The sequence below is a fragment of the Phaethon aethereus genome (genome assembly GCF_964289735.1).
Source record: "Phaethon aethereus genome assembly, chromosome: 3".
In the NCBI taxonomy this organism is placed as follows: domain Eukaryota; kingdom Metazoa; phylum Chordata; class Aves; order Phaethontiformes; family Phaethontidae; genus Phaethon; species Phaethon aethereus.
Genome location: NC_138576.1, coordinates 69,541,776 through 69,820,358, shown reverse-complemented (window position 1 = coordinate 69,820,358; position 278,583 = coordinate 69,541,776). Strand labels below are relative to the sequence as shown.

The 278,583-nt window shown below is 40.0% G+C and overlaps 5 protein-coding genes across 5 annotated transcripts; 3 read left to right on the top strand and 2 right to left on the bottom strand.

Moving 5' to 3' along the window:
• Window positions 1-5,726: 5,726 nt before the first annotated feature.
• On the bottom strand, window positions 5,727-27,672 carry SERAC1 (serine active site containing 1; the record flags this gene model as incomplete). Its single annotated transcript, XM_081998348.1, has 16 exons — window positions 27,328-27,672; window positions 25,937-25,973; window positions 25,484-25,620; window positions 25,066-25,155; window positions 24,021-24,152; window positions 20,946-21,067; window positions 19,285-19,413; window positions 17,375-17,488; window positions 15,567-15,729; window positions 12,602-12,752; window positions 11,655-11,796; window positions 10,755-10,855; window positions 9,114-9,211; window positions 8,380-8,562; window positions 7,750-7,893; window positions 5,727-5,863 (listed from the first exon to the last, which is right to left on the bottom strand). The coding sequence occupies exons 1-16, from the start codon at window positions 27,551-27,553 to the stop codon at window positions 5,727-5,729; spliced, it is 2,106 nt and encodes a 701-aa protein (XP_081854474.1). The 5' UTR covers window positions 27,554-27,672.
• Window positions 27,673-33,652: 5,980 nt separating this feature from the next.
• On the top strand, window positions 33,653-34,576 carry GTF2H5 (general transcription factor IIH subunit 5). Its single transcript, XM_081997556.1, has one exon. The coding sequence runs from the start codon at window positions 34,181-34,183 to the stop codon at window positions 34,349-34,351; it is 171 nt and encodes a 56-aa protein (XP_081853682.1). The 5' UTR covers window positions 33,653-34,180; the 3' UTR covers window positions 34,352-34,576.
• Window positions 34,577-77,738: 43,162 nt separating this feature from the next.
• On the top strand, window positions 77,739-202,130 carry TULP4 (TUB like protein 4). The gene is made up of 14 exons (XM_081998136.1): window positions 77,739-78,890; window positions 150,321-150,449; window positions 150,766-150,927; window positions 168,984-169,164; window positions 171,474-171,608; window positions 175,588-175,754; window positions 185,013-185,237; window positions 187,443-187,677; window positions 187,938-188,082; window positions 189,552-189,696; window positions 190,967-191,060; window positions 192,690-192,833; window positions 196,924-199,502; window positions 201,288-202,130. The coding sequence occupies exons 1-14, from the start codon at window positions 78,639-78,641 to the stop codon at window positions 201,402-201,404; spliced, it is 4,710 nt and encodes a 1,569-aa protein (XP_081854262.1). The 5' UTR covers window positions 77,739-78,638; the 3' UTR covers window positions 201,405-202,130.
• A 24,461-nt stretch (window positions 202,131-226,591) lies between these two features.
• On the top strand, window positions 226,592-260,381 carry TMEM181 (transmembrane protein 181; the record flags this gene model as incomplete). The annotated part of the gene is given in 18 exon segments (XM_081997908.1): window positions 226,592-226,722; window positions 239,797-239,900; window positions 244,543-244,598; window positions 245,904-245,994; window positions 246,577-246,695; window positions 247,738-247,857; window positions 249,787-249,867; window positions 250,883-250,982; window positions 251,755-251,885; window positions 252,513-252,604; window positions 253,702-253,759; window positions 254,449-254,551; window positions 254,649-254,700; window positions 255,321-255,402; window positions 255,405-255,410; window positions 256,471-256,552; window positions 258,197-258,263; window positions 259,211-260,381. Coding segments are annotated over 18 exon segments (1,554 nt in total). The 3' UTR covers window positions 259,290-260,381.
• A 7,092-nt stretch (window positions 260,382-267,473) lies between these two features.
• DYNLT1 (dynein light chain Tctex-type 1) lies at window positions 267,474-272,613 on the bottom strand (the record flags this gene model as incomplete). Its single annotated transcript, XM_081998282.1, has 5 exons — window positions 267,474-267,637; window positions 267,929-268,006; window positions 268,220-268,343; window positions 269,520-269,561; window positions 272,587-272,613. 5 exons carry the CDS (start codon window positions 272,611-272,613, stop codon window positions 267,567-267,569), a joined length of 342 nt encoding a protein of 113 aa, XP_081854408.1. The 3' UTR covers window positions 267,474-267,566.
• Window positions 272,614-278,583: the final 5,970 nt, after the last annotated feature.

The window sequence follows — 278,583 nt, the reverse complement described above, 5'->3', positions numbered from 1 at the left end:
TGGTTTTCTACCACAGTCTGAGACTCACCCTGGTTTTTGTTCCCAGCAGGCCAATGCCAAACAGCATACTTTACTTTACAATGAAATAGCACGTGGATGACAACAGTCCCTTTTTGAAGAAAGGCTATAGCCTGCTTGTATATTATATTATCTATGCAAATACTGTGGAAATCTGGTGAGTAGTTGAGAGCAGCTGATGACATAGGTTGTTAATGTATTAGTGTCTTACGCTACAGGCAGTTTAGTAATTTAGTAGTTGTGTCCCTGTTCCCATTCTTCCCCTTTGTAAGAAAATGCCATGTCAGTCTTTTATTTCCACAGTGCACTTGGAACCTGAGTTTATGCAAGTAAGTGCAACACAGGCTGTTACATCCCGAAACTGAGCCACAAGCACACAACTGGGGACGGCAGAACCATTCTGCAGAGAGGAACAGTTGCTTACGGCCTAATACTGACTTTGCCCACTGACAGTGAAGTTGGACACCAAACTGGTAGGCTGGTAGGGGGTGGACGTAGAGCTACTGCTCTTGCTGTGCATCTCTGCTGATCATCAGCTCTATGTTCTGTTTAGTACCAGGGAAGGAGCTGCCACGTGCTTCCCATTCACCTCACAGCTACGGTAAAGCTGTGCTGAGACCTGAGAAACAATATATTCCCCGAATGTGAGCTGGGAAGGCTAAGAAATGGAACTAGGCATGGGCAACTTGTCTAAGACTGAGGACAAATTTAAGAAGCATGCGCATTGCTGTAAATGAAGCTGTTGCTCAGGTGCACAGTGCATCCATACAGGGAGCATACCTAGGAGGCAATTCCAATAAGCAACTGCAATTATCTGGTCAATGCAGGTTCTTGCAAACATAAAGGTTTAAAAGATCATGTTTGATGGTTCAGAATATGACAGCCTAGACAGGGGAAGCACACTTTCCTCCCTCCCCACTGTTAACCACTGTAGAAAATCCAGGCAAATAACTCCTGCATGCCTGCTTTGCATCTCCCCTCTACTTACCCAGTGTTCCACCAGAGCCTATAGGGCAAGCCGTTCAGGTGAGTCTATAGATCACTTACCACAGTGGGCTGGCTCATGAAGTGTTGCTGCTCAGCTCAAAGAAGACTTGATCTTCATCGTGATGTCATCTCTTGTTTCTTAGCAAGCCAGCAGTCATGCTTCTCAGAAGCTCAAGATTTTGTCAAGGATAATTTGTGGTGCTAAATATGTCTTATCTATCTGCTCCAGCTGCGAAGGCTTTTGCTGTGCCTATACAGTACCACTGTATGCTATAGATGCCATTTGTTCAAAGCAGGCAGTTAAAAATGATGAACAGATTGCAACTTGTCATGGGAAGCATCGAGATCTTTTATTATTAAAGGAAGAAGAGGGTTTTTAAGCAGTTGGTGAAGCAGAGTTGTTTTTTTTTTCCCATTGGAAAATTAATTGGGTTGTTCTCAGTTCTTGGAAGCTGGGAATCAACCACGTTCTTACTTGTAATGCCTACCTGTTTCACTGCCGCTACCAAATTTTCAACACAAGACATCGTGTAAGAGAGGATGCTGCCTTTCTCTGAGCACCAGCTCTCTTGTTTGCCAGACACTTGAAAGAAAATCCCTAAAGCCTTCAAAGGTCAAACCAATAAAACCCAGTGCTAAGCTTCTTACATGAGTGTCAGTTTAACATGGTAGCAGGCCAGCGAATAATGCTGAAGCAAGACAGTTGTTTCCCTACAAGATGACACAGAGCCTTAGCCTCTTCATCCTCCTCTTAAAAAAAATAAAATACAGTGAATATTTATGGGCACATTTCAGTATAAAACTTCAAGAGCAGTAAAAAAGGAGTACGTTATATGACCATATCCCACATTTTCTGCAAAGATAAGTAACAGCTCTAAGACAGCTAATTTACATGTTAATGAAAGTGTTAGCAGGAAAGCCAATTAAAGTGGATTTATACAAGTCAAATAAAATCTGCTTTATTACTCTCCTTGATTAAGTATCTGGCCTTTAGCGTTGTATCTTACGTCTATATATGTGGCAAGCTGCCCACTAAAGTATGAATCCCTGCAGGTAGCTGGTTTATACTATCAGTGACAGCATATGCTGTTCAGTCGCAGCAAATGAAGGGAAAGGAACAGATAGTCCAGCTGAAAGAGTTATAGCAAAGAATGAGGAATCTCCTGCCTCAATATATTATCTTCCACACTGGTGCCCAACACCCCTGCTGCATGTCTTTCAGAGGCAGGTGCTTGTGACCTGAGTTCTAGTTTTAATGGTCAGAAGCTAAGCAGGGCCAGACTTGCTCTGCATTTGGGAAACCACAACAGAAAACTCGGGCTGTGGGAGGCGGTGATTCTTCCCTTCTCATTCAAGACTAAGCCAGGCCCCACCACAATGCGAGAAGAGGCCAAGTAACCTGAACCATCATGACCTGTTGTCCACAACCAGGGAACCCACAGCACAGCGCTGCCCTCAGCTGGGCTGCCCATTGTCACTGGGACATTATCAATGGAAACCAATGGTGCCAGTGATGGCCATCAGTCTCGAGGGCCATATAATGGGTGGCAGGGAGCAGCTATCCCAGGACATTTTTCATGTTGTGAACCCAGCACCGGGAAATCTTAGAATTGTTGATGCCAGCTGTGAATCCAGGTATGAATGATTTACCAGCTGCAAGTATAGAAGCGTCTGTGTGCTTATTTAGTGTGAGAGACTTTGGCAAGAGACTAACACCATGTGAGCTTGCCCAGGACCCTGTAGTACAGCAACTTTTAAGTTGCTACAGGCATCCTGGTTGTTCAGCTGCATTTGTATTTGGGGTGGGGCAAGTGGTTCTCCTTGGTATAGCAAACTACCCGATTTAGCTTTTTTTTTTTAGGTGGATGATCACTGAAACAAAAAAAAAAAAAAAAAGAGAACCAAAACCAAAATATTGTTTAAAATTTTGACTCTGGCAAAACAACCTTTTTGCTTTTTCCTTTTTTGTCCAGAATTGACATTTTCACCAGATGGAGAATTTCTCCTTTCTAGCTAGCTGCTCTGCCTGCCACCACAGAGCACAATCACAGTGAAAGGCAGTTTGCACTACTGTCATCACAGCAGTTAAAAACTTGATGACTGTTGCTATTAGAAATACCAACACAGTTATACAGGAGTGCTAGACAAGGGCAAGAGGATTGACAAACTCCTATTAGCCCTCCCTTCCTGTCTTACTATTTTAATCTTGGCTGCCACAATGCAGACGAAATACCATCTTCTCAGACAACTCTGACATACCTGCTAGCCACATCTGCAGCTGGGTCCCAAGCCAGAAGGAATTAAGGGCATAGTTTGAGACTTAAGAAATTACATAAAGGCACTATTCTGAATTAATGTGACACCAGGGAAGCATGAAAGCATAAGTTTCTAATAGGAAGCAGACACGAATGCTACACAACAGACCTAGCCCTCAAACCAACGTCTGTACATAGTTTAGGCGGCACTCTTGCAAAATCCAAAAGCACAACTGAAAAACCGTTCAGTTTGGCAAAACATCAATGACGAACTGCACCCCCCAGTACTATGCCTCTTACCAAAGATGAAGGGTAAACCTTACATTCTTTCAGCATGAAAGAATCACTACAAAATAACACTGATCTTCAACAAAAGCGAACATGATCCAGGGCATTCGTTTGGCAGATCACTCACTTTTAATACATTTTGTGGCATATTGAGTACATTTTTAAAAATACATTTCATTACTATATTAAAAAAAACCCAACCAACCCAAAGCCCAACAAGCCACCCCCCCAAAATTAGTTTTAAAAGTTACTCATATATACATACAGTTAAAAAAAGAAGGTTGCTTCAAGAGTTCCAGTTACAGTAACAAAACATAGATGCAGTTACCAAGATTAATGTGTAATGTCATTGATCTGAATCCCTGTAAGCCAAAGTCAACTAAAATAAATACAAGATTTGTCACACTAAACACATATTCAGTTATTAGAAGTCTTGTATATTCACAATGAATTCCATATACCCTCTACTTTGTGAATACAAAGTGTTCCAATCTATTCACACTCTGAAGTTTAAACCACAGTATAAAAAGGATAAAACTTTTTAGAAGTTACGACAGTTCTGTTACATCTTCTAGCTGAAATAGTGCCATGCTGCATTCTTATCTACATCTCAGGGGAAAAAAATGCTCTTTTTGCCAGTCTAGTGCTGTACATTCTCTGGACTGCTCTTGTGAATGTTACTACGCAACTCCAGCAGGTCAAGGCTCAGCTTTCAGAAGTGTATTTTCAGATGTAGTGTCCTCCTGGGCTGGAATGCTCTTCTGAAGTGGGAACACCTGAGGTGGCCTCAGGACCTGGCAGGACTGCAATAGCGACTGACGCCTGCACCAAGCCCATGCAGAACTGCAAGGCCCATCCCACCTCTTCGGTAGCTTTCACAGCCATAATTTTAAGGCCAGTAATATTAGATCCATGTCACAATAAGTGATGCTAAGAGATGGCTTAAGCCTGTCATTAATACAGGCCTTATTTGACAAACAGTCAGCTAGGGCAGTATAGCCTGATCATAGCCTATGTTTGTTTGCAGAGAGGGTTGGGCATGGATAGAAAGGAAGGAAAGAGACCACAATTAGACTAGGCTGCTTTTAACTACATTGCAAGCTATCTAAGACTTTAAAAGAAAGTGACTAAGTGCTGCCATTTTTTTTTTCCCCAAAAAATACTTATTTCTCATCAGTACTGTTAAGGTATCCTTAACATAAATAAGACAACACTGCTGTTTTTCTCTATATCTACACCAATAAATACACTTGGGCCTCAAGAAACCAAAATGTCTGGGATTTTCTGCATTTCCAGTGGGACCTTACGATCACCTGAATTTTCTCCTGCTTTGTTTCCTCTTTACCTGAGCTTCAAACTCTAAGCATCAAACTTTGTCAGGGCCTACATTTGTCTTACTCCACTTGAGCATTTTTCAATGCTGCTCTTTAAATCAACTAAAGAAAAAGTTTCTAAATGAGTAACAAACATATCTATGCAAGTCAACCTACCAACCTGTCTCTGTCTCATGCAGAAAACAGATGCTGTATTTGCTGACAAATCTGGGTGGTCTATTAAATGAAAAGGCAAATTACAAAAACTCCTGTATTTGGGCCACTAGACCAAAATGCCACCTTCATTCGCTTTGATAAATTTCCTCAGGCTCCAGTGAGACCACTTAACACGGACAGTAAGCCTCGGTTAATTGTTTCTGATCCTCTCTAAAAGACTTTAGTCCCAGATGTATATTTACCTTAATGAGGCCACCCACATACAGAGCAAGTTGTTTTTTTTTTCTAGAAGAAGATATTGTGGGCACTCTCCATAGTCTAGCTGTGTTGCTCCAGAGGGTTATCTGTTCACTAAATGAAACTCCTCTTCCACTGAATCCCCATCCCCTCCCAGCCAAATTGCTGGACAATTTACACACATTTTGTCAACAGATCATGGTCACTTTAAGCCAACACTCATTCTCTTTTTGCCAAGTTTATAGGACTTCAGTTTGTACTTGTTTTGAATGTCTTTTAGAAAAAAGTCGGAGAGGTGTCTTAAGTTGGAGATGTACTGAAAATTTTTTTAGCAGCAGATACTATTGACATAGTATCTTTGTAATTCTACAGATCCCCTAACAAATGTTAGGAGAAGAACTTACTGTGTTACACCAAATGGAGGAAATAAGCAGCCAAGGACGGCAAAAACTCAGTCTCCAAGTTCTTGGGCTAAAACATCTTGAATGAACTTCAATGTACGTTGGTACAGGAAAGCATCCTTCTTCTTTGGCTTGCAAATATTTAGATGATTAACATCCACTGGAATAAGGTCTCCAATTCCTAACTCTGAGAGATGGAAAAAAAAAAGAACTACTAAAGTTCAAAAGATCACCTAGACTAAAAAGCACATCTTGCATTAGCAATTTCTCTTGCAAAAGCAACTTCTTCTTCAGTTTAACTGTTTTGTCTTAATTATTTTTGATGTGCTAAAAGCATCAGTACAACTGTTATGGTCAGATAAATCTATACATTGCTACAAAACCCATGCTGGTAAGCCATTAGGTCAGAGTTCTACTATCTCCATTGGGAATACAAAGATGTGCATTTCTCCATACAGACAACTTTGAAGAATCAAAACCTCATTTACCAGCAACTGACTGACAGCAACGTCCTGACAGAAGTTTAAGCATTGACAGGAACAGGGATAGGGTTTAATCCAGGGTTTAATCACCACTAATTGCCCATATTCCTTATAAAATATTTTGATGTGGAGATTAAAAATTGGACTAGAATGAACCTGAAATATACCACAAATCACTACACACATTTCCAGGGAAATGAAAAATTTTCATTGCTTAATTGTAGAATATTCCTTTTTCAGCTACTGATTTTGGGGCACACTACAGCATTTATTCTTTCCTAACAGCCATTGCCACTAGTGAGCTTTCCAGTTAGGATGCTGTGACTGACACGTTCCAGCTTACGATCTATTCATTCAACCTCCTAAGAAATCCTCCATTTTGCTTGGAACTCTGTATCTTTAACCATGTAAAATTACACTAGAGGAGGATGAAGGTTTGCCTTCACGTGCCTAAGCATGCATGTAAGACAGTGAGCATACTGCTTGTCAGCCCGGGTTTTGAACAAAATGAGCAGCTTGCCACTGAACCGTCATGTACCCTCTACAGGCTTTTGAGAGAGCTCATGTTCTGCATTGTATGTAATCTCTAGAAGAGGAGGAATATGCTACAAAATTGCAAGTGCACAGTGCTTATATGTGCACTCTGTTACCCAGCCCTGTTTCTCATTTTATTTTGTTAAACAAAAAAAAAAAAAAAAAAAAAAGAAGCCCAGTTTTTCAGTCCTTGACAATAAAACTGCATCAGCAACATTTTCACAAACAATTGGTTCTTAAGAAGACATATTGAAAAAATACTGCTAAATATTGACTCAGGAAAACAGGGATGTATAGTCCACCTTTTACAGAGCAACTAACCTTGCATTTAACCTAGTGGATTTAGCTGGTGGAAAGCCTGATCTAAAGCCCAGCAAAGCAATGATTTCTGCTCAAGACCTTACAGGTACCTCAGGCACGCAGAAGAGAGTTTTACTCGGGGAAAACCTGAAAATATCAGACTTAAAACAATTCTCCGAGTTAAACACCCATAAACAAAGCAAGAGGAAGAACTGTCTGGTGTTCCCTTCTACAAAAGGCAAGAAGATGGAGGGAACTCTTCAGGATGCAAACTCCATTGCCTGAGTACCTGAGATATGGAAGGTAAAGGACTCTTAACACTGAAAAACAGCTTTCTGACTTTTTCCTTCCATTGGCAGTTTGCTAATTTTATTTCTCATTTTCTGAAGGAGGAGATTGCTGGAATTTGTGTGAGCTTCTGAAAACACTATTCAGCCTACCCGTACAAGGATAAACAACAGTTTCTCATAATTACAAAGAAAAGGACTACAACAATGTAACATTATACCAGAGTCTACCCTGCTTTTTTCACTAAGGAAGTTACTTGCATTTAGAAAATCAACACAAAAAATTGCTATTCTAAGATAAAAATGTAGCTGCCTCTGATCTCAGCAGGAAGACTGTAGTTTAAACAAAAAACCCCACAACATAACAGATGTGTTTTTCTAGATCTTTCTACCATAGCATTTATAATCCTTCCTCATTATCAATGCTTACATGCACAAAATTAAATAAATTAAACAGCTATTTGACTTACTTGCTGATTCCAGAGGTACAACATGCAGTTTTATCATGCTGCCTATGTGTGTTGGTAAGGTTTCGGCAAAACTCAGCACTGAAAATTTCTTATCTTTGGCAAAAGACATAAAGTCATCATTCAGCTCTTTAAGGGCAGGAGAATCTGAGGAAGAGCAACATAACTTTTGCAGTGTTATCTTAAACATAAAAGTATAGCATTCATCTGGCAAGACTGCATTCCTAAAGAGATGTTTTGGAAAAATTAATACTCCAGTAAAAGGAGTAGCATTTTGTTTGTAATACCTTTTTCCAGCTATCATATGCAACAATTGTTTATTTCTGCACAGCATGGAATTTGTTTAGAACATAAGAGTCTAAAGTCCATCACATGTTGGGTAACTAAATTCCTAAATGGCCCAAACTACTCTTCTATAAACCTGTTCTGACTCCCATTTTTCCCCTCACTTCTGCAATCAACTAAAACAGTTACTCAGAATTATTTACAATAATTCAATACACAACCCAAAAGATAAAAAGGGCGTTTGTTGGTTTTATCCAGCTTATTCTGACAGCATGACAAAAAAAAAAAAGGCATCATGAACAGATTAGCATAGATCCCTGCTGTTAAATGGTAGCAAAGTGAACGTACCCTTGCTGAGTTCTTTAACCTCCACAGACGGAAAGAGAAGATACCTGGCATTTATAGAATATTCAGCCAGCTGGGAACCATGGTGAGGTACGCTATAAAATATGATTCCTTTGGTGTTGTTTACAATTTTATCCATTTCTGGATTCTTGGAAGCATCTACCAGCATCTTTTTGACCAGAAGACCTGACAACAGAAACTGAATTAATGCAGGGATTATAATGCACTGTGAAAATAATGATCATGCTCTATTATCCATGAAACAACTAACCATATTCTTGCCTCAGTTGATTAGTCCTTAGTTTGTCAAGTATATAAGATTAAGTTGAAAAAAAAAAAAACAAAGCAAACCTGAGGAGGCATTAGAATAAAATGTCAATGAATGATGCAATCCAATTTTGGTTTGCTTTAAGTGTTGCTAATGACATTTACTAGATGCCTGATCATGGAGAAAATTTTCCCTCTGGATTCTCATTTACATGAATTTCAACTCATTGATTGTGTGTTTTTAAATCAACACAGTAAAAGCAAACAGCAATTAAAATCCTTTCAAAATGTATGTGCTACTGATTATAATGCATTAAGAAAGTAGAAATCTGTTTTACATTTTTAGGTCTTTAAAAATTTTTTAGATAAACTATTCTGAATAGTTGCATTTCAGAATGAATTTGGTTAGCAGATTATTCTGAAATATAACAGCAGATAAATGCTTTATATCAAACAGGCAACGCACTTACCACCCATGCTATGTGATACCCACACCAGAGGTCTGTCTCCAATCCCAGCAGCTCTGAGCTTGTCAAGAAGCTCATTGCTCCTGTAAGCAATAGACTTCCTGCAAAGAAAAAACACAAGCACAATGAAGCTTAGCATGATGATAGGTTAAAAGGCAATGTTAAAACAAAATGAAGGTGAATTAAGTACATAAAACATTAATTACTTAATTATTGTTGTTACATTGAAAAATGCCAAAAACTGTTGTAAGGTTGGCTTCACAAGGACAACAAGGAATTGAGCTAAATTCAGTTTCTTGATCTTCCTAGAAAGTTTTACTGTAATTTCACTCAGTACTCGTTTCCTTTAATTTCAGTTCCACAAGTATCTTTATGGGTTTTTAGATAGTTTCATTTACACATTGTAACAAAATTATGCTTTCGTTTTATGAAAGCATCATCAATACATACTGTACTTTATCCTCTGAAACAAGAATATACCTAACGTCTGACAAAAATGTACTTTGCTAAACAATGCTCAAAACGTGAGGCAATGTACGGGAAATAAATAACTAAATGCACAATCAACAAATACAAATCACTGATAATGTCTGTTATACTTTCCAGCAATAATCTCCAAATGCTTTGTGCTGGAATAGTAAAAAACCACAACAATCTCCACTTTGTAATCGAAGAGACTGAGCCCTGGAAAGGATAAGCCCCAAGCCCCAAGTTAGAGGTTGAAAATGAGTCTGTTGCTACAACCAAAACAAAACCAATGGCAATTCCCAATCTAAGCTTTAAAGTGCAACATCGTTACTACCTGCAGCATAACAAGAATCAAACACAGTAGACCCTTGGACAACAGAAACATCAGGATATTGGGGCAACCACTGTGCGAAGTCTAATTCACTTAATCTCTGTTCATTCTCAGCATTCTCACTAGAAATTACTTTTATATCACATATGAAAAGGATACTTAGATGTATCTTTTCAGCTGAATAATAGGCTTTAGGATAGCTGAGAGACATAAAACTTCCCTTTTGAAACACTGAATGAGCCTATACCCTTAGAGGAATCATAAGATTGTGATTCTACTGCTACACCTTTGTTCCTGCTAGTTAAAAATGTCTTGAATATCTTTAATTTTTTTATTAAACATAACAAATTTTAAAATAATCAAATACTATACTTGGGTGACCATAAGTAGCAGGTAATGTAATTTTCCACTTTTTAATGAAAAAGATGTTATCTTAAAATAAAGAAAGAAATATAAGTTTATCTCTTTTTAAAATTTTCTTTTATTATACTTAGTCCAGACGGACACAGGAAAAAAGTTCTCTTGTAAGGGTAACCACCTACATGCTTTTTTACTGTCACTGTTCTGCCTAATTTCAAATAGGCATATTAACAACCATGTCTTCCTTATTTTTATCTTGCTTACATGCCAGAAGACATTGTAAGAATTTAGGAAGCTGGCACAAGTATTTATCCACAAGGCTAAAAAGCTCAAGTATACCATGACTGTACCTAATGTTTTTCCAAACTTGATTTTCAAATGCAACAGGAAAAGTTAAATTCACTGTTTCACAGTAGGTGATCCCAAGGATCAGCTTTACTCTCCCTCCTGCCCCCTCTCCAAACTGCAGATGCTTCATTTGTTACCTGTGAGCCTCAACAGGACATTTTGCTTTCCAGTCACTCAAATGGGTGTCATATTCCACAGATATGATTCTAAGGGCAGGACAGTCTGAAGCCAGCCATGTCTAAATTAAAGAAAAATGAAACTAAAAGGAGCTTACAATTGAAGTACTTAAGAAACTCTTGCAAGCAATTTATCAGCAATGGAGCAAAGATGTTACTATGGGGACAATATCATGCAAGATTTCTGCTCTTCAGTTAATACCCAAATACATCTTACACCTAGACTATTATTCTTTTATTACATGCTGGCAATTCTAGCCTGTTCCCCAGCCACAAAGTAGGCAATGGATAGAGATGAATTACTAACTCGTGCATTCCTGACTCCCTCCCCTGGGTGAAACAAGAATTACTATGATTACCAACAGGACTGATCACCCTAAGATTTACAGTGATACTTTGGTGGTTACAGCAATGTCAGTTGGTTGAAGCAGTAATTACTTATTTACCAATAATATTTAAATAGCAATCTGCAAAAATTGAGGTAGTCTGAGACCTATGTAAGAAAGCACACATTTTAAAATGTAATTTTATGTATCTTTTCCTTAATAATAACATTCCATTATTAAAAAAAAAAAAAAGAGAGAGAGTATGAGGAAAGCAGCCATTGCCGCCTCTTTCACTAGCAGAAGAATGATGGTGAGAGTATTAAATTTAGCAGGGATTTTCCTTTGCAAAAACAACCTGTTCAAAATTTCAGCTTGCTAACAAAAAACCTATCAGGAACTTGGAAAGTGCTACTTTGTATAACAGATTAAGAGTAATTTGATTACAACTGCCAGACAGTGTAATTCCAGATCCTTTGGACAGCTCTCATTAATGAGAAAACAGCAGCTACATGTGAAAATGTTACTGTCTTTTTACCTTTGGCCAGCACTGGCTATAGTCCTCTTCCCCTTCTGAAGCCTTTTTATCCAAACGCCGGTCAACATCTTGCTGTCGCCAGGTTTTAAATGCTGCTCCCAAAAGACCATGAACAAAAAGGATGTCTGCTTTGATGGGCTGACTAATACAGAAAAATGCAATTTTAAGAGATGGTACATATTCTTTTAGCAAATTAAATTTACACAGAACATTTAACCTAAGGGATGCCAAAATGCTGTTTTTAACACTAGATGCGATTTCTTACCTTATGTACAACAGTTCATGACATTTCATGATATTTCAAAGAGGATACTCAGATCAAGACAAAAAACCCTGGGATCCACCCAGAAGAGAGAGATATAAAGTATGGAAAGTACCCACTTCCCAAATCGTATTTTTCTACAGCGAAAAACACAATTCTCTCCACCTACTGTTAATGCAACTTGGTAGTTCCAGCTTTATCACCAAATTAGATCTTCACTGTAACCTGACTAACACCACTAAGTGATATACCACGTCGGAGACCGCTTCAGTCCCAGATACACAGTCACTATTAATAGAAGCTGAAGCTGTAAATTTACTGCATCTTAGGCCAACGTGTGCTTGTGGCAACAGAATAATTACAAGGCACTGTATCCCAAGACACCCAGTGCAAACTTTAAATAGTTGCAACGCATGAAAAGCAGTAGTTCATCTCATGGCTTGTGTTCGGATTTTTTTATGAAATACAGTAATACTCCTTTCATGGCTATGGACTGCTCCAAGTACTTCTGTTGCTCTCCTACTTGAGAATCTAAATTCAGTCCTCTCAACCCACCAAAGAACAGGAGGAGCAGGTGACATCAGTACAACAGCCCTCTGATGTCAACTATTCCAAAGTTTTCTATCTGAACAATATAACAAGTAACTCAAAAGTACAGCATGTAAAATATCTCTTCCTGCTTTACCTGCTACGATATTGTGGATGTAAGACATAAACACCATCTGGATACTTTTCTTGCACTGTATCCCTGTCTAGATTAGCCAAAGCTCTGGATGCATGAGAAGACTGAATGACATGTGGGGATTTCATTACTTCAGCAAGTACAGAAACCCAACCTACATTGAAGAAATAAAGTGGCAGGTTAACTAATTAGAAACATCATCCAAACAAAAGAATTCAGAAACATCATCCTTCAAAGTATACTTGTGAAAATAGATGTTAAAACTTAAGAATGGTAACATCAAATCAAATTATTTCAATCCACCCTCTTTACCACAGAAAAGGCAATGCTAGATAAACGGAACCTCCAAAATTAAAAAATCCAGAGAGGTGAGGAGGCAATGGATTTTACTATTGTTCAGCTAATGATCTGAAGGAGAACCCCTTTTCAGAATAAAAAGAAAGTGTATCAGTAGGTCAGTGCAGTTGTCAGAGAGAGAATAGATCTCTAGTTTCTTTTTGCAGGTAAGATGCAGAGAAAAGAAATGTCCCAGAGAGAAAATGAAGCTTAAAGCATAAGAAAGACATAGAAAACAACCCACAGGAGTAATGGCAGGTGGAAAAAGTGATGCTTGCTGTGAGAGTACAACCATTTCTAATTTTAAAATCCAGTGTGTGAAAAGTTGTTTAAGGAATTAAAATGTCCCTGCTATTCCAAAAATAGTAAACTATTTATAGCTAAGAAACATACGAGAATTAATGAAGGAAACCTTTGAATACAATCCTCAATAAAATTTTAAGTCATAGCTACCTTCAAGAAAAAACATATGTTTTATAATACCTTACCTCAGGTGTGAAATACAGTTTCTTAGATATGGATGGGGATGTTCATAGACTACCAAGAAACGCAAAGGAATCTCTTTCATACACATACATATATTTTTCTTTAAAATCTTAATAAATCTTGTTGCTGCTAGCAAGAGTTGTCTATAAATCACAATTATATTAAAGTTGAGTTCATAAATAAAACCTGTGAAGACTCTGAAGACAGATTTTCAAATGGATGCTGATTTGAAAAAAAAGAAACAATTTACTTAATGAGCACTATTTCAAAATCATGCACAATACATTGCTACTAGTATAGCCAGTAAGTTGCTAATTCAAGATAGTTTGTTCACTGTGGAATTAGGAAAAGAATTGACAGTGATTTTTGTTTAAATGCAAGTACCTTTGAAGACTGCCATTTTTTTTTTAAAGAATTATGTATTTAAATTCCATTTCTAAGCAGAATAGATGTTGACCACTGTGCATATTCTCCTTAAGAAGAATGCAATCTAAAACCTATTTTCAGTTCCCCAAATACAGTGAAAGACTGACAAGCTAGTCTGATTAAAACTAGCAAGGCCTCTGGTTCTGTATTCTTCTTAAATGAGCCAAGATGAAGCGTCAAAAATAGTGTTCAGAATCCTGTCCCCAGCCACCGCATCACAGCTACTATACAGTGCATCATCACTTTTCTTCCTCTTCCTGTGCCAGCAGTTTTTGCAAAGATAAAGAGCCCTAGAGGGTCTTTCTTCTTATGCATCATCCAGCAACACAAGGGAAATTTTTCAACTCTTGAACAGCAGTATTCAACTGCTCGTCTCCGGAGTCCAGTTCACTGCCTAAAATTCCATTTGTACCAAGACCTCTGCCCCAGGGAGCTGTTGACTCTTCTGATGTCTTCCTCCATACGTATGGTTTTAGCAGTCATCATAAGAATGTAAGAATGGTGCTAGAGCTCAGACCCAAAGCCTTTGTAGTCCGCTCTCTTTCTCCAAAAGTGAGCAGTAATGGAAGTTGCAGGACAATAAAAGAACAGAAAAATAAAAGGGCAAGTGTATAGTACCGATTCTCGGCTGTACCCTCTCAGCTTTCTACAATCAACTTGGCTTCTGTGTGAACAGCTTTGTAGATTTTTCTTTCCATTAATTTGTCTAATCACTTTTTGAAGCTTTGTAAGTCTTCAGCAACCACAATGTTTTGTGGCAAGTTTTAGTTTGGTCATGCACTGTATGGAGAAAAAATATTTTTTTGTTCTGCTTCTTGATAATTTAATGTACAAGAACCTTTGCTCTTGCGTTACGAGAAACAGCAGATGACCATTCCCTCTTTGCCTTCTCTATGCCAGTAAGGATTTAATAAATCTCCATCATATTCTCCTAGTTGCTTTTTCTGAACTAAGTGTCTTAGTCTAGTTATTTGTTCTTTCTACCACAGCCATTCCAAATTTTTAATCATCCTCATGGTCTTTCCCTGTGCCTTTGCCACTTCTCCTTTTTGCAACAGGGAGATTAAAAATGAGGCAGACACCAGCTTGGATGTATACAACAGCATATTGATATTTTCTTTTTTTTTTTTTTTATTTCTTTCCTAAAAAAACATTGGGAATTATTTATTTGTTACAGAATTATAGGGAATAATTTCATTCTGATATTTACTGTGTATTAAAAAAAAGGGGCATCACAGATGCTTAGCAGGAGGTACTAGCCTAACATGAAACAAGGGCTGGAAGGCATATTTCACTTTATTCCAAAAGGTAAGGACTGCAAGCTGGTCTGTTCCTTTATGAGACTGAAACATGGTCAATAACCTACCTTGCAGATTATTTTTTTTTTTATCTGTAAGAGTAGGAAACTAAAAAGATTTTTGCCAGTAATGTGAACCAAACACCCACAACGTCCAAATTTTCACCATCCATCAGACTTAGAACACCTCCGTAGCACTGACATATATTACCTAGACAGAATACAGGAGTTTTTAATCAACACCATCTAAACCGTCTACATTTTTGGTATTAAAAAACCCAACATCACCACCTCTCCACCCCTCTAAATATAAAAACCACAGCACTTCCATGGTCCATTGCATTTTACAAAAGCACTAAATCCTCTGAAAATTTTAGAATGGGAATCTGACAGTCAGACTGCTTGCACTTGCTTTCCTTTTACCTGCACGTACTATGGATGAATGAAGACGTTCATCCAAAGCCATATTTCCAATAATGCGAATTATGTTCCTTTGTATTTTTGCCGAGTCTTTACGTAGCTGGTATATCCTCTGTAGTAGCTGAAGGCCTCCTTTAGCTTCAATTTTATCACAGTGAGAAGAAATCTAGCATTATACAGTAAATACAATGACAATAAGTAGATGTTCTGTAAAAGGTTCTTTGAGATGCTGTTAATTCACAAATTCAGGAATTCTAAAGAGACGATATGATGCAGAGCCCTTATTCCATTATTCTATTACATAGAATTTCTTATTAATCTAGAATTTATTATACTGTTGAAGAGGAAGTAAATATTTTAATATGCTAAGTGCATGACTTCTATGGATTTGAAAGATGCTGAGTACCTTTGCTTTGCTCTCCTCCACATCTGAGGGAGATGAGGTTGCTTGCCACTTGGCATGATCAAATTTCAACTAAAGTTCAAGAGTCTGAACAGGACAATTGTCTGCATTTGTTAAAGCATTATCTCAACCAGAGCTACTTGTCTTCCTGTTCACCATCCAAAATACAATCATTATAATCCCTTCTCTTTGAAATACAAAGGTATTTCTACGTTCCAAATAGTACTACTATCATTATTGATCTTAAGGGCAACAATAGATTCTGGTCCAAGCAGATGAATATGCACCAATTAGTTGCAGTGTCAATTACTAATACTAGCCAAATGCTTGTAACTTGAACATGTTGTCTACAGTGCTTAAAAAATATGTGGTAGTCATGGAACCACTAATGTCCTCAAGTCTGTGGCTTTCAACAAAGACAGACACACACTGGGAATGAGTACAGTCACAACTTGTTTAAGCTGAAAATCTGGAATATTACAAATTCTAAACTAATCAGAATTTCTATGTATATGGAAGAGGTTAAAGTAATACTGGTAAACTGCACTTTATCCATTCCTACTACCAATAACAATGTGGTATTCTCAACACTTTTTCTCAATGTTCTAGGTTTCTGAGCAATTAAGTGCATGCTGAAGAGTGCAGCAATAGGAGTCAAGAAGAATCATTGTTACAAAAAAATCTTCCATACTTTTCACCTGTGTCTGCAAAGAACATACTGGTCCTGGAAAGATGCACTGCATTTAGCTGCATGTTGTGCAATATTCTGCCCAAAGGCAGTGACCCTTGAAGGACGGACCTTTGTGAATGGTCAGCGCTTGCATTTCATTCTGGCTTCTGATTAGAGTGAATTCATGGGGCTACTTTGCTTTCTGGAAACCTGGCACTAGAGTTAGATTAAGAGCCATAAGAAGTGACAGCTTGTAAGCTTTCTGAACTGATGTACACCAACTCAGACAAATCCACACACTCTTTGTACTGAGAATTTTACATTGTAAGTGTCTTGCTTACTGAGAAGCTACAGAGTGGAAACACTGTTTCCTCATGGTAGCCCTACACAGAAAAGACTTGTTAAAGCCATCTGGACTTCAGGTGTTCTCTCCCGCTTTTCTTTGTCAGAGCTGCCCCATTCAATTCTTGAAAGACATATATACAGGTATATTACAGGGGAATCTATACAGGCTAATTAGAAACAATAACAGGACTTACATACACTTCCCATGAGATAAAAATGAATTTGTTATGCTGCCTTCCAATTCACACCAGTCTCAGTTATCTGAACAGCCTTACCGAAGGGGTGAGGGACAGGAGACAAGGAAATGGCAACTCCTTCCCCTTATATAAGAAAGCATTACAAAGGAATGTTTATAAATGTAGCTTTTCAGTTACAGTTTAAGGGACAAATTACCTTAGAGTGCTGCACTAAAGCTTGCAAGCAAAAGAGTTCCACTGTCTCTGAAGGAATTTTACTCAATGTTTCACAATATGGAAGTCCATTTCCTCCGAAACACCATAAGCCTCCCTGAAATGAGAACCAGTAAAAATTATACCACATTCCAAATGGCTACATAAAATAAGCATTTCTAAACTGAAACATTAAATATGTAATGATCTATAGAAATTGCTATAAAGACTGCATAGCATGCATGCATTTTTCAAATTGTACAAATTACACAACAGTACACCATAAAAATATCTACTATTTTTAAATGAAAATATTAAATAGATTTTCAGTCAGTAGCCTCCATAGTCCATAGCCTCCATTAACTTCAAAACATACAATAAAGGGCGAAAATGTAGGATTTTCATTTTGTTAATGAATGTCTTCTTTTATGATTGTTTGCTTAAGCAAAAAAGGCAAGAATCAGACTGCATCTAGACTTCCATAGTTGGAAAAATGAGAAGAGGAGGAAAGAAGATCTCCAACACAGCGTAGTCCCTGAAGACCAGTCTGTCTCAATCATGCAATAGGAAGACCAGCATAACCTCAATAAAGAACAGTTTTCTAGAACAGTGTGGTTATCAAAATGCCTCCAAGTGTGGTGTCTTACCAAAGCTCCATTTGTATACCAGGAGCTCTGGCTGTGAAAACAATAAAGGAGTCACAGTGTAAAAGTATTACACATAATTGTGTCATAAGAAATAAGGAGTTATTGCACTCTGAAATCTCTAAAGAAAGCCTGCCAGGCATCATTACTAAAATATGACAGTAATTTTCATTATTGCATCTTACAAAAAATAATAATCACCAATTTTAAAAATCACAACTTTTTAAGAAAAAAAAATAAACTGCACAAGAGGTAGTGGATGACAATGACACTACAATTACTATTTTTAAGCAATAACAGCATTTTAAAAGGCATTCCTAAAGCCACTTAGGAAGTTGTTGGACAGATCAAGCTGAAGAATTCCTAAGTTCCAGGTCCAAACAGATCACTACACTATGCCAATTCTGGTTTTGGCAACACTGATCTGTTACAAGGAGGCATTTCCATGTGATATAACAGAGTTTACTATTTAAGGTGTGCTAACAACTTATCAGTTTGCTAGTAAGACTTAGTTTAATCACCTCAGCAGTAAAAGAACACTCAAACAATGGTAAGATGAAATGTGAAAAACATTTTATCACCACTGCAAAGGGAAGAAAATGTTCTGGACAAAATGTTGAAATATCTGCTTTATGGGAAGACGTGTAAGTAAAGATAAACAAGCTTTCAAGCACATAGACTGTATCATAGAATAGTTTAGGTTGGAAAAGACCTTTAAGATCATCAAGTCCAACCATTAGTCTAGCACTGCCAACTCCACTACTAAACCATGTCCCTAAGCACTACACCTACACAACTTTTAAATACCGCCAGGGATGGCAACTCAACCACTTCCCTGTGCAGTCTGTTCCAATGCTTGATAACCCTTTTCTAATATCCAATCTAAACCTCCCCTGGCATAACTTGAGGCCATTTCCGCTTGTCCTATCACTTGTTACTTGGGAGAAGAGACCGACACCCACCTCACTACAACCTCCTTTCAGGTAGTAGTTGTAGAGAGTGCTTGACAATCCTTTCAGTGAAGAAGTTTTTCCTAATATCCAATCTAAACCTCCCCTGGCGCAGCTTGAGGCCATTTCCTCTTGTCCTGTTCCTTGTTACTTGGGAGAAGAGACCGACACCCACAAGAGATTTTATGTATGTTGTACAGTCACAAAGTCTCTGTATTTCTTTTCCTCTTGTAATGCTCAAAAATATGGAAGTAGGTTTGTATCTGAGCTCTGCAGGAACAAAGAACCCAAATAGTTCTGTTATGCAGGTGGGAACTCACCCTTTGTGCAGCAAGAGTCTGACTACTCTCACGTAAAGCAAGAGATGTGAAGTACTGGACACATGGATCAAGACCAGTCTGAGGTAAAGATACTAACAACAAGCGAAGTTCATCTTCTATGGGATAATCCTGTGAGAAGTAACCACAAATAGCTCTTAGTTCCATTCAAAGAACGAAGTAAAACACAGAGAAAAGAAAGATCTGAAATAATGAAATCAGCCATATTAATAAGGCCATAAAATAGGAACCCTGAACTTGAGTGCTTTGCAATCACCCACCAATCATACTGCTGTAAAAATAAAGTATATACACAACCATATACTAATATACTTTAGTACTTCAGGACTGACAGGTACAGATCCACCATCATGTAATGTTACAAGAATAAGAAACCAAAAAATGAAAGTATCAAAGCTGGTTTTCAGCATTTTGTTGATTAGGTATTCTCTGACAGGGACTTTTGCCAGCATTCACTCTATTAGCATTACAAAAGACCTCTTATATTATGCTTTGTGTGCCAATTCTATTTATTGAAGAAGCTGATTTGATGACATGATTGCTCAAACCATCATACACACACACTTACTAATTAACATAAAAACAAAACAAGGTCAAATCTATCCCATATAGATTCGCTGGTACCCAAAAGCTGGCAACAAAGAGGTGGGCCTACAGCAGCCCTAGGTATAAAGAAAACTAGGGTGGTAGATCTTACTGTAAGTAAAGAGGATCGAGAAGAGCCACACCTCACCTCAGCCTCTGGAGGCATTCTGGAGTTTAAGACAAATTACTTAAAGCTGTTCCAGATGTTCTATATTTGCTTATCCAATTAATTCTCAGTTACTGTATCGAGGTGCAACACATTTCAGCAGCTAAAATCATACTTAATCAATTTTATGTTGGAATACCATTCAATTAAATCTAACAAGTACTGTGATAACTGAAGCTAAATAAAACTTAGTTAACAGTAACTATAGTAAAGCTCTTCTCCAAACGCTTTCTGTAACTTCTAAATTCACACGTAAGTAGATTAAGACATTGAAAGAAGACAACAGCAGAATTTTTGGTGAAAGACAGTGGGTATATCTACATTAGTGATTCAATGTGTTGGAGGAATTTTTCCAGGCAGCAAATCTGCCTTGCATATGCACTTGGGAGTCACATGGTGGACTCAGAATGTTTTCCCTACTTATATAATCAAGATTAAAGCTGTGTGCCAGCACACTATCTAGAGCACCATGCTAGCTGCGAGGATGCAAAGGCCTCCAAGAGTGCTCTCTGTGTAAAGGATTCTGTCAGTATCAACAGAGCAATCTAGGATGACTTATTATAAGACTGCTTTGCATTGCCTATCAGGTACAGACAGGCAGTGCGTGCATCAGACTGGTACCTGGCTCAAACTTCACTGCTGGTAAATGTGTAATGTGGACATACAGTCCGAGAACAGTAATTGATCAACTCCCTATCCTTACTTCTTTTCATCATGCCATTCACTAATGCAGAAATACTCCAGAGGTATATCATTATATTATAGTTTTGTATTTTGATCTTAATTTTACTATTCATTAATTACTTTAGAACTCCACTTCTGTACGGTTACCAACAACAACAGCACTAAAAACAAGCAATAATAATCTAATACCTACTTTTCATTTACTTACATTCTTTATTTTTGGCAATGGTGGTGGAGGCAGGAAAAAGCGAAGGTCGATATCTTTGGATCGAGCTAAACCTATAGCAGTCCTTTGATCACAGGTTTGGGCAACTGTACCATACTGATAATCTGTAGTACAAGAAATTCAGTGATAGGGTTAAAACTAACCTTAAATATTTCATTTGGTTTTAAATGTAGTTTCTGATCTACTGTTAATATATTTGAAAACAGAACCACCTCTCTGCAATCTACTTAAATAAGCTCTGATTTTGTAATCACAAATTCCAAAAGACAAATACTGCAGTTGTTAGACCAGCACTATACTGCACTGAAGACACATGGGCACTAATTGTTCATCATAGACCAGTTTGATAAAGGTCCTCAGATGTAAGTTGAACACAAGCAAAAGCAAACTTTCAGTATTTCCACTGTGAAAGGAGTACAAGGACTACAAACCTGAGGCTTGAGTTAAAACTTGAAAGGCATTGGCATATGCTTTTGGGGTTTTTTTCTGCATACAGGATTAAAAACCATAGGCTTAAATCCAAATGCTGACAAGACACAGACACCTAATTTTACATGATACAAAAGCTATGTTTCAATAGAATTGCTGAAGTCACAAAATCAGGTGACCTCAGAAAAAACTGTACTGTGGTGCTATTCCTGCCTTAAGCAGTCCTTCCTTACTGATTCATAGCATTTAGGTTGGAAAAGACCTTTAAGATCATCAAGTACAACTGTTAACCTAACACTGCCAAGTCCACCACTAAACTATGTCCCTAAGCACCACATCTACATGACTTTTAAATACCTTCAGGGATGGTGACTCAACCACTTCCCTGGGCAGCCTCTTCCAATGCTTGATAACACATTTCTAATATCTAATCTAAACCTCCCCTGGCACAACTTGAGGCCATTTCCGCTTGTCCTATCACTTGTTACTTGTGAGAAGAGACCAACACCCACCTTGCTACAACCTTCTTTCAGGTAGTTGTAGAGTGGTAAGGTCTCCCCTCAGCCTCCTCTTCTCCAGGCTAAACAACCCCAGTTCCCTCAGCTGCTCCTCATAAGACCTGTTCTTCAGAGCCTTCACCAGCTTCGTTGCCCTTCTTTGGACACGCTCCAACACCTCAACATCTTTCTAGTAGTGAGGGGCCCAAAATTGAACACGGTATTCGAGATGCAGCCTCACCAGTGCCAAGTACAGGGGTACAATCACTTCCCTACTCCTGCTGGCCACATAGTTTCTGATACAAGTCAGCATGCTGCTGGCCTTCTTGGCCACCTGGGCACACTGCTGTCTCATATTCAGACAGCTGTCTACCAGCAACCCCAGGTCCTTTTCTGCTGGGCAGCTTTCCAGCCACTCTTCCCCAAGCCTGTAACGTTGCATGGGGGGGTTGTGACCCAAGTACAGGACCCGGCACTTAGACTTGTTGAACCTCATACAGTTGGCCTTGGCCCATTGATCCAGTCTGTCCAGATCCCTCTGTAGAACCCTCCTACCATCAAGCAGATCAACATTCCCTCCCAACTTGGTGTTGTCTGCAAATTTACTGAGGGTGCACTCGATATCCTCATCTAGATCATTGATAAAGATATTAAACAGAACTGGCCCCAATACTAAGCCCTGGGGAACACCACTTGTGACCAGCCACCAACTGGATTTAACTCCATTCACCACAAGTCTCTGGGCATGGCCATCCACCCATTTTTTTACCCAGCGAATGCCCATCCAAGCCACAAGCAGCCAGTTTCTCCAGGAGTATGCTGTGCAAAACAGTGTCAAAGGCTTTAGTAAAGTCCAGGTAAACAACATCCACAGCCTTTCCCGCATCCACTAAGCATGTCACCTTAGGTTAGTTAAGCAGGACCTGCCTTTCACAAATCCATGCTGACTGGGTCTGATCACCTGATTGTCCTGTACGTGCCATGTGATGGCACTCCAGATGATCTGCTCCATAACTTTTCCCAGCACTGAGGTCAGGCAAACAGGCCTGTAGTTCCCTGGATCTTCCTTCCAGACCTTCTTGTAGACGGGCGTCATATTTGCTAACCTCCAGTCAACTGAGATCTCCCCGGTTAGCCAGGAGTGCTGATAAATGATGGAAAGTGGCTTGGTGAGCACTTTCACCAGCTCCCTCAGTACCCTTGGGTGGATCCCATCCAGCCCCATAGACTCCGTCTAAGTAGTGTAGCAGGTTGCTAACCATTTCCCCTTGGATTATGGGGGCTTCATTCTGCTCCCTGTCCTGTCTTCCAGCTCAGGGGGTTGGGTACCTGGAGAACAACTGGTCTTATTATTAAAGGCTGAGGCAAAGCATACATTAAGTAACTCAGCTTTTTCCTCATCCTTTGTCATTATGTTTCCCCTGTATTCAATTAGGGCTGGAGATTCTCCTTAGCCCTCCTTTTCTTGCTAATGTATTTATAGAAACATTTTTTATTATATTTTACAGCTTGACACAAGACAGACTTTCAGTTACCCTACTGGGGAAACCAGACTTAAACAGCAACTACTGCTCCTTTCCAAAACCTACCTACTTTATAGTTGGAAAAAAATTAAAAATTACATACTGAAATTAAGTGGCAAACTGAAGGAAAATAAAATGTAATCTTTAAGTGGATCAATATTTTTTCTATAAAGATTAGTTTCTATCCTTGTTACTGCTATACAATTCTAGAACAAAACTGATAAGCCACCTAAAATATACTTTTCACAGTCATAGATTGACCACCTTTTTTCTTTGGTGCAGATCACTTAGAGCTGCAAACTGAGGACACTGAAGAGATGCTTTGGACAAGTGAAGCATTTTATTTATGATAACAGGTATACTGAACAACTTGGTCCTAGCTGTGAAAAGTTAGCACATATTTTCAGTCTTAATCTTTCTTGGACTCTGTTTTGGAATATCAGGTTAAAAAAAAAAGCCCATTTCCCTCACAAGGTAGTTGGCAAGAATCATTAGTGTTTGCAAAAAATCCAAATACTACAGCAATAAGCACTACAGAGAAAAGGAGATTTAAAAAAGCAACTTTGTTGCATTTCTAGGATGAATGAGACTACATCAGCGTATGTTACCATGCCAATGACTGTTGTCTGCCAGGTCTTGTACAGCCTGCAGTCGGACCTCTTTGTCTTCTGACTGACTTCTCTTTAAGAGGAGCCATAAGGCACATTCATGATCTTCTCCATCAAATGTACTGAATTGTTCTTTTACCAGGAAACAAATAAAACCCAGGTTATTATTAATGAGCATTTTAACAGTCATGTTTCTATTTGTTTAGTAAAAAAAAAAAAGTCTGTTTAATATTTGAATATTAACCGTTAACAATAATTTAGAGTATAATGTTTTAATATTAAATTAGTACAACAAACAATGACAGAATGGCATTAGTAAAATGCTGATCCTTAAATTATTAGGATGGTTTTGATTCATTTTAATGGCACCAAGTTGGCATTTGATACATATGTTACAGATCCACACCCTGGCTGGCACTTACCAACCAGAACTGCCTGCTTCTAGAGGAGCTGGGAATGATTAGCAACTCCTGAGGCTCTGACCTTGAACAACTAATTACCACAGTGAAGGTACATATTGTTATAACCATTTAATAGATGGTTAATAACATCAGATAGTATGCTTCAGGAGCACAGTTTCTTAAATGAATGGAATTTCTTATTTGAAATTACTCTAAAAAGCAGTGACACATTGTTACAAAAAGACCATGCTGCGTTCAGTTATTGTTGGCAATTCTCATGAAAGCATAGTATACTTTTCTAAAATGAAATGCTGAGAGTATTTCATCCCCCAAACACCTTTGTACACAAAACTGGTATCAAATATTAACCTGGTATCTTAAGCTTCAAATTGCTCCTGAAACAGGAAAAAACCCCCTCAAACCTCTTCTTAACCATCATCTTCATTTACTTTAAGAAAAGGAATGGTTTTAATACATAGAAAATATACTAATATTCTAGATTAATACAGAAAAAGTGACCACTGTTTCAAACATTTAAAAAAATATGTTAAGGTTATAAGAAAAATTATTTTACTTTCTAGAAGGCTTACGTTTTACTAATCAAATATAATAATCATAGATAAAGCCATGCTTTCAATACGTACCATTAAAAGGTCTCCGGAAAATTTTAGCTTCTGTTTCTAGAATCTTCCTCACTGCTTTATGGATTTCTTTTCTGGCTTGGTATGTGATCCCTAGGAGAGTATTTTTAGATTACTGGTAGTCTGAAAGACAGTTCTATTATTTATTTCTATATATATGAAAAATAATGTATGAAATATATCTACACATACATATATGTATGGACATATATATATAAAATTATCTCAAATATAGAGAACTATGTATAGACCTATCTTAAAAAAGAACAGCTACCAGCTTAAAATAAATTCAGTGACATTGTGAAGACTATTATTTTTGTAACAGATCTCAGGAAATATATCTTTCCTCATATAAGGGTGAGTTCCAGAAACATTCTATTCTCTTAAAAGTCTATTTTTAGAATCTAAACAATTATCTTACCTTGACATTCACTTTGATTTAGAGAAGTTGTACGTACATATACATAGGATTTAAGTTTTTCTTGATGTATAGCTTGAGTATCTATTTGCAGCAACTTCTTTAAGGACAGAACTTCATATGTAATGAATACAAAACCTCTTTAAATAAAAGAAAATTGCATATGAATGTTAATTTTAAAAAATTATGATGGCAAAAATACATTAACAATCTTTTTGGTATAAATCATCCAGATTTTACAAAAAATATAATAGTCCGCAGATTGTTTTATTTTAGCAAAGTAGAGAAAACACTCTAAAATACTTAAAATAAGTAATAACTATCAGAAAATAGTCTTCAAAACTATATTCTATCATATCTAAAGGTCCCCTAATATTGTCACATTTTTTGAAAGATATATTAATTAAAATTTTAACTGCATACATAAGTTACATATGTTTGTCAGTTACAACTTACCCTAGTATAAGTGATCCAGTTACCTTTGCAATTTTTCCTTGAAAAAATGAAAATTAATGTCAAAGTTGTGTGCATCACCTCAATATAAACATAGTTAGCATTTCATTACCAGACAGTAAGAATTTCAGTCCTTAAGAGTAAGCTTTTTAAAATTTTTCTACTGTTCTCTGGCTTTCAGGAAATCATTACCTAAGTTTACAAAGAGAACACTACTTGATTAGAATTTCTGCTCTCCTAAGCAAGACGATAAAACTTGTATCCTGCCAATGCTATTTACTTTGAGTATTGCTACCTATCTATTCTGTTCATTTCTCAGCTGCAGGAATCAGCAATAAAATTTCTCTGCCTGCATCACTAGTATTCGTTTGGAACTCCACATTAATTTAAGGACTTTTTCTTACATTTTTTTATATTTATTCAATGTATATGAACACATACAGGAGTATGTAAGTTCTCTGAAAAGACCTGCAGCAACTCTCCAAGAAAAAATATTTTAAAATTAATTCCATTGAATCTAATTTATAAGGCAAAGAGATGAATAAACACATGCCACTTGCAACAATTTCCCTTTTAAGTCTAAGGATTTCTGTCACATTTGAGCTATTTTTTCTGCATAAATTTGAGATGATTATCTGGATGTAAGGATCTCAATACAGAGATACTCTATTATTACCAGTAGCAGCAAACCCAATGGAACACATCTCATCTATCATGAATAACTTCTTTTCCCCAGCATGAATTGGGAGATTTGCCCCCACAACCACCACGGCCAGATTCTGTCTTTGTGAGATCATAAGAATTTTGGCATGCAAACAAGAGGCAGCTACATGTTGAAGAAATAACTGGCAGAGAAGGTTGAAAAGGCAAAAAAATGCAATAATTCCTGTAGAGCAGAAATGGAAATACCCTATCTTTTAACACTCAAAAATAAACTTCAGAATTTTAAAAATTGTCATTCTATACAGAAGGCACCAAAGAAAGCAGAGACTAAGCAGGGAAGACTGCAGAATTAACATCAGTAAATAAGGAAGAAGAAACAATAGAAGCAGGCTTAATTCAAACTTTATGGATGTAATTGTATCATGGCTCTAGAGGTTAAAAAAAAAAAATCACATAAAAAATGGAATTTACAATAGTTTAATGATATTGCATCTGGTGGGGGGACCCTCAGTTTGTGTTCTAATCCCAAATTATCTGCTGGTGTCATTTTGCATATCGCTACTCAAAGCAAGGTCAGAAGCAGACATCCGCTTCAGACAAATAAAAGCTTTTTATCACAAAGTAATCAGGGATTTAGATCTTTTGTATCATTTAATTATGCATGCCATCATACTGACACAGATCTTTCCTTTTTATTAACCTCAGATGAATACATATACAACTGTACTTACTGATATCATTCCATGGTAGGTGCGTTTTGGCTGGACCAGAAGTTCCTATTTGTCTACAGCAAAATATACAGTAAGCGGCCACTGACATTCTGTATATTAAAAAAATAAAAAAAGAAAAAGTAATGGCTGATTTGAGAATTATAGCAGAAAACCTGTAGCAGTTTTTTTCTTTTCTTTTTACAGCAAAGGTCATGATAGCAAAGATGTGATCTACAGCAATGGTCATAATAAACCATTTTATGTCATTTCACTCCATCTAAAATGCCTTCATTAAATAAGTTAATAAACTCCTTTAAACACCAGATACAATCATATCTCCATCAAGACATTACTCAATATGGCATGGGCTTCAATACAACTCAGTAACCAACTACTTTTAAAGTTCATAATTGATTGTGTTAGCAATTAAGTCTTTGACTTTGACTAACAAGGCTTCAAGAACTACTATTTTTCCCTTTAAAGGGCAAATCAGACTAATACTTCAAGAATGTAAAAATTCTACAGTTAAAAATAAGTACTTGTTCTAAAATGCCCTGACTCCATGGGCTCATGAAACTCATAGGGCATGCTTACAGGTAAAACATAGAGGACACATCTAATTCTAGAAAAATTCTTACACATGCAAAAGAATGAAAACCTAGCCATACCCATGAAGAAGAGGAGAACCTTTTCTAAAATTAAGATCTTAGTAATTCAACATTATGAAGACATAGAATACTGACAGACTAATTGCACTGCATTCACTGAATGCTGAAACCAAACTAAGCAATGCAATTTTTTTTCCAAATAGTCACAAACAAATGCACATAACGTATTTTAGAACTACCAAAGTTCTGAATGTAGAAGCAACCCAGCTCAAGCATGAATCTTCTTGACTGTGGTATGGTCTCCATGAAGGTAGTATCTGAGTGCTTCAGAAATAGGAAAGAATTTATTCCTCTGACCTATCTATGACGCAAGACACTGAATTTTCCCCATTTTACAGGTAGGAAAATGAGTTAAGACAAGCACGCTGCATCTTCCTTACACATTCTAGATATTACTTTGCATCTTTGAACAAGTGGAACTACTCAGGAAGGACTGCAAAGGAGCCATGTTCCTTTAGCCCACTGATCAAGGCTGCATCTTAACCACTGCACAATGAGGTTCAAAGAAAGTATAGTTACATCAGTGAAGCACTGAAACCCAAGGCAATTTAGGCCAGGCAAAAGCACCAATTCCTGTTTCTACCACTCACATATATTTACTATTTTACGTATTAGCAAACATTACTGCCTTTACACTTGATTTGTATATGAAAAACTTACCTAAAGTTACAAAAATATACAAATTGGCTTTGGCAGCCCACAACAATCAAATTCAGTGAATTCTGCTGAAAACTTAATCTCAAATTTTAATATATAGAATGTGTAGTATTTTTAGTGCAAAGATTATGCCAAAATCCACAAATAATATTAAACTTCTGTAACAATCACAAAATACACAAAAATCTGTTGCTGCACACACAACAAAAAGTTACATGAAATTCATATTTTATGACAGGTGAAATTTTAGTGCCTGCATTGATACACTTATGCTGACTGAAATACTGAATTAAATTAAATCTGTTTAAACAGATTTAAAACCACACCACTATCTAGCATATATTTAACAAATTACTGTTAGAAACATAGGCATCCTTATTAAATGTCAAATTAAGTCTGTAACACCATAATGACAATTACCGCCAAATGATAAAATGTCACATGTAAATCTTGACCAGTAAATCTGATCTTGAGATATGGGTGCCCCAAGTATTCTCCTTGAATTTAAGGTAATCTCTACAGACCATAAAAAGAGCTCTTATCACTTTCAACGTCAGTATCCAATTTCTCTAAACAAGAGGACTTCTTTTGTTTCCTTCCATTGCTACGTCTTCCCTCTTTTCTGCTTCCCCAAACATTTTAATTTTTCCCTCTTCTCTTGCTTGTGTTGGGAGATTTTGAAAAAATCTCAGCATTACCCCAGCACTGCCACAATCACCACAGACAACTTTTTGGCTTCTGTCATTTCAGTATGATGTTTATCCATTCACTTCAACAGAGTACACAACCACAACACTATGAAACACTTTTAAGACATTAATAATCAGTCCCCTGGAGACATCACCCCCAACTCCAAACTCTCTGTCTTATCTATGGCAGTTCCTTTACTATCTTTATTCACGAACCACAGTATTCACATTTATTCTTCTACCTAACCACAGCCTGTAACTGCAATGAACACGTAGTTCAGTGACAGCAGGTGCTACAATTCCCTGAATTCATGACATGCACTTGCAAACGTAAGAGGCCAAAGCAAGCATCATTTCTGTGTCGCCAGGAACCTCTCCTCAGGTCTGGGAGCAAATACACTTAGGTATATACAAATAGAATGCAGAAAGGACCCTTTCCACACCCTATTTCACAGCTGGTTCAGGAAGCTCTGCAGACTGCAACAAACTCCTGCACCGGCCCGTGCCAATGAGGCTGTGTGATGACAACGTTTCTGTCATCGCGGGGCAGGAACACCGCTGCCGCGCAACTAGGGTACGTTTAAAAAAAAAAACAACAAAAAACCACCATTTTAGACAATGCAACATCTAAAAGGCCAAGGCGCAAAGCGGGGATAGCTCTGTGCCGCTTCCCAAAGGGGGAAGAAGCGTTTGTCGCCGTCGCTGCGCTCGCAGGGGGCCGGGGAAGTCGAAGGCACCACTGTTATTTCTGGGGGTTTTTGGCAAGTGCGGGCTCCCACGGAGGCTCCCGGCGCCCGGGTGGGGCCACGCTGCTCGGCAGGCCGAGGCTCTGGGGGGCGGCGCAGGCGCACTCGCCGCTGCGGGCTCCCGGAGCCGGGACGGACTTCGAGGCCGAGGTCGTTAAAATAATAATAAATATTAAGCCGGGAAAGCACCCCGCTTCGGCAGGCGGTGACGGCGGGGCTGAGATCCCCCGTCTCCCGCCCAGGAGCCCGACCCCCACAGGGCCTGCCCCGCCGGCCGGCCGCCATTACCGAGCCCCGCGCCTTCCCCCCCCCCCCCGCCTCCGGCAAACGCCGCCACTACCTTCCGCCTCCGCCTCTTCGCCCCGCACCCGGCGCCGGCGCCCACGCGCTCCCGTGACGCCAGCACGCTGCAGGCAGCCCGGCCAATCCGCAGGCGATGGCGGCAGCGGAGACGGGCGAGGGGATAGGGTGCGCATGCGCTTGGCAGGGCGGAGATTTGTGCTGTGACTCCGTCGTCAGGCAAGCGGTCGGTGGTAGCGGCGGAGATAAAGGGTGGGTGGGACTGGGGCCCCTGGGAGTGACGGGATCTGCCGGCCGGGAGCCGCCTCTCCCGTTCACCGCCCCCGACCGTCTTAGGGGCGCGTTGTGGCTTGTTCTCCGTCCGCCTAGGCCGCCTTTTGCAAGGCCGCGGTTCGCCTTCGCCGGCAGAAGGACCGATAGTCGGCCGCAGCCGCTGGAGACGCTCGGCGGGGCTGGCGGGGGGCAGAGCTGCCTGGACTGCCCTCAAGGGTGAGGGCAGAGGACTTTAATTCTCCGAGCTCGGTGCCACACCCGAGCGGGCCCCGCTACCTCGGCCCGGTCAATGCGCGCCTCTCTCCCAGGCCCGGCCGCTCGGCTTCATAGCGGGGCTGCGCAGCAGGTCCCGGGGAAGCGAGCTGCTCTGAAGGGTCGCTGAGTTCAACCAAGGCGTTGTTTCTTTTTCTTTCAGATTTCCTCGGTTTACGTGTGTAACCCAAGGCAACAGTTGTTCTTGTCACCTCTTCCTTTCAGCGTTTGTAGGAGGACTGAGACGATGGTGAACGTTCTGAAAGGTGTTCTGGTTGAATGGTTAGTAACAGTGCCTATTGTCTCCTGTTGTGTCAAAGTCTACTTATTTATTCAGAGCTGGAAATATTCTAAGTAACTTCAGAGTCTAGACCAAAAAAGAAGGAGGAGGTGTGATGCTGAGCAAGCAGACAAGAGAAAAGTATGGCCGTTGGGGGAAGGAGAGAGGCAAGTGTAGGTTATCCTAATTCCAAGCTCCTTTTTTTCTTTCTAAGATGCTGTTTGCAACTTACACTTAGCCATTAGATGTTCCCTCTTGTTCTTTATATTGCTTACAAATGATGTTTTTTGTTGTTGTTTTTGAGCAATGTGTTTCTTTACTGATTCTAGAGGGAGATGAAATAATCTCTCATCCTTTCCTTCCTGTCTTTTTTCATCAATTCCAGTCCAAATTCAGTTCAAGGCTGACATGTGGCTCTGTTTGTAGACTATACTTGAAAGGAATATGCTTGTAGTTTGTGAAAGTAAACTTTTGATGTATGTGCAGTAAGCATGTTTTGTTTTCATACAATCCAAAATCTCTAGGCTAAGAATCGGATAACTGGTTACCTTCAAAGTAAAAATAAGTATCAGTCAAGATGTGTGAGGTCATTGCATAGCACTGTATTACATATAATAATACAGTACGCTTAGGTTGTAAACATATTAACAGATTATAACTGCACAAAAGCAGAAAAACCTTGAACCTTTTGTGATGTGCCTGCATGGTGCATATAGCTGTGATTGTGCAGCAGCTAACTTCTGAGGTGACTGGACATTAGCCAGCTTAAGTCTGGATGTCTAATGGCTATGTGTGAGCAGGTCAGAACCTAAACTCGGCTTAACAAAAAGCCTGTCTTCTCAAGTGTGGCTCCATGCTAGTACATTGACAAACCTTCCGAAGCACAAGAAATTGACTGCCTGCGGCTGACTATGTAAAGATGCCCAGAGCAGAAGTCTTGACTGACAGTTCACAAAATATTTTATTTTACACCTTATGTGCTTATTTTACACATACCTAAAGATCTGTCTGGTTTTATACAGCTCCATGGCCTTGTCCCACTTAGTATGAGCATGGAGCTTAATCATTCTCCCTGGAAGGGAATTTTCTATCTAATAACAGATCTACAGCATTTGTTATGCCATCAGATGTTTTCAGCAGCCCCCTGGAAAACTGACCTTTGAGTTGGTTTTGCTAGCTCTTGGTGGTTTCGTTTTGTTTGTTTTCTCCCCACCTTTGCATAAGGGTAGCCTTATATACTATAATAGCTATGCTATTCCATCTTAGGAAAAAATGCAGAATTATTATAAACCTGTCCCCTTGTTTAGCTGCCCCACTTCTTGCAACCCAGTCTTCTAAGGATGTTTAAGATGCCAAATGGCCAGGGAGTTGGGAAAAAACAAAAAGACACTCTGAATCTGTAAATCACACAAATAAAATAGTGAAATGTTGTGCAGGTCTTTTTTTTCCCCATACTTCCCCACATAGCTAAACTCTTGTGAAGACAACATATCAAGGATTATAATCTTCATTGTAATTTAGTAGTAAGTAATGTAAGTTATTTTAATGAGATCAGTGTTTCTGTTGTGACATATATCTACTGGCACTGATTATAGTTCTGTATGTTGATTGTGTGAAAACCAGTCTCTGGATACTGCCTAACATAGCTAGGACAAAAGCGCGTGCCATCTAGTACTACTAATGTGAGTCACTAAAGTACAGCTGAATGAAACAAGTGAAAAATAAACCTCACTGCACCCATCCAAAGGGGATTCAGAAGAATGCTGGGAACCACGTACTTCTGGTATCTGATTTTTCTCAGCTCTTCTGTTTCTCTTTTGTTTCTCTTCTTACATGTCAGAGCACAAAGAAAGATACAGCTTTCAGACTTTCCCATTCTCCTTTCTTCAGAATTACTTTGTACTTTAAAAACTCATTTTACTCTAGTCATGCATCTGCAGGTTTGAAGTTAATATTAAAGGTTGTCTTGAGTTGCTGGGTAGGGGGCAGGGGAAGGGTTTAGTCTCATTGTGTCTTTGTCACCATATATACTTTGAAGTGAGGGAGAATTGGTCCTCATACTGCATTAAAAAGAAGGAAGATTAACCAAAGAATTTGTTTTTTACTGTGTTATTAAGAATTCTTTTTAAAAATTACTCTGTTGTGAAAACAACTATGTTCATAATTTTGAGAGTGTCCTGAGCGACCTGATTCCAGTTTCCTGTATTTCTTGCACATGTTCTTCACCAGTTGTTGCAATCAAGTACTAAGTTTTACCAAAAAACATGTTTTTCCTGTTTTGTAAAAACTAATATCAGAAGAATATTATTCAAATTCTTCAAAATTTCAGTGGATCAAAAAGCTTATATTTTGAAGCCACTTTATCTAACTGCTTAGTATAATGCAGCTGTTCCAGTTGCCTTTAATTTCAATACTTGCAAAATGTTTTCTTCTAAACACTTAAAATTAACTTAGATGACATAATGAAAAAGAGTGTTCAGTTACCATGTGATAAATGTACAATTAATACATGACCACTTTTTCTCTGTGCTATACTACTTTGAGTGAGATCTATGTTCTCTTGGGTTTTGACTACCCTTGAACAAAAATATGCTTTAAGGAAACATGTTTTTATGGTGCTATTGCTGAAGATAGAAATGTAAGTTGCCTTACTTGCCTTCCTAAGGATTGGGGGGGATTTTGTTGTGTGGCTTTTTTTTTTTTTTTAAGCTACTTTAACAGCAGCATAGGTGCTCTTCCCTGCTAATCAAGCAGCCAGTTCTTCTCATTAGACTTTGTTATCAGTTTATTTTTGTCTCTAAAGTAACCCAGGCAGTTACTATTGTGAAACAACTTTTTCAAAAGCTTCATAAACTTTATTTAAATTGTGAGCAACTCTTGAAATTAATATTAATTTCCCAAAGAACTTTGGGAGTGTCTTCAAATTGTGGGGTTTTTGTTTGTTTTTAGCTGTATCTTATTACAGCGAGGTGCGTTCTGATCTGTGTTTGTTTCTACAGTGACCCAGCAATGAAGCAGTTTCTGCTCTACCTGGATGAGTCAAATGCATTGGGAAAGAAGTTCATCATACAAGACCTGGATGAAACTCATGTCTTTGTATTAGCTGAGTTGGTTAACTTCCTTCAGGAGAGAGTGGGCGAGTTAATGGACCAGAACTCTTTTCCTATTACTCAGAAGTAAAAAGACAAGAGAAACGAGATTACTGCAAGTTTTGGAATAGTGAATTTCAATAGCTTAGGTTGTTACTGTTTTAATAGGTACGGCGTGGTTAGTAAGTTCCACATGGAAGTGGCTACTCTAGAAAGTGGATCATTTTCATAAACAAAATACTCTTGAATTGGATTCTATTTCTCATTTTGAAAGATTATGCTATCTTTATTAAAATCCTTAAAATGATACACTTGAGGACTTGTCTAGAGAATTTTTGATGCATGCTCTCTGTTTTTCCTTTAGGATTTTTACCTTACAAGATTGTATGACCCAAAAATTAGTGTTTCCTTACTGGAATGCTATATGAAGTCCTCTGACATACTACATTCCTGTGGAATTGATTAAAGCTGGTATAGTGTGACTGATAGAATGTAAAGAATATCTGTTAAAGTATGATCTGTGCTTGGTGGTACATCTCCAGAAGTTGAAGGCATGGTCAGATACTGCTTTAACTTAATGGGTTTACACCATTACATGAAAATGAAAGTTTATGTGAATTTTTCCTTTTTGGTTTTGGGTTTTTTTAGTTTTTGGTAGGGTGTTTGTTGTTGTTTTCCAAACATTTTACAAGTGCCCCATATTGCTTGGCTACTTTTACCAAGGCTATGCTTTCTGGGTTTGGGGAGTGGTGGTGGGAATTTAGGAGTTTGGAGGGGAGGGTGGGATGGGGACAACAAAATCTATTATCCCGGATCATCACATTTTAATTCTAAACTGATTACTTGCATATCAACAATAGCAAATTAAACGGGTAATATAAATGGGAGACCAATCCTTGTATTTTTGCACTGAAGCTAATACCTAGTCACAATAAGCTATGTGATCAGGAGGGCGAAATAAAGACTTGGTTGCTCTGTCTGTGGAGAATAAAGATGGTTTTGTATTTTTGGGGATGTTGGGGGTTTTCTCCTCCCCTATTGCACTTTGCTGCAAAGAAAAAGCCTCATCGTTTCATAGGGGTTTCTTTTACACTGTATTTGTAAATCGCTGTCTCAGACACTGTCTTATTAAATAAGTCAGCTAGTGCACGATGATAAAACTTGTGAAGATTCCCATCTACAAATATGGCAGGTTTCAGCCAGGACAACCTGTCAAGACTTAGATCTTTCCTGCAACCTAACCAGGTCTAACTGATTCTATGCTGGAAGAATAAACAAAAGGTATAAAGAAACTGGTGTGTCCTTATGGGGTCTAAGGAGCTGAGTTCTTTGTAGTTTCTAGGGAAAAAAGGGTCTTGAATCATGTAATATGCTGAAGGAAATCCAATGGGGAAGCTTTTAGAACTTGACTATGTATATATATTAAAAAAACCCAGAACACCCAAGGGTTTCTGGAGTTGAACAAACTTGGACCCAAGCAAGATCTCTTTTTTCTTTTTTTTTAAAATGCATATAATCCTGGAACTTATAGGTATAAATAGGTATTTTTAAAAGCATTTATATATATTGCCCAGATGGAGGAAAGTAGATACTAGCTTTAAAAATATCAAGACATTTTGAGATAGTTAACATTTGCACTTACAGATTTTAAGTGTTTTCCCTGGCTTTCATTTAGGTGTGAAATATTATTCGTGAGTGAAGCTCAGAATGAAATATTATGTTAAGAATATCTTATTTCTTTTTTTAGAGGCTGGAAGCATTTGAGAATAAAAGGTTAAGGAGATCTGTTTAAATATATATGTTTTGCTAATAGAGTTGATATGGTGAGAACATCAGCTCTTGCTGTATTTGGAATATTACATGTTAATTTAACATATCTATCCATAGCTAATAAGTTCACTTTTTTTTTTTTCTGGTGTCTAGCATAGGGACTATACTCTGCTCAGGTCCTGCTTGATTAGCAAAAATAGAGCTTGAATGACAGACTTCTTGTTGCTGCTTGTTGAAGCAGCAAGTTTTGTCTTGATGGGCTTTCATTGCTAAGGATTGAGCTGGTGCTTCACTTTTTGGTTTTGGTCTGAAAATATCTTGTCTGCTGGAGGAAGAGCATGGCAGAATAATTACCTAAATGACACTTACCTGAACTTCATTTCTTATTTGCTACTTAATTACACTTAGCTCTAAAAATCTTTCAAGTTCACTTGTTTGTGTTTTGTGATGTATTGGGTAGTTACTGTAGCTTTGAACAGGCTTATAACTGCCACTTTCATTACTGCAGATGCAGAAGCTAAGGAGTAATATTTGACAGAAAAATGAGAGAGGTCTCTAAAGCAAGGTAAGAGAATGAGCAATGCAAACAAAGAAAGTATGTGAAATGGGAAGAGGGGGATGGAAACTGAAAATGCAGCTTCCTATTAAAATAAAGCAGTAGCACCTCATTTTTATTGAAAATTAACCTATTTGGTGTTTTGTTTTTTGTTCAAGTCTTGGATTTTTAAGTTTTGTTTATTAATGGTCTTCAAAGAAAGCTGTGTAATATGACCGTAGTGTACCACAAAAGCAAATAAGCCTAAATGCTGTAACATACTTAGATACTTCTAGAAATTGTGGGATAAGCTAATTCTGGAGGGTGGGGGTTTTTTTTAACATGGGGGTTGGCAGCACTATGAAGATGACCCTGAGTTAAGTCAGTATAGATAGGGATTATGATGAATTTCTTATCTTGTTACCAATGCAAAAGTCCTCTTTCTCTCTGGTACAACAGTTAGGCCGGGGATAATAATTCTCCAGTGCCTTAAAGGAGGAAGTAACCAACAATCAGTAGAGAGAATGGATGTGGCTTCAAGAAAGAAAACTGTGTTGAAAGAAAAGAAACAATGCTTCAGGGAATTGTACCATTTCATCTGAGAGAACCCAGATTGAGTGGATTTGATTTTGTAGCTAAACTGCTAGTGTTATTTCCTAAAAAGGTAGGCATCTGAATCCATTGGAATGAAGAATGATAGAGTGGTTTTGGTTTTTTTTTGTTTAGAAATTTAATGTGGTTATAGTGATAGTTTGTTTTTTGTTCTATGTAGCACAGTGCTGAGAGCTATATGGCAGCTATGATGTACTATACAAAAACTTCTCCAAGTGCTGTTGTAAATTAAGAAATCCTGCTTAACCGTCTTTCCAGAATTGTAGGGTGTATTTGAAAGCATATCTTCTGATTTTTTTTTTTTTTTTAATGTGGCATAACAACAGATTTTACTGTTTTTTCTCACTCAGGTTAACTCTGCAGGGCCACTTCAAGTGTGTGAGAACAAACTAGAGAACATACATTTAATGCATTAAAGGACTTGTTTACTGTGAACTGAAGTAAACAGAACTGTTTACTGTGAATTGAAGATAACAGTACTTCACAGTGTCATTGAAATGACTTATTCTAACTTATCTTAGTTGGCATCATCACCATAAATGTGTCTAATTTCAGTCAGCCCCAAGGTTGAGCTTGCAAAAGTAGGGCTCCAAAAACCATATCTAGATATAGTAACAAGCCTTTAATCATATAAACTAACACAGGCTGAGAGGTATATTTTGCTTTTCCAACCAGGAAGTAGGCCATTGAAGTAAACAGTAAGTTTTTGTAATCTTTCTGCAGTTCCCAATTCCACAACAGGTTCTGATTCTTTTCCCACACTGACTCATTGATTATCCCACAAATGATCCCATTAAAGTTGGTGGAGGTTACTGTGAAATGAGGCATTACTCAGTATGTCAGAATTGGGTGTCTGTGTGTGTCTTGTAATTCAGGCTTTGGCAAAGCTTACATGTGGTATACAAAATTAAGGATTCAATGCATTGGTGAAGCTCGTAATAATGGAAGAATAAATTCTTCCTGAAGTCATTATCTTTGGGTTTATAACTTAACAACTAATAAGAAATTTTAAAAATAAGGCCCCCGATAGAAATATGATGTGGAGCTTTTTTTTTAATTAAAATAAAAAGTGCAATAGAAGTAATGTTTTAACCATCTTTGTTTCAGATAAAGATTTTCAGGACTGAAGACTTAACAATTTGAAGACAGACCAGTAAGGGGAGCTCTTACCAATATTTTAAACTGCTTTTTAAACCTAAAAAGCATAGGTAATGATGGGTCAGAGATTTACCAGGCTTTGGAACATTAATATCTTTTTCTCTGGATATGCTTTCAGCTGGAGATGAACATTCAACTTGAAAGGATCCTTCTAGAAAGATATTTGCAATAAGAGATTTTGGAATCTGAAGTAGTCTCTTTAGCTCTGAAATTTTTTAGATGTTCAGTTGGCCAACATTTTCTTTCTATGCTTAGGTACACAGTCCTGTTACATTAAAATGATGCGTCTGACATGGGCTTCTCTTCAGATGTTACTGGTAGGTCTGTGTATCTCCACATCACTAGCCTGCTTTGGGAGTTGCTCTGTATTAAATTACATCACTTTTAGTGAGGATAAATCACAGAAAGATATTGTTGATACAGTCAGAAGTAACTTTTATGAAGGTTTTTTCTTTATTTCTTCATATGGGGGCGGGGGGGAGAAAGACCCTACTACCTTGGATATTAGTGCTTGTATTTTTTATATAGACAGAAAAAGTAATTATCTCTCCTCTGATTGTGTAGCAGTAATAAGTAGATTAATTGCAGAATAGAAACTGACTATAAAATTGCTGTCCAGTGAACAAATAAAAAAAGTGAAAATTTTAGTGTATTATTGTGCTTGAGCAAAAAGCTGGTGTTAGTAACAACAGCAACTATAAGGTTCCTGGAAGAGATCTCATTTTTGGATTAATAACATTATTGGCTGTCAGAGCTATACAGTTGTTCACTTTTCTATTACAGGAAGGAGGGACCCAGCTGTAAATTACAGGACATGCCAAATGATGGGTACATTTGCAGCCGTGAAGAGATCACTTGTAGATAAGAAAGTATACATGTCTACAATTTTGGCATAGCTGATACTGTCAGTATTGAGAGGTAAACATACTAAGCAAATATTTATAATCTGTCAGCATATTGTGTTGTGTTTCTGCTGCTTGAAGCTAGAGGGTGAGGTAGGAAGACCAAAGAGAAAAAAGGTAGGAAAGAGGGGAAAGAGTATGTTAGGGTTGTAAATAGCATTTCTTGTTAATTTTGAAATTGAACAGGATCACGAGGACCATAAGGACAAAATTGAGAGAGATTGCACTCAAATTAATTTTCATTTTGTATCCAAAAATGTCCCTGCAATTAACTAGAACTTAATTGGTTTACAGAAGGTCCTGTATTTACCATGAGAGCCAACACATCATGAGGACTGGAAGAACAAGTTTTCTTAATGTTATGCCTGTTATTCTACCTTGCTTCTGTCCTGGATGGGACCATTTTTTCCATGTGGAATGATAGTGTAGTTTTGCTTCTTTTTAATCTCTGGATTCTCCTACATTGGCAACTTCATTGGGTGTAAAATGTGTTTTGCATGTGTGTGGTATGTATATCACTAGGTTTGCAGGTATCCCAGAAGCTCATTCGGCAGCGATGAATAACCCTGGGATAATGATATCCCTATGTATCATCAACTAGCTTGAAATTGAGGTATGAAAGAAAAATCTCTCTTCAGCTGTAATATGAAGCATGCTCCCTGTATTTGATTTTGCTTTTGGTTTAAACTGAGGCTAATCATATCTTTTAATTTTGGGAAGGTTAGAAAGTCAGTATAAAATTTAAGAAGAGAGGCCTAGTTTCTTAGGGAATATTTGAAATGGGTATTGTCAAGCACAGCCATGGCAAGGTCAGTTTGATAGAGGACTGTGACAGCTTTTTGCTGCTGGCCAGGTTGCCATTTGGGCAAAAGCAACTGCAAACTGTTTGGGAGGAGCAGGAGAGTAGGGATGATGATGGAGGCAAAGCTAAGCATCTGAGCAAATCTGTCAGGAGGACCAGAGAACCTGAAGTCTTGGAACTAGTAAATGTTTCCCCTTTTGGCTTTGAGTAGCCTTTTTTAAAAAGCCATTTATGCCTATTTAGTCTACTGTGTGACAGAAGGAGCTACAGGGAGTGGGAAGGAGGCATTCTGAGGGTGTATGTGTTTCAGAAGGTGGTTCCTAAAGTTGTTTGCTACAAGTATGAAAAACTAGATTAAGCTGAAACCGTCTTTTCCATATGTAGAGTTATTCTAGCTCATATCTTTTTTAAATGGTACTGCAAAACAAAAGGAACTCTGAAGGTGCTGGAAAGAACTCTTATTGTTCAAATTGCTGACTACAAGAAGCAACCTGCTATAACTCTCAATTTGAAACAGTGAAGGAGGCTTTCATGCAGTGGAATCTTTCATTATCATCATAGTTATGTGACGTTCATAACCAAAACAAGTCATAGAAACAAACAGAGAGGACTGATCTAAATGGCTGATGTAAATTTATATATAAATATATGTGTAAGGCTGTTATTCCTATTATATATTTTATATAATAAAATACATGTAAGGCTGATATAAATGGCCTAAGTTCCACACTTCATCCTTGTGCAAACTTGAGATTAACCACTTGTGCCAATATTTAAAGTTTCTACTAGCCAAGAAGCTTGCCTGGGGACATCTGGGGCAGAATCATAAGTTGGATATGCTGGAAACTTGTCACTCTTGGGTCAAGGGAACATCGAAGTCTGGATTTTTCAGTCTCAAAAACTGCTACACTCAAACATGACAGGTACTTTTCTCCTTTGTCCTAGCACCCAGTATGTAATGATGACAGTCATGCACATTTGTAATGTCTGTGATGACATGAAATAATGCAATAATTAAGTATCATGTACAATTAAAAGGGTGATGTACAGATTTAATTTTCTTCTCTTAAAAGTATGAAAATAAAAATATCTATGAGAAGAACTAGTGTGTGTACTAGTAAGTATCAAATGCAATTCATTTTAAGTGGGATCTCTAGCACCAAGTGATTGATCATTTCTAATGAAGCAGCCATTTAAATATATGTAAATGGTTTAACAAGTGTTGAGAAATGCCAAGTCATTAGTTCCAATTTCTTGCAGATGTTGGTAAGAAAATCATTAAAAAGTAATAAATATACAAAGCAAATATTAGCAAAGCAATTAAGGGTTTGTTCATGCAAATGTGAACTTATTACCAAGTGCAGTGAACGTAATACTCTGTGTTCTTCTGCTAGCTTTCAAGACCTGATTGTATGTGATACTAGGCACTACATTTAAGAGTAATGTTTTTGCTTCTGCCTTACTACTAGGGCTGTGAAAATTAGTTCTCTCTGAGAAGGGAAGATATTAATAATACTATTTTGGTGAAACTATAGTTCACCTATAAATTAACTAGTATGATCTAGAGGAGAAGTGAAAAGCCTGACATTGCTCTATGATCTTAAACAGGTAGCTTTCCTTTGCCCTAGTGCATTTCCCAATCTGTAAAAGAGTACTTATTTTTCTGATGCTCTACTAAGCAGGATTGTGTCCTTGCTTTGTACTCTGTCTATACAAAATGCACAATGGAAGTTTGTCCTGCTCTCTGTTTATATTAAAACATAAGTGTTCTCTAGTAAAAGTAAATGTTGGGGGTACTTCATAACATACATAGGAGAACATGCATTCAGTAGTAGATCTTACTATGCTAGTATGTTGGCTTACATGCATGCATATTAAATGTTGCTGTCAATCAAAGATTCGTAGGTCTTCATAGCATCATATTCTGGCCTAACTACAATTCTGAGTGACAGGTTAGGAATAGTGTGTGTGTGTCTAGATATTTGTATATGTATACACACAGACACATATATATAAATACACACAAAAAAATAACTGTGTGCATAAATAGATATATTCTGTGTATATATATAATAACTGCAGTTACCTCATGGGAGAAAGATACCCTTCCTTGCCCAACAATGTTTCTTATAATTTTGGGAGGAAACAGGTGCTTTTGCAGTCCTTGCACTGAGTAGCATTATTGTAAGCCTCAAGCAGGTGCTGGGGTTCTCAAAGGGGAACAAACAAGAAATTGGGGTGCTAATAAGGATAACCACACCTTTCACATCTGGAATTTTTTTTTTGTCCTCCTAGAACTGGGATTAAAATGATCAGTGGGATCCCTAACCAGACATTCATGAAAGTAAGGGGTTTATTTATTTTCTTTGTGCGTAGAGCTCCTTTTTATCATTGTATTGTATTTTGCTAAAACCACAAAACCCAATATATTCATCATATTCTTGCAGTGTATTTTCCTACTATTAAATCTAGATTGAAATTATTTTTTCAGTGGAGTAAAAGGACTTGCGTATTTGACCATGTTCCTTTATAGGACTACCCACAGCAAATGCAGTTATCATGCTGTAATTATTTTTTAAGAATTAACATTTGATTTTGCAACAATCTCTGTATTTGTTGTATTTTCTACTATGGAGGGTGATAGTACAGAGGATACTTATTTGGGACTTTGGTGATAAACTTGTTAGAATTCTGGTGCTTAAAACCTTGAATATTTTGATGGCTTATCTCTTACTCTTTCATATTTTTCAAGAACTCTGTCTTTATTTTTGTATTTGAATGTTTGTCTCCATTGAATTTTACAAAAAAAGGATTGCTTAAGCTTTGCTGTGCTGTCCTCTTGCTTGAACTGCTCATGAGACTACACTTGCAAATGATAAGAGGTTTTGAAGAATCTATTTATATATGGTATGGGTCTCTGTAGATTTAAGCTAAAAAAGATATAAATTTATATCTCAGCCATTAAGGCACTTATCTGAAAAGCCTAGGGACCTTGGAAGTATTTCCACCAGCTGCTATTTATTTTAATATTCTAATGTGGGCTTTGCTGAGAAAGTTGTATTAATTGCTTTTTATAGCATAGACATATTCAAAGGTCTCACTTTGAACTAGGGTTTCATAATGCTAAACTTATTATGAAATGCATAAGAAGGGGGTCTAACCTGATGTAGCAAATGAAATAGGCAACAGTTGACTGTGTTTTGTTTAAAAGAATAACATAGAAAGAATCACGTCTGTCTCTCCTGGCCCTTCTCTGTACCCATTTCAAGTTTAATTTATCATTCTTCAATGTAGTTGATCACAACTGTATGTAGAATTCTAGGTGAAGTCTTCACAGCACCAGTGCAATAGCATTTATATTCCAGGCCTGTCTTGGAAAAAAACCTCATTTGATACTCCCAGGGGAGTATTAGCCTCTTCCATCTCATCAGATTGATGCCTTCTGGATTTTCTGTTGCTGATTGGCAGATACAGATTTTTCTTCTCTCTTTTCAGTTGATGCCTTCAGTTTAAAGTTAACATTTGTACGTCCTTCAGTTCATTATTCCGTACTATTGTAATTCATCCCTGTTCTAGAATGAAATGGAATAAAATATTTTTTTCTGTTGGCAGTTTAAATACAATTTAAATGATGCATTCTTCAGAAAGGGCAAACTTTCAATGCAAAAAACTCAGTCCTGCAAATACTTAGGCATATTAGTTTGTTGAACTCAGATACTGATAAGTTTGTATAACAATCAGGCTTGAGTGTGGATTTAACAGCATGCCAATGTTGAACTCATTTTGCTTACCTGCTAATGGTTACGCCTCAGAGAGGCAAGAACTTTTTTTTGGTAGAAATAGGCCATTTTTCCCTTGGGTAGCTCAAGAACTTTTTTGTATGTTTTTCCTTTTTCCTACCTTTAGTTATCTGGTCTTACTACATCTGCATCTTTAATTTAAACTGTCTTTGGGATAAGATTAATTATGAAGAGCTACATTCCCAAAAGAGACTTAAAACAACAGCAACAACAACAACAACAAAAGAGCTCCAAGTTAAACTAGAGGGTTCAAAAGCATCTTAGGAATGGTTACATTTGATTTTTCAGGTATGCTTCCCCTTTCTCATAGCGCATAATGGAACACTTCTAGGAAGTGATTGTATGATTAAACAAACCAACCACCCTAGACTTTACATGTAAAGAGTATATAGAGAACTATCAGCTCACCAGTTCCAGGAACATAATGCCTGCAGAAATCAAAGTTTTGTTGTTTGCAGTGCTGATGTTGCTTGCATTTGGAAGGCAAACAAGTCCTGTGCTTTATTTTCTGTCCCAACATACCCAAGTTGTATAAATGAGCATGAACAGCTGCGTAAGATGTAAAAGTACAGGCCTGGCTGTGATTGAAATGAACAGAGCTGAGTTCCTTCTGAAAAGGCAAGTGTCAATTGCCTTTGACTTTAAATTTACAAACTTTGCTGTATAGTTTCTTGGCTGATCTTTTATTATCCTCTCAAGTTAGATCAGTAACTAAGGTTTTCTTTAGATCAGTAATACCAAGAAGTGAGTAGAAACACAGCTTTAAAAAAAAAATTTTTTTTGTAGTCTTCATAATAAAATTAATGATATTGTATGATATGATGATTTTGATAACACAATTTTAGGTTAATGTCTCTATTCATTTGTACTGCTGAAATTGCATTAAACATTGCAGCTGGACTATTGAAATGTTTGTGCTGTTAGCTCCATAATGTAATGAACGAGTGCTTTAGGTCAAGCTTATTACACTGGAGGAAGGGATGGAGTAGATGAATGAAGGAAAAGGTTGTCTCTCCCCTTTGAGTTTTCTATGTTTTGTATGTATCTTTAAAAAATTCCTTGGAGTGTGAATTAAATGGGTTTTAAAATGCCTAATTATACTAGAGGTGTACCTTTAGTCACAGGGAAAGGTACAAAATTAGTAGTTGTACAAAACAGGTGCAATACAGTAGCGATATTTTCCGAAGTATGATCTGTCTTTGCATTTATAGAGCAGCAGTGTCCTGTAGGCAAGCTAAAAGAGCATGTGTTATTTCTGTAAAAAATAAGAGGTTTTGATTTGTGTTTTCACTTTGGAAGCTGAGGCCTTGTCTTAACTGCAAGGGTACTCCTGGGTTCCAATCACTTAGATTATGGACTTGATCTGAGTTTGCTGTAGCTTCCCTTCTGCAGATGGGTGAATGCTGTAGTCCATCCCTGATGTGGAGTCAGGTCTTGCTGATTCACACAGACAAATGAAAAAAATGGGGAGTTACTCCCCTGTTCCAAGGTTTAACAGAGCCTGAAGTATCTGGTTCTAGTTCCAGGGACTCTTGTGTATGTGTGTGAATTTGGTTTTGGAAAATAAATGTGTCATGTTAATAGAATGAGCTGCAGTGATAAGAGAGTTTGTCTTCCTGCGTGCATTTCTTTAGCCCTCAACCTGTGCAGGATGGTTAGGACTCCTGCAAGGTGTCATGCAGTCATGATCATAGTTTGTAGTGTCTGGTGAACAACTACCAGACAGAGTTTTCTCTTGTGTTTATGAACCCAGCTACACAAGACTCCTAATACAGCTGAGAGAACGGACTTAAAAGGCAACTCTGTTATGCTGTAGTTAATGTGCTATCAGTGGAGAGGACAGGATTACAAAGGGGGTTAAAGCTGCTGCTGTGTTTTGGAAACCTCTCTGATGTTTTTTTGCTTTACTACCTAAACTTAATTCCTAGGATGGCCTGTAAATTAGGAATTGAGCTAAGGCACAGATGGCTTAAGTTAAACACAAGAATTCAGCGATATAGTGGTTTTAACTGTTCTGGCTCCTCAAAATTTTCTACTGAAGTAATCCCAACATAATAAATCTAAGCCTGCCAATAAGGAGGGGTGAGGGGGAGGTGGTGGTGATTGTTGTTGTCTTTTGCAGATATTCAGGGACCTTGGTCTTCACAGCTTAACAGTTGATAACTGTTGTAATGCACCCAGAAATGCAGTCCTAACTCCCTGGTAATTTTTTGTTGCAGTTTAACTATAGGACTGTTATTGCACCTTTAGAGATGGCCAAGGGTTTCAGCCTGTGTAGTGCGACTGAATATTGTCAATAAAAAAAAAGGAACTTATAGCTAGCCCTAACACATTATCTCAGGCTTCAGTCTTACAGGTTCTCACAGAACTAGCTGGTCTTCTGGCACAGAGTTTGGCCCCTTCTTGCTATAGGTTATAAGATAAAATCCTTATGGAGCTTTGTGGAATAGTGTGGCCGAATATTTGCCTTTCTAGTTTCTGAAATGATCAGTGAGTTTTGATTACTTCAAGGCAGCAGGGCAGCGGGCCTTTTCACTTCTTGCTCCCCATGTACTATTCTTTAGACGGCTCTTTTTAGAGCTGATAGTAACTTAAGGAAACCAGGAACAAACTGTAACTAAGTGCTTCACACTTTTTATGTTTAGGCATTTCGTTGCCCCTTTCTGAAGAAAGGGAGTGTGCATTGAATGTGATACCAGAACACAGCTTCAGAGTTTGTTTGCAATACAAATCCCTTCTTGCTGAGGCACCCCCAGGCATTGTAGCGTTGATATCTCTGAATTGTATCCTGAATTGCCAAGTTTGACGATAAAGGCATTCTCTCGCATAAGACACCCTCTTGACCCTTTATTGTAAGCATTATTTTCTGGAAGCAAAGGTTACCTATAGTGTGGGGCAGTAGTCAACTCGATTAATTTTCACTCGCTGTGGCTTTTCGTTTAAGTCAAAATGCAGGAATATAGTGGTGGCAGCACCTGTGACTTTTGCTGGGAGGAGTGTGAGGTACGCGATGGGACTTGATGCCCCAGCTATTGGCACGAACTTCTTTTCCTTCCCTCGGTGGGAACCGTGAAGGTAGGGGGGGAAAGTCATCTCCGAGTGATTTGCTGTCAGATGACCCCCACTGTCATACACAGCCTTGGCCTTCGGCAGTTTTTTTGGCACCCGGCAGTTTTTTTGGCACCCTGCGATTTCATTTTCAGAGGAGGGTAAGGAAGGCAAGGTGGCCGAGGGGTGCGGGGACGTGGGGGCTGCAGCCTCCGGCCCTTACGGCTGTTTCCCCTTGTCAAATGAGCTGTTATCACGTCGCCTTACAGCGTCATGGCGCTGGCCAGACCACAGCGCGCCCGTGGCTTGGGGGGGGGAGGGCGGGGGGGCGCCGGGTGAGCCCCCCCTCGCTGCCCGGCCCGGTGCGCGGCGCCCGGCGCTGCGGGAGAAGCGGCGGGGGCGGAGCCGGGCAAGTGTGGGGGTCACGTGACGGGGGTCACGTGGCGGGGGAGTCGGGCCCAGCCGCCGCCGCCGCCGCTCCGGTAGCGGTGAGAGACGGAGCCGGGAGGGCGGGAGGGGGAGGTGCGCGGGGCCGGGGCGGGCGCGGGGAGGGAGCCCGGGGGTGCGAGTGGCCGCCGCCGCCTCCGCCGCCGCGCCCCACCGAGGTGAGTGGGGGGTGGGGGGGGTCGATGCGCGGGGCAGGGCCGCAGGGCGGGGGCGCCGCCAGGGGTGGGCTGGGCCGGGCGCTGTGCGGGGCCGCGGGCGGCTCCGCGGCTGTTTTCCTTTTGTGCCAGTGGGCACCTGCGTGGCAGCGGGCGGACGGGCCGGCGGAGCGAGCCGGTTTATTTGGGTGGGTTAGGGGGTGCTGAGGCGCCGCCGGGACGTGGGCATCCGTTGTGTGCCGCGCGCTGTGTCCGTTCTGTGGCGGTCCCCTCACGCGCCTGAGTGGCACCGGCCAGGCTGAGCCTCGGCCGCCGGCGGGCGTCCGCCCTGCCTCCCCCCAGCAACCTCGGGAACGGGGGGCGGGAGAGTGGCTGAAAACCCCGATCCTCCCCTTCTGTCTGGGGCTCTGAAAGCCGGGCGGCCGGGTGGGGATGGGTCCCCGCTCCGCCTCGCCGAGCGGCCGGGGTCCGGGAGCCGCGGGCGGTGGCGGAGCGGTGGCTCTGCCTCCGGCATCACCTGCGACCCTCCGCGCACTGCCTGTAGCGCTGCGATCTTTTCCTGGTTTTTGTTTGGTGTTTTTTTGTGTTGTTTTTTTTTTTTTCCTTTTGCTTCTTTATTTTTTTCTACGTTCGCCCCGCGCCCCCGCTTTTCTCGCGTGGGGTGCGGGCTCACGGTCGGGAAACTTGCCCTGCGATACGGTAAAATTCGCCTAGCGAGTGCAACTCCTTGGCATTCTTTTGTGTTGTGGCTTCACATCATGCCTTTCAATAAATGTCTGCGTGCGAATATGTTCGAGCACCTTGGCTTCCTAAAGGTTTCCTGAAAAGTGCAGGAGTCATTTACCAATTCACTACTTAAATTTAACTTCAACAGCAAAACATACAATTACAACAGCTGTATGGGGTCAGATCAAAGGTCTCTCTAGTGTAGATTCTGGTTTCTGCAAGTGGTGAATAGCAGGTGCTTAGGGAACACCATAACAACTAGGTGAGCATACCGTGGAGCTTTGGAAACGAGCCAGGCCTCCAACAATTTGAGGTTAAGGGACTTCCTGAGTCTAATGTGATGTTCAGTATTTAAGAGCCGTTTTTCTTCCATGACTTAGATATACATGTTTTCAAAAAAGAATGAGACAAAGGCCTCTTCATAGAAAAGGTTTTTCTTCACCTTTAAAAAAAAAAAATGTAATTGCACTCATATTATTGTCATAAGCTATTTCATTTTGCCAGAATGAAACTTGCCTGTCCAAGGATTACTGATTCATGCGCAACATACTGTGTTTCAAATAGGTAAGGAGTATTTGCAATGGTTATTTTCTACACATAAGGGGGATGTAAATGGTAAAATTGGTTTTTAATGCCTGTTTTTAGAAACCATTTGCGAAATTTAAGTCTTAAAACCTAAAATACCTGTTTAATAAAATGCTGTATAGTAAGAACTTGCTCAAAATAGCAAATGTTTTACCATAATACAATATTGACAGCTTTTAAAATGATAACATGAATAGGAACTACTAACATTTGACTGTTAACTCTTTAAGCTTAAAGGGTTGACTTCTATAAAAAGAAGACGTTTATTAATGGAACAGATTTCTCATTACATCAAGATTTCTGGTAAAATTCTTTCAAGAATACCATAATAGATTTTGCCGTAATAGCAAAATCTTGGTGATCCCTAGGGATGCTAGCTATCAACTTGTTCCTGCAATCCTAATTGAAGAAATAGCTTCATGCCAGGACCTCCTAACCTGATTGCTCTTATACAGAACATTTGCACGAGTGGGCCTTGTTTTTCACAGGCAATGTGAATGTCAAGCAAAGTAGAGCTATTTCAAAAAATTGCATATCCTCCCATGCCCCCAGTGGAGTTTTATGAGGTCATTATCAGTTTTTTGGGGGCTGAAAGGAGGCAGTGGGTTGGGGGGTGTGTGTGTATATATAGATAGATATTTATAAGACAAAAAATAGCTTAGAAAACTGACAGCTATAACTGTTGTGAATAACTTTCATGGAAAAATGATTTTAAAAAAATTTTGTACATTACATTGCTGCTTCTAACAATAGACTGTGGAATTTGTTCTCACCTAGTCAACAGTTGTTTATTCTAAAACTCTTGAAGTATTTCATTATAAAATATTTCACTATAAATTTTGTATTTTTAAGATAAAAACCCTACTCACTTTGAACTATACTCAGCTCCTGATGGACAGTTTAAAATATTCAATATATTTTCTTCAGTAAGCTGATGAATAGATTTAAATGGTTCTATTGTAAGCTTACACCAAGAAAACTGCTGCAGTGCAACTTTCCTTAGCTCACTGTATTATTTTTATCACAAAAAATTGACTGGTTCAGCTGAACTTCCAAATAAAATTAGTTTGTTTATACCTAGACTCTAGAAAAAATTGTACATGTTTTATGTAATTATTAAGCATACTTATAATACATAGCTTTTAGCAGTACTTGTCCTTAGTAGGTCTCAAAGCACCTTGTGAAAGAATTCAGTGTAATTATTCCCTGCTATCTGTGGGTAATTATTCTCATCTTATCTAGTGCTCATAAAGAGATCACTGTCTGCCTGTGATAGCTGTAAAGAAATTCTACAAGAAGGCCTAGCAATAAAATCATATTTTTTGATTTAAATTTTTTTACATTTTTAAAAAACCCACAAACTAACCTTTCTGTTTGGTACAGTTTTCTGTTGTAGCATTTTTATTTCATTTAATGATGCCTGAGGTCATTTCATACTGTATGTTCCATACCAAGGTTGGAAGCTAAGCGTGTGCTTTACGTAGAACAGACTTTTCTTAGAAGTGTCAGAAGAGACCTTGCTGAAGACTTAAACAAATTCAGTGATGAGTTAGATAATGATTCAGGACAGTTTTGGTTAAGGAAATCAAAGTAGTAATGATGCATGTCTCTAAGTTACCAGTGAGCTTGGCTGCTAAGAGAGTTTGTACAGAAATCTCTTGGTATCTATCAGGAACACAAAAGCGGGGAGGGATGTGCGTGAATGAGTGAATTACATACACGGCCAGCATCCTTATATCTTCTTGGTTTTCCTTCATTTCCACATTGCAGAGCTAGTAGAAATGGTACGGAATCTCGCATTACATTTTTTTGACTGGAACCACCAGTTCCAGCCACCTTTGGTGTCCCATTGTTGTAATGCATCTGGTAGCAGAACAGACATTTGATGCTAGAGGTGTGAAGTGCACACCCTTAAGTTTTCCAGCTACCTCTATCAGTTGGGGTGTGCAGATGATATCACTAATTATATTATTGGTGTGTTTTAATAGTTTAGTTTAGGACTTGAGGTCTTCTGCTGTGTTGATATTTTCCAAAATAGGATAGAAAGCCATTTGTTTGGGGCTTTTTAATTCAAGACAATACATTAAAGCATTGTCATTTAGAGATAAAATACAAGTTAGGAAATACATGAAAGATTTGATAATGGAAGGATTATAATTTGAGAACCATGTAGTATACTACATACTGAATAGTATGGCAATTGTATTCCCAGATAATGTGATGCTATCCAGAAACATGAGCTTGTATAACTTAGATCTAAGTTGCAAACCTTCTATTAAAGAGGATGAAGGCTTACCTACTGTAATGAAGTGTTTGCCAGCAGTGTTACAGGTATAGTTGGTGATTTCAGTTGACTGTGAAAACAATGCTTGCTTGTTGGCAGACTAGCATCTAGACTCCAGTTAGATCTGTGTGGATTCAGATTATTTGTGAAAAAAGGTCCAAGAGAAAATGCTCTGAGAGGTCCAGTTCCAATAAGAAGATTTTCTGCCTATTTTGGTGTTCATTGTTTTTGTGTGACTCTTGTTTTTAACCTATGCTTTTATATTTGATCCATTATTTCTATGTTGTGTTATTTTTAACTAAGGCTTTTGTTTACAGTAATTAAAATTCTAGTATTTTTTAATGATGTGTGATAATAGTTTTCACTTTGTGCTTATACCCATGATCTTAGTATTACTCAGCTTGCACATCATATCCTTGATAGCTACAGTACAGAAAGCTGGTCTGGAGAACCTCCCACTGGAAAGCTGGGCTGTTTGTGCAGCGTGGAGGTCACGATTAATTTGTGATTGTTGCCTTCTGCGTAGTTTCAGAGCTAGCAGACCCAGCTGGTAGTCATACACTTTCCTAGTACCTTGGGTTTGAATAGTCTCCAACATCCTTGTGTAGTGCAAAGTACTCTTGGCGAAGCACCTACCTGAACTATCCCAGTAGAATATAAATATCTAGTACTTCTCAGGACTAATAGCAATCCATCCTGTCAGTTCTTCCTCCACTTCATGCATGCGATGGAATAGATTCTTCTCCTTTGAAGACACTCTTCTCATTAAATATTTGTTGAAAAAAGTATCATGCAGCTAAACTGATTTCTAAATAAAATCTTCATCTATCTTGTTTCACTAGTTTGAATAATAATTGCAAAGTAAAATTTGGAAGAAGGCCAAACCCATTCACAGAGGCATTTAAAGAAAATTACTGCAAATACTTTACCGATGGTCTGTGGCACCATTTAAGCAGACAAAAAACACAGAAAGGAGCCATAAATGTTGCACACAATATGAAAGGAAAGAATCTTTCTGCATGTATATTAAAAATGCTGTAGAAGAACAGCGTTTTTGAAGATAAGTAGCAAATAAAGTTACTGCGAAAAGCAAAGGTTGACTGCTCACTGTGATTGTGATGGATCACAGTCCACAGGAGGCTCTTTAGTTGGAGAAAGACCGTAGCTAACAAAATCCTTAAGTTGTGAGAGGGAGAGAGCACTCTCACTTTTATTCTGTTTTGGTGCAATGTGTAGTACGGTGGGAACCCTGGTCTGTTGGGCATTCAGGCTTTACTAGCAATGTTCTTGCTGCCTGTGCTTGATAAAGAACAGATCTCCCTATTCTAATCTCATGGTGAAATGACTTCTAGGAAGTCCTTTCAGTTGTAAATAACTAAAAAATAAAACACAACCCTAAAGATCTACCTGTGTAAAATCTGAGTACACAAAAGGGAGATTGACTAACACAAATCCTCTCTTGCAGATAATATAGGCTGTTGGTAATAGCTAAGGTTGTTTAAAAATATAAAAAATGTTAGCCATGAAGCTATTTTAAGTGATAAGTAAAACTTGGAAGGAGGAGTGAATTCAGCAAAGGGAGAAGGAGGAAGAGTTACATATTTGTGGTGTCTCCCCCAGCTCTCATGAGTGATGTAAGTATATTAAGAACAGTTGCTATATAAATATCCTGGCTGCCATACAAGGTGCCCTACGTAATGTTTGGAAACGATGGAATTGAATAGCGTAGGTGTTGAACCAGCTTTAGATATTTTACCTTCCTTTTTCCCAGGCACAAAAATACAGACCTAAGGATGGTCCATATTTTTGTGTATCAGCTCAGACCAAAGGTGTTGCTACATTAATACCTTGTTTTTAACAGTATGTGATAGCAGATGCCTAGGGAAGAGTATCATTGGGCATGCAGATAGCTGAGTATCTGAAGGAAGTATCAGTGGCTTCTAGCAGGTTACAGTTTAAGGGTCTCTGGGCAGATGATGCAGTATTTAATCATCTGGGTTTTAATAGTTGCGGTGAATTTATGCAATGTCTTTTTAAACCTGTGATAGCTTTAGCATTTTCAGCTTCCTATGACACAAGGATGACAGAAGCACGTGTCTATTTTTAGTTAGGCTGTTGCCAGCTTAAGAGTTACAATCTCCACTCCTTTATTTTGCGTGGTGTAAAACGCTGTTATTTTTAATTTGTAAAATTTGATTTTGAACTTGTATGGATAAAGTTGAGTGCTTGATGTGTATGTGTGGAATGTAAGGCCTTGTGTGCAGACTCTTATTTCCTGAGAAATACAAAAAAGAACTCTTAATAAAATCTTCTCACTTTCAGTAATGCCCAGTTTGTTTATGCTTTGCATTTCTCTTAAAATGAAACCTGAGAACTGCTTATAGCCAGTTTTTCTATCTTTTTGTAAAGACTACAGGGTCCATATCTGTATATGAATTGTATCTGTGAGATCATGAGAGTCTCGCATCATGAGAATAAAAAGCTTGCTTTTGAAAAGTAATTGCCAAGTTTGTGATTATAAGAATGAAAAAAAGTTTTGATTCAAGTTTTGGTGTAAAGCTTCTGTAGATGCGTAGTGGGGGACAGGTATTATACCCATATTTATCATATAGTCATCCAAAAAAAAAAAAAAGGAAGACATTCCTGAATAATTTGGAAACAGAACAGTATGTAAATGAAATGGCGCTCTTCTATAGCCAATACTTGAACTTTCACTTAATTTGCAAAGAAACAGTGGTATAAATTGAACGGATTTTGCCTTTCCAGACTTGGATTGCTATGGAGACTGCTGAGGACATTCAGTTTCATGTGGACTTATCCCTGGCTTGGATTCCTCCTTCCTCCTCTTGAGTGTTAGGTTTATTAGTAGATCTTTAAAGATGTTTGATGCCTAAGGCAAAGGATGCTTTGTGGCTCTGTGTGTGTGTGTATATATATTTTTTAATTTTTTAAAAATTCATCAGAACAAAAAATGGGGCTTCCCATTATCTGGTAACTCTGTATGAACTTAATTAGATAAAGCAGTGCAAGTGGTTGAATTCTAAGAGAGAGATTTAAATAAATGCATTTGAATCTTATAATGATATGGGAAGCTATGCAGTGAAAATCTGCTATCTTGCGTGAACAATCAAGGGATAAAATTAAAGCAGCTCATGTTACAGGTATGCGATTTGGAACCACTTACAGTTTTTCCAAACTGGGGATGAAGATAGAAAAAAGCAAAAAAAAAAAAAAAAAGAGATTAGAGGGATGGGGGAAGTGACACATTTTTTTCTAAAGATACCTATAGCAAGCCCTATTATGCATTGTAGTAGGCCACCTTGAGCAAGAATTAGTCTCTTTCTCTCAACAACAAAAACTTTGGTGCAGCAACAGGGTTCTATTAAAAGCAAATACAAATCACAGGATTAAGTGATTAAGCCCTTTTCCTCTGAGTTACAGGCCTTCCAGAGGTGGATTCCTTCCAGATTTTGCCAGCCTGCTGAGGAGGCATTCGCTCTTCTTTATACCAGTAGAATAACCCTGTGAAACATGTATTAAATCCAATATACGTTATTTCCCAGTGTTGTAAAGAGAATTTTTGAATTTGAAAGTCTGTTCACTGGACCTGTAATAAGATTGAGGGAAGCATACTGTATAAAAAGAGTATAATTTGAGCTTAGTACTAGTGTTAGGAGTATGCCTGTACAGCATTAGTCCTTCCCTTCTTTTTCCAGAAGGGTAGGTACTTCTTTTTATTTACAAATGAATGGGAAATTGCTTTTTCTCCCAAGGATTTAAATGAGAGATCACTGATTAGAGAATGATGTTGTAGCTTGGGAGGTGAGGGAGAAGATTATATGGAAAATTACTATAATACAGTTTCATTTTCAGTATTGTGTTGGTGGGTTTTGCCATTGTTATTATTAATACAGAGAGCAGATGACCTGAATAGTGGTTGTTCCGGGCTAAAAGTGACCAGTAACGTTGAAAGATTTCATAAACGATAGTGTCCCATTTTCACAAGATGCAAAAGTAAATGTCGTCCCTGTCATAGGGAGGTTATATTCTAGAGGTTCGATAGTTACTTAATTCAGTCTTCCCCTTCCCCCTTTGGAGTTTGGTTTAAATACTTCTGGTGTGAGGAACTTTCGAGTTGTTTGGAGAGAAAATATTTGTGATTTAATTGTCTAGTGCTGTGGTGAAAGAACGAGCTCTTGTTGGTTTAAAATATCATTGCTCATTGAAACTCCAGAACTACTGGGAAAGCTTTGTTCCCTGGTTTGGGTCTGAATTGGTGTCCTTCCTTGTTGTCCAAGGATGAAAGTGAAAACCGAGATGACTGGTATTTGCTTTATATTGGGCAGAGAATTAAAACTCTCCTAAAACAATGAAATGACATTTACATGGGCAATGATAATATGATTTTTATACTGTGTCCAGGACTAGATCTGCTACTAGTTGTCCATTTTTGGTTAAGGAAGATATAATGGGATGGATATGTCATGAGGATTTAGATCATACTGATTTGACTCTAGCTGCAGTGTCAGTTTTGACAAATACCACGGCTGATGACTGAGTGTCCATACTGATGTGCAACTATTTGTTTTACTTCTGCTTTGCTTTGGTGTGTAGACTAAGATCTCATTGCTTTCTGAGCCTAACACTTGCTCAAGCTCTTGGAATAACTTTTCTCCCTTGGAGTACTGTAGGAGGTTTAGGTTGTTGCCTTCTTCACTGGCAGGACTAGTGTGGAAGCATTGAATGAAAGATCTTTAAATGCTGCCAGTGCTCAGTTCTGGTTCTGTTTTGATTGCCCCAGATGACATTTTTGAATGCACTTCTCCATGTGTGGGCTGATAATTCTATTGATGAGTACACCTGATGTGATGCAGGTTGAATGGAGAAAGCACTGGAGAACATACTGGAGAGTACACAACTTAAAGTTGAGTTTGTGTCCTTGATTAGGCTGTTTGGGGTGGGGGGGGAGGCTGCAGTGTATATTTGAGGGGGAGGAGGAGGGGTGTTTAGTTTTTTTTCCTTTCCCTCAATGATTAGGACAATTTCTTCCAATATTTCTGATTAAGAGTTGAGACCTATTTCCTGGATGCTGATGTTATTCTCTCTGCCTTCATTGAAATTTACAATTTTCCAGTTTCATGGTGTGCTAGGCGAGACTGTTTTCTTATTGCGTCCTTGTTTCTTCTACATCTGTATAGCAAATGCAGTCAGGAAAGAAATCCTGTGGGATCTTGTTTACTTGTTTTAAAGCACCTCATTATGTCAGCTGATCTAAAAATCTATCTGGAAAATTACCCTAACTTAAAAATAAATAACAATTGCACACAGATGTACTTGGCTGCACAGTAAGATCTACTTTTAGAAAAGGGTTCTGTCCTGTTTTCACTTAATGATCTGGAGTTTACCCTTCATTTGAGAAATGCTAATGAATTTTGGCGTCTTTTCCAGTCCTTCTTAATAGATAAATGGATGCATCCTCTAGATCAGATTTCAGAATCATTTGCGTAGGGGAAGCCCTCGGGTATTCCAGTAATTCTTAGTGTGTTTGAAGTTTTGCCTCTACTTGTTTGGTGTTTACTCTAGCAAGGTCTTGTGATTGGGAAGGTGAAGTAGGCTGTAGGAGGTTGCTGCCATATAAATACAACATATTAAAAAGCAACTGCAGTTCCATGTAGATGAGTGTTCTGATGAAATGTTTTAGTTTAAGTGAACCTGTGTCAGTCTTAGTTAACAGTTACATTTGGATTTTATTTTTGTTGTGCATTAATTGATAATAACAGCTGCAGACTATGAGTCGAAACTCCTGTACTTCCCTCCCAATTCTGTCATGAGCTTCTGTATTGCCTTGTGATGCTTAACTGTCATTTATTCAGCAGTATAACGGGAATAATGCTATTTTCCTCCTTTTCCTAGGATCACGGAGGCTAGCAGAGCACTTCTAGGACACTGGATAAAAGGTTCAAAGTTCAGAGTCATGTTAAAAGAAAACATCCAGTATTTGTAAATGAGTCAAATTTTCACTCAACTGAAGATGAATATAGGCTAGGTAAAGGTTAAACTAAAAAGTTGCAGAAAGAAGGGACTGAAATAGGGCAGGCTAAGCTATAAATACTATTATGTAAGTCCTTATTTCCATGTTTTCTTGTTGATTCTTGAGACTGAACTCTTGGCCTATCACTTAATGTCTGCAAACCATGAGATACAGCAGTGATGCTAGAGTAATGATACTTTAAAATAATAGGATAGGCAAAAGTGCATACCTGGATGAGGTGCTGGTGTAGGGCACATATTTGGACATAAAGCACTCTTGTAGTTGAAAGACTGCTCTACCTGTTTGTAGCGGATAGTGAATCATGGCAAGGGTCTACATTGTTGCTAAATTAGAATATGGTGTGTTGTTAATTAGCAATGACAAGTCTGTATTGTTCATTCATTGGCAAGGGTGTGTTTGTGATGGAAAGGTTGATTTAACTGCTTAGTGCGTTTCATTCCTATGTAATAGCACTTGCATCTGTAGACCATTCAGCTTCATCCATAGAAATGCTTCTTGGCCACAGATTTCTGAGTAAGGTTGCAGGAGTTTTCATTTTTGCAATGCTTTAGCAATGTTTGTGTTTACTGAAGCAGTATGAATAAAACAGGGGATGCTCTTCTTGAAAAGTCTCATCCTGCCTCTTTGGGATTGTTTCTGGAGGACAGGCTTCTAATTCCTGTAATAATTTTCTTTCATACTTATTCAGCTGTTATGCCTCGGATTTATGTTTGAACAGTGTAGTATACGATATGCAAAATAGAATGTATCCATGTCATAGATTTGTTAAAGACGGGAATTAAACATTACGGTTATGTAGCCTAAACTTCTACACAGTACTGTCTCTGCCTTATATGTGAAGTTGGGTTCTTAGGTTAAACTAAAGCAGTGTTCTTTTCAGAGAAAGTAATGGGATTTTCTATTATTGTTAGACTTAAATTCATGATACAGTTATGAAGCTGGTTCTCTTATGTCTTCAACTGTTAATAGGTCTGTTATTTTCTTGCATCTAGGTGTAGGTAGAGATGTTGTGAAGAGAATTGTACTTCGAGGCAAAGCTAAAATTCCTTAGGTGACAGAGGGGGATAAGAAAAGGCAAGAAGGTCCTTGCTTCTTGTTTCGAGGCTATTCAGTGTTCTTGTGCAGATGTTTATTCAGAAATTTAACTGAACAAACGAAACATGCCATGAAAAATGCAATGAACAAGATTACATTCTTTCATGATAATTTTCCTCACGAGGTCTCTCAAACTGTGGTGGTAAGGCTTCTTGCGTGTGGCATCTTGAGCTGCTTGCCACCTCTCTTAGTAATGTGTCCTGTTTACCTGTCTCTTTCCTTTCTGAGTGACTTTTTCTGTCTTCAGAGGTTTACTTGCCGCCTTTGAGTAGCTGGCTAAATTCAGGGATCTCTCAGGGATTTAAACTCATCAGAAGATGATAACGCTGTCACGTTTCTTGCCTTGTCCCTCTGCACTTTTGAGTTTTTCTTTCAGGACAAGCTCCTGTGGCTATGCGGTTGATACTGTGCATAGTTCCTCAAAGTGAGACTGTTAAGGTTTTTGATCTCCAGACTCTGACGTTTGTTAGGTGGCGTGTACCGTAGTAGTCAAGCCCTCTCTTTAAAGCTGTTCTTGAAGGATATTTCAAAGCTGTCTGTTTTAAAGTATGAATAAGTGATAATATGGAGAGAAAAGTTGTGGGAGATGCTGGTTTCTATGCTGAATAAAACTCACAGAAGTGCATAGTTTGTTTGGCAGCATTAGGATATCTAGTGCACTTTGCAGTGTACTTGCTGTGAACTGGCAGCCTTTTGTTCAGTGTTTTAGAAAATTTCAGGCCCAGAATTCTGGTCAAAACACTATTCAGACAAAAACTGGTATGTAACTACTGCTGTGAAAGATAGAATCTCTTGCATTAAAATTTTCAGACCTAATATAGAGATGTCCCATACTCTCTACTGTTTAAAGGATCAAAGGCTTAAGAAACACGATACTTCCAGTTGTGAGTTATTTTGCCCTAGCACCCATTCACATGGAGTATTTTCTGCAGAATTTTTCTGATATTTGCAAACTAAGTGGAGAAAAGCTTAGATTTTCCTAGAGTAGGTTTGTTTAGTCTGTGTTTGATTTTTTTTTTCTTTTTTTTCCCCCCCTGTCCTCTAAATTCTGAAATCCTCACTGATGAGTCTGATTATAAACAAGACATTGCCTCATGCTGGATCCCCAAGTCCTCCTCCTCAGGGCTACTCTCAATCCCTTCATCTCCCGGCCTGTACTGATACAGGGGTCTACCTCAACCCAGGTGCAGGACCCTGCACATGGCATTGTTGAATCTCATGAGGTTCACACAGACCCATGCCTCAAGCTTGTCCAGGTCCCTCTGGATGGCATCCTGTCGCTCAGGTGTGTCAACTGCACCACTCATCTTGGTGTTGTCTGCAAACTTGCTGAGGGTGCACTCTATCCCACTCTCTATGTCACTGATTAAGATATTAGTACTGGCCCCAATATGGACCCCTCAGGGACACCACTTGTCACTGATCTCCATCTGGGCATTGAGCCGTTGACCGCTACCCTCTTGGTGCGACCATCCAACCAATTCTTCATTCACCCAACAGTCCACCCATCAAATCCATATCTCTCCAATTTAGAGAGAAGGATGTTGTGGGGAACCATGTCAAAGGACTTGCAGAAGTCCAGATAGATAACATCAGCATCTCTTCCTTTGTCCACTGATGTGGTGACTCCATCACAGAAGGCCACCAGGTTGATCAGGCAGGACTTGCCCTTGGTGAAGCGATGCTGGCTGTCTTGAATCACCTCCCTGTCCTCCATGTGCCTTAGCATAGCTTCTAGGAGGATCTGTTCCATGATCTTCCCAGGCACAGAGGTGAAGCTGACACGTTGGTAGTTCCCAGGGTCCTCCTTGCTACCTTTTATTGAGACAGAATTGACTTGATTAGTGGATTTTATGAACATGTAATTTCTCATGTCAAATGATTTAGCATTTCATTGGCATGCTAATGAAAAGAAATGCTTCAATAACTTTGGTTTTCTTCTCAAATTTATGTTGTTTTAGTGTAAAAGTGTCTTACAAATGCTGTTGCTAGGCTGGAGGACACAGATTCTCCCACCCCCCTCCCCCAAACACTGTATCCCTACTAAGCTAATTAAATATCCCTTGCACGGGATGGCAGATGATACTCTGTAGTAGGTATGTACAGGCTGTTCGCCTGTTTACTCAGTCCAGGAAATTGATACCATGCCTGCAGGCAGATTCGGGCCTTTTGCCCAAAGAGCTTTAGCATCATGGCTTCAAAATAAAACTGCATGAATTCCACATGTTAATCTAGTGCTTTTTTTACCCTGTGAACCACCTGCCTGTTCTCAGTATGACCTTAATTCACCTCATTTTCCCAGAAGGAGACTGGCTCCTCATCATCTTAGAAAGATTCCCTCCAGCTCTGTCATTAGCCACATGACCAAGATAATTTGACCTGATGTCTCAGCTAGAAGGGAGCAGATCAGTCACTGGCCTGGCCAGGTTGGAGCCAGCTTCTAAAGACTGACCCACTGCTGCCATATGACACTGCAGGGTTTGGCAAATAACCATGACAATTCTCAAGTGTGCATATGTAGGTGGCTTTGAAGGGGGTGTGTGTGCTGAAATACTAATTTCTGCATAGCTCCTCTATTATGGACCTGACATGCTTTGTTCTTGCCATATTCATCCATCTGAAATCTTGTGTATGTTGAGATTCAAAATGAAGACACTATCTTTTTCTGAAGTTTTAAAGAAATAAAACTACTATGTCTAAAGGGCTCTAGCAGACAAATCATGGTGAAGTCTGGCTGTGACAGTTTGATATGTCTTCTCGTAGAGACTATCACCAGTCCACTGCTGAATGATTAGAAGAGACTGTGTGCCTGTACCTCATGCAATTAACTTTAGAATTTGGCTTTTTAGCTTGATCTTGCCTTCATTGTCAACTTTTAAACTGAGATTCAGGACCTTTTTGTGTTGTGATGGAAGTGGAGACATGGGTCTGTAGTGGAGGAGGAGCCTTTCTGACAATACCATCGCCAAAAGTAGGTTTTTTTACTATGATATGTTGGAGAGCATTTATAGGGTAGCTAAAAATGGATATAAAAAGATGCTATTTTTAAGTAGAACTTCTTGTTTAAGTCTGTTGTAGGAAATTTAGCCTGTAGCATAAGTTGTCAAATTTAAATAAAATAGCTTTGCTAATAAAGAATATGAGTATGTATTGCTTAAATATTTTTTTGCTGAAGTTTTAAAGTACATCATATCACTGAAATGAGGGGAATTGCTGGGTAAATGGCTTCAGTTTGCTGAAAGGGCGGATCAGCTTGCAACAGATTTTCTTCACTAGGCATAGACGGAAAATTGTGCATTTATTTCAGTATGGTCTTTTTTTTTTCTTTTTAAAGGATAAACTGAAAAGGATTGTTTTCATCTTACAAAATGTAATACGAATAAAATGTGATGTTGGAATCATAGAATAGTTTGGGTTGGAAGGGACCCCTAAAGGTCATCTAGTCCAACCCCTCTGCAATGACCAGGGACATCTTCAACTGGATCAGGTTGCTCAGAGCCCCGTCCAACCTGACCTTGTATGTTTCCAGGGATGGGGCATCTACCACCTCTCTGGGCAACCTGTGCTAGTGTTTCACCACTCTCATTGTGAAAAATCTCTTCCTTAGATCTAGTCTAAATCTACCCTCTTTCAGTTTAAAACCATTACCCCTTTTCCTATCACAACAGGCCCTGCTAGAAACTCTGTCCCCATCTTTCTTCTAAGCCCCCTTTAAGTACTGGAAGGCTGCAGTAAGGTCTTCCTGGAGCCTTCTATTCTCCAGGCTGAACAACCCCAACTCTCTCAGCCTGTCCTCACAGGAGAGGTGTTCCAGCCCTCTGGTCATTTTTGTGGCCCTCCTCTGGACGTGCTCCAACAGGTCCATGTCTTTCCTGTGCTGAGGGCTCCAGAGCTGGATGCAGGACTCCAGGTGGGGCCTCACGAGAGCAGAGTAGAGGGGCAGAATCACCTCCCTCGACCTGCTGGCCACGCTGCTTTGGATGCAGCCCAGGATGTGGTTGGCTTTCTGGGCTGTGAGTGCACATTGCGGGCTCATGTCCAGCTTTTCATCCACCAGTACCCCCAAGTCCTTCTCAGGAGGGCTGCGCTCGCTCCCTTTACCCTCAGCCTGTATTGGTACCACCCTGACCCAAGTCCGCACCCTGCACTTGGCCTGCGCTATGTTTACTTGCAAATCAACATCAGTTTATGGTTACTATCTAGTAAAGGCTTTTGTTTCAGAAAAGGAGTAGAAATGCAAAATCAAATTAAAATTGTATGTTTAAATCAAGTTTCCTTGCTAGATGATTGAAATGGTAACTATTCTCGGTTACTGTAAATAATTTTGCATTAACCTGGCCTGAGTATCTTTCTGTCTGCAGTGAACTGCGGAGAGGTGTTTTGACACAAGATGGGTTTCACCAAATGTTGGTGGATATTTTCAAATATCTGAACAGAAATCAGAATGTTGGTTATGGCTTCTACCGTGGATCCAAAACAGGTAAGTTTTGAAGCATGATGGAAATGAACAGGAAAACATCTGATAAACCACAGTCAGTGGTGATAGAGTTGTAGCACAGACTGGAAGCCAGTAATGGTAAATTCTGTCTTCTTATTTTGGTGCTATCTTTCACATCAGTATGAAGGAGGATACTCTGGCTCTGTCCCATGAGGAAATTCTGTGGTGCAGCTGAGCTGATCTAATGTCTTTCTGTTTCTGAAAGGTCTCCCTGCACCTAAGTCTCATGGGTCCTGCCTGTTCCTTTGCTTCAGTTCCTACACTTATCTGAACCTTCAGTGAACTGATACAGCTCCCTAAGGCCACAGAATACTCCTCACTCTTTTACTATTTATTTTCTGATGGTTTAGGAAACCAAGTCTGCCCAAGGAGATGTCAGTCAGGCACCCAGCAATGAACAGAGGGACAACGGCCAACCATATCTAGGAAGGCAAATTGGAGTGGGTCATAGGGGTGGTGGAGTTTAAGAAGTCTTTCTGTAGCATAGGCTGCTTTGAACAGTTTGCTTGTCTTGCAGGCCTGTACCTTTAGTTGCCTCATCTGTTACAACAAGAATCATATCTACCTGTCTTATAGGGTTGCTAAAAAGACTTTGTAATGTGTGCATTCTAGGCATCGCAAGTGGTGAGAAAGATCTTATAGAAGGAATTCTTCCTTGCTATATACTGAATGCACTACTACTGTTAAAAAACTTTATTTCTCAAGACATAAGATGTCGTAAGACTGTTGGATTATCATTGATAATGGTAGTTCAGCCAGTCATATATCAGCTCTTCTGTTGACGAATGGTGAAGCTCTCTTCGTATTAACAATTTTGTGGGAAGAGCAGGGCTGGCTGTTTGGATTGAAGGTTACTATGACAAACCCAGTAGTGTTTCCATAGGGCATACCAATGTAATTATAGAAGCTTCTTTTGAAAATATGTAAGATGTCAGTTATTTGTAGCTCTGCTTCAGAGCAAATAAAACAGTAAAAAATGTTGAACAGAGTGAATGACCTGCGTGTATCTTGATTTTCTTTGCAACTGCATGTGGCATTCCAGAAGACAGGCTTGGGTTCACTTTTAGTCCGTTAGAGCTCTGGCTGATCTGGGTACAGTTCTGTCTGTCTGATTCGCTATCAACCCATAGCAGTTGCTTTGTACTTTGACTTTCGGCTCCTGCAAGGAGAGCAACAGATCCAAGAATCACAGAACACGTTGCATGGGGAAATGTTATGAAACTGTAAGTGCCTTGCTATGCTCTACTTAAAAATTTTGATAAATGAAAATGTTGAAGCATTGAGAGGAGTAATGCCAAGACACCTGTAAGGCTCTATGTAAGAAACAAACACTTTTATTGTAGAACAGCGTACATATTTCCTCATCCCAGCGGGAGACTGACTGCCCAGCAGAAGATGCTGTCTGTAATCAGATCCCTGCAGCTCTGCATTGCTCTAGTACATCTGTCTAGAATCTAGCAGTGTCTTGCTTTATTTTAATGTTCATATTGCTCTCTGTGAGATGGATTTCTTTATCTGAAATGAAAATTTGTAAACATAAAAGTGCAAACTAAAGCTTGTGAGTTACATTTATAAAAAGCTACCTTACTGGTTTCAGTCAACTGAAGTATCAATTTAACATATTTCCTGGATGTAAGCTTTAGCTTCTCAAGCTTTAATCGGCGTAAGACATGAGGTGATAGTATTAGCTCTCTAGCCTTTTTTGCTTACGTTGGTTACAAGACTTCAGAAAGTACTTTGCTTCAGATGCTAATTGTAGTTAAGCGTTTTCATTTCTTTCTGCAAAGAAATCTGATGTATTGGATATGGTATTATTTTATTGATATTTTGCCCTTAAAGGAGTGTGGGGGGGAAATCCATGAATCTTGTTAATACTGTCTCCTACCTGCTTGATATCCAGTAGAAATAAAAAAAAAAAAAAAAAAAAAATCATATATGCAAGATAATTAAATGGACCGGATAGGCATTGCAGACAATTTATAGCTGTCTTGGAATACCGAGGGCAGAATGTCTCTTTCTCTCTACATGGATGGAAACAGGAAAGAAGTTTTAGAGGGCTCCTAAGCCTAATTCTGTACTTTGGTCATCCTTGAGAGCAAGGGGAAGAAAACTTGGTTTTGTTAGCAGGCCCCTTAAATGCCACGTATGTGTGGCATCTTTTGGGGTTTACTTGCTTAGGGACTTTGTGTCCCATAGGGATGGACAGGAAAGGATGGAATATTCGGTTTATGTTTTTTTTGTGGTTATCCATCAGTAAAATGTTGTTTACTCCCATTTTTAGTGATGGGTTTTGGATGGGTTACTGTAGGAGTGACACTGTGGGGAATATTTGGGAGCTATCTGACACACTACAAACCTATCAGATGCATTAATTTGTAAAATTATTTGTTCCTATATGATAATTGGCTTTGAGGGTTTGCTTTTTTCCAAGATAATTGTGGAACATTTATCCATTTGCTCTCCATGTTACAGTTATTTAAAGGTATATTCAGCAATTTGGAACACTATGCCATTTTCTTATGCTCTCTTATGGCTTTGCAGTTTTATTAATGCACTGAAATGCTCATCTTGGGAATGTTATGAGTTGGTTACTCATCCTTCTTCTCCCAGATAATCCTAGCAGCCTTTCCATATTCTGCTTTGACCAGTGGCACAAGCATTACACAGCCCCTTGTATGACAGAAATACAGTATGGACAGAAGGAGAAATAGCAGTGGCAGTAATATGGCTATTGCTGTGATGGTTTACAGTTAAAAGCAAGACAGGATATTTATGTGTAATGTCTTGTTTTGTCTCTTTTTAGAAAGAAATAGGCTGATTTCAGGCAAACAAAATCTTTGGATTATATACTTAGTATAACAGATGATTTTTTTAATATCTTACATCATTTTAATCAACCAGCCCAATACAGAGTTGGTGGGTTGATGATCCAGTGAAGTCAGCATCTGTATCAGGTATTATTTGAGGTTTTAGAATCGCTGAATAATAATACGGGTTTTCCCATATTTAGTTTTTTCCCCCCATATTTAGTTTTTCATTCTTGTAATAGTTAGGAATAGAATTTTTGTATTCTGACACTGTAATTTCTGTTTGTTCATCAGCTGTCTTTGTTTCATGCTGTCTTTCAGCAGAACAGTAAGTGAAAAGTAATATATAATTTTAGTTATTGGGGGAGAATTTTCGTAAAATATCATTCTTGAGTTTATTTCAGAAACTTTCTGTCAGCTTTATGAAATACTGTATGTTTTATCTTTTTGTCTAATGTTTATTTTGTGCATCCATCTACTATGGATCAAATGTAATGCCTGTTTCAGGCAGGTGCTGAAGTGTTGATTTCATTGCAGACTAGCTAGTACAGATAACAAGAAAGCACATAGTTTTCTCCTAGTAACCTCCTGTTATTCTGTGGTCTGTGCATAATACACAGTTAATGGAGAAAGTAATGAGGTGTCATGACAGCATTAGATACTGAAGTAGTATACTGTTTATGTTCCTTGAATCTAAAAAGAAACTGGAATACAGTGATCCTCTTAAGGTATAAAATTGAAGTCCTGAAAAAGATGTTGTCATGTAATTTTTTTTTAATAGACTTCATAAGCTTAAGGGGACCACCGACACTGCAAGATTATGACGCTACCTTGCCAAACTGCTTACCAGAAAAAGCAGCAGAATTTTCCTTGAGCAGTTTGCAAGCAGACACTTTCAATAAAGAAAAGGAACCGTCAGTACAGATATTGAGTTTTATAGAGGGAATGATCAGGTTGGATTACATGTTACCAGGTTGTTTTGGGTTTTTTGTGGGTTTTTTTTTTCTCTGATTGTTCTGCTTTTTCACCCCTTCACGTAGACATACAGAAGTAGCACTTAATAGAGTAAGTATTAAGCTTTTATACAGCTCTGGAGGTACTTTGAGAAGTACTTATTAAATAAAAAAATACTGTACTAAAACAAAGTTGTCTTAAATACATAGCAATTCTAGGCATAGAAGGAAAAAAGTGACTATATGTAAGATAGCTTTAAAATTTTAGGTCAAAATTATATTATTTATGAAATGACTTCAGATTGCTTTTATCTTCTTATTGTTACTTTTGGCTAGAATCTGCAAACATGATGGGATCCGAAGGAGTTTACAGTCGTGTTAAAAACAAAAAAAAAGCAACCTTTACATCAGCAAAGCATGGGTGCAGGAGCATGACCTTTATTTGTCAGATTTAGCAGAAGACACCTGCTAAGTAGCACATCATCTACTAAATGCAATCATAATTACTTTTCCATATCCAGGTTTTAAAAATTAAGTAGAAAATATATGAAGAATGACATTCTTCAGTTGAGTCAGTCTTTTCTCTGTCTTTTGAAAAGTTTACCATCTTCATCTAAGTGCTCCTTGGGAAACAGGGTAAGGTGAAACTTGCAAAACAATGGGAAAGAAAAAAATCCAAACAAAGAAGGCCATTGTTGTGGTTTTTTTCCTGTTTAGTTGTGGATAGCTTTAGCCTTATGTATATGTGAATGTATTGGCTCAATGTGAGTGTTATCTAAAAGGTATAGATTTAACTGTGATGATGAATCTTCCCTTTTGATTTTCATGCTTTGTAGCTTCTGAACCTGAGCTTTAGCCAAAAAAAAAAAAAAAAAAATCTCATAAGCATAGGTTAGGTACAGATGCTGAAAGGTATTGAAAGTTTTGTGTTGAGGAGAAGAGAAATAATTGGGTGCTAAGACATTTGACAGTTACTGCATTTATAGAATTTCCCGGGAAAAAATGGAAATGGAAATAATTACAGGACTAGCTAGAAGGTAGTGTGGCTATTACTTAAAAAAACCCCACAAATTTACAAATTTGTTTTACTTTCTTGGTGAAACATGAATGTTTGTTTAACAGAAGAGCTTTTTCATGACTTCATACAGATTATAAGAAGCAAGCAGTATGAAGTCTGGCTATCTTGGGATGTTACTGTGTTAAGAAATAGATACATCAATACAATATAAAATGACTAATTTTTAAATTAAAAAATTTCCCTTTTCAAAGGCTTGTTCTTTGCAGATTGACAAAGCTGAATGGGAAGAATTGGCATCTCAACTTATTTTTTAGTTAATTATAGAAATGAATTTTATAAAAAAAATTCAAGTAGTCTTTTTTTTACATTGACAGCATTAAAGTGAAATGTTCATAATCCCTACTTAAAATAACTCATTTTGTTCCTTGAATGTATTTTTCCAGAGTTTCTGAAAATTTTTTTCTGTTCATTCATTTTCATCTGTGATCATTTTAGCACATTTTGTGTCATATTTAGGAAAACAGAAGACACAGTCTTTGGTAGGTGTCCTTCCACTGAATACTTATGTAGTCAGCAATTTTTACGTGTTATGGACTTACTAGAAAGGTTGTAGTGTCACAGCCATGCAAGAAAAATTGTAAGAGGTGTTTGAGACTACAGCATACTGCTGTTTCTAATCCCCCCTTCAAAATTTTGTATTTTATTTACCAAAATCTTTCATATGTCTAGCAGAAGCATCTACCCAGGATGAAGAGAATCATAATTGTGAAGACCTCTACAAAGTAAAACTACTTGGACACAAGACTTCTGTGATAATTTACCTAGGTGCAGATCTGCCTTCCTGCCTTCAGCTTACCCACCCAACATGACAGTGCATGGAGGATGCCTGCTTCTTGCTGGCCTCCTTGCCTCTGTCTGCGTGGGTGATCAGTCAACACTTGGCATATTAATACAGATAGAGCAGCTCAAAAACATGATTCACATAACTGGGCACATATGTATAGCTAATCTTATGCCTTCTGAGTCTTGCTAGTGAAACAACTCATTTCTGCACAGAAGTCTTTGCTTTGCTGCAAGCATTCATTTAAAACTCCTGGCTTTTACGAAGGTCTCTTCAGTGACTCTTGCTTGTCAAGGTTGGCTCTAAAGCAACCACTCTGAGTCTGTCTGTCTTCATAATATTATACGCCTGTTTTAACCCAGAGACCCTGGCGCAACCTTCCAGAACCATGAGGAAAAAACAAGGAACTTGAAGCAAGTGGGGTACAGGCATGGGGAGGAGATTAAGCTGTTCCTTAGTTTTGCATCTCTTTATTGTGAGGCTAGGAGTATCCCTCCTCTGCATCTAGACCTCTAAGCAGTGGTTGTGCGCCAACACACTGAAATCTTCAGTTACGGCACATTTGAGGAACAGTCAGGACTTGATCGCAAAGCCAAAGACTGAGAAACTGGAGTTCTTTGAAAACTGCAACTCTTGTCTTTTTGTATTTAAAAAAAAAATATGTATCCAACCCATTGAAGATCTTCTGTGTGAGAAGTGCCTTGCTTCACAGCTCTAGCCAAGCAGCCTGTGGTAACCAAAGGGCTGTGTGGTAGGAAGCTTATACCCACAACTCACTCACACCTGTGATGCAGCTTGCAGGCATCACCAGGAGCTCCCTCCCCCAAGGCTGATGTAGTGTCCTTCTGTGCTGCAACATGCCACACTCAAACTGCTTCGCAGAGATTATCAGATTTCTGACTGAAATGTGTCTTCCTGTCCAACAGGAATAATTCTTGTTTATGAGGCTCTTCTGAATTTTAAAAACTGGTGGCGTCTTATTTTCTCCCTTCATCTCCCACTCCTTTTTTGCTTTATCTTTTGTTTCCAGTGTTGCAGTGCATATGTCACACACAGAGGTGAATTGGGATTTTGGGGGAGTATATCAAAACTTCAATGTATGTTCATAAGAAAGTATTCAAACCCTGTGGGCACATACTGGAAATAATTAGGAACTAGCTGGAACTGCTGCAGGCTCAAGGGATGTTTGCAGGCTGCAGAACGTTCCTATGGGAAAGAAATTGCTCTGTAATTACAGGCAAGGTCAGTGCAGTCAGTTTAGTGGAAAAGAGATGGGAAGAGCTGGGGCTCCCTCCCTTGAAGGTCTTTGAATGTCATTAACAAGACACAGTTGTTACCACTTTTTAAGTAAATGTCCCCTGAAGTGTACATTGTCTCTGTGCTGTGAGGATTGCAGCCCTTTCTTGACAGGGAAGATTCACACTTGTGAAATGTGACCAAGAAATTCCCTTCGCTCAGATTTCTTTTAATCTCTAAAGATTTTGAACATGTGATTCAGTGGTGTAAATGTCCAATTTGTTTAAAAGGCTATATATGCTATTTGTACACTTTTCTTTTCTGAAACAGGTCTTTCACCATCTCTCTGAAGTATTTCAGCCCACTTCCAATTCATTTGAAAATGAGGCATATTTTCATGGCTGATGGGTAGCCTTGGCTCCAGGACGCTGTGGTAGCCATGTTAAATTCACCCTCATGAGTCAAATTTTGCTTCCCTCCCTTCTGAGGGTATACCCTCGCGTTCAGAAATACTCTGTGCCAAAAATTTGTCATCAAAAGCCTTCAAGTGGCAATACTGGTTGCAAATACTCCTCCCTTCTGTTTCTCACTTGTGCTCTACAGCTCCATGTTCTCCATTTTGCTGGTGCAGCTGAATGTGGGACCACACTGGGACTGTGTTTGACTGTGTTGTCAAATTACAACAAAAAAGAAAAAGCTTTTGAGCACAGTTCAGACTGATTGAAATCTAGGTTGCTGTGGTGGTGTATCTCCCACCCCCTTATATTGGCAATAGTGCTGTTGCATATGCACGGTGAGTTCAGTAAGGGAAGCTCCCTTAAAATCAATTGCTGTTTTGGGGGGTAGGTTTTTGGTAAGATCAGCTTGCTAAACTGCACAATTGGAAGTGTGCTGGTGCTTGTGTTAGGAGAAGCTGGAGGGGTATGGTTTGTCACAAGGGAAGCTGAGAGTGCAGCTGAATCTAGCAAATGAGATTTATATTGGTTAAGCAGTTGTGAGTCTTCGTTTCCAAAATTTTTAACTGGATCACTTCTCTGATGTAGTTCAGAGTGTAGCACCTTAACTGATCATCCTGGCTTAAGTGAGGGGCATGGTGTGCTGTGCTAGGGTTTGCGAAAGAAGCGATCAGAGCTGTGGGACCAGAAATATCTTCCATTTGTCTTGCAGCTGAATGCTTTGTATTGTGAAGTCTAGCCTTCAGTTATTTTTCTGGTTTGCTTCTCTGACATATAAGCATAACAGATCTAGCATTATTTGACTCACATTTCCCATGAGTGTGTTTGACCAGTAACTGATTAAAGGGACTTGCAGCAGTTCTTTCAGAAGTGGATATAATATTTATTCACCTAAAGTTCACCTTATAGTTGCTAAAGTGTAAAAACACAAACCAAAATGAAACAAAAATATCCCACACCTAAGTTAGGTATTTTCTTTCTTGCATGTTTTTTTAGGTTCTGTTTAGCTCAAATATTCTTAGTTTTGCGTCTGAGTTTGTTCTGCAGTGCTTTCATCTTTTCCAATGTCTCTTCCCTATGAACAGCATAAGTGTTTACCTCACTTCCTCCACAGGCAGGGTTTTTAACAATTTACTGTGTTTCATTTCTTCAGGCCTCCACCTTTTAGAGAACGTGTATAAACTTGCCAGCTCACAATTAATAGCTTCTAACAGTTTGCTTAAGGACCCTTGGTGTTTTTCTTGAAAATATATTTCCTGAAGGTATTTTAAAATTTGTTTCTTGCTTGTCCTTCCTAACTGTATTTTTTAATTTAACTCCCATTTAATCTGATGGTGTGGCATCAAGCATTGGAAGTGGAGTATATATAATTCTAGAAATAATACAAATATTTCCCTTATTTTTCATATGACAGCTATACATGAAAAAAGATCTTTCACTTTAAAAAATGTATACAAAATACATATAGTGCCTTCCCCTGTTACAAGAACCCAGGAGGGTAATTCAGCACATCAGAAGTACCCATCAGCTGCTAGTCTTTTTTTTATTTTCACTGCTCTGAGAGTATAATTTGGTGGAGGAGATGGTTGTAAGTTTGTTGGAATATTGCATTGAAATAAATTTTGTCAGTATTCACCATGAAAGTCTGCTGAACAGCCACTAATATAAGCTTCACTTCTCTCATTATGCCAACAAATACATTTTCTGTCAGTTTTACTTGCTTAATGATATATAGGTGCATATAACTAATATTATTACAGTGTCTGTATTAATGGGCTGGCAGTTACTATCACATTGCCCGGCATTACACCTTTGCTACGTATCTGTTTCTGTGCAGCTGTGCTGGGGTTACAGATATCTTTACATCTCTGATTAGCCTGACTGTGTTGCCCATGCCATGCAGCTGTCCTCAAGTAGGGGAAGAGTTTCTAGAATTACCCAAGGACAACCATTGTGGGGAGAAAACCCTTTAAGAACAAACAGAACAAAAATCAATCATCTTCTACCTACTTTTTCCTCTTCGCTCTTCTTTCCTTTTTCTAGGGGTGAAGAACATTTTTATCAGCCACTAGTTAGCTTATTGGTATTTGTTTAGAATCCTCCAGATTAATTTTGTATCGTTGTGTAATATGAAAGAAAGGTGCTAACCTCAATGACTTATACCGCAACAGAAGGTGAATAAAGCATAGATAATTAGAAAAGATGAGTGAAAGAAGAGGAAAACCAGTACTTAAGGTCAAAATTACATTTACTCCCTATGGAATTGGCCCTTTTTTAATGGAAAAAAATATCCTTTTACCTCCAAACCAGTTATCTTTTCTTGTATGTACTTCAGCCTTCTAGGAATTGAGTAGTTAAATTCTTAAGTAATTTTCTTTCCTTTTGGATAGGATTATTTAGTAATTTATGTTACTTTATAAGTTGGACTAAATAAACAACAAAATGTATCATCTTGCCAGCTTCTCGCTCTATGGTATTTAGCCTGTAATGTAGTGATTGTATTACAAAATGTGCCCATTTTGTAGTGTAGAGTTCAGCAGTAACCTTGCAGGTTACTCCCACAGTCACCATTTGATAGCTGGTGGAATCATCTGCCATCAGCTTGTGCAGCACCAGTTGTGGTTTCATTCTTCAGAACAAAATGCAAGTTCATGGTCTCATATATTTTTAAAGTATCTTTGCCATCTTCATGGATACTGGTGTGTATTTTTTCCTTCCTAGACTGTAAAGGGAGGGAAAACTGCGGTTTCCTTTGACCTCATATGAGTTTGACAGGAAGGAAGTCTGGTTAGGCTGAAAAGTCCTGAAATCTGGTAGCCTGACTTTTCAAAGACTCTGTAGCTTACGTTTCTTTCCATGAGATGTTCGGGCAGTCAGAATCTTCAAAATGCAGGCTGTGAGTCCTTTTTTGTTTTGTTTTTGGGTTTTTTGAAGATGGTTAATTTAGAAATAGTCTATACTCACCTGAATTTCCTTCTCTGCTTTCCTTCCCCTCCCAATCTCCTTTTAATCCTCACCTTCAGATACTCTGCTCTGGAGCCTTGAAGAATGGGGTTTTGAATAAACACAAAATGCTGAAGAGCTTGCTGCAGCATTGGTACACTTGGCTATGCATGACTTGTTTCTGTCAACAAAAGAGACACCTTAATGAAAGATGCATGAGAACAAGCAAATTTCTGATTGTCCAACTGTGGCTTAACACTTAGACTTTATGTAAGTTACTGGAAACAGTTAGGAGATAAAAATGATGAGTTAAATATTGACATTAAATTTGAGAGCCACTGTTAATAACCTAATTTTTAAAAAAATTAATACCTAAAATTATTTCTGTGAGGTGGACATATAACTTGTTGCTGGTTTGGCATTTGAGAAGAGCTATGCTTTCAAAGCAAAATCAAATAAAATACTTGTGGATCCTTCTTTCCTGTGTCACGGGTCTAATATGTTTTTGTCTCACTAGGTATCTGTACTTAAGAAACGTTTCACAGCAATGGGCTTAGACTCAAAACAATACTAGAGGATGAGTTCAAGTAGCATCTCCCTTTGTTAAAGGGAAAACTCAGAGCGAAGCTATCTCAGCTAGCCTTTAAGTAAGAGTAAAGTAGGTAACTACAAGTTGTTGATATTTAGGGTCCTAGCAGTGCTAGAAATAATTCACCGGCAAAAAAATTTTTTTCAGAATCCAGTGTATTTCTATGATTGTCCCTTGCCCTGCTCTGAAAGAAAAGATGCATAAAGTTTGACTATAAAAAAAGTCTGCAGTTAAAAACTGTGTTGAGATAAGTTTCATCTGGAAGGCCAAGTTTTCTTTATATTGGGAGCCAAGCTGAATTCAGAATAGTGTTATGATTGTGCAAGTATGGCTTTTACACATACGTTACGATAAGAGAAAGTAACCATTACCTTTATGTCTCATGGTGGGGGAAAAAGAAGGCAAAAAGCTTGTTTTAAACATGTGAAAAGGAGCAGAACTCTGGGACTGCTGTAATGGCAGAAGGCAGTAGGGTGTCTAAATTAGTTACTGATTTTCTTGAGGGAAGACTAGCATCTGAATCTTTTGATTAGGTTATTTCTTAGGAAATACCGAGTGGGTAGAAATGAAGGAGAGGGGAATGGAAAGAATTAAATCTTTATATATAATATATGTAATCTTAATTCAGCCTGTCTTTTGAGTGTTTGACACTATAGTCTTAAAGGTATTTTTCATCTTGTCTACTGAATGTAAATACAACATAAAAGAAGTGTTGACCCTCATTGATTTAAAGGTAAAATATTCTCGTAGGGTGTATAGTATTGAGAGAGAAGTATTTGAATAATGACTGACTTTATTCCTTTTGTAGTTATTTTAGATTTTAATCTCTCCCTGTCCAGCATTCCTAATGTAGTTAGGATATTTTTAAGAGGAGAAGCTTTTGGTTTGTCTAATCTTGAAAGTGATGGTAAATGGGACTCAGGTGAGAGAAAGTTACTGGCCAAGGTGCAGAAGAATCCTTTTCTCAAACTTGTTAATTTTATTTGCAGTGAATAAGGACAGAAATTGCATACAGATTGTGTGCAAAGCCACTGCATCTACAGTTGTCTGTATTTTAAAATCCACTTCTGAAGCCATGGTACTTGCAAAGTTCAAACAATTTTGTTTAATGCTTAACTCACGCTCCTCCAACTGATGTTTCAGAGACTTTCTGTTTTCTCAGTAAACCTTTTTTTTTGTTGTTTCTCTGTAGGATTAGTAAAGGCTTGCATCATAATACACATGCCACTAATATAAAATGTCAACTCTTGAATGCAGTTGTTTGTTAGGAAGACCCCAGTGGGTATGGAAGTAATAGCATTGATCCTTGACAGGATCAAGTTTGCTTATGAGATAAGCGCAGAAATTCTTCTTCAAACCATTGTATTCTGAAAGTTTTTCTGAATTTTCCTTTATATGAACTTTCTTTGGACTGTAATTTAGAAGCACCATAAATCCAGGAAGTCCAAGTGACTTTTCTCATATCCTCATCATGCTGTGATGAAAAAAATTGGTAGCAGCCATTGTTTTTAAATCTTCGGTTAGTTGTAATGCTGAAGAGTTCTGGTAGTGACTCACCAAACCTCATGGACACTGTTCCTGCTAAGTGTGCGAGCTGAATAGTGTTGTAAACGACTTTATGACCTTGCCTTAATATCTATAAATTTATGTTATCTTTTTCACTTTTTTTAAAACTCCTTATTAGTACATCCATGCTAGACTGAAAAAAGTAGTTAATTACTTGAAATGTGAGTTTAGTACAGTGCCATGTGTAATACAGACAAGACCATTTTTACAGCTCTGAATGTCATGAATGCAATTCTTAATTTAAATGAGCTCTCTTTAGCAGTAACTGTATAGATGCAATAACTGTGCATATGTGTGCACTTCAGATACAACTTCTGGAATATCCTGGACAGCCTTTTGTTTCATCTCTTCTACTCTTATTTATGCTCTTCTGTATATAACTGGATTTGGGTAATTTTTCCCCCTTTTTCAAATGTAGACTTATGCAGAATTTGAGTAGTATTTAAAATTCATCTGTATTGATTAAAACATCTAAGCTTTAATTTTGGAGTACCTTCGATCTCTTTAAAGCAGTAATTTAAGCCCTGGAGGAATCTTCTCAGTGTCCTTTGAGACTGATAAGTTTAGCACTCTACTTTCATGGTTTGGAGCATCTTTCATGTGAGGAAAGTCTGAGAGAGCTGGGGCTGTTCAGCCTGGAGAAGAAAAGGCTCAGGGAGATCTTTTCAATGTGTATAAACACTTGACAGGAGGGAATGAAGATGGGGGAGCCAGGCTTTTTACAGTGGTGCCCAGTGACAAGGACAGAGGTAACAGGCACAAACTGAAACACAGGAGGTTTCCTCTGAACATCAGGAAACACTTCTTTACTGTGAGGATGACTGAGCACTGGCCCAGGCTGCCTAGAGAGGTTGTGGAGTTTCCATCCTTGGAGATACTCAAAAGCTGCCTTGATACAGTCTTGGGCAACAGGCTCTAGGGGACCCTGCTTGAGCAGGGTGGTTGGACCGGATAATGTCCAGAGGTCCCTTCCCAACCTCAGCCATTCTGCAATTCTGTCTGTGTGCCTTGGGGTCTAACTCTGTCTGTCCTGTCGCTGAGACCTCCCTTCCCTACCCTCCTTCCAAAGTTGTGGAATCTTTGTTTAAGAGTTTGCCCCATGACTGTGGCCAAAAGAAAGTTCCTTTTTTTTCTTTTTTTTTTTTTTTTTCTTTCTTGCCTCACGAACGTATCCTTTCTGGATACATTTCATTAGTTATACATGTCAATTGTGAAAAGTTTTGGGAACTTTGGAAGTGAAAAAGAAAAAAAAATTGTAGTTTGTGTGCGTTTCAAATATGTGTGTATGAATATTGCCTATATCTATGTATAATATACATATTTTATAGGAGTCCAGTATCAAATCCCTTAATCATAATGCTTTGATTACAGTAATAGTAGTCCTTGTACCCTTAGCTTGTCTTGTGGCCTATTTTATTCACTTTTTTTTTCTTTTTTGTATGTCTGATGTGCTTTGTCTTGCAGAGTTGGAAGAATCCAGGGATTTCAAGCTTTGAATGACGAGCGTCCTACAAGATTACCACAGCTAAACTGAAACGGCAGATGCAGCTCTGAGTCCCAGATTGAAGGAGCTGGTCTGTGCAGTGCATGTACATGAAAATGCACATGTTTGTGTCATCACATAGACTTACTCTTGCATATTCTTGGGAGCTTTGCAATTGATGAAAATTCATTTGAGAACCAGATGGAGCACCTTTACAGCACAGGAATCAGTAATCCATGGAAAGACACCTGCCAGTAATGTTCAACTTTCCACATGGTCTTCACGGGTGAAAAAAGTTTGCAAGAAGAGGAAGAAAAAACAGCCTCTGCACAGAAAAAGCCTAATAAATACCTCCACAATCTAAATCAGTAGCTGTGAGGGAAACAGAAGAATACAGAGGGTAGAGGAAACTGATTTTGTTATTACAGAGGAATGATGTATGGTCTTTGGCACGTTTTGCTTAGGGCTCACTAGGTTGTGAGTGGACTAATAAATCGTGACCATTTGTTGAGTAATGATGACTGGAAGTAAGTAAGTTGAGGAACTATGGGACAAGCCTGGGCATTGAACTGAGCAAACCTCGTCGTCCTCCTTGAGTTAACCAGGTCATCAAACTTGCATACTCTTTTCTCCCTCTCCTTTTTCCTCTTTTCACTTAGTGTGGTATAAATACTAATTAATTGAGCTCATAAATGTTATTCAAATAAAACAATTGGAATACGTCATATGTTTCCTTCTTGTACAGCTGCAAATGTGTCTGGAACTATGAATCTGTGCTGTAGACAAGGATCAAGAAGGAAAAATCCGATCAAACAAGCAAGGAAAATACCTAGAGAAATAGCGAACCCAGGAAGTCAGATTTTTAATGCTGCTTCTCTTTCTTTTTTAGATGATTATATTTCTTCCTTCCTTGAATTTTAGAAGATTTTGAAAGAGTGCTTACTTGATGTGCTTTAATTCTGGCATTTGTTTTTTACAGTAGGATGAAGAGTTGCGATTCCTTGTAGCAGAAAAAAGGGAAAAGTAAAGGAAAAACAGCTTGACATTTTAGTCTGTTTTGGAGGAGAGAGAACTTCATGGTTCACCTAAGGCAAACTTACCTGCTTTGAAAGCTAAAAGCTTTAGAGCATTTTTGATTCTGCTATAAATGAAGAGGGGTTTCTTTTTCATTCGTGTGTGGCAGCAAAAAGTGGGAAAGCAGGCAAGATAGCGTGATAAACAGTTCAGGCTGTGTTGGGTCTCTGGTGGAAAAAAAGTGCTGCAATGAAAATTGGATTGGCTTTGGATTGCAAAAACTTTTGAGTCCAACAAGCGGTTCAGTACCAAGAGGGATTTCCCAACTGGCCTGGCACACCAGTGCCTGCACAAGTTCGGGTCTGTTGTTTCGCACGGTTTGTGTGCCTTTTTTTCCCTTTATGCAATCTCTTTCAGCTTTAGCAGCAGAAATACATCAGATGGAAAAGATATGCCAGAGGGCAGCTTGGAAAAGATGAATGTCATATATATACACATATATGTATGTGCGTGTATTTAAATTTCTGCACCTGAACTTTTGAAGAAAATCTGACTGGAGGAAATCTTAAAAGCCTTAAGTTACTTGAAACCTACACGTTTGCAACTCTTTGTCTCTGGAATTGCATTACGCTAAACTGGAATCTCAGGCTGTATAAAGATTATATCAAGTTGAGCAAAAAGATGACTTAACCATTTCTTGAGCGCCTCTTATGAAGTAGCTGTTTCTCCAAAGGATAAGTGCACCCTCACTCTACAGACTCAAAACAAAAATGAACCTGAATTTTTTTTTTAAGTCTTACTTTTTCTTAGCCAACTGCCATCATCTTTTATAGAGGAATTTTTCACTATGCATTTGGTGGATATTTATAAACACTGACCCCATCTTCCTCCCTTTCAATGATCTATCCCAGGTCAGTCTTATCAATAAAAAAAAAAAAAAGATTTAAATTTTGTGCACTAGACATATTACTTTCTTATGTCAAAAAATAAAATATATAAAAAGCATGTATGCAGCAGTGGAACATGGGCCTGTTCTTTGCAGCGATTCCAACATCCTCTGCCTCTCCTGGAAAGGGAGAGTCCCCAAAAGTGAGAAGGAGAAACCGGTATGCAGGAGGCGGTACTATGAGGAAGGCTGGTTGGCAACAGGCAATGGCAGAGGAGTTGTAGGCGTCACTTTTACTTCCAGCCATTGCAGGAGGGACCGGAACACCCCTCAGAGAATCAACTTCAATTTGAGGGGCCACAACAGTGAGGTAAGCAAAATGTGTGTTATACTTTAAAGGAAACAACAGCAATCTATTTTTTGGGGTAGTATTTCTGCTTGAAATTTGACAGGGTGGTATGAAGGAGACTCAAGATTAATCCAAATGTGATTGAGATCTATTGGAGTCTTTCTAGTAAATGCAAGTGCATGAGGCTGGTGGTGGGGAGGTTCTCTGGAAATGGGTCTGGTCTTGGTTTGGCCTGTTTTCTCCTTCATTCCCCAGTGCCTCCCAGTTTCCAGGCAAATACAATAAATGCGTGTTAAAGGAGTTAAAAGTTGTGATAGTTGACTGCTTTTACATGGTATTAAAGTCTGGCTTGGAGGACTAATGGAAAGGCAGGGGAGTGGGAGAGGAGCTCAGCTGCAGTCTGCCAGTTTTCTGGAAGCTGCAAACTGGAATGGCCTGTGGCAGGGAATCATTGGGATATCAAGGGGTAGCTGTAATCTCTAGAAAAACTTTTAATTTTGTTAGAAAAAGGGGCAAGTGGGACTTTTCTGAAAAATGTTAAGATGCCCTTTAGTAAAATACTGTAACTTCAGAGTGCGAGGCATTGTCCTGACTACAATGATACAAAAACTTTTCCGTTTGTTTTTTCTGAAATGGATAAATCTGTTGGTAAAAGCTGATATTTCAGCTGTGCTTTACTGTCTTGCTGGCACCTATCTCTTTCTCTGCATAATGCTTCACGGAGAATGTGGGTGATGCCCAGTAGTATACGGAGTGTCTTGGACAGATGCGAGGACTTTGTTCCTGCTTTTTAGTTGGGCTGTGCTTGAATGTGCTGTTTGAAAAGAATCTGTCCAAATCAAAGCTTTGCTCTTAGCTTAGTGGGTAGAATGATGTTGTATGTACTTGCATTAAAATCAAAGATACAATGTGGATTTTCTTGTCTTTTATGCTGTTTACTTGTTGGACTCTAATATGTGTTGCCCTTTTGACATAAGCTACACCAAAGATTTAGAGGTGGGTGGTTTTGATTCTTCTGTTAACATTAATAACAATCCTCTTTTTAAGGAAAAAAGGGAGCAGGGGATAAATATTTAGTCTTAAATAATTGCTTGCACATGCTTTGTCTATATGCAGATGTGTGGGTGTATTGTAAGTTTTATAGACTTTTATAGATGACATATTCATGCATACATTTGTATCAATTTCAGTCAAAAAATTACAGCCACTTTTTCCCAAAGGGAAGAATGATGTTTGAATCCAGCATTTTGTTTTGAGCCATCTCTAGTTGTCAGAATAATTTTCAATTGCTAACTGCATTTTATTTTTGAAATGTGTGATACAAAGATCACTTTTCATTTCTCCATATTTTCTTCTCTAACTTTTCTGTGAACATGGGCACCTGTTTTTCTCCTTTTTGCATAATGTGTGTCTTGGAAGCAATGGAGGAAGTGCTGTTTATGGGAATGTGAAGTCTCGTTGCAGAGTGTGGAAATACGAGACTAGGTTTAAGTATGAGCTGGTTAAGTGGAAAAGATATTGGTGTGCATGCTGCCCTTTGGTTTGGGCAAGTGTTGCGTTGTTTACTCAGTTGGCTATTAGATTCTCTTTCTGGGTCACTGCATCCTTGCTGCGTGGATTGAGCTGTGATGTTTGCGTATCCTTTCACCTAGCAGTGATTGGCACATGAGAGAGACTCAATTTGAATTCAGGGGCGGGGGGGGGGGCTGGCGCCAGCAGTGCTTAAAATGTGCTAGGTCAAGCTTGTCATTAATAAGAGAACTGTGTTTCTGTAAATAATCTTACTGATAGCACAAAATGTGTGGATGACCAGAATAGAGACTACCAATTCATTTCTCTGCCTGGCACTACAAAACTGGTATAGTGGGGTCAAAAATGTGTTGTACTAAAGGAAGAAGAGAAGTGTCTTTAGTGCAGCTAGCTTTCTGTGATGAGTCTGTGGCTGCTGTTGGGTTTTTCTCCTGGAATATTTTTTTTTAGCATCGGTGTAGATGAAAGTTCATCCTTACAAGATGATGTTATACAACACTCTTCACCATGCTTACTGAATGTAATCCTTTTATAGGAGAATCCTACTGATTTTGGTAGGAATGAAACGAATACAGGATTTGTTAGTTGCTAAAGGTACATAGTTGGATGGACAACAGGATTTTTTTCTTGGAAAACACCTTTCCTTCTAAATATGTCTGTTGAAAGATTCTATAAAAGAAAGAAAATGCTGAACAGCACCAGTTATCGCTAATATTTGCATAAGAAATGTAGTAAGCGGTTTGTTTTCCCATTCTCATGTTAAAAAACAAGCCAGCAACATTGTTTCTTCTGTGTACCACGTTACACAATGAAAAATGCTAATTTTGCAAGCATATCCTGGCATATGTGTCTGATTGAAGCTACATTTTTTGTACTGAATGTGCCCAAAGGGATGTAATTGACTTAAAACTTTGAGAGCCTCTGTGTTTCACTGACCAATTCTATGACTGTATTGTGTTGTCTTGTTCCCAGAAATGGTGATTTATACCTCTATATATCTTTCTCTGGGGTAAAGCTAGTGTGACAAGTCAGGTTTATTGCTTTTCTGACATAGATTGCTGTTTTAATATTAGTATGAAGTCAATTATAAAGTGTGAAATGCTGTAATGAACTGAGTGAAAGAGATGAAAATACAGAAGCTAAATGCTTTCCATTTGGGGTATAATTAGCAATATGCTGTGGGCAGAGCAGTACATTGTATTTCAGTTTTAGGGTGAAAATCTGAAAGAGGTAATGCAGCAGTGCTGTGCTTTTGGCAAGAATGTGAGACTATTTTTAAGTGGGTCATAAAGGTGGATGCTAGCGATGTGTTTTTGTAATGTTTTTATGGTTGCTGAAGAGATTCACTGAAACCTTCTTTTGGTACACAGCTCCTTTTTTGACTGTAATAGCATGCCTGTAGCATATCAGGACAAGAATGAAGAATCCCCAGGACTGAATTACTGACACACATATTGCCGTGGTGGACTTGCATGACTCATCGCAATGAACAATAATTGAGAATGAAATGCTTTGTGGCATGAGCCACATGTGTGCTTTTACAGTTGCTTCAAGGTTGGTTTTTAGCATTTGCAACTACGAAGTGGCTGCCATATTATTTTAATTAACAACCTATTTTTTTGTTAGTTTCTAAGGAAAACTACAGGGATTAAGATAAGCATGTTCCATTTATTCTGGCAAGAGGCGAAAATACTGTATTTGGTGATAGGTCTGTTTTTTAACTTCGGCATTGCATTTACAGTCCTGAATCTCATTTATGTAAGGCTTAGCATTCTAAAAATGAGAATTTAAATGGGCACGTTTCAAAGGCACAAGCATCTTTGATGCAGAAGGAAGGGGAAAGGTATGTTGTGCAGCAGTTGCGGAGCTCTCACGTGTTTCACATGTCATAGGAACACCTTGCATCTCTGACCATAGGACGGGAGGTGTTTCTGTGAGGGTAGGTAGTGAGTGGAGCAGATGTGAATGACTGCATGGTTTGGTTTGGCTTTGGAGCATTTCCCTTGGCCTGGGAGAACAAACTGACGGAGGCTGGTGTTCAGTGGGTTTGTTTTTTAAGTCTGGCAGAAAGGTTAGAAGGCAAGGTGATATGCCATTGTACCACAGCGTGTGAATTAGCAGCCAGGGAGCAGAGATGCAGTGGCCTAAAATCCGTTCCTCTCCCCTGCATGTGTAAATGCAATGCTGTGCAGAAATTAAAGAGTGAAATTTAGACATCTTTGATTTTGACCTAACTTGCCTTTCGTTGGCTGTGCTGGGAAACAGTGTTAGAAAAGTAATTGAGCACGTTTCTTTTCCGACTCTTATTACTTCTGTGATAAATTAAGGATTAAATGAAAAATATCTGGTCACTTCAGCAAGGTGTTTCACCCGGTGTGACTAGTAGGCTCTGAAGCATGCCAGGCTGAATATTTTTTTATAATATCATGGAGACACTGGCTTTCAGCTTCTGGTCCATCCTGAGGTTTCTGGGGAGAGATTTTCAAGGGGATCTGTGAAGGATAATGAGAAAAAAAGCCCAAACGTGTCCTCAGTGTGCTTCAATTAGCCTTTCAGAGATCTTCCCTTCCAGTGAAAGATTTACAGGATGTCTGCAAATCGAATTGATTGGATGGTGCCGCTGTAGGTATTTCTTTTAATGGGTTCTGTTGTGTCTAGTGTGTTAAGATGGTAACAGTTTCTATGGCACTTAATGTTTCTTAAATTATTAGTGTTTCAAAAATTTTTTTGCAGGTGTATATTTTTCTTTTCACTGTGCTAACTTTTTAAGACACCTTTGATATATTTAATAAGATTCAGTATGCTAATTGCTGGACTGAAGCATTAAAAAGTAGTGCAAAAGTATGCAAATTCTGATGCAGTGAATTAAGTAACATGCTGAATACATTATTGAGTATGCATAGTATTTTTTTACTGTAAACATAAAGAAAAATTAGCATTTATTTACATTTGACATTGAGTGCCCTAAGTGCATGACTACAGCTGCAAAAACCACCCTGTTTTGTTTAGCACAGTATTTAGATGTAGATAGGGCCATAAGCATATATCAGCTGGACTGTCAAATTAATTATTTTTAGTTTACGGCTTTTCAAAGGAATGCTGTCCTTCAAAAATACTCAATAAATGTTGCTTTTCATACTACATTAGTTATGGAAGTCTCTGCACAGTTCTTGGGTTTGTTTTATTTAAGTGGAAGGAGGTTACAAATAGTTTTTCCTGCTTTAAAAAGAAAGATTTCTGTATTTTGTCTACCTTTTGCGTCCTGTATGTGAAAGTTCTGAGCAATTCTGGCAGAGCAGATTCTTTCCAGAAGTCTATTGCTTGCACAGAAAATCAATTTCAAAAAACAAACAAACTTTTTCAGTAGCGTTTCCTGGTTTGTAGTGTCATGGGGTGGGGGGGAGAATTTTTTTTTTTAAACTTTGTCTGTTTTAATTCTAACTGTCCTTTGAACTTTAAATGTGATTTTTAGTCAGCATGTGAGTTGACAGCATGACAGTCATCAATTGTTGCCTTCAGACATGGTTGGAACGGTTGTAACTGATGAACACTTAAGAGATCTTGAGGTAGAGCAATACCATAATGATGCCTTCTGGCTATAGAAGCTTCAGTGGTACAAGACATACACTGATGTAGACTGCAGTGGCACTGCAGATCTTCTCTCCTGCTTTTCTGTCGCTGCACACAGAAGACAGGACAAGGTTTGTCGGCAGAAATACTACCTTTTTGTTAAAGCAAGCTAGTATAATGGGAAAAGACAAGATTTTGGGCATACAAGGTTCTGAAGAAGGACTTGCATTTCTGAATGCTTCCCTAGTTTTTACAACCCTGCTAGCTGATACAATGCTAAATCTGTCTACAAACCATGCCCTTCCTCTGTCCTTAAACTATTACAGCTACAGAAAAATAGTGCTGCAGAGAGAGGCAGAACTCACGCTTCTGTGGGAAGTGACTTGTAGTAGAGTAAGTCCTGTGCCTGGCTGGGCTGGCTGTGTTAAATTTGCACTATGAATAGTATTGCCAGGCACTTCTGACTTTATTTTCAGAAAGGACAAACACATTGGGATTTCCTGCAGGATCCGTATTATACCTTCTTGAACTGCCTGCTCTGCACTTGGTCTGGGTGCTTGAGTGCTTTAATTTCTTAAAACAAGTATTAAAAGAGCCCAAAAAAATTTTAAATCTCTTTGTTAGTCTTTTTTTACCAATCTTTTAAACTATTGGTGAAGCTTAAATATGCCCTGTGTCATGGAAGAAGTATCTTTCATAGCCTTCTCTTAGGAAAATTAGCAAAGAAAATAAATGGAGCTGGAAGTTGGAAGGGATATCCTCTTCCCTTAACTGACAAATACCAATTCTGCTGCTTCCCATTTCTGTGCTGTGTATCAGTTTGCAAACTCTAAAGTATGGCCCAAAAGGTACCTGTATACCTTCTATATAGTTTGTTTACTCGAAGAAGTGTGACCACTTTAAATGTGCCTTTTATCTTTTCTTTGTGATACTGTTTTTTCAGCCAGACTCAGCTTCTAGTTCCACAAATATTTGTCCCTTTCTGTCTGTCTGTCTTTCCCAGTTGCCTCAGAACCCCATCCCGTCTGGAACCTCCAGGTTCAGAGGTGGGGGGGGTGGCTGCTCAGTGCTCTCTCCTGTTCCAAAAGTACAGGGTTATAGTTGTTCTTACACAGTCACGTAGCTTTGAAGCAAACCATCCAATATTGCTACAACTTTAGTTGAGTCATGAGAGTTGGTAATGCTGCACTGATGTGCTTGAAAGTTGCTTTTGTAGGTCATGTGTAAGCAGTGTGTTTCCTGCAAAGGATAGGTCATCTGCTCAGGAAAATTTTAAATTACAGGGTTTTTGTTTTGTTTTTGTAAGCATCTAGAGAATCATGCCCCAAGGCTGTGTAAAAAAGGAATATATGACACGAGAACAGTATTGTCAGCTTTTAAACAAAACTAATTTTATTTGTAAATGGGTCATCAGTGGGGTTTTACATTTTACCATGCTATAACACATGGCTACAGTTTTGTTGTTAGATAATTCTACTCAAAGTTTGAAGTGGAATCAAGCTCATCTTTATCAGAAATGAATCCTAAGCTTTTATTCCTGCTAAATTGTTGAAAGGTAACAACATGCATATTTCAACATAGTGGTATGCCCAAGGGGCATTTCTTGCCTTTTGAATTAGGGCAAAGATACACTATTGCTCTGGATAGGAGCAATTGATCAGCATGATAATTTGGGTGTTCAAGACAAATAAATTCATTTTCTTTAATGCAAGTTTAATGATGAGGATCTATAGATGTTGTGAATAGGTGAGATTACTCTCAGTATTCTCTTTGCATTAGGAGCTTCTTTAAAGAGAAATAATCCACTTGTATAACAAAAATGTTACAGGAAGTAATAAAAATGAAGTTGAATTTTTGTGAATTTTCAAAAACAATTGCCGATTTTAAGTTTGGAAAATAGAATTGTGATGTTCCAGTTCTGGAATTATTTGACAAATTAGTATATTGGAAAATAGTATCCTTATACATTCCTCACTTTTTTGCATTTTCAGGAAATGAAATGTACATAGATGATTTTACTAATGAAGAAACTACTGCTTTGTTTAGCCTGGTCAGAATGTAATGAAACTGCAAAGTACAGTGTATTTATTCTGCTATTCAAAAGAGAAATTGTGGCAGGAAGGAGTTCATACCCTTTGCTCTGATTAACAGCAGGGTTCTCAGGTTGGTGGCAGATGTGTGTTGATGGAGCCTGATTTGGCAATTTTCATTGTTCTCTGCAGACAACAGGCAACACTGTCTCCTGTAAGATTCTCATAGAGAAGCTGTTGATGTACAGGCTGGATAAGCAGACAGTGAGGTGGATTGAAAAGTGGCTGAATGGTCAGGCCCAGAGCATGGTGATCAGTGGCACAAAGTGGTTGGAGACCAGTGACTACTGGTGTACCCCAGGGATGAATACTGGGTCCAGTCCTGTTTGATATCTTTATTAATGATCTGGGTGATGCAGCAGAGGTTACCCTCAGCGAGTTTGCAGATGACACCAAACAGAGAAGGGTGACTGATACGCCAAAGGATTGTGCTGCCATCCAGAGAGGCGTTGAGAGACTGGGAGAAATGGGCTGACAGGAACCTCATCAAGTTCAACAAGAAGTGCAAAATCCTGCACTTGGGGAGGAAGAACCCCATGCACCCGTATATGCTGGGGCCACCCACCTGGAAAATATCTTTGCAGAAAAGGACCTGGGGATCCTGGTGGACACAAAGTTGAACATGAGTGGGCACTGACAGAGGTGGTAAATTGTGTCTTCAGCTGCATTAGGAAGAGTATTGCCTCTTGACTTGAGGTAGGTGATCCTTCCTCTCTGCGCAGCACCAGTGACACCACACCTGGAGGACTGTGTCCAGTTCTGGGGGGTGTCCCCAGTACAAGAGGACACATGGACATACTGGAGAGTTCAAAGAAGGGCCACAGTGGTGATGAATGGACTGGAGCACATCACATATGCAGAATGGCTGAGAGAGCTGGGACTGCTCAGCCTGAAGAGAAGGCTCAGGAGGATCTTATTAATAAATACCTGAAGGGAGGGTGCAAAGGAGATGGAGCCAGGCTCTTTTCAGCAGTGCCCAGTGACAGAGGCAGTGAGCACAAACTAAACTGCAGGAAGCTCCCTGTGAACATCAGGAGACACTTCTTCACTGTGAGGGCAACTGTCTCAGGTTGCCTAAAGAAGTTGTGGAGTCTCTATTCTTGGAAATATTAAAAAGCCATCTGAACATGGTCCTGGGTAACCAACTCTACGGCCCTGCTTCAGCAGGCAGCTTGAACCTTCCAGAGGTTCCTTCCAACCTTAACTGTTCTGTGATTCTGTGAAATCTATTTGTAAATCTATGTGAAATCCTTTGCACCGAAACTGGTGGAGCAACATCAAAAAACTCAACTCTTGAAGGCAGACAGGAAGTGCTAAATACACAAAAGTGTGGAGAGAAGCCATTCAGTTTGGCTAAAATGAGGCAACAAATTGATGTGCTAGAGGAGGCAGAAAGCATTTTTCTGAGGATAAATCCAGATGATGTTCCAAGTACTTAAGCAGTTGGAGAGCATAGTCGAAAGTCCTCATGAGGAATTATAGGCAGAGATAATTAAAATGCAGAAGAAAGTCAAAGCTGTTAGATGTGAGGGTAAGTTCACAAGAGAAGCAAGATTTGGGAAGGAAGATTGTTACTGAGCTGAAGAAGAGAAGAAACTGTTCAGATGGCACAAGCCATGCCCCTTGGAAAGAAGTTTTAGAAGAAGCTGCAGAGCTAAGTCTGTTGTAAGCTATAGAAATCTGCAGCCCTGCTTAAAACAAAGTAATAAAAAAATGCTAAACATAGACAGTGAAAGATGTGACCTCTAGAGGAAATTGTATCACAAGATAGCAGTGCCCTAATTACGAAGTTGGCTCACCTGTGTGTAAAATGAGAAAATGGCAAGTAACTGTTTTGTCAAGGAGAGACAAGGCAGAACTGTGAAGAAACCTTCAGCGGCAGATCATCATGACCTAGGATAGGTGTGTACCTGTACCTGCATATGTGCAGGAGAGGCAGGTGTAGCTGGAGTAGAGCCAGTCTTTGAAATGCTGTCCAAGCTGAGAATGACACTGGTTTTTGTGAAGTGAGCAAATGTGGGGGGGATCTGGCATTCACTGAAAGTCAGCAGAAGGCAGCAGTCAGTTCCACAGATGTAGTTTGCAGAGAGAATAATGGCCATCAACAGAAGACACAACTTGAAAGCTGATTATCAGCAGTATGGTGACCTTCTGAATTTAATGTCTTGAGTAGAGTCCTGGAGAGAGGGCCAAGCATAGGGACCTGTAAGAGGTGTTGGAGAAGTTGAGGAAGAGGGAGTGTTTCAGCCTGTTGAAGAAGAAATCCATCATCAATAACATGGAAAAAAGAAAGACAGAGGGTTCTTCCACCCAGGGAAGAGACAGCTCTCAAGCCTTTAACCTGAAAAGAGCTAGAGGAAGTTAAGTTTCACAGAAAATCTGATTCCACCAAAAGGAATAAATCTTCAGATAGAGACTCAAGAGAGAATTATGTCCGTGGAAAAAAAGAAAGATAGGAAGGAGACTCAAATAAGCTTGATTATTCAATTACAAAATACTAAAAATAGATGTTTATAATTTCTAGCTACCCTAACAATGACCTTTCTTGAGGAATGACCTTATCTTTAAAGGGTGCACACATGAAAATATCCCAAAAGGCTGTTTTGAGGATACAAGACAGCTTTCTGATGCTCTGGTATTGGTAAAAGGAGTGTTGGCTGCATACTACAGGGCTTAGTTTACAAGGGATACACACAGGCGTTTACGTTAGGATTATGTAAGGAAACGGGATCCTATTCCTTTTTCTTTCTCCTCCCTTAATTCTGATTTGGTCCTGTGAAGTATTTCTTGCGCCTGGTAAATACCGTGCTCCTCAGTTCGGAAGTATTCTGGGAGCATATGATGAAGCTGTGTTTTCTGCTGCTGCACAGAAGTGATAACATTAAATGCCTGGTTAATTTATAAACAGTGTTACTGTGGAAGGAGTTCTATTTATTGTAGGGAATGCTCAAAATTTCGTTCCTTGAAATAAGGTGTCTTAAAAGTACACAGAGGACTAAGTGGCCAAGAAAGGCTGTAGTTTGAGAGTACCTGTCACTTCTTGTTCTGGTAGTATCTTGAGTTAGGTATATGCTTCATGACCTAAATGGGACCAATACTGAATAAAGTGTATGAAATGGAAGAACATTTGATGTTACACTTACAGGCATAGATTGCTTTACTGTACAAAGTGATCTGTTAGCGTAAGTTACGTTTATCGGTGAATAAGATAAATCCTTTCTCACATATGTGATCTTAGCAATTCTACTTTTGCCCACAAGACACCCCATTGCTCACAGATGTTAGAGTAGGAATTACTCTTTTCCCATGGAATGCCGTCAATCATCTACATGTTTCATTTAAATTTCATTGCATTTCCAACATTCGTATTGTTTCCAGAATAATACCCTCAATGATTTCTTCAGATTTAGTAGTCCTTTTGCTAATTAGGGAACCCAGACCCTGCACTCCACTCGGGAGAGAAGTCTGTGTCATAATTTCTTTTGAATATTAGCAATACTTATGCAAGTTTTAAAAATGTAAACCAACACTTGTTTGTGAAATATGTATTGGAATATATGTATGTTCCCTCCAAGTGAAGAAGCGAGAGGTGGTTGTGATTACACTGGCCAGGGAGATGACTGTGTTTAATGGCTGGCAGTGGATATCAGTAATTACAGGTGTAATTACCCCTCCATCGTGAAGGTCCTGAGCTGCTGCTAAAAAGTGAAATGAGCCACCTTATGCCTCAGATGGGAGAGGGAGATGTCTTCTTTAAAAATAGATGAACCTAAGCTACCATTTGAGGCGAATACATGTAATTTTGTTTCTGTACATATATAATATTTTCATACATGCCCCTTTTTTTAATTGCTCTTTCTGCAGCTTTAATGCGTAATTGTGACAATAATCCAAACTTGTTTGTAAAACTTGAAGGACTTCGCTCATTCATATGACTAGAAAACATCATCTAAAAAAGTTGTATTTTAAATATATATATAAAAATGAAAGGATTTGTAATTATGTATTGTCAGATAAAATAAAAGTCATTTAAGTAAAGTTGTTTAAAAAGTAGCAGCCACAGAACCATAGAAAAGTTCTGTTCCACATAAGTGAGCTAATGAGGAACTGAACCATTTGATCTGGGGACCTCATACAGTCTCCTAATATTTTACACTTTACTTTCAGCTAGCTTCATAAAATATAAAACAAATGTTTTATATTGAGCTAAAAATTCATATGGAGCTCAATAAATGTGCAGATAGATGAGACATACCATATCATATGATACTATTTTAAATGAGAGCATAGCATTTTTTGTAGTGACCTTATATTCTTATTTTCTAACTAACAATTCTTCACATCTATTGTGAATAGGCATGAATCACATTCACAGACTAACTGAAGGAGTAGGCTTTCTGTCCTTGTATTTTGCCTATTCAGCTGTTTTGTTTTGAAGGAAATAAAGTCTGCTTTTACTAAGGGTGTTCATGTGCTTTCAGCGTTTCTTTCCTAACAGTTCCCCATTTTTAGTGCCGTGAAGACTCGATGATAAGAACAGCTGAAACTAAACTAGAAACACCTTTTTGATATATGTACCTAAGATGAATATTTTTGCTGTGCACTAGGCATTTTATTACTTCAGTTGAGAGAGTTTCTGAGCGTGAGACTTTTGTACTGAAATAGACAGAGGTTTAGTCGCAAGTGTATCTCCTGTCTGAAAATAATAGGACATAGACTTAAAAGATTTTAAAAGTGATGTTTTGGGGCAGCTGTTACTTTTAAATTTCATGTGGCCTTTACGTTAGTAATCTTCAGGACAGGAATTTGAAAGCTTGTTAATGCTGAAGGCACTCTTGTTTCTTAGGTTGTTTTTTCTAATACTACTAGTAGTATTAGCAATACCTTGCTATTAAAATTTTGTTTTTAAATTACTGGTGCAAACAATAGTAGCACCTGAATTGTTAGATTATTTCTACTCACTCTCTACAAATGGTAAGCTTTCCCATGTTAGTGCTACTGTACTGTTGAAAAATAGATAGTTTTATGTGATGAGCATCTGTTACTACAAGCAGGGTTTTTTACTAATTTGATGTAAGGTTCTAATGTGTAATTAATTAGACATTAAGTTGTAGCAGCATCTGTGAGAGCAGGGAAAGAGCTGAGAATTTAGGTAGAAGTGGGAATGAGCAGGCGCTGGGGAACAGGGCAACCTGAAGGGTAGGGTGGGTGTTTGGGAGTGTGTGGATGTGAGATGCAGGAGTACCTGGAGGGGATAGGAGGCAGAGAGAGGGTAGGCCTGCCTGCTGCTTTTCTAACCAGGCTTTCTGCCAGGCCCGGGGGTTGGACCTGTGGTCCTGAAGTCCTGAATTCCCCTTGATTCATAAACAGCTATCAGATGTGGTCAAAATATCTTCATCCTCTGTAGTGAGTGATGCAAACCAGAGCTCTTAGTTAAATGTAGATAGTAGATATCAGCCCTGCTCATCATTTTGTGGATTGATGGTGGATGTTGGGAGCAACAGGTAGGTTTTTCCTATTTTTTCTGTAAAGCTTGAGCGATTTGTCAGGCAGCCATTGGGTATCAGGGAGAAAGATTAAGCTATCAGAAGTTATGAAATGTCAGCATTACCTGCAGTTCATGTACTGTAATGTGTTGGTGCATACATCTTCTGATTCAGTTTTCAATTACCTAAATACATACCTTTTTTTTCACTCCTTGGAATTCTCTTCCATTCAGTGCCTGTACGGTGCCTGTGGATGAGGGAGAATTACCTGAACAAGCTCTAGATTACTTGTTTTGGAAATCAGTAAGTACACAGTGAAGGGCATGAAGAAAAGTCAAGTTCTGTGGTTGGGCAGCTGAATGTTGCGTGGAGGGTTGTTTTTCTAAACTGAGCTTTTCACCATAACCAGGATGTATTTCTCATTTTCTGCCTAATGGTAGTAATCATTTTACTGTCTTTGGAACTGTGACGATAAATTATTTTCTTTAAATGCTCAGATACTGTAATTCTACACAGGTAGCCAGCATTTCTTGGTCTTAAAGCATTTTCTTTTGTTGGTCTAATATTGATATTCTTCTGGGGATTTGATTTCACGAGCCAATTTTAAAATACATTTTCACAACTTGGAGTTTATGAGTAATATTTGGCCTTACAGCACATGAGTACCAATGTAGTGTTTTTATGGTATCTATCTAGCTAATCTTGAGGGATTCCTTGATGGACAGCATAGCTAACTTCAAAATTTGAGACTTTAGGTGTATAGCAGTCAGAGTAAAGGGATTTTTAGTTGTGTTTTACATCCAGCTCATTGTGATTCAGTTGGTTCATCAGCTTAGAAATCACCTGTTCAGAGCTTCAGAACAATTGTAATGATGTGGATTTGGCCCAGAGGATGTATAACACGATTCCTGTTAATGGGAAGTTTTAATAATTGAGTTCAGTGTTGTTGATGATAACATTAGAGATGTTAGCTCTAACTTGTCCTGTTGAGCTTGACTTTTAAAGTGTTCTAAAAAAAAAAATCTGTGATGTACTTATATGCTGCAGTGATTATTAAGACTGAGAATCGCAGGCATTTAATTGAATCTGAAACATGGTAGTGTGACTCCCTTGGGTAGGCGTAAAAGCTAGAAGAAACTCAGCTAGTATGTGAAGTTTCTTATTGTCAATTAACTCCGGAATTGCTTGAGAAATGCAGACAGTTTATCAGGAACCTCACTGTATCCTTACCAGTACTGCAAATACCACCTCAGTCTGAAAAATCTTTAGCTTTTAAACCCTCACCAGTAATCAATGCTTTGTAGGTTATAGGTTAACTCTCCTATATCATCTGTCCAGCATGGTATTTCCAGGAGGTTTAAGCAGGTATAATGGAATGAACTGTTGTATTTATAACTAAAGATATTCCTTCGGTTGTGAAAGCAAAGAGAAAAAATTACATGTTTTTGTTGCTATGCTAACTCTGCAGTGTTAACTTTTTATCTTGAATGTCAGCAGAGGTGAGTTTTGAATACGCATGGGGAGCAAATTTATTGAGTAAACAGTTGCTATTGTTAAATAAATCCCCCTTAAGACTGCATTTTAAAGACACCTTATTGCCAGAATGAGACAGAGGCCCATAAAATGCCTTACAGAAGGTGTGCGAACTGTAGAGGAGGCTTTAAGAAGGGGATAAAATGTCTTTTTAAATGCCCTCTATACTTCCAGGTGGTTGGGTTCACTGTTCAATGTGATGATGGTTAATTTTCCAAATTATTTTTACAAGTGTTCTTTAGCAATGACGATTCCATTGTACTGTGCTGTGGCACCTGTGGGTAACTTCTATCAGTATAGATTGAGCTACTGTTCTTGTGAAATTGGATTTTTCCTTCGTAATTTTCCTTACTAGCCAAAGATGGGTTATTTTTTAAATATTTGTGTGGACAGCACTGGTTTTAGTGGAGCATGTAAGATTATGTAAAATATTAATCTAGTCTGGTGGTAATGACAGCTTTCTTTTTGCCCCCTCCCCCCTTTTTTTTTTTTTTACAAATTGAAAGTATTTGAACTTTTTCGCTTAAAATACAATTTTCAAAAGCCATTTTGCTCATTCCTCTTAATCTTTGTAATTCTGCTGCTTTCTTCATTCACTACTTAGGATAAGTAGGGAGGGGAAACCTTGAAAATACTTGAAGACACAGGTTTTTAATTTCTGTGAGCCAATAGTAGTCTAAATTGAAAATAAGAGACTTATTTTTGTGGGTTTTTGATCAGCTGAAAATTTCTGGAACAACTCTAATCATGACAAGAACATAATTGTTTGATGGAAGGCTGCTCAGCAATTCGTATTCATTTTTGGGTGGTTATTAGCAACCTAATAACTCTGGATGCTGTTCTGAAATTTGCTGCCACTTCTTGTCATTGTCAATGGAAGCAGTGGGTGTCACTCCAAGGGATCAGCCTGGCACATTATACCACATTTCTCACAGGTAGCGATGAGCGGTGCAGTGTATCTAGACCAGGGGTGCTCAATCTTTCTACCCAGATGAACCGATACCTTCTTCAAGTGTTAAGAGAAAATTGTGTGCTTTGGCTCCTCCTCTGCCACACGACTGGACTTTGTGTGGGGCACTACAGTTATGCGCTTTCCAGAAGCGATAAAAATAAATAGGTAACTTGTACCAGCAAGTTGTACTTGGCCCTCAGGTGGAAGTTACCTGAGTAGCAGCTGTAGAATATGCTCATTACCATGCTTTGCTGAAGGTGCTACAAATGTGGAGCCCAGGTGCTTCATGGCAGCCGTGCTAAGGAATGAGATTTGGCTGCCTTCTGTGGTGGTACCGCTGCCGCTGATAAATGTTCTACCTTCTGCAGCTGCAAGAGCTGCTGCATGTTTCCAGTGGTAGCACTCTGTGTTGCAGGGAGCTGGAGCTGGTCTGTCACTGGAGACAGATTATTCCTGAAGCTGAATTGTAGCAGAAGCTTTTCATTTGCTTTCCCCATTTTGCAGGGTTTTTGTCAGTGAAGGATCCCAGCAGTAAGAGCCCGAGTTAAGCTACGGAGCAGAAAAGACCAAGGCAGGATCTCTCAGTTATAAGGATGCCAAACCATCTGACATCAAAAAGCTGTTAAAACTTACAAGTATATGACAAACTTGAGTACAAATACCATGTTGGGTCTTTTAGAATATTAATCTATTTTATGATCTCCTTTTTATAAATAAAGCTATATAATAAAGTGCACCAGGGTCCTTTCAGATGAAAGGCATTCGCTGATGGCGCCTTTGGATGTTTACCTCTTGTCTGGGCCTGTTAATTCAGTTATCACTGAAATACTTTATTGCAACAACTCTATTCTTGCCCGTGTGTGTGTGGTGTGAAACCATTTGAATGTCATCCTTATTTATTTTAGCTTGTGTATTAAGTTGCCTATTGTGAGGCATCTATGGCCTGAATTAAAACAGATTACCAAACACTAAAACCAAATCTCTACATAAAACTGCCAAATAAAATACATAGCCAGGCACGATTAAAAATAAATAAAGGAAAAAAAAAAATCAGGCACAAGGGCAAGCCCAACAGATCTCTTGCAAACCACCCACAAAGGGATTAGTTCCTAGCTACAGAAAGGAATGGGAAAAACATGGGTAACAGATAAAGAGCAAAGGGAGGGGACCCAAAATAGATAAAAATAGCTCAGTTGAAATAAACAAGTCTTGCAGTAAAGCTGTCCAAAAAAGGGCAAGGAAAGAAGTGCATGCTGATATGTTACAGAAAAATGTGACTTCTTATACAGGGGTGGAAGTCAAGATACAGTGTGGCATCCCGAGCCCGGATCGGATCCGGAGCGGGCAGAGTGCCTTGCTGACATGCAGCCCACAGGCTTCAGTTCGGTTTTGCGTGGCCATTTCAACCTGCCCATGAATGACCAGCTGCAAAGAAGGAGATGACAATGCTGATACAAGTCAGAAAGCCACTCTTCCGAAACACGGGTTTTCTTTCTTTCATTGGAATTTGGTTGGGATATCAGGGCCCTTACCCACCCATTAAGCACAGAAGACCCAAGTACTGAAGCACTCTGGAGGCTGAAGAAGTTGTAAAAAGATGTATCCTTTTGAGGTTTTGGATTTTACTGGCCTTGCTGATTTCTTCTAATCTTTCCCAAGAAAAGCCCTTTGTAGCCCATCAGAAGGTGTAGGTAAATGAAGACCAAGTACAAGGACTTATCTAAAGCATCCCCTAAAAAGGGGATAGATTATTTCTCCACAAGTGGACCTTACTTGTTATAAGATCATTTAAATGAAATCTGTGTTGCTGCCATGCTTGTACTCCTTCAGCTGTGCTGAGTTATTGTCCCCAAACAGGTTAAGTTGTTGAGGGTGGGAGAAAAGTCTAACATGTGACTTGGCGTTTTTGGTAGGGTCCCACCCATGCTTCTAGCTCTAAATGTCAAAAGAAACGCACCCTGAATATTATGCTGCTCTTTTATTATACCTTCTGGCAACCTGCGGTTGGTTTCTGCTTTGCATAGCTGCCACGTCATGGGATTCTTATGGACAGTTATTTTTTCCACTTGGCCCATTTAGGTATTTGTTTAAATGGTACAAATAAATAAATGAAAAAAATCATAATTAAATATATCTTGGATTCCACTGCTCGTTTTCTTCAAGCAGCATTCCTGTAGTTTTCTTTCCCTCCCTTCCTCCTTCCAGTCACACCCTTTGGCATTAAACATATTTTAATAGTAACATTGCCATATTTTGCCCTTTCTTCCTTCATTCCTTTTGAATCTCTTTATGTGCAATTGGTGCTTGTGAAAGCTGTAAGCTGACTGTTCTGGAGGATATTCAGAGAGATACTGGTCAGTGTGGATGTGCAAAAAGGCAGCAGTTTTAAAAACTCCTTAAGCCTTTACGGTTTATACTCAGCTGTTGCCAGTGGTCCTGGGGTGGCTCCTTTGTCGAGTTCCCTACACGTCAGGATCAGGAGCACATGTATAATCATCATCCAACTGGAACAGGTTTCAGTCATTACTATTCTGTCTTACAAGATGTAACCTAAGGCAGTCCACAGGTGACTAGGAAGATGCTACAAATTCTTACCTATAGAATCTTGTGTAAGTTGGAGAGTTATAACCCTGGTGGTTTGTGACCAATATCCAAGGGATGTTATAAGCAGTACAGCCAGAGGTTTACAAAGTAGTGGGGCATTGCAAACTTCAGTTCCTCTTTATTAATATGTGTTTGGTATTTGTAAGTTAAAAATAGAATGGCTGTTTTCATTTAAAATGTACATTGATTGAAATAGCTGAGAGAGTGTAATGGAGTAATTTTCGCTGCATCAAGCAGAGCTCTGTCTCTGAAGCTCTCTTGGACACTGCAGTTGTCTTCATAAATTCAAACTCATCATACTGATGCAAAGCCCCATCCTCTTCATTGTAGCTTTGAATGGACCTATAGATGGGTGCTATGCCCAGATATGCAAGAGTGCAGATAAAAGGAGTATGAAGAAAGGAATAGTCTGTTTTACACCCTTGTGCATTTCTTGATTTTTGTTTTTCACTGGTAGTATGCTGTGAGACTTCTGAAAAATATTGCTGTGGTACTGAGTTTATCGTTGTGATAAAAGACCCCAGTCTTCAGAACTTTCTGAGAAGCTACTCTTTGACAATGGAGTATTTTTCTTATTTTTTTCATTTTTTCTGTTATTACCGCACTTAAAGTTTCTGCTTTTCCTGTATTCCTAGTAGTTTCCCCTTTCATTTTGCCATGAAACTCTTCAGCCTTAGCTAGTGCTTCGTGTCTTTTTGTCTTGCTGATCCAACTCCTTGTCTTAATTACATCAGCACCAAACACCATCTATATGTCTGAAATGGCTCAGTCCTACTTTCCGGCGTACCAAGTTGATTCCCGTTGCTTAATGATAGGGAATGCTTAGGCCCAAGATTCTGCTCGAACTTTCTGGTGGTAATACAATTTAAGAAGTCCAGCAAGGTCTTGAGGTGTTTGTTGCAACTGTGATTTGAGGCATTTGGTCTTTTTTTTGTGTGTGTGTGATTTTTTTTTTGCTAGCTCTCGGTGTGTTTTCAGGTTGCCTTATGTGCATTTTGAGACTAGAGGAACAAGAACTACACATACTAGAAATGAAAAGCCATACAGTGGCGTAATGCTGGTTTCTGTTTTCCCTATCTCCCCCACGCCCTTACAGCTGCAAATGGTGGCCAACACAATAATGGCAGTTACTACTTGTTATAGTTTGGGCTGATGTGTTTCTTCGAAAGAAGGCCTAGTGGGGTACATTTTAACTGGTGATGGATAGAGGACGTGACATGGACTCCCAGTACAATTTCTGCTTCTTTCTTCCGTGTAATATTTGTCAAAACAGTGGCGATGAATGATGATACACACTTTTTTTTTCAGTGTGAAGGATGGCTGCGTTCAACATGCACACACACAGATAAAAGACGTTGGACAGCTTCAAAAGCTATGTCAGTCAGTCTGTCAAAATCAGGGTGGCAGACCCGGAGCGTTGTACGTACAGATGGGACCTGAAAGTGAGATCTGTTTGCTCATGGGAGAAAAAGGAGCTTGGTTTGACAAGATTACTGCGGAGAGCTGCTGGCTTGCTTGGCTGTGGCTGCATCTTCACATGCCATGCAAAAAGCTTGCTGTAAATCTCTTTCTTTTTTACTGCAAGCCATGTTTCTCTCTTGGAGGTGTGCAGCCTTCATGCACTCTGTCCCCTCTGGGGCACCAGCCGCCTCTGCGGCCGTGGCCCTGCTCCGGGGTCTTCCCGAGCCGCTCGCGGCAAGGGCGTTTCGCAGGAGGGGCGAGCAGGCGGGAGAGCTGCTCTCACTGTTGTACCTTTGCTCGTGCTCTGAAGGGTCCGCAGGGAAGCTAACAAAGCCACAGAGGCCACTTTTCCGTGTAGGGGAGTTAGGGAAGAAGAGCACAAAGCGAGCAGGGCGCAGGCTGAGAGTCCTGCTTATTCCTCCAGAATAAGCCTTCCCTGGGACCTGAGTTCTGGCTGGATTTTGTGGTGAAGAGGTGTGCCTGTGCTCAGGAAGCCTGTCCTACATACCTTGGAGAAATCTTTTTAAACTGCATCAAGCCTTGAAGCTAAATGGAAGTTACTTACCTGCTGGCTGGAGGATCAGGGGTTTTTTGTTATAGGGTTGACAGTTCAGAGCAGCTGTTCACCTATGGAGTTAATGGAAATAAGTGTGCGTGAAATTCTGGGAGATTCGTCTTTCTGGCATCTACAGCCTTTATGTATTTAAAGTTGTCATATAATCAGTTATCCATACCTTATGCTTTTGTCATGAGAAATAAGATGATCTTTATTGGTTTTATAATGTGAGCATAATAGGTATTTATATAGGCAGTATACTTTATTTGTCTCTCTTGGCCAGGTAACAGGTATGTGTTATTTTGCTAGGCTCCATACTAATACTCAGGTACTGAAGTATTGATTTGTTTTCTGGCAGCTAGTTTTTGTGACTTCCTTTCTCAGAAAGATCTCATACACTGAGGGGAAGACTTGTGGGTCTTAGAGGTGTCCACCTTCCCAGCTTTGATCATGCTGCATACAGTGGCATAAGAACAACACCACAGTTGTGTTTCATGATAAGGCTATTTTGCTCTGACTTCCGCTAGCAGATCACTTAATTTAGTAATTTTTGTCCACCTTGACAATGGTGAACATTTTTTAAAGTTTTAGTGAGGAAGATATTAACTTCTACTATCTGTGTTGTTGAATGGAGTAAAATAAATACATGGAAATCATGCAACTTAATGAGTGTATTCCCTTGAGAAGATATTAAAATGCAAAGAGTAGGTGAAGGACACGGGCACCTACACACTGGAGCAAACATACAAAGCAATAAGATTCCCATAAGACACAGATTTGTAAAGAACAGAAAAAACCACAATACACAAGAGTAGTTAAAGGACTAAAATCTATTCATGAGTCATTGTGTTGGGAAATGGAAAAAGAGAAATTTAGCAAAGGAATGCAGACATTAACATAACTGAGGTTCTTGCAGGATTAATTATTACTTAAATTTTCTTTAAAATGTTAAAGGCATGTGTCTTCATCATCCCTTAAGTCCTTAGAAAGTCTGATTTGTCTTTTTTTTTTTTTCCTGAGTAGAGCGCTGAGTGGTGCCCAATGACAGGCCCAGAGGCAATGGGCACAAAATGAAACACAGGAGGTTCCCTCTGAACATCAGGAAACACTTTTCCACTTTGAGGGTGACCGAGCACTGGCACAGGTTGCCCAGGGAGGTAGTGGAGTCTCCTTCCCTGGAAATACTCAAAAACTGTCTGGACACAGTCTTGGGCAACCAGCTCTAGGTGACCAGCTTGATCAGAGGGTTGGGCCAGATGACCTCCAGAGGTCCCTTCCAACCTCAGCCTATGTATGATTCTGCAAAAAAAGTATTTTAATTATAAAAAGGCATATTCTAATTTGCATAATGTGAACAGCTCAGCCAACATAGTTGACCCTTGTAAAAAGAAACATTCACCTTGAGATATTAAAATGAGCTTTCCAACCAAATAAATGTTTAAAACTGTTATGTTTAAGTGATAAGAGAGGACAGAAGGGAAGCTTCAGACCACAGTGTGAATTGGGGGCTCTATCTTCTCTAGCTGTAAAAGGGAGATTTTGTATAACACTGTTAATTAAACCTGTCTTGTTATGAAGCATAATATTCGGGAACAACCTTCGTGGGGTCTTGTTACCAGCACTGAGTAGGTATTTGGTGTTTATGACTCACTGAGATGCTTACTAATGTATTCTTGGGTGACATCTACAGACTTTTGTCCAAGAAATTATTTTTTTAAACTAGAAGTGCAAAATTAATGAGATTAATTGCCATACAAATTGGATTATTTGGCCGGGTTTCATGTGTAAATCCATTGGCATCACTGCTTGATCTAAAATGATGATGGCATTGATACTAAAATGTAAAGCACTGGTGTTTAAGATGACTCACTTTAGAAAGAAATACTATTTTAAAATCGAACCTTCAGTCTGAGCTGCAGGCTGAGAAGAATGATACTTGCTTTTGATAAGGGATATTAAAAAAACTTGATTGAAGGTTTACTGAGGGACAGAATCTTTGTAGGCATGCAAAGTTAGACAAGGTAAAGCCCTTTGGAGAGGACTGTGGTGGAAAAGCCCCCTTTCGAAGAGACAAAATAGGATGTATGATCCAAGACAAATACAAGCTAGTTGGCTGACCTTACTGAATTTTCTATGAGGTTTGGCTTGAAATGGAGGGAAGTAACTTCCAGTCAAAGGAAGTTTCATGTCTATTTCTTTGAACTTAATTCTAGGACTTGCATTTCCAATTGCCGATGTAGCTTGAGCTGAATTACAATTTTTTTTTTTTAACAGCATAATATCTTTCGATTTTAGTTGTTTGATGTTGTCAGAGTGTTTTGAATGTGAAAAATGCTACATAAGCGCAAAGTGTTGTTGTATCTTTGGTCTTTATTTATTTAATTGCATGAATTTATGCTCCAATTCCAGTCTCCCTTTATCTTCGACAGCTTGTGTTGCTTGGGATAGATTAGATGAGAACAAAGCTGAATTTTTCCGTCATTTTTCTCAGAATCACTTAATGACGCGTTGTGATGCTGGTTTTCTAAACTGATGCATTCCTTGTTTTATTTTTTCCTTTTTCTGAGAGTGTTCAAGCCTTCAAATTGTTTCCCAGGATGTAAATCTAAATTTTAATATTTCTTTATTTTTTTGGAATTGCCATAGGTATCTTTTTCTTAATAAAAAACAAAAAACCCAAACAACAGACTAGAAAAGCCTTATATGAAATGCTATCTTAGTTTCCTGATATGTGATGCAGCAGTAATCAAATATTTTGTATCTCATTCTCCGTATTGGAGATTTACATAACACTTGAGCCTTCTGTGACTGTGAAGCATAATAAAATCTAGACTACATCTTTGCTTTGATACAGAAGTTATTGTTTTTCAAGACATTGGGCTTTGCTTCTTATACTGCCTCCCCATATCACTCTTAACTGATGGAAGCAAATCCATCTGCAATTCAGCTGTCTGTCTTGCTGCATGCTACAAGATAAATTTGATTTCTATCAAGCAACTTGAAATAATTCTTTAGTAAGAAAGAATGTTTAAGCTTATGAAAAGGAGATTGCTTTTGCTGTCCAAGAAACCAGATTTTTACCTTTGTAGATCTCTTTGAAAGAAATAAAATACCATAGAAGCTGAAGTTCTTAATGTTTTTAACAAATCAGGGGAAGAACATTTAGCTTTCCATTGGATTAAGCAAGAACTTGCTTATTATTTAGTTGGCCTGTTTGGATTTCAGCATTTATGGGAAAAGATGCTGTCTAGAGTTTTTAAAAGTGAAACCATCCAGTTGTGGATTCTATATTGGTTCATACATGGAAAAGATTCAAGAAGTGAACTGGAAGTGAAACTGGTCAGTTGGGATTAGATTGCTTCCATCAGTGGAAAAAGAAATGTTTCTGGGATATCTAACATATGTTTACTTGGGGGGGGAAAAAAGTTGATAATAATAATATCTATTAGCAGAAGCTGTTAACAGCAGGAACTTCACTTAGGAAGTCTGGTAGCAAGCACTATGTAGTTAAATACTTTGACTTGACAAGGTTGAGCATACAGGACGCTGGTTCTGGCTGTCTTGCAGTTGCGGTGATGTTCAAGCGTGGTGAAAGAAATGAGCTGGAAGAACAGAGACAAGGGATGAAGGAGATCAAAGCAGAAGCTTTCACTATAATAATAATAATGAGAAATAAAATATTCAGCAAGACCCCGTTTCCCTTTGTCCCTCCTCCCTTTTGATGGTGTTGAGAAGTAGTGTTCACACCAGAGCAGGGAGTGGACTTTCTTTTCAGCAGATGTCTTCCAGGAATTTCTAGTAGTGAGTAAATAGATCTGCTAATGGCTAGGACTGGATGTTTCTTTTCATAGGCAGAATCTATTTTTATTATGACCTATTTATAATGCTTTACTTTTTTTAGTTGAGTGGAGAAAAGTAGCTCATTTTTAATCTGAGCTGTCTCTTGGTAGTCACATTTACAACGGCTTTGGAAGCCTCTGCTCGGTTGTTTCAGAAGTTAATTTAATTTGGGTTTAGTTTGGTTGGTTGGGGTTTTTTTTGGCTGATGACTTGAATCCGCAATAACTTCTAGTTAAGAGACCCGCAATAACTTCTAGTTAAGAGACCAAGCTCTTTGATAGTTAATAGGCTTATTTTAACATCAGGTGATTTTCATTTTCTTGAAAGATTTGTGATGGCTAGTTCTGTCACTATTTGGAGAGCTTTGCTTTTGAATGTTCTTTTCTAGGAGTCCTGGTAGGAAACAAACAGATCAGCAGCTCTGGGGTTTTTTTGCAAACATTAGAAAAATTATTTGAACAGTCTTATTTTAAAATAAAAATGAAAGATTGAATGCTACAGAAGGACTTACGTGATCTACTAGAGAAGGAATGTAGATGTACTCTGCAGATTATTTCATTTACATAAAAACAAAATTAATTTGATACTAGTATTTGTTTCCAGCTATTTGCATGTCAGTGTGAACAATGGTGAGAAGTTCTTTTAATCCTCATATCAATGTCTACATTGTGACTTAGAAGAATGAAACTCTTAAATTAAATCTGTAAGAGCCCAAGAGAACAAAGGACATCTAGTCTGGCCACCAGTACATCACAAACTGTAATACCAAGCTCAGTGCAGAATTCAGTAACTTGAAAATGGGTCACACAACTTGTATCAGATAAAAGTCTTCTCTTGCAGTTGAAAAAAAGTACCTTCCTTTTGTCTCAGATGTTGCAAGTTTCTGTTTCATTAAGAAAATGAAAATTATGAACTCTTGCAATATTTTTTTCTTAACTCTAAGTAAATATCAGTGGCAACATTACCAATAATCTGTAAATTGCTTCAAAGTAATACTGAAATACTAACCCTCTCAGATGCAGCTGTCAGGAGATATGCAGAGGGCTACTTGAGACAGATTAATTGTTAGGAGTTAATGGGACCCGAAGGCGGTCTGCTTGTAGCTTTGTGCTCGGATAACCAGATGCTCCTCTCCTAGTATTCTTTCTCGTACTGTCAGAAGTCTTTTTAAGTGTCTGTCATTGTTCTAATGAAAGACTGCAGAAATTTCACAAAATCAATTATTTCAGTCTTTTCCTTTGGGGAAAGGGAAATTGTAGTAGTGCTTAATGCAATTGCTGAACTGACTACCAGAAGTGCCCCAAATCAGTTCTTTACGTGAGAAGACGTCTCATCACATGGTGTAATTTTTCAGCTTGTCTGTGGACTGTGGGGAAATGAAAATACAAGTGCAATGCAGCTGAGTTATACCTTTTAAACATACAGTGTGAAAATCACTTAGGTTATCCTAAGTTCCTAGAGGATTAGTGCATTCAGGTTGGATTATGAAAAAGAAAAAACTTGAATGCATAATGGCTGTTCTTGGAAGTATACGCATGGATGAATTGGTCGGTTTGTTTTGTACGTTCCCTATTCTCCAGAGCTCAGAACAGGTACAGAGATTGTCAGCTATGATATTTTTAGGTTTTAGGGTATTTTCTAAAGGAAGAAGATAAATATTTAAATCTAAGCTATGAACTAATTTGTGAGGAACTTAGTGAAAATCTATTTAGTTTTTGCTCATCCTACTTAAACTTGATTTGTATTCTGCCTGTAGGGGAACAATACTACTGTGCATTTTAATAATGTAAAACAAATTATTAATTTTGGAGTGTTAACTTGACAACATTTCTATGCAATTCCTCTCTTATGAATATGAGGGTTCTTTTTTCTTTCTCACTCTAGCGTTGGGATGGGTCTTACTTCAGAGCCTGTCGCCACTGGTTGATACTCAGGCAGAGAGTGGCAACTGAGCTGAGCGCTGGGCTCTGTAGCAGTCCCAGCTGCTGCAGTCCTGGGCAGGCAGACTCTCAGAGCCAAATGTTGCTCTGAGAAAAACTGGAGCAACATCAGTGAAGCCACTTGGATTGAAGGCTGCTTAGTACTTCCGTAAATCAGTTTTAACTGTCCACGTGTCTCCTTTTGGGCCATGCTAAACTGGCCACGTCTGCACAATCTGTGTGGTGACAGTTGCCACAGAGAAGAGAAAGGATTGCATTATTTTTTCTACCTTTCTTGACATACAGTGCCCAAGCCAGGCACAAGAATTGGTTTCAGAAGCACACGAAGTTTGTCAGCTCTCCAGGAGCTTTGAGGGTGAACCACAAATTTTTGGGTCAAATCTTGAGCCCACTGAAAACAATGAAAATTCTTGTCTGATTACTGTAGAATAAGCCATGGTTTTAGCTTTAAAATAAATAATGTATTTGTGAAAAGATACATATCCTTAAAAATTATTCTGTGTAATAGTTGTTGTCTTTTAGGGTTTTTTCTTCAGGAAAATGAGCTAGTAATAAAATAGATGTTGCTATATTATTATATGATCTTTTATTGCATGCAGCATATTAATGACAGATGGCAGTTGTTGCTAATTTTATTACTCCTGAAGAAGCAGCTCTGGAATAAGCTTGTTTGTGTCTTGATATCTTTTATTCTAACTGAGAGAAGAGGCCAGTGCCCAAATGGTTTGGTGTATTGAAGTTGAAAGCATCTGTGCTGGTAAGCTGTCTTCTTGCTCATGAAATGCTTTCATTTTATCTAAAATGGGATTGTACTAGGCTGTTGCTTGGCGTGCTGCACCTGTTCTAGTGTTGAAATGAGTGGGTACAGTGTATCTTAAAAATTTGTGAAAGAACACTATGGCAGATGAAATACTGAGTGCATGAATGTCACAAAATTCCTGAATTAAATTTGGCTGTGTGACATGAGTTCTCTACTTTATGCACAGGTCTCAGGAACAAGTCTTTAATTACAGAACTGCATAGTGGGGTTTCTTCCCTTTCATACTGAAGAATAAAGTCACTATCAGTTGCCTATGATATTGTAGGATTCCTGGCAAATTGTTTTAAAAATTACTGTTTAAATCCCGGATTTGCATGCAGTAAGGGGATTGTTAATGAGGCTTAAAAGCTGTTTAGTAGAGTTTTAGCACATAAGCACAGAAATATATGTCAGGAGATTTGCAGCTATGACGAACTATGCCTATTTCACATGCCAAACTGAAAGGTGCTGAAAAATAAGAAATTATGTTTTCTACTCTGTATTATATTTAGAGAAACTGAAATAAAAAAATGTCAGTACAGGCTAATGATGAAGAATCAACCTGCGTAGGTGTTAAACCACTGGTAACAGACAATAATAGGCTTTAATCCCACAGTTGACCTCATTTTGAAGATACTTCCAATGATCTTTTTCCTGGAGCCAGTTACTGGACTGGGGCTGTATGCCCTAAATTGCTGCAACATGGCGAGCATTTGCACAGGCTCCGACGTGAGAGCAGATTAGGGAAGATAAAGAGTTGCTGTGTATCACTCCAATTTACGGTCATTTTCTGTGTGCATGCTCTTAGCCTGCAGCAAATATTAGATAATTTGTGTTAGCTCATTGAATTTACTGTTAATGACTGAAATTGTTTGCTAATGCTGATCTTGGACATTAAAGCTAAGATGATCTTAAGCGACAAGGAGGCAGTTGTGCTCTCACCAGTTCTGCTGCAGCAGATCTAGTGCTTAGCAGCTCCAGGGAGGGTTGGCTGAGCTGGTTGAGCCCACACAAAACTAATTCTGTAGATGAATTAGTGCCATTTCTGCCCTTTCTGAGGTTGCTGTCAGTTTTACTTATTAGGATTACTGTATATATGAGTTGTTCATTGTTTCTTTCTCTCTTTGGGTCGTGCTTAGCAGTTCACGGGCATTTCAGTCTCGCGCACTGTAAAGATTAATGTGCTGAGCTCATCATGCAGGTTTTATGTGGCAGTGGTTGGGTTTTAACGTATCCTGTGTTTAGTTTTGAATGCCATTTGAAGAGGAAAGGAGAAACACAAAACCATCATATATTTTAGAGACAAGTAGGAAAGAAACTGAAGAAGGGCCGTGTATGGAAAGCAGTTTTACAGAAGTTGGGGTCTTGCTTGCTCTGGCTGTTCAGGTGTCGTGGTTTAACCCAGCAGGTAACTAAAACAACCGCACAGTCATTCGCTCACTCCCCACCCCAGTGGGGTGGGGGAGAGAATCAGAAAAAACAGGTAGAACTCATGGGTTGAGATAAAGACAGTTTAATAGGACAAAAATAAAAAAAAAATAATAGAAGAATATACAAAATAAGTGATGCACAATTGCTCACCACCCACTGACCGATGCCCAGGTAGTTCCCGAGCTGCAGTGCCTCCCCAGCCAGCTCCCCCAGTTTATATACTGAGCATGACATCATTCAAGGTCAGGTTGGACGGGGCTCTGAGCAACCTGGTCTAGTTGAAGATGTCCCTGCACATTGCAGGGGGGTTGGACTAGGTGACCTGAAAAGATCCCTTCCAACCCAACATACTCTATGATTCTGTGGTATGGAATGTCCCTTTGGCCAGCCTGGGTCAGCTGTTGTGGTTGTGCCCCCTCCCAGCTTCTTGTGCACCCCCAGCCTCCTTGCTGGCAGGGCAGAGCATGGGAAGCTGGACAGTCCTTGACTGCTCAGCAACAACTGAAACCATCAGTATGTTATCACCATTATTTTCATCCCAAATCCAAAACACAGTTTTTTTCCCCAAAGCTGATATAGTGCTAACTATCCCAGCCGAAACCAGGACATCAGGGTAAAAGAAATAATGAACCTATGTTGCTGCAGCCTAGAAAAATGAACTTTAAGGGTGTGTGGTTTGAAAATGCAAGAGCAACTGCATTTGGTTAAATAGTTTATTTAAGCAATAAACTAAATTGCCAAGGGAGATAGTAAAATTGTTAATTTGAGCCCATGTAAGTGTAGCATAGATCAGGCTTCCATTTGATAGGGATGTCTTAGGGACACTGGCATAGGTTCTGAGATGTGGCAGCAGAATAGGTGGCTGAGCAGCTGAGTTGTTCTTCTCACACACAAAAAAAAAGAACACGCTAGGTATTGGTTATTTAATGGCTGTGGGAAATAGAAGGTTCAGAGTAAACTGTTGATTTAGAAGCTCTCATCTGAGCTGCGTCTTTGGTGTCAGCTCAGCCGAGCATATAGAGGTTAACGGAAAGGCTTTGTTTTCTCCAGTTTCGATCATAATCTTTCTTTTTGTGAGTAGATGAGGCATTGTCTCAGCCATTTCCTTGCAGTGAATTGTTTCTGCTCTTTTAATTTGCAGGTAAATTTCTGTGTGGTTAAAAGTTTGGGGTTTTTTTAGTCACTTTGACAGCTTGCTCCTTCATGGCCAAGAAAGCTTCTCCCCATGTAGTGGGTGACCATGAGCTCTCCAGACCTGGTGTTTCTCAGCATTATCTATAAAAGAGGAGGAGGAGGACAGTCTTTCAGTAAGCAATAGATGGTGACTCAGTGGCAGCTCCAACTGTTCAGCCTTTTCTAAGTGACTGTTTTGGCCAGTTTTGTAATCTTTTTCTGTTTGGGTATTCCCTTCGTAAAATGTGAGTAATATTAATTCCATTTTAGCACCCGTTTGTTCATATGTAGATCTTAAACTTTTGGGACTCTTTATTACAGTGTATTTGCAGAAGATCTAGCACTGTGGGATCCCCATCTTAGCTGAAGCCTTAGAGCACTATCATAAGTATTGACAGAAATAATAAGCCCCATTCCCTATTTACCCCAAACCTTAAGACAAGCAAGAGAGCTCTTGAGGTTGGTACTTAGCATAAGACCTTGCAGACTGCTGAAGGCTTTAATCAGGAAATTGTTACCATGTGAACTCACCAGAACAAAAGTTAAATTTACGAGGGAGTTAGTTTTTCGACCATATATTCCCAGTGTAAGCCCTCATTCAGATGGAATTTATGTTCAGAATGTACACAATTCATTCAAGTGAACTTACAAAAATGTTGCAGAGATTTGGAACAATATAGTCTGGCATTAAAGAGAAATCCCCAAACACTAAAAGTTCTGGAGTTTATGTTAAATTTCATATGTTTGGCTTTCTTCGAAGCTCAGAAATACATAGTTAAAATGCATGAACTACTAGTCTTCTGTGACGCTCTTTAGGGATCAGAAAGTTATGACTGTGAACAATAGTATTGTGTCCAGTTCAGATCAGGCTGATTAATTAAAAACCATAGAAATCTGTGTTTTCTTTCAATTCCATGCCCCCTAGTTTATAGCCAGAGAACAGAAAGAAAGCGTTACAAGTTGAGTAGTCAAGGCCTTTCCATGCAGCATATTTTTTCCCTTGTGGAGGATGGTGGTTGTTTTGAAAGAAGGGGGCCGTCATCTTTCCTAAGGCCGGATTGCATCGCTGGTCCTTCAGGCGCACTGGGATGTGGCTGTCCCGTTGCGGCACAGTTCTTAACGGAATTTTCTGCTGCAGAGCAAAGTCATCAATCCCTGTTAATTTAGAAAAAGTGGGGGAAGATGACATGGCCATTAATCCTTAAACAGATAAATAGGCAAAATTTTTGAATGATACATGAGGTATCAGGGAAATTTTACAGTATGTGAGAGAGTCTTGCACTAAGATTCTGTGGGACACAGGAATTATTTAAAGCAAGTTTTTCAGCATTTTAGTAACCTGGTTTTAATTCATATCTAGGTTTAACCTCAGAGTTCTGCATTTTGTGCAAGTATTGCACCTGCTGATGTTGGTATATATGGTATTATTCATATGTAACTGTGGTTGAATCTTTGGTCTACTTGGAAAACCTTACAACATACAAGCATAATAGCTGGTATTTCTGCAGCACCAGGAAGATCAGAACTTGAAATTTATACTTGAAGATGGAGATAGAGATATAGATACTCTTCCCCCCACCCTGTAGTTTTGTTGTTATAGACAAATCTTGAAATACTAACTATGGTTAGTGCCTGCTGAGACAAAACATGGTAGTAAATATTTCATTTTCTGATTATTAGCCCTTTCTCATAATCTTCAATTCATAAATTTGCAATTCAGATTTTGTCTCACTTCATTACCAGCCTTATTTCTTACTTTTAAAGACACAGTCTCCATCAGAGCTAAAATATCAATTAACCAGTGGATAGAATAGGTTAGGCAAGCACCTGGGAAGATCTTCAATATATCTGCTTATTTGAAAGACAGAGATAATCTGCTGCAGAAATAAAAATAGCGTCTGAATTATCAAGAGGAGACAGAGAATGAAGCCACTGGATTAGAATACTGCTCATTTGTATGCAAATGTACTGTCTTTCTTCCTGAATTTGATCCTTAAGATCTCTTAATATGCAGTAATAAGGGATGAAAGGCACTCTTGGAATTGATCCAGACAGATACACACAGGTTAGTGCTGTGCGGCTAAATCACAATGTACTTCTTGGGGATTATCTGAAAAAAAAAAATCTACATTTGAAAAAGCCAAGCTGACTGTCGTGGGAGAACGAAGCACTGCATCTAGCATTACTGAGGTTAATGATCCTATATGACTTTAATAATATAAAAACTTTTCATTTGCTAGAAAATTTCAGTGCCTAGAAAATCAAGTGGTAAATGCCTGCATTTTCGCTACTAAATGTTGGTGATTACCTGTGAATAAACATTACCCAAATTAATGGAAATATTTTGGTGGAAGGATTTTTTTTTTTTTTTCTTGACTTGGGTACAGGTTTTTTTCTGCAGAAATTGGGGGGGGGAGGGGTAGATACTCTGCCTTAGAGGCTAAGATTTCAGCCAAACCTGCAATGGTTACTTGCCTATTTGAATCTTGTGGGAGCTTTACTGCTCTATTCAGTTATCTGAAGGGTAGGCTCTGGTAAGTGAGTTCCAATGCCATGCACTTTTGGTCTACAGTGGAGTTTGTCATTTTGACATTTGGTGGCATCGAAGTGTACCTAAGTACAGTAAGTCTATATACCTGGTTGTATGGGCTTTGCATTGCATTCTGTCCATACCTAAAATTATACAGATTCAGGGTTTTAATTTCCCATGGTTTCTCTGCTGTCATGATTACCCATCGTAGCGTGAAAGAACAGCTCTGTATTTTTCTGTAGCAAGAAAAAAATAAGGAAACAAAAATGAATGAAAACAAAACTGCTCATTTGAAAAGAAAGCAAGGATAGGAAATCAAGAAATTGGAATTAATGTTAGAATTAAGGCTATTAGTCTCCCTCAAACTTTCTTTTCCTATGTGTTATGGCTATCCGATTACAGCGACGATACTACATATCACAGGTTTTGTTCTTTGGGTCTTTGCCTTCAACAGGACATGCTGTGAGTGGTACAGGACAAGAGAGAAAAGCTGATACAGTTCTGGCTCTGGCTATGGACTGTGAATGAGCGGTCTAGCAGCGTCCCTTCGGGTGCTTTATGCCACGTTGGGCAGGGACACTTCAGTGCCCGTGTGTGGAGCAGCCCAGAGGAGGTGGCGAGCACGCCCAGTCCCACTGTTCCAAAGGCACGTTCTCCACAGCCAGGAGATGTTATTTTCTTTCTGTTGGGGGATTTTTTTTTATATAACTTTTATAAGTTGAATAAGATGTTCTGAAATGAAATTTTGAGAGAGATATTATTTGCAGTATTTCCTGGGTGCATTGGACAATACTATTTTGTCTTACAACACAGAATACTAACAATATGTAATTAGGCAAATGATAAAGTAAGAACTTTTAAGGGGTTGGCATTTCCTAATACCTGCATTGTTATACATTAGCTTGAAGTTGTAGTCAACCTTTTTTTACTTTTAACTATGCATAATCTGTTTAATGAGTAAAATTTTTTATAACTTTCCATGCAGTGCTTAAAACAGCCAATCTCTAGACATTATGCTTTTTGCATAGCTCTCATGTTTTGTGGATCTCTTTGTGTTAAAAGTGGGGTTTGATCTGTAGCACTTGGTATAAAATTGAGAAAGGTCATCTGACAAAAATTGTCTCTGAGGAAGAAAGCATCCTATGTATATAGTTGTTTTTTTTGGCTAGTGCACTTCACAGCCTGTAATCTCTTCCATTTGTGTGACTTATCTCCCACTTAATTTCATCTTTCCTTTTACCTCCTGGCAAATAGCAATATGCCTCAGCATAACAATGAGCAGAAGCAAAGGTAAAAACAAACATATTTATATTCTTTCATGCCTTCCAAATTTACAAGTGAAAGTAGAAACCAGTTAATATCTACTGTTCAGAAGGATTAAAAAAACCCCACGGTTTGAGTAAAAAGGCTGGATATACTTTCATATTTTTCTGTATTATGCTTTTCTGTAATATGTAAAGATTTTTGTAAAATAATTTAGAAATGATGCTGACAAGAAAAAGATAAGCAGGAAGGTAATTACCTCCTGGAAACACTTTATGTATAGCTTTTATTTCAGTGAGACATCAGAGGCTTAAAGCTAAAATATGCTGAACTACTTGCAGGATGAAACGCTTGGCACATACAAAGCAATACAGTGCATGCAGAGTATTTGGAGTTCAAGGCTTGGAATAACACTTTTAACATGCACATGTCCACCTGCTGTTGTTTAGAAACTATGCCATCAGTGCATAGCATTCCTCCTCACTATGAAGTTAGCCCTCTGGATACTGCAGCACCATTTTGTGTTTCCACTGTCGCTTGGGTGGTCAAACACTGGAAGATGTTGCGCAGCGAGACTGTGGAGTCTTCATCCTTGCAGATACTCAAAACCCAGCTGGACACAGCCATGGGTTCCCTGCTCCACCTGACCCTGCTCTGAGCAGGGGGGGGTGGACTAGGCGATCTCCAGAGGTTCCTTCCCACCTCAGCCATTCTGTGGTTGCGATAGCAAAGCAGGATAGCTTTTAACAGAAAGCGCTGAAGGTGTTGGGACATCCACAGACTGCGGCTGAAAGGGGAGCTAGCCTTATCTGAGGGAAGCTTAGAAAATGTTGGCAGATCATGGCCATAGATGCACAATGTCTCCAGAGCAACTGTAGAAATCAGTGCTGCTGGTAAGTAATTGTAAGGGGGAATGAGGAGCCCAAAGCTAACTAGGGGATGGAAGTGACAAGGTTATTGCTGATAATAAAAATTATCAGCTTAGTTACACTATGAACCAAATGTAATAGAGGAGTTGATCAAGTAAGTTAGCAGCTGCTTAAAGGTTTTGAAAATGAGGAACTGGTGCCAGATTGCCCATGTCTGGAATTTTTCTAATACCAATCAGTGGTTTCACCCCAATGAGAGGCAAGAAAAATAGTTGTTTTAGCATTGTCTTAATGAACAAAGGTTGAGGAGTGTTTTTTCTTTTCTCTTCTGGAAAGCCTGACGGGCAGGGTGGCAGCAGTAGTGGTGCCTTTCAGCTAGTACCTTATGTTCCCCTGACAGCTACCTCTAGGCATCAGTGTGACTGGGGCAGCCAGCTCGACAGGGCAGCTGATGGCAGGGGCTTGCCAGTGACGGAGGTGGTTGCATCGGTGGGCTCGGAACATGAGCTGTGACAGTCCTGTATTCAACACAACTTCCCTTTTCCCCCCTCCCAGGGTCATGAAGTCACCAAGCAGGAACTGTGAATTTGAGGTTGTATTTTCTCTCAGGCTGTTTCTTGGCCAGAGGTGCACAGGCATTTGAGGTTAGAAAGAAACCTTGTAAATATTTAGTCATATCTTCTATGAGATAGAGAGGAGAAAGTTGCCTTGGGGCATCTTTCAATTATTGTGTTAATGAAATCAGATGTAGATTATCTGTTATTACGAGCTTGATAGATCAACTAGTTTAGCCCATAATTATCATCACTGTTACATATCTCCTCCTACTGGTTTTCTTGCCTGAATTTAACCTGTGATGGATCTTCGCTAGTGTATGTGGATGTTGAAAGTAAAAGCTTGAGGACAAAGTATGACAAAATAAAACATACATCCAAGATTAAGTAATTGGTTAGAAAATGCTTTCAGGAAAATTCACTTGAAGAGGTAGATACATATTTTTGTAATCCTTTAGTATTTATATTCTCAGCCACGTAATTCTGAGGCCTGATTGAAGAGATGTAGGCAAGAGTGGTGATGACATCATGACTGTAAGACAAGATATGTTCTGCAGTATAGTGATGCCAGTCTAGTCATGGTTACTTGTCAAAAAAGAAGGCTCCTCTCCCTCCCCTACTTGTTTTCCCTCTTTTTTAATATTTTTTTTATTTCTCATAGTTTCCTGCCAGCTTAGCTGCTGAAGTGGGGGTTATGTGAGTGCTAGGAGAAGAGGTTGGACAGGAACTGCTACTTTCAGGAGTAGCCCACAGACTGGCTCAACAGTGTCATTCAGATCGAAGGGGACATAATGGACCCTGGGAACTAAGGGTCTGACTAGGAACTATATTGTTAAAAATTTCATCTTGTAGCAGAGGTTTGTATTTTCTGAGATTTCTGTTAGAAATTTTGGCTTTATAATGTTAAATTTAGAATGTAGAATATGACCATTATTAGGCCATTGCTGTAGGAGTGCATTGCTAGCGTGGACCACACACAGCCGCTGAAGTTACATGCTTGACGTTGGTATGCACATGAGTTGACAACATCCCCTGAATAATACATGTGAAGGGTATAGGTGGCTGATGCACTGGTGTTATGTGATTGACATGTACATGATGAGAGGAGAAGAGGTTAGGGCAAGCATGAGGTCAGAAATGCCCTTCTGCCTCTCTGACTTCCTGATCTTGCACATCAGGAATTGGAAGAAAGAGGACAGCAAAGGGCTGTGGTGCCCTTTGGGTCATGTTGATGTTGTTTATGTCTGAAGTGAGCTTTGTCATCTTGACTCACAAAGCGTTTGGTTAAAACTGATGCGCTTCTACAGATGCGTCTACATTGGGAGGTTTGGTAACGCAGTCATATCAAAGGCTGTTCCATAACTAGGCTTTTTCTGAGCAAGCTATTGACCTGCGCTAGACCTTTCTTTTGAAGATAATGTGGGAGAGAAGAGAACAGAGTATGACTTCTTTTTTTTTCATGTATGTACTCAAGTATCCCATTGTAAAAGATATTTAGGGCTCCTCTCCTTCCAGTATATTTAAGAATGTTTTTAGAGATACATAATCCTGTTTGTATTCCCTTTTATTTATTGATTGCATTAGAGAACTGTGTAATTGCCACTCTTTCAAACTTTCATGACAAGTAGAAATTGCCTGAAACGTTAACAAAGAGGGATTTTCTCTGGAATATTGTCTAGCTTGTATTTGACTGCGGCTTATGAGAAATAAATAATGAATAGTTTTATACACTGAAAAAAAAAATCTTCCCTTTTCAGATCTTTTCCATATCTAGTGCTCACATACAGGTATATTTTTATAGCGGTGTAGAAGGCTTGGCAGTTCTGGTATAAAAATGTGTTAGATGTTTTAACAATTAAAAAAACCACCACCAAATAATGCTAACCAATGAAACTATTTCATATTTTTGTACATGAACATGAAATGCATAATTATATATATGCTTATAATGGGGCAGAGTGGCCTTTGTGTCCATTTATATTTGCGAAAAAAAACCCCAACCAATGCTCCAGTCTAACACCAATATTTGAACGGTTTAAAGCCTCATTCTCCTGAGTTTACCCAAACCTGTAACTCTACAAGAATCATGGAATACTCGAGGTTTGAAGGCAGCTCTGGAGATTGTCTAGTCCAACCCCTGTGCCCAAAGCAGTGTCATCTGGAGCAGACTGGGACTGTGTCCGGTTGGGTTTTGAGCATCTCCAAGAATTGTGACTCCACAACTTCTCTGAGTCCAAACAGCACAGTATATGGTATGAAATACTGAATACGGGACATGAGGTGAGATGAAGAACCATATTTTATGGTCTGCATTTCATAGAAGCATTTAAGTGCATAATTAAGTCTTACTACAGTAAGCACAATTTATGTTTGGGTTTAAGTGCAGTATTGAGCTGGAGTCATTAGTAATGCTTATTTTCATGTAGTTGTGCCTTTGGTATTCCTTACAGATCTTAAACCTAGTAATCAGTCACAGAAATCAGATGAACAATTGTAAATTCTGCTGTCTCACTGCACGCTTTTTATTTTCCTAATGTTAGTGGAAAGGGCTACCTTTGGGACCCAGATACATCCGTGTGTCCCTGGGGGCTTTGGTCAGTTTTATTACTAGTGACTAGGAGTATGTTTTCATTTTGATTACTATAATACTACATAGAACTGGAGGCATTTATAGTGTTTGCATATGAAGAGGTGCCATTTATTTATAATGTGTGCAGTAATATTTTTTATGCCATAAACCCTTTACATAAAGCCTTTGGAAGAGCGATAAGGCTGCAGTGGGCCTGTGCAATAATCTTGTCACCCTTAAATTATTTGTCTGAAGCCCTGCTTCTGAAGCTGTCATGTGGGATATTTTCATCGGTTTTCCTGATGGCATTTACTATGTCAGCTTCCAGGGCAGCCACAGGCAGACCTCTTTAGAAAAGCAGGTGAAGCAATTTATATAAATCATTCCATTTATTCCCAATGAAATCAAATGGCCTTGTGGCCGGGACTTAAGTTAAAAAGAGCAGTTTATTGAGAACCTCTAAATAGGATAAAAAGGATAACGAATGGTGCTGTGTTCCCCCACTGGTTACCTTTTCAATATCGTATGGCAAGGTTCCCTCTGAAATGAATTCACCGCACCCTGTTTACGTAGAGGTGATTCACTTCTTCCTTGAAGATTTTACAAATAGTAAAAAATCCAGGTACGCTCCCTACGGAACTGAATATCAGAACTGGGACACCGGAGTAACTAACATGTAATATTTATCAGGTTTCCCAGTGTTCCTTCCTGAGCAGAAATATGTGACTGGATGTTATTTTTAATTGAGATGAAAGGACAATTTTTAAATTAAAAAAAAAGTTTGAAATTCTATTGCAGTTACTGAATTTCTAGGATAAACCTGAGACTTGTTTCTAACTCTGCAGTCAACTTCAGCATGCGATGTGCTGGAAGGGACACAAAGACCTACTGATCATGACTCCTCATGGACGAAGCTCTAAACTGAAAGTATACTTACCTGTCAATGTCTGCATAATGCCCATGTGTGTAAGATTAGACATGTTTACACAAATACTGGTGTGGGTATGCTGTTCTTAATGACTATATACAGCGCTTTGCCATGGAAAGATTTAGGATTAGGACTACCCCTAGGTCATGAGCTGGAAGAGGTGCTGAAGGTACATCAATGTTTCTTGACAGAGTGAGTCAGATGATGCATGAAATTCAAACCTATGTAGTTAGTGTGTGAAAAGTCATCATCTATTCACTTCATGAACTGTACTTTTATCTTGAGATGGAAGGGTCTAAATTTGTCTCTTGTAACTGTAATATGGGTAACCCGATTGAACAGTCTGCTTCGAAAGCATGTTCTTCTAATTGGCTTCCATTACAATTTAATTCTTTAGAGTTCAATTAATTCTGTAATATGGCTGCATGGTTTAATAATAATTAAAAAACCTCTCAAACTGAGTAATTTTACAACTCTGTACATGTTACATTCTAGCTTGTGTGTTTGTCTGTCACTCTTCTACTTTACACCTGCCTGTACACCTGTAACAGGAAGGCTTTTTCCCTGAATGCATTTCATTATGCATTTTCTCAAGATCACCAGTGGTTTTCCACTTGTTTACTCTTTTAATCTTTTTCTGATTTTTAATACTGGGCCAATTAGGAAACATTAATCTTAAAGGGCCAGTTGATTAAGACAGTTGACTCAGACTTGCAACCAAACTTGGCAGGGCACCTTCCATGAATGTGTGCCCAATTGTAACGAGCCTGTCAAAGAAAATGACTGAACTTCAGCATCTTTACTATTGAAGTGGTGGTTATTATTTGAAATTCGCCTTTTACAAATGCTAAGAAAAATACAGTTTTTTAACGGTGCTTGAATTTGCAAAATCTGGGTTCTGAAGGTAGCTTTTCGTTGACCCAACTGAGTGTTTCAGCAGTTGTTGAAAGAAGGGAGTATGTAGCAAACTGATCTTTACTAGTTGCCCTGGGCAATCAACTTTTTTCATGACATCACATCAGAATTTACAGAAAGAATCTTTTTTTTGAGTTGCAGAGATTTTATTTTATTTTAATGCCAATAAGATTTACCTTTTAGATTTGATACAGTTCTGCACTAACTTAGGTTTGAACACAAGCTTCCTTGCCTTTAACAACCAAAGGCAGAAGTGGCCTCAGTTTCAAGCAGTAAACAACAAAAAAAAAGAACAGAGTGTGAAGAATGAAGAAGGGTAGAGCCCTTCTTTCAGCTGCAGGACACTGCTCTTCCACTTGTCCTCAGCCCTCAAACCCCACTTACTTTTCCAGTGGTATTACAAGTAGTATTTCTAAGATCTCATGTTCAGGATTTCATTTAAAAACTGAAGGAGACAACTGCAGAGAGCAAAGCCTGCCCTGTAGCTAGCTGTAAGCTCACTGTGTTCATCCCTTTCCTAGTCTGTAAAACCTTTAGTTCTCTCTTGTATATTGTTCTTCGCTTACCAACCCAGAAAGACAGATATCAATATGAACAGCACACTGTGTCATGTATGTAGAAGATAGGGAAAAGGATACCCACTGGCAACCTGTAGAGATGGGGCTGGAGCCAAAGGGTAATTACTTCTGAGTTACAGAATAAAATATTTTAGTGAAAACAAAAGGACTGCAGTTTTTCTTTTTCTTTTAAACTTCCTGAAAGCGTGTTTGTAAGCAGCTAATTCCAAAGAGCGGTGTGGCTATGAAGTTGTACTCCTGGGCTGCACTCAGCAGAGATCCCCGTGTCTGCATCGCGACATGGGGTTCACACCCCATCGGTCACTCAGACGGAGCCTGGCAGAGGGACTGCCATCCGTCTGGTCCATTCGTCTAGCTCTGAGTGCGGTTGTTATTTTGGAGCTTTTAAATAGGCACTGATAATGAAAAGAAATTATTTCCTAGTTAATCATACAGCGCTGAAAAGCAAGTAGACCACTGAAATCATTGCAAGAAACAAATTATACAGGGAGGAGAGGCAGGGGTACAGAAGTGGGAGTCATAGACTGATAAAAGAGATGAAGTGTCATGGATGTTAAGTAGATGAACAAAGGTAAGGAAAATACACATGCTGTAGAAACTCAGAATTTTAAATGAATATCAGTTTATATTGTAATGTCAGGGTTATACTTTATAGCTGGAGCAAGAACTCTATCATAAATCCAGACTTAATCTGTTGGTCTGTAAGTAATGGACTGACGAATGACTCATTCCTTCCTTGAATTTATATGCTGTTACTGTTAATATAAGTGCATGTTGCCTGTTATACTCTTTAGAAATGCAGGTGTTTTCCCAAGTATTTTGAATGCCATGGGACTTTCCTAATCATGATTGCCAGTAGGGAGGTTTGCACTGGCTCATGATATGAACCACCTTCCTGGAATACCCTTGAAAATGTGTTGAGATGCTGTCTGCTACCTCCCTTCCCAGGCTTTCCTTTAAATTGCCTTGAAATTCTCCTTAAGTCAGGTTAAGGTAAAAGCAAATGTGGTTTTATTTATAAAATTCACATTATACAGTACAGCTCAAAAAATGAGAGATGTAAAAGAAGAAAAACCATACAATTATCTGCCTGTTAAATTAAATCAGGTTATTCCTCCTAGCCTGTATGGAGTAGCTCACAGGTTGCTAGAAGTTGACATCCCCGTGGCGGAGGAGCCATTTCACAAGGAAGTCTCTGGTCTTAGATTACAGCAGTGGAAGAGGGTTAAGGGAAAATACAAGCTGTTACACCCCAACCATTGTTTGCTGTTTGCTTTGATTTCGTTTGTAGTTAAATCTCCTTTTCCTCCTTCCTCATTCCTATATTTGTGTAAGAATTACTGATCCATAGGTCATTCTGTTTTAGATGCCTTCTGATCTGTTAAGTAGTCTCACTTTTTGGAAATACCAGGGTCCTTTTGGCTATTTCCTGTAAGGCAGTAGGCTGCCTTGTTGGTGGATGACTTCCCATACTGATTAAACTGTTACTGAAATGTTAATTATTGAAGAGGAAATCTGTGCTTCTCAGCTGGTAAGGAAACACATAAATCTCAGGTTAAAAAGCCTTTTCATACTCTGGACCTTGCAAACATTCACTTTGCAGCTTCATACAGGTGCATAAACCAAGATTAATGTATGTGTTGCTGACTCTTGAAGGAATCTAGATGTGAATCTCTGTAGGCCACTTCAGGGTGAAAAAGTGAAATATGACTGTCCATAACACTTTTTGTCTTCAGAGAAACTGTTTACCCTTTTTTCCTTGCTCGTTTTCCTGGAAGTCATAGTCTGAGCCTGTTGCTTCTCATGTGATGGCAATGAAAAGCTGTGATCCCAGTTGTAGGCTTAGTTTCTCAGTCTGATGTTGAAGCTTTTCTGATATAATGATGAGTTGTTTCTGACTGTATTAACATATGGCCAGAGCAGCGGGTGATGCACTTTTATATACTGAACTTTTGTAATTAAGGATACCAGGTCTTTTCTTAGGAACTGAAGACTGTTAGAACTCCATGGTTGGTTTCCAGGGGCCTTGTAGGAGCCATTACCTGAAAAATCTAGTGTCTTTGCATAGCTACATGACTGAATTCAGTAGGTTTGCCCTTTGCACTTTGAAGGGAATAATTCCCATGTTACTATTTTTAATCTTACACAAATCTTTTGATTTACCATTGCCTTAACTTTTGTAAATTAGAGCTAGTTATAATTCTTCTTTGCAAGGAACCATTATAATAATTGAAGGAGAAGAAAAAAAATAAAAACCTGCAAAGTGTATTGCCACCCTGAGCTATAAATACACTATGGAAATGTGAATTGTGTCATGCATAGATCTGTAATCCTTCAGCGGTAGGATTAGCCTTTGATGATACCATTCAGTGAAACTGCAGTGTGGATGGGTCTTTAAGATGGAGATATTTTAAAATACCATTTTAACTGGAATTTTAAAATAGAATAGAATAGTTTGTAGTAACCATTTTGACTGAAATGCTAAATTTGTAATACCAGATTTCTTTTAACACCTATTTACTATCTATAGCAACTTTTCTAAAAGTCCCATCACCTGATATTTCTTAGATGTGTGGATGACTGCATTATGTGGTTGTGTTTTGATATGGTCCCTATCTTTATCTTGTCATTTGGTGCTAGCTTGAAAGAAAATACCTGTATGGCTCATAGTTATTATGCACCTTTGCTGAATGAATCTTTGCTCTTTTGACCCAAACCAGTGTGGTGAGGGAGTGGGTGTCAGTGAGGGAATGCAGCTGCTGTTCTTGCTGTTCCCTCGGGAGCTATTGTGTGCTTTTAACAGTAATGTTGGAAATCAAGCAGGACTTCTTCAGGTCAGCAAGTTTTCCCCTCTCTGAACTTGACTGTGGGCTGTCCTGTAGTAACCCCACTGCGCTGTCTTACTAAACAGGGCAGTATTGCTGGGTGTGTATTTTTGGTATCTGGAAAAAACATCTCCTCACTTGAATGATTGCTGGATTTGTTTATCTTTTAGGCACGCTGTTGAATGAATGACTGCCAAAGCCTCAATAAATAGCTCAGAAAAAAAGCACCCATATGGTTATTTGCTTAGTTGTGGAAAGGAAGAATCTAAGATTGTTTTTATTTATGTGGTGTAAATCCCAAGCCCTTCTACTAGACTTCATTGGTGTGACTTTGTACATACTATTTTTTACTGAGAATTTCTGAGAGCAAAACACAGCCTATAATTTAACAGTAGAAAGACCCTTCTGAAATAATGTTTTTAAAAGTAATTTACTTGCACTCAACTGGTAAATTGAGAGCTCTTTACATTATTTGGCATAGCCTTTATTTTTGATTTACAACCAGTGAATGCTGGAAGTTACTTAATACGTACGCTAGCAAAAGGCAAAGAATAAATCAACAGCTTAATAATGTCCTCCTTTAATTACTTTTTGCTCTCTTTTTATATTTAATTTTACATTGAATGAAGTGTTCCTTAGAGTAACTCAAATGTTGATTATTTAAATGGATTATTCATGATGGAAAAAAGTTTAATTGAAGTGAAAACAAACATCTTTGTATATGTGTGTACAAATCCAAGCAATAATTTTTTTTAAAGCTTGTATGTTTTAGCTGATTTACAGCAGCAATATGACAGTGTTCACCAGTTGAGGAGACGTCGCTGATATGCTTCTGTTACTGAAGCTACACTTGCTGATTGGAGGTTTCAGTTGGACTAATAGAAATTATAATTAAACCATACATCGTCCTGAAAATCTGTGATTTCACTGTTTCCAAATTATCTAAAATAATTGGTCAAGTGGGCTTTGCACACACAGATCATGCTGCAGATTTAGTGTAGGTGATCACAAATACTGTTTACTAAAGGTTTTCTCTCCATTTCAAATGGTTGTCATCAACTGATGCTTTCGACTGAAAATAAAGCATGTAGAGTAAATGAAGGGGGTACTTAGATGTATTTCACTTATCCATCAGTTAAAGCTAGGACTGCTCACAGGGTAGCTTATCATGCGTGTAGTTACCGAGTTCTCACCTGGGAACAAGATTTTCTTGAATTATTTTGGTATATGGTATTTTTACATTGGCTGCTTACTAGAGAATAACTGCTGGGGAAGAATGTGAGCAGGATTCAAAGCCTCTGATTTCTTAATGCTCTAGCAGGAACACAGTCTAGAAAAAGAACTTATCAGGTACAGTAGATGATGTAACTGTATCAAATGCTTAACCTGCATTGGAATCATTATACAGATTTTTCAAAAGCATTTCTTTCTCTCCACCAAACTTTTGCCAGCAAAGAGGGGTCCTTGCCTCTTTGAATCGTAGAATAGTTTGGGTTGGAAGGGACCCCTAAAGGTCATCTAGTCCAACCCCCCTGCAATGACCAGGAACATCTTCAACTAGATCAGGTTGCTCAGAGCCCCATCCAGCCTGGCCTAGAATAATGTTGCCAGGGATGGGGCATGTATCACCTCTCTGGGCAACCTGTGCCAGTGTTTCACCACCCTCATTGTGAAAAATCTCTTCCTAAAGAAGAGCGTAAATCTACCCTCTTTCAGTTTAAAACCATTACCTCTTGTCCTATTGTAACAGGCCCTGCTAGAAACTGTCCCCATCTTTCTGATAAGCCCTCTTTGAGTACTGGCAGGCCACAATAAGGTCTCCCCAGAGCCTTCTCTTCTCCAGTCTGAACAACCCCAACTCTCAGCCTGTCCTCACAGGAGGGGTGTTCCAGCCCTCTGATCATTTTTTGGCCCTCCTCTGGACCCGCTCCAACAGGTCCATATCTTTCCTGTGCTAAGAGCTCCAGAGCTGCATGCAGAACTCCAGGTGAGGTCTCACCAGAGCAGAATAGAGGCACAGAATCACCTCCCTCGACCTGCTGGCCATGCTGCTTTTCATACAGCCCATACAGTTGGCCTTCCGGGCTGCAAGTGCACATTGCCGGCTTATGTCCAGCTTTTCATCCACCAGTTCTCCCAAGTCCTTCTCTTCTTCTCAAGGCTGCTTTCAATCCCTTCATCCCGCAGCCTGTATTGATACTGGGGATTGGCCCAACCCCGGTACAGGGCATTGCCCGTGGCCTTGTTGAACCTCACAAGGTTCACATGGACCCATTCTTCAAGCTTCTCCAGGTCCCTCTGGATGGCTTCCTGTCTCTCAGGCATGTCAGCAACACCACTCAGCTTGGTGTCGTCTGCAAACTTGCTGAGGGTGCACTTGATCCCACTCTCTATGTCACTGATGAAGATATTAAAGAGTACCGGCCCCAATATGGACCCCTGAGGGACACTGCTTGTCACTGATGTCCATCTGGACATTGAGCCGTTGACCACTACTCTCTGGGTGTGACCATCCAACCAATTCCTCAACCGCCTAACAGTTTGCCCATCAAATCCATCTCTCCAATTTAGAGAGAAGGATGTTGTGGGGAACCATGTCAAAGGCCTTACAGAAGTTCAGATAGATGACATCCGTAGCTCTTCCCTTGTCCACTGATGTGGTCACTCCATGACAGAAGGCCACCAGGTTGGTCAGGCAGGACTTGATGAAGCGATGCTGGCTGTCTCGAATCACCTCCCTGTCCTCCATGTGCCTTAGCATAGCTTCTAGAAGGATCTGTTCCATGATCTTCCCAGGCACAGAGGTGAGGCTGACAGGTTGGTAGTTCCCAGGGTCCTCATTTACACCCTTTTTAAAAATGAGTGCAGTGTTTCCCCTTTTCGAGTTTCCAGGGTCTTCACCTGACTGCTGTGACTTTTCAAATATCATGGAGAGTGGCTTGGCAACTACATCAGCCAGTTCCCTCAGGACTCTAGTCTGCATCTTGTCAGGTCCCATAGACTTCTGTTCGGGTTCCTCAGATGGTCTTGAACCTGATCCTTTCTTACAGTGAGCTTCCTCTTCTTTGTCTTCCTCTTCTCAAGATCTGGTTGTTAACCTATCTGGAAGGCAAAGCTAAGTGATTTTATTTTCAGAAGATTTTACTGCTAGGCAGTTTTAAAATTAATATATCTAAAGACAAAACAGTTGTACAGTAATAGTGTGTAAACCAGATGGTGATACTGTTACGGAAATGTCACTGAATATAATACAGATATATCTGGTTTGATACAGTTGTGTTTAGCTTGGAAAATTCATATTGTGAACTTTATGCGCAGAGGATGTATTTCAGGAGCAAGGCATACATGAAGTTGTTAGCGTGTGAATCACAGAGAGGAGAGGGTGCAGCACACATCCTCTACTGCTCCTTGGAGTAAGTACAGGTAGGGTTAACAGAGTAGGTTTTGCTGGGAGGGGAATTATATCTTAGTGTCCTGGGTAAAGCAGCAAGATACTCTCTTGGGTAAAACTCCTGCCTGTTACTGAGGTTGTCTGACATCTCTCGTTAGGAGGCTGTGTTTTACAGTGCCTACAGGTTTGTCAACTGGAACCACTTGGGATGAAATTTTTATAAGTTGTTTATCTAGCTCAGGATGATACTACTTTTTTCTTCGAATACTTCTGTTATCTCTGTATTGTGGAATAGGGATTTCTGTCTCTCTATTCCCCAGGCCTGCTTTTAGACCAACTTATAACTCCTTGAAGTCTGAGAGAGGCAATTTAAATTTTAGCAGTAGATTTCTTCCTTATTGAGTATCTTCCCATCTTTCCTCATGCTGGTCAAATTGCACATGCATCCATCCCACAATGTGGCTCAGTGCAGTGGTGTCTGGTGCTATGGGGTTGGGCTGTTTCTGCTTAGCTTGCTTCTGCATTGAGACAACCAAGCTGAGGGTGGGAATAGCGAAGACAGGGAGCACAGGTGAGATAAAACTGATGTGGGGACAAAGTGAAAGTAAGAACAGCTGGGGCAGGGCGGGGGGGTGGGGGGCAGGCAGAGTTTGTGAGGAAGAGATGTGGTGGGGGAAGAGAAATGGATTTGTTTGGGAGAGTGGAAGGTGAGGCAAGGCACAGCTGAAGGGGAGTCCGAAATGGAAAACCTGCTGGGGAGGCTGGGAGTGGGAACTGGCAAGGGGGATGGTTCTTCACAAGGATATATGGAAGCAGAGGAATGGAGACTAGAATGAGGTTGGATGAGGATCTGGTGGTGGGTAGGAAGTAGGATGGGGCCAAGGACAGTTTGGATAAAAAGGGGCTAAGGAAGTTTAAGCACAGTGTGAAAAGGCAGAAGGTAACAGTATTAAACACCATGGCCTGCCATAGCTATGATAAGCCCTGCATTCATGAGTCTCTGTTGTCAGCAAATATCTGTGAAGCCCACTGGTAAAATCTCCCAGCACTGTATAAAGGTGGGGGTCTTGGGGGACAGCAGGCTGCTAATGTTACGGGTTGCTCTGTTAGTTCATGTGCCAGAGATACAGGAAATCAATGTGCAAGTGCCATTGAAGTAGGAAAATCAGGTGTTCAGGGTTATCAAAACGTGAGAATTTAGGTGGTTCTTTTGACCCTGTGTGACATACAAGAACCTGAAAGTATCAAAGCAGAATAAGCACCACTTTATCCACTCGGTGCCGTTTGAAGGTCGGTGTTTGCCCTCCATTGCTTTTCAGCTGTATCAGATCCTCCTTATTCTCCCTGTGTAGTTAATGTAGGAACCTGCCACCCTGTTGGAGATACTAGTGGTTTGGGACTCCAGATACACAGGTTTTAATCCCAGGTTGGCCATTCACAGGCTGTATGATCTTGGACAAGTTAATCTACCTTAAGGTGCTTTATTTTCCCCATCAGTAATTTGGGGATAATGATTTCTAACCAGCCTCTATAGAGGCCATTGAGCTCTCCAAATGCCACAGTTCACACAAGAGCTGAGAGATTCTGGTCATGTTATTAATGAAAGTTTCTTTCTAGCTCACTGGTGACTATTTATTTTTTCTCTTTGGATCATTGTGTGACGGTGGTAGGACAGAAATTGAGAAGAAAGGAAGCGTTGGGGATGATAGGTGCAGTGTAACAAGGACAGCTTTCTGTGTATTATCCAGACCTACTGCTTGGCCAGCACTGGATGCAGTTGTGTCTGCAGCCAGGCTGACTCAAGCTTGATAGAGAGTCATTTCAAAGACTTATAGGCCTCCCTAACAACATTCAGTTTATATGAAATAATTTTGAAGAATCTGGCTTTATTACGTAATTGTGAGTGACTTGGAGCCTGGTGCTGAGTGCTCGTTTCGTAGCCGCTGTGATAGTGCCTCTTGTGCTGTGATCTCGTGGGCTGCAGGGTTGGGCAGCGCCACAGGAACACAGCAAGGCGAGAGACGGGGCTAGCAAGAGAGAAACTGCAGAGTGGCACATTTATTTTCATACATTGTTACATGAATGTTTTAAGAACTTTATACAGCTGCCCTTTGTTTGAATGAGGTAGCTTTTTTTATTTCATGTTTATTCTTGCTGCTCTTACCATTTGCAGCTCTCTCCAAGCAGAGAGAGTGCCTCAGTGCTGTGCCGGACATGGCTCAGATGCTTGTTTATGGTATAAATCTGTACCTGTGAATTTGGACTTTAATTGAAATGAGAATCTGTTTCAATGTCGTAGGTATCTAGCATTGCAAAGCAGTTGCATCTCAGTGGTTTATGTATTATATTTAGTACAATTGTTATGAATCTCTCCGACCCTTGTCATTCTGTCAAAATTGCCGTTGAGGAACATGCTCAGGTCAGAAAGTTTTTGGTATGTCTTATTGTTAGAGGAGAAGATGTGGCATAGAGATCAAGAAAATGTCTCATTTACGTGCAGTTTTTGAAGTAGAAATCAGTGCATTGCCTCATCCACAGGAGTCTGTGAAAGTAGCCAGGCTCAAAAAGCAGTTGGCTGAGGAACATGCAGAGTTAATTCTTTCAGCTCTTGCTGCAACACCACCTCTCCCATTAGATTAAGATCTTTCCTTCTTTCCTGCGTTTTTTTTATTGTTGTTTTTGTGCTTGAGGTTTAATGTTTGTGAGACTGAGCCTGGCTGGAAGCCAGCAGGCTGTAGGCTGGCTCTGCAGCCCAGTGTCCACACTGCTGCTTTGCTCCCAGAAGCTGCTGCAAGTTTGGTCCTCAACCAACCTCTCAGCTCTGCTGGGAAGTTGATAAGAAAGCAGATGAAAGCTCTTAGATGTTCTTTTTGGGAACAAGCCCAATTCAGCTGGTTTTGAAGAGCCAGATGCTTGTGAACTTTAGAGGCTCGTATCTTTGTCAACTGCAGTATTTCTTTCAACCTCTTTCTTTGGATGTTTCTGTCCTAGTTCCTCTTCTGTAACCTGTCCTTGTAAGGTTAAACAAGACACGAGTTGGGTAAAAGTATTTTGATGTTCTTCTGTCTCAAATCTGGGTGAAAAGGTACAGATGCTGAATTTTTTCAGGGAAAAGAAAATTCCACAAAATATTATATTGGAAACACATTAAGTAGATCACATTTTATGTTACAATTCCATGTAGCGTTGCATTACTTTGAGAGCTGTTGTCTGTGTGCCGTATGATGCAGTTCTTCCTTACAAGCCTGGTTCTGTGGTTGACCACGTTTCTTACAGCGTGCCTGCAGTTATGCTCAGAAGTCTACAATTTCCCTGGCAAGTCGATGTGCTTGCTTTTGTCATATTTATCTATTGTCATAATACGTGCCTCTATGAATTGCAGGTTGAGAATAGTCCCTAAGCCACTCCAAATTGTTCAGTCCGGTACTGTAGAACAGTCGTCTTTGTGCACTGACCTCTCATTACAAAAACATTTTCTTTGGATCATCTCCTTTCATCTATTTTGAGAAAAGAGAGGGCGGTTGTCATTCCTGAGTGCTATTCACAACTCCCAAGTTGAGAACTTCTGTCCTAGAATAAATACTCCCAGTGACACCCCAGTGCACTGTTGCAGGAGCGCTGTATTGCCCGTAACTCTGTCATTATCAGTCATGAGATACCTTGACTAGTGGATAAAATACAGTGCTGTCAAGTGGATAATATTACACAGTGGTGATATAAAGTGATACATTGGACACCAAAGTGTAGATAGTGTATGCTTCAGGAATAGAGAATGTAATTAGAAAATATGATGTAACTGCTATAGCTTTGTTTTAGCAAGAGGAGGAAAAAATCAAGAAGGTTGATGAAGTAATCTTAGTTTGTGATCTATGGCAGCCTTTTAATCTTCCTTTCTCTTCTTAGGAATAGCATTGCTGTCCCCTTAAGTGAAGTGACTAAACATTAAATAGCAGCACTTCAAGATTAAAAAAATGTTTTTTGTCAATTTTACTCTTCTTTCTGGAGCTCTGTTCTCATTTTGCTGGATAGTGATAACTCCCTGTGAAAAAATGAGAATTACGTATATCCCACATCCAGAGAGTCAGGTTTTGGACTCTGAGATTCACCAGGAAAGGTCAAAACTATTATGTAGACTTTAAGTGCTTGGGCTGTATAAGCATGGACGAGTCTCAAAGGAGAGCTGTGTTGAATAGTGAGAGTATGCGCAGCTTGAATCTGAAAGCAGCATGGATTTAGCTCACAGAAAACAAATTTGGAAGTAAATCTCTTTACTGTGGATGAATTACCATATCCTCTAGATTTGGCTACATGCTGTGTGGGTGGGTAAGTTGGCCTGGAACATTTAGCTGCCCAAAAAGAAAGTATTTTTAGGACCTGCTTGTGGAGTATATATTTCTGGCCTTCAACCTTTTTAAATTCACTTCACGTGAGAGTTGTGCATTATTTATAGTGCATGTGGGAGATGGAAAGAGTACTGTGGAAGAAAGAAAAACAAACCTTTCAATCATGAGTTCTGTTCTTGACTGTGATGCCAGTCTGGGGCAAGATGCCAGTAATTTTGTGCCCAAAATGGAGGTGCTAAGATACCCCAGAATTCACCAGTCTCACTCATGATCTCAGTATTTTCTCAAATTATAGTTAGGAAGCAAAGCACAGAGTCTTGAGGCATGTGTCAGCCTCATGATAAGAGGAGCAGATTATCCTCTTTTAACTTACAAATGTCTTCCAGCTGCTTTGAATAGGCTTTGATGGCCAGAGATGACCTCTGTGTTTAGATGTTGTGAAGGTTACTGGGCTGTAAAAACAAACTGGCAGACATTTTGGGTTTTGTGTTCCCCAGTGCTGAGTGCTCCATGCTGTGTGTCATACATGGGCAACAGGCTTCATCTTGGCTGGGGGTGAGGTGTACCAAAAGCTCCTCCAGAAGGCACCCAGGTTTTGGAGCTCTGCAGGACTGTAGCCTTTCTTCTGCTCTGGAGTTTAGCAAGTCAGACAAAACTTATGTAGGAGACGGTCTGCATTGGGCATGCAAGGCCATCGCCATCAGATGAACATGCTCCACTGTGCTGCCATTGTGTGTTTCTGTCACTGCAGGGGTACCAAAGGGGCACGAATGCAGTTTCATGGACAGCCTTTTGGTATCCAAACTTATTCAAGAAGTTTATTTTCCTGCACCATAGTTTAGCAACACTTGATCATTGCCAGGGATTATTTCTGTGATCTGATTTACTGTGTGGCTACTCACACAATTGTATTAGCACAAAAGAAGGAATAGTAGGATGGGAACCGGCAGTGGGGACAAGCAGCTGAGATGGGAGCTTTGCCGCTGAAGAAAATTTATACAGTAGCTCTTCCTGAGTCTCCTACAAGGCATGGTGCTTGGCAGATCTCAACTGACCTGGGAGTGCTTGTGTAGATCCAAAACACTGCACTGGCACTACTCAACAGTCCTAACTTTTTATTGAAAGTGTCCATCAACTCATACTGTTTCATGCATGCCTTGTTTCGCTTACAGCTGAACGACTTCCGTTCTGTTTAGTGCTGTGGTAAGAATGACTTTGAGTCACAGCCTTGTTGTTTAGAAAACAAGACTATTGCGTAGTGCAGCTGTCAAGGCAGGTTACTTTTAAGGGAAGTCAATGCCCTGAATTGTTAAAGCAAGTCAAATGTCATTTATTCTGAGCCTGGTTATAGAGTAACCTAATAAATACTTGTTCAGCCTAGGTAACATGGAATGTAAAAGCATATTACGCTTATGGATAATGAATGGATCAAACAACGTGGGCTTTTTTTTTTTTTTTTACTTGTTGTACTTTTAACATATTTTACTTGTTCTTCATCTGTGGCTGCTAGAGGCCACAAGGGGACACATTTCACATTTGGAGTGTCGTACAATATGTAAACATGATGAGTAGGGCAAAGAGTAAGAGACAGTGATTCAGCTTGAATCTGTGGTGGAGCTATTAACTCTCCTTATCTTATAGGAAAAGATAAGTGACCAAGGGTCCGTAGGGGATCATCTCATTAATTGTCTTGCATTTCTTAGTTAAGGTCTGTAGTGTTTCTTTACACAAGCATTCGGAAGTTACGTCTCAGACCCAAAATGTATGAATTTAAGTTTAATATATTTAAGTTTTTCATCTTTTTGTCTTTTCAACTGTTAATATTTATGATTCTACTCTTGATGACTGCAGCAAAATACTTGAATTTTTTTTTTGTGTGTTAAGCTATAAATGAGATTACTTTGTCACCTTCTGCTGTGCTTTGAGATCTAACAAACAGGGAGAAAGTTACAGTAAAAGTGATCTCTACACAAGCCCATGCACCAAGAATATTTTTACCCTGCTTCTTGCACTTGCAAGACTTCAGGGGAAGGAGAAACTTGGCAGTTCTCCCATCCACAGCAGATCCTGGGCAGTGCCTCTGTCCTTGAGATCCTGCAGCAGGGATCCAGTAACTGGACGGTCTTTTTGAGTGCACCTTGCGTGGAGAGAAGAAAAATGCTGTCTTCAGAAGGTGCTCGTCTGTAGGACTCTTAAAGTAAAGTAAACCCATAAGGTTAAAATGGGCCCCAAAAGACTGAAGTGCTTGCAGTGGAGCACATAGCTGAAGGAGTAGGAACAAATAACAGTGAGTGCTTTCAGTGAATCAGAAGCTGGAAGTTGGTGAGACAACTGGTGGACCTCCTGAGTGGATTGCCACACGCAAAGGGAGCAATTCAGGAAAGTAGAATATTGCAAAGATGTTAAATTATTTATTAGTACCAGTCCTCACTGCAGCTATGCATCCAGATTTGTGAAGAGAGCACAAGTTTGAGGTGGCTGAGGTGTGAGACAAAATATGTATATTCTTATTAGAAACTAACATAATAAGAATGCGGAACTAAATGTGTTAGAAGACTCTAGGAAGCGTCTGGAAAATTGTAGCTCAGCAAGCTTATCCTGGTGTTCGATAATTTAGCTGAAATAATAGTTACTGACAGGTCACAATTCATAGGTTGCAGACCTCAAGATTGCACACAAGAAAATGGTGTCATGCCAAACTGAAGGGGAGGAAGGTGTTTTGGCAGATGGAAAATCATTTGATTTAACTGATGAAACTTTTTGAAAGTTTCATTGTCCTTTGCAGATGGTTATTAAGAAACACGGTACTATAAGATCAGAGTCAATTTGTTGGCACGACTCAAAACCTGTATTGGAGACAGAAGCAAAAGGCACATTAATCGGTTTGACCTTCTAACAGTGGTATGTTGATATATCCCCACTTAAAACTCCTGAGGACTGCTCTGTTCTTAGAGACATGAAGCCACACTGGTATGGGGTTGTTCCAGCCCTGCTAGCCCTGCTGAAAGGCAGAGTTGAGAAGTGTCTAAGTGGTGTCTAATTGTTGCATTAGGAGTAACAGTAACGTTTGGGTGGGAAAGCCCTCTCCTTCAGTCATGAGGTTCAGAAAGGACCCCCTTGCTTTCTAAACTCCTTCTCAGAGAGGGATCTGGGTGTGGCTAGGTCCAGTCTTAATCCCACACTTGGTCAACGGTTCATGTCTAAAGGATTGTGTGTGTAGCCACTTACCAAGATCAACGTTTGCCTGTCAGAGCTCTCTCAAAAACTTTCAGTGAGATAGCTTCACAAAGTTGAAAAGATAGAGGATTCATTAAGGCAACAGATGTAAAACATTTGGAATTGCCATTGATCAATACATTTACTGCAAAAATTGAGCTCAAGTTAATAGTTCAGCACTTCTGTTAACCATATTTTCCTGGAAAACATCCAACGTAGTTCGAGGCACAAATCTTACCTGCTTTGGGAGGAGAGAGGTCCAGGCCTGTCAACCCGTCCAGTAGTTGGAGTTCTCATTCTCAAAATGGAGGATTCTAAATGCCAGGTTTATACTTATGGTGAGGTGGGACTCGACAGTGTGTCGACTGGCTCTTAGCAAGTGTTTGTCAATTTTGAAGGGTCGGTGGGGCCCGATGAGTCAGTATGGGGAGGGGGAATTCAGTGCAGATGTATGGAGGCCTTTGTGGCCTTGCTGTAGCAACATTGGGCTGGGAGACCTTTGCCTGCCTTTGCCAGGCGATCAACTAACTGTGAGACCATCCAACTGCAACTCATCAAGGTTGCTTTTGAAGATAAGCATGTTGCTTGAGTCAAACCCCGCTACTCCCTACTGACTTACAGTGATTTACAAGTCAGCATCCCACACCGATCCCTGAGCGTGGAGAGCTGTGAGGTTGTCGGTCGTACATCCCTCCATGGAGACCTCCGTTGAGGAAAGACCTGGACCTGAGGACAGCACACTCTTTCTCGGTATGCAGCTGACTTGAAAAATACAGTAGTAAAAGAAAAAATCCCAGTAATTTTGAAAACATATCATTAAGAATAGGAAAAGTAATAAAGAATAGCATGGAGAATGTTACCAAAAGTAAAAGCTGATATATCAAGAACGCCCTCATCTCACCTAAAAATAGCATTTGAGAGTTAGTGGGAGTTCTGGGAACACAAGATGAAGCTGAAAAAGGATTGGGGAAATCTTGGGTTTGGAGAGAGGCTGAATAAAATTGTGACTGTTTACCTTAGAAAGCAGATGAGTCAGAGAAGAGATGTGCTAAAACTGTATAAACTAGTAAATGGTAATAGAGAAGGTAGATTGCGGTTCTTTTTGTTTTCCTTGTCTTAAAGTACTAAAGTAAGTGGATATTTAGAGGAATCAGAAGCTTGCAAATTCCAAAACTGATAAAAGGAAATTCTTGTTCAGCTCTGTGATTAGGTTATACAAGTCACTATGGCAGTAAGTTGTTAGGCTGAAGAATTTAACAAGGTTTTTAAAAGGTTATTGTAATGGATATCAGAAACATTTACGGCTGCCATAATCCATGCTGACAAATTTTGAAGGGGATATTAAGCTTCACACCTGAGATTTTATGACAATCTCTAGCTGTGAGGGATATCGTTCTGTTCTTTTGCTGGTTGTTCTTCTTTCCTAACGTAAAGTGATAGGTAGGATTTCAGTGGTGTAATTCATATAATGTTTGTTTAAAAGGTGTGGAATTAGTTCTGATTCTCAGATCCTAAGGAGCATTCTCTGTGGGTGATGCCTGAATTCAGAGTGGTATGGTCTGTTTTCGGGCACTGGCTGAACAGAGTAGCCCAGGGGAGGGGAGGGGTGGTTCCCAGCACCTCTTGGAGTCACCAAGCTCTGTGGCTAAACAGATGTGTGGCGTACAGGTATGAGGATCCAGAAATGTAATAAGGTCAGGAACCGATGCGATTGGAAATTCCCACAGAAGGTGTTGAGTTGCTTTTTTGTGGTGCATTACATGTATTAAAGATCTTCATCTCTTAAAAATGCCCTTAAAGCAAGAGCACTTTCTGGGCTTGTGTTCTGGAGTTCATTTCACTTACAGTGACTGGAAGGCATGACATAAGCAACTGGTGTCTTTACCTAATGTCTTCAGTTAAACTGTTAAAGTAAATAGGCAAACCTAAACTAAAGGATTACATTTTTTTTTTTCCCCACAAAAGCACATCTCCTTGGTGCACTTCCAGTATGTGTGGTTTTCACGGATATGCATGCGAGTACATGGTATGTATGTGTGTACACGGTGATGAGCAGCTCATCATTTTTGTTAAGGTTTCAGTTGAGTTAAATTATGTTTGTCCCTAAATGAATTTGACACTGACACTTGCCAGACATCAGACAGACAGTTGATGTAGTCCTGCCATTTTACCTGATAGTCACCTCCTCAGGAACTGTACTTGCAGTCTTACAAGCATGTTCATCTCTGGTGTACAGTTATTCTCTGAATTCTGACTCTTTTTAGGTGTCATGATATTTTAGGTTAATTCAAAAAAACCCAAAACAATAATCAATGATGATGTCTGCAGATCTTAAACATCTGAGATAAATATTTGAAAGGACTTTTGAAATCAAACCCCCTTGAGAAAGAAAAGCTATATATGCAAAAAAAGAAACTAATTTCTGCTTAATTGCCAGAAGGTAAGGTTATTCCAAAACGTTAGTGGAAAATGTTGATATTTGGCCTTCAAATGGCAAGCATAACACAAACCTGCTGATTAGAATCAGTAAAATGGTATGGAAAAAACCCACCATACTTGAGAGTGTTAGGAAATCAATGGGTAATAAATAGTGTGTATGCCTATGCAGTAATAATAAAAGAATTTTAGAAAAATAAAAAGGCTATCATGGTTTCTGTTAAAATAATGTTAACTGGATCATAAATGCAAACTATTAAGTCTAGATGACTGGCTCATAGTTGCAGTATCTCAGCTATCGTGGTTTCACTGCATAACAACAGACTCTACAGTGCATGAGTCTGCATCACATGGTTTTATTTTTGGTACTGATAAATCTAATATGTCAAGATCATGTGAGACTGGGAGTCAGGCTGGGCACCGGGGGTTGCTCAGTCGCTGCCTCTTCTGCACGCGCTCACTCTCTGCTGAGAGATGCTGTCCAGGACTCCCCGCTCATGCTCATTCCCCTCAGCAAAGGTGTCGGCTTCAGCTAACAGTGTGTTAAGAACAAAGTAGTTCTTCAGAGACTGAATTTGGGATCTGGCGATGTACATGGTGTCAGTGTTGGGAGCACGGTCGCAAGTCAGGCACAGTGCCCCTGCTGTGGCCCATATGAAGCCTGAGCAGGTGTCAACATCACAGATAACATGGGCATAACAGAATACAACAACGTTTACATTGATATTTTCTACAGAAACATACTTTGAATTTATTACCATATAGTAATGGTAGCAAAGCCGGATATAACTGCAAGGATGTAGTGGGCACCGACACGGAGCTTTGCTGAAAAACTTCTGGCCAGCGGGCTGTACAGATGGACCACAGAGCAGGAGGAGACAGTGATTGCCATGAGCCACGTGTCCACCTTCCAGCTGAGGCCCTGGGACAGGAGGTGGTGAGGAAGCCAGTGGCTGAGCTGCAGCTGTGGGATCCCTGTGCTCCACTGTTCGGGGATGCTTAGCTGGAGCCTTCTCAGCTCAGCTTCATCTCCTGCCTTGTGCTGACTGAGCTTGGTCACGAGTCGTCTTACCGGGGCTCCTTCACTCCTGCGTCTAAACGTTGTGGTACTTGATGGTCCATGTAGTATCCTTGAGTTCTCCACAGAGTACTCTTTGGTACTGGGTAGAGGACTTTGCTTGGTGAAAAGCACTTTCTTGGACCTTGGGTCCTGTTTCTGACTCCACACTTCTGATCTGTTGCCTTAACCCTCAGACTCCCTTTTTTCTGTTACTTATTTTCTTTGGAGAAGGGAGACAGTCTCATTTCTGTATTATGATATGATCCACTCAGAATGACCTCATACGGTTAGCCTACACCCCCCCCCCCCAAGATCACTAGCTGATAAGTAATATGAAAAAATAATTTACAAATAGAGCTGTTTGATCATCATGCTTGTGATGTCACTGCTTTGTTACGAAAGTTTTCGGAAAAAGTGAATAATTCCAGACCGTTTCACTCCGTCTGTTGTTCTTCAGGAAGACATTGTACTCTGCAAATGCTAGCAGACAAAGGTTTCAAAGCGTAACAAGAGCACACCCAGAGCAAAAACTTACTGGAATGACTGGCTGATTGCAGATCTGCATGCAGAAATGAAAATAGCTGGCAGACCATCTAGGCAGCCATCACCTATACCCCCAGCCTACAGACACACACAAAAATTGTGTTTCGATCATAGCTATCTAAAAACGCAGATCATTCACCCTCACCTTTGAAACAGGACTGTATCTTTCTTTTTATCACATACTTATCATACTGAAGTAATACGTCTTTATTCCGTATATGTGCAGCGCTTCAGTACTCAAGTGAGCTTTAAAATGATAGTTCTATTAAAAAAAAGAATATATTGTTGTATTTATTAATAAAACATGATTATTTTTCTTATATCTCAGTTAATGAATAAGAAAATCATGTTTTAGTAACAGAACCACTAAATTGCAATAACCATGTGTAGTCAGTTAACACACACAAAAAAGTAGATCCCTGCCATATACCTTCTAATGCTATGTGAAAATTTGTATGATGTGTTGGCTCCATTCCACCTTTTCTTTTAGAAGATGGTTCAACCATTTCTTTCATTACCGGAAGCTTTACTTGATATTTAAGCTAAAATACAGTTTCCTGAATATCATCCTATTACTTACAGTAACATTTAATAATGCCTTACCTTCCTTGTTTTTTCACATTATTCCAGTACTTGCTGACTGTTTTTGTGACTCTGCTTTGCCAGTGTGCATTTTTTTGTTTTATTATTCGCCTTTAATCTACTATCTCAAAAACTTCAATTACTTGTATTGCTTTTTAAACTCCTTTAAGAATGTTAAAAAAACATTATCTTAAAATCTGTTAAGTATCATAAAGAAAAGAAACTAATATTGTGCATAGAATAAGTATTTTCTTCAGACCAGTCTGAAATAATACCATTGCTGCTTGATAAGGAGATGTCCAGTGGCAGTGTTTTCTGCTTTTGAACTTGGACTTCTCAGGATCGTGGCAGTAGAAAAGCATGACCTGTAAGCGCTTACGGGCAACCTCTTGCAGTTTATTTAATGATACCTATGTTAAATCCATGTTGTATAGCTACAGTTTTAAATACTTTAATGAAGTTCCACAATTTCTTGTAGAATCTTGTCTTTTTGCCTAGTTATTCTGGTTGCTATAAAGAGGGGTGTGTGCCAAAGGCATCAGAAATTATGCAGGTCAATAAATAGTTAAAAAAAATCAGTGTTTGTAAGGAAAATGGCAGAAGTGAGGGCAGGGAGAATCAATTTACACTGCTACTTGTGTGTCTAGAGTCCTTCTCTGGAAATACCCAATACACGGAGATAATAACAGAAGACTTAAACGTGGATTGCGTGCCAGCCTGAAGAGTAGGAAGAAGGTTGTGCAGTGGGAGGAAAGTTGCAATGGTTTGGTGTAGAAGGCTTGGTAGCACAGGCACGGACAGGCTCCTTGATGGGGTGGCACCTGGTCATATGCAAGCTGTGTGAAACAGTTGTTCTCAAGTTGGTAACCTGCTAACTCTTTCAAGGTGTTTGACAGAGATGTAGAAATTGTCAAGTCAAAACAATTGTTTAAATACTAACACCTTTGCTTTGAAATAAAATGGTAGAGAAGTTTCCTTTTTAATTTAGGATATTCTTCACTTTTGGAAAAATTTGGTAGCCACCTGCCTCTGCTTCTCTGCTGTGCCTATCCAGATTAGTTCTCCGTTTATTGAAAACCTGAAAGGAGAGCCAGTTGCATTGAGACTTTCATATGACAGGAAAGAGAGAGACGATATCTGGATAACAAAGATGCAGTGCAGAGACAGGCGGGCTTGCCCAAATACAGTTCATTCCTTCACTAGGTTTTTGTCTCTCTCATAGTCCAGATGCTCGTTGACAAACAAATGACTTAGGATAGAAAACATCTGCTTATTTTGCCTGCTGAAACTTTCTTAAGGATTTTACTGGGGGGAAAAAAGAACAGAAATGTGTGCACTTTTCATTATTTTTCCTCTCTCTTTTGTGTGTGAACTGCAGGATAAACTATCTAAAATATAAAAATTACTTTCCAGTGATGCAGTGCTTATAAGCTAACTGGCTCAGGCTCTTGGATACAGATCAGACAGCTTTCATCTCTAGTCTGTGGTTCATATACTGGCTGGGTTGTTAAAGGTTGAATGTTGTTGCTCTTTGTTCTCTGAGAAGCAAGTACATTTTAGCTCTGTTCCTTGGAAACTGCTTTCTGCACCACAGGTAATCAGTATCTTTGTTAATATTTGCATTAGATGAGGTCAAGGTCAAGTATTGTCCTAGGCAGTCAGATGTGCTTTTCCTATCATCCTTATAGCCAAAGATCTGATAGTCTCACAGTGACCCTTACATCCCATTAGGATGCATGGAAAGGGTTGCATTCCCAACCTATGGTTCAGGCTTCTCAAGCGCGTTGAGTGAATGCAGCCATTTTACAGTTCTGTAGGGCTAGCCTTCCCTGCAGTGCTTCCCTAGCCTGCTTTTTGCTTTGGCTTCAAGGCTAAAATCTTCAAGGACTGTCCTTGTTCACAAACTGTGCCAGTTCCCACAACATGAGGATCTGTTCTGGTTGAGGCTTCTTTATACTACAACAGTAAAAAGGAGTAGCAGTGATTTGTGCTTTCCGGGGTTGTCCACTTTGCCTGTTGCGATCCTTCTAGCCAAGTAACTGATTGAACCCCTTATTTATAGCTCCCTTGTGTTCTCTGAAAAGTCAAACAAGTAAAATTACTGGTCGTTTGGCCAACTGCCTCATGGTACAGTTTGTATTTCATAAGAAATGAAGATGAAAGTGCTTACAGGGGTTTGCTCTGAATACAGTCTGCGCAGAACTGCAAGCTGGCCAAAGCAAGGGTGGCATTTTCACAATCTGCTCTTTGGCATTTCTTGGAGTGTGGCATTTATTTAGCTTGTGTTCAAATTGTCACAGGTTTGTATCGCATCAGTTGCAAATCAGGTGGGCCGGTGTGTTTCAAGCCTGGGTCAGAGCCTCTGTGGGGGTAATATATAACAACAAAGTAATTCTTGGTAGATATCTGTTGTCTTATTTATTGTAATACACTAAACCAAATGTTTTACATGTAAATATTGCGATTTTTTGTTACTTGTGTTGTTAATTTAGATTCATCTTTTTGTACCTTTCTGTCCTGCAAGGTGCAGGTGCTGAGTGGCTGTGCTGCCCTTTCTGCATTCCCTGTTCTACTGCCCGCTCCCTCCCTGGCATCGTTGGCCTTGGAAGGAGACACTATTTCATTTTCCACTGTGTTTTCTATGTCCATCTCTGCAATTACGCAGTCACGTCAATAGCTGCCCTAAATGCCACTAGCTGAACATCGTATAAATAAATGAACCCACTCAGGGGCAGCTGGCAGGCATGGGGTTCAGGTGGTGGCCTCGTCAGGGAAGTTAAAGCAGATGTCCTACCTTTGCAAAGTAATGTGGTGGGATTTCATCATTCCTACAAAAGGATTAGGGATGTATAGTCTCTGTGGGTCACACGAAGACAGTCCAAGCAGCCCAATAAAGATTACACAAATGCTTTCTTTTCTCAGTTTCTGTGACTAATTTACCGTCACCGACATTCCTCAGATGGCCAGAAATGTTCTACAATGGCATGTAACTCACACAGAGGTCTTATGGTTGAACTTGATGATCAGGATAACGATAGTTGAGTATTTCTTTGGGAATTTGTGATAGTAAAGTAGTCCCACTTCAGCAGTGAAATACCCAGCTATGTCTTTTCTCTCCAGTCTGCCTTATAACTCACCTTAATTAGATTAGTGCACAGCTATTATCACCTGGGAAATGTTAATAGATTTGAAGTGCTGATCTGTGCTCTTACTGAGGTTTGGATTATTTTTACTTCCTTGTGTTTGAAAAAAATAATTAAGATTGAACTATTGTAACAGAGAAATAATCACGCTTAGACAATGTTTTTTGACACTTGCCTCTGAATTTTAGGGTCTTTTCTGTTTACGTTGTTGACAAAAATCAAGTTTTTACTGCAGTTCTTAAAGGATGAAGTTCATCTTGGTGGAGAAAGCTTGCACAAAGCTTGTGCTGCAGTCAGGTCCCGTATAAGACTTGTTTGGAGGACTGTTACAGTGATTTCAGCAAAGCACGTGCAAGCTAAGTTATAGCCTACCCAGTAAAATCATCAAGAGAGTCATTAGCCGGTTTCTGATTGTAAAATGTCTACCACAAATGCTAGTGATGATGTTCAGAAACCTGGAATAATGTTACTTAATTGCCATGCTGTGTGAATTTGAATATCTGATGAGCAAAAAATTATCTTTTACCTTGGTATATTTGATATAGACAGACTTAGTATGTTTGAGACGGGCAGATCTTCAATGTGTGGTCACAAGAGACCATTATTTTTCTGACACTTCTCAGGATAGACTCCAGAAGGTGAAGAACTGGTGTTGCCTCCTTTCTCTGTGTTAACTAGCACAGTTCTATTTAAAAAAAAATTACTTTTTTATGAGTTTACTTTAAAGTTTCCTAGCAGTGAAAATGGAGTTTTTTCCTTGAATAATGTTCTTGTGCATATATATACACACATGTAAAGTTATAAAATTATATTTCACTATTATATGAACATTTGGTTAGGAATTTTTAACCACCAAACTGGGAAGATCAAGTATATGGGAGAGTGCCTCTGTCACAGTCACTTCACTGACTTTTTCCAGCAATTCGTTAGCCTGGGGGTATTCCCAAAGAAGATAGCATTCACAAGGTAGAAAGATACTTACAGGAATTCCCAAGTAGCTGCTGTTAAGAAAGCAGAGCAGAGCTAGTTCATTTTGAGTAGGGAAGGTTTTCAATAATGTTTATTGTTGTTCTGTGTCCTCTGAGAGTTTTTTTGTAATTATTTGGTGATGCATAATTTTGGATATCATACATGATTCTGAGCAGTATTTTGTCCTTGATTGCATATTTTTAAAAAGAAGAGACAGAGTAAAAGCTGCAGGCTTTGCTACAGGGTGTCTGTGTCTCTGCATCCAATATTTTTTCTGTATTTTTAGCCAGGAAAAAAAGACAGAATTTTAAATCTGTCTCACGTGGGGTCCTTTGGCTGGTTGTCTTCCCCTTCCTCCCCCCCCCCTTGAACTTCTACCAAAGATGTGCGTGGTCTCTGATTTCATATGTGGTGATGATGCATAGGTGGATGTCAGTGAGTGTTATTCTTGTTTATAAAGCTTGAGGTTCATTTACACTGAGCTTCTTTTACACAGCCAAAAGTGAATGTGGATGTTGTACAATGGTTCTAATTTATACCATCTGTAATGTAACTTTGTCAGACCTTAGCGAAATGAGCATTGGGCTCATGCACTTCTAATTTAATGTAGGCTAAATAATGGAGAATTTTAAATATGGTGCATTTTTATTGTGGGAAAATATTTGACCATAGATGCTCGAACCCAAGGAACTGCCAGCTCTGCACAGTTATTGCATGTGTCTTATTTTTGACAATGGACAGCAAGGGACCTTTCCTAGTGGTGCTCACCAGTGATTTTCTAGAGAGGGGGAATTACTTTGTTCTGGGTATTTTGATCTTAAGGCAAAACAGTTGTTCATCTTGAGGTAGAATCGTAGTCTCTGCTTGCTTTATTATGGTGCTTTTATCTCTACAGAAACTAGAAGAAAGCCAAATCTTTCTTCTTATAAAGAAAGGTGATGAAAGTGCTATTTTATCCTTTGCTTATCATTATCAACATTCAGTTTTGATTTATTTCTAGTGAACTTGGGCTTGCCTCTGCACTTCTAGGGAGTATGTATGGGCAATTAAACAGAAATATTTTGCAGGAATGCTGAAGGACAGGAAGACCACTGATAGGAGACTATGGTAGTAATGTACATGGTGTAAAGGAGTTTCCCTCACTGGAAGTGAGCATGGCATAACTCTAAAAAAGATTTTTCCATGGAAACAGTTATTTTTTTCTGTGAAAGAGCTTTTGGGAGTTGAGCATCCTTGTGAAGGAAGGGAGTCAAAAGCAGACCATGCACTTCATCACTGTCACTCCATTGTCTGTGAGGTGGGAGATGAGCAGACCTCCACCTGTTTCCCTTCCACGAACATAGTGTGCAGATACCTTGTGCATACAGGTGATTGACTTCAGGCCTTCGCTCTTTTCATACCTTAATCCTTTTCCTTTAGATTACGCCCAACTATTTTCTTTAATAGACCTTGAAGGAATAGTTAAGAAACTTAAATGACAGCTGGTAGCCAGATGCCACTATCTTGTCATCCACGTTAGGTTCATATTGCCTGTTATTTCTGTTTCTCTCATGGAACTTCCAGTTCTGACAAGTGACCCATCAAAGATCCTCAGATGCCCAAACACATTTATTGAGTATACATTGGATACAGCTAATTTCTTTAGGGTTTTTTAAATGTCCCCTGCAACTGTAGTTCTTTGAAGCTACATTTAAACGTGGTGATTCCAGAGTGAAAAGAGTGATTCTTTGGAACTGGCCCTGTAAGCTGCTTCATTCCTAGGAGCATAACGCTTCTTGTTTGGTACCTGTGAGGGGTATTGGGGATGCTTTCCTCTAAGGTAAGAGATCAGATGGCATATTTTGTGTTCTGTGAATATATAAAATGGTTACATGGCAGATCGTTGGGATCAATAGACTTTGGGGGTTGTATCTCTTACAATGAAGTGTATGACTTACAGAATGTGAGGAGATTTGTAAAGCTTTAGAGCCTTTCTGAGTCCTCGCCTTGGCAGTTTACTATCAAGGCTCCTAAATGTATTCAGTGAGATGTTGACAGTCTAGGTTTTTTTAAGACGACATCTTACTCACACTAAGTGTATTCCCACCTCAAAGTAGCTATCAAAACAAGTTTTTCTTGCAGTTGCCTATTTGCTAAAATCATCCCGTAGAGCTTTTAAAGGTCACACTGCCTTCCATTGGGGATTGGATGCCAACTGTATGTACCTTTCAAAGATAGGTATATATGGTGGGTTGGATGCCAACCCCAAGATACCTTCTAAAAATAGGCATGTGTGGTGTTCCTCTGTGAAGCAAATAGACAAAACTTGCTGGGGAGCATCAACACACTTCCAAGGAGGTAAGCAACCATGCTATTACTTGCAGAGGGTACCAGCTGCTCACAGGGAGGGCGAGTGAGTGCTGGGTGAATGATTACCTTCCCTGTGCCTACTCAGAGGGTATTGCTGGTAAACTGCATTGCTCCTACCTGGCCTTTTCTCTTTCTGCAGCTGAGCAGATGATCTGAGTCTTTGTCAGCCTGGTGTGTGCTCTAAGCATTATGAAATCAAATGGCCAGGAGAAAGGGGAAGAAGATTAGAGCAAGCGTATTGAACACAATGGCACAGAGCTTCTGGTGTATCCCTACATTGTACTTACCTGTAGACCCTTACCTGAGGTGTTTGAGTTAGGGATGTAGTTGCCTTAGAGTAGGTTTTCACATGAAGGCCACAGAGAAGTCTGTGGTCAGAAGAAGGTACAGAGCTGGACCTGGACCTTTCAGGTCTGTTAAGGTCAGCACCTTATTGCTGGTCCAGCCGTACCTCTAATGTCATTTGCCGCAAGGTTAGGCCCCCAACTGACACAGATGTCATGCTTAGCTTACTGATAATGTTATACCATGACACCACATTTCCAATTAAAAAGGAAAAAAAGACTATTCAAATATGGTCCTTGCATGGATTTTTTTGGTGTTTTTAAAACCCTGAGGTTAGTATCTTTTGTATCATCTCTCGCAAGAATGTTGTTACATTGGTTTAAATAGTATATATAGAAATTGAAGCTCCTTTTCAAAGAGCAGAAGCAGCAAGATGGCAGCTGCTGGCAGAGCAGTACACTTTTTTCAAAGAAAAAGTAGGATCCTGGGATAAAGCGGCAGATCTCCAGTGTACGAGTGGCAGTGGAAAGCGCTGCCCGTGGCAGCAGCCGTACCCGCCAGGGGCTGCGAGCAGCTGCCCTGCCGTCCGCACACCTCGCCAGTGGCCACAGCTTCTCCTGCGGCAGGAGTAAGGGTTCTTGAAGGACATCATCCCCAAGGTATCTGGAGGCTACTCCAGTCCTTCCAGGAAGAGAGTTCATTTTCTTACCATTCAGACTAAAGAAACAAAGAGTTTGAATAGTGTTTTCTGTCTCTTAAGAACTTGTTTGCCCTTTGTCTACCCACTATGTAATGTGCAGCCCCTATTGTGAGTTGGGTTTTTCTCAAGAAATGGAGACGCTGACTATTATAAATTTGTCGTTCTTTAGCTGCAGCACAATGTTTGTTGTTAATAGTAGTAGTTTCTTCTTAATAATAATTCCTTGATGGGTATTATACCTTGGAAACTGGCAGCTCCGTATGCAAATAAAGCATTTCCATCCAGCTGTAATGTCTCTGGAAACAAAAACTCAAAGCTCTGCGGGTGTGGGAGAGACAGGGACTGTATCATTAGAGAATGCAATATAAGACAAGTAGGATAGCAAGATGGGTGTGCCACCCCACGAGAGGCAAACTAGCTGTCTACCATATCTACTGATTTTTTGTCTAGTTTTATTAGTAAGAAAAATACTTATGTGATGCTCTTTTGTCTGCATGATTGAACTAGTTCGAATGGAGAGAATTATCCTGACGTTATTGTCATGGCAAGAAATGAAAGTCATAAGTGAAGATTAAAGTAAGAACAATTGCAAACAGTCTGTTTGCAGTGTGAGAAATTAGAAGAAGCTTGAAGAGCCTTTATTTTAAAAATACTAGTATTTAAAAGTATTACTGTACATTTCATTGAGTTAGACATACACAGAACTGCTTAGAGCCAAGCATTGATTATAGATAAAGTATAGTGAGAAGCAACAGCTTGTTAACTGCAACCCTACTGCTTATTCTGGGCACCTTTTAAATTACATTTTTGTTCTAAAAATTGGCTTTACTTAACTAACTTCAAGTCAACATATGTACAAAGTTGGCACAGTTTCCTCAAGGATTTGATAGGGATGTGTGTTCATGCACACACTCATGTTATATGTATGTAATGCATATACACATTATACTTGTATATCTGTATTTCTATATATTATGTAGAGAGAGACACTAAACTGTATTAGCAAGAAAAGGTTGTTATTGGTTTCTCCGATCCCTTTACTTTTATGTTTCATTTCTGTTCCCCACTGTACACTTATCTTTTTTTCTTTGCTAGATATACTTACACATCTCTTCATCTTTTTTGCCAGTAATACACTATAATGTGTGCTGGTGTGCTGCATGTACCATATGCACGTATTTCTCTATACTTGTAACCATGAGTGAAAATCAGTCTACTTATTAGGGGATTGCATAACAGGATTGCTCGATACAGCAAATAGGTGATGCCTAATGATCCTCAGTAAATTTTCCAGTCCTCTTTTCCAATGCTTTGTTTCAACCCTTATATGTTCCATAAAAAAACTAAGTACTTTCTTAAAAGCACGGGATTGGAAGCAGCATTCAGATAGGCTGAGTCCTGTACTCTGCTATGGTAGGCAATAGCCTAATCTTCTTTATTAGTTTTTCTATTTCTGTTGTAGGAACAGTCAGGTCTTCTGCCATCGCTGCTTGGAAGGTGGATTCATACCAGCACTTTCAATAGCATTAGAACTGTAATATGATTTATTAGCGGGGAACAAAGACCAGCAATTGCATAGAATGTTTAATGTTGTATATGCTTAATGGAGTTATAACACATTAAATCCTGCGCGCCCTGCAAAGATGCCTAGTTCACTTGTCATTTCAGAAATGCTTGTGCTACAGAAAGGAACGTGGCTTTCCATGTGTAGCAAATTGTGCTGTAATCAAATATTTGCCATCGAGTATTCTCTACTCTCTATTGCTGCCATAGTCCATCTACAAGCAGATCTCCATGGCGTATGTGAAAATGAAGGTTGGAGAAGACCTCTATCTTTAGAGCATATGTCTGCTCTCCGGGGAAAAAAGTTACTTACTGTGACTCACTACAGTGTGGTGTAGCTTCCTTTCAGTAATAAAATCTATTTAAATTTGGTAGAGAACTCTAGGAACTAATTGCCCTAGTTATTTACTTGTTTATTTTTTCTAGATGTTTGTCCCTTGCCTCTATAGCAATTATGTACTGTATGTTTTAGGAACTACAGAGGTAAGATTTCAGTAATGACTGTTGTATGGTATTCTAGATTAAGGACGTCTGCTCTTGTAAGACTGATTGGTATCCTATTGTCTTTCATTCATCTCCTTCAAAAACTGTAGTGAAATTAGGGATAACAAAAGCTTTCAGAATGCTTTGGGTTTTAGTGGTCTTGTGTTAGAAAATGTGAAAAAAAAAATTGTCAACAGCACGTAATGAATTTAAACACAACAGCTGGCTTCTGTTGGGAAGAGGTCACATTTGCTATAAATCACATATTTGCTACTCCAAAAATTGCAGTTACTCAAAATTTCTTGTCTAAGACTTTAATAAATAACGTTGCTAGCTGCATGATGGTCTTCCTGTGGCAATGTCTTTCTAAGAAACTTGGCGATCTTCCAGGCCAGAGACTGATTAGACTTTGTTTTGTTATTTGCAGTAGTGGACCAAAAAGTGTTAGAGTGAAGGAAAATGGAAATTTTAAACTATAATTAAGTGATCTTAAAAAAAAAAAATAATTGTCCGTTGTTTTTTCAATTGGAATAATACAGATGTTTCCTTTGCCACAAGACAAGGCCTTTTCCAAATGGAGCATCTGCGAAGATGAGAAGTACAGGGAAGTAACTGAGGTTCATAAACTATAATTTATGTTTGCACAACGTTTTTAATTGAGAAATGTTATCAATTATTTCATTCTTGATTAGTCTGTAGTACTGGAAAGTGAATGCACGGGTTCATCTCCCAAGTGTAAGTTAAGAATATTTTTCCTTTTAATTTTATACATCAACAAGTTTTTAGCATTGAGGATAACAAGTCCTCACATATCCTTAATTTGTGATGAAAATAATTTTTAAAGATTTTGTTTTTTTACAGTTCTGCTGTGTTTGCAGCATTATAGTATGCAGTCAGTTCTTGGGGAGAGTTTCTAGCAGCTTTAGGATTAATTAAATTTAATTCTGATAATGAAGCTGACAATTAAAATAGCTATTGAAGATGCTGAATGTTCCACTTTTGAAACAAAATTTTCACCACTATGCATTGTATAAAAAGGAGCTCAAAGAAAACATAAGATTCAAAAGCTCATTGAACTTCATGGAAAGCATCCTGTTTGAGAGTGATATATTGGCCTTTACGTTGTACTTAATATATTAGGCCAAGAGTTCCTTCAAGTTTTATTCATGGGAGATAATTTCCTATATGAGATAGCAGTTTAGAAGCTGATTAATGCATGTGATACAGAATTTTTCTAGAGTAGAGCAAGCACAATTTATGATTTTTATAGGTATTTAATAAAAACAAACAACAAGCACACCAAAATAATTAGACAATATACAAAGGCTGTGTGGACCACAAATAGTCCACAGAAAACTTCCTTTGGCACACCGACGTTTTTGTGCTTTCAATACAAGATAAAACAGTTTAGTCCTTCAGTACCTGGGGGAAGATGCTGAGTAGGAAGCAGAGAACCATAACGGCAGAAGTAAAAATGGGTCTCCTGTGAGTTGAAGCTGTTAGTGAAAGTAATGATATCTTTGCGTTTTTGGGTTAGCAATAAAAGTCTGCTTTGCAAAGGGGTAATTCAAACTTATGCATTATTTAAGTGCGCTATCAGTGGGGTATGTTTTCATATGCTTTATATTGTAGCCAACATAAAAGCCAGATGTCATCTTAATACTTGGGACAATCTTTCTTCCTTTCTTTATCTCTGCTTCAGTATGTTATGAAAAATGAAATAAAATGAAATTGGAAATACTCAAAGCAGCTGTGGTTGCATGTTAAATGTAAATGATGGAAGCATCTTTTACCTTTAACATGGTCATCATTTAAAATGACCTCATAAAAGGGCAACATTCACTCTGTGTTTAAGGAAGTTGAATTTTCGAATTACAAATTTGCTTCATAAAAGGGCAACATTCACTCTGTGTTTAAGGAAGTTGAATTTTCGAATTACAAATTTGCTTCCTTATGAGCATGTTCTCAGAAGGTGTATAAAATCATTGTCTCGCTTTCATTTGTGACTACAAAGCAGTAAGCTTATTTTGGAGTTAGTAATTTTTATCTGACTGGGATGGAGGGAACAAGGGAAGCTGTGGTTAATCTTGTTTATCTTCAAATGATTTCTTGGATGTTTTATCAAATCCAAAGAAAAGACAGGTTGTACAGAATTTGAATCAAAAGTATCTTCAAGTTTTAACAAGATTCCTATATAAAATAGAGACAGGCTGTGTCAGAGTAACTGTTCTCACTTTGCCTCTAATTCCTATCGAGTCAGCCGCTGTGTCAGATCTATGAAATCATATGCTCGTCTCAAATCTTTGCTAGGCAAAACGGGGCAATTTTAAGACAGGTAGTAGGACCTTTGATGGTGTTAGTTAAAAAATGTGTTATTTGAACTATTACTCATTTTTTCCCCCTAAATTTTCTGTAGCAGTTTATTCAGTATCATTTATGAAATGTCCAACATGGGCAGTGTCTAAGCATTAAACATCTGATTTTCAGTGGTGATAAGTACCTTCCACTCTATTAATAGTCATCCTTAGCCTTAGCAGCTCCCAGCCTTTAAAGATGAAGGCTTTGCAGTGTTACCTTGTGTTACTTACGGGGTTTTCTTCACTTGTTTTGTAATACTGTTAGGCATTACTGGCAAGTACAGGTACATCATCGGTGTGTTTTGCCTCGGTGGATGAAGTGACGGCTCTGTGCACGTTACACCAAAGGGAAAACAAAATTTTGACAAATCTGAGCTCTTCTTGTTTAGACAGAAGGGCTAGAGTGAGACCTCTACCAAAGTACAGCTGCTTATGGTGGAATATTATATTTATTGCTCCTCAGAAACGCCCCCAAAACAGCCAAACCATGTGTGATACCCAATCCGTCTACTGGCATGATAATAATCCGCCTGACTGGAGACAGAACTTGCGACTTGGAGCGCAGCTGTGAGGTTATAATCAAGCAGAAGCAAGTGCTTTTCTGCAGGATCTCAACTGGGATTCTGCTTAGCTGTTTAACAAGAGAGGTGGTTTGTCATACTCACTTCTCCCCATCATCTTCACATATGCACAAAAGAAAGTTATCTTTTAGCTGTTTAATCCTTCAGGTGTTGATGCTTCAGGCTGGTGAGCTCCACTGATGTCCACGTTCTGAAGTTCTGACCCTTGACACTCTGTGAATAAGTGTAGCACTCACTAAATAAGTGTAAGATCATCTTGTCTTCAGCTGTTAAGTTTAGGTTTCAGATATGCATATTTATATACTAATTCTGAAAATTACTGATGATTTTGTTGTGAAGTGTGGTGGCTCTGTCTACACAGAGCTCATTTTAGGACTGGAATCTTTAGGAGCATCGGTCCATCTCTGTAAACAGCAAAATATATTTCAGGAAAATCTTCTCTTTCTCTCTCTTTGAAATGGTTAATTATCTGTTTAGATTTATGAAAAAGCATCGTTAGAGCTGGATGCCCATTAAGTAATTAAAATAACACCCTACTGCTTGACTATTGAATATATGTGTTCTTTGCATATGCTGTGTTTCTATAAAGTAACTGAGGGGAATCTCCTTGTATATAAACGTAAGCATCCTGTATATATCTGCACGTTTTTGTAATAAAACTAATTTAGAAATAAGTTTTTAAGAAAAAGTCATTAGCAGAAGGTAAATGGTTTTACAGCTAATTTCTGCTTCAAGCACTAGGATGACATGCTTTTTTCAGTTCTATACTGAAGTCTCAAGAGCTACTGTGTTTGTTAAATTGATACTCGTTAGAAATGGGAGGGCAATTTGTTAGGTTTAGACTTGATTATATTCTCCAGAAAAGCCCAGATAGCTCTAACGTGGACAGAAGAGCCTAAAACTGCTTTGTATTCCTTCTGCACTCAGTAGCAAAGCAACTTTTTCTATGAAACTTCTATTTTTTTAATAATTTGGGACTCTCGAAATTTTTTTCATGTCACTATTGATATGAGAATTCAAATTCAATCTGATGCCGGTGCATGCAACTTCATTGGAAGTCAGCAAGAGGTGATGATTTGACGTAGAGTCTGACAGTCTGAGATTATGATGGGGGAAATAATTTGAAAGTGTGTTGGATGATCTGTACGGGGCCTCCTGTGTGCTGCTTCTGTAATGAAATCCAGTGTGCAGTATCTTTTTGTTGAAATTGTGCGATGCCTTCCAAAAAGGCCTGACGGTGAGAGATTGTGCATTTCTTGACAGCCATGGCAAAACGGTTCCAGCTGTTCTTGAGAGGCGCCTAATGCTGTCCTGAAAATTACTGTTTTGTACATCTTTAGGATTTAAATGTGGTAGTGGGTTTTTTTGCAGTATTGTTTAACTGGTTCTTGTTGAATAGTTGTTAACATGACATGCAGTTTTGGTAATGCTGTTTTTGTTTGTAATCTTTTAAGGTTGTGCTGGTGAGATGGAACGAACCATTCCAGAAATTAGCAACCTGCGATGCAGATGGAGGAATATTTGTTTGGATACAATATGAGGGAAGATGGTCTGTGGAGCTTGTGAATGATCGGGGGGCACAGGTTGGTATGCTTGTTTTCTCTGCAGTCGAGAGTGATCAAGTCCTGAGAGGCAAAATGAAGAGGACAATGAACGGTGCTTTATACCTTCTGGAAAGCACAAGAGAAAATTAAACATTTCTTTATTGAAAGGAACATGCAAGAATTGTCACAAAGATGCTTTGCAAGGACAATTTCTTTATCCAATAGTTGTGACATCAGAGCTACAACTGGGCTAATAGTTACCCTGTCTAGTTCTGTGCAGTGCTACATTTTATTAAAACAACAAAAAATTCCTATATGTCCCATACATCTATTTTCTTGTCTGTGATATGTTAAGGTAAGCGACTTTACATGGAGCCATGATGGAACTCAAGCACTTATCTCCTATAGAGATGGATTTGTGCTGGTCGGTTCAGTCAGCGGACAAAGACACTGGTCTTCAGAAATAAACTTGGAGAGTCAGATCACCTGTGGCATATGGACTCCAGATGACCAACAGGTACTGGGACTTTTAGGGGTATTAATTGTATTGCATTGATACCCTATGTAATACACTTCTTAAGAAGTTGTTAAGTAAAATGGTCACTTCATAAGAACAGTTTCCCTCAAAAGTGGTTCTCCTACAGCTAACAAAAATTTAATTCATCCTGTCATTCTCATTAGGCAAATATGATAATGTACCAAGTTACGTATCATCACTTTTCACCGCAATTCACATGCAGTCTTATTCGAAGTTAGTTGTTTGAGACAGGAATCTGTAATTGTACCCCTAATTTGTTGATACAGCTGTCTCGAAGATGTATTTGAGCAGAGATACAGCCTGGGCTAGTAAACATCTGACTGGTCATTTCTGCATACAGCTGTCCAGTCTGCACTTGCAGCAAAGGTTCACGTGACATGTTTGCCTTCACATGAGCAAATGGATCTAATAGATTCTGAGTGTCAGAGAGACTGCTCAGCCTTCTGCAAACGACATAATTTAACAGAAGACCATGTTTCCAACCACTGAGTCCAAAGCTTGCTGAGCTTTGAAAAAGCCATTTAAAAAATTCTTCTTTACTGTTTTTCTAATAAAGCATACAGTATTGGCCACATCACCATTTATAGCACGTCTTGAGCTAGCCCATAGCTTTCATTTACAGAATTTACAATGATCCTTTGCCATTCACTGTTGAGCTTACTGGAACGGTCGTCTTTCCTTCTACATGCTTGCTGTTGATATGGTTAATGTGTGTATAATATAGTTCTGAAAGAAATACTGGAGGTAGAACAGTGCAAAGAGAAACTGTGTTATGATCACAACCGGATTATTTTCCTTCTTTCATTTTATACCACCTTGAAAAGGTACTGGTTCAAGACTCAAGGTACCACTGACTTTAATTTAGAATACTATAAATCCATAAAAGAGTTATTTTGGGAATTGCTAGTGGAATATAATACCACTAAAAATATGCATTTGTGCAGCAGCGTCTGATAATTTCAGAGTGCTCTGCAAATAATGATGAAACAATTATTGTAACACTGCTCTTTAAAGCCAGGGAGTCTAACTGCCTCTTTTTGAATCTGGAGAAGTGTAAGTCTTGACAATAAATAATTTACTCAAGGTCAAGAGGAAAAGACAAGCAGCAGAAGTAGGAGGGGAAACTAAGATCTAATCTCTCATTCCTATGTTTTAAACATGAGGCTAACCCTTTTGTGTGATACTTGATTGTTGCTGCTGTATTTGGATGTATCTTCACTTGACTGTTTAATTTGGGGTGACTGACTGCCTTTAATTCAATTTAGCCAATATGTTTGTATTTTCTAATCTGGGTGCTTCATAAGTGCTTATTCCAGAAAACAAACACTTGTTCAGTGTCCAGATAAGCTCATTCAAACATAATGGCCAATTCCAGCTGAGTGAAAATCACTTGCTTGAGTTAGGAGACTCTGTTGCTGACAAACACTGAAATAGAGACCAAAACCAGCCATGAGCTTGATGTTATGCTGTACTGTTCTCCTAACTGTGGGGTGTGCATGTTCATTGATGATGGATCTTCGTATTGTTCTCCAGAGTTGGTCGAAGGAAGTGATCTTCTAATATGTGTTTAGACCTATTTGTCTCTGGAGGCACAAGGAAATACGGTTCACTGAGGTTCTAGGCAAGAGACTATGCTCAGTTCAAACTAAAAATAGAAGATTGGAGGGGAAAAGACATTGCATCTCTTACAGACAAATAAGCACAAACGGAAATGTATACCCTTACTAGCTTATCTCTGTATCTAATTTCTCTCCTGATTGGTATCTGTGCAAATGAGAACAAAATATTATTCTAGTCTAAAGTAGCTTCACCATCTTCCCTATTGCCTAATGTAATCTACTTGTCAATACAGTGAGTGAAAGATAAATGGCAAAATTTAAATTTATATTTTCATACTATTCTTTTTTGTCACCCCTCTGGCACCATGAAGATTGCTAGTGAAAGTATTCCTGGGAAACGTTACACTCCATGGTCCCATGACCTTTAATGCAATTAACTTGGAAAGTTAAATTTCTAATGGGAATGGATTGTTAAGCATCAGTTTTCTATTGTCCTGATAAAAATTTGCTCAATATAGCCTGTCTTTTCACCTCACTCTTCAGTTCTCTTACCTTTCTCCCTTAGTCCTCTGCGTGCATCCTCCTCTTTTCTTCAAGACTCATGTTGCGTCTTTTCTCCTCTCTGTTCAGCACCAGTAGGCTATCACCTCTGTCACTCCTCACCACAGCAGTGTGGTGGCTTTGCAAGAGGAGGGTAATTTCCTACCATCATCTTTCTGTTGGAGGCAAGAAATGGTTGGAGCCTGCAGTGTTGCCACCCATCATCTTGTTTGACAGAGCATGTATGACCTCTGGGTTTATGTCCTTGCTGTGCTTTCACACGCGCTCGTGAAGCACCTGAGGTAGTGGCTGATGCCACCTGTGGTTGAAATCCATGGTTAACACTTCCCAAAGTCTTTTGAGAGCATAGAGATGGGATGAGAGCTGGAAAGATGGCTAGGATGGAGTATAGTCTTGCAGAAGCTGAGCGTATATATTTGTATCTTTTAATTGATTTGGTATGTGCTTTGCCCTGAGGAAGTTACTGGCTGATTTTAGTAATACTAGGTGCAACTGTGCTGCATTTTCTTTTAGGAAGAGAGTGGTATCATTTTTCCTGTGGCAATGTTGTTCTTCAGGATTTCTTGAGCTCTCCTTGTGTGTTGGAGACAAACTTACTGTGAGTCATAGAACAGTTGATACAATCTAGTTGACTGCAGTGCTTTCTCAGCATTTGTCATCAGATCTTCTCCTGAAGGTCATTGACAGAGTCTGGACTTTAAGCTATGGGCTTCTTCAGCTAATTCAATACATAGGTCTTTTGACTGTCATTCTGCATGTTTATTGTAGAGGACTAGAAATTAATTTTCTCTCTTCCATTATGTTTCTGTAGTCCTGCTCATTTAGTTGTTTCCTGCTCGTGTACACTATAACCAGAGCACGTGTCTGGCCAAGGCAGAGCACCCTGTTATACCAATGGCCTCTTGAGGATAATAAGCAAATACACACAACAGGAAGACTTTACAGGACTGGGTCCTCTGTATCTTGAGCAGTCTGTCACACTTGGGTTAAACTCAGACAGATGGGATCACTCAGGAGTGTGACCTTCCTTTCTCTTTTTTGAAATGTTTTTTTCAGGGCTAGCAGAGGCTGCAGTAGAGCCTACTCCCCCAGGGCCATGTGTAGTATTTTCTGATGAGAAGACTCATATAGGGATGAAAAGTAAATTTGAAAAGAAAAGTAAATTTGAAATCTTGGAGAATACCCTGTATTGAGCCAGTTCTGTGGTATCGTACCACACTTGTTTGCAAAGAGGGAATGTACATACCAAGTAGATTGAATGACTTCCCAAGTGAGGAAAAACTTGAGTTTCTTCTAGCTCATTTAGCCAAAGGGTTTATTTATAATTATAGAAGCAAAGTCAATAAGTAATTGAGGATTTTTCCTATGCCCACAAGTTACATACAATATATTTCTAGTGCTCCATCTCACTTCCTATGTGCTTGCTCAGGTCCTAGTGACACTTTTCTATCAACTTCTTCTGCCCTCAGGCCATTCTCTCCCTCTCCTTCTCACAGATTTTATCTATTAAAGAGGCTTATCTATGTTCACGACAAGAGAAGGGCAGTGTTGGAGAACTGAGAGAGAACTGTAGAGGAGTCTGATTATCCTCTTGTTTATAGCAATATAGTATTTTTTACTATGGAGTAATATAGTATTTTTTACTCTGGACTTCACTGCAGTTGTTTCTGTTGCTGTTTCTGTGTGTGAGAAGGGAATCAGAAGGATATCACTCTCCAGTAGAGGAAAGCTTTGATGGAAATGAATGAATACATTTTAATTCCTGGATATCCCAAGAAGTGCTGTTAATCCGTATTTGGACCCTGCATCTCAGCTAGTGTAAATTGTTAGACTTTTCTGACAGCTGTAATAGCCCATTTCTGTTTTTCCCCCTCGTCTTTCCTGGTGTAAACTTTTATTTGCAGAAATTCAGGGACTGACCAGGATTCTCTTTGGCCAGGACATGACAGGCAACAGGTATGTGTGAACTTTGCCAGCACGCTTCCTTCTATTTCCTTTGAAAATATGTATACAAGCAGCTAGCTAATTTGATTTGCATCCTAGTGGGTACAACATTAACTATTGTATGTGGTCCCATTGTAACGCAACATGAATTAGTGCTAAGAATCTGTAAGCACAGGCCCCAGGTTTCAGCCTGGTCTGTGGCTAATCATACCAAATCTGCTCTCAGTGGAAGAGAAAAGCAGCGCAGCGTTAGGAGCAGATACCGTGTGCAATGTAGGGTCTTAGGAGACACTGGAAGAAAGCCTCTGAGACCAATAGCAGATGAAACCAGCTTGTCTCAAAACACAGGGCGCGGGAGGTCTGTATGTTGGTTTTTAACTCTTTTGTAGGTTGCAGTAGCTGTGCAGGAAGGCAGATTCTGTGCTGTTGGCTCCCAGTGCTCGCTGTCGCTACTCCCATGGCAACCACAGACGCTTCGGCATCTCTTTCCCCGACAGGCATGAGGCAGGGGCAGGCTTCAGCTCCTTTGCCCTGCCTGCAGCACCCTGCCTGCAGCGCTTCAGGGTGGAGCCCGGGATGCAGAAAGGAGCTTCATGTGAAGGAGGGGATGCGTGCTACTTCCTGGATCCAGCGGTGTAGTCGGGTGGGATCTGTGTGCTAAAACAGCACTTTGTGTCTTAGATGTCCCTGACAGGATCAGCGCCGTGCTGTGCGACTGCTGTGTGACTGGCTGCCGTGAGGTAGGAGTGGTGGCCCAATTCTCACCGGGAGGTAGGAGCTCATTAACAAGAAGTGCTGTCAAACGGTTACTGGTGGCACCAGGCGTTTCAGGAGCTTGCCTCTCAGGCTCCTTGGTTTTGGTGTGGCTTTAGTTGCTGGCAGGATTTTTAACTAGTACATCCATTATAGTATAGGCTGCTTTTGGATCCTCCCTGTTTTCATCTGTGGGTTATGCTTTGCAATTCCCACCTTTTCAGGGAAATAGTCGTTCTGAACAACTCCTGAGCTGGAAGTAGGTATAGTAGCCTTACCTAGCTTCCAGAACATGGCTTAAAAATCAGGACTTTATTATTGAAAATGTTATATCTGTTTGGGCCATGATGTCATCTTCTCACCTACGTCTCGTTTGCTTGCTGCTCCGGAGCGAGGAGTTTGTCCTTCCATTCACCCCACCATTTTGATTTTAATTAGGTGCTGTAGCGCACATCTGATTCAGGCAGTCCTCGCTATTGCAGTAGGCACACTGATCAAGTTTAATTATGCTCAGACATCTAGCTGTGTGGAAAAAAAAAAGTCTTGAAGATGGTCTTCTAATGAGTTGACAGAATGATGAAAGGGAGCTACAAACAGGCAACTGGGGCAGTATAGGGAAAGCAAATATTTGCCTTAATTGTTATGAATGACGGGAAGGAAGGACAAAATGAAAAAAATTACAGCCTGTAAAATTTCAAAGTGTAAGCAATTATTTTGGTATTTATTAGAATGCTTCTTATCCCTATTAAGGATTTTTACAGGTTCACATAAAGGAGCCTTTAAAACACCAGGGAATATCTGTGGTTTTGTGTCTTAACATACAAAAATGCATCTTCTCCCCCATCCATTCTGGGTGTCGAGACTATCAAATGACCTTATATATATATTTATAATGACCAGAGTCACTCAGAATTACACTGTGAGTTACAGGCTTTGAGGAAGAACTGAAAGACTTATTTTCATTGATGGATGAATTACTCAAATTACTGGGAAAAATGGCTAGAGGCTTTTTATAGCATTGAAGAAGTGTCATTAATTAACTAGGCAGTTTATTCAAGCCACAAGGACTGCAGACAATGGTTAAATAGCATATAAGGATTTTAACGTTGCATGCTGCATAATTGAACAGTGCCATTAAAATGCAAAAAGAGGACAGGGGAAGGAGACTTCAGTTGTCTTTCAAGATAAGTCTGCTTGTTGTATGAAACAAACAGACAAAACCCACCACAGCTTAACTGTCTTTAATATTTTGGACTATTTTTAGAAGCATTTCAAACCTTTGTGGCAGACTTGCTATTAAAATTAATGATTTCTGCTTCCTTGTGCTCAGGTTTCTATGAATGTTTACTATCCTATTGCATCCTTTTATAGATAAAATATGTGGGGTTTTATATATACTTAGAATGTTTAAATGTTTTTGCAGAGACTTTAATACTCTTTTTTTATGTATTTATATTTGATGGATGCCAGTAACACTTCAGTTTTGTTCTTTGCTTGGTGACTTGATTTTTACGATGCCACATAATAGTGACAGACAGATTTTGGGTGAAAAAGTAATGTGAATTTTAAGTGCTAGTTAGCCTTTCTTTCTCCCATCTCTTTTTATAACGTTGTTTTGAAGCTGCATTATGCAGCTATCTCTGAAATAATGGATTTCTCTTCTCCCCCCCCCCCGATATCTATACATAGTTTTATTAACATTGTCTTTCCTTTGCCTTTTTGTTTCGAGTAGTTTTTCATGCATCAATCTGCTGAGAATAAGTCTTCCAAAAAGAAGGAAGAAAGAAGTTAAATAGCTTGGTGCACTGTACCTTTTTTTAGTTGTGCTCTCTTTTTCTCACTAGCAATGAGCAGCTACACTGCAGATTTCAGTACTCAGATGAGGACTTTATAGGCTTTGCCTTGAATTTTGGGGAGGATAGAGAACAAAGATGTTCTCCTCGGAGAACAGGGTACATCTGTAGCTTCAGGAGCTGGGACAGCTCTCTGTGGGTTTATTCCAAGCAAGGTTTTTCCTGCCAGAAACCCCAGTTGCTACTGCACGGTTACCGAGTGGGTAATTGAAGGAGAGGAGCAACAAGGTGATGCTTCAGTGTGCTTTCTTCTTCCCACTCGCTTCATCTGTGCCTTGCCTATCTTTCCCTTGATGCTCTTCATCCAGTCTGTAGTGGCAAGACACTGAGAGAGCTGACGATATGGTGCTATTTGTTCTATTCACGAGGGCTGTAAGATGGGGGATGTTTATGTGCTGACAGCATCATGGCTCATTTTTTCTCAGTAGCTCCTGTAATGTTTCATGTCAACACTGTTTCAGATGAGTCTTGCAAAAAAATTTTTCCCTTAATGACTTTGTCTGAAAGGAATAATACAGCTGTTTTAATGTTTTGTTCATCTTTGTAGACAGGGTATTTGGTATTTGTTACTGCAAAAAGTGAATGGCTGAATGGATTTCTGCATCCTTTTGGACGCACAGTGTACTAGGACTTAGGTATCAGCCTCAACAGTCTTTGTAACTCTTTACTGTGATCTAACATGACACTCAGATAGGTCACAAATACTCTTATTTTAGTTGACCAGAATCTAGGGTTTGTTAAGCTCCGCGCACTCTACCAGGTCTTCATTCCCTCAGGAAAGAAAGTGCGTCAATGGCAATGACAAACCAGAGATGGAGGGAGAGCTGAAGACTTGTTGTGCTATTCAGTTAATGTGTCCACTTAGCATTTTTATACCCAGTACTGTAGTACATTTTTGGAGCATCAGTGTTTGAGTCAGCGAAGTAAAGGAGAGCACAGATAGAAACACAGCCAGTCTCAGTGTGGGAAGTGGCAGGAAGAAGGAAGTTGTTTGCCTCTCCTCTCACCTTGAGGGCACTTGTACAGAAAGATTTGCTCATATAGCCTGAAGTCTTAGTTCTTTGGTACAGGGAGTACTTACTTGAAACTGTGTTTCTGAAAATCACTGTGTCATGCTGTGGGGCAAATAGTAAGAACGAGGATTTGCAGTGCACCTATGCAAAGTAGCAGCACATACTTAGGCTACTCTTTAGGCAGTGCAAGGAAAAAAATGCAGGAAGCTCCTGCAGGAAGCTGCCCCCTTTCTAAGTTGTAGGTAAGGTAGGAAATGGCTTTAATTTGTTCGTTCAGATTTTGATTTGATCAGGAGAGGGCATGTGAGTGGAAGTGTAATTCTTACAGAGGAAAAACTCTCCAAACTGTGAAGGTTTTTACAGCATTTTTCAGAAAGAGTCTGTGTTGTTCTATACCAGAGACATTTGGCTGACAGTGCTTTGACCCCAGGACCCCTTTGGTTCATCCAGAGCTTTGTGGTCTTTTCAGTTCAAAAGAAATGTAGCTGCCAGAGTGGTTAATTTAAACTTTACTATCACTGGGACTTGATCTGTCAATTTTTTTGGAAGTTGGTAAGAAGACCAGGAGCCAAATGTCGTCTTGAACTTGGGTCAGATGCATTCAAGCCTGTGAATAGTCTGAAACCTTGGTGCAGGGAAGGAGGATTAGAGTGATTGAACCTGGAGGAGGACATTCGTGGATTTCTGTGCTAGGTCTTGCGTGGGAAAGCAAGGCCAAGTTTCACAGTAAATTGGAGATGAAAGGTGATATTTTTGGAAAGTGGTATCACATGGTCTTTCCATTGATTTGACAAAAAGAGCTAGTATGCCTATGGAAAGTGGGAGCAGTTATCTTTTCTCCAAAACCTTTCCCATCAGTGTTTCAACTTGAGCTTTCTCCTCTTTGTCCAGGAGCCAGTTTCTTGTCAGTGTTCAGATGTTGAGGGAATGTTGGCAACTGCATCAGCTGAAAAGGGATTAATCTTTTCCTGCTTTCCTTGCTTTTAGGAGGATAGTCATTCTTCAGTGCCTAATTTTGGTAACAGTTTATTACTCAGCCTGTCTCCGTGTTGACTCAGTTATACTTGACCTCACCCATTTGACATATTTCCTGACCATGCTGTCACCCCTCTCTGCCAGCACCCAAGACCTAGAAGGAGAATGCAGACATTGAGAGGCTGACTTCCATTCACGTATAGCTTAACCCGGGGGCTTCTTGATTTTGTATTACGAAATTCAAAACAGCAAGAACATTGCTTCTGATCTGCTTTGTATTGCATTTTGACTGGTCAAGAGTACAATCCTTGTTGCTAAGTAATACTATTTTCAATTAGGAAAAAAAAACAAACCACAAAACACCAGCAGAAACTCTCAGAATTCTAAAACTCTGAAGGAAATTTTAGCTTCAACAGTCAACAAATCTTTCAGGAAATAACTAAAACCTGGCTTGGGAACAATGCAGGAGACTGCCAAGTGCGTCAGTTGACTTCTTTGCTTGATTGAGTGGTTGTTGGTAAAACTAATTGCATTTTCCCACCTAACAGTACCAAATAGTTGCTTTTGTTCTATATATAATTAGATATATGTGAAGAATATGTGTTTTCATAGACATGTGTGCACTTTCCTGGCAGAGTTTAGTGAGAAAACAGGAAACAGCACTGCTTGAAGAGCATTCCAGAGTACTTCTGCTATGGGAGTTCAGTGGTCCAGGCTTGGAGTCCTGTCCATGCTAAAAGCTACAGAAGATGTTCTGTAGAAGGTGTTCCAGCTGCTGGCTTTTTGTTTATTTTGCATACGACTTCGAATGTGATTTGAAACCTGATGCAATTTTTAGAAAAAAAACCAGCTCTCTTCCACATCTAAAGTAAACTGAGGCATATTGTTAATTCAGTAAACATTATATAGAAGGGCAACTCTTTTGACTTAAAAATCTGTTATATGATGCTTTCATTGAAAACCATCTCAAGAGTCAAGAAAGAGTATAGAAATCTGTGTGCCTGGAAATACAGAAGTCAGAATTAGTCCAGGTATAATTACAGGGGCATATAATCACAGGTCTTTCTGTGATTTACCAGAATGCTTTCAAATAACATCATTAGCTGAACAATTGCTTCCATCCCCCCATGTCCAGAGTAGCTGTATAGTTTTAGAACCTAGTTTTGAGATTACTTACATTTTTGACTCCTGAAATGGTGTACAAGGCTGTATCTCATTTACAGTCATTCAGCTATGTTATACTATTTTAGAGAGAAATAAAGCCCATGTGTTTTGAATCCCCAGCTTTTAGTATTTCAATATTTATTAAATGGATTTGTCACCAAGATCTCTAGTGTATTTACTTTGTCTTCTCATTTGAGGGCTTTGTAATAGTTATCTAGACCCTATGGACTTTGTAAGAGAGAGAAGGAACAAACCTAAAAGTAGGTAACTAAACCAGTGCTGCTTTTGAAAGTGTTAATGGTCTCAAATGAGCATTTCATTGCTGTGTATATATGCAGTTAGCTGGATGATGTCGTGGTATATCATCCATGTGTGGGTGTGCTGGTTTTGGCTGGGATAGAGTTAATTTTTTTCATAGTAGCTAGTATGGGGCTATGTTTTGGATTTGTGCTGGGAGCAATGTTGATAATATAGAGATGTTTTAGTTACTGCTGAGCAGGGCTTACACTGAGTCAAGGCCTTTTCTGCTTATCACACCACCCCACCAGTGAGTAGGCTGGGGGTGCACAAGAAGCTGGGGCAGGACACAGCTGGGGCAGCTGACCCCAACTGACCAGAGGGGTATTCTATACCATAAGATGTCATGCTCAGCGTAGAAGGCTGGGGGAAGGAAGGGGGGGATGTTCAAAGTGATGGCATTTGTCTTCACAAGTCACTGTTACGTGTGATGCAGCCCTCCTTCCCTGGAGATGGCTGAACACCTGCCTGTGCATGGGAAGTGGTGAATGGATTCCTTGTTTTGCTCTGCTTGCGTGCATGGATTTTGCTTTACCTATTAAACTGTCTTTATCTCAACCCACGTGTTCTCTCACTTTTATTCTTCTGATTCTGTCCCCCATCCCAGTGGTGGGGAGTGAGTGAGTGGCTGCGTGGTACTTAGTTGCCGGCTGGTGTTAAACCACAACAGTGGGGCTGGTAACTCCTCATGTCCAAAGGAAACAAAAACTGTTAGTTTTTTTCAGACATAAAGGCAGTCAAAGAAAACCTAGTGTCTTCCCTGCAAGCTTGTGTGTGAATTGTGGTCATGTCTCTTTTTGTTTCAGTTCAAGAAATCATTTTACAGAGGTTGAATTTTTAATGGAAATAAAAAGTATTCAGCAGGAGAGCAGCTGTCTCTCTCCCTGGTTTGCTCTCTTTCTCGCTGCATTTTGAGGTAAAAAAAATGAAAGACAGAAATATCACACTGAGAAAAAACAAACTCACTTTTTAATGTATCCTGAGGCAGCTGCTGCACTGTCTCCTGCTTTGTGTGGGAGAAACAGTAAACGAGAAGAGCACAAGGAATGCAAAATGCTAATACCACAACAAAACGGACTGCAAAATGTTGTAACTCAGCCTTTGCAAGACTGGCATTTTTTTGCTAGGCTAATGAATGAAAATATTTAAAGGCAATTATTTTCCGAGTATTTCCTGTGTTACTAAGCCTACCTGCATAAATAGAAGGTTGATCCATCATTTTGTGTATTAATCAGTTTATAGTTCAGTTAATTTTGGATGAACAAAATAGATTTATCTCTATTAGTATGATGGCATTATGGTGACAACTGTGAAGGCTGTTCCTATCATGAATACTAATGTTTGTCCAGATGGCTAAATCAGGGCAAACAGAACTAATTCAGCTTCCTTGAACCGCTCAGCATCTTCTGACAATGCAAATGCAGTTGGCCTTATTAGTTTTTTTGCAGAATGTAATTTGTGAGGTATAGTGCTGACTTTTTCCTTTGGGGGGATATGGGGGAGGAGGCTGAAGGAAAAAGTATAAAGACAGGTCTAAACTTTGAAAAGGGGAATTTCAGGGAAACAACGTTGGATGAGGCGGCTGCAAATACAGAGGTACCTAGGGTGGCATCATTCGTACAACGAGATGTGTGCCAAACAGAAAAGGAACCAGAAAGGCAAAAGAGTTAAAAAAAAAAAAAATGCTGAAAGAGCAATGTTTGCAAAGTGCGTAGGTGGAAGAGGAATCCTCCAGGCTTTGGAAACATAGCCCTGGAGAATGTTAAAAACCATAAGTTTTTGTGAGATCATTCATGGTTTACTTGGTCACAAGATGCTGGTGACATTTCTGCCCTGGGCTACTGCTTCACTGTTGACAGACTACTCACTGACTCTGGGGAGATTAAAATGGGGTCCTGGAACAGGTTGGTTTGAAATGCACCAAGCCCCTCTGTCCGACTCGTACATCCAAAGATTATGAAGGATCTTGAATATGAACTAACTTAGCTGCTAGCAGAAATAATCACGTCTCTGTTCTAAGTCTTGAAGGGCCGCTCTATTTTCCCACAATACATATGGAAAAGGTTTTAAGAGCATCCAAGAAATGTGCAAATAAGGTTTGCATCCGCACCTTGGAACTGGTTAAAGCAAAAATTGGACATGGGATCACAAAACACCTGTAAACTGGTCTGAAAAGACCTAGGTAAGACATTTCTTCCAGAGGCAGATGATGACTCACTAGTCTCTCAGAAGTCTTTGCACGTGTCATTAAGTGTTGGCTAGAAAAAAATCGGAGTATTTAGTTCTGAAAAAGTCAACAAGTTCCAATGCAAACAGCCCTCCATCCCTTAGGATTTCCTAACAGAAATACCTGTGTGTGCACTTTGGCCTAGTGGTGATATATTCTCTGCACAAATGATTTGGCATGTGTAGAAACCGGCAAATTACAACAATAGATATTTTACTTTCTGTGTTTGGATGGCTTAGCAGTGCGGAGAGAATAACTGGCCAGGAATCAATCTGCAAAAGGGAAGACTAAATAGTCAATTTGCATTATAAAAATGGGAACGGTGGGTTTGTCTTTATGTCATGCTATATGTTTTACATGATTTGTTTATTTTAAAATACTTCCTGTTGTTTAAAATATTAACTGTTGTGAGATAGCAATGTTTACAGGTTGCATACAGTTATTTGCATTACTTAGGGCTGTAGAAGGATTGAGAATTTCAAGTCCAATAGAACTCAGTTTGCTGGTCTGGTCCGGTAAGCAACTTCAAGGACACATCTAACCCTTTGCCTTCTTATAATGTGATCAGTCACTTCTGGAAAAACTTCATGTGGTCACTTTGTCCTTCCAGCTGCCACCTATCCTATGGGAGAAGGAAGGCTATAACTCAAGAAATTGCTCAGTGGAGTTACCATAAAGCTGGCAACTTAGCCACAGCTTAGGGAAGATTAGACCACCTGAGATTTCATGACAGATGACATTAATTTTTAGCATGTTTCAGTGTATCCAGGAGTTGAAATATAATCTGTTAATGCACCTTGCGTAGTCCAACAAAGCAAGTTCTGTCTTTCTGTGAAAATTTTGGTTTTAAAATAATCAAATTATATTAGGGTGGAGTTTACTAGATTCATTTTCAATGCTGTTTTAATTAGCTGAGTCTGAGAGTTCTTTTTCTTCCCTCAGTTGTGAGATGTACATTCTTTGTAAGTAGTCAAAGGGTTCTTTTAAAAATCCTGGGCCAATAGGAGTAAAGCAATTGTTCCTTTTCCTACCTCTTAGCATCACGATACTGGAATCTCTCACTTTTAAGAGTGCTACCCTGAAGTAATCTCCAGTACTTGCAGCAAGTCCAGCTTCTAATAGTACAACTTGAGCTTCAATCAAAGGCTCAGTCGTTGCCCTGATACAGAATGACTGACCACCCATGTTCCAAAAATGTATCGATGGGATTTCCTAGGATTTTTGTTTAACCAGCAACATCAAAAACTTTCAGTGTTGCTACTAAATCTCATGAAGGGAGCATCTTATTTTATCACTATCTCTCTGTAACAGTATTGACTATTCAGTTTGTACAACGAAAACCTGAGATTGGGACTAATTCTTTCTTGCCCCTTGTATATACATCAGGTCATTGAATACATTATTGCTGGGATGGGATTATCCTCCATTATTAGAAAAGTCAAAATGACTGTAGTTCTGGAAAGCTTCTTTGACAAGGAGGACAGGCTAGGAGGTAGGAATGGACAGTAGGTAGTTTCCCTGCAGATGTAAGTCAGTACAGCTTCATTGACTTAATGAAATTGTTATGATTTATAGACTTTTCTCAGCTATTGCGTATAATCAGATACGGTGAGATGACAGGATCTCCCCTTCCCTACTAGGCTAGTTATTCAGATTAGCATAAAGTTTGAACATTCTTACTGTTGATGAGTTCAATTTGCATATATTAGACCGAATCAAATAGCAACAAAATATATTTTGTGCAAAGATAACATCACTATTAGGAAATTATAGTTCCCTTACAAAGTAGTGGGCCTCCTGAGCTGTGCTTTTGGTCTGTGGTTTCTCCATTGTAGCTCTGTTGATCTTGGTGCTGCCAAACCATTTTCTTCTGGTACTGTATCTGGTCCAAATGCATTACGGCATCACAACAGATCTTAAGGGAATAGCGACAGCTCAGCACAACAGATCCACATGTAGCAAAATCACTGAATAAGTTCAAGTTGTTCCTCTTGGACTGAATTTTTTAGCTTCTTGGATGTTCCAGTATTCATCTCTTAGTGAAAAAACAACTTCAGTGCAGAATACCCCATCTTTTGATTACCACATGTCTTCTAGGAATTGGTACATTCAAGACTGAAAATTGAAGATTCTCTGAAATCTTGGGCGTTTAAAGGGATTGCAATCTTGAATGATAATTTCATGGATAATAATTTAAGAACTGATGAAAACCCTTTTTATTTACCAAAACTAGCTTGTGAAACTCATCACAAGTTACCAAAGAGGCTGAGGTCAGCACATTTCATTGAAGAGTGTTTTTCAGGTACTCGGATTTGTTGTAAGTAGGAATCATGCCAAGCTTGGGTTTCATGGAGAACCCAGACACTTGTGTTTCAGGGCTGAACCCAACTTTCAGCTCTTGGTACACTTAGAAAACTGTGTGTGAATTATGCCAATGCTGTTTATCACAGTTTTCCTTTCAGAGCATACAGCATCAGGGTATCATTGTATGACCTTTAATCAGCTACAGCTTTGCTGCAGTGCAGGATTAATTACGTTTATATGTTTTGTAAAGAAATAATGTATTTATGTTGTGTGACACACATTGAATGTATTGGGTGATTTAAAGTATTTTATTATCAGATTATGCGTAATTCTACAAACGCAATTCTACAAGTGGTAATGCCTGTAAAAACAGTTAAAATAATGAACAGTGTGAAAGGAGAGGAGATGAGATGAGGAGTAGAACAAGGGGCCAAAGAACCTCTTCAAAATAAGTACTTGGGAATTTTTTTAATTACTATTACTATCATTTAGCTTTCGTATTCAAGGGTTAACAAACCACAATAACTTGTTCATTACCTTTTTCCAACGTTCCCACAGACCTCAGAGATCTGCAAATACCTGAAAAATGTTAATTTAGGCAGCTAAAATACAGCCTTTTAATTTCTCCATTGGATCCTCCAGAAAGCGTACCCTGTGGCTCAACCTTTTTTCTGAAGGTCAAGAGAGTGTTATTCATCTGACATTAAGTAGCTTGAGTGTGGCATTTATAACTTGAGTAATGTTATGGATGATAACACCATTAGACGTTTTTACAGCTTCAGCAGGAGTTCAGCCAGCAGGACTATCAGCCTGATAAATGCTTTCATCTTAAAGGTTGTATTGCTACAATAACCCCGAAACTTAAAGCTGCTCCTTGAAACCTATAGCCTGGCTAAAGAGATGAAGAGTGCCCTCTGACATTTCTGGGTTGCTAAAGAGCTCTCTCAGGTTCCAGTGCAAGAATTAAGATGGCCACATGCAGCTGTTCTGATCTGAATTAGAAATTACTGCAAGACTTTGTAATTTTAAATAAATCGGGGGCAGTGCTACTCAAAAGAATTAGCTTTACATTGAGATGAGACTGAACTCTGGGTGATGAGTCCCAACACTTTGTTCCTACTCAATTATAAAGTGATTCTATAGAATTCTAGGAGGCAGAACTCTTACACTGCTCTTTTCAGAAAGAATAGAAAGTTTCACGTCCTCTCTCTGGGTATTTTGCAGTTATAAAACTCCTAAGAGACTGGTAAAAAAATAATCTACAGAGTAGGCTGGAAGTGCTGCAATGGCAACCAGGAGGATTTTGGCTTTGTAGAAGTTTTGTAGAGATCTGAAAGAGAGTGGTTATGTTCTGAAAGTAGGTAGTGAAAGTGGCTGTGCACTGATTAGGTGTGTACGTTGAAACAATGAACAGTGTGAAAGGAGATGGGATGGCAGAAGTGGAAGAAGAGTGGAATAAAGGAGCACAAGGGAAGGGAGCGTGAGATGAACAAAGGTTGAGTTCTTGCCTTTTTATCTAAGAATAGTAGTCTGATGCTTGTAGCAAACTTTAGCCACTGTTTTAACCCAGCAGCTATTTAACACCAAAATATTTGTAACATGTGATGATTACAGTTAAAGCAGACAGATGCTGTCTTTTCATTGCTTGTGATAATGTGAAACAACTCCATTGATTTTCTTAAGATTTTAATGACTTCACTGGAGTTCCTCTGTTAAACTGCTATTCTAGTTTACAACCTTCTGTGTTTCCTGATTATCAACTTCATCTTATAAAAAATTTTAGTACTACTTACTTTTGACTGAGACCTTTGAAGCCACGCTTCCTTTCTGAAACTTTCAAAAGTGCAACCATGATAATTACTTCCTAGGTGAGTACTGTTGTATAAGTCTGATAAAAGACACAGTTTGAATGCTGCAAGTCTGGCACGACATCTCGGAAGACCTTTGACATCAGAGGTCAGCAAGGGTGATTGGAGGCTTTGAACAACAACTGTACAGGGAGATCCTAAGTAGGCTACAATTCTTCAGCCTGGAAAAGAGGTGACTAAGGGGATTAGATAATAGAGGTCTATAAAATTGTGACCAGAGTTGAGAATGTAAGTAGGGAACAATTATTCTATGTTTCTTTTAGTGTTAAGAGGTAAAGGTTACTAAGTGAAATTATCAATCATCAAAGAAGAGGCAGTATTTTTTACTGGAATCTACATGAATGTGCAGGGGAAGTGCATCCTGTTCTCTTACTCTTGCTTGACCACTTTGACCACTGTTACAGATAAGACACAAGATTAGATGAATTTTTGATGTGGGCATATAGTTGTTAGAACCTTAAATTTACATACACCAATAATAGGTGGTAGACTGAAGGGCAAGTATAAGATTTGCCCTTTCTTTTAACTTCGTTTTTAATGCTGGCTCATTTTCAAGTTGATGAGTGCCTTTAAACTTGCTTTAAAACATTTGCCTCATTTGGAATTAGGTGATAGCAGCAGCAGCCTTGGCTAGTGCATTTATCGTTTTGTGGATTTATTAATCATTATTTCCTGATGTTGTTCTAAAATTCATCAAATATGCAGGATCTTAACTTGCCTAAAGCCTCCAGATGGAAAATGCTTATAAAAAGAAATTGTAGGTGCCAGTCAGTCTGACTTCAGTCAGCATGCATTGGCTACAGAGTAGTTTAAGGACAGGAAGAAACCTTGTATTATGCATTTGGTATTTGAAATGGCAAGTAGAAGCTCTTCTTCATCTCCTCCTGAATGTGTAACATATTGCTGCCTTCTTGGGCCATAATAATGTACTTCCAGTTGACTTATCATATTGCTTTTTGCCTCTGTTTTGGAAGACATTCTCCCACCTTCTCTCAGCTCATCAACTGAATAACCTGTCCTCTTGTATTCACCTTTCTGTTTCTCACAAGCTGTGTGAAATCTATTCTAAGACTTCACTTTTGTCAGCTGTGCCTTTTGATGATGTTATGTCAGATGCATACCTCAGTTTCTGCCACCAATTTTAGAAGTTTCTGTATAATCCAAGAATACTGCAGAATCTGTGGTAGCCCTTTTGCCAGCTCACTTTGGTGGTAGTAATGGCCAAGTTCAAATAAAGTGTAATGGCTCATATTATAGTGAACAAAATGTACCGCACTGTGAAACATTACTTGCTCACATATTTTAGGAACTTAACCTCTAGACCCTGGTGCTTTGACTTCATTCTTATATAAAGAACCATTTTTGGTTGTAGTGTCCTATTGTGGCACCATTTCACATCCCTGACTGCTTTGCTCTCAATTAATTTCCAGTGTAGCTAATTAGTTAAAAGATGCGTTTGAAGGAGGGTTCCAGTGGCTGACGTTTGGTGGGTCTGAGGGCCGTTCTGTTATTTCCAGGTACTGTTTGGCACTGCTGATGGTCAGGTTATCGTCATGGACTGCCATGGCCGAATGCTGGCCCACGTGCTCCTTCATGAGTCAGATGGCATCCTCAGCATGTCCTGGAACTACCCCAGCTTCCTGGTGGAGGACAGCAGCGAGAGCGACACAGACTCTGATGATTATTCCCCACCGCAAGGTAGTATTGGGTGCATGTCCTTCTGTTGCAGGTTTGCAAGCGCTCATGAAGATATCTCAAACACTAGGGAGTGGTCATGCTCTACTGAAACAGTAGGATGGCCATGTTTTCAGGCTGGTAGAGGCCAAAAGATGGTGTGTTCCTTGGAGATAGCAGGGGTTGGGGTGGAGCAGAGGGCTGGTACGGAGGGGAGTGGGTTCGTCGCCAGCTCTGCCACCAGCCTGTTTGCATGGCTTGCTGCAGGTAGTACCTCATCTGTGCTGCTCTGCCTCTGTTTGCACGAGTGACATAACACAAAGCTCAAAGATTTTAGTCAGGGTAAGCAAAAAACACTAGATAGGGGCATATCAGATTTCACTGATAAGCAGATGTGAGATATTGCAATGGTCCATGTGTATTGAGGTAGTCAGAGGGCAGTCACAAAAGTTAATGTATTATTATATAGATTGTGTGAAAAGACACCAGTATTAGACGGAACGGAAAGTACTACATCTTTAATTTTAAAGAAATCCTATGAAACAGAAATAATACTAATCCTTATAGTCACATCCTTGATAGTCCTGATGTAAAGAGCTCAATAAATTCCACAGAAGGATTGGAAACTAAAATATTTGTTGCAATTACACAGGGTAGAAGAAGGGTGACTGGAGCTGTCTGGAGTTACTAATTCCCATGTTTCAGAGCACATTGCCAGTTTGAGGGTCAGGAAGAAATCCTTGCCTCCCCTTAAGTATAAATGTAACTCATAGGGTGAAATACTTGGTTTTAAACCCTTCGGAAATCATCAATAGCAAAGACCTAGGAGACTTAGTTGTCCATGCATAGTCTGGGATACAATGTGGTCGTTGCTCCTTTCACCCCTATCTTTCTTAAGCAAGCAATGCTAATACTTCTTTTTTTAATGCTGCTGATTAGTCTCTAAGATCTAGGTAAGCTGTTTCTGTGTTCCAGTGTATAAAGCTTGAACTAAATTAAGTTTGAACTAATATAACAGTGATTGTACAATGAAAAATTTAAATACATAGCTAGAAATAATTCTGAATCTGCATCTCACATCTTAACCACTGAATTGAGGACTCTTGGAGTTTTAGCTCTAATTTGGACTCAGTCAAAAAATGTACCTTTTCCAGAATCATATGTATATATGTCAATATAATAAGTATATGTATTTTTAAAATAATGATAGAAGATCCCATGATCATCTGGTAAAAACTGAGTTTTGTTTTGGCTTTCATGCCTCACTTTTGGTCCATTGTGAGATTTCTTGCCTTAGAAGAAAAGAAACAAACTTCACATTTCCTAGCAAGCTTCTAAAGCAAGACAAGGGACAACATTAAATTGGTTTTTCATTGCTTTTTTTAAATACTGAGGTTCCAGTTGGAGGATGGTGAAGATGCAGAGTACACAGATGAGAACTTAAATGATCCAAATGTGCTAGCTTTTTCTGAGTCAGTCGGGGGTGGGTGGACTCGTTACAAGCCTACAGGCTTATTTTAATGATTACCCAAACATGATGTGTTTTTTTTAGAGCAGATGCAGCGTAAACTTCTCAAAGGTGACAAACCTTTGACTCACACAGATGCGTAGGAAGGACTGGAAGTTTGACGGTGTTTTCTTATCAAATTATACACACACAGAGATGCTAAATAATAGGCGTCTTTCTCCAAAGTGCTGTTGATCGGCTTTTTTACAAGTTAGGGAAGCAATACCACTCTTAACTCACTGTGACATTTTTTGTTGACTGAAAAGGTACTGGTTGGACCTTGAGAGGCACTTTATCAGGGGCCAGCAACATCTCATGTCAGAACTTGTAAACAAAAAGAGTTAAACAGCGAATGCTACAGGTGATGACACTGGTCATTAAGTAATCGAACGAGGAAATTTTAGTGAATATTGAAAAACAAACCTAGAGGAGCAGAGACTTTGTAGAAATGGTTTTTAAAGCTAAGTGTCCATCTGGGCTCATCTCCACCTTTGAGTGCATTGGATCCTATTATGCAGGATGGCAGGTAACTTTTCATGCGCTGCCTAGCTCTAAACGTTTAGAATACAGTAATTTTTGAAAGGTCAGTATGTTCTCTTAGAAGTTCTTATAATGTGACTTCAGGAGTAACTTTACTAAACCTGCTTTGCTTTTGCCCATAGACATTGTAGAAATAAGCAGGTAGAGTTTGAACCTTGGAACCACTCCTGATGGCGGTAGGCTGAAGTACAGTGTATCTTCATCAGCCTATGTGTATTACATCAGCCTAGATGTAATTCCTTCTGGTTGCTTGCATTTTGCTCACTCTAGAGCCTTGTTTTTGCAGATGGACCAGCTGCGTATCCAGTCCCGGTGCAGAACACTAAGCCACTACTTACCGTCAGCTTCACATCGGGAGACATCAGTTTGATGAACAATTATGACGACCTGTCTCCTACTATGATCCGCTCAGGGTTGAAAGGTACGAAAGGAAGCCATTTCACTCCCTTATTATGCTCTGTTTCTTCTTAATTATGTGTGTACAGGTTATTTTTTTGCCGTTGTCTCTCCTAACCCAGAAGCACTGGGCCACCGCTATTGCCATTTCCAGCAGTGACACCTGCTGGTGGAAGAGTTTTGCAATCTGCTTGCCTGATACGAGTTTTCGTGTTTGAAAAAAATGTTTAAATTTTTGAGATTGTTTTTTTTTGTGGCAGTTTTGTAGAGCAAATTGATCTGTTTGCTGTTTTTCAGCTGACTGGGCTAATATGTTTACGCTTCTTTGTGTGAATGCCTCTGTAACACTTCCTTTGCATCTTTAATTCACAAGGTCTCCTCCCATGCTTTTGGTAACCAGGCGTGAATTGCAGTGCTGCTTTGGCTCCTACAAATTTTGGAAACTTGCTAGGATTATTAGTTATCAAGAGGCAAGTTATTCTGAGAGAAGGAAAATTCCACTCATTAATTACTATCCATCTTGCTAAGTGATGTGCGTGAGTGTTTGTAAGATCAGTATTCCATGTAAAATCTTTAATCACATTGAAATTTCTGCTGTTCTTACCTGTCAAAAAAGTCCCTTACTTTGCCAGCACTCTCAGTACAATTAATGGTGCTTTGCCTGGAGAGAAGTTTTAATTCACTACAGCCCATAAGCACATACTTAAGTATAGGTTCCATTGATTCTTTTTCATCTCCACAGGTAAATTAGTTTTATATTAGATTCGAAAAAACAAATTAAGCTCTTGGAGCAGACTCTTAGTGGTTCTGTTACAGTGGGATATTTTTGGTGAAAAGTTGCCCTAACACCAGCCCAGTGGTTTTTGGGTGATCCACTATGTAGGATAGTCTTACCATGTTAAAGAAATTGCCTTTGAGGTTTCTTTTCCACTCCTGCTTCCATCTGTGCCTACACAAGAAGCACATGGCTGGCAAAATGTAGCATCCTGGGGCAACTCTGTGATCCAGAAAACTTCTTCAGCCGAAAGGACGCCTAAAGTCTGGGAAACTGGAACCAATTTAGAGAACCTCTTGTGATATCCACCAAGGGGTGTGCCCAGCATCTCTACAGAATTACTGTAAATAGGGTAGGAAGTATTGTTGAGTTTTCATCTGGTCTAGCTTTCAACTGGGAGCAGTAGGAGAAACAAACACCATCCTATTCTCTGTTTAGAGTTGCAGGGCTCTGTCTTGCTAAGGGTGTCTGTCCTGTTTCCCCCATTGACTTTCAATAATAGAAAAAAGATCCCTTAATTATGTCACCCTCCTCTAGCAAAATTTTAATGTACAAGCTACAGTAGAAATATTTTTTATTAATTGCAAGCTGGAATACATTGTTGGCATCAGTAGAAGAAGAATTGCAACATCTTGTTGAATTGGGAGTGTGTATGAGACAAAGAAAGGTGATGGGGATATCACTGCTGTTTTGAAGCTACCCATTGTATAGTGGAAAGTATGTTGCATATAGCTGTCACATAGATGTACCTTCTTATCAATTTCGCCCCACCCCCCACCCCCCGTGACTGTAATTTTACTGGTTATCACATGCACAGATTTCCACAAGAATGTGGAAAACTAACCAGTTCAGGGTCTCCATCCTCTCCAGCCACTTGGTATTCTGCTGAGAGCGGACAGTCTTCAGTATTGAGTGCAAGTCTTAATTCATGTTTTTCTGTTTGAAATCTGTAAGTATTGCTTTGTGGTCTCTGCAGCAGATGCCCTTGTCTTTATGGGCTGCTGTAGGCTAGTCCATGTGTTTTTAAAGCAGGCAACTATAAAAATAGTTCAAGCATTACCAATATATTTTCGCTGTCCTATTAGCTTTGCATAGGTGTTATTTTATTGGGAGCTTTCATATTAAATTGATGCAGAAAAAATATTTGCTGTTGGATAAGGATTTGATCACACAAGTTCTTCTTTTCATCCAGCTTGAATGCTCCTGGAAGTTTTATCAGTTCTAGTGGAGGTCCTGAACTGTTCAGTTGTATCCTTTCTTTTTTTTATGCTTTTTAACTCTGTGATTCTCAGTACACTGCTACTTTGCAGAACTGCTGAACTGCATCTACTAGCTGTACTAGTTAGCTACAACTACTACCTGCAGAGCTATTGCACACTTAGAGTGCTATCTGTTCGAGGTTTGCTGATATACATGCCGGTAGTGGCTGGTAAGTAGTTTTGAGGGATGGCTCTGATCCACTGATACACTTGTAGACTGTTATCCTAGGTGAAATCTCCATCTGTTTTCTAGTATCTGCTTGCACCGAGAAGTACTTACCAGTTGAGCTATTTTACATCAAGGTTTGATAATGGTTGAAGACCCGTTGGCAGTGCAAGCGTGCTGTAGAGCCATGCTGTCCTGGGGGGATGCTGCAGCCCACGTCCAACCCTTCGCTGCCTTTGCAGCAGCCTAATTCTAGGAGTTTTGAGAGAGAGAGAGAGAAATACTGGACACAGTAATCACTCCTCTTCCTCTTGGTATGGGCTTCAACTGAAAGCTTTGCCTGATGACATGTTCACAGAATCACAGAATATGTATCCAAAAGAGACTTGTTTTTTCACTTTGGTGGTTGTGTAGTTAATCCCGTTACCAAAAGTGGAGTTGCTCAGCTTGCCTCATTAATTTCTCACCTGCCTATCATTATACTCTCTGAGAAAGATTAATAAACCCCATTGTAGATTACTTAGAGGGTTGAGGACTAAGAGGAAAAAAGAGGCGTAGAATGCCTAGCTGTGGAAAGATTATCTTTCCACATGCATCTTGCCTCTGATATGTACAGAGGCATAATTCCCATGAGGAATATCAGAAAGTTGAAATAATACAAAACCATTTTAAATTGCACCTAAAAGTCCCTGAAAATGACAAGTTGACAACTTGAAACAATTTTGAGATCCTTCCTGCCAACTCTCATTTCTTTCCTGCATCTTCATTTGAAGACAGCTTCTCGCCCACAAACGTCTTCAAAAGGTTCTTGGCAGATTGAGCATCCCAGAGTACAAAAGTTTTGTCTTTACCTTCACTTTGTCTCAGACCAAAATAGCTGCATTTCACCTCCGGTTTAAGAGTAAAAAGGTTTAAAGACTAACTTAGTATTCCTTGCACATGCAAATCTGCCTCCAAAACACAAGCAGAAACACAAAATACTGGTTTAGTGCTCTTGTTGCAGTGTGACAAAGAACTGGAGGGTATAAGGGTTTGAAATTAGCATCCCCAAATTAAGCTCTGTGTGTTCCTCATCATGAGGTGCCTGTAGGAGAAGTAACTGATAAGTATGTTCATATCCAGTTATATGAGAGACTAAGCAATCCCTGTGTGCTTCTGACAATCTCCTGTTAGACAGATGAGTAGATTTTCACAAGTCGTGTTGAAAGAAAACCTATGACATGGAGGCCATCTGTATTTATGGACAAAAACCCAAAAGTCTTTCTAGTTTGGTGTTACACTAAAATGTAACTCTAGTTTGAGTGGTACTAAAAGTTAGTATTTGCAGCCAGTGAGAACATGAGACATTGCCAAATATGCTGCTTTTTTGCACTGTAGGCCTTTCCAGGCAAATATTCTTTGCTGGTCTCTCTGTCAGTGATGTTATTTATCTGCTTATTAACTGAATTCAAGTTATTTACACCAAAGATATGCACAGGATCTTCCACATCAATTTTAACATCTCTAATAAATTCTTGTACTTAGGTACTTAGGAGCAACGACTGATCACATTCTAGACTCACCATAGAGAAAAATTAATGGGTTTTACACAATTTTTTTGCAATTCGCAAAATAAAAAATGTCATTCTCAGATGTGCATATATGGCATACTTGTTACTATATCAATGAAAGGATTTAGGTTTCTAAGTACTTAAGTAACCTTTGAGAGTGTGATTTAGCTGTTCAAGTCACTTTGCAGCATCTGGAAACGCTGTTCCTACTGATTCTAATCAGTGATTATTGCAAACTGTCTTTGCAATTTCAGATGTGGTGGTACAGTGGTGTACACAAGGGGACCTACTTGCAGTAGCAGGCATGGAGAAGCAAAGCCAGCTAGTTGATCTTGGCAATGGTTCCCTGTTGAAAAGCGCGCTTGTCAAGTTCTACAATGTGCGCGGGGAACATATCTACACTCTGGAGACACCCGTGCAGGTAGGAGGTATTTTTTAAGTCAGTTCTCAATGCTTTGCTGACATGCTTTTTCCACATTAGCTCTTTGCTATAGACCTGCAATGTGAAAAGGTTTACAAAATGTCCTGAACACATTCTAAAATACAATACAGATAGAAATGCACTATAAATAATTATTGTTTGCATTAAGGTAGACATCCAAGAATGCATCTGATTCTGAGGCCCACTGTGCTAGGTATTGTGCAAATATATAATGAAAAGCGGTCTGTTTTCCAAAACCATTGGGCCATGAATGAACAAGATAGAAAAAGGAAATACTGTTGTTTTACGAGTAAGTGACTGAGGAGAAAAAACTGGATAACTTGCTTGGCGTTGTAGCAGAGCCAAGAACTAGACAAAAATATTCCAAGTCCAGTGTCATAACCATGAGATCATTCTCTTTGTTATTTGCTGTGATTTTCTAATGTGCAATCAGAGGATCTGATGCAATATTTTACTTTTTATGGCATCAGATAGAGAAGGATGAATCAGAAAGTCTTGTTTCTGTTCCCACCTTCTGTACAGATTTTCATTGCAACCTCGGTCATGTTACTTGACAAGTAAATGTCAACACGTGGCCGGCGTGCTGCTTAGGAGCACAACGTGCTTCATAGGTCTTCGCTGATATTTCAGAATCCAGCTGAATGTCACTCTACAGTTTATTACATTTTCTTCAGAATAGGGATGTCTGCCTTCTGATTTCTGACTGTACTAGTGAAACTTAATTTATAATACCTTTGAAATCTAAAAGTGAAGGAAAATGCTATTAGATACATTTACTTAATTATGTTTAATGATGATACCATTTATTATCATTTCTTTTTCAGTACCCTGATCTGGGATGGATACAAAAGGATGACGTAGTAAACCAGCTGCTAAGCTTTTGTGTTTGCTTATATTTAGCATTAACCTGTGCTTATTAACATTAGCACTCTAATTTAGATAGAATTCTTTAGTTTTGTAATGTATAAAGTAATGTTCTCTAAAGCCAACCTAAAAATGTACAGTGACGTCTAATGCTGATTTAGGTATCTAGAGGACTTACCCGTAGACACAGCGTTACTGTCTTAAACATAGCCCTTTCAGCTAAGCAGCACAGCCCTTTGCTCTCTGGATCGATTCTGGAGAGAACATTTATACCAGTGTTACTTATTTCCAGACCAAGTGAAAACCAAACCTCATTCTGTTACTTATGTCCATGTTAGCTCTTGAACCAGTTTAACACTCCAGTGTCAAGTTGTGAAATCAAGCCGTGGTTTGAGCAGTGGAACTGGTTGCCTTAAGGTGTGTGTGTGTGCAGGCTCATCTCTTAAGTGCTCTCTCCCCCGCTTTGTTCCCAAACACCTCAGATGCCATCGTTTCCTCTAGTTCTCCCTATATCCCATCAACTTCTTTTCATATTTTCAGCTCTTCTTTCTCCCCTACTTAATGAACTGGGAGAAAGCACATATTGTGGCTGATGTGAGGGCTAACTATTCTGCCATTATACGAGTACTTATACGACAACTGACAGGTATACAGAACAGGTAGCTGCCAAGTTCGTACTGCTGTATTTATCCGTGAAAATATTAACTTGAAGCTCTGCTCTTTCCAGCTGCTAATTTTCACTGAAATTGCAGCATTTTAACATCATGGAGATTTCTGCCCCCTTTGTCAACAGCTTCAGAAGTTGTAATCCAGGTTGGAAGTGAAGGATGGGGGGATGGCAACCACAATCATGGAGTCTCATTTCCTTAGAAACCGGGGTAAAAATGACATTCACACTGATGTATTTATGTTTATTAAAAAACTACATGCATAAAGCTCCCTAGAATTAGAGCCACTCCTCTCATTAGTTACCATTTATGCTCTTTATTTAGTGCATTTAAATTCCTATTTACTCAGCTGCAGGAGGAGGTGAGGGGGTCTTTCAGAAGGACACCTGTATCTGCTCATGTGGACTTTATGCTTCTATGTATTTGAATGCTGGTCTAACAGTTTTATCAGCTGAGTAACAGGTATGGTAGAACATTGCTAAGTATTTGGTTTACTAACAAAACCAGATAAAAAAATGCTGTTGCAAAAAAAATTGCTAGTAACTTTTGTTATTCTGCATCTCTGCTCCAAAGATGTAGACGCAAAGATGACAAGAGTGAGTCACTGGTCCTAGTAATTTGTCTGATGACAAATTCATCGGAGTAAATTAACTAGTTTTTTGTACCATGACAGTCATCCTTACAATGAGTTTTTATAAAATTCATCACTGGTTATTGAAGAAAAGGATTTCCTCATCGTGAACTCTTCTGATAAAATTGTTTCTTCTGAAGCAAGCAAATGTATGACTGGAAAAGAACATTTATTCTAAATGAGCGTTGTTCTGAATATAAAGGTCAAAAAAAGTCAAGCAACAATAGACATAGAGAATAGTGGATTACAGGTGCAAGACTGATCTTCCATGTGGTCCTCCATCGCAATTCTTTGATAAAGCAGATGTCTGAAAATTTTATCAGTAAAATATGCTGAACTGGTTTTGTGTTCTGCTGTTTGTCCGTCTTGTCTTTGGTAGGATATTCAGGAAACAGGAGATTTTATCATTTATAACAAAACTCAGTCTAAAACTGACATAGGATTTATACGCAACTTGGCTGGAATGTTACCTAACATAACGAACCTAACCTCGCTGCAGACCCCAAGCTAGAATAAATTTGGGTACTGCAGGTTACTCATCTTGATGATGACTGTTGTCATGGATCCCTTCAAGGTGTTTTATATGCCACCTTCTCCTCCAGCTTTAGTATGGTTTTGGCATCTTCTGTCTCATTTGATTCACTTAAGCGCTGACCTTTGGAGTAGGATTTTATGGTTCATAAACCTAGTTTGCTCACTATAAAACCCTAGATAGGAAAATCACACTTATTTAGAAGTATCCAAATGAACACAGTAGCTTTGCATGAAAAATAACACTCGTAAACAGAGCGGTAGAGTGTAGCATAGTGTAACAGTCCCTCTTTATTCCCTGCTCTGGGGCTTCAGCCTGCAGCCCTGCCATGCTGCAATAATATATTTGCAGAATATAGTGGAAAGAGCTGAAAAAGCATCAGTAAGGGTTGGGCAAATGTTGAACTTCGGCTAAACAGAATCAAACATTTTTGAATCTTGAAAGAAGGGTGAAAAAAATTCAGAAGGGACTTCAGGAAGTCACACCAGACCTTTATCTTATTGGAAGGAGTTATGTGAAAACCAGGTCCATACTGTGACTCCAAAGACTTGGTTTTATAAATGAAGATCATATCTTACTTATTTTGTAATTAAACAGCATATCTTAAAGGCTGTTGATCAGCTGATAACTATTCAGAAATATACTGTTGACTTCTGTAAAACTCGACTCTTACTGTGCTTGCCGTTGTGTCCATGAACACCAACCTGATGAACCAAAAATATGCCCGGTTGTTTTAGCTGGCAGATTTTCATGGTCTTGATTTTTCAACATTTAAAAAAGTGATTACAACAGCAGGCTGCCCTGGTGCTCATAATTTTTTTTTTTTTTAACAATGTTAATTTCTTACATTATTTGTTTACATACTCATAAACCTTCCCTGGCATCAAGCAGGGATGAGAATAATCAACTCATTCAAGACTTTTACAGTCTTGCTAAAATAGTTTACCAGAAATCTGCAACCCAGTTCTGTCATTTCAAAATTTCTCATCTGATGTGCAGACAATTCTTTATTATATCAACTGACCATACCTGCTGCCATAAAGTTCTCTTCTGAGTGGATACAGCTGCTTTGTATCTTCCCATCTGAACTTTAAACAGAGGACTCTCCCTCAGGATCACTTCAAAATTACCTAGCTGCCAGCTTTACTAAACCTGTGAAATTATTCCAGCTGATGGTTCAAGGTTGTGCCTTATACTTAAGTTCCTTCTTCACTTTTTGTAATTTTCTTTCCTATATGTCCTAGAGAGGACCAGGGTAACAAGAACATGGATTTAGAAACCCTGATGCTGATCTCTTTTATATACCTATAATCCTAGAGTAAATTTATATTATCTTATGATCTTACAGCACTGTGTGACTGTTGTAGGAAAAGATTAAACCTCAAATGCAATGAAGAAGGATAAGAGTAAACTGAGCCCTGTATGTTCCAGAATCAAATGTATAGGCAACAAGATCAGCTGCAGAAAATCTGTGATCACATTTTTATCAGTGTAATATTTTAAAACCCGAAATCAGACTGGCTAAAGGCTAAATCTTTATGGGAGACGTTTCCAGGAGTCTTTGAGAAGAAGATCCACTTGCTCTAAACCTGCTGCTGTCAGCAGCAGCCTTAACAGCATTTCATTGGATTGCTTCTCTACTGGGAATGTCTTGGCATCTGAATGGATAGATTTAAGATTATATGATCCTGCAGAAACCTGGTAGTTGTATAAAAGCTATTTTACTAAGGCCTGAGGAGGAAGGTGCCATTTTAGGTTAAATTCAGATCAAAAGGCCTATTTTGTTGTTATTGGATGACAACAAAGCTTCAAGAAGAGTTTATTTTCTTACAGAAAGAGAAACAAGAGCAACAGTTTAGAACTAGCTGGAGCAACATTCTTTGTGATATCAATAAGGACCTTGATATTTTCTATATAGACCATAAGAGAATCTCTGAGTGCTGCAGAAATGGGTCATGATGAGGACTGGAAAACAGAGACACCTGTCTAAGCAAAGACTCATTCTGCTAAAATGAAATCTCATCCTTGTAATGAAACCTAAAAAAAAAAACAAAAAAACAAAACCAATTACTGTAGAAATAGGGTGTAAGGAACATCTGTAAATCGCATAAGAATTCGCTGCATGAAAAATCATGTAAGGTCACAGCAGGGTAATTTTTGACCATGTCATGGTCTTCATTGCTTTTATCGCCATCAGTTCTTCCTAGTTAATATTATTCCCACTGTAAATATGGGGAACAGAAGAATGAAGAGGTTATGTTACTTTCCAGCAGCCATCCATGAATCCTATGGCAGGACAGAGATGTGCACACACGAGTCACAAGAGCCAGGTGGGCACTGCAGCCATTGCACCTTCCAGCTTCTTTCTGAAAAAAGCAGAGGGAAAAATGCGTGTCTCCACATCAGCAGTCTCAAGTGAGAGAAAGCAGGCAACGTACATCAGAGTTTGATTTACACATACCATTTACTAGATACTATTTTGTAGTTGGGTTCTTTCTCCTGAGAAAAATTCTGCTTGTTGCTGGGCTTTCTGCCCTGGATTATCATTTTTATTTCATTACCAGCGGGACTCCCAGTGCCCGTAGACAAGGTATTACTGCAGGCAGCAGGCAGGCCCTGCAGCTCAGGATTTCTCAGCTCAAGGCAGGCAGCAAGAACCAGCTTGAACAGTGTTTTCATTGACTGAACTGCATACAAGTGATGAAAGGTATATAAAGTATGTTCTTGCCCATAAGTGAGACAGGTGAGTGACTTACAAGAAGCAACCACAGAGCTCAAGCAGGAATGTCCATTCCCGCATGCTTTTGTAAGGGGAGGTGACATCCCAGCAGGGAGTACAGATTTGAGTAGGTATAGCTGAGCTTCAAGCCCACTCTGAAAGAAATGGCAAAAGACCTTCTTGTTGTCTGCTTTTTGAGATGTGTTTTCAGTCGATATTTCTCCTGATAAAACATCTCTCTTGTTTGTCCTTTAGCCAATTATTTTTAATATATAATTGTCATAGACCTGAATCCTATCTATGTGTAGAAGTTCAAGGTTTTTTCCAGGATTTTTTTTTCCTACATGTTTGTATTTAAACCCTGGAATTCATTCAGGTATTTACAGTTTGTGCTGAGATTTTTCAAAACCTGATGGGATTTTTGTATGCAAAGTGAGATTAGAAATTATCATTAGATGTTATATTCATAGCTGCATTTCCTTGTTCCTAGCAGAAAAAAAAAGTGTGCAAACATGGAATATAAAATTCTTTTGTGATAAAATCTGCTTGTTCATTTTCTAATGGGTACAATATGGGTATCAATAAATTTTTTTTTCCTTCCTTTTTTTGCTAAAACAATGCAAATAAGTAGATGCTTTATGAGGAGCAATACTTTCGTGTTGGATGTTGGTTAAATTGTTTTTTCTCCGCAGAATCTGGAATGAAAGCTGTGGCCAGCTCATAAGTGACTTGCTGCAGTAATTGATTCATATCCCTTGTCCTTCAAGGGAAAGAGTGGGAAGTGTAGTTATTGAAACATATTATTGGAGCAGTACATTTAAAGGTCAGGTCAGATCTGGCATTTGGGTGATCTTTTATTTCTCCAAGCCTGTAATGACAGGCTAATTTTCCTTGAACCTCATCTTAAATCTTAGCCCTTCACCATAAATGAAGCGTTGCTGGATATTAGTCTTGAGGAGTACTGGGGGACTGACCGTTCCATAGAAAAGGGAGGCAAGGCATGTCTGGTGAATCAGCAAGCAAAGACAAACCAGTATGGTACAAATGCTCTTTGATGAGATTGAAAATACTAAGATTAAAACATGTGAGATGTGTGGGGAGACTAAATGTACAAATGTAGAAGTATGGTTTACAAACAGTACAACACTTATAGGTATTGTGTTTAAATACATGCACATGTTTACGTGTGTGCAAACAAACACAAAAATACATAAACAGAATATAAGGGAATCAGATATTCAGAAGTTTAGAAGATGGCTCAACTATGGTGACCTGTTGGGAAACCGTGGTGAAATCATGCAGTGAGGTAATGTCTTTCAACTTCTGACTTTCTACTCTTCCCCAGCTCCGCAGTGCTGGGTTGCCAGAGGTCCTACACAGCGTTTCAAAGCTTCTGAAAAAGCTGTTCTTGGGAATATGTCTGGGATTGCAAAGATGCTTGCACTGGTGATATCTGCATCTCAGCTATTCTCTGCATTCAGCGGTAAGCTGAGGAGAGAAGTGGTTTCATTTGACTCTATTTGGATGAAGAGAGTCCTAGCTGGGTGTGATATATTGGGTTATAATAGCTGCAATACTAGATTTCATGGCAGGGCTATCTGGGTGTGCTGTATTGGATTGTGACAGCTGGGATATTAGACTTCTCTTCTGGCATTCAACTCTGTACAATAAATAAACATTTGTGTGCTAAGTCACATACTTGTTTGTTCATTCTCCGGGTTTATAGGAATGCTTTAGTTGATGCAAGATGAACAGAAGGATGCAGTTTGGCTCCCATGATAATGCTCAAGTAGAGGGTTTCAGCCCTTGGGGAAATCAGGGTCACTTCTACTGGTGCCCTTCTCAGGCTGTCTTACAGTAGCTGTGGCAGGTACCTAACTTGTGTCAATGCCTTTTCAGTTGCATTTATTTTGGAAGCAGCTTGAACTGTCTCATTACTGCCAGACAGTGTGAGGGCTGAGCCACTCTCAAATCCTGAAAATACCAATTGGTGAGGAATACTTAATGTGATCTCTCATCAAATATAAGGCTGTATCCCACAGATTATGGTTATGACAAGCCATGTAATAATTAGTGATGGTACACACAGGATTTCTCAATTCTTTTGAAGTTCTCCACTACAAAATGCCTTTAGCAATTACTGTGAAAATCACAAGGTTCACATGTTGCTGCTTTCTGTTTGCATATCAGTCAGCCTGAAGGTTTGTGCCTCCACAGAACTATGTGTGTGTGTGGTGTTGCCTAGATATAATGAAAATGAAGCTTCTTCATTCCTCCCACTTTAAAACCAGTACTGTCCCTGAAATTTAAGTCTAGGATAAGATGACATAGCAGGGAAGATCTTTTCTCAGAAAAAGTTGGTTTATCCAACCCTTTTATCTTGATGATAGACATTGATACAGTGCTGCACAGCTGCATTTTGCTTTATATCAGTCACATAAAAACATGTTGTGCCAGTTTCTCACCTTTAAACATCTTGAATTTGTAATTAAAGGGAAAGCTTTTTTTCCCCAGACTGGATTAGTGACTTCTGGGCTGATATAACCTGGGTATCCGCGTACTCTGTATACTAGAGAGGAGTGGATAAAAGTTACTATTGATGATGCCTTACCCTTATCTGCTGTATAGTTAATTCTTGTTTGGTGCATCTTGTGAAGAGCAAAGATATTCCAAAGAGACTCTGACCTTTCAGATAATACAGTTCATGATATAGATGAAAAACTTGTTTGTTTAAACTTTTGAGTGTCACGGAGTATAACAAGAAGGGAGCCCTATACAGGAAGGAGTAAACCTTTTGTAAGTTCGCTGATTACAGCCTGCTGCATAGTATCCTTCATGGAATGATAGTTTCTTCTTTACTCTGTATTGTTTATTTGTATAGAGATAGCAGCTATGGGATTGAAATTCCATGCAGTATGTGTACATGTGCAAATACAGATGCTTTGTAACACAGAAAGGAAGAAATGACAGGTGAATGCAGCTAACACTCATGAAGAGCGACAATAAGAGGTCACAACAGTCTGGTGCTTTACATGAAAAAGGTGGGGGTTTGGAAGAGAATTTACAAAGCTCCGTGCAAGCACAACTTGGTGTTCTTACATGAACTCTTAATGTTCATGCAGCAGGGAAAAATATCCAAAGCAGCGTTTGAGTTGTTTATTGTTATTCTGCTCTGCGTTCTGACACTTAATACCAGTCGACCCTGACTCCACCTGCTTTTACTGTCATGAATTGAGACATTTCTGAGTGTAGACAAGCAGAAGACAAAAGATCATTCTCCGTTTTGTTCCCGGTGCTCTTTCACAGCTCAATTCCTCTGGGAATAGTTCAGAAGAGACACTGTGCAGCAGAAGACTCCGTACAAGATAAGAAAGGCAAATGGATTTTGTCCACTAGTTTACTAAGTGTCTCTGGGCATATAATTTAACTTTTCAGTTGTAAAATGTGAGCTGTTACCAGTGGATGAGGACTGATTAGATGACTGAAGAAATCATCTGGATAGGGCATCAAAAGATCCTACTTTTTAACACTGTATGACTTTAAGTCACTTATCCTATCTAGGTAATGAATTTGGTAGACAGTTCCTTGTGTGAGGAGCTTTAAGCCTTGTGAGTAAAAAGCACTGTATAAACATCAATGAATGTTATCAATTTCAGATACTCGCATTCTTCTCCTTTCTTGTGGGTAATAACGTGCACTTTCAAGTTTCTGGAAGACTTAGGGTAACATGATCGGTACTGAATTCATGTGATCACTTGCTGTGCAACTATCTTGGAGAAAGGATATGGTCTTTTAAAGTTGTACCCTTTTCCTCTCCATGCAGCGTCCCATCATCTCGATCTGTTGGGGTCACAGAGATTCGCGCCTGCTGATGGCTTCCGGACCTGCATTATATGTTGTCAGAGTTGAGCACAGGGTCTCCAGCCTGCAGCTGCTGTGCCAGCAGACCATTGCTAGCTGTCTGCGGGATGACAAGGATATCAGCAAACTGACCTTGCCCCCTCGGCTCTGCTCATACCTCACCACTGCCTTTATACCAACAATCAAGGTAAAAGGAAAGAAATGTGTGTGTGTGTGTGAGGAAGAGGAGAGGGTTGCTTGATTCTCCCCTGCCGTGTGGCTCCTAAGTGGCAATGGATAAATTACAAGATCTTATAATTATCAAAATCACAGTTTTTAAAGCTTGATTAAGGGTCATTCCTGTCCTCTTCAAGAGCCCACTGATCCATTTGGTGCCTATTAAAATCTGAAAAGAGGACTCACACATGTTGATCTGCACTATTCCATGGGGATGGCCTTTCCTAGGACATCCCAAGGGTAAAATATGCTGATGACTCACAAAGTCTTCTGAAGAAACTCACACTGATGATAATACTGCGTCACAATTACAGGAGATTCGCAGTGGTAAAACTGTTGCCTCCCTACTTGTTACATGAGCCCTTACATTGCCAGGAAAATTACGCTTAAGACCTGTAGCTACCCAGATACTTCTGCTGACAGTGAGTTCTGCTAACAAATTGAACCAGATACTATGCCTTTTCCTGTACCGCTAGCAGAGCCATCTGCTCAGCCCCTTTGTTTCATGGTTTTGCCCTCAGTTACATCTCAGGATTTCCGAACTCTTTATTACAGCCTATAAACCAGAGCATTAGCTGGTAAATAACCTACATTGAAACATATATGTTTTTGTGTTATGTATTTTTGTGTATGTGTTACAGCATTCTCTTGAGCCAGTTTCAGGTCCTTGTTAAAACAATGCAGAGCTCAGATAACTAATTTTAAATCAGTAGAGTTGGCCCAGCTTAAATGAGAAGAAATTATGTCTATAAAATAATGATTCAGCACAGTTCCATTTGGGTACTGCTAATGAGGGCGATTTGTGCGACCACAAAACATTTAATTTGCCAGAAAAGCACGAATGCTTTGCTATAATCATAAGTCCTTGATCTCCAAAGATGCAGAGCATTTAACAGGCCAGTGTTTCTCAGTTCTTTCTAGCATGTCTGCTTCTCCCCAGGATGCTTTCCATGTTGTCCCAGAGCCACCTTTGCAGCTCTAGAGCATCAGTGACACTCGCTTGGCTGTTAGGGATGGGATGGCATGGGATGAAGGCAGCAGTTGGCTATCGCAGGGCTGTAAGCCATGATGGGGATCAGAGAAGCAGAGGCAGTGCAGGGACACATCATTGCTGACAACCCTACTGTCACCTCCTAGAGGGGATGCCGGGGTGGGGAGCGGTCATGGGGCTGCGTAGCTGAGAGGCTGAAGCAGAGTTCCCAGAAGCCACATGCCCCAACTGTTTCGTGGGTGCTTCTGGAGCCTCCTCAGCACAGCTTTATACTTCACCCTGGCTCTCTCCCAGCCACATACTCCCACCTACATTGTCAGCCTTGCCTCCAGTGCCTGGCAAGGCACCCTCTTCCCTCCATACACTCCTCTTCCCTCTCCAGCTTGAGGATTACCTGCTAGATCTCTCTTCAGGCCATATCTATCTTGTTAGGTTAAGGAGGCTCCTTTTTTCCCCTACTTTTTTTTCTTGTATTTTCATTTTGAAACAAAATGTGTTGACTTACACACATTAGTAGTACTTGTGTCATACAGGCTATATTGTCCTAGACAAAAGTGGTCCAACTGCTTTAGGACTGAGTTCTTCATGGATTAATATGGTGTGCTGGTAAGCAGGGCAAAGGAACCCACCCTGAGCTTTCTGCTTGTATTTCTCCACATTGGAGGCAAAGAGGCCCTCAGCAAAGATGGGTCATGTGCCTGGAAATGATAAAAGAGGTACAAGTTTCTTCTAGAGGTGACAGCATTGTAGCATAGTGTCATAGCATGTACTAACCAGGAATGGGAACCTGAGTGGCCAAGTTCACCTGGAGGGCCAGCAAGAGACAAGATACTCTGAGACTTAGACTTGACAACCAAATTAAAACAAAAGTTTGTGGTAGAGCCAGGACTTGAATACAGGTTTGTTGTCTTAATTCAGTGCTCTAACCACAGGTCCAATCTTCCTCTTTGACGTTTTATTTTTCTCTTTACAGCTGCTTTTGACCTAACTGAATAATGCACAGCCACTCTGTCTTGCATGTGGGTCCTGCATAACTCACGCAGTAACCTATACTAATCTTCACCTGCCAAGTTAGAGTTGGGTTCAAATTCAGTTAGTTGTGTTGGGATTAAGTCACCACAGAAAATTAAAAAAAATCCAATAACCTATAGGAAACTCTCTCTTTCCTTCCTTCATTTAATTAAGCCTCCTATCCCAGACCCAAACAATATGAGAGATTTTGTCAGCTACCCAACAGCTGGTAATGAACGGCTTCACTGCACGATGAAGCGGACAGAAGATGACCCAGAGGTCGGTGGTCCATGTTATACTCTGTACCTGGAATACCTTGGGGGACTGGTGCCTATCCTGAAAGGACGTCGTATCAGCAAGTTGCGCCCGGAGTTTGTCATCATGGATCCTAAAACAGATGGAAAAGCAGGTAGAATTGAATTGTTGCTCTGTATAAAAAAAGATTTAGAAAGACTTTTGATATTAAATCCTCAAGAATTAAAGAAAATCTACATACGCAACATGGAAGGTAGCCATATACTAGGCAGGGTGAAGAACGGTTAATTTTCTCTGCATATTTTTATCTCAAATGCTGCCTGTGCATTGGATTTATGCTTCTGATGACTGATAGTTGTAATTGATACTGGTTTTCTGAAGCAGCACTTAGTTTTCTGGGGCCTGTCTTGATAGATGAAATCTACGGCAACAGCTTGATTTCCACTGTGATTGACAGCTGCAACTGCTCGGACTCCAGTGATATCGAATTGAGTGATGACTGGGCAGCAAAGAAATCTCCAAAAATCAGTCGAGCTAGCAAATCACCCAAACTCCCCAGGTAATAATTTCTTGGATATTTCTTCTTCTTTTCCCCCAGGTTTTCTTCTTTTCTTTTCTTTTTCCTTTTCTTTGTTTTTTAAACACTGTCTTGACACCTCATGAAATTAAAAGCAAACTTCTTTGGGTAGATAGGAGTCTTCTGGAGGAGTAGGGTCCTCTACAGCGTACAGTTCTGGGGTGATCTCAGAGATTGTGTTGAGGTGGACTTTGGGGAAGGTTCTTGGGAAAAGTTAATGGGAATCAAAAGGGCACCACTTCTCCCCAAGCAGTCTCAAAGAAAGATTTCATAAACTCTCCCACCACTGCCTCTGCTACATGTAAACGCTTGCCAGCATAGCATGTATTTTGTTCTTCAGACAATCTGGTTCTGTCTCCTTTGTGCTTAGGGTCCCTGGTAAAGTTAAAGCCTTCATTTCCTCAGGAGTATTTTCAAATTTTTAAGTCCATGCATAGCTGGCACTGCTGCTGTGGTGACCTTGCAAGGGAGCCTCAACGGATCCTCCTAAACAGTGGCTGATGAGCTTCTGTAACGATATGCAAAATAAGCTTCTAAGATATTCATCTGGTTGTTTTTCTGCCAGCTCTTCAGTATATTCATTATGCACGTAGACAGAACCGTCCACCTGCACAGAGCCTCACTGATGTCTGTGGTGCCTCCTCTAAGTACTGACGTCTATCTGCCAGCTTCATGTTACGGGACTGAGGCCCTGACACCTTCTAGCTGCAACTGACACTTTTCTAAAGACCTTATAGTATGAGCTTTCCCTAGTATGAGGCAAAGCGAAGGCTTCTCTTTATATGTGAACATAATGTGTGAAATACCAAAGTTTTAGTTTAGTAGTACTTGACAAAATAATCATCAGTTCCTGAGCCTAAAACTGAAATGGCTCAGGAAAAACGGCTATCTTGCCATCCTTGGTTTTCTAAGAGCATACTTCTGAAATGTAACTTTTGTTTATTATTTTTTCTACCAGTGAGCTTTTTCAGGTGCTTGATCTCTTACTCATGACCCGCTTTGTATAGTAGGAGGTAGGAATAACTTTTGGCTTAGAGTAAGAGCACTGATGAATTTTGTGACACCTTGGTTTGCCATACTAACATGGAGGTCTGCCAGCTGAAGTGTCATGTTTCCATTTCTTGAGGCTTTGCTCAAAGTCTGCATAGCTGAAATAGCTCAGCCCTACGCCTTTTTATGGATTAGTGGAGGATATATTGTATGTGGCAGAACTGCTGTAGGCTTTGTTAAATGAATCAGAAAGCATCCGGTCTGAGTTACTGCAAGTGCGTCAGGCCTTATATATCCTTAAGTTTGACCCATAACTCTCCTTCCTGTAGACTCTACAGTGTTCAGTAGTCACTTAGAGGACACCATACCCATTGTCTTCATTACATCTTTACGTTCAAAGACATGAATTTTGTGCATTTTTACATGCCCATTGATGATGCTAATTATCGCTTTATATGTAGAATCAATATAGAAGCTCGCAAATCTCCAAAGATGTCACGAGCTGCGCAGGAGATATCAAGATCGCCAAGGTTACCAATAAGGAAACCTTCTATTGGTTCACCGAGCCTAACCCGAAGAGAGTTTCCTTTAGAAGATATTACTCAGGTATTGTGCACATTGTTACCAGACCTGAGTCGAAATGCATTTCTTTCCAGAGGTAGCAAGTTGTGATATAGATCCAATGATCACAAATAAAAAATTTTCATTTAATTACAGTAACTAGATGGAACAACTAGAGAATTGTATCTTCCAGTTCAATGTTAATGTTCAGAAGTGTCAATGGAATATCAGGTGTTGTTTGATAAATCCTGGCACCACTAACTTCTGTCAATGTGAATCCATGTGGGAGGTTTTATTCCAGTTGATGTTGTTGGCTGTTTGAAAGTGTGTATGAAAATGCTTCATCAGTTTCTCAGAGCTGTCTTAATGCCACCATAGTTCTCTGTTTTGCTAGGTATTGCAGAGATAAGGAACGCTTGCTTCAGAGGGCCACATGTTCTCTGTTTCATAATTAACGTGGAACAGCTTTAATTGCAAGGAATTAGCACTTTATGCTCTTAGTGGTTTTCATGTCCTGTGGCTAAATGAAACTTAGCAGGCTCTAGAACTGTCTGGGTTACATATTTTATTAATACCAGCCTGTGTTCTTTTAATTTTGTTTTGTTTCATTTCAGTTGTTTTTTTCTGCTCTGTCATTTTGCTTCTTCCTTTATATTGAAACATTCTAGGTCAGTTACACAGCAGCAGTAGATAAGAACCCAAAGTCCTTTGAATACAGCAGGAGACCAGAGGCTTAGATCCTGCTCTTGATATTGACAGTGTAACTCTTGGCCTTTGAGAAAATCCCTTGGTCTTTCAGACTCATAATTTGATCACCATGGAAGCAGTGGTTTGGGAAACTACTTTGGAAGGTCCAGGAAAAATATGTTTGTCGTTATAAGTAATTAATTTCTATCTTATTTATTGTTCTATAAAGTGATTTGTAAGCATAGAACTAAAGGCCGGTGTATATTAGTTTCTGAAACACAGAATAGCCGTGCTTTTGTTGTGCAGGAGAAGTAGGAGAAACAAGTTTCTGAAAACAGACCTATTCTCACTAAGCAGCCATCAAGTTGTTCAGTTCTTCAACAGCTTTAATCAGCCTATGTGGCTGTTGTATACATCATTCCTGAGGGTGTTCAGATATCAAAATGAGACTTCTTAATGACTGGGTATAACAGTTGCTACATAGGCACATTAGGCTGTTTCAATAAAATAAAAACAAGAGGAAATGAAATTGTATTATTTCTTGCAATAGCTTGATTGCTCTGCAGATTTTTATTAGAGCTTGATACATATTTTATTAGGTGAAAATGATCTTGTTTTTGCTTTGCAGCACAACTACCTTGCTCAGGTCACATCTAATATCTGGGGAACCAAATTTAAAATTGTGGGCTTGGCTGCTTTCCTCCCAACTAACCTTGGTGCAGGTAAAAGTAAACTGTTGATTTTTTTTGCACGTCAAACTCTTTCTAACAAACAACAAACTTACGCCATGTGATTCTTTTTAAGTGATCAAAAGGCTTCTTTAGCAAAGCACTTATTTTCAGTGGACAGTAGGAATTAGATTTTACAAAATTCACTGTAACTGAAAGAGATTAAAATCTATAAAGCAATAATGAGTTAATCAATAAAACGTTAAAAGTCTCCATCTTAATAGAAAGATTAATAAACAGTCAAGCACAGACCTTTGTTTTTACAGATTATTTGAACAAAACCCAAACAAAGAAAAGCTTTGCAATAAGACTACAAAAATAAAAGGTTTTAAGTTACTGTAATAGAAATACTTTAAAACTCTTTTTTTTTATAGTCATTTAGCTACTCATTATACCAAAATAATGTTAAAAAATCTCTTACAGTGTCATGCTCAAGATTCTTTAGGTTAGTGCATAGTCTTAGCATATGGTTCTCTTGCTGGAGCATCAGTAAATTGGTAGCCTTCATTAAAAGTAGCAGTTGTCTAGTCTTTTGACTTTTTGACATAGATAGTCCTGTTGAAAGGAAGAAGAAGAAGTAAAGAACAGGGTACCACCTAGCAGAACTGAGTTCCAAATTGAAATACTAACGCAAGTATAGGCATTTTACGAGCTCTTCGGAAAACTTATTTTCTCCTGTGTTGCATTATATAGTTAGGCCAGGACTACATAATGATGTTCTGGATGCAGAATTAGTTAAGTAGATATCTTTTGTGGCTACACTGACGACTATCAGACAGGAGATGGAGTCCCAACTACTGGGGAGAGGACCTTCTTTGGCCCAGCCTCCAGGCAAAGGTTGTTCTCCCAGGGTGTTGTCACCCTGGAGACAACCAGTGCTACTACTATAGGGCAGTGTCACCTTCTACTTAATAAAGTGTTATGGAAACCCTCAGGTTTGTTCCAGCTACCTTTTTTTTTTCCCCCAAGTAATTTACGACTTTCTGGCATCTGCATTTGCAATGATTCTCAAAAGATAGTGTAAGAATGACCCTACTGGGTCAGACCAGAGGTCATTCTAATTCATTATCAGTGACCATTATGTAGGGAAGGATTTAAGTGTAGAATAAGTGTGTAGTGATACTTCCTTCAAATGTTCTCACAGTCTCCAATGGTTTGGGTCCCAGGGACTTCCTGAGCCAGAAGGGGTTTCTTTGTATGTAGTAACCCTCAACAGATTTCCTTCCTGAGAGCTTTCCAGTTTTCACCTAAACTCACGTAAGTCGGTAGCATCCTGTGGTGAAGAGTTCCAAAAGTAGAATGGAAAAATTGTTTCCCTTCCATAAAAATAGATGTGAATACAAGATGAAGTAATTCATTATTTCTACAGATTATTTAACTACAGAGATGCTGCTTCTATTTAAAGAGAAATAGCTGAAAGTAGCAATCTTTTCTGTCCTGTTTATGCAAAGTGTTACACAGTGATTTGGCTAGGAATGGCCCATACATGCAATTGGTCATTAATATATTAAATAAAAATAGCTATAGCCCTTCTGTCTGCTTTGAATTGAGTCTTTCTTAGCTGTAGATGCTCTTTGTGTGACAGATTATTTTTATTTATTTATTGTTATACTCTTTCTCCAGTAATATATAAAACCAGTTTGCTGCATCTGCAGCCCAGGCAGATGACAATATATCTCCCAGAAGTGCGGAAGATTTCAATGGACTACATTAACCTGCCTGTCTTTAATCCAAATGTTTTCAGCGAAGACGAAGATGATTTACCAGGTATGGAGGAGCTGGACATTTGCCATGTTATGGGTTAAGCTAGATGGAGGACAGATCACTTGTGTCACTAGCCCTGGTGGGCTAGTAAACTTAGAAATCAAAATCCCGTAGTCTGATGGAGTCCTGTAGAACTGAATTAGAATAAGTCTTATATGTATTACGGACATTGTTTTCTAAAATATGTGGAACATATTAACAGTATAGAGCTGCTAAGTTTCAAGTTCATTGGAAAATGAATCATCTTCCATTTTGTTCGCTAAGAATTCTCCATAGACCAAAGCCTTGCATTCTGCATCTTTGTAGGACAGCATTGTAATGTGTTGGAAGCCCAAAAGGGTCGTTCTTGTGACCTGATGGCAACAAAGCACGGCCTGCTGATAGGAGCTTTGATAGGAGGGCAGGTTCCCATAAAATTCAGCCACCCTTTGAGAAGTGATAAGTGACCGTTTGAATTTTATCAATACCAAGTCTTGCAGAGAGGCTAAAATAGTAAAGTAGTCTATAAACAAGGGGGATCAGGAAGAATTTCTCATTTCACTGAAATGTAAGGTAGCAGGAGGTTCAAGCATGCAGGGGAGACTTGGGTGCAGTTGATGTGAATGTGGCGGGTAAGAGGACTAGAAGTACTCAGGACCTCCTCCAATCAAAAAAAATCATCATGCAATAAAATCAACAGATAATAGACACGAAGATAAATTAATACATTTTCAGAATTTCAGTGAGGGTTTCCTGTTGCCAGGTCACAGGATTTTGGAACTACAGGAATGGCTGTCATGCCAGTACCCTTTAAGGAGGAAGGAGTGTGAGCACTGCAAAGCAATTAAAGGCTTGTGCTAGAGTCTTTTGAAATAAATGGAAATACTCCCATTATTTCAGACCAGGGTTTTGGCTGCTGAAAGCACCAAAGCTTGTGTCTGACCCGAGCATCAGAGTAGTCCTCTGGATTTCTAAAGAAATACTGGTGTGCCTAAAATGAAGCCCATTCTTTCACAATTTGGGGCTTGGCTTGGCTTGCCTAATTTGTGTCTACATGATACTCATCTGTAGGATCTGAAGAAAATAATAGAGACATTGAAGATTGTATATATATTATGCATAGGAAGCACTCATCATTTTCTATTATGAAACATGGTCTAAGCTGACAGAAAGTAATATAAAAATTAAATAGAAAAAGAAGTTAATATAAAGTTTTTGCATCCCTTCCTGAAAATTGGATTAGATCTGCAATATCAATTCCTTTTATATTATTGAAAGAGCTGAAATGGAACTCAGAATTGCAGGTTGGTGAACACCACATAAATATGGGGAAAATTGTTAGAGTTTTGTTACAGCTCTTTGAGAAGGCTAGTAAAAGAATCATACTACCCTGTCCTCCGTAACAGCCTTCCTCTTCCTGTCTACTTTTTTCTTTCTAGTTTCGTCTAAAAATTCATTTCTGACATAGCAAATGGAGGCTACTTAAATCTTCAGAAACATTTTTGGGAATATCCTTTCTTAAAGCCTGCATATAAAGGGAAGAAGTGTCATATACTAATGGGAGAAATATTGCAGTGTAAATAATGTTTGCATGATAGATTAAAAAAATAGTAAAAAGCTGTTCTTGGGCAGTGGAATGTTAGTAGTGAGGTACTCTTGGGACAGGTGCTTTTTAATGTAGTCCGTAAGATTTGGCAAGGCAAGTGGACAGTGAATTGATTTAACTTGCAAATTATGCAAACAAATCAATTAAAAACCATTGGAGAAATGAAAAAAACATAGGATTTTAACACTTTGGGATATAAAGCAACACCACGACGAATGAGATTTTGTTTGATAAGGTACTTAATACCCATGACAACAACTTTCTGGGTTGCTCAAGCCAAGCTAACAATTAAACCTTAAGCTCTGGTGGATAAATTGCTAGCCTGCAGGCATCAGGATGAAAGCATGGCCAGCCAAGCACAGAGCCACTCTGCCTTAGGGTCAGTTAAGTTTAGCTGACCGTCTCCTCCTGAAGGAACAAACAGAACTACCATAAAAATTTGCCAGCATAGCCACAAACCTATCTGTACACCTACTGCGTTGGTGACTGAGGCTGATAAAAGCCTAATGCTATTGAAAATGTAATTATAGGGCATAGGTAGATGACTAGAATTTAAATTAGAAATTAATTAGGAACTGGGCAGTGGCTGGAGGAGTCCTGACTGATGGATCTCTTGCCTGATCTGGTCTTGCAAATCAGAGGTTTCCACAAAATTTGACACACTTAAATGATCCGGGATATGACTGTAGGATCCTGGATATGACTCTAGTCTCTTTTCCTCCCATAAACCTTGCTTAGAGAATCTGCAAGATTCTTGGGGGTTTTAATACGGTATTTACTGTTTCCCCTCATTATTATATTTTATTCCTTCTTACCTTGACTTCTGCACCTGTACTTGGTTCCAGTGTCCTCATTTCCCTGCCACGCTTCAGCTTTTCAGAGATAGTTCCTGTTGGAACCACTCTTACCACTTTTTGCAAAAGGAACTGCAAGCAATTGAGCAAGCTCCATGCTTCTGCTTAAAAATCATCAGAATTTCTTCTTGCCTCACTGTTCCTTGTTCACACCACCACGTGTGGGAAACTTTTCCTATATACATTTGCTTCTTTTCACGCTTCTGATTGCAGCCTGTCCAAACATTGATGCTGAACTTGCACTGACGACAGTATCCACTTCTTGAATCTTTTTGTCTTCCCATCTGTTTCCTCACACCTTTTCCTTACAAATCTTCTTTCAAGAAATTTTTTAAGTTTTATCTGTATTTCATTCCATTATATTCCCCTCTCTCTTTGTTTCCTCTTCCTTCTTTTTGCATTACTGGTTGCTTTGTAACCCACTATACTCAAAAGACAATACTGCTTCCCTTTTCCCAACTGTTGTCTGTATTCTCCAGTTTTCCTAAGCTCATTGAGTCTGGGAACATTATCATAGATAATATACAGTGCCTTCAGTGCAGGTCTTCAACTTTGTTTTTCTTTTCCTCCACTTTTTTTTTTTTTTTATGACAACAAACTTCCAAGTCAAAACTCATAACTGCTGTCAGATCAAGGCAGGCTTGAGGAGCATCATTTCATCTTCCTCCTGAAGCTCAGTTCAGCATGGCACAGGGACACCTGAGTGGCTTTGCAGGGAGTTAGCCTGGTCCAGCAGGGACTTTTTTGTGCTTCACCCTCAGGTAGCAGCAGCCCTAGAGGAAGTCAGGAAGCCACAGTAGTGGTCCTAGGACTAGGGGCACAGAAGAGGGGCTAGAACCAGGGGCAACAATGGGTTTCTGAATGGATTATGCTTTCTATTGTTGATGTATTTACTGTCAAAAACCCCTCCTTGAAAACTAGTGAGTCCTGATTCAGCAAAACTTTTATTGGTTTGAGTAGAAATATTTAAAAATGGATTATGAGTGAGTGGTAATTCAGATTATGAAAGTCTGTGGGAATCAGCATAGACTGAAAGCGAGCTCTGAACTTTGCCTCTGAAGCATTACTCCCAAGAAGTTACTTTAAAGTTGATCACCAGCTGTTACAGATAGATACTGTGCAGTGGGAATCAGTGGAGACATGCTGGCTTACTTGTTCGAACTAAGTTCTGATCCATTGATTTTGGGATCTGATAGCGCTCCATCCAAAATGCAGCAGAGTGCTTAAACCAGTATGTGAAAATAGCAGGTAGTTTAAAAAGTCAAAGGTAAAGTGGAATAACAAAGTACAAAAGATGTGCAGTGTTCTTTCTTCTAATTGGCTTTAGAAAACAATTTCCCCCAGTTTCTGAAATTTGTGTAAACACTGCCATGAAATTTTTCCGTTAAATGTTTTTTAGTGACCCGCATGTCTTCTGCAAGAGCTGAAGAAAACCCCAAAATATGTCAAATACCGCTTCAGGAAAATTCCCTATTTTAGTGCCTGTTAGCCAACCGTTTGCCTGACCGCTGCAGTCAGCAAAGGCTTGTGGCCTCTCTGGGCCCGGGGCTGGGGCGGCCCCACAGCACAGGCCTTGCCACTGCTGTCGCATGCGAGGGGCTGCGGGGCGGAGGAGGCCGGGGCGGCAGGTGACACGCTGTGTTGTTCGTTGCAGTGCCCGGTGCCCCCGGCGCCCCTGCCAGCAGCCCGCCGTGCACCGTCAACATCCCCATCGCCCCCATCCACAGCTCGGCTCAGGCCATGTCGCCCACGCAGAGCATCGGCCTGGTCCAGTCACTGCTGGCCAATCAGAACGTGCAGCTGGATGTGCTGGCCAATCCGCCGGCGGAAGCAGGGGGTGAGGGGGCAGGGCCATTTCCAGGGGCACCGGGCCGCTTCCCTGGTCCCGGGGTGGGGGCGCTGGCTGGGGGGGAGCTGGGCCGCGCTGCCCCTGTGCCCCTCGCCCTACCGCCCCCTGCGCCCCCCGCCATCGCCCTGGCTGACCTTCGGGACCACAGCGACCGAGAGCACGAGCCCCCACCCAAGGCCAAGGCCCTGCGGCCAGGGCCACAAGTGGTGGAAGGGGAGGCCGTCGTCTTCGGGGCCGCCCAGGAGCTGCCACTGAACAAGATGAACCCCCCACCGCCCTACCCCGGCACCATCCCCGCTGCACCGACCGCTGCCCCTCCGCCCCCACCTGGCCCCCCGCAGCCACCCCTCGACCTCTGCCTGAAAAAGGGGGAGTTCTCCCTCTACCCAGCAGGGCACTACCAGACGCCCCTGGGGTACGAGCGGATAACAACATTCGACAGCAGTGGGAACGTGGAGGAGGTCTGCCGGCCTCGTACCAGGATGCTCTGCGCCCAGAGCACCTACACCCTGCCAGGGCCTGGCAGCTCCGCTACCTTGCGCATTACTGCCGCCGAGAAGAAGATGCAGCAGACCTGTGCCAGCGCCACTCTGAACCGGCTCACGGTCCCCCGTTACTCCATCCCAACTGGGGACCCACCGCCCTACCCTGACATTGCCAGCCAGCTGTCCCAGGGCAGAAGCATCACACAGAGGCTGGACAGCAGTATCATTCATGCAACTCTGCGGAGGAACAGCAGAGAGGCAGCCCTGAAAATGGCTCAGCTGGTGGATGGTCAGAGAGCCACCTTGCAACTTCCCCCAAAAGCCAAGAGCAGTGTTGTGACGGGGCAGTACCAGCAGAGGGTACCCACTGCCTTGTACACCTGCAGCCAATGCAGCAGTGGCAGTGGCAGCAGCAACACGAGCGCTGGTGGTGTGGGCAACATCACTAGCGCCAACACTAGTAGCAGCGCTTCCAGTATTGGTGGCATGAGATCTGATCTGAGCACGGGGAGTGGCTCCCAGCACAGCTCCGTCATCACTCACTCTGTCAGTACTTCACCTCTGGCCTCCCAGTCCTCCTACAGCTTGCTGAGCCCATCTGACAATTCCCGTGACCGAGCAGATTATATCAACTCTGCCTTCACAGAGGATGAGGCCCTTTCTCAGCACTGCCCAGTGGAGAAATCAATACGACATGTGCCCATGTCCTTGACGGAGGCTGCCCTTGGTGTAAAACGGCCACCACCATACCAGTGGGACCCTATGGTGAGTGAAGAGATATGGGTTCCTCAGGAAAGGACGTCTCAGAGCTCAGTGCCCAACCCTCTAAAACCTACTCCTCTCATCATTGGTCAAGCTCAACATCTGGATATGTCTCGAGTGCCGTTTGTTTCCCCCAAATCTCCAACCAGTCCCACTGCCACTTTCCAGACAAGTTACGGGGTTGGAGTACCTTACCCAGGAAGCTACAGTGCCCCTCCCCTTCAGGGAATGCAGCCCCCCTGCTCCCCCAAAGAAGGTTTGGCCCCAACACAGTTTGCACAGCAGGAGCCCACAGTCGTGCTTCAGCCAGGTTATCCATCCAACCTCTCCTATTGCCCTTTGCCACCTATGTACCCGGGAAGTAGCGCCTGCTCTAGTTTACAGCTGCCACCAATCGCCTTGCACCCATGGAGCTCCTACAGCGCCTGCCCACCCATACAGAACCCCCAGGGCACGTTGTCCCCCAAGCCGCTCCTCGTGGTGGAGAAGCCGATGATGTCTCCTCCGCCGTCAGAACTGCAGGGCCACGTGGGCACAGAGGTAATGGTGGAGACGGCAGACACCTTCCAGGAGGTGCTCTCCTTGACAGAAAGCCCTGTTCCTCAAAGGACAGACAAATTTGGCAAGAAGAGCCGGAAGCGCCTGGACAGTCGAGCTGAGGAAGGAAACGTGCAGGCTATCACGGAAGGCAAGGTCAAAAAGGAGGCAAGGACGCTGACTGACTTCAATTCGCTAATATCCAGCCCTCGGCTGGGGAGGGAGAAGAAGAAAGTCAAGAGCCAGAAAGACCAGCTGAAGTCCAAGAAGCTAAACAAGACAAATGAGTTTCAGGACAGTTCAGAGAGCGAGCCAGAGCTTTTTATCAGCGGGGATGAACTGATGAACCAGAGTCAGGGCAGCAAAAAGGGTTGGAAAACCAAAAGGAGTTTGAGGACAGCCAGTGAGCTGGACGAATTCAAGTGCCGGAAGGCCAGCGAGAAGGAGGACGGGAGGCTGGGGAACCAGGGCTTCGTGTACGTGATGGCCAACAAGCAGCCTCTGTGGAATGAGGCAACGCAAGTCTACCAGCTGGACTTCGGAGGGCGGGTGACCCAGGAGTCGGCAAAAAACTTCCAGATTGAGCTGGAAGGACGACAGGTAGGTGGGGGCAGCGTATGCGTGCTGGGGTGGGGGACAGGGGAGTGGAAAAGCTGTGCCAGAAGTAAGCTGTGCCTCTCATGCAGCCGAGTGCCTCCTGCTCATGTTAGCTGCTCCATGAAAAAAAAAGCTTTGCCATGTTGTTGATAAAAACCAACTATCAAAGGTATAGATTCAGAATGGAGGGTGAAGTTCAGTTGTAAAGTAAATGTACAAAATGTGTTTGGTCTTAACTCCAGTCAGACATAGGAATAAGGACCACCTTTCACCAGGTTTCACTGCTGAAGGTAGGTGGGTGCTGTAAAAAACACAACAGATCTCCCCAGTGGTAGCTGCATTTGCCATTGGTGGTTGTGGATGGTGTTGCTCCCTTCTTGTGGCGCTCACAAAGATTAGTGAGTGACTTAGCCAGTGAGCAGATAGCTAAGGCAGAGACGATGGGTGGACAGTTAGGTCCCCTCCATTCCAGAACTTCCTCTAATGGGTTACCAGGCCTCTGGAGCTAGTTCTTAATGCTAGAGGAGAGAGGCACTGACCCTGCCCAGAACAAAGTGCTCCTTGGCCGCTTCTGAACCACCCATGGGTAGAGGGGTCTGTGGATGGTTCAAAAAATCAAGACATTTAATTTTAGGCTCTTTCAGCTTGGCCCCAGTGGGATGTTACTACACCAAATCCAGGCTATTAAGTGGTACCAACCAGCAGAACACCGGACTGAAACTCAGGAGACACATTTATTTTCTTGTCCAGCTGTCCTATCTCTGTTAAGTCACTTTTGATTTATTAAAGACATCAAGGCTCTCAACTCCCTCTGATTTAACTTGGGAGTTAGATGTCTTAAACATCCAACCTGCATGACCAGTGATAGTCTCCTGGTTCTATGTGTCTGTAACAACAGTATGTTAAAACAGCAGTGATCAGAGCCATTTATATGTTTTTCTGCTTCAGTTAAATGGCTGTGGGTATGTGCCATTTGGACAGCTGTGCAAAATCACCCAGCCGCAGGTTTTGGTGATGGGTGAACAAAGCCTGTCTCGATTTGCACAGCCAGCCTCCATTCTAGCTCAGGAAACTTCACTGTAGAGCAAATATAATTTGGGCTTCTGAAGAAGCGACTGAAAAAGCAGTAATAATAGGCCAAACTTCAGATATTCCCTGTGGAAGAACAATGAACAATCTGACTAGCTTTGTTTTACATTTGAAACAGCTCCCACTGCCCCTTTGCTAATTCATTCTTGGTGTAATTACGTGCTAGTGAAGTTTATGTAAAGGAAAACAGAACTGCCAAGAACGTACAGTTTACCCGCTCTGAAGTGCTAGAGTCAGGAGACTGTTTATTCCCCTTCCCCGAAAGCTCCTTTCTTTGAAAACAAAATCTCTTTTCCTGATGGGCTGATGATAGGATCTCTGCAAGGGAGAGAATGGTGTTTTCCTGCAGGAAGCATGGTGCTGATGTAACCTGCATCTGCTGAAGTAATTAGTGGCAATCTACTCCCACCAATGCTGTATACAGTCTAGGATGCTTTAAAGCTCAACTTACTCTATAGAGTCAAATATTGCAGTCAAATACTCTATACAGACAAATAGTACAGTGCTCTTATCCTTTTTGGCATGGCATCATACACCATTCTGTGAGTAGCCCCATTCATATTAGCTCAGGAGGTGAGGTGTTCTGACAAAGGGGCAAAAATATTTTGCTGTTATTCTTCTCTGGTTCCTTTTCTGTGTTTACTTTTTTTGACCTTGTTCTCTTTTTTTCTTCCCTTCTCCTCTTTCCCTGGTTCCCAGGTGATGCAATTTGGAAGGATTGATGGCAATGCTTACATTTTGGACTTTCAGTATCCATTTTCTGCAGTGCAAGCCTTTGCTGTTGCTCTGGCTAATGTGACTCAACGCCTCAAATGAACAGGCAAAGACTGGAGAGAGGAAAATGTTAACCTTCTCATAAAGTCCAAACCAGAAAATGTCGGGGCAGCCTGCTTTAGGTCTGCAGAGGTGCCTGGGAGTGAAGAAGGCAGTAAAACTGGAAAAGTCTCTTGATGCCCAACAGAAGGGCACTAACTCTAATCAGTCATGGGGTGGAGGGTGGGGGGCTGTTTTCTGTTTTGTTTTTTACTTTGTTTGTTTGTTTTCAGGTGTGGGGTTTTTTTTTTTCTTCTTAAGCATTGTGCTGGGTCTCAGAAAGAGCGAAGGGTTGACAGCCATTCAGTGTTACATGGAGAAGTGTGGCTTTTGGCTTGTTGTGATGGTTCTGCTGTGCTTGCTACAGTAGCTGATGTAAGCTCATGGGGGATTAAAAAAGACTGCTCTTTTTGAGAGACTGCCTTATATCATGCTGTTCTTTTTACAACAGGGAACATAACTTTTTTTCTGGTCCAGTTTGTACTTACTACTACTACTACATCAGTGATAGCAGCAAAAAAAAGGCAAAAAAGAAGCTGTAATACTTGAAGACACGTGTTTCTTCTCTGATCTCTGATAATAACTGAGCACCACAAGTTCCAAGGAGGCTTATGTAGGTCAATGTTTAATTTATAAATAACATTATTCAGAAGAGAAACAAAATTGTTACCAACGGGTGGTTTTAAAACCTACTGTATCAAAGAAGTTGATGTCTGCTTGTTTTGTGTGCTGTTATTGGGGATAAACATCTTTCAGTAGTCAGCAGAAGATAGAGGAGGAAATAATTACGAGCATTGCTTCTTTTGTTATGGGGATAAGTATCTTCCAGCAGGTGACAGAAAATAGGGGAGAAGGTAATTACAAGCGTTGCTTCTTTGCTCATACTGATTAGCAGTATTCTCTGATTTGGCTTGTAGCTGGGAGAGGTACAGTGTGACCACATGGACCTCTGAGTCCATGCCTGTACATGCTCCTCATTTAAATGTGTTTACACTTTATAAACAAAGTCTTTCAAGCGAATGAGAAGGCCCAGTGTATTCAGTCATCTTAGCAATCGGTATGAACCAAGTTCTACAACAGTGTATCGGTGCTTGAATTAGGAAGGAGACAGAAACATAGCAAGGCCTTACAGGAAGCAATTTCATCAGGAAAGCAATTTTGTTACAGGAAACAACATCATGGCTGGCTGGAAAACAAATGAGTTGGAAGGAGGAAGGAAAAACTGGACAGAATCATCCCTTTTATCACCTTGCTACTTGAGTAGTCTTTGTGACTGTGGTTTGAGAATATAATGTTCCAGCTAAGAGCAGGAAGCCGAAGTTTACATGGAGTGTTACAGAGGAAGGCTTGATAACCATAGCATGACACTCTATAGTTCTTTCTGGTGGACATGCAGACCTGTTGAGCATTTCAGGAAAGGTTGCTTGCACAGAAGAGTCTGTGTTGTCCATGTGTTGTGCACATATTTATTTGCTTTCTCTCTTTCCTCCTTCCCTGCATTTTGCTATGGAATATGATTTGATACAGAAGTAGTTTCCCCAGTAATACACAAACCCCATAATTATTCATGTAATTATTTGGACATTAGATTATGAAAAATAGCTGCAGATTTCCTTCAGAAATCACTCCTTTGAAGTGAAAGGCACACTGAGAAAGATACGTTGGTTGAGGTGATGATGGCTGCTTTGCCTTTCATCCACAGTTTATCTTCTTACTTGAAAACCTCAATATAACTTAAGATGAATAGGTGTGATTTTATCTCTTTGCTTTTCTTAAATCCTAATGGTAGGGCAGACGTGTGTTGTGTTTGATTCGTTCTAGAGGAACATATCACGTAAGATAAGATCCTTCTGCCGTAGAAGTTACCAACATGCAGTGAGCTTATAAATTCTTGTAACTTCTCATCCGCTGAGGCTTCTAGAGCTGTGCAGCATGGAAGGAGTAATGCCAGTCAGAGAGGAGTTTCAGAGAGTTGCCAAGATTGATGATGAGGCAGATCATCCACACGTAATATCCTGCAGCGTATGTTCAGGAAGAACCACCTGCAGAAGGTTTCCTTGGAGAGAGAAAGCAGAGGCAGGAAGGGAGGGGGTGGGGGGGAAGTAGATGACACCATGCCGGTATTGTCCCCAAACTCAGCAGCTTCTGCTTGCGTGTGGGAGTGGTTAGGCACAACATTCCCCATGGCATCTAGCAGATTGTTATTTGGCTTAATTAATTTTGTTGAATTTCCATCAGTTGTCTGGGCCCATTTGTATTCTTTCTCATGTGCATGATTTATTCAGCACTTTGAGCACCTGTATGTATCGTGTGTGGAACAGAGGAACCAAAATTGATTTTGTTCTGTTCCCTTTAAAATCAATAGAAGTGTTTCCCTTGGGTTTTTGTGGAGGAAGCATTATTACGCCTTTTTTCATATTGAGTTATATGCTGCACAAACAGTAGGTTGAATTCTTAGTCCACTGATTCCAATGCACAAGGAGGAAAGTTGGCAGACGAGAGTCCTCACCTGCCCTAAGGTCTGTGCTAACCAGTCATGTACTCTAATTAGAGTACAACAGGCACACACTGAACACCATAGGAGAAGAAACATACCATGGCTTGCTTGCTTGCTTGCTGAGGGAAGGGCCACTCAGTCACATGTTAGAAATCTTCAGCTGGAAGAAACATCACCCGTAGTTTTAAACCAAAATTGTTAGTACATGGAAACAACATGAATATTTTTTCTGAACAAAATCTAATCTAAATAGAAGGACTGTCCACACAGTTTCTTTAACCTTCCAGGGAACAGTACTCCATTTGGTTCATTGCCAAATTTTTCAAATTATCAGAATGAGAGGAAATGGCCTCAAGTTGCGCCAGGGGAGGTTTAGACTAGATAATAGGAAGAATTTCTTTACTGAGAGAGTGGTCAAACATTGGAATAGGCTGCCCAGGGAGGTGGTGGAGTTACCATCACTGGAAGTGTTCAAAAAACATGTAGACGTGGTACATCAGGATATGGTTTCCTGGGCATGGTGGTGTTGGGTTGGTGGTTGGACTTGATGATCGTAAAGGTCCTTTCCAACCTTAATGATTCTGTGATAAAAAAAGTAGCAGAGTTCGTAATTTGATTTCATTGGCCCAGGTCATGATTGCCTCCTTCTGATGGCAGTTACAAGGAGCCTTGGCATAGAAAGAGACCTGGTTTCTTCCCCAGCAAAGCACAAGGAATAATTACCAAAATTAGGAAAATAAAAGCAATTTCCAACATCCTTCCCATTTACTCGACAGAAAATGCTATAGGATAAGATAATCTTTTATCTTTTTGGAAATAATTTAAGAGAGTCCCTTTAATTGAGGGTTTTAATGGCATAGAGAACACCCAGTATTCGAGAGGGAAAATACTCTCAAATATATAGAATTGTAGTGAAAGGAATGGGAATAATGTGTCTGTGTGTGCAACTGGATCCTAAATTGTACAAAGAACAAGTGAAAGTGACAGTTGTTTTACTTTTCATTGAGATACAATATAGGAAACAAATTTAAAAGCCCCACCCCCAATAATCACTTAAATCCTGAAGATCGCTATTGCATTCAGCTAAAAGAAAGATGTTACATTTTACATTTTGTTAGTAAAACCCAGGTTTTCTGTAGATAACTAAGTTCTTCTAGGAAGAATGTAGCAAAAATGTTCAGAAATACCTTGTTCTTTTCTACATACAGTAATTTCCAGTAGTTAAGTATTTTTTTTACAAAGCTTTTTTTCAGTTGTGCAATAATTGTGACAGTCTAGGGGGTTTATGGTTTTTTTGTTGTTTGTTTTTGTTGTTGTGTTGGGGGCTTTTTTTAGGGAGTTTTGAGTGGTTTTTTTTAAAGATTATTTAATGCAGATTTCCTGCTAATGTCCAAAAGACAAAATATTTATCTTGTGTAATGTAATAAGTGATTTAGGGATTATTTTATTACTATGTATCAGTGAGCTATACACACTTTCTTATTTATATGTAAAGAGCATCTTTGTAAGTAGTTGTTTGCTAGCAGTATGTTTTGCTGGAAGAAGTTAAAAACGCATATAGGATGACCTGGTTTTGCTGGATAGTATGCAAAATTTCATAATACAGGCAGGCAAAAATATTTTTTTGGCAGCTCAACACAGTGAGTTTGCTGTGGAAAACTGTAGACTACAAAGAGTGTAGATGACTTCTTTGGGAACTGCAGAAATCTGTCCTTCACTGTTTTCCCCCTTTGTTTCTAACTATATATTTCAGTTGGGAGTGGTTTTAAAAATACAAGGCTTGATTTGCTTTCCCTCTTCTTAGTACACTGCTTTTTCTTGAGCTATAAAATAAGGTGGCTTATGTGATAAAAGAAGGTATAATGGTATGGGCTCAGTTTGTAAGAAGTTCATTGCATAGTTCAGCAGGGTTTGGCAATGGCATAATTCAGTGCTATGCAAAGGTACAAACGAACTAGCTTGGAATAAGCTAGCTGAGGCACAAGAAATAGTGTAGCGGTAGATGCATTTGCCTCTGCTCGGACTAGTAACACTCCCTCGGCTGATTCCGTCACAGCCATAGTGCCTCTGAGCTAGCGCTGCACAGAGCTGATGGAGCTGAGCCCTAGCGCTGCCTGCAGCAGCTTTGCCTGTTGAAGATGCTCCATTGGAGACCTGGTGGAGCAGGCATTCCTCCACTTGTCCTTCTAGGTCCGCTCCAAGAGCAACGTGCAGCTGCCATGAGGTTTGGGCTGCCGCAGCTTTGGGCAGAGAAAGCCCTGATGTCGGGCGGTGGCCATAGTGGCCATTTGAAGTCAGAATCTGCTCTACTGGAGTTGCAAAGGGATGAAACAGAGAACCTGATTCTTTTGAAAAAATATAGCTGATATCCTCTAAATATAGCTCCTAACACAGTCTAAAAATTGATACTTAGTCTGGTATGAAATGCACCACGCATGGAGTGGCAAATTTTAGCTTGAAACAGTGAGGATATCTTATTTCTGCAGCATCCTAAGAAACTATAAGAAGGAGGGGGGTGAAAGAGGAAAAAAGGAATTACCACATTAATAATTTTGCACTCAGTTCCAGAGGTAGCAGTACCATGTGCCATGGGCTGCCTGAATATTGGTTGTATGGCTGTAAACCTGTACACAGGTTCATCTCAGTTAGATAAACTTTCTGTGATGCAACCACAAGTAGAACAGTTAATTTCTCTCTCCAGTTCTGTTCCATCATTTTTATGAAGATGCATGAAGAAGGTGTACAGGTGTCAGACAAAGATATATGAGTTTGCTGAAGCCTTTAGCCTAGACTTTCTGTAGGTCCAGGCTTTCCTTCATGTGTCTTTTTAATGTCCTCTCAGAAACTCCAAACATTTCGGAGCTTGCGTGATTGTTGCCTAGGCAATTTCTGTGCATTTGCTTTCTGCAGCCTGATGTGTGTGATCTTGGTGCACTGTTACCTGTTAGAAACAGTTTAAATCCTCATATGAAGAGAGCAACATGTGCAAAAACTGTCTTGATTGAGAGGGAGAGAAGACAGAGTAAGTTTTCACTAGCTTTTAAGAATGTGTTTCCCAGAGCAACAGTTAGAAATTGCACATTTCTGCAGAGCCCAAGCCACTCCAGACCAGTAAATCTGACTTGGAGATTAGTAACAGATGAGTCATTTGCGTGGCATGCCAACAGAGGACCGACTTCCAGCCTCACTACGTGGTTACACCAAGATACATAAGAGAGCAGAATCCAACCCAAAATGTACTTTCCCATTACTGTGTGAGTATAAAGTAAGAATGACTTACATGACCCATATATCCACTTAAGAAAATTATAAAGCATTACCCAACAACTATATTGACAGTTCTGTTACAACCCCCCTGAAGAATGCTAGAAGTAAAATCCCAGCCACAGAGTAGTCAGTTGGATTTTTGCCTTTTATTCCCATTTCCAGGATTCCATCACAGGAGAGCAAGCTGTTTATGTTATTTAGAGATTGGCATAATGGTTTTCCTAGTATAAGAACAAATGTTACCATACTGCTGACAAAAATGGAAAAATGTTGGTAGGTTAATTTTTTCGTTTTCAAGTCCCTTCACCTTCGAGGCAATCACAATCCTCCATCAACAAATACCAGTTTAGAGTCCTGCCACTCTTAGGAGTAGTCTGCAGGCAGGCACCACAGGTCCTCTTTGCAGGACTGGAATTTACATGCACCATTCTTGAAGGAATAAGATTAATTACTACTTGTGAACAATGGACTATGTGAATTATTTTATCTCTGTATTTTTTTTTTTCTAAAAATCCTGCAGAGAAGTTTTAAGATTAAAACACTCAGCTTTGCGTGTTGCGTAATATCTCTGAAGATGTATCAGGAGATAATGTCTTGGGGCAGTTTGACTGTTGCTTCATCTAGAAAATGAGATTTTTAAGACAAAAGCAATTAACCAAATAAAAGAATGAAGTAGGATTCAATGAAGTAATTCTTGCTAAGGATATGAAAAATTTCACCCTTCAACTTTTGGTTTTGCAAATGGATCTACAATGAGAAATTTGTGCTTCAAGGCAAATTGATTGTTGTGGAGCACTCTGCAGGTGCACAGGTGTGCTGATCCAGAGCTGACTGCAGGATCAAAACAACATGATTTTGTGAGACTTAAAATTAAATAAATGAAAACACTGAATACTTACCTATGCAGAGTGTTCAGTGAAAAAATTGGATGGTATGATGTGGAAGCCTGCCAGTTTGTTCTTAATCCTTGCCCTCCAATATGCGTTATTACAAATTTAAAAATACTACCTGATTCAGCAACTCTGAATCCTGACAAATGTTGTCTGTTCGTCGAATGTTTATCTTACTGACCAAGTAGATGGTTTAAGATATGGATTAAGAGTAAAGTAATGATAAAAGAGAAACTTTTTGAACAGTGTGCAGACACCTGAGTTTCAAGTACTTCATTGGAATAGTGCTCAGCTTGTAATTCCTACCTGTGTTGTTTCAAGCTGTTTGTTCAGAACTTTCCAAATTTTCCCTTTGATTCTTTTGGTTGCTTGATACATGTTTTGCCTTTGTTTGCCTTTCCTTTCACTATTTCTGCATTTGCTGCTTCTTTTTCTTTTTGTGTGTTGTGCGTTTGGGGAAGGGTATGTCTGTTCAAGATCTCGTCGTTTATTGTAGATAAAATATATGGTGTTGTGGAACAGCATGGGGATGCATTTGATTGAAAAGGCACTGTAGTGTTTCCTGAAAAAGAAGGGGAGTTGCATTTGTTTATAAATGCATTATTTTGGTACTATAACTTTGAACATTGTTTTGGATTTTTTTTTTAATTTAATGAGCATATGGTCATGCAGGTGCATGCGTTCTTAAGCTAGCAAGCCCAGCATGTTTTTCTTAAGGCTTTTGAAAATATGGTACACAACTTGTGTACTTTTACATACCTATGCTATTTTTAAATACATTTTTGGGAATCTTGAGTTTTCATCCTCTTTTTTTCTCCTCAGTATACCATGGTATACCTGGTTTCCATTGTACTTAAAAACTACCCTGATCTGCCTCTCCTTTTATGTATCTTGTGTAATAGATTTTGCAGGAGGTGCCTAGAAAGCGTTGTTGGTTTCCCTATAAAAATGTGGTTTGTCCAAATTCTTTACTGTCTACATGATTGAGAGATGGACTGATTGCCCTATTTTTCCTTGATGATTTGGAGTTGTATGAGTTGTCCAGCTGTTGCTTAATAAAATTTTGCAGACTAGAAAATTCCTGACTTGTTTTTGTTGCATTCTGCATCTTGTCAAGCACCTTAAATACTTAAAGCAGATGACAAATCTGTGCTGGAACAACCTGAATAATAAATAGCCGTATGCCATTATGTTTTCTCTTTTCAATAACTGTATCCACTGAACCTGATGGGTGTACCAGCCCATTATACTTTGTGTCATTTATATGGGAGGATGGATGGCAAGGATTTTGTGCTAATAATGTTCCTATCTGCCAAGGTATCAGGTGATTCTTGTGCTATTTCTCCTCTGCTTGGTCTCCTTTTTAAGGAAATTACCTTTGGGGTTTGTGATACTTCTCATTTTGTCATTGACACACTGGAAACTTTAATGTTACCACGAGGGATTCCTCTGTCCTGTCATCTTTAACAACAGAATAAAATGCTGTGATAGCCAGTGTTCATTCTCTGGTTTTTAACTAAAATAAGCATTCTGGGAGCTGAGAAAATAAAAAAGGTAATAAAGTAGCTCACCTTGCATAATAAACATCCCAGCTATGGCACAAATGAGCAAATCCTGGCATGGATCCTCATAATGGACCCAGGTTACAGGTTGAGTTTTGCAGGATGCTCTCCTGTTCACCATATTCACGGGTGGCCTTGAAAAGAGTTTGAACATTGAGCTACAAAGTTTACTGATGGTACGAAGTTACCCAAAATAGTAAAGGCAATGGCCATTTGTCAAGGATCTCAGAAAGTCTTTGTGGAACTTGGCAATAAAATGGCAGCTGAAACTCAGTGTAGGCAAATGTAAAGTGATACACATGGGGAAAAAAAACAATCCTAACATCTCATTAGCAGTAATGGTCTCTGTAGTGATCTCTGCTACTCAGGAGACCTCTTGAGACTTTGATAGATAGCGATCTGAAAACATGAGGCTGCTGCTCAGCAGCAGTCAATAGAGGAAAATAAAATATTGGTAATGATTAGGAGAAGAATCGACAGCAAAGCAGAAAATACAGGGTCACTGTAAAACTGCAATTCACCGCACTTTGCATGCTGTGCAGTACTGGTCCTCTTGTCTCAGAAAAGGTAGAGATCTAGAGAAGATTCACAGAAAGCACAAATCAACTTCTACATAAGGAATGAAGGCTCAACCCTTCACCCTGGAAAAGAGGTAGCTTAAAGGGATTGCTAGAGAGCCACCAAAACAGGAGTGGTGCAGAAAGGTGGTCTGTTGATTGTCTCTTCCTGCAGAAAAACTAGGAACTATAAAATGAAAATAAAGTGAAATAATAGTGGGGCAGGAAATCAAACAAAAGGAGGTGATTCTTCAAGGTGGTGAGTAGCCAAAGCAGCTTTGCTGGAGGATGCTGTGATACAAGAAGTTTACAAGAATTCAAGCGAGACTGGAAAAGTGCATGAAAGAGAGATCCTTTGGGACACTAAACAAACTACAACAGGAGCCAAAAGATCCCTGAGCTGAAAATAGTCAGACTGGGAGAATATTAGGGGAAATACCATATGAATTTGTTCTGTTCTCACTCTTCCTGATGAATCTGCAAGTAGCTATTGTAGGAGATAAAACATTGGGCTTAGATGGATTCTTACTGTGACCCAGTGTCACCACTCATACCTCAGCATTTCTAAAACAAGCTTAAACCTGGAGTGTCAGCCTCTGGGAATGAGAAGTGGGAGGATTCCCAGCCTGGTGTCTGAATGCTTCACGCTGCAGCTGTGAGAAGTCTTCCCCTAGCATGAGGACTGCTCAGGGAATGAGTGCTGCGGGTCTGCCAACATTCATGAAATTTCCCTTAGCTCTAGATGAGTTTACAGGTGAAAATAAAATTCTACTAAAATGCAGAAATTATTAAATTAGTTGTTAAGTTTGGAGACAGAGAAATGGAACAGCAATATAGCTTCTGTCCATGGCACTCTGCTTTGGCCTTGCACTGGTTTACTTTTTGCTTTGGCTAGTTTCGATGTTTCTTGGAGCTAGTAACTGGCCAGGTGAACTAAGCTGGTGCATGCAGTTTCCTTTTAGATCGAGGTTCTAGCAGTTTTCAGGTTTTTCCATCTTTGTGTAGGATATTGACCTAAAACACAGTCATCGTCTGCTTCCCTGCCTTTTTTAGTGTTAATTTGGGGGTTCTGCCAGCTACAGGACTGGGAAGTGATTCAACCAGGGTAACAGTTTGTTTACTCCTTTGCTCATGGAACTGAGCTAATGCAGTTCGGTTTGTTGTTCTGGAAGATCGTTTCTGGAAGGCCCCTCTCTGCTGGGGCCAACCAGCTACATTTAACACATATAGTCACCTGTAGTTTGTAAATAAACTTCAAGTTTGCTGCAACACCTTGTGTAAATGCCGGTACATAAATGAGTGACTAAATGAGAACACTGGAGCTGTAGCTAGCTCTTGAAAGGGAGGAGGCATGAAATGAAGAAATTTTTCACAATGAGGGTGGTGAACCACTGGCACAGGTTGCCCAGAGAGGTGGTAGATGCCCCATCCCTGGCAACATTCAAGGTCAGGTTGGACAGGGCTCTCAGCAACCTGATCTGGTTGAAGATGTCCCTGCTCACTGCAGGGGGGTTGGACTAGATGGGCTTTAAAGGTCCCTTCCAACCCAAACTATTCTGTGATTCTGTGAAGCAAACAGAGCTGGGGAGGTGGCTTGTTAGGGGGAGATGACTACTGAGAAATGCCTGCCTGGAAATGGCAGGTGATGCAAATGCAAAATTTATCAATTAACAGGGGCTGCAGTAAACAAATAAAAATGTGAGCCTTTAGGAAACAAGATTCCTGTGATCATTTTCTTGCCTCGTAGAGGGATTAATAGCATTTACTTGTTTTTTATAAAGGATTGTGGTTGTTGTTGATAATAGTGCTATCTTATTTTTATGATTTAGATGAATACAAGAGCTGGTTGTGCCAGGTGCCCTCTATTTATGCTCCCTGGGTTAGAGGTCAGAAGGACATGTGCAGACAGTGAGGAAACAATATTTATGCAAAGACTTTTTAAAAAGAACCTGGGAATACAGCACCTATAGACATAGTTAAGCTTGTATATATGATTTAATAACTACTGGCTCGATCATGAGCTTTTTCACCAAGAGAGGTTATTGTCATTGATGATCTCTGGTCAATGGCATATTCCATCATTACTACCAAAATAACTATCAATAAAAAAGTAGTAATCTTTACTTCTAATTTTTTCAACAGCAGCCCGGCTTTCATTATGCAGTCTTAATGGGATAGACTCAGGAGCTAAGTAAATACCTAATTGTGAGGGAGTTGCACAAGATTAGAAAAAACCTGGAGCACTTCATACCAATTGAGAATCATCTCGGACCTTTCATCTCTGTCTTCATCCATTACAGCTGTGTACTGCATGTTCTCATTTTCTGTTCTGTTTAAAACATTGCAGGTCTCCTGTTTGTTTGTTTGATCAAAGGGAAACAGATTCATCTGGGGGAATGTTTTGCTTTGTTACATCTCCTGATACTTTTATCCTTTCCAACTGTTCCATGTTTTATTCCATTTCTCACTTCCCCGTGGATAAGGAGGAAAGTTTGATTTGAACTGCAGTAAGTAATATTTCTTTCTTCCCCTTTCTCATTGCACTCTGTGGTGATCATGCTGTCTCTTAAAGCAAGACTATCTTTGTTCCCTTTGTTGCACGGTTTTGGTGAGATTAACTTCTTCCTTTTCCTTGAAAAGCTATTTAGGAGTTTTTCACATTTTTGTAATCTGAAAGGATGTTTATTTTAGAGAAGAGTCTATAGGAGGCAGTTACAGCAAGGGGAAGATCTCATTTTATGATACTTTCTAATGAGGGACGTGTCCTTGTTTTCATCAGATCTGTGAACATACCTTAAGGTTTTTCTCCTTCAGCTGGTGTGCTAGCTAGTATAATCTGAGGTGGCAAACATTCATTTTGACAGGCTTTATTTGTATGGCTTAGAGAGTCACTAAAACCAACACTCTAGTTTTGTTCATAAATCCACTGCTAGTATTTCTGTTTATATGATACTAATAATTTTATCTGCAATGTATAAAATACACAGGTTTTAGCAGATTTGAATTGTGTCTGATCAACAGAACATACCAAGAAGTGTGAAAAAGGAGTGGACATCTTTCCAAAAACTGTGGCATATGTAGAATTCACACTGGAAGTTCTGCTATGAACTCAGAAGTTCCAGAAGCCGATGAAGTGTCTCCGCAAGCCATAAATTTGAGAGAGATCATTTGGAGAGCTGCCAGAATCCACAATTAGATCCCACTTCTGGAGATTGTGGAAAACTCGAGTCAGAGTAAAATGCCACAGACTGGGTATCATCAGAAGTACTGCAGTGTGTGTGTGATGAAAAAGCTCTCCAAAGAGCAAGGCAGTAGCAATTGAGAGAAGAGAGGCTTTTCTGGGAAGTCATTGAAGCTGTCAGGGGCCAGGGCGGGGGGAGGATCAGCAGCATATGAGACAGAATATACCTTATTTCAGAAGAAAAGAGAAAAATACCGTGAGCTGATACATAAATATAAATCAGTTGTATTCAGATAAATCAATGCAAAATTGACAATGATGGTCATCCTTGCCATCATCACTAGAAAGAATAGTGGCCCTGGAAGCTTTTTTCTGTGTGGAAATTTTTACTGTGTGAATATTAAATGTGAAGAGAATCAAAATAAAATGGTAGATGGTGAGAATGATGGCCTAAAATCTAAATATTCTGAAATAGAAAATGTTGCATACTAAGAGCAATTCACATACATTAGGAAAATATCTTTATTTATCCAAAGATAGTAACAATGAACAACCTCATAGCAAGATTTGTGAAGTTATAAGCCAATGAAGAAGAGAACCAAGACGTGCAGCTGTCCTAAGCTGGAGGCCAGATCTGAAAAAACAAAACATGGAATTCATGAGGCTAAAGCAATATTTATCATCTTCCTAAAGCTGTTGCATTAAGCTACTACATGTAGATTACTGAGTGCAAGAGACAAAGTTGCAAACAATTTCAGCAGAAGAACAGATGTTTAAGATGGGTTTGAGTAGAGTTTTACAGACAACTGATGATGTCAAGTGTCTTTAAATTGGCTCTCTGCATTCTTTTGGAGGAACCTTAGTGTAGCAGGCAATTGAGAAGTAATCAGCTGAAGAGATTCAAAGAAGAAGATATGCAATGAAATTTGCTCTCAAAATAGTTAAGCTAAGTAGTAATTATATGAATGAGTTAGTAATCGTATGAAACAACTGACAGCCATGGTTTAACTGATTAATTTCAAGGTTAGTCATGAAGACCTGTAAGTACATATGACTTTAAAATATCGGGTGGGTGTTGAAGCTTTGTTTGGAAAGTTTTTGAGAGCACAACATAAATGCAGTCAGTGCTGATGAGGTAGATGCTGTCAGTCCATTAACTGCTTGGCCAATTTCCTCTCTGATGTTATTGATAAACTATTGAAGTATGTAAAGTTAGGGAAGAAACACATAATATATATCAGGAGGAATTGTTTTAGAAGCAATTCATCTTCATAGAAACATTATGACTAGATGTCCAAGTAGAAATTTAAGATGTTTTCAAGTACCAACAGAAAGAACAGAGTTGGCAAGTGCTTAGGAAAGGATGTTGGAGGAATTTCTTAGGAAAAAATATTAATTGTTGTATAACACAGCCAAAGGAGTCCCTGTGTATTCCCTGGGCACTGGCAACATTGGGTGGGTTGCAAGTGTGACTCCCACGGAGATCATCATTGTCTCTGTAACTAGAGAATGAATTTAACCCAAAGAATGAACAGTGTTAATTAAGTGTTGGTATCACCAGGTCATTCGCGCTAACCAAATGTAATGTAATTTATTACATTTCCGAAAGATATATGATAACCAGATGTATGTGATGTTGAGCGTTTCCAAAAGATGACAGACAAGGTGCAGAGGAATGCAACGCACATATTAATTTCAAGAACAGAACTGTGTAGCAATGGAGAAAGGTTTTTAATCCCATCAGTAGCTCAGGCTTCATCAAATTTGTGGCAGAAGAGAGTGTATGTGTTAAGTTCTCCATGTCATAAATGAGTCTCTGACTTCAGTATCTTCAAAAAAACTCAGACTTCCTAAATTCTCTTATGAAAAGCCGATGGACTTCTTTGCGTGCAGTGTGTGCCTCACGTGATGGGTACGAGTCAGCCACAATTACACCTGAAGACATAACTGTTCTTGAGTTTAGCCTTGGATGCACCAGTTTTATATCTTGCCCAGAATATCAGATGATTGGAACATAAGGCTGAGCAAGATTGACAGGCATCCATCAAGTTGAATATTCCCCTGAGGCTGATGTTGGTGGAGCTGTAACAAGTCTATGTGTCTTGTTTGGGATGTTAACACCGCTAGTGCTTTTACAGGTGAGGGGAAGTTGGGAGAGGGAAAACTCATGCCGGTGTAGCTTCAAGCACTGGTGATTTCATCAGATGTCTTTGAAACACAGGTGACGTGAAATCCTGTGATGGGCAATACTTGGTGTCAATAAGTTTCTTTTATTAGCCTTTCTTCCAAAATGAATGAAGTAGGTCCCAGCTGTCTTTGGGCATGCGCTGTGTCAGTTTGCACTGTGTACGATTATGCTGGAATTTGGAGGCAGTTGCTGCAGTGCAAACCTCTTTTGCTCAGTCCTGCAAGCTGTGGCTCAAAAACTGGCACCCAGAAGAATCTGGGCAGGGAGTGGATGTTTGGATCATCACTACCACAGCTGCCTTTCACATTTTTTACAGTATGAATTTTTTCACATCCTCCACACAGTCAGTGTAGGACACCTGTCCAAACTAGTAATGCCTTTGCTTGAACAAAGAGGTGCAAACTGCAAATCTCTGCCTACCAAAAGATTAAAGATGAAGGGCGGGACTGAGTAAAATAATTTCGCTGAAGATCTATAAGACATGGAGGTGAATTTTTTTGCCTGAAATAGAATCTTACAAATGTTTTACAGTATATGAACATCTTAAGGGAAAATACTATGTTGTCTGTTCATGGTGCTTTTCAACAATGAAGGTGTATCATAATTATTGTATTAATAACCAAATTTTGACTGATAAATATGTAAAGCTTGAATGTTACAGTGCAAAAATATGTTACCAACAGGCAGGGCACCACTTTTAAAAGCTTAATCATCACTTTGAAGCTACCAAAGGCTGTAGGATTGGTCTTATAACAAAGTCTGGCAACACTGATGTCTTCAAAAAGTAGTATTAAACTGTGCTACTTCAAATGACACCGGCAGCTGAATTTTCTGACCTTGGTTCATTCACTCTGTGAGCTGAATGCTGCTCTCCAGGAGCTTTACACACAGCAAGCTCACCCAATTAACTGGATTTTCCTCTCAGGTGATTCCTGACAATGACTTTTCTAACACAGTGATACAGAGAAGCCCTGTAACAATGGTTATCTGTGCCTCAGTGGTTGAATAAGCCATTGTTTCAGCTCCTGTGTTGCATTCTAATAGCTTCTCTTTTATTGCTCTGTTCTTTATTTTGCTTGATGTATTCATCAAGCCAATTAAAAAAAAAAAATCAAAATAAAAACAACTTCAGCAAAACACTCTGGCTTCCTAACATGTGATACACACAACATACCAGCAAGCCTCAAAGGAACTTGATCTGTCAGTGATGGTAATGGCAGGCGGGCAGGGACTTTCCATAACACCACATCAAGAATGAAGAGGGAACATGTACAAAGCAAACACCAAATCCTGAGGTGCACTTATGGAATAGGAATAGGAAGGCAGGACGGCTCACCCTATTTCATCATGCCTGCACAAATTCACTGGGAGGGGAACTTTCCTACGGAGCAGGTCATGAATGAACATGCAGACTGCAGCTGTAGGGACCAAATACAGTCTTTGGAACACCAGAGGAGATCAGGCAACCGCGGACTGCAGCAGTGTCTTACAGTGTGTGTCGTGGTTTAGCCCCAGCCAGCAACTACGCACCACACAGCCGCTCGCTGACTCCCCCACGGTGGCACAGGGGAGAGAATTGGAAGAGTAAAAGTGAGGAAACTCATGGTTTGAGATAAAGACAGTTTAATAAGTAAAGCAAAAGCCACGCACGCAAGCAAAGCAAAACAAGGAATTTGTTCACCACTCCCCATGGGCAGGCAGGTGTTCAGCCATCTCCAGGGAAGCAGGGCTCCGTCACGCATAATGGTTTCTTGGGAAGACAGACGCCATAACTCTGAACGTCCCTCCACCCCTTCCTTCTTCTTTGTCCCAGCTTTATATACTGAGCATGACGTTATATGGTATGGAATATCTCTTTGGCCAGCCTGGGTCAGCTGTCCCAGCTGTGTCCCCTCCCAGCTTCCCGTGCACCCCCAGCCTGCTCACTGCAGGCCAGCATGAGAAGCTGGACTGTCCTTGAGTACTTAGCAACAACTCAAAACATCAGCACATTATCAACATTTTCTCATCCCAAATCCAAAACATAGCCTCACGCTAACTTCCATGAAGAAAATCAACTCTACCCTGGCTGAAACCAGGACAGTGTGTCACAAAAATAAATGTGAAACACAGATTCTTGCTGCAACAGAAATCACCTAGGACTGCAAAGCGGTGGATTTGAGCAAACTAGCAGGAGGAATATTCATTGTAATTCCCTGAGGGAGCAAACAGTACACCCACAGGCAGCCAGGAGAGACAGCTTGAGTCATCGAAGAATTTGAGTCTTGAGGGCAATGCAGGGATGTGAAAAAGCAAGCTGTGTTGCGTCCAGTTGCTCCTAGTACAGATGCAATGAGCAGTACCCAGGCGGTGGACTTAGTTTAAACTGTGACTGGTCCCCAAGAGCTGTCATTTTCATAATTCTCGGCGCTCTCTTGTGGACAGCAGTAACTATAGGGAATCCTACTATAGCTTTACGCTTACTGTACAGCCCTGAAATAAAATGCTTCTAAAGAAATTCCTTTCTCACTCAAGGAGGCAAAAGGTACATGGAGGCATTAGTGTGTCACGTGATTCCAGGCTCCAGAGCCAGTTCTGCAATTTTAGCTCTAAAGAAAAATATCTCTCTCTAAAGTACATGAGCTACAAAGTACATGAGCTAACTTTAAGAAAAAATGTGGGAGTCTACTAGCTCTACTTTGTCACCCTGCGTGATGCAAGATGGTATTGTATACTACTTACTGTAGGAGAACATATTGCTAGACTTGAGCGCACTTAACACCTTCCTTCCTTTTCTGCTAAAATAGATGGGTAAATTAAGTACAAAATCAAATGTCCTGCCAAACTAATTCCTCAGTATAGTTAATGACTTGCAGTAGTAACTAGAATTGACCTGTGTCAGTTCATCCTGTTTCACTCCTTTTTTCAAAAGGTTGAGACTTGGCTAGTTTGTCATAAAGAGTGGCATAGAGCAGGCTGAAGAGAATTCCAGCCAACTGGTGTGCATTTTTAATGGCTTTTATATAGTCTGAGAAATTTCAGGAGTCTGAGAAAATGCTTAGCTAACAATATTGGAAAAAAAGGAGGTAGGTAGCAGGCCAGCTATGCTGATCCCAGCAGCAGGCAAAATAATACAAAAGATGAAATAGGAGTCAGTTAAAAAATGGAATATAAGGATGTAAGCCATGAGAAAGTAATTTTAGATGATATGTTGTTATGGAGAAAAAAAAGATCTTATCCTGCTGTGTCCTTTGACACCATTATTTGAGGTTATTACCTCAATTTGTAGACAAAATTTCATATACAGGGCATTTGATGAAATACTGCCCGGGGTTCCAATAAAGAAATTAGGAATAACTAGTGTGAATAAAGTATGCTTTAAATGGATTATGAATGAACTGAGAGATCTCACAAAGTAGCCTGCAACATGGAATTGTCACTGAGTGGAGTGTTTCTGATAGGATTTTGTAGAGACAGGTACTAGATCTGACAGTAAGCAGGACTCAAAAGTAAATACAGGACTGTGGTCAATCAAGTCTGGATGTCGCACAAAACTTCCAGAATAGCAAGTACCACTAAAGGCAGGGCAGTGAAACATTACAGACAAAATGCATTTTTAATATAGGCAAATGTGAATTTACGCACTTAGGAGCAAGGAATGTGGACATATCTTCAAAATCAGTAATTCAGCTCTGAAAGTGGCAGGTCTGATTTGGAGGCACAGGATGGAGCAGACAAACATCTCAATGTGATATGTTAGTAATCCCAAGAGATCTTGCAAAAAGAGCTAGTACGGTCCTTAGGTTGGTAGGGCAGTTAAGTAAGGCAGTAAGTAGGGCAGTTGAAGGAGGGAGGTGATTTTGCCTGATAAGATACTGTGTCTGCTTCTGCTGTTCAGGTTTTTAAACTATCTTGAAAGAAGGGAGAGCACTGAAAAACTATGCCATTCAAAAACTGAAGAAAATGCCTTGCAGCAAGAGATTTGTCTATTTAGCTTATTTCAGAGAAGAGCATAATTAAATAATTATCACCATCTTAAAAAACTTAACTAAAATACTGGTATCAAAAAGCACTTTAATTTATAAGGGAAAGGCACAACAAGCACTAATGACTGGGTGCTGAAGCCAAGTACAAAGAGAAGTAAGGCACATTTAATGATGAAAATTATTAACACTGGAATGAACTCAAAGAAGTCATGGATTCTCCATCCTGTGAATTGTTCAAATCAAGACTGCTTTAGTTAAATGCATTTGGATAGATACAGAGGTACGTGTGTGAAACATGCAGTGACCAAAGGCGAATCGGCTCCAGAAGCAAAGGGCAGTGTTTGCCAAGGTCATGGTGCCCCCATCAGCCAGATGATGACCTGGCTGGAAGACACGCCGGCTCCTTCGCCATCTGCACACCCAGGTTTCTTTCCCTCCTACAAGGGGAAGAGGTAAGGCCCTGAGGATGAGGAGTTGTCCTGGTTTCGCCTGGGATAGAGTTAATTTTCTTCCGAGTAGCTGATATAGCGCTGTCTTTTGGATTTAGCATGAGAATAATGTTGATAACACTGATGTTTTAATTGTTGCTAAGTAGTGCTTATATCAGTCAAGGACTTTTTGGCTTCTCATGCCCTGCCAGCGAGGAAGCTGGGAGCGGGCACGGCCAGGACAGCTGACCCACACTGGCCAAAGGGGTATTCCATACCATATGACGTCATGCTCAATATGTCAACTGGGGGGAGTTGGCCAGGGGCGCTGCAGCTCGGGAACTGGCTGGGTATCGGTCAGCGGGTGGTGAGCAATTCTATTATGCATCACTTGTTTTGTATATTATTATTATTATTATTATTATTACTACTACTACTACTACTGCTGCTGCTGCTACTACTACTACTACTACTACTACTTTCTCTTCCGTTGCTGTCCTATTAAACTGTCTTTATCTCAGCCCATGAGTTTTACCTTTTTTTTTCCATTCTCCTTCCCATCCCACTGTGCGGGGAGGAGTGAGCGAGCAGCTGTGTGGTGCTTAGCAGCTGGCTGGAGTTAAACCATAGCAGGAGTCCCTGTCTTTTGTGGCCTCATGATTTAGCCACACATGTGCCCAGGACCAGGAGCTTACAAATAAGTCCAGGTCCTGCAAATTAGCTGTTCAGCAAAACACATGTTTGCTGCAAAACACATGTTTGCTGCAAAACCTATATTATCTATGTTTTTTTATTACTTTGAAAAAAAAGTCATGTGCTATTTATAACTGGGTCTTCAGCTTTGTAGCTCAGACCAGAAACAACTGGCTGGAGAAAGGAGATTCCCAAGTACCGAGTAAGACCCTGGTGTTACTGCATGTTTCTAGTTAGATCTAGCAGTACGTAAAGGTACACACACACAACCTGGAGCATGTACAACCCCTTGCAGGGATAGGTCCATGCTGGAGCAGGTACACCCCAAAAGAGACAGCAGCTTGTGGAGGACCCACACCAGAGTATAGGGAAAGAGTGGGAAGGAGGGAGCAGCAGAGAGAAACCTCCAGGTCCTGATTGCACCATCACCTGTTGCCTCACTGAAGGGACTGGGTGTAACTTACAGTGATAATTGGGGTGGGAGAGTGGGGAGGAGAGGTGCTTGGATGAAGATGAGCCTGGGAAAGGTGGAGAAAAGGTGGTTTCCTTAAGTGTGTTTGTTTCATGTTTTTGTTTCACAGTTTCTAAATCAGTACTCAAATATTTATCTTAATTGACAATAAATTAAGTTAAATTCCCTGAGTCAAGTCTGGTTTGCCCCTGACAGAACTGGCAAGTCATCTCCCTCTCTTTATCCCTACCCATGAGCTTTTTTGCTCCTGTTCTTTTTATTTTCTCCCCTGTCCAGCTGATTGCAGGGCAGGATGGGGGAGTGAGCAAGCAGTTGGGTGGGAGCTTGGCTGCCCATCCAGGATCAACCAACCACACATTTTAAGTCTGAGGTGATATGATTTACATGATTATTAGTCAATTAATCCTAAACATTCTTGAGAGTTGAGATTATATCTCACAAGAGACCTGACTTTCAAAGGAAGGGTAATAGGCACCTTAAAATCAAAACAAAGGTGTTTTGCTTAAAATAGATAAAATAAAACTGGCAGGATATGACATTACATGTATTTTCCCAAACATTTTAAAACTTTTCAGAAAAATACAGCTATGTGGTTTGAACATCGTGTTTAAAATTTTTTCTGAAGTACACTTGCAGCAATATGCTCTGCAAGAGCTGAAGAGTAAAGATGGTGATCTATTTCATTGACTAAGGTAATGAAAATACAAAAAGTAAACACAGATTAAAAATATGCAGTTACTCTTAAGTCTTCACTAGTTGTTATCTAGGTATCACAACTTGCTGAGTTTTTATTTCCCTTACAAGTATTCCTTTTAATACAAGTGGCGTAGTTAAGCTAATATATGCCACTGGTCATTATTATTCCAAGTACAGCTGACATTTGAAAGCCAGTAATCGCACTGGAATTTATATATAGGAAAATTTTATATTTTTATATATATATATATATATGAATTTGCATATAGGACAGGCAACCTAGTCATGCTCCTCATTAGGCCATTTCAGTCTTCCCATTGCTTTCGACATGACACTCGGGAGAAGAGCAACCCAGCCGTACTAAGAGGTGCACAAGAGTGTGAATCAGGTGTGATTAGGGTTTCCTCTTTGTCATCCTTGAAACCACCTTGCAAGAGATTCTCCTTAAGTTTTCATCAAAAAAGATTATAAATCTTATTTTATTTGCTTGTCTTCACATCTCTTCAAAGCAGGATAGATTCAGAGAAGATTCATCTCCAAAGACAGGAAGAGAGCGATGAGTCTTTCTTGCTGCTGCCGTGAGGGTCGGGACTGCCAGCTGCAGCCAGCTGGGTAGAGCTTTATTCCTCCCAGCGACGACAAGAGCAGCTGTGGCTCCAAAGCCCCTGTCAGCTCAGAGATGATTTGTTATGGATGATTTGTCAGGGGCTGTCCCAGCTGATGTCTCTGTGTCACCTCTTCAAATAAATGAGAAGCCTTGCTTCACAGTGAGCACCGCGCTCCTGCTGAGCTCCCCTGACCTTTTGGTCCCCAGCACACTGCTGTGATCCTCTGCCTGCGCAGCAGGGACTACGTGGCAACAGTTGTCATCACATAACTGGTTAGCTGTGACAAAGTAGTTTTCTGAGGAGGAGACAGTCAAGCCATGATGCTCTGGGGCGAGGCAGGGGTTATTCTCTTCCAGAATCACAGCAGCAGTGCAGTAGAGGGCAGGGTGGACCAAAGTCCTGAGGTTTCCATGGGACTCAGCACAGTTTCTAATCATGCAATTTGGGGATACTCGGTGACAACTCCTGTATGTGGCGAGACTCAGACACGTATCTGCAGCTGTATAACAGCAGCACAGACTCTCTTGTCTTGGGAGAGTCAGCATGGATGTGTGCTTGTTTCTGTGTCATCTGCTGTGCCAGTCCTTAACTCCACTCAGAAGGAAAAAGGCAGTTGCTCTTTTCAGCCAGCAGCTGCCACTACTGCCTCAAAACAATTTTGAAGGAGAAAGTATTTGCTAAGCAGTTGGACTTTTCGTTGTTTGTGGGTTTTGTTCCTTTGCTGAAAAAAAGAGGGACTTGACTTGGCAGCATTTATTCCCTTAACTTCTCAGCACCAGCTATTCCTTCTGAAAGAGCCCAGAGTAATAACCCTGCTGCTTTTACGTGGATTGCCAAGCTTTGTATTTAGCTGCTATCACAATTTAATATGTCTGGCTGATGCTGTAAAAGGCTAACTACACACAGAGGAAGAATTAGGAAGAAAAATTATGTGGGGGACTTTTGCTAAGCTCCACCCTCAAAATAAACTCTGTCCATGTGACGTGATACAGTGAGTGCATTGAACAGATGTTGAGTTTGATCACATCTTTGTCCTAGACTCTTGGGGCTTTTCTCCCCCTCATGAAGTCCAGAAGCACTTGGGGGATGAATTGAGTTCCAGACGCTTAAATTCTAACTGAGATCTATAGGAGTCTCAGTATCACTTTAGATTGCTTTGTTCTTAGGTGCAGTTTGATGCTACTCCTCTTATTATGTGCTCTGAAAAGCAGCAGAACAAGGTTTACCTAGAAGGGGCTGTGCTTGGATGGAGGAGTTAGGTGCCCTGAAATGAACAGGGCAAGTCACACCCCAGTGCAGGCAATGTGTTGGTTACTCTTGCATCTTGTTTGCAAAGCTGCCTATGAAACCTTGACCTCCCTTTGCTTTTACTGAAGTCATGCTTCCTGCAGAACCAAACACTTTCTGTGCCAGTCCAATTTGTGCCATGACTGCCTGGGACAGGAAAGAAGGACAACCGATAAAGGTAGAAGTGTGACCTGTTAGCATCTGCAGGGCTAGGGGAGAGTGAACAGCTCATTGAAATGTTCCATTCATCAAGTTTTGACAACAGAAAATAGATTGTCTGTTTTAATAGAAGTGCCTGTTCAATATTAAAAGGTTTTTTAAATATTTTTCTCATTAAAAAAAAAACCCCCTGACATTTCTTTGAAGAAAACATTTGGATGGAAGCTAATTTTTTTCCCTTAAAAATGTTACCTAGGAACTGCTAGTGCATAGCAAGGACTGCACTTTTTAAAAAAGCTGCAGGCCAGACTTCTAACTACAGTATCATTTTCAAGTCACTTGCAGGTGACTGAGCTTCATGGACCGTCAGTGTCCTTAGCCCTCATGTGTTTTCTTGGCTGCACAAGGCACAGCTGGTGCAGCTTTGCATGCTTTCAGTATCTGGTCATTTCCCAGGCAGAGGAAGCCATACACTGAAAACATTTGATTTTCACACTGGCACATGTACAACTCTATGCACTGCTTGTTTTATTGACGTGTTGACCTTTGGAGACTCAGAATTATTTCCTTACCTTCTTAGAGTCTTGGAGAGTTTAATACAGACCACAATGGGAATACGCAATTAGCTTGAGTCTTCACACAGCAGCAGACTTTACTATTCACAAGCCTAGTAATTTTAATCCTGTAATGTTTGGTAATTTTTAGTTGAAACAACATCTGGGTTTTTTTGATAGCAGAAGTTGGTGGGTTAGTACATGGTCAGCACTAACACCTTCTCTGTGCGTGCAACCTGCAGGCCTGACTGTCAGCCTTCCACATGGGCTGTGGTTTCCTCCCGTGGCCGTCGAGGTGTGGGGGACAGACACAGGTTGAAGCCAGTCTGGACAATGTTGAGCACAGCAGGACGGAAACTAGATTGCATGTCTCTAATGGTGCTGCTTTGGGTTCTCAAGTAAACCCTGTAACTTTTTTTTTTTTTTTTTTTTTTGAGAAGTAAGTGCAATAGAGGTCACTTAGCTGTAAGTAATGAAATGGTAATCAGTTTTGAATCTTTAAACCTATATTTTGTTACTTTGCTACAGTAATTGCATAACTCCCAGCAGTGAATGTGTTTTTGCTCAGCTGAAGCCTTAAATGTTTTGGGGTTTTTTCACTGAGTCACAGAATCATTAAGGTTGGAAAAGACCTTTAGGATCATCAAGTCCAACTGTCAACCTAACACCACCATGCCCACTAAACCATGTCCTGAAGTGCCACGTCCACACGTTTTTTGAATACTCTCCTCCTTTTGGTAAATATTTAAAGATCCCATTGATAATTCCTACCTCTGAGCCCGAGAGCTGGAAGCAGCACTTTCACCACACATAACAGAGATTTTTCATTCTTTGAAGGAAAACACAGCTAAATCTTAACCACGAGTGCAACATTTACACAGAAATAAACACTTCCAGGAAAACCCTATGTGACCACGTCAGCCCCACGTACTGTAACGAGCAGGGTGCTGGCAAGTTACAGCACACAGAGAGTCACAGAAGCGCGAGGCACCTGCTCAGCCTGTCCCCAGGTTTCAAAGCCGCCGTTCAGAAGCTGCTCACGCTCTACACTTACGCTGGCTGGGCTCTTTGCTCCTCTGTGGAGGCTGCTCCAGAGCAACAGTCCCGTCGCCGTTAGGAACCTTCTAGTCTCCAGCCTAAATGTGCATGTGGCTTTTATCCTGCTGCTACATCTTCTCAGGCTTAGAAAAATTCAGACTTAGGAATGAGAAATTCTCAGTCAAAGGTGATCCTTCCTCTCTCTTTCCCACCTTCCTGAATGTGAATGGGGAAGATATTTACACAGGAGGGGCACTATAGAAGACTTCTGTATTTACCCTCTGTGGAAACAATGATGACATATCAATAGTAACGCATTTTCATACTTAATATGGATACCATCATTGCCATTAATTCATAGGAATTATTAAGGTTTGAACTGATGGAATATTTAAAGTGTAAATGTGAAGTTGTTTATGAAGAAAAGTTTAATACAAATGAAGCTAACATGGCACTCTGCAAATCGAGTGGAGCTCAGCAGAAGCCCCTCTGAAAATCTAAACAGCTTCATCCTTAGTGTTAGAGCATTTATGGCATTACAACCACGAGAAGCAGATTTAGCATGGGATTTCTTTTACAGGTGTTAGGCCTTCTTCGGTGGTAAATGGGCCTTATTTAGATCGGGTAAAAGAGGCAATAAAAATCAGGACATGAATTTTAGATAGAGCTGGTGTGTTTTTAAGAACAGAGAGGTTTTATTTTTAAAAATCGTCTCTTTTCAGCAGAGGTAATGTGAGGCCTTTGCTTACTTCCCCGGGGAGCTGCCGGCCGGGGCGGAGACGGAAGAGCCGGGCCGGGCGGGAGACCGGGCCGGGGGAGCCGCGGCTGCCCGGCATCAGCTGGCGGGGGCCGCTGAGAGGCTTTCGGCCCCGCCGCCAGACCCCCCGGCCCTCCCGCCTGCTCCTGCGGCCCACACCGGGAGCGGGGGCGGTGGCCTCCACCGGGCCGCGGCGGCGCGCACCGGCCGCCCCTCTCCGTGGTGCTGAAGCGGCTCCCGCCGCCCCCGCGGGCGCGGGCCGTGCGCCGAGGGCCCGCCCCTGCCGCCGCCGCGGCTCCTGCGCCGCCCCCGCCCCGCGGCCGCGCAGCGCCGGGCGGGCTCTGGCGGGGCTCCATGGCGGAGCGCGGGGCCTGAGGCGGCGCGGGGCGGCATGGAGGCGGATTTCGCCGCCTTCGGGAGCCCGCTGTGCGGCGACGTCAAGCGCTTCTGCAGGCGGGTGCGGGAGACCTACCGGGAGATCAAGGAGGACCTCACTCCCTACAAGGATGACCGTTACTACCGGTACGGGCGGCGCGGGCGCGGCTCTTCCCCGGGACCCAGGGCCCGGCTTCCTCCGGGGCGGCCCCCGCCGCGCTCGGTCGAGGCCCCAGAGGGGACCAGGCTGCCTTCACGGGGCGGGGGACTGGCTTGAAACCTGGTGCCGGGCTTCATGCCGGGCCCCCAGCCGTGCAGCCCGGAGCGGCCGCCCCAGCCCATGGGCTGTCTTCGGGGCGGTGGCGCCGTGGGCGCCCGGGCCCGGGCAGAGGCCCCGCCGCGGCGAGGGGGAGGTCGCTCTGTCCGGCGGGAGGCGGCCTGGATGCGCCTCCGGGCAGGAGGTTCCGACAGCCCTCTTCCTTCTCTCGCGTATCAGTATTATCAATATTATATAGGCGGTAAAAGCAATTCCCAGTCGCATTCCTCTGTGCTCCAGCTTTTCCCCTGTCATCGCAAGCTAGGGGAACGTGGGCCAAAGCGGCCACGGAACATGTCTGGAACAGTTACAAACCTGGCTAGGACGTCAGAGTGGTTGGCAAAGGTTGAGGGCAAAAGGGACGGGTGTACTGAGTAGGCTACACCCACTTTTCTTCTGTGCCTGGCCCTGTCTTCTGTTTCCAGTGATGGCTGGAGAATATTAATGTTTGGAAATTACACAAAGCTAGGGAGGACTCCAATGGTGTTGGAGGTTTATAACTGAAAAGAATTTTTGGGTCAGAGAAAGGGTCTGAAAAAGTAGGGTGAAAATCAGGAGAAACAAATCTCAGGAACTACATGGAGAACAGCCACATGAATCAACTACATGAATCAGCCACACAAATACAGGCTGGGGAATCACAGAATCATTAAGGTTGGAAAAGACCTTTAAGAATGAACAGTTATATAGCATTTTTTGTAAAAAAGGGTATGGGAATTACAATGCTTTATAAAATATTCTCTTTCAACAATGACATTGTCCTATACATGTGAAAAAGGCAAAGTAATTTGGGCTGTACAGCAGAAGCATGGTTTGTAAGGTATGAGAATTAAACCACCTACTTTAGTCTTGAGACCTTAGCTGGAGCTGTGTCCAGTTCTGGGCACCACACTTCAAGAGCCTGCCAGTGGAAGAGAGCATAGGGACAGAGATATGGATCATTAAAAGTCTGGAAAACATAGCTGTAAGGAAAATTTGGGGTTGCTTCACCAAAAGAAGAAATAACCAAGTTGGAGGAATAGGATTTTCTGTAAAGAGAAACTTCATGTTAATCTTGGACAAAAGATGACAGAGTAATATTAATTGAAGCAATAAAAGTTCCTATTAGACATTAAGAAAAAAACTTCTGAAGGGGAAGGATGGTAAAACACTATAGAAAGGAGACTGTAGCATCTCCATCATTGGAGGTCTTTAAAAACTTTTGGCAAACACATGCGAAGAAAAACATAGATCTGGCAGATGCTCTCTTGGGACAGAGGGAAAGATTAGGGACCTCGTGAGGTCTCTTCCAGCTCTATTTCACTAAGAATCTGAGCATAAGTACTTTGTCTGTTTGTGCACAGTGCCCCAGTTCTCCTGCTTAGATCATGTACCTTCAGTATGCTATGTCTGTTTTTCCCAGTGAAGGGGCAGGTGGTCCATTAGATTGAATTTGTCTCATTGTTCACAATACTAAAGACTACAGAGGGTCACAGAGTTTGGAAACACTGCCTGACAGCTTGGTAGAGTTTAACATAAGCATGGTCCTTCCTGTGAAAACAGTGGCTCTTTGTACCTGAGCATGGTGTGGGAAGCCATGGGAGGTGATAAGGAGTGATGGAAATCTAGCTGTGTGCATCTGACAGCGTGAAAATGAGTATTGGCACTAGAATGGAGAAAGAGGGGAGACATAAGCTTTGAATTAACAAACAAGAGGTCCTGGGAGAGGCATTTGTTCAGCTTTGTTTCCAGAAGAAACTCAAGCTCTCCAAGATAAATTCTTGTTAACTCATTTTTATGACTTAAAGTGTGCATGGAGGGACTTTCTGTATGGCAAAGAGAAGATGCTACTCCACTGAATCAAATGAGCTTGTAGAGCTAGTGCTTGAGTGCCCTTTCTTCAGTGAGAGTATCCCCAAGAGGTATCTGGGGCAAGCCAGAGTAACACTGGGCTCTTGGCAAGGAAATAACGTTTCGTGACTTAGAAGTCATGCTAGTACTTCTCTGCACTCCCGAGATCTTAACCTAAGTGACCTGGCATAAAATAAGTCTACTGTTACTGTCACTGCATACCTGCTGTTCTGGTGAGTGCTTCTCTTCAGCGATATGTATGGATGTAGCAATGGCACCTGCTTTTTAGATTCCTCATAAGGAGGAGGGTTTCTTGATGCTACTGTACATTCTTCTTACAGCTGACTCTCACTTACGGGAAAGAAGAATTAGATACTTCATCCTCTTCTCTCTCTCTATTTTATTCAGTATGTTTGGTCAGGTTATAAATGAGCGCACTCAGAGAGTAATGGAGAGACTTACTGGCCTGATGTCAGAAAGAATTTTGGAAATTTGACCAAGGAAATGCTGTGTGGCTTGTCTTTACTTCAAACCAAGGAGGTTCTCTAAACTAATCAGGTTACTAAAAGCAAATAATATCTTATACCAGACCAGCAAAATGAAGAGATGGTAAAACCAAATAAAAGCATGTTTTTTCCCCTCTCACTCACTGTGTTCACAAATGTGAGGCTATCAACCACTGCCAGTCTTAACTCTCGCTCCTGCTGGTTAAGTAAAGCTATTGGGCCATCAGCTGGTGGTTTCCATCATGTCTTCAGAAATGGAGTGGTCTGGTCCATTAGGTGGTAGGGAAGGAGAGGGCGGGGAGGAGGGCATGAGTTTACAAGTAATCAATACTTTCTTGGCTGCTGCAGTCTCACTGCTGATTTCTATAAGGACATCCTTCTCTGAGTCCCAACAGGAAAATTCAAAACTGGAAAGGTTTGGAGCAGAGCTGATACAGAAATGGAAAACCACCAAGCAAACCACAACCCCTTTGTGACTGGCAGGGAAATAGCTTATTCTTGACTCAGGAGTGCCCACTGTGCACTGTGCTGTATGTGCTCATTCTCAGTGACAGGGGATTCAGTGCAAGAGGATGACCTAGCTCAGATACGGCTGATGAAGCTGTTATCCCAAGTAACTGTGTTCTCCCTGCATGTATGGCTGAGTCATTTCTGATTCAGCTCTGAGGCTGTCTCAGTTTAGTGACATCTTTTGGTGATGGTTTCCTTTAAAGCACAGTGCTTTTGAACATGCAGTTCAGCAGCTGCCTGTGAGCAGCCTGTTCTTTGGGCAGAGGCGACAACTAATGGTGGCAAGCTCCTCAGCCATCACAAGCTATGCCATCCTCGCTCCGCCAAGCTCCAGGGCACTCATCCACACTATAGAGATGAAGGGCTGTCCATGTTAGTGAGTTTGTCCTGCTCAACAGCCCAGAACAGCCTCTACATTTTGCATCCTGGTGTACTTCTCCACGAGCAAGTGCTATTTTACCCAGCCACCTGGGAGAGACGGAGAGAGCAGGGTTAGCCATGGCTCAGCACACTGGTTATAGTTCCCTTAGGCAGACATAGCACTTCATGGTTTGCTTGTAAAAGAAACCGTGTATTTACAGACTAATGGGTCTGATATTAAATAACCTCATTGGTAACCCCAATACAAGGTTGGTCTGGACTTAGTTCACCTAGGATTAGTCTGTGGTACACCAGAAGGTGCTTGGTGCAGTAGATAAGCTCAGAGAAGGCAGAAGAAGGGAAAAGTGTTATGCTCTTCCATCAGTCCTGGGGACTGCCACAAAGCATATCAGATTTCTTACAGCGACTTCAGGATTGTTCTAATTTATACCCCTGAAAGATTGCTCCAACAAGCCATTTGAATGAACAGTTTGTTGTCTGGCCTCTCTCCCTCCCACTCCAATATGTTCCTTCCTCCTCTAGCATGCCGCCTGCCCGGGGTGGCAGGGCAGGGAGAGCTGATGGAGGGCTGGCAGCTGAACTAGGCAGTTTTAAGTAAACTATTGGTACAAAAAGAGCTTAGTACCAATGCTAGTAAAGCAACTACTTTTTTATCTCTTTGACATGTTGTCGGTGAGATATACAAAGCTTGCCAGAAGACACCAGGACTCCCACAATCAGCTGACAGTTATTTCAGTGGGAGTTTTATAACTCTATCCTCTAGATAATGTCAAAGACTTCAGCACGCTGAAAACATTTTGATAGGAAAGCAAGCAGTTAAAGGGCCTACCTGATAGGAGAGAGCAGGAGGGTGCCCAAATTGTGGTCTGACATCAGAGTTGCATAACTATAAGTAACAACTTAGTATTCTTGAAAAATCAATGTCTAGATTAATTAATGTATCCCGCTGGCCAATCAGCTTATACAGCGAAGCACAGTGTTGACACTGAATTTAGTAATAACACCCAGAGATTAACATAAATGACCTACAATCCGTCCTGCTTTAAATAAGGGATACATTTTAAACTCCTATCATGCAATCATATGACATTTTGTACATCAAAAAGAAAAGACTAAATATAGGACAACATGAAACATATTATTTAACTTACAGCTTTAATTAATGCTTGCTGTTTCTTATACGTGTAACAGAAGAGTTAATTATATATTGATACGGAAATTCTTAATTTCTCAGCATCTCATGTTAGTGTTTCCAGTTCATTAAAACCTAGCTAAACCTCAGAACATGTGGGAAGTTCACAGTGCTTCTGCTACTTTGGCAAAAAGACCAGAGAATAGCACATCATTTGACTCAAGCAATAAAGAGAAGCTTTTATTTCCTTAGAGAAACTTGAGTGCCTGCATGCTTCAGAGAAGAAACTTGAAGTTTGCCAGAGAGGGCTGTTGTGATAAGGATACACTTCTTCCCACAGTCTTAAAATCTTTCCCAAGTGCTCAAAGTGCATGTCTGTGAGAAGCCAAGGAGGCAGCGAGACCTGGCTGGAGAACTGCAGCCAAATTCCCTGCGGGTTCATGCTGCTTCCAGCCTAGACACAGGCGGGATCTTCAGTGGCTGCTTGAAGCCACAACTGGTACCCCTCTCTTGTTCTTCCAGGGCTCACTGCTGGGTCCTGACAACTGGGGGAAGAACCTGAATGACCCCAGTGTGAAATACACAGCTAGGGCTAGAAGGCTTGAAGCAGCAGCAGGAGGAGGAGAATAACACTGTAGCTTCATGATTGGTTTAAGCTGCCACATGCTGGCTCTGTGGCTGGAAGGAGCCATCCTAGCTCTTCTTTCCCTAGTCACACATTTCTGCTCTTCCTCAGCTGCCCACAAATGTTCCTGTAGCTGCACAGTGACTGAGCAATCGATCCAGCAGAACACCATTTTTTTTTCTGAGTGACTTTTAACTCAGATAATTTCCATTATTTGATTCACCACTCTACTGCACAAACATTTGTGCTGTAGGTATGAGCCAGCCATGAAAGTATAAACTGGTCACGAAAGTATAGAGTTACTGTAAGCAGGATCCTGGCTGAGCTAGCATTCAGCGTGCTTATTCATAGATCAGTGTCCTCTTGCAAGCCTTGTTCACCGTACACCGTCTGGTTTCTACAATAGGTGGGGCAGACAGTAGCTTCTTGCACTATTTCACCCCAGAGTAGGTCAGGCAAGGCACAGAGTGAGGCACCTTCCTGCAAGGAGCAGAGTAGAGTGAGACTCTGACTGACTCTGTGTTTGTGAAGGGAGAGGGAGTTCACAGTGCCTTCCCTCTCAGCGTTTAGTTTGTAAACTCAATGCCATTATTTTCACAAAACTGGCAGGGTGCAACGTACGTGTTCACAATGTATTCACGACCCTTTGGAAGCTGGTAGATGGCAAAGAGAGATGTGGTCCTATGACTAATGGAAAGGAGCTGGATTTCAAGCTCTGCCATCCACACCGTTCTCCAAGTGATGTTTTGGCACGTCTCAGTCTCCCTGTGCTTCAGTTTCCTACCTATTCAATATGAAGAATATATTTCTGTTTTGAGGAGAATAAATTCCTTCACGTTAGTGAGACACCTGAGTGCTGGAGGGATTGGAGCAGCCATCCAAATAGTTCAGATGTGTGCACATACATGGCAGCAGTCATTTGGTTGCAGTAACTCCGCAACCACACTTCCCAGAACACTGGAAATCGTCACAGATGCTGTAAGCACCATTCCACCATTTTCTGGCGGGGAGAACTTGGAGAAACCTGAAGTGTGCTGCAAGCTACACACTGCACGTCATAGTCACCTGTGACCTAATGACTTCAAATTGTGGCTCGGCAGTGCTATCCTGTTCTGAGCAGATGCAGTTTGTTAGGTTGTCCTGATTACTGAAAGCTTTATTTTCTGCCCTAGAGTAGTGATTCTTGTTGATTTAAAATGTATAAATGCCTTCCCTCCATCACTTGGTATTGTGCATTCCTCAAGACAGTCTTTTTATGAGATTACTAAATGATGACCAGTGCTGTAAATCACAGATCTAACTGATGGGATAAATACCAGTATCAATGGCTGAATTAATTCCCAGCATGTTTCTTTTGGGATTAGTGGTGTTATACAAGAGACGTACTGAGTCCCACAGGTCACCAGTAATGACATAAATTACCCATAGGGCAATTGAATGAAATGAATAATATTATTAATGTTAGGTAAAAAGTCACTGTAACAAAACCGTCTAAGTAAGCTTTTAATGGAAGTATTTGATTGCTGAAGAAATAATTTTTAAATTATATGTTGACTAAACATTGACATAAACAAACTAAACTATCTAAACATTTCTGGGGTCATCCTGAGATGCCTCTATGCATAGACAAGCACCAAAGCCAGGAAGTTACTCTGAATTTTATCCTAGACACGACACCAGGTATCCCCACATCCTTAAGTTTAACTGGCTTTCTATAAAAAAATATTACAGCTATCGAAAATGAATACAAAATACAACTTGGCAAAATCCCTAAAACTGCCCAGTTTTCATCATCGCTACCCAAGGGATCGGTTGACAATCTTTGTTGCCCAGACTCAGGACATTTAATAGGAAAGCAGAACAAAATCCATTTTTATCTCAACATTTGTGCAAGAATAAAATAGCATTAGGTGCAATCTGGAGATTTATATTAAGCAGTGTGTTTATAGTAGCTTACTCCTAGGATTTAATTTCCGGCGCTTGTGAGCTGACCAAATTCTCTGCGAACATGATACATTAATCACATCTCTTGAATACCACAAAGCTGCATGCAGGTGACTACAGCAATGCCATTTTCATTCCGCTGAAAAAGACGTTTGATCAGGCTCAGAAAAAAATACATTTACAAACCGGGAGGCTGTCTCTAATGGGCACCAAACATGCACACGTTCAGCATGGGTAAGTCGCGTCAGTCCTCACGCCTAAAATTGAGAAGCTTAGGTCAGATTCTGAACCACTTCTCTGTTTATATGGTTAAATTTCCCTCTGACAAACGTGGCTGCCGCTACAATACAAGCTGAGAAAGGGCATTGGAAATGCGGAAAATTCTGCTGCCGCCCCGATGAAATGATGTGTTTGGAGCTCCCGGTTCCTGCGGGAAAGGACAAGCCCTGTGCCTGCACTGAGGGCCTCGTCACCAAAGCGAAGGCGGCGCTTCAAAGCGCCGAGGCTCAGCGCCCGACCTGAACTGCACTCCCGGGAGCCTCCCTCTCCCTCCCTCGGCCCCGGGCGGCCGTCCGGGCTGCCGGGACAGGGCGGCGGCCCGTGTCTGCGCCCGTTGCTCTCCCCGGCGGCTCCCGCTGTGGAAAAGCGGCGGCTGCAGCTTGCGGTACCCGCGCGGAAGACGGCGGTTTGTCTCTCAGGCTGCAGGCCAGGCCTTGACCGCCGTGACTGCCCAACGCCAGGGCCGCCAGCCGCTCCCGCCGCCCCCAGCACCGGCGCCGCGCCCGGGAGCGAGCCGCAGAGGAGGAGCCCGTGTCCCCTCCGCCTCGCCGTACCGCCGCCGCCCCCTGCCAGCAACGTCGCCCTTCGGCCCTGCGGCGGAGGAGCAGTGGGGGCCGCCGTGACGTCTCCCGAGTCGCGTGGCGGCCAGCTGACGCACGCGGAAGCCGCCGGCAGGCACCGCTCGCGATTGTGCCACGGCGGCGGCAGCGGCAAGGCGGTGCCTCCACTGCGCATGCGACGCCGGGATGGAGCCGTGAGTGGTGGGCGGGGGAGGAGCGGGGTGGTCGCCGCTCGCGCGCCAGGGTGGGGGCTGGGCGGCGGCGGTGGGGACCCTCGCGCGTTCCGGGTACCGGGCGGGATGGCGGCGGCCGTTCGTTGCGGGATCGCGGGTCTGCCCTCGCGCTCGGGCGCTGGAGGCGGGAGCGGCCGTTCAACGGCCGGCGGGGACCCAGCCTGCCGGCCAGCCTGCCACCGCCCCGGCCGCCGGCGCGGTCCGCTGGGTCTACGGGGAGGGGCACTTACCGACCCGCCGCTGCCGGGATCGGGACGTTCTTGTTCGCTTGGGGCCAGGGAGAAGGAATGCCTTCCTTTGGCCGCGTGCAGTGATTTAAGTTTTTTCCCCTGTAAAGAGCTGAGTGTTGTCATGCAGCTTATGCATCTTAATTCTCGTTGAGAAAGCAAGATCACCGAGGGTTAAATTAATGTTTCTGAGGCTGTGGTTCGCCAGTCAGTAACCTGAGCAGTTGAGAGTAACTTCCCGCTTCTTTTAGAGGAACGCTGTGGTTTTTCCTCTTACGTGGTGAATAAACACCACTCCCACCCCCCATCTATGCCTGTTAAGGAAAAAGAAAAAACTTGTTTTCCCGGATGTGTCTCCGCATGGATGGAGCCATAGCCCTGATAATTACTCGGACTTCAATGAATACGACAAGCAAGACACTAAAAAAAACCCAAACCTGCCCCATTCACATGAGCTATTTGGTATAGTCGTGATTAGCTGTCAGTTGCCCTATAACAGTACTGTGTAGTACTGTTAATATTAATCGTATGCATCTTTTTACATAGTCGTGTGCTGCCTCGTTAGTTATTAACCACAGTGGAATACTTCCGCAAGAAGAAATTCAAGGTCTTCTGAGGGATGTCAAAGCAAGCAACAACTTTAAACTGTGAGAAAGTGTAGTGCGTACAGATAGACCCAGTATTATGGATGTAGGCAGCATATATAACCCTTTAAATCAAAGTGGTTTTGATGGTTTTATTTGGGAGCAAGCCTAAAATAGAACAGAGCAGTTGGAGGCAGAGATGTTGAGGCGAGTAGGTCAGAAAAACTGTTGTGCACAAAAGTGAGTTATTTCTGATTTTAGTATCAACTCTGTTCTACCTACTGCTTAATCCCACTTTTGTCACAGCCTTCCCATCTGTAAAGTGAGAGTCGTAAGTGAAAACTATTGTATAAAAGGCTGTTTTTCATTATAATCTTTCATGATGGTCAACATACTCTAGACTGTGTTGTGAAGGCATGACAAGTAATTTGAAGATGAGGAATAGCCTCAGGAACATTTTGCTTAACCAATTGAGCTAAAACTTTACTCAAAGAGCAAGATTTAACCCACCTTTACATCTCACATATGAATGGCTACTGAAAGGCTGCAGTTGTTAGGAGTGTGTATTTCCATAGTTCACTCTATCACAGGTTGCGTTAGTGCAGTTTAGTTTTTACTGACTACTATTTGAGATGTCCAAGTATAATATTTCTCTGTATCTCAGTGCTTTCTGCTCCTTTGCAGTTAGTTTCAGACATATCCAATTTAGTTATAAAATATTTAGTTTCCGTCTGAGTTAGGATAAAACTCAGTACAGTGGTAAAAGCTGCCTGAAAAACCTGCAGATACTTGGATGGTGAGTCTTCAGCTTCGGGCTGCCTTGGCAAGGCTGATTAAAGCATCTTCCACTAATAAAGCAAAACACAGTTCTTTTCATATTTGAACATTTCTTATTTGTTCCAGAGTGAGGAACCTGTTTTGCTTTTCCCACAAATGCCTTTCAAACATTTTATTCTTTATTAGGCCTTTCAGATGTAAGAAAGAAGCTGTTAGTGGGGGATCGTCAACTTGCACTTATGTATATTCATAAATTGTATATAACCTCTTTCCAAAAGGCAGATGTTAAAAAATGAACATACGGTAAGATCATTTTATCTGCTTCATATGTCAGCTGGTGATCGGCTGAAATGAGACACTTAAACCACACAAGGAAATTCTGTTATTGCAGCGAGGGGCAATGAAGAATACATCATCTGATAGGAATGCTGTAAACTGTTGTTTGCTGTCATGATAGATGTAGTTAAGATTTAGCTGAGTTCTTACATTTGCTCTTACAAAAAGTGTGCACATTGCCTTACTGACCTGTGAAGTAGCACATATAGTCAGTGGCTTAAATGAGACTTCAGGAATACCAGTATGAAAGAAAAAAGGAAAACGAAGCATGTCTCTACTCTATCTGGTCTCCTCTCTCTGTTAAGTGCCAGCATGACTGTTCTTAGTTAGGTGTATACCTGCCCATTTTGACTACTAGGCATTACACCACCTGGAGAAGAGTTGGAATAAAGAATGAGCCAATGTCTGGAACATGTTTCTTCAAAAGCTTGCAGGTGCATCTGTGCTCTGGCCTACGAGTAAACCAAGGCGATAATTGCCGATAGCTGTAATGCTGTGAGTGTTGGCTGGGTGAACTCTGGTGACTTTCCTGTAAGGACTGGGGAGATGAAGCTGCTTTTCATGTTCACATTATGCATTTTGAAATGTCTGCAAGAACTTGGAAATTAGGAAGCTTATCAAAAGAACCAAGGATGTGCACAGCAAGTCAGAAGTACCCTGCATCAGACTGTAGGTGTTAAGTGTATGCCCAGATGTAAGTTGTTAAGAACAGCACGAGCATAAGCGATACTTTCCTGCATATACATGATACTCTTCCAACTATACATACATACTATTCTCAACCCATGGACTTCCCCATCCAGAAACCACCTGGTTTCTGTGTACTGAGTGGTCCTCAGTGGGTGCTCTTCCAGCAAGCATTTGGTATCCACTTGAACCCTTATAATTAATTTAGGCACATCAACATTTTATGTACCATTTTTATATAACAAGGATTTTCTTGTTAAGATCAGTATTTTAGTATCTCAAGATAATAACTCATTCATGGTGTTCTTAGGCAGACAAGGAATACCAGGTCATGTGTGGAACTGAAGGAGCCCTTGGAACAGATAGGAAAATGCACCTTAGTTAGTTACTTTAGTACTAGTACAGATGTAATAGCTTTAAAGTGGTTTAAGTGCATGAAGGCTGAGGTGTTAAGGCAATGATTTAAGGAAAATACTGTAGTTATATCCCTGCAAAAGTCATGCAGACATGTCCTAGTTTGAAATGCCTCTATGAAATGGCATTTTTCAGAGTCAGCTTAAAATTATATTTGCCTGTGAGACTTCTGCATCTTTATGATGATCTCTGTGGCTGAGACCTGATCCGTTCCTGTTTGTGATTGTGATAATTTTGTGTACGACTTAGCTTTTTTTTGCCTGTACAATCAGCTATTCTGACTTTTTAGACTGGTCTGGGGTTTTTGCTCAGGATAATGGCATGTAGCAAGGGGAGTTACTCTGGGTTTTCAGGTGCTATCCCTGGAGTCCTGTACAGCCAGTTTGTGCAAACTTGTAGCAATTACAGTTACTTGTTTGCACTTCTCATGACTTCTGTGGGTTTTCCTTCTTCACCACGTTTGTGAGTTAAATTAAGATTTGGATTTTTCAAACTTTACAGTAAAGGAATAATGTAATTATTTTTGTAGTGCCTCATTTTGAGAGAATGAAGTGATTCTTAAAGAAAATTGAGGTTATTATTAAATCCTTTTACTCATTTAAACTGAATTGTTCGCCTTGCTTTTAAGGGCTGCCAGGCATGCAGGCCTAGGGTACCTGGTCCCAGAATTTGGGCTGGGCTTATGGAAAGAATTCCACCACCTTTCTTGCATTTCTTCGTTAATGTGGTGAACCAACCACCAGCACCATTCGGCTGCTGAAAAGAAGTTTTATTCCAAGCTGAAAGGGAGCACTGTCATTAAAGTCTTATGCTTTCATTTCTTTCCATGATTGTCCTCCTATAAGAAAACAACAACACCCCAGCCCCAATCCTACAACCTTCTTGTTGTAATAGGTTGTTGTAATACAACCTTCTTGTATAAACAATTCAGTTTTCAATGATATGCCTACTGGTATAGCAGTAGAAAATCAACTATACGGTGGCTCAGTTCTGGCATAACTCAAAAATAAATGTTGGATGTATTCTGAAACACAGTGGGTTTGTTCTTTTTTGAACTATGCATTTAATAAGAAGGAAGGTAGAGGAGGGGTATGTTAGGTAGGATTAATTATTTGGTCATGTTTCCCTTAAGTTAACAGAAGTTAACCTGTTTCCAAGAGAACGCAATTGGTCCTTTCAGTACTGTTTTCCACTCTATTTTGTCTTTAACTTAATGATAACCACCAACCAGTTGTAGAAAAGATATCATTGGTTTTATGTGTTTGTATTTAAGTGGCTAACAATAAATTGAAGTTCAGGTTTCTATTTCCCAAGTTTGGTGGAGCTCAGAAAAGAATGCAAAGGCTGAGCATACACATCTGGCAGATCTGGAGTTCTGCCTTACTCCTTGTTAAGGGTGATCCTGCAGGGATGAAATATATATATAGGGTGTAAAAAACTCATCAAGATCCTGTGCGGGTAACTGAGTTGTTAGTGACATCAGTCCCTTTAGGTTAAGCTGTTATTGCAGCTGACATGGTACCTTGGATGTTTAAATTGTTAATGTATGAACTAAAAAAATGTAACTTCTTCTCCCTCTGAGTTAAGAAATGCTATGTCTCTCTCAAGTCTGAGGATAATAGAACATCCTATTATAAAAAGAATGGGCAAAATTCAATTTTGGGGTGTGGGAGTGTGTGCACACGCATATGTCTAATAATGCCTATTAGTTGTCCTTGCTCTATAAAGCAGCATTATTTTTTTTTTTTTCTTAGTGTTACATGTTAGCATGGAGTTTGATTTAATTTTCTGTTTGTGGAGGAATGAATGGGATCTATTTTTTTTCCTCCTTTAGAAATATGACCAACAGCTAATTCTGTGCTTTCTTTTGCTTCCTGCAGGCTGGCACCAATGCGATTATATACACTGTCCAAACGGCATTTTGTCCTGGTCTTTGTAGTATTCTTTGTTTGCTTTGGTCTGACAGTCTTCATAGGAATAGCAGGTAAGGATTCTGTCTTTTTAAAAGATTACATTTTTGTATGCTTTGTCTAAGTGTGTAGCATCTTGACTGCATTTACAGATGTAGTTAAATTCTAATGAGCTTACTGCCCCTGATATGTCTGAGGAAGCATTACTTTTGACAGGGGAGGGAAGTGTTTCTTCCATCTTGGTTTTTCATAGCAGTACTACCTACACAGATTTGGTATTTGCAATTGCTTTGCAGGGCAGTGTCAGTAAAGTAAACCAAAACCAGGTTCATTGTAACATACTTTTTCAGCAGACTGCTACATTAATGTTCTTTGTGTTTCAATGTGTGAAATGGTGGTGCTAATACTTGATTTCCTGTGAGGAAATTGGTAATTATTTGTAACGCCTTCTAAATGTTTGGGTGATAAATGCAACAGAAATATAAAATATTTTAGTAATGTAAAAATACTAACTTCTGTTGTCAAACATACATGAATGTAGGTCTCTGGTTTCAGAGACCTTTGTGGGAGTCATGACATGACCTGGGAGGCTAAGCACTTAGTGCCTGGATACTTCTGGAGGTCAGAGAGATTTGCTGAAGCCTGGTCAACAGAGATGCAGAGTGGCAGGAGGCACATGGAAAGCGTGGAAGCCCTCTGTATTTCATGCCAGAGAGCTTTTCCAGGTCTAAAACATACTTGAAAAAGAAGTCAGAGTGCTCTCACTGCAGTGTAAATAAGCTAATACTCTGCTGTCAGGATAGCTTTGTCAACACAGAAGTGACAGACAAGGAGAGAGAAAGGGAGGGACTTGTACTTATTAAGCAACCTGCCTCCCATGTAAGAATTGTTTAAGGATGTTACCACCTCCCGCCACTTTATTGCTTATTTTCACGTCGCGCAATGTGTTCTCCTGTGCCACTCTCTGACACCTCTTGACCTGTCTGTAGGGTTGTCTCTACCTCTGCCCTGTCCTTCACCTCTTTTAGAAGGAGACAGGCTGCCCAGGCCTGGGACTCATCTGCTTCTGCCAGCCTTGGAAAGAAGCAGGGGCTTAATTTGGGGCAACTGTTTGGGCTTTTTGTGTCCATCTGTGCCTTGTAGGCACTACATTCTTCATAATAGCATTAAATAATAAAATTTGTCTGTGAAATAAAAACTTCTTTCCTGCTGTTTGATTTATTGTAGCAGCCTGAGGTCCAAACAGACTTTCAGTTCATAAAGGTTAACCACTGATACTCCTGTGACTTGCCTAAGGATGCTGAAGGGCATTATTTGGCCACTAAAATACCATATAATTGCATTTACAAAAACACATTTTATGTGAATGATAACGAGAAACCCCCTGGAATTACTTAATTTAGTGTCATTTGTCTATTTGGCTTAAAAAATGAACCATATCTGTAGTTGTATACTTATACTGCCCAGTTGCAAGAAATGCAAGAAAATTGTTTTACGTGAGACTAGGCAAAAAGCAGTGCTCTTGGAAGAGAAAACCGAGCATTTCATTCTTAATCGGTAGCAGAACCTGAAAGGGAGCTGCGTCCAGGGGACTTGGCTGCTGTAAGCAACGCTTGGTTATCTGTATGCTGCTGGGATCTCAGGACTCGCCTGTGATCCCCTTCAGGAACTGGCATGGCTGTGGGATTCCTGTCCTTGTAAGATTGGTTTGCTGGATAGTTTTGTTGACAAAGTGTGAACACAGTTCATTGTTATAACTTAATTATTTTTGAAAGAATGCTGTTTACCTGGGGAGGAGACCCACTGAACACATACTGTGCTGTTTTTCGTGGCTGTTGTTGACAGCTCCTCTCTTCCTGTGAATAGAGGGAGGGGCACTAACAATAGGGTTTTTGCTCATTAAAGGGTGCAGCCTGAGCAAAACTCACCAAACCCTCTAAGTAAATGAAAAAGTGGGAGATACATCCATATTTTCTGTGCTAATTGAATATGCCATTGTCCATACTCAACAACTCTTATCTGCAGTTTGGGAAGAGTAGCAGAAGTCCTGCTTCTCATCTGAGAAAACTAAGACAGTTTAATCTGAGGTGGCTGTTGCTTTTCAGTTCGTGTAACCCAAGGCAGATGCAGAATTGTTTATTTTTTTCCCAAGCTATACTCACTATCTTTCCCTTTTCCCAATGGGTCAGTGTTAGCTTTGGAGTGAGACAAATGCAAGGGAAATACAAGGGGATTTTCTTATCTGTGCAGTTTTCCTGTTCACAACCTCACGGTGGTTCTTTGCTTTCAGATGTGATTCTGTTAACTGAGCAAGACTAAAATAAAAACAATAACAATGTAATTTAATCACCATTTTTAATAATATGACCACAGCATCGTTTTGGTCAGTTGCTTTAAAAAGCTTTAATATATTGCTTGTTAGAGGAGTCGCAATTATAGCAGTAGAACCTCATTATTTTTTTGGTTGCTCTTCCTAAAAACTGGGACTATGATCTCTCTGCCCCAATACTGGTTTATATCTTTTGGTTAAAAAAAAAAAATCTTTTAAAAAAGGCTCATTCTATTGTTTTTGTTAAAAAATAATTACTGAAATATGATTACTTAGCAACTGTGAGCAACTACTGGAATTGAGTTATGCTTTTCAAAATGAAAATGCCTTCCAAAAATCTGCCCTGTTTATATGTACTTGAAAACTGAAAAGTTCAATGATGCAGAACAGACTTTATAGTGGCTGAAGTTGAACTGTAACTCTAATATGAAGCTTTGAGTGTGATGGGTGAAATTCTTCATTTTTCCGTTTAAAGTCTGTAAGACAGTTAATACTGTAATTAGAGTGGTTATAGAAACCCAAGCAATGCTGCATGTTTAGAGCTGTCATGACAGCTAACCTAAAATACTTCTTGCACAGAATGATCCCATGTTGCTCATTTATAAAGTTCCTTCTTTTCCATTGTTTCTCTGTAGTAACTTTGAAGTACATGGTCTTTGTGAAAAGCTGCTTTTCTTACATAATTTTTTAATACTAAGTTTGTAGCTGAAACAGTATTAATAAATTACATTAAATTGCAAGACCAAATATGTAAGGAGAGAGACCATTTGGACAGAGAAATTTTACTGTGACTGGGAAGCCTCTAGAGTGACCCAAATACACATATATAAGTCCTGCCTGTGTCCCTACCTGCTATACATCTCCTCTGTGTTTGTTCACACCCCAGTACATAGATACAGACCTTTTCCTACTCTTCCCTTTCATTTTTTCTCATTTAGTCCTTTTGTGTACGTACATACATGCATGCATTCCTCTCCTCCCCAGTACCATGCATTCTGGCATACCTAAGGCTAAGGGGAAACCTTACTGCTGTCTACAACTACCTAATCAGAGGATACACAGAAGATGGGGCTAGACCCTTCTCAGAGGTGCATGGTGATAGGATGAGAGGCAACAGACACAAGCTGGAACACAAGAAACTCCTGTTAGATATTAGGAATTTTTTTTTCTCACCATAAGGGTAGTGAAATACTAGAACAGGTTGCCCAGGGGGGTTGTGGGAGTCTCTGTCCTTGGAGCCCGACATGGCCCTGAGCAACCTGATCTAATTAAGCAAGAGGGTGGACTAGATGGCCTGTGGAGGTCTAACGTAAATGATGATTTTATTGCTTCCCATTTACTGCATACAGAACTAGAGGTAGGGTGTGAGTGGATGGATGCAGTTGATCAGTACACGTTAAGTGTGTGTGTCCATATCCAGAATGATTGGAGGAATGTTGTCGAATGCATGACAAGTCTTGCCCATGAGCTGAACATCTCCCACTACAATTGGACATGAAACTCCATTGATTAAATGGATTGTCTGCTTTAGGAGAAATTGTTTATAGAACTTTTATGCAATTATGTTTATTTATGTGACGATATACATAACATATTATAGCCCCAGATTTGTATAGAAAAGGAGGGGTCCAATCTGAGTAGGCTGAGAACTGTTCCTAAACAAACATGTGGGTATCTTGTTGTGAACAGACCACTGTGATGAAAATCCAGCACTAGGCAGAAAGTACAGTTATTGTGATTGTACAAGCAAGTACACTACATGTACATAAAAAGGCATTAGCACCACACACTCAAATACAGCAGGATGTGTTTGCCCTGGTACCTGAGCCTTGAGTGCAATGCATTATGGATGCTATGCTCTATGTAAATCTGGTAATGGTAGCAGTTTGGGTATAGAAACTTTGCAGTGCCATTAAATATGCTGTTTTTTTCAGGTGGTTTTTGCAGCTCTTCTTGAGCTTCAAGTTGCTGTAAAACTGTGCCACTGGTGCTTAGCTGACTTTTTCTGTGGCTGAGTGCTTTCATGAGTGCAGTGTACAGCTCAGCTTGGGAAAAATCCCGTGTGGTTTGTTGTAGTAGTTTGGAGTACACATCCAGGGCTTCCAGCATGGAGTTCTTGATTTATACTTTACTTCCTATTTAATCATGCCTAGAAGTACTACGGCAGAGAGGCTTAAAGGAACATTCAAGCCAAGTTTATTAATTATATTGAAATGTCTAAGTGATTTACCTTTCAGCTTAAACATCTGAAAAGTGGGATACTATTCACCTGTTTTGCAAGGAGGTATTTTGTACAGTCTTTTGAAATCCTATATTTATGTAGTTACTTATCAGTAATACACATAGTTCAATATTGTTTTCTTTCTTCCTTCTTATATATTGTGTAGGTCCTAATGTAATTGAAACTTCTGTAGCAAGAACCGACTTAAATAACAGCATAAAGGTAAGAGCTAATATCATTGGATTACATGAATGGCTTTATTTGTTGTCAGTAATCATAAACATTCCCTTCCTTCCCCCAAATTATTTTAAGTATTTAGATTTTTACTGGAAAACTTCTTGGCCACATGATGCTTTCCAGTTTGAAACTGAACATGCATTATTGTGCTACCACTGTGTTATTTCATGAGTGGCCCAGCAGCAACTTAGTCTAGTCTCTTACTTTTGTGAGCAGGTAAGGCAGAGAATTCTATGATGTTTCCAGGCAGTAATTTCTGATAAAGTAACACCTGAGTGTTGATAGGATTCCCTGGTGAGTTCACGTTGGAGATTCTTGTAAGGGGTCCAGAAATAGAAATTGAGAACATAAATTGAAAAAACAATGCTCTCGGTGGCAACTAATGATATCCCTCTTGTGATCTTCCTTTCTATCAGCTGGGAAGGAATATTTCTTTTTCTTGTTAATTGTTCACTGTCACGTGACCAAGACATGGGATCTGGCTTCCTAACATGATCCTTCACATTCATTTTCTTGAAAGGTTTCGTATTTTGGTTCTCAGTTCTTGTATTCTTGTTCTTTTATTTCTGTGTAGCTCTTTGCTGTCAAACTGATATCTAAAGTAAGTTTTCTGAAAGTGCTAAAAAGGTTTTGTTTTGATTTTTTTTTTAAAGTAAGTTTTCTTTAAATACACCGGAACATTTCTTTTTTTGGTCTATTAGTCACCTATGTATGTTTGGATTGGTACTGTATTATGGGCAGATTTTTTTTTAAAAGAGTATATTTTTATATCAAATAAGAAAAGCCCTTCCTGCATGTAGGTTTTATCTGTTAATGATATCTTCCATGCTTTTGAAATGAATATGGGATTTTTAGAAAACTGAGTGGGGAAATAGTTGTTGTTTTCATAATTATAGTTGAACAGGTTTAAAACTGTGTTGCAGACGGGGGGTCACAAGCCTGACTTTTGATGTAAAGTGCTAGAAATTACTTTTTATTTTCAGGCTAGGTCTCAGGATTTTGTTTTTCATATCTGATCTTTTTTGTTTTATTGATGCTTCTTTTATGTGCTTTAAGTAGTCGTACCTTTCCTTATTTCAGTGGACTGCAAAATACATGTGCTGTTTAAGCTGCTTCTCTGGAAGACTTACTTTTGAGCTGCTTATCATACTGTCCACAGAGTAGCACATATTAAATCTATTCCCAAAAATATTGTTGGAAACATGACTAACATGCCTCTTATCATTGTAACTACAGATAGATCATGTAACAGAATAATGGCTGGTGCTAACCTTCTGGGGTTTTTTACAGCTGAAACCATTTAATTTAAGTTCGCCACCACTGTCTACTTACAATCAGCAGCTGTGGCTGACCTGTGTAGTTGAATTGGATCAGCATGATGGTGAGAATCTTACCTATGTCTCAGGAAACTTCTAGAGCAACCTGTACGTTGTATCTTTAATGTCATCTGTCACAGACATGACCATGTTGCTTTCTGGCTGTGGTTGGTGGGTTTTTCCTTTGATACAGTTTCTCCCCTTCTACCCCCTGCCCCCAGTAAAGACATGGGCAGCACTGATCTTGAGAACTGGAAGCAACAGGTATATGGGATAAGTTGTTTCTTCTCTGAAAGCAGTAGTATCTAGAGAATCTGTGTCTCCCTTCATTTTGGGGGCAATTAGATGTGTAGATTATAATGATATTGATTTTTCAATAAAATTTCCCTGTAAATATGTGAAAAATACTGTATTAGTAATTGTTAATCTGTCAAGATTCAGTACAGGGCATTTGTGACTTACTGCCTATGTATATAGACAAAAAGTTTTATGTTTTTTTAATTAATTTACTGGAACTCTACTCCAGTAAAGTATAACTGAATAACTTTGAGTAATCTCTGCATATCATATGTGTTTTAAACTGTATTTGGAACTCTATTTCATTTCTGCATGTAGCAATAGCTTCATGTTTTCTCTTTTAATTACAGTATCCCTCAAAAAGAATGTTACTATGACAGTCAAGGTGCTTGGAGTGGTGAAGGATGGAAGCACACCATATGTTAATAATCAAGTTCACAATCGGACGAGATTACTCAGTTGTGCGCAAGTATGTGCCTGCTTAAACAAAACTCTGATGCAGTACATTTTATTTAAATCCGTGTGCATGTTACATTACAATGCAAATGAGAATAATGTATCTGGTAAGCACGTGTCAGGAGAGACTCTGGAGTATAGTTTTATTTATAATTGCAACCTAGCTAGTAATGCTGAGCAAGATAGCTACCTATCTGTCTTATTCTGTTTACTTCTATGACTTGTGTCCATTACCCCTTAAAGACCCCTCTTTCTTGTTAGAGCAGCTCTCTGACAGAAAAGCAGTGTATCCTGCTTAGTCACCTAAACAGATTGAGCCACTACTGAAGAAAGGAATATTGACGATTGGATATAGGGCTCCAGAGGAGAGAAAAATTCTCCTCCAACACCTAGCAGAAAGTTTGGTTGCAATCAGCTGGCATCTGTGTTCTGAAAAAGCCAAATTTCTTGCCACTTGTGAAGAAATGTTTAAGGTTTTGAGTTACTAGTATAATTTTCACAGAAATTAAGCTTCGAGACATCCAAAACAGCTTCTCAAGATGCAGATTCTTTAGGAAGGGCATAAGTGAAGTTTTTTGTGATAAGCATATAGAGTAAATCATATGTTTTCTTTATATATAGACACATATATATATGAAATCTGCAGAAATTAGTGAACAGTGTTCCATTAGATACACACAGCCAAGAGAGCAATATGCTTGGGTTTTCTCTTTCCTCCTATTAACTTTTAGAAATGAGTTAGTGCAAGGTTGCCCCATCTCATAATCCGATGACCTAGAGCTTGACCGACAGAGTTATTCAGATTCTTCCTGGTGCTGCAAGCTTAAGTGAAAAGCTAGCCTTGTTTATCAGTTCAACCTTTGAACCTGCTGACTGACTATCAGTTTCTTCTGCATTGTCTGGTATCTTTCAAGAAATTATTTATCAGTAGGTCTTGTTTGAGTCTTATTCTGACTGATCAAGATTGGTAAGGCATATAATAAATATCATCAGTATCTGACCATTTAGAAACAAATTCTCTAATCTATACTGTTCTTCACTGTCTGTGTTCACAGAAATGCAGTGAAATCATTGTTGCTCACCTTGGCTACCTGAACTACACTCAGTACAATATATTTGTTAGATTTGAAGATCTAAATAAGTTAACGTACACCATCCAGAATATTACTTTCACAGTAAGTATAAAGTTTTATACTAGCAAAGGAAATCTCTTTAATTACTAATGCTGTATAAGTCTGCTTTAACTGTAATAAAAAAGTTATCTCATTTTTGAAGATAAACACAAAGATGCATCATCATTAATTTTTCTGTCACTACGAATGTCAGAACTGTTATAGCATTTGCTGTTAATAAAGGTCTAGACCAATTTTTTTAACTCTATAAGGAAAGATTTTTCTGGAACAGATAAATTTAGTCTAATTCCTGGGAGATATTTTTAAGAGTAGGTAAGATAGGCTAGAACATCCAGTTTTCTGCATTTGCTTATAAAGATGATGCCCCTCCAAAGCATGGTATCTTTTCCAGCCTTTCCAGGCTTATCTGAATTAGCAAGATTTTTCCAGACTTTACAAAAGCGTGGCCCAGAAAGATCTAACAAACTCAAAGAGAAATGAAGACTTTTTTTTTTTTTTTTTGACTGTGCTTAGGAGGAAGATTAGGAGGAAGATAAAAATGTTTATTCAGCTAAAATAAGCAGGCTAGTAAAATAGTTCACTAAAATAATCCCTAGTAAAATAACTAGCTCAGTCCATAGTGCTAAAGATTGCTTATAAAACAGTTAAATCATCAGTGTGTGCTGATTTGCTCCAGAAAGAAATTTAGAAACTTTTGCACTGGGAGAGAAAATGGAACTAAACCAAATTTATAGTACAGGTTACTATAGTATATTCTACCTGTATACAACTTTTGGTATGTCAGAGCAGGTAGCAAGCAAAAAACTTACTGTAAGGCAAAAGTGTTTTTTATATGCTAAAAGAACTTGAATATTAATATTTGTAATATTCTAGTGCATAAAGCACATCATTAAAAATAAGCTCTAAGGGGAAAAAAACCCCAAACTCACAAACCCTTTGCTTAGTTCCAGATTTCAAACAGGACAAAGTGTTGGAGCATTTATAGTTGTATGGTTTATTATCTTGCTTTGCAGGCTGCCTTTAAGGCATATTTATGTACAAAACTAAAAAACCCAAGCAGCAACTAAAGTTGTCGATTTATTTAATTATTACAATGGTTTATGGTGATCTTAGTTGAAATTATAGATTGCCTTTTGTATAATGGGTTTCTCTACATAAAATTTTCATTCTACATTTATGGTTTAGAAAGACAAGACAGAGGTTGACAGATATAATACATTGAAAGGTAAAGCTTCTTGTTCAGGTGGGCAGAGCATATGTTGTACCAGGTAGTTTACAGTTCAAAAGTGGCTTCAAAACAGAAGCATGCCAGGTATGAGATAAATTGTCCCCAGAGCAGAGTTTTTACGAACTGACATGGTATAATTAATATTTGTGCCCTTCTAATAATTAGAGGAGAAGGAGCTTTTCCTCCTTACCCTATGAAAAAAGTTCTTTATTTCTGGTTAGCACATTTATTCTTCCCTTACTTGATGTTCTTCTTTCTACTTCTGAAACAAGAGAATAAGCTTTAAGAAAACAAACCCATTACAAGAAGCATGCCTGTACCTTATCAACCTCTTCATAATCAATTTATGCATCTCACCTTGGTGATAAAGAAGAACATACTGGATTTACTCAATTACTGGCATTCAGACTTTGAATGAAAGTGCAATTGAAATCAATGAAGAACATCCTTTTTGTCCTGAGAAGCGATTTAACTTATGACAGCATGCTGAGTATGTTACGAAGTGGCAGGGTAAAAGAGAAGCAAGCATATTAGGCTGCTTTGGCTATCTTTTCATCAACTAGTCCTATGGGTATGAATTTATCTTTGTCTTTCTTTGGTGACATGGTGGAATTCAGTAATACCTTTAAATTTTGAAAAGCCAGAGGACTTTTCAGTATGTGCAGAAAGTGCGAATTATTGATGTTGTATGTACCCTGTTAAAACATTGTTCATTGGGCTATTTTCCTTCTGTTTTCTTGTAGTGGAAGACCTACAATCCAAATTTTTCACAAGTGGAAATATGGTTTCGATTTGTCTTTGTAGTTCTTACTTTTATGGTCACGGTAAGATTTTGTTTCCTTTTTTCTGGAGTATATCATGTAGACAGCTGATAACGCTGCTCAGTAGTGCTGTGTTTAGTAACTTAATCCCAGGCAGTAGAGTTGAGTTATCACTGAATGGGTGTAGAAAATGTTTCTAAAATACTTACGTAGTTGCTGCTTTTATGTTTTTCCAAGTGGTATTGAAGGGACATTAAGAAAATAGGATAAATGTGAAAATTTGTTTTTCTAAACTCTGATTTTGAATTGAACAGAAAGAATTTTGCATAAACAAAGGCAAATTGTTATTAGGTGCTAGAAAAAATATTTTTTTGCAGTGCAGGTAGGCTCAGACATTGGAATAGGATGCCCAAAATGTGGGCTTACCGTCTCTGAAAATGAACAAAACTCAGTTGAACATGACCTCGATCTAACTTTAAAGTCATCACTGCCTTGAGTGTGAGGATGGGTCCAGTGACCTCTAGAGGTCCCTTACAACCTAAATTATGCTACAATTTAGATTATCTCTCCCCTACAAACCGGTTTGGCCCCTGGAAAAGAAATGAAAAAAAACCCTGAAAACCAACACAAAATCTAAAATGCAGAATTTTCAGAGTAAAAAGCACTGAAGCGCTGAACACTTGCACAGCACTTTTCTCATATAGATGATGTCACTCAACAGGTAACTGTGAATGTGATATGGAATCTGCTTTTTTAAAAAGTGAATTTAAGTGGAAGTTGTTGGTAGTGTGTGACCAGTAATTAAGCAACATTTTTTCATAAGTTGTTGATTTGTGCAGTACTAGCTGGTTTCCTTCTCAGTTTGCTTGAGAGATTAAGTAATTTGCATTGGGGTAAACCAGCAAACTTGAAGCAGAAGTAAAAGCTAGGAGATGTGGCTCCTGTTTTACAATGTTCTCAGTGGCAAAGACCTCGTGAAGCAGCGTTTGCAATGTGCTGTGTTATCTCTTTGCCCTGGTAAAATCATTAAGACTGTATTCCTTCCTTACAAATTTTTGTTGTTATTGTTGTTTTATAGTGTCTGTTTGCACATTCCCTACGGAAATTCTCCATGAGAGACTGGGGTATTGAACAGAAATGGATGTCCATCCTCCTTCCCCTCCTGCTACTTTACAATGGTACTTGTATCCTAGAATTTTTAGAAAAGCTCATTTTTGGAAAGAAAAAAAAAAAAGACAAAAAGAGAGTGAAAGAGAGAGAGAGAGAAGGCAAAATGGAATTTGGCCTTGAGCTTATAAGAAGCTATTAATAAGGCTGCAGAAAACTAATTTAAAAAAACAAAACCTCTTTTTAGGTGTATCAAATTCAAGGGCATAATGAGTAGGTGGATTTCATTCTTTTCATTGACATGAATGTCAACTCCATTTGTTTGAAGCTCTGACTGGAATAGGTGGTTGCAACCATACTGAACCTTTCATACAGCGACATGTAAATGCAATTTCGGTGTTTGTCTGCTAAGTCTTACTTCTTCATTTTTAGATACTCGTGCTTTAGTTAAAAATGGAGGCTACTTTTAGTCCGGAAAACCACATCAAATTCTAGCACTCTCTAGTAGCACCAAAAGAATATTTGCCTTTCAGTCATTCTATGATACTTTTTAAGGTCATCACCAAGAACAGTGGTTTAGTAGAAAGTCTAATAAAACTCGAAATCTTCTAGAAATGTTGGCAACCATTTCAGATTATTTCTACAGCACAGAGGACTGCTGCTGGTGGCACCATTTTCTTTGTAATTTACTTTAAGATACAGCAAACTTCAATTTCATTTACTGGGGTAATTTGAAAAATCTGGGGGTTTTTTGCTCCTCTGAAGATACAGTCTGCTTTACTTTTCATAATGGAAAAGACTGTGCTTTTCCCCCTCTAACTTTTTTTCCTTATTTTGCTACAGATCCATTTTTCCCCCTTTCTTTTCTGGTGAACAGCTGGTTTCCTGGAATGCTGGATGATCTATTCCAGTCACTGTTTCTGTGTGCACTGTTGTTGTTCTGGCTTTGCGTCTACCACGGTATAAGAGTACAGGTAAGGCTGCAACATTATCTGCTACTTACTGAGAGACAGCACTTGTTTTTTCATTTATCTCAAAAGGTGACAAAAATTAAATTAATTTTTTTAAAAAGAGACACTTATTTTATTCTTAAAGTATAATGTGACACATGAAGTTTTGGAGTTGAAATGATTTGTGGTGAAGTAGATTGTCTTGAGGATACCAGGCCTAAATGAGACAGACGGGACAGTGCACTCTGAGCTATTGCAAGACAGTCTTCAGAATTACGATGCCATGATGCTTTGTTCTTGCTTGAAGGGTTTTGTTGTTGTATATGGTGGTTGATTATTTTTTAAACCACTTTAAAATACTGCATAAGATAAATATGAATTCTGGAGTATATTCCTATATTTGCAGTATCAGTGAAATATGTGGGACCTTATAAATAAGATGCTCCAAATCTACTGCATCTCATTACACAAATGATGATACAATGCTATGTCTTCTGTAATCACCCGTGCAGGTTAAAAATACAGAAGGTGAGCCTCTTCATCTATTTCGTGTTGAACGAAACAAAGACGATAGTTATTTTATTCTGTCAAGAATGAACAAAATATCAAATGTGGGTTCACTCCTTCACCACACAATTGTTTTCTCAACAGGGGGAAAGGAAGTGCTTAACTTTCTATCTGCCCAAATTCTTTATTGTTGGACTATTGTGGCTGGCCTCTGTTACATTGGGAATATGGCAAACGTAAGTAATTTAAAATGTAGTGCAAAAGTAACAAGCTAAGAGTGTTCAAGAACAAGAAGATTGTAATTAGTGGTATCTGTTTCTTAACACTCTGATTATGACACAGGAATGGAAATACAATTCTTACGTCTTTCTGGTTTGCAAATTGTGACTGATTCGAAAATAGTTCCCCATGGATGATCTAGTAGCATATAACTGTATAAATCAGAGGGAGATCTAGAAATCACTACTTTGTCAATTTGTTATGGCTCCCTACAATACTCCCTCTAGCACCATGTCCCAATTAGCCTTTAGTACTTGAAGCAACAGTTTATCTGTAGTTAACTATTACACAGTTTGACCAAACTTTCTCAACTATTAAACCTGCGCAACTGGTATTGACATTGCTTAGTCGAGCTATGCTCTCTCTCCTCAAAACTCTCCTCAAAAAGAACTCAAAGTTCTTTTGCTTGGTTTCATGTTTCTCTCTTTTTTTCCCAATTTGTTGTGTTAACATAAAGGTGTCACTATTCCCTATCCAGAATATTCCCAGTTTTGGTACATCTGTGCTTTCTAAACCATTTTAGTCTCAAGTGTTTGCCTCTTATTTTATTTCTCAGAAGGAAGATACCTTCTAACCTCCTCCATGCCGTTGTGCGTTGTTGAAAGCAGTGCAGTTGCAAGAAATGCTTGTGCTAATGCCCTATCAACAGCATTGCTATGAGGGAAGGACATAGACCACAGTCATTTCTTAAGTATAATTCTTATCACCAAGGATCAAATTTAAACACTAAATCCTGAATGCTTGTAGAAATTTACAAGATTATACATTTTCTAGAAAAGAGGTGGGGAGATTAGACATGCTCACAACTGAAATCCTCCGTACTCCTTCAAAATTGGGTTTGGGAGGAAGGAAGATGTTATGTACTGTAAACCATCATGACTCTGTTGGAATCAATAGCACTGCACCAATTTATACAGCCAAAACCTTTACTTATAAACTCCGTATAGTAACTTTAAACCTTTTCTTTCTTAATGGGTTTCTTGGTCAGTACAGCTTTTTGACCTCGTCTTTTGTAATAGTAAGTACCACTTTTTTCATTTTTAATCTTTTCTAGTGTTAATGAAGTACATGATCCTACATATCAATACAGGGTTGACACAGGTAATTTCCAGGTAAGTCAGAATTGTTTTCCTGCTACTAAATTGTCAAGTGGAGTTAGGCACTACAAGAGGGTGGGGTTTGTTCTTCTATTAAAATCTATAACACAATTTAGAAAATAGCAAATGCTGGTCAGATGGTCTTATTCTGACTAGGATACCTTTAATTTTGCTTTGGGTCACACATAGGCCATATTGAGCAATGAGAAGAGTAAATTGTCTTACAAATCTGGAGACTCAACACCACAAGTTTAGTCACAGACTCATGACTACTGGGATTGAAAGAAAAGTTTTTAAGCCTCTTATTAAGTCAGTTTTGTACATCTTTATTCCTGCCAAGATCCTCCGTCCTAGTAAATTTCAGTCTTTCTTGTTGTAAAGATCTGATTTATACAGGTCCTTGTATTGTTCTCAGGAGCTGTGTTCTTGGAAAATCATTGAGATTCAGCTCACTCTGAACTCAGTGAACAAAATGACTTCTATTAAACATCCTTTCTTTACAGTCTCCAAAAACCTACCTTGATGTATAAGTATCCTCATACATCCTCATGTACATCCTCATTTTGTACTTCCTTTCATAAGCCTACTTTCCCTGAAAAGATGGACCGTTCTATGTTGTGCTTTAGGAAATAATGATTTCTATTGAGGGAAGAAGGAATAAACCAAATCTCATTAAATAATAAAAAATAACACTCTTCTTTTAGGGAATGAAAATCTTCTTCCTTGTGGTGGCAACCACATACATTCTCTACCTTTTGTTCCTGATAGTGAGGGCATGCTCAGAACTTCGTAACATGCCTTATGTTGGTAAGGAATATTTCTTTTGATTCTTCCCCAAGCAGGCTTGCTTCTCCTAGATGTAGGTGTAAATTTACTAAAAACAACTTTTCTCAATCTTTTTCAGATCTCAGGTTAAAATTCTTGACTGCGTTAACCTTTGTAGTGCTTGTCATTAGGTAAGGCTTTTCAAAGTACATTTCTCAGTACTGTAACTTTTATAACCTTTTTTTCAGGGCTTTGAATACATAACCTTGTCAATGAAACTGAGGAATGTCTTTTGATATGATTGTTATGGCAAGCATTTCTTAATTTTTTAACTCTTCTTGAGGTTTTTAGAGCCAACTTTATATTGTTTCCTTTACCATAGCAATACACTGCAAGATTTAGAGGTTTGCTTAGCAGAGTAATCTGCTGTGCACGGTTCACCTCTTTTGGAGCTTTGTAAGCTTCACTTACTCAAAGCAGAAGTTTAGAATTAGTTTGTTAGATTATTGTTAATATCTGTCTCCTCCACTCCAAAACAGTTATTTCAAATTACTGTTGACTGTTGGATTGTCTGTAGTGGATGAAGTCTGAGGGAAGTAGACCATGGGGGTTTTTTTACTCAGTTGACTGCTGACTTTTAATCACAAAAAAAAACCTTCTTAATTTAGAACTATGAAAGCAAATGTATTTTAAAATAAATGGTCAACATGTTAACATAATTATTTTCTCATATACTGTTCTATCAAGCTACCATTTCAATTTTCCGGTTTAAAGACACAGTACACCTATATGCTTTAACTTTTTTCCACAGCATTGTTATACTCTACCTACGCTTTGGAGCACAAGTTCTACAGGACAACTTTGTTGCTGAGCTGTCGACTCATTATCAGAATTATATCCTTGTGTGGTGAAACTGACCAAGTAGGAATGTTAATTTGTTTTCATGCAGAAGAGACTTAAAAATGATGTACCTAAGGACTGAGACCCTTGACTTCTAGGTGTGCTTTTGAAGTTTTGAAGTCCATTTTGATCGAGGTTTCATGTCAGCATTTTGTAATGGCTCTTTGTAAAGATTATCAGCTGAGACAGTTTCGGTCTAATTTGTTTACATCACGTAAATCACAACTGCATTTGATACTCTTCAAAAGGAACTATGGCCTAGATATGCATGCATTCAAGTAACTTTAACAAGTTGTTGTGACAAGTTTGGCTGCTTTTGCTGCATGAATTCAGTTTGCTGTGTACCCATCAGCTGGCATCATAGGAATAACAATATATTTGAGAAACTAATAGTTTAGAAGTCACTGAAAATGCATGTGTGTATTGGTCCAAGTCTACATGTGGAAGAAGTCATAGCAGAGAATTTAAGTGACTCGAGAGAGACTATTTCTGATGTCTGTTGGCAACAGGATTACAAACTGTATTTCTGGACCTGAACCATGAGATCCTAGTTCATTCTACTTTCTGAAAGTGCCTGTGTGACTGCAACTGCTCTGGTTACTGATAAGCTTAGATATGTGTTGGGAGCTAGTAGAAAACAACATGTAAAGCAGCTAGTATTTTCCCAAAATGATGGCAAGAAGCCATCTTCTATCCACAGATACTCCTTTCTCCTTCTCAAATCGCTGTGCCAAGGAAGAACTTTTTAAAAAACAGATATAACAAAAAAAAATAAACCACCTGAACACCCTCATTACTCAGCATCAACGATTACCATGCACTCCAGCATTCAAGAGTAGACCTTGTCTTCAGTGGGAGCTTTAGCTTGAAAGAGCTTGAGTACATTAGTTTTCATTTAATTTAAAATATGCGGTTTTGTTTAGCTGTTCATGCTCTCAAACTTTAGTAAGATAAACATTCTTTCCATTGGAACAGCTTATGTATGGTTTGGGTCTTGTTTCCAAAGTTAGTATGTATGGAGCTATATTGAGCGATATCCTTGACACTTATTACCAGCAGAATTCTTATCATTTTATGGTTTATTGAACTTTTATCTCTACACATTAGCTTTCGTGTACTCCCCCTCAAAGAATGCACTATATGGTAAGTGTAAGCAATTATCTGGCAAACTTAGATGACAAGAGCTGGCATATTAGCAGATACTGTGTAACATCTTTATATTTTGGTTGTCTCCTTACTGTTTCAATTTGCTTTGAGTTAACATAAGCAGAAGCTGCATTGCTCCTGAGCAAATTAGTATTGGAAATATGAAGGAACACATAAAATGTATACAACTGATTAGCTAGACTTGAATTCTTATGCACTGAGATCAAGCTTATAGTCAATTTACACATAATGCCCTAACCTTTGAACTGATTCACAGACAGTCCTTGAGGAGCAACAATACTTCATTTGTACTTTGTTCTAACAAAGGTTAATATATTGGCAGGCTGGCAAACTGGACTCTGAAATAGGTAACATGCTGTTGGGAATGTAGGAGTGAAGCTGATCTCTAAGATGGGAAGAATTTTGGGGAACTTGCTGTGGGGAGAGGACTGCACAGGGCCCAGGTAAAGGGAGATAAAGGATTGAATTGGTGGCACTTCTGTTTTTGCATTCCTACGTAGAGGATGTAATCTGACTAAGATGACGATTATAAAGCATTATCCCTCACTAACAGATAGAGATCTGTAAAATAAGTATTTGTACTGAGTGCATTTTCTGCTTTAAGCACTGAGTTTAAAACATAGAACCATAGAACAGCCCAGGTTGGAAGGGACCTGGAAAGATCATCTGGTCCAATTTCTCACAGGAAAGGGAGCCTAGAAGAGATTATCTAGTACCCTGTCCAGTCACGTATTGCATGCTGAGAGGTATGCAGGGGAAGGCACTAAATAGTGGAGCCGGTCTTTTCTCTATAGAGTTGAGATGAATGGAACTATTACACAAAAAAGGTATTTTTCCATTAAGACGGACAAGCAAAATGGCTGGGTAAGGATAAAGTTAAAAACTTGCTTTTGGGTTGCAAGAAGTATTAGTTTATAGAAGGCAGAAAGTAAAAAGCTACCAGGAAAAAAGATGTTTATGGCAAATTGCTGGATTGAATTTTACTTGTGTATAATTATGAACTGCAGCTAAGCAGCACAGATTATGCAAGAAATTAAAGCCTTAAAACAAGGTAGAGGGAATTGTCATAAATAGCCAATGGAAAGTATGTGTTTCCTGTCATCTCACCATAAAGGTACAAGTCCTTCCTTCATCTATTACAAGGTTGAAAAATAACTGGCTAATCATTGACTCGCATCCAAGGAATTACAGCTTTGGTCTACTGTATTTGTAGCTTAGAAATAACCAAGAAGTTCACAAAGTCTGTGCTTTTTAAATACACGTGAACTTTTGAATAATGATTAATAATAATGAAGTCTGACTTATTTCAACCTGCACGTAAGAGTAATTAATATGACATAGCAAACAGCACAAGGGAGGAAATTCACTTATACAACATGGAGAAGATCTATCTAAAAATGAGATAGTTATGTCATCTCCTTAACTCTTAAGAATACCATGATGTTGTGGTGACAGGTGAAGAATTTGAAGGAGGTAATACCTGTCTGGATATAGTTTTGTTGAACTATAGTCATGACTGCCTGGGAAATTGTTGAGTCTGTTGCTACAGCATTGAGTTAGAAGTACAGGCCACATTTCTGTATTTAGTGTGCTAAATTAACCCTTATTTTTATTTTCCAGAATCACAGTTGAAAGACAATCCCGCTTTTTCTATGTTGAATGATTCAGATGATGATGTGATTTATGGGTAAGATTATAAAATACCTATGGAGAGTTACTTCCGGTGTGTTATTTTTGTAACGTTCTTCTCCATATTCATTAAATAAGTGAAGGATTTGTATTGAAAGTATTCTGGCTAAAGAACAGATACCTAGCCTTATTCCAAAACAAGAATGCAATGAGAATGCATGTTATTTTGTGCTTTTTTTAATTTGTTTGCTTCTAAAAGGGATTACCATGGCACTGATACAAACAGGTAAGAAAGTATTAGGATGCTGGTACGTTATGGGGTGAAGGCAGCAAGAGCTGTGAAAGGAAAGGACTTCCTTTTAAACCGCGAAGGATTGCAGGAGTCCGGTGGAGTTAGCAAGGAGGCTGCTCACGTAAATGCTTCAGGGAAGGAGAATGGCTCTTCTTAAGTGTTCAGCACTTACTGAAATAAGAATAATCAAATCTAGCAAAACTTCCTGGACTTGTGTGAGTGTATGTAATATGGGAATTATAGTAGCATTAAAAACCCATCTCGATCAGGGGTGTCTGTGCTAGGCACTGAACAAACTCATTATCTGCCCTTGATGTTTTCATCTCTTACCAAAGACACTGAAGTGGCTGGAACAGTGAGGATGAGGTTAATACTGCAGTAACCTGAACAGTTTGTGCTAGACTAGCTACATGCATTGTCTGAGATAGCTTGCCTTTGTTTAGTTAGATAAGTAGTGGTAGTACCAGCTTGCTTCTGTACCAGTCCTTGTGAAAAGCGGCTTGTAGTTATTGCAATAACTTTTATTATGCATCATCCTCTGGAGAGAAGTCACATACATTGTTCGTATCTCCAACAAGGAAGGAAAACAGATACCAGCTTCTTACCCAAATAACAATTTGATGCCTCAATGTAGTTCAGAACTTTCCTGTTTATTTTGGACTTCCTATCTGAACACCATTTTCAGAAATTTTAACAAGTTATCTGTTTCACAGGAGTGACTATGAAGAAATGCCACTTCAGAACGGCCAAGCTATTAGAGCCAAGTATAAAGAGGAATCGGACAGTGATTGATTGATTTTGATGTAGACAGACTTGTTCAGTTGGAATTAAAGCAGTTTTGAAGTTTTGCTAGATGGACAACTTCCTTGGCTTCCTTACAGCCTGCTGTCATCTGAACACCAATTGCCACAAGGACATCCTCCTTCTGTTTCTGTTTACAAAGTTAAAACTGAAAAAAGGAATGCTTGAAAAGGTTGTGGTGAAAACTTAAGAAACCAAAATTTTTACACGTCTTATAAAATGCCTGATAGCAGGATGTCTGTGGACGAAAATCTTTAAGGCCTATTTCCATTTAGAAGTGTCACAGATTATATGCTCATTTTAAAATTGCTTTCTTACTACTTGTTTTTTTGGTTTTGTGTTTTGTCTTTTTTTTTCTTTGAGGATTATGGACAGCATACTGTCATTCATTTGTTGCATTTGTGTTAGCTCCTTTGTGTATTGTCCACTGCTGTACAAAGTACCTCATTTCCCCTTCAATTTTCTACCTTAGTCTTTTGAGCTGGAGGCAGGGAATGAGGGTTTTAGGGTTTTCATTTAAGGCCATTTTCTTAATTCATTTAAATGAGTTTACCAGATTTGTAAGTGCGAGAAATGTACGAATAGTCAAGTTCTAGTGAGCTAAAATAGCCTCAGTCGTGCAAAATTATTTGTATAATCTGTTTCATAACATGCTTTACTGCCACAACAGAAATGTTTTTTTTGGTTTTTGTTTTGTTTTTTTTAATGTTTAGGCAGCAACAAATCTCATAAGGAAGCCAGTGCTCTTCCTTCTGGGTTTTTTGTATGCTGGACAAGATTGTTAGACTTACAGAGAATACAATATGAAAGTTGCACAGAGAATTACAATTTCAAATTACCAAATGCTTCATTTTCAGAGGCTTTTTCTAGATCAGAATTTTTCCTTAAGTTGTGTTAATAGATAGTTAATCTACATCCTAGGAACAATTGTTGTTGCTCATGTATTGAACGTGCATGAGAGTTAGCTTTTGAACATTGTCTGTGCATAGTTCAACTTCTTTGTCATAGCACAGTTGCCACCTGTACCAATTGAAACTGTTACTAGCACATTTTGTGATTATCTATGTTCCAGTCTGTGCTGGAACAAAGTTATACAGGAATTAAGTATTCCTAGTACAATGCTGCTGTGTCTCTATTTAAATGTTGGTTTTCTCCTACACCATTGCTCACTTCTTTATTTAAGTGGATGCTGTTGGTTTCTAACTACTTTCGTTTTCAGGTACTTGACCTCTCTGAAAGTATCTTCTTTTTTATTTTTGTGGATTCGTAACTGTGATTTACTCTTGTAAAATTTATCTGCCCTGCTGCTGTAGAGGACTCTCACAAGTACTCTTAACGTATTAGACAGAAAATGGTGCTGGCTTACACTAGGGAATTGTGCTTATCATTGAAGTAGTTTAAGCAGAAGAGTGCAATGAAGTCCTACTAGACTTGCTGAATCATATTGGGGGAAAAGTAAATTTGTTCTGCTTTGATGCAACAACTGTTCTAGACCATTCCCATTGGAATAACCTCCTGGTAGCTGCTCAAGACTCTGAAGGGGAGACTTCACAGGATAGCCGTATGCTTAGAGAGGACCAAAGGAACTGCTTCATGTGGTGCATCCTTCCTATCATAGAATAGTTCAGATTAAATCAGTGCTCTGCTAAAGACAAGTGTGGTAAGATAGTCTGTGTGTGAGAGAGAGAAAAAACTTCCTAAATTATGTAGAGCAGTGAAATTTTTTGAGGGTATTTGAAATTTAAAATTTTCTGTACCAGGGATCACTTATTTGTTAGAAGCCAAAGCACTATTGTATGGCTAAAGCAAGGAAGCTGCTGGAGAGGAGGGGAAGGTTTTTCCCTTTAATGTCTTAATTAATTTGTGACCGTTTAGAACATATAGGATAACATTAAGGAAGTATTTCAAGTTAGTGGTGGTGTTTTATTCCAGTGAACTGTAGGGAAGCTGTATCTTCAGCGCTTCCTTTTAGACTTCTTTTTAACAAGTGCGAGAGATGATCTTTATATCCTGAAAGTGGTGAGCACATTGTCACTTTTACAGTTCCCCAGATGACTCCCTTGAGGCTTATAGCTGTTTGAATTTGCAGAGTCAGACTTGGAACCCAACTAGGCATCCTTTGCATACCCCAAATCCTTCTGACTTACACTGGAGTAACAGTGGGTACAGGAATTAGTTCTTCAAAAATGGGTATTTATGTGATCCTTACATATTCAGATCTTTTTGGCCTGGGTATTGTTTAATTCTCTTCTAATTGTTCTGAGGACATAAAATGTTTGATTTCACCAATGTGAAAAGCGAACTCATGTTTCTTATCACAGGCTGAACTGGTTGTTACAGTTAATCCTGAAATACAGTGTCATGTTTTGGGTTTCATTAACTAAAGAAAATATTTTTAATCTAACTTTGAGATGATGATTTTTTTCTAAGCTGCTCTGAGCCCATTTCACTTGCCGTTTTGTTTGCATTAAATTCTACATCACTACATTCAAAGTGGAAATAGGAAAGCTGAGAATGGGAAATGTGTACTGGAAGTAAGTATCTCACTATGAAAACAATGAGAAAACAGTTTCTGTGTTAATTTTTAGAGATTATGTTTAAGCAATCTTTGCCGTGCAAAATAGCTTTGTGTTTCGGAAGTGCCAGAGCACAACAGTAAGCTTGGTTGACGCACTGTCACATCAAATTCAACACACAGTAAACAGGCAACAGCAGTGAAGCAGATGAGGAAATAGTTTTGCTAGCAAGAAATCTCAGTTTCACTCCTAATTTCCACAATTGGAAAGCAGAGACAGTATTTGAGTAATATTGCAATATGGATTGTAAACAGCTTGGGAGTAGGTGGCATAAATTCACCTCTGAGTAACGCATTGTAACCTAAGGGCAAAACAGAAGGTATGTGCGTCTTGGATGAGCCTGGCTTTCCTTTCATTACTGCTAGAGTAATTAAGTATTTCCATCACTAGTGGAACTGTATGAAATTAGAAAAGTATGCAAAAAGCCCCCACAGCATACAGTGCTGCTGCTCGAAGGGAGATGCCGCCTATTGAATAACTGCAAGACATAATGATCAACGGCGACTGTTACAGCATTGAAAATCATCGAGTGTGAGCCATTCACGGCAACCATTTTCTGTAGTATTTGCTTTAAAAATACAGTTGGTGTTGGGATTGGTTGGAAATGTCCCTAGGACAGACAAAGAAGGGGAAGCGTAAGGCATAACACCAGTAAGGAACAGCTAGTGCAACAGTCCTATGGCACTAATGCTGGGGAAAATGGGAGGAGGGTTCCAGCTAGGAAAGGCTTTGATCTGTTGTTTTTGTCTGAGCCAAAAGACAATTTTGTGTCCATAGTCACCTCACTTCTTTCCCCTCCACATTTCCTTTTGCTTGTGCAAGTAATAAACCTTGTGTTACTGTAAAACTTTTTTTAGAAGTTTGTAAATATGTAAAATGAAAATATGGAAAAATTGTGTACCAAAATGGTATAAAAATGTGTAAGATAAATGCTCTGTTTAATGAGAAGCTGTAATTAAATGCTGCTTTGAGAAAGTGTGCATGAGGACATGTGTTAAATATTCTATGTATCTAGGAGTTGTGTTAATGACAGCAAATTATCCATGTATGTCAGAAAATTTCATGCTAATATGAAAATGAAGGAAAAACTATTATTTTACTTCAAGCAAAAGCTGGGTAGTGAGTTTCTTGGAAGACTTCATGTGCATAATCATTGTTAAATATGTTCATAATAAAGTTTTATATCTTTATATTGTATCTTGGGTTTATTTTCCTTCTAGTGAATGACTAACTGTACCATTTTCATAACTTACATGTATTTTCAATTTACATGTATTTTTTTATTCATATTTGAACCTGGTTAATTGCATAAGGATGGGACCCAGGAGGCTATGTCAGCCCAGATTAACTGGGGAATTATGTTTTGAGTTGGTTTGGGGTTTTTTTGGTTTTTTTCATTACCCTGCCTGGGCTTGAAGGTGGAAGGACAGGTTGCTAATTTTCTTAAGAAATACGCTAGTCAGTTTACAAAGGGGAACTGGCATTTGCAAACTACCTAAGAGCGGTTTTGCGAAGCCCGCTGCAGTCCTGCAGGCAGTCAGACTTCCCCCGGTGAACGTTAGTGCCAAGCTACCTTTCCGCCAAACACGCCTGCCTCCCTTCAGCCGCTGCTGGGTGCCTCTGCCAGCAGGGCTGCAAGTTCTCCCGCTCACCCTCCAGTGATGCGGGGCTGCCCCACCTTCAACCCACTGGCCAGTGGTAAGAAAAGGTTTAGAGCTGGTGAAGATGCTGATGTGATTCATCTTCTTACAGCTCTGTATCTTCCAAGAGTCTGCTTGTAGCTGGTAGACTGCAAAAGTGATCTGTGTGTCACCCTCCATTTGGGGTGATGTCATTCCTTATATAAACTCAAGGAGAGTTTAATCTCGAAATGAAATCTCATTGCACGCTGAATAAAGCAGCTGTAAACATCTCTGCAGACTGATACGCAACTTACTCCTGCTGTAGTATCGGAGATGCTAGTGCTTGTTTACCGGCAGCAGTTAATTCTGAAGCCGCTTCCTTTAGGTTTTAATTAAAATAGTTAATGGTGGAGGACAGGTCATACTCAGTTGTGGCAGTTAGTTAGTTAGTTACAGTAAATGATGACACCCCCCCACCTTCCCCCTTCCCTCCAGCTGAGGGCTGGCATGCCCCTGATTTCTATGGCTGTAGTCATATGAAGAGCCAGGGCAGTGAGCTACAGGCTGGCTGTATAATCACCTTCCAGAATACTCCAGCTCACAGTTTGTGCTGATTCTTTTTTTTTTTTTTTAACAGCCATTCAATTGCCTAGCAAGCTCATCACCCTAATGCTTGGCTTTGGCACTGAGATCACAGAATCACAGAATCACTAGGTTGGAAAGGACCTTCAAGATCATCAAGTCCAACCATTAATCCAGCACCACCATGTCCCCTAAACCATGTCCTGAAGTGCCACATCCACACGTTTTTTGAACGCTTCCAGAGATGGCGACTCCACCACCTCCCTGGGCAGCCTGTTCCAATGCCTGACCACTCTCTCAGTGAAGAAATTTTTCCTCATATCCAATCTAAACCTCCCCTGGTGCAACTTGAGGCCATTTCCTCTTGTCCTATCACTAGTTACTTGGGAGAAGAGACCAACACCCTCACCGCCACAACCCCCTTTCAGGTAGTTGTAGAGAGCAATAAGGTCTCCCCTCAGCCTCCTCTTCTCCAGACTAAACAACCCCAGTTCCCTCAGCCGCTCCTCGTAAGACTTGTGCTCCAGACCCCTCACCAGCTTCGTTGCCCTTCTCTGGACACGCTCCAGCACCTCAACATCCTTCTTGTGGTGAGGGGCTCAACACTGAACACAGGATTCAAGGTGCGGCCTCACCAGTGCTGAGTACAGGGGCACCATCACTTCCCTACTCCTGCTGGCCACACTAGTTCTGATACAGGCCAGGACGCTGTTGGCCTTCTTGGCCATCTGGGCACACTGCCGGCTCATGTTCAGCCTGGCACCCCCAGGTCCCTTTCCACCGGGCTGCTCTCCAGCCACTCCTCCCCAAGCCTGTAGCGTTGCATGGGGTTGTTGTGGCCGAAGTGCAGGACCCTGCACTTGGCCTTATTAAACCTCATACAGTTGGCCTCTGCCCATCAATCCAGCCTGTCCAGATCCCTCTGCAGAGCCCTCCTACCCTCCAGCAGATCAACACTCCCACTCAACTTCGTGTCATCTGCAAACTTACTGAGGGAGCACTCGATTCCCTCATCCAGATCATCAATAAAGATATTGAACAAGACCGGCCCCAGAACCGAGCCCTGGGGAACACCGCTTGTGACCAGCCGCCAGACAGATTTAACGCCATTCACCACAAAGATGAGCTGGCCAGCTGCCTTTGAAAAAGGTGGTTAAAGCTACAGTGTTTGAAGATAATTAAAATTTAAAAATCAGTAACTGTACAACATCAAGACTATAATATACAATGGCTATAGGGCTTTCCTGTAAAATGATAATTTGGAGGAGGGAGGGACCAACACTGCAACACCTAGACACCTGTTAAAACTGTTACATTGGAAGCATTGGTTATTGCTCACGTGTAAAATGATCTATAAAACTACATCTGCTTTTCTGTAGCATACCTTCTGTTTTAATGCAACAGGGCTTTTTCCTCCCATACAGCTTTCTTACACTGACAGGCATGTCAAGCATTTTTTTCTGCAGTTCAGCACATGCATGGCCCAACAAATAGAAGAAAAAAAAAAAATCAAGGGATTTGCTATTATTAACATGAACAGAGGACAAGGAATGTTTGAATGGCTTGACCAAAAAGCGAAGTACTTCTACATACTGACTCAAAGTGCACAAAACTATTTCTTTTAAATGTAAATAAATAGCTGAGTAGGTACTGCACTGCCAGCATCATTCTGGCATGCTGATGGAAAGAAGATAAAGTATCCAACCATCCTGATTAAAAATTTCCTTAGCAATTCAAAGATCAAAGATTTATGCTCTTTATGACGAGCTTCTCTCCCACCCTGATGACTATTTCTGGCACTTTATTCAATATATCTTGTCTTAATATTTTCTTTTTACAGGTGTTGTATCATTTCTGACATTGAATACTCAGCATTCTGTTTCTAGTCAAACCCATACTAAAATTCTCTCTGCTACAGAAATGTAAGGTATATGCTCCTCAGTATAAGGTATATACATGCAGTATAGCTCTGTAGCACTCCCTAGGACATATGCTAGAATAAAGTGGCTTCTCATGAAGGAGATGTGTTTACAGAGGTGTTTTGAAACTGGAATGCTAGCAGAAATAGATGAGCCGTACAGCTACATTGAAAGTCTCAAATGTACCAAGCCCAAACCTGCTGATAAAGACAATTTTTTTGCCCTACTGCCAGCAGAAACGGATAGGAAGGAAAAGGGTGGAAGCCTTGCCTAGCACAGGGTTTTCTACTGTCTGTTTGGATACGCTGAGTAGCGTTACCACAGGGAGCACCCCTGTGCACCACCTGGCACTATGAAAAACAAAACCTCTGCCATCATTTGATTTTTCAGTATTATGTCTTTCCAGATCATAGGAACATCCCGTTGCATCAGCAGTCATCTCATTCTGAAGAGCTTCAGTTGAGAGCCAGATGCTGCAAACATTTGGCAGGGGCTTCCTAAATACAAGTAAATGCAGGCCACTCTGAGTCTAGTCCAGGAAGACTCTCACACACTTGCTTTGCAAGTAATTCTTTCAACTTCACTAGCAGTGAGCTACTGCTTACAGAAGCAGCACAGCAGTTCTGAAATTCATTTCTTTAAATAGCTGACAAAGAAAACCTTATCCAAGCCTATGCTAAAAACTTCTTTTACTTGTTATTCCTCTGCAACTTTACTCTAGAAGGCATGAGACTTATTCACATTATTCAGCCACATCGCCTTGCAGCAGTTTTTTCCCCCCTTTCAGAAAGGATCATGTTTCACCATCAGAACTCACTATCAGCAAAATCTCCGTAGAAGGTAGCAGGTTAAGTTCAAGACCTACTTAAAACATGTAATAGTGAATGATTACCCATGTATATCTTGCTGAGCACTTCTAGAATGTGAAAAACTTATCTGTCTTCCTTCAATGATGATGAGTTATTTCTGTTATCATTCCACACCCTAAATACCATACAATCAGATTAAACAGCAGCCAGGTTACTTTCTGATAAACATCATCTCATTTTTTTGCAATTTTGTAGCGACTTTGGCAAAATTATGGAAGTTCTTTGTATTCTGGTATATACCTCAACTACCCTGAAGAGAATTAAAAGAACTGGAACTTCTCTTTCGAGAAGTTTAAACTTTTTTAAGAGAAGTTTTTGAACAAAAGACTTAAGTTTAAATGAGGCACACTAACAGTTATGAATTTCAATAATTTAATGCTAACCAAGAGTACAAAGTGTGAAAGTCGGTGTCTCATTTACATTGGTCTTAAAAAAAGAAATCTACAGAAAGTGTTTACACTGCAGCAGATTTCAGTATTAGCACCTTGAAGAGAAGTTCTTGAAGATGACAGTATGGCAACACTGGTACGATACTAAATACAAACATAAACCATGTAACAGCATGTTTTCACATTTCTACATTAGAAAAAAAGTTACTTAAAAAGTACAAAACAGAAGTTCTTCAGTGTATTCACAGCTTGAGTAGAGACGGAATCAAGTGCTGGAGTAGAAAAGAGAAGGTTGAATGCTTTCAAGGCAATTATATTGCAAGTCCAAAGGCACTGACAATACAGTACATAGTCTTATTCTCCCATCTCACAGTGCAGGTTCCTACAAATAGAAAAAGGGGTTTCAGAGAAAGAAGAACATTACAGTGATTAAATGCATACCCTTATATGCATGTTTGTAATTGTTTACACTATGAGTCCTAAGAATGAAGCTTTCACAACAGCTAAGCATTTCATACATAGCAGAGTTAGCATCACACCCAAATGCAAAAAATACCAAACTGTATGCAGTTACTCCAAAACTATAGCACTTAGAAGAAAAGTATGCTGCCTAGTCTTGAGCGGACTAACATTAAAGCTGCAAGCTGAAAAATCCAACAGTTGTGTTCCTTACCGTCACTGGAGTTGTCCCAGAAGCAAGAGCTTGCTGTATGTAGCCCAGCACCATTCTTTTGCATAATCACACAGGTCACTGTTATTCAGTAGAGAAGCTTTTATTAATTTATCACTGACATTAATTAACATTTAGCTACATTTTTGCTTAGCCTAGTACATACATATACACACACATATATACATGCTTATGAGTAGTTTACAGACATGGTTCCTGCTAAGATCTTCCCCCACCCCACATCAGTGCACTGGACTGAACCAGCTTTAGTAGAAAAGAGAAAGTTGAGCTCACCAATATACTTGAAAGGCTTCCCCAGCTTTGTGAGTTGGCTTAGCGTTTGTTCCACCACGCTTGTTGTCCACTGGTTCACTTTGCTGTGCTGGTAGGCATTGCCACCTATTGCAGTCTCTATGGCCTATTGGCAACAAACACGTAAAATAAGCTGCACTGTTGTCAATCTACAAGGCACCCATTAAGCCATTCCAACGTGGAACACTGAAGATGAGACCCCATACCCACAGAAAAAATCCTAAATATTGCTTGTCCCATCTTGTAAGTGTTTTCATTTGAGCCAGGCACAGGGGAAATATCACAGATTCCACCCTCTCTTCATTTTGTGCTATTTTGCTTATTCGTAATTCCTACTCCAACGTCCTGAACCCAGAGTTATGAAAAGGCTCTTGCATTTAAACAGACCTGAAGAGAGTAAAAAAAGGCATACAACAATGGCTCATTCACACATATTCTTCTATGGAAATGAACTTCAGGTTTTTCAGCAGAATCACTTCTGTGAAACAAAACCCCAAATCAAAACAAAAGACCCATGTAGTTGCTGGCTACTAATAAAGCAGAAGCCTTCAGCCAAATAATCCATTTTACTTGTGAGGATAATTTCCCCTTTAAGATACAAAGAAAAGTACGTTAAAGCTGCATGTTTTTCATTGATACATTTTTTTCCTCATAGAAATTGTTTAAAAAATAACCACAAAATGATTTCAGATTCAGAAGAGCCAGAAGCATGTGTATTCAATTTACAGAGTCTGTCCAAAACAGTTGTTTTGCAACAAGAAAAAGATCGCATTAGTTTACAAGAGGAATTCTGGACACAAAACCCAAATCCCTCTGGAAATTTTCTAGACAGGAAATCCATGTTGCTTAGCAACAAGAATAGTTCAATCATTTCAAACAAACAAGAACTCATTTTGCAGCAAAAGTATCTCAAAAGAACACAGTAACATGCATATGCAGACAGCCTATTAAAAAACCCTATATGTTACTGAAACATAAAATCTATCTCTATAGGGTTTAACATAAAATATTCCCCTAGAAATTCTAATAGGGATACACGGCAACCAGAGAGGAGCATATGAAATTATTTTAATGATCTTTTGGATTTGTAATATGTACCAGAACTAAGGCTAGGTATAATTTCCACTTAAAGTATGTACATTGGTTAAATCAACAATTATCTATACTTCGATAGCAACCTCTCTAGAAATCTATTACATATCAGTTAACAAATTTTATTGAATGCTTTTTAGCATACAACATACTATACTTTCACACCAACAAAATGAAAATGTTAGTTTACCTCTTTAATGATGCTACTGACTTCATCAACAACAAAGGAAGTCTACAAAAAAATAGAATTTTAAATAATCAGTGGACACATTCTTCTGTTTACAGAGTTCAAGCTTTGTTAAGAACACGCACTAGAAGCTTAATTTATGCTTGTCAGATTTCTTGCAAGTCAGAAGATACCGAGTCCTCCTTTATTTGCTCATATGTGCTCTGGCTCGCTGAACCCAGTCAAGTTAACATTCTTTGCCAAATAATGAAAAGTAACAGATGGAGTACTATTGGCTGGCCTTTTGAGTCAAAGTTTTCAAATTTTAACTTGAAAGCATTTTAAAATAATATGTATAGCATTTTTGTACAAATATATTCTCATTTTACAATAAGCATTAATGTTCACAATTCACAGTGAGGTTGCAGAGATAACCTCAGCATTCAGACACAGCTTACAGTTGAATGAAACCGACATCTCCCGGGCACTGATGCGGACAAAACACCGATTCACAGCTCAAGGAAAAGCTGTCATGACAATCTTAGCTGCAGATGAGAAGAAAACTGCACCTTGGAAACCAAAGGGGAAATCTAGCTGGCTGTACTTCCCACCACCTTCAGCCTTCTCTCAGGCTGTGGGGAGTAGAGATTAAGCACGTGGAATGGGGACAGAGAAGGCCCCAACATTTTACTAACCTTAAAACTACTACCTGTTTCCTTGCATGATTAGTATGTTTTCCTGTTTCAGTCCTTCAGCTATTGTTGCCTCCCACGTAAGGTGGTTAAAACAAGCCACCACCACTGCTGGGGGCAGCCCACCACCCCCCGCAGCCGATCAAACAGCCGGGGAACCCTACCTAACAGGCGGGATCTCGCATGGCATGGCAGCGAGCCAGGCACCGCGTTTTTACTACAGGTATCTCACAGCCTCACTTCACAAACCAGAAGAAAGGAATCAGACAAAAGAAATCCACATAACAGCAAACTAATTATTTTTAGAGGACTGAATACGGATTCCAAAATTAACTTAATCAAGCATATGTCAACTGAGTTTTCACTGGGAGGTCTGTCAGCTTCTCCTGGTGGCAACATGAATAACAGCATAATTCATGTGTGTGGGCAGGATGTAGTTACACCTGCTCAGGAGAATTATTTATATTCATAAAACACTTGGTCAGAAGGTGAACAGTCCAGTCAACTGCAATGACATGCGACATTCAGAAATGTGTGAGCTGTTGAGTGTTCTCCCTGACAGAAGAAACAGCATGGCCTGGGAGACGTGCAAGCAATGCCTTTGCTCTATTCAGAGGCATCAACCTCCTCGCACACTTCAACATTTTTAAAAGCTTTTATGTGCTGTGGCAAACTGGCTTTTATTTGCAGCTTCTTGACTTTGAAATAATTTTAATATGCCTCATTTGTTTTCACAGTACTGAATTTTACGGGTGCTTACATTTAAGGTGCACCACTGCATTTAACCAATTAAGAGCTATAATTATCAAAATATATTTTCCCATAGAGGATAAGTTTAGAATACACAAGCCAGACGCACTGGCAGACAGGAAGCATGCTGTCAAGCAAGACGATAAACTACATACCAATTTTTCTTCACAGAGTCTATAACTCTGTTCACAAATGCCTCTAAGTGAACACAAACACAGCTCACCAAAGTAAACTGAATTAAATTCAACCTAAGTTCTCAAATGTATTTAGAAATCTAATTTGTATGGAAAGAACTGGGAAGGAGCCATAGATACATTTGAGAATTTGGTTCTAGAGTTGCTGTTGCTTCTGGACCCTCTCCCTTTTTTGTGATGAGTGTATACGGGCTTAGATGCATGACAAAACAGAACATAAAGTCCGCTATCAAGCTTTGTGTGCTGTAACTGAGATGCCAAATAATACAACAGTATTCCATCCTTTAATAAGATAATATAAGAACTCTTTGTATTAAAAAATAAAGGGGAAAAAAATCAGAAGCTCTGTGATTTCTCTGAACTGTTCCTTGGGCTCAAGGAAAGCAGATGTGGTTTCCAATATCTTGTTTAAAAGGGGAGTTCCAAGGCAAAAAATGCAAACTGCAAAGCAGTATTATTTTTAAGTAATTCTGAAGACGTTTTTGAAAACAGCTATAAAACTGATGTTCAAAACTGTTAATTACAATTTTTTAAAAATATCTGTAACTCTATAACACAGGTCAGGCCCAGCAATCAGGACAAGGCTTTTAGAACACCACAAGCCTGACACACCTTCATCCCTCACATTGCTTTGCTATTGTCTAACTAAGTCACACTGCAGCTGTTGAAGAACAATGCAGCAAATTGTCACAGCTCAGAAAAACCGTCCCTCTGCAAGAGGAACACTTGCTGGGTAGTCATTTAACGCGATAAAGACCCTTGATTTATCCGACCTTGTATCATTGTTAATGGGGTATAATGGGATAGCTGCCTCATTAGTACGCCTGTAACACGCGGACTGTCTGCTTTGAACTCTTCTTTCCGTACAAAACCATCTTATTCGAGTCTTCCCCACGCTGATCTAAACCGGACCAGCAAGCCTTCCACCACAACACACGGCTTCATTCTGTTAGTGAAGCCAGAAACCATGACGCTCCTGCAGCATTTTCTCTAAGTGATTTGCAGAAGCAACTTTCGGGAGAGAAGCAGGCGTGGGTCGATGCCAACGGAAGAGGAGCCCGGCGAACACCCGCCATGCGGACAAGGAGCTAGCCCACCGGCCCGGCCGGTGACCAGACCTGTTCCCGCTGCTGTTCCTTCCCGACAGCGAGCTCCCGGATGGGCTCTGGCCCGCCGGGCGGCAGGAACAAAGGCCGGGCCTGTCTCCAGCCGTTGCCGGGGACGCGCCGCTCAGACACGCCGCCAACCCCCGGCGTCACCCTGGGGGAATGCGGCAGCGGGTCGGCGCGATGCGGGGCGGGGGGCTCCCAACGGCCTCGAGGTCGCCCGAGGGGTGGGGTCCGGGACAGACAGGTAATCGCCTAAGACCCTCCGCCGGCCCGCAGCCCCCCGAAAGGAGAAAGCAAGGGACAGTCCCGAAGCTGCACACCCCCCCACCCCCGCCATGTCCGTTACCTCCTCCCCCGACTGGAAGTCGTCCATCTTCCCGGTGGAGCCCCTCACGCCGCCAAAGCGACAGCCCGGCACCTGCACCGCCCCCTCACCACTGCGCCCCACTCGCCGGCCGTTGCTCGCTGTGCGCGTGCGCCTGCGCCTCCAGCTCCGCGGCCCCGCCCGCGTCGGGCCACAGCGCCCGAGGCGCTTGCGCAGCGCTGTCCGCCGGCGGCGAGGCCCGAAAGGCTAGCAGTGCGCCTGCGCACTCCTGCGGGCTCCGCCCGCCCGCCTCTTGCTTTACGCCTGCGCAATGCGCTCCTCGCGTCTCGGGCGCGTAGCAACGGGGGGCGCCGCGGTTGCTGTGTCAGCCGCCGCTCCGCGACTCGGCCTGCCAAGCGCCCTGCAAGATGGCGCAGTTTCCATAGCGACAGCGGGCAAGGCACCTGGCCGGGACCCGGGTGGGGAGATGTCTATCGACGGGGCCGCCATGGCGTTGTCAAAAGCCTGCGCCCGAAGCCTGGGTCTGAGAGAGACAATGGTGCTTGTCACGGCTGTGGTTGTCATACCGCTAGCTTGCCGTTTGCGTTCGGCGGGCGTGCCTGCGGGGAGGTGGAGCCGAGAGGTCCTTTCCTGGGAAGGAGGAGCTGAGTCTGCTTTCTGGAAACGGAGCTTGGAAAGAAGGGCTGTCATGTCTGCCCGGGAACTGGATAAAAAAAATAACCAACAATCATGGAAAGACGTGAAGAATATGTGAATTCTTACACTTATAAGCAAATCCCATTATTTTTAGCAGCCAGAGTCAGAATTGGGACAATGAAATTAAACGGCACACTTTCACAGTTTATGGACTTGTTTTGTGTGTGTCCAGTGTTTACAGATTGCTCAATTGCCTGATGGTACCAACCTCTGAGAGAGGGTATAAGCAGTGGAAGATGCTGTTCAGGTTCAGAGTGGCCTGTATGAACTAGAGAAGTAGTCTGAGCAAAGGAGAAAATAACGTACTGGGGGCAAGTGCAAAGGCCTTCACTGAGGCAGGAATAACCAGCTCTGTAAATGCAGCCAGGGCAGGACCAGCTCACTCGGTAGCTGTTCCATAGACAAGAGAACAGGGCAGTGTATTAGGTATGATTTACCTCAGCCTGTCATAACGATGCTGCTGTTAAAAAAAAAGGTGCCATACTGGGATGTGTAAATGGACCTATAGCTTGCAGGATGTGGGATGCAGCATTTCTATTGTACCCTGCAACAGAGGCAGTAAGGCCTTATGAGGAATATACTGTGTCTGGTTTTAGGTGTTGTATTTCAAGGAGGCTGTGGGTGAGTTACAGCCTGAGGGCCCTGAGTGCACTGATGGGCCTCAGCTGCCCTCATCAGCCTCAGCGGCAGCCTCCACCCCTGCACCCTCTGCTCCAGGCCCACCTCTTCGATGGACCTCAGCCCTACATTTTGGCCCTGCCTCCTGTTTCTCCTCAAGAAGATGACCCTGAATGGTCACCTCACTTAGGGACTGTTGGGGGGCCCTGCGGGAAGCACCTGCTCTGCCTGCGCTGCTGGGATATGACAGGACTGCAGCTGGTTGCTGAGCTCGTCCTTGGCCTTTCTCCTCTGAGGTCTGTGCTCGCTGCTCCCACCGAGCAGAAAGCAGAGGCAAAAACGCGAGGACTAAGGGAGGGGTGAACAAGCAGTGCTTTATCCAAAAGAATAAAAAGCTGTAACTTGGTTACATTCTTAGTGCATATAAAATACTGCAGCAGTTTGCCATGTCAAGGGGTGAGAGGGAAAAAATACAGAGGTAAAAGTGTAGCAATTAAGGCTTTGGTTAAACATTAGAGGAAAGCTGGCAGTAATGCTAACTCCCCAGCCTGGCTTTATTGTACTACAAATATATCACTGTGGGTAGTTACAATTCTCAGGTTATTTCTGGTCTTTCATTTAGTTGAAGTTTTGCCTGAAATGAATGCACATGTAATCCAAATACTCTGTTGGGCTTAGCTCTGTGCCCCACTAACAGTTGTCTTCTCTTCAGTGATATGGTTGAAGAAGGTGATTTAAACTTGACATGCACAGGTGGAAGTGTTTGAACTTATTGAATTTACTGAGTTTATAAAATTGCAGGCTGATTAATTTTGCTATCTAGTGCTTTGTTTAATTTTAATTAAAATTAGTATTTCTTAAAACACTAGGAAGGTTTTCTGCATTACACATACCGTTTACCTCGTAGATACAGGAACAAGGAGAACATATTCTCTTCTCCTCCAGAATTTGAAATAATTTGGATGTAATTTTGAACTTCATTACTCACTTTTGGTTCTGTAATTGTCTGAACTGGGATATACAGTCCAAATAATGTTTTAACTTTTAGTCTTTATCTGACATCAGGTTTACCAGTTGTGAGGTAAATATTTTTCTATGTTTCACAGATGCATAGAAAATGAATTCTTTGGAACTTTTATTTATGCTAATCACTTTGTCATTCAGATCTGAATAGAAAATGATTTTGTTTCCAGGAAATAAGTGTTTACGATACAAGTGGTGTTTTCTGTGTGAGTCCTGGGGACATTGCGGTTGGTAGTATATTCACATCTATAGTATCAGAAAAAGAAAGTATCAGGAGACTGAGCGTATTTTGATGGTATCAGTCAGCTTTTGTAGTCTCTTGTGCTGAGTCTCTTTTTAATGTTAGAAAAATTAATAACTTCTCTGTGATTGCTAGTAGCTGTTGCTGGTAATGAAACCAGACTTGGCAAAAGCTGTTGTAATGCTAGAGCTCTTTGAGTGCATTTGCTTTTAGCTGTTTGGGGGATGTACCTCTGTACATACATCAGTCTAATTTTGGTGCACAAAGGAAGGAAAGGGGGTGGAGAACAGTCACCAGTTTTCTTTAAGGAAAGATAAATCAATAATGAGTGTTACTCATCTCTTAGAAGCAGTTTACTTCCACGCATCTTTCTTTGATGGCTGCTGAAAAGGTAACGACCTTTTTGATCTGTTCTATATGATATTGCACAGGGGTATTAATTTTTACTTACTGGGGTGGTGTTTGTTAGATTGCAAAGATTTCATGGGAAGACCACAGCTGGAACTTTAAAAAGTGTTTATGTTTGGTTTTTTTTACTTTAAGTGCTGGGGTGATGAGATGTCATTAAAATCACAAGACATGTTTGATAAAACATTATCAAAGAAATTATAAATAATTTGCATCTGTGTATGCAACGATGTGAAAATAACACTGCTGCAGCCAGGTAGTATAAAATAACACATGTAATTTTCTTAACTAAGAATAAATTTATGTGATTGGCCTCTGCAGAATAGAAAATAGCCATAAATCCCAGGAGCTTTTGTGATCATTTTTACTCTGAACTTCCTTAATCTATGTCCTAACTACTGATGTATTGCATCCATCTTCTGCGTTAATGGATGAAGTAATCTAATTATCTCAAGTCAATGAAGGCTGTGACTTTAGAAGATCAGTTTATTTATACTTATTTAAATGTCATTATTTTGCTAATGCTTAAGGATCTGAGATCAGTAATACATTAGATGCAAAATTGCTTTGGGAAAAAGTAGCTTGCTAGTGAGGCATTTCTAGGTTCAAAAACTTAAAAAATAAGCTACCTTTTGCAAACTTAATCTTGTCCTAGGTAGGCCTTTTGGTTGCTCTTCAGTTACATAACTGCACCCTATTTTAGCCTGACATAAAAGAAAAAAGCATGTTTTGTTGAGATTGCACTGTGTGCATGCATGTTTCCCTCTCCTAAGACGTGACCATGTTGGTCGTCCCATCTCCTTTATGGTGGCTTTGAGACTTCATATGATAGTTCCAGAAAGCTACTGATCCGTCTGCAAAGTGCCTGACATTGGGTTGTTTTAAATACATAATTTAAAATAATGCTTGAACAAAGTATTTTATCTGAGCTTTGTGCTGAAAAGGGAGAAGTGTCATGGTATTTACTGGAGAGGTTGCTGTTGCTTTTGGTTTATATAGAAGATGCTTGGCTTTGAGGTTAGCTGACCATATAAAACAGCTAGCTAGCTGGATTTGATGGGTAAACATGAAAGGAGGGCATCTGTGAAGGTTTTTAAGATTGTTTTTTCCTGTCAAGGAACATCATTACTGAAAACACCACTTCTTTATTACTGCCAGAAAACTAATCTAATGCAGACAGCTTGCGTGTTAGAAAGGCTCTTTTTTCTATTAGGAAAGCAGAGAGCTTTTCAGTCCAATTTGAACAGCTCTGTGAAATGATTATGAGTTCAAATCTGTTGTGGGGCACAAGGATTATCCCCCATTTTGGAGGATATAGTACTTTATTCTTAAAGCTTCCTCTCCATTAAGCTAGGTTTTGAGTTCTCTTTGACTGTGCAAGAAGAATTGACAGAACACAACAACTGTCTGAGCTTAAGTCTTCATGAAGATTAAAAAAATCCGCAACTGTAGGAACATCCAGATGCAATATTAGTAGAGCTGCTGGCTCCATGATATAATTTAAACTTTGTCCTCTGCAGTATGTGATGATCTTGCCCAGTGATGAGAGTGCCACAGTGTAGTATAGTGGCATATATATATCTGTATAGTACAGATACCGTAGGATGTAGGCCCCCCAACACTTTGCAGTAGGTTTGTTCTGTTGTTTGGTACCAGAGGATGTGGCTAGTTTTTCCATCCTAGTCTCTGTTGGCAGTCTGTTGCTGGCATTAGATTCGGTGCTTATGATTTTTCACTGTGAATAGGATATGAAGTGTAGCAATAGACCAACTGGTTTTGATGATGGTGTTTGTAGTACCACTGATGGGCTGAGGTCGAATGCCCTTCTGGAGAACCCTGCCCTGGCTAGGGCAGAACTCGTGTCTCCTGGGGGGAATAGCTGTGAGCAAGACAAAGTGGAAACAAGGGGCGGCTCCAAGCTGTTCCTTCCCTCACACAATTTAAATTTGTGCAAGCTTGAATAGATGAAAACATTTTCTTTTAAATTATATACATCTCTAAATAAGATTCTGTATGCTCTCAATATTTTTCATACACGAAGATGTCATCTGAAACCCATTTCCCAAAACAGGCTTGAAATACAGAAAACTTTGTGCTCTTACATAACAAAAGGAGATCCTTTTTTAAGGAATTTGAAGGAGATATCAAATAGCAACTATTTCTGTGCTTGCTTAACTGCAGATGTTGCTCTTAGTAACTGTTTTACAGTGGCACATTCCTAATAGCTCTGTAAGATGTTCATCTATTTTCTTTAAGATCCCTAGAGCGGTTTTATTTGATCCACCTAATAATGACTATCATGAATTTGCTAGCTTTTACTGATGCTTCAGCAGGATTTTCTGATGATGTTGTACATATGCTAGCCTTTGGAAATCCTAGGAGTTTATGGAAAATGTAACTTATGCTGTAATGGGTGTTTTGCTATCCTGTATAGTGCAGAGGTCCCTGAGCTTGTGCTGACTGCTCTTTCTGATTGTATTGACTTAAATGGAGTTGAAGGCTCTAAACATGCTCATCAATCCTGGGAAGTATTCTTGAGGTAAAAGATGAAAGCAGGTGAAGGATGCAGGGGCCTTTGAAAATGACATATATTGTGTTAAAAAATTGCTCAGACTTTATAGGTTTCAACTGAGTAATTTCCTGTGAAATTGCAGTTGTTAAGGAAATAAAATACGATTATCTCTGTCTCTTTTGTTTCCACAGGAAACCAGTATTTTTTTTTTTTGTTAACACTGCTCTGTGAAATGCTTTGTCGTTTTGGTATCTCTTGAAGGGTTTCATGAAAAAATATAAAGGAATGGAATGCATACTGTTTATAAATACAAATTTTCGCCTCCTGCTTTTTTGTGTGAAATTAAGTAACCTAATTGGGACAAGCTGTATGTGAAGTCATTACCTGCACCAAACAAGAATACATTGTCACTATATAGCTGAAGTTTTAGTGTGTGTTTGTTTGGTTTTTTTAAACTTAGAGTATTTTAAAATAATGATCCAGCAATGCAGATCATTGCTCAGATTCTCAGCTGAGGTCT

What these genes read in the sequence shown, in the direction of transcription:
- GTF2H5 (XM_081997556.1), top strand. Translation starts at nt 34,181, where the DNA reads ATGAAGCAGTTTCTGCTCTACCTGGATGAGTCAAATGCATTGGGAAAG.
- TULP4 (XM_081998136.1), top strand. Translation starts at nt 78,639, where the DNA reads ATGTATGCAGCAGTGGAACATGGGCCTGTTCTTTGCAGCGATTCCAAC. An exon ending in AAATCACCCAAACTCCCCAG is followed by an intron (nt 188,083 to 189,551) that starts GTAATAATTTCT and finishes CTTTATATGTAG; the next exon opens with AATCAATATAGAAGCTCGCA. An exon ending in TTGAGCTGGAAGGACGACAG is followed by an intron (nt 199,503 to 201,287) that starts GTAGGTGGGGGC and finishes CCTGGTTCCCAG; the next exon opens with GTGATGCAATTTGGAAGGAT.